At 48.8% G+C, this 284,309-nt stretch overlaps 5 protein-coding genes, 1 long non-coding RNA gene, 1 other non-coding gene and 1 pseudogene across 29 annotated transcripts; 3 read left to right on the top strand and 5 right to left on the bottom strand.

The window, feature by feature from the left end:
- Positions 1-59,767: 59,767 nt before the first annotated feature.
- Positions 59,768-68,358, bottom strand: NPC2 (NPC intracellular cholesterol transporter 2). Its single transcript, XM_086319681.1, has 4 exons — positions 68,247-68,358; positions 64,578-64,685; positions 62,864-63,036; positions 59,768-60,624 (listed from the first exon to the last, which is right to left on the bottom strand). The coding sequence occupies exons 1-4, from the start codon at positions 68,326-68,328 to the stop codon at positions 60,538-60,540; spliced, it is 450 nt and encodes a 149-aa protein (XP_086175807.1). The 5' UTR covers positions 68,329-68,358; the 3' UTR covers positions 59,768-60,537.
- LOC147364013 (U2 spliceosomal RNA) lies at positions 61,302-61,487 on the bottom strand. Its single transcript, XR_015135611.1, has one exon. It is a non-coding gene; the product is annotated as a U2 spliceosomal RNA (small nuclear RNA).
- Positions 68,359-68,782: 424 nt separating the features above from the next.
- On the top strand, positions 68,783-70,788 carry ISCA2 (iron-sulfur cluster assembly 2). 4 transcript variants are annotated; one of them, XM_086319678.1, is made up of 4 exons: positions 68,783-68,857; positions 69,370-69,472; positions 69,591-69,706; positions 70,147-70,788. In XM_086319678.1, exons 1-4 carry the CDS (start codon positions 68,793-68,795, stop codon positions 70,319-70,321), a joined length of 459 nt encoding a protein of 152 aa, XP_086175804.1. In that variant the 5' UTR covers positions 68,783-68,792; the 3' UTR covers positions 70,322-70,788. The 4 variants fall into 4 exon arrangements, with proteins under 4 accessions (XP_086175804.1, XP_086175806.1, XP_086175803.1 ...); XM_086319680.1 differs by having other exon boundaries at positions 69,591-69,720; XM_086319677.1 differs by having other exon boundaries at positions 69,367-69,472.
- A 3,223-nt stretch (positions 70,789-74,011) lies between these two features.
- Positions 74,012-183,359, bottom strand: LTBP2 (latent transforming growth factor beta binding protein 2). 7 transcript variants are annotated; one of them, XM_086319669.1, is made up of 36 exons: positions 182,389-183,359; positions 175,646-175,716; positions 159,864-160,110; positions 128,265-128,455; positions 125,983-126,153; positions 125,243-125,449; positions 124,170-124,456; positions 123,032-123,134; positions 110,765-110,839; positions 107,141-107,263; positions 105,296-105,460; positions 104,822-105,037; positions 103,786-103,805; positions 103,294-103,333; positions 102,260-102,373; positions 99,694-99,822; positions 98,827-98,955; positions 93,826-93,945; positions 88,866-88,985; positions 87,654-87,776; positions 87,308-87,433; positions 86,760-86,885; positions 85,565-85,687; positions 85,316-85,441; positions 84,830-84,952; positions 84,059-84,190; positions 83,667-83,792; positions 82,543-82,686; positions 81,497-81,688; positions 81,294-81,377; positions 80,184-80,312; positions 79,745-79,882; positions 79,497-79,664; positions 78,846-79,214; positions 77,437-77,586; positions 74,012-76,991 (listed from the first exon to the last, which is right to left on the bottom strand). In XM_086319669.1, the coding sequence occupies exons 1-36, from the start codon at positions 183,225-183,227 to the stop codon at positions 76,846-76,848; spliced, it is 5,892 nt and encodes a 1,963-aa protein (XP_086175795.1). In that variant the 5' UTR covers positions 183,228-183,359; the 3' UTR covers positions 74,012-76,845. The 7 variants fall into 7 exon arrangements, 6 of the variants coding, with proteins under 6 accessions (XP_086175795.1, XP_086175797.1, XP_086175796.1 ...); XM_086319671.1 differs by having other exon boundaries at positions 78,933-79,214; XM_086319670.1 differs by having other exon boundaries at positions 79,751-79,882.
- A 4,019-nt stretch (positions 183,360-187,378) lies between these two features.
- Positions 187,379-205,815, bottom strand: LOC147364009 (uncharacterized). The gene is made up of 4 exons (XR_015134000.1): positions 205,658-205,815; positions 203,366-203,432; positions 189,841-189,991; positions 187,379-188,699 (listed from the first exon to the last, which is right to left on the bottom strand). It is a non-coding gene; the product is annotated as an uncharacterized LOC147364009 (long non-coding RNA).
- A 23,121-nt stretch (positions 205,816-228,936) lies between these two features.
- Positions 228,937-273,427, bottom strand: AREL1 (apoptosis resistant E3 ubiquitin protein ligase 1). 6 transcript variants are annotated; one of them, XM_086319651.1, is made up of 20 exons: positions 273,224-273,427; positions 255,547-255,657; positions 251,576-251,636; positions 250,492-250,718; positions 249,323-249,560; positions 243,091-243,260; positions 242,743-242,923; positions 242,292-242,539; positions 240,714-240,791; positions 239,498-239,639; positions 239,244-239,365; positions 238,187-238,262; positions 237,525-237,634; positions 236,764-236,943; positions 236,463-236,588; positions 234,372-234,501; positions 234,225-234,283; positions 232,194-232,283; positions 231,621-231,796; positions 228,937-231,510 (listed from the first exon to the last, which is right to left on the bottom strand). In XM_086319651.1, the coding sequence occupies exons 3-20, from the start codon at positions 251,589-251,591 to the stop codon at positions 231,408-231,410; spliced, it is 2,472 nt and encodes an 823-aa protein (XP_086175777.1). In that variant the 5' UTR covers positions 251,592-251,636; positions 255,547-255,657; positions 273,224-273,427; the 3' UTR covers positions 228,937-231,407. The 6 variants fall into 6 exon arrangements, with proteins under 6 accessions (XP_086175777.1, XP_086175780.1, XP_086175778.1 ...); XM_086319654.1 differs by having other exon boundaries at positions 250,522-250,718; positions 273,224-273,419; XM_086319652.1 differs by having other exon boundaries at positions 255,547-255,861; positions 273,224-273,405.
- LOC147364008 (transcriptional adapter 2-beta pseudogene) lies at positions 244,166-245,363 on the top strand (annotated as a pseudogene).
- Positions 273,428-273,461: 34 nt separating the features above from the next.
- Positions 273,462-284,064, top strand: FCF1 (FCF1 rRNA-processing protein). Of its 9 annotated transcripts, none has more exons than XM_086319663.1 (10): positions 273,462-273,496; positions 274,387-274,454; positions 274,589-274,739; positions 274,854-275,007; positions 275,926-275,997; positions 276,592-276,740; positions 279,671-279,743; positions 281,421-281,508; positions 282,979-283,073; positions 283,794-284,064. In XM_086319663.1, exons 6-10 carry the CDS (start codon positions 276,716-276,718, stop codon positions 283,840-283,842), a joined length of 330 nt encoding a protein of 109 aa, XP_086175789.1. In that variant the 5' UTR covers positions 273,462-273,496; positions 274,387-274,454; positions 274,589-274,739; positions 274,854-275,007; positions 275,926-275,997; positions 276,592-276,715; the 3' UTR covers positions 283,843-284,064. The 9 variants fall into 9 exon arrangements, with proteins under 9 accessions (XP_086175789.1, XP_086175787.1, XP_086175788.1 ...); XM_086319661.1 differs by having other exon boundaries at positions 274,854-275,150; XM_086319662.1 differs by lacking the exon at positions 274,589-274,739.
- Positions 284,065-284,309: the final 245 nt, after the last annotated feature.

Here is a 284,309-nt window from a genome sequence, read left to right as displayed (position 1 = left end):
GGGTCTTGGTAGGGTTGATAGGATGAGACTTGGGCCCTGAAGCCTTCCTTGTGGCTGTGTGTGGGGTGGCTTGGACTGACTGTCTCATGGATAGGAGGCTTTGCCATGGCTTCTGATAAACTGAGGACCACTGAGACTCTGAGCAGATGGAGAAATGGGGAGTGGGCCTTAGGAGATACTGTCAGGATCAGTGGCAGGTGGGATGCTGCATCAACAGAGGATTTGTTCTCGGGTTGGGTGGGCCCACGTTTAGCTCAGAGCTCGCCCCATGCCACGTGCTCACAGAGGTCAGCTCTTCCTGGTGGAGGCGCTTCTCCCCAAGTATGGTCTTAGGAGGTGCTCCTTAGGCTCACCTCCCTTCTAAGGTGAGTTCTGGGATCTGCGAGAGGGCTTAGGTCACTGCTGTCTGCAGGTGGGGGGTGGTGCTCATCAGCCCAGAGGTCTCACTGCTGCTCTCTCCTCCTTCCTCTCCAGAGGCCAGACATGCAGGGAGGGGAGCCCTTGGACTACAGTGACGTGGAGGGGCTCCTTCCTGCTGATGGGGAGCTGGGCGTCCAAGGCAGAGGCCTCATAAGGTTACGTCCGTGTCTGGGCTCCTCTGGGCTGATTCCTAGCAGAGCTGGACTCTCTAACCCCCCAGGGCAGCTTCTGAGCCCCTGTTACAACCTCCCTCCACCAGCAGATGTGAGCCACAGACGTAGAGCTAAAGGGCATGTGACCACAGGCCTGTGGGTTTGGGAGTTAGATACACAGAGTTTCCATTCCTGATCCACATTAGCTTTTGACCTGACGGTTTCCCCATTTGGAACCAGACGAGTTGGATTAAACAGTCGATGGTGGCACTAATATACCATAATTCCATAGCTTCAAGGAGCCCACCAGAAGTGAAATTCCCCCATTCCCTGTCCTTTTTCAGTAGTCAGGAATGGATGAGCACACTCAAATGAGCCCAGGGGGTACAGGGCTCTGCTTCCCCACCACGGCCCCTCCAGCAGGGTCAGGGAGGCAAAGGGAAGGCAAGACATCTATTTGCCAAATGAGCCATGGAGCTAAGGGGTCGTTGCCCAGCTTCCCAACTCCCTCTTGGCTGCCTTATCCTGGCCCTGCTCCTCCACCTGGCCCCTGCCCCTGCTCACCTCACCTACTCTCTGGGCTTCCATCCACGTGGGCAGAGGTGGGCAGGGGCCTTTCTGAGGGAGTAGGGTTGGGGAGACCAGCCCTAGCATCTTCAGAGCAGATGAATGCATCAAATTCACCTCTGCCCTATGGCTTGCCTCACCAAGAGGCCGCACTGTCATCCCCTAGGGGCAAAAGAGGGATATTTATGACCAGGAGTCAGGCCCTGGAGCTCTGAGGGGTGTTTGTGAGGGCCCTTATCCAGGGCTGGCAGGGGTGGCTGTGTCCCAGCCCATCACCCAGTTCCTGCCAGCCACCCTTTCTTGGTCAAAGTACACCCAGCTGAGCCTCTGAAACCCAAGCCACGCACCCTTTCCTGGATCAGTGTCCCCCCGGCCCCCCAACACATGCCCTGGTCGTGTCTTAAAGTAGAAATCAGTGCTTCATGCACTAAGGGATATGAGCCTGGGTTTTCCACCATAGGGACAATCTGGAAGCCACCTGAATGTTCAACAACTGGGGACAAGTTAAATAAATTATGGTGCGAAAACAATGGTACAGGGCCTTCAAACAGGTTTGCAAAAAAGGAATAATATGAGAAAATGCTCTCTGCAGATTCAGTGAGAAGGGAGAAAAGAACACCGTATGTGCATGTGATCTCAACTCCGCCAAAATGTCAACAGTGATTATCTCCAGGGGTGGGAGCACAGGTGCTTTTCATTTTTTTTTTTTACATCACATTTTTTTCTGTTTTCCACATTCATTTTTTACGATGAGCATGCATTACTTTTAAATCAGAAAAAAATTAATGGATTTCTTCTGAGCCAAATTATCTAAAATCAGTTTAAAACCTCCCCAGGCTGGGGCATTCCTTCTGAGAAGGAATGAGGCTGAGCACAGCATCAAAACCTGCCCCCTGGCCAATATGCACAGAGAGGCACAGAGCACACGTACACAATCACACACACCCGTGTTCAAAGAGTAACCAAGTCACAGGCTGCAGCACCTGCCCACAGTCCGGCTAAGGGTCACGATTCTCTGTTCTTTCCGTCACCTGTCAGGGTCACACAGGAGTTCACTGGGCTGACTCTGGGGACCCAGCTCCGAGTCCTGGCCACTAGGAAGTGGTGGCTGGGCTCTAGCCCAGTCTTCCCTGGCCTCGGCCTGGCCTGACCTTTCGGCCTGTTGCTTAGGGTTGCCTCCCTCTCTTCCTGGAATAAGGGACTAGCATTCAACGCAGAGCAATTTGCATCTCCACTTCAGCTGCCTGGTCTCACCTGGACTGTGGTCCTTCCACACTGTATATGGTACTGCGTACGTGCTCAATCGCTGGTGAGCATGTTTCTGTGTGTGTGTGTGTGTGTGTGTTTGTGTGTGTGTGTGTGTGTGCATGTGTATACTCTGCTCCGGAGGAAAGACATGAGATGTCTGGGATACTGAATGTAAGAAGATTGCTCCCAACGTGTGGTTGTGGCTGGAGGTCTGGGCCAGGCCAGGAGACGGGAGGAGAGGTGGGTCTGTGAAGCCACGGTCCCTGGCTTCTTTCCTTTGGAGCTGAGAACTGAGCTGGGCTCCTGGGTGTGCCATGATGATCTGGGGAAGGAGAGCACACTGCCACCTCCCAGACAAGGGGCAGGAAACCATCCAAATACAGCCTCCCAAGGGAGTCTGATTGCACTGGAGCCCAGTCACGCAGTGTGACATCAGTTTGCTTATCTATGAAATGTATGGAAAGGGTAGAAGGAGTTGATTTTTAACAGCTCAGCTCAAGATGACCCTAGGATTCTACTGGGAGAAGAAAGAAGAAGAACGTATACTTATTGAGTTTTTTGCCACGTGCCAGGAACTGAACTGTTCTAAATGCTCACTTTGACTCTGTAATTCTAGTGGGGAAATAACAACAGGACAGAGGGCTTCTTTTCCAGCAGTTGCAGACTAACTTGTGTTACACAAACCTGTCTACGAAAGCCAGGGGAACTATGAAGGCACTGAACAGTCACCAAGGAAGAAAGAGCTTGAGGGGTCAAGGGGCTAAGGACAGGTGAGCCTGACCTTTGGCAATACTTTCCCCCTCTTCCAGTAGGGAGGAAAACTGGAGTTCAGGGATGGTTAAGGAGGAAGGGCTCCAGTAAGCATGTCCAGTTTTCAACTGGGACCACTTTAGGGCTACCCATTGGGAGTAGAAGAAAACCAGGAGCAGATCAGCCCTCCCGAGGACAGAAACCTGCTTTGAATCAGCTCTGCTCCTAACTGGATTAAGGTGATCTGCATATAACCTTGCTGTTTGCCAGAAGCAAAAGTTGTCTTCAGGCAGTGGTTCTCAAACTAGCCAGTCTCAGCATCACCAGGAGGACTTGTTAAACCCAGATGGCTGGCTTCCACCCTCGGAGTTTATGATTCCAGGATGGGGCTTGAGAATTTTCATTTCTAACAAGAATCTGGGTAAGTTGAATCTGCTGGCCCAGGGACCCACTTTAAGAACCATTGCTCTGATAATCACACAAAGAAGAGTAAAATATATAACTAATGAGATAACAGACATGAAATAATAAAGGTATTTAATTTATCCTAAATGAGGCAGAAGGAATATAGAACCAGTTAGACAAATAGAAAACAAATAGTAAGATGTTAGGCTTACACCCAACTATGTGAGTAACTATATTGGATGTAAATGGAATAAAATTGCCCATAAAAGACAAAGATAGTTCCATAGTGTATTATTCCATTTATATGAAGTTCTAGAGAAGGGAAAACTACAGTGACCAAAAGCATATCAGTGGTTAAGGGCCATGGTCGGGAGGGGATAGGCTGCAAGGGGCATGAAGATTTTTGGCGGTGATGTTCTGTATCTTGATTGTGGTAGTGGCTACATGACTGCGGGTGTTTCACAAAATTCACTGAATCGTGCACTTAAGATTGGTGACTATTATTTTATGTAGATTATACTTCAAAGATGATTTTAAAAAGAGACAGAGACTAGATTTTTAAAACAACACAATCTGACAATATGCTACTTATAGTCAATGTACCTTAAATATAAAAATACAAAGAAGTTTAAAGTTGAAATAATAACATCTCACACTTAACTAAATTCTTACTGTGTCCTAGGCACCGTTCTAAATGTGATGTATTCTCTCATTTAATCCTTAGAGAAACTCTATAAATCATTGTCTCCATCACTGTCTCCATTTTACAGATGAAGACACTGAGGCATAAGCAACTTGTAAGTGCCCACAGGCATGCAACTGGAGAGTAGTGGACAGGACATGACACCCTGGAAATCTGACCCCGGAGTCACTTTGCTTTCTTACCTCTATCTGTTGGTGGCCATCTATTGAGAGCTTGCTTTGCTCTGGACACCATGGAAAGTGCTTCAAATGCAGTATCTCATGTAATCTGTCCTCTTAATGTGGGTGAGGGGGATTGCAACTCAGAGAGGTTAAACAGGTTTTCTGAGATCACACAGCAGGAGAGCGGCAGAGCCCCATCTGACCCAGTCCGTCTGATGAGAGCTCTTGCAGGCCTGAACAGTATCAAATTCTCTGGGATTAGCTGTGGGGGGTGGGGCTTAGAGGAGGTCTGCTGCGCTGAGAAGAGGCAGGGTGAACACTGCTAAAAAGAGACCACGGGACAGTGTGATGTGGGACCAGGAGTTGGGTTGTTGTCCATGGGATAGGGCCAGTCCTTATCAGAATGCTGTAAAATCATAACAGCTACTTTTTACTGCATCCTCACGTGAGCCCCGTGTTTCACACACTGTATTTCAAACCTGTACAACAACTGATGAAATTGGCTATTATTATTTCTCATTTTCAGATGAGGAAACTGAGGTTCAGAAAGGTTAAGTAACTTGCCCGAGATTAAACAGTATCAGACCCTGGATTTAAACCTAGGTTTAACTGAGTCCAACACCTGGCCTTTCAGAGCCTACCTGTGTGTAAAGGGTTGTGATAAATGGCGTGGGTGTGAGAATGGCAAGGACTTGGTCTTGAATGGGTTAAAATCAGAGACCTTATTGAAGGGAATGGGAAATGGGAGCTTTAGGAAAAGATTAAGAGATTTGGGGTGATTTAGCAGCCCAGGGATGGCTGCCGAGATAACCTTAAGGTATGGATTCAAATAAATGCAGAGCTATAGTGAGGAAGTTCAACCTCTGACCACTATCTCTCAGTGCAACAAGAAAGACTGTTTCTAAACTGGAAGATAAAAGCCAGAACTTCCTAGCAGGGCAGAAGATTAAATAGAAATGATTACAATCCAGAGGAGAGGTGCCGTCTTTAAGAATAGGTGCTAGACCAACTTCCAGGCAGATAATATGTAAACTGTTCTGTAAACTGTGAAGTCCTGTGACTTGAGAAGCTGTTAGTAGATGACTTGGGGCTGGATTTGATGATTTCTGGCCTGTAAGCAAGAGAGCCACCAAGCCAGCTTTGGAGTCATGGATGCTGCTTGTTGCATCTGACAGCAAAGAGAGACAGAGTCAGGGGTCACGGTCGGGGTGGGAGGCAACAGAGTTGAGGGAAAATGGGAGATTTAGCTTTCTTTGCTTCAGTTTCCCCCTCAGGAAGCTAACACAATTGATTATGCTTTCTTTCTCCTCTGTCTTCAAATGCTCCTAACTCTTGATCTTCCCTAATGGCACTTAAACATATTGTCATTCCCTGGCTTAAAAAAGAAATCATGATGACTGCACAACCTGGCTGTCAACCCTTTGACATTCCTCCCATCGAGAAGTAGGGGTCTATGTCCCTCCTTTCTAATCTGAGTAGGTTTGTGACTGCTTTTACCACACAGCACAGCTAAGGTGATGCTGTGAGACTTCAGAGGCCAGGTTACAGAAGGTCACGCATCTTTCACCTTGCTCGCTGGAATACTCACCCTTGGGACCCTGAGCTGCTCTGAATTACCCTGAAGCTGTCAGGCTGGAAAGGCTGTGTGTATGACGCTTTGGTCAGCGGAGCCTGCTGAACCCAGCCTTCTGGTCATCCCAGGATGCCAGGCATGTGAGTGAAGCCATCTTGGACTCTTCAAGCCAGCCCATCTGTCCGCTGAGAACCACTGGGTGACCTCTGCTCATGCCACATGGAATGGAATAATCACACAGCTCAAGCCTGGGTGAATTTCTGACCCTCAATGTCATGAGATAAAATAAGATGTCTCTTGTTTTAGCCGCTAAGCTTTGAGGTAGTCAGGCAGGAACAGAGGGGAGGAACATTTATCTTCCACGCCACCTCCCCTCCTTCAGCTCCTGTCCTTCCCCTCTCCTTTACGTCACGGCTATGCTGCTCAGAAACTGTCTCCACCCATATCAGAATACTTCAGCTCTCAGTTCAAAAGTCACCTCCTTAGGGAGATCATCCCTCCATACTCAGCCTAGATTTAGGTTGCTGGTTATCTGCTTTCCAGGCTCCAGCTCTTTCTTTCCAAGAGCTTATCCCAGTCTCTATTTACATATGTGTGATTCCTTGATTAGTGTCTCTCTCCCTCACCAGATCTCGTGAGCTTCAGGAGGGTGAGGATTCTGTCTGCTTCCTCATACTTGCAGCCCCTGGCCTGGCATATAATAGGCACTCCATAAACAGTTGGTCTCATGAATGAATGAATGAATTAGTGGATGAGTGAGCTAGGTGGGCTGAGTCTCCTCCTCAAGAAACTCTTTCCAGGACCTGGGATGGATGGAGCACATCTGGCTGGGGCATATTTAATTTTGTACAACAAACACTTCTTAAGCAGTTCAGACCAGTTTTTGGAATGCAAAAATCAACCAGAAGTGGTACCTGCTTTGAGGAGGAGGGGAGAACACAGACTAGCAAATACAAGGCTTCAGTGCCATGGAGTAAGTTGTGCTAGCAGGACATGGGGAGTTGTGGGTACACTGATATGGGACTCCTATCCCGAGGAAGGAGTGGAGGTGATGAAACTAGGAAACGGTTTGCACAGCAGGTGACATCTAAACTGAGTCTTGAAGGAAAAAGGTGAGTCATTAGATGAGACAATGAGAAATGAGTATTTCCAGCAAAGGAAACAGCACAGAGGCATGGGACAGTGGTCTAGAGGGGAAGCCGGGTGGCTTGATATTGATGGAATCAGGCACGGGAGGTGGGGAGGCCTCCAGTTCCTTGCAGAGAAGCTTTTTACTCTGGGCAGTGGGGAGCCAATGATGGTTGTTGCAAGGAAGAGATACAGTCATGCCTGTGTTTTAGCTATGGTTCTTTCCAGTAGTCATGTATGGATGTGAGAGCTGGACCATAAAGAAGGCTGAGCACTGCAGAATTGATACTTTCAAACTGCTGTGCTGGAGAAGACTCTTGAGAGTCCCTTGGACTGCAAGGAGATCAAACCAGTCAATCCAAAAGAAATCAACACTGACTATTCATTGGACAGCCTGATGCTGAAGCTGAAGCTCCAATACTTTGACCACCTGATGAAAAGAGCCAACTCCTTGGAAAAGACTCTGATAATGGGAAACACTGAAGGCAGTAGGAGAAGAGGGTGACAGAGGATGAGATGGTTGGATGGCATCACTGACTCAATGGACATGAGTTTGAGCAAACTCTGGGAGATAGTGAAGGACAGGGAAGCCTGGCATGCTGCAGTCCTTGGGGTTGCAAAGAGTTGGACATAACCTAGCGACTGAACAACAACAACTCTGGGTGGCAGCAGTGGATACAAAGGATTTGAGGAGTGTGAAAACAGAAGCTTGGAGTCTATTAAGAGGCTATTGTACAATGCAGACAGGAGGGGATGAGGACCTGAACCTGATGGTGAAATGGATGCAGATGAAGAGTAATACCTGAGGGGTAGTTAGGAGGCTAAATGAATAAGATTTTGAGACCAACCATAAGTGAGGAAGAGAGAGGAGCAAGAATGACTTCCAGGTGTCTGGTTTGTTTAACTAAGTAGAAGGTGATGCCACAAACTTAGGCAAAATCTAGGGGGAAGCTGCTGGTTTGAGAAGGCAGCCTGAGAGTAAATGTCCACATCTTCTCCCTCTTAAGGTTCCATTAAGATGACAGGATATATTTTCAAAATAATGAAATCACAACAAAACTGGAAAACAGAAAAGATTATCAGTGGACCAGAAACTCAGAGGAATTTATGGGAGATAAAAAGCAGATGAGATTCCTTGGTGAAGAAATGAGTACAGAGACAGTCACAGTCCCAAACACCAGCAGTAAGAACAATAAACATTCAAAGGAGAGGCCTGTTAGGGAAACAAACTTATCCAACTTCAGAGGAAATACACGCCAGCTGCCTATATTAGTCAATATCTTTTTTATTCATGAGTCTGAATGAACAACAAAAGATAAAGAAAAATAGCTATGTGACAATAAAAGAGAAAGATTAAATAAACAAATATAAAACTGACCCAACAAGAATTCCAAATCATTCAAGTTATAGACAATATATATAAAAATTTTTTTCAATGCATACCCTCAGAGAGATGTGAGAGGATGTTGCATTCATAAAACAAGAATAGGCTGCTATGAAAAAGGAGTAGTCAAAGAACAACAAAGTATTTTAAAGATTGAAAATAATTGTCTACATTTTAAAAAATTCAATTGAGATTCTGGATAATAGAATGGACACAGTTAAAGATTAACTTTTTAATGTAAAAGAAGAAGTTAATGGAATTTCCCAAGACACAGAGCAAAAAGACAAAAAGATGGAAGATATGCAAGTTAAGAGAAACGGAGGAGAGTCCCAGGAGATCAAACATCCATCCAGCAGGAATGTCAGAAAGACAAAACAAAGAGACTGGAGGGAAAACAATAATAATTAAAGAAGCAAAAGCAGAACATGATTCATGAACTGAAAAAAAAAAAAGAATATTTAGATTGAAATGGGTCACCAAGTATCAAGCTGAAAAAATGAAACACACACACACAGATGGAAAGAATGAGAAAGAGAAGCAGATGAGTTTGGTTTTAAAGTGCCTTTGGGATACAAGGAGAGAAACCCCACCTGGCAATTGATGTATGGAGATGAAGCCCTGGGTGGTGGTCAGGTCTGGAGAGAGATTTGAGAATGAAGAAGGACCTATGGAGAGTGAGGAGAAGAGGGCTGAGGGGGAAACCAGGAAAGATAAACAGCTGGAATACTTCTCAGCTCCCACAGGAGGCGTCTCAGTTGCTCTTTTCTTGGGAACTTCAGTTCACCTTCTGTTTTATCCATTGCCACCCTGGACTCCCAGAGGCTGGACTGGCCTCTTCCAGAGCAAAATCTGCTTGCCTTAGGGGTGGGTTTGTGGCTGACAAAGGTGAAAATTGCTGGGAGGATAGGAATGGTGATACCATTACACAAATTAGTTTGTTTTCAGGTGGAAATCAAATCTTTATTCTTGCTGAAACAATCTCTCTCCACTGAAGCAGCTCATTCCCGAACACTTAGAAGCAAACAGAGCATCTAACAGTGAAAGATAACACATCTGATGGAGAGGTAGAGCACTGGGCTCTCACTCTTTGCTTGGTTTGCTTGGGGCAAGGGTTGAGGCTGGGAGTTGGGCAGAGGAGCTACTGCGAAGAGGAAGAGAGAATAAAAGCAGAGGCAAGAGAGGACCTGGTTACAGAGAGCAGAGATGAGATCAGTCTTTTGTGTCCCCTGGCTTGCAGCAGAGGGGGCCTTGCTCCAGGCAGGCTGTCCACCCAGCCCCTGAGAAGGGAAGGGGCTTATAAAATACCAAAGATGTAAAGATCTGGGATATTTATTCTCCCCAAAGTGAAGCCTATTCCTTCTGCCTTTTCCTCTCTGGAGTGGCGTACTTTAAGGCTGGAGGTCCCTCTGGGATGCACAGATGAGTTGGCCTTTTGAACTTGAAAGTAATTAATAATGTACAGATTTCTCCAGATATTCTCTGCTTCTGTCATCTTGTGTATGCCACCAGGGGAAGGGGCCTGCATGTGGATATTTCAGTTTCAATCTGTTGCTTCACACACACACATTCTCATACACACACAACACACATTATTATTTAATGACCACGTCACATTGATCTCCTCTTCCTCAGATCTCCCTGCCACCCATCCCTCTACTCCCAGCCCCAAATAACTGAGATTAGCCAGTCATGTGCCAGGGTCGACTCTTTTTTCCTTTTGAGGCCTTGTGAAGGGGGTAAGAATGGGAGCCTCAGATGGAAGGGAGGCTGGAGGGGAAGATAAGAAGTAGTCAGTGGGCAGCTTTCCCTGGTTGGGAGAGGAGCCAGATGTGTCTGCCTGGGTGACCAGAGGTGCCCTGCACCCTGACACCTCCAAATCTGGAAAGTCTACTCAGACAGCTGTAGAAGCGGGGCAGTGCATTGTTCTAGCCCCAGCAGCAAGCCAGCACCCCCAGAGACCAGTCACACAGAAAATAAAGCCCCTTTCTGTGCTTTCTACCACCACTGTTGCCATCACTTTGTTGTGAGGGTTAGTGACTGCCCATTAACTCTGGAGAGCTGATTCTTGCCAGTGCTGCACCAACAGCTGGGAGCCAGAAAGTGCTGACATGGGGGAGGGGTTGATTCCCCCACCCTGGCGGGGCGCTTGCAGGGTAAGTCTGGGAGGTCACTGGCATGGCTTACTCAGCTCTACTCAATTGCCAATTAGCTAAGGTTTTTCTGAACATCACTGGGCCTGCCGCAGTTGAGGAAAATTATTGTCAGAGAAGCTCATTTTGTTTTCAAATTAAAAAACTCTCCCCAGGGACGGAGCTTTCCTGACTGTCCCCTCCTCTAGTCTTAGGAGGGGGATCCCAGTCAGGAAAGGTCCCTAGGAGAAAATGGCCTAGGACTAGGTCCCTGGCCCTTGGCTATACACAGGGGTGTTCTGGGTTGAGCAGTGGGGAGTGCTTTCCTGGCCTCTGGGCTTGGAGGCAGGGACCTCCTCCCCAGCTCAGCAACTCTGTACACTCTCATGGCATTCTCAGGGAAATAAGGAAGAGAGGGAAATCTTAAGAAAACACTGAAAATACAAATGGCCTTTTTTAGTTCCTTTGCTTCCCTCTACTCCATTAATAAAATCTTATTCTTTACTGAGAGAACATAACTTACTCTCCAAACCAGGTTAATGAAGTTGGTCTTCCATGTTCAAGGAGAACTGAGGGATTTGAGGGCTTGGGACAGACCTCAGAGAGCCGCACAGAATATTAGGGCTTAGAATCTTAAAACTCATCTCCCTCAACCCTCTTCTTTGACAGTTGAGAAAACTGAAGCCCACAGAGGGGAGAGGAGATGCCTGAGTCAGTGGTAGATCTGAGACCAGAACACAGGGCTCCTGACTTCTAGTCAAATGCTTTTATAAAACTTCATTCTTTTATTTTACACCCAATTACTGAGTCCTTACTATCTTCCAGGTGCTATGGGGGAGGGGAGGTGTGGAGGAAAGCGAAGAGATGAAAACAACACAATTCTTGCCTTCAAGGAGCTGTTTCCCTAGATCTGTGATTCTTGGGGGGAAAAAAGAAAACAAACTGAGTCAGACTCTCACCCTATATTGTCTTCTATAGGTGATGACAGAAGAGGAGAAGAGGAGGGAACCCTCTGGGCTTCTCAAGATTTATAAGTTGTGCTTCCTTGACTCTGAGGCCCCAGAAGGCCAAGGACGAAGAGAGCCGAGGTTGGGCTGGGAGAGAATGGGGATAAAAGTGACAAGGATCAGGTCACTGCCAGCTGGCCTGACTGCTGGATGGGGATGGGCACGCACACTTGTCTGGTGGCATACAGTTGACAAGCCTTTAATCTCGGATGCTGTTTCACTGATTCCTACAGCAGTTCCTTGAGGTGAACAGAGCAGCTACTTTATCCTCACTTGACACATGAGGAAACTGAGGTTCAGAAAGGTCAGGTAACTGGCCTAAAGCCACTTAATGCCAGTGCCCGGTTAGGAACTCCTAGTCTAGTGCTCTCTCTGTGACTGGCAGGGGAGAAGTTATGCTGGGTTGAGAGCATCGGGATAAAGCAGTGGTCAGCCACAGTGATGGGCCAGTCTTCCTCTAAGCAGTTTCATTTTGATCACCATGTTCTGCCACTCAGAGAACTATGTTCTGAAGAACTGGAAGCACTTTGCAGGCCTGAATGAGCTCATTCAGCACTCTTGCCAGAAGGAAGGAGGACTCCAAATAGAGGCTCTGTCTAGGGTCCCCAGTATATAGTCACCTAAGGGAAAATGGGACTCAGGTTCCCCACCTCTGCCTTCATGCACCAATCAGTGCATTGCAAAACCAGCCTTGTTCCATGAGAGTCAAGAGGGCCACAGGAAAAATATTGAGGTATCTTCTGGTACTTGCCTCCTTCTCTGGAGAAAAGGGCCTGGCCTATCTGTTGGCCCAAGGGCCATTTCCTGGGGAAAGAAATCTTGAGGCAGGGGGACCCCAGTCACCCTGATGAGCAGGCTTGGAGGAGGAGAGGGGCGCTTAGTGAAGCGGCTCAGGTTTCCCTAGTGTCGCGGGGACTGGGGTATCAGGAGTCCTAGAGACTCTCTTCAGTTCCTTGTGAGCAGGATGTCTCAGAGCTGCCTGAGGTCGGGGTCAAGGCCTGGCCGGTGTAGGGTCAGGGTACCCGGGTGCCTGTGTGGGCCCTAGTCCCCCAGGCCCCTGCCAGCATCTCCAGCCTGTAGGGGGAGGGGGAGGGATGGACTTGGCGCGATCTCGGGCTGGAAGGAAGTCAGAGCCCCCGTCGCTGAGAGGGGTCCCACTGCCCTCCCCAGCTCAATCCCAGCCAGGCGCCTAGCTCTGCGCTCCCGCTACGCCCCCAGACGGCTCCTTACCTGTCCCGCCGAGGGCAGTCCCACCTCCTCCGCGGGGCTTGGGGGGCCCGCCGGGCATGAACCGGGGCGCGACTGGCGCCCTCGCCTCACGGCTTCGGCGAAGCTCCCAGAAGGGCGCCTCTGCTCCCGGCCCCGGGTCCCCGCCTCCTCCGCCGCCGCCGCCGCCGCCGCCGCCGCTTCAGCACCGCGGACAGCTCCCGCCCGCCGCCCGCCGCCGCCGCCGCCGCACGCCCAGCCCGGCTCGGTCCCGGGAGCCCCGCATCCTGACCCGGCCCCGCCGCCGCCGCGCAGCCCTCACTCAGCCCGGCCCAAGGCGGCTCCGCGCCGACTTGGGAGAGCAGCGAGCAGGGTCCCCCGCCTCCCCGCCTCCCGCCGCCGCCGCCGCCGCCGCCGCCTCCCTCTCGCCTCCGTGCTCCCTTCTACGCTCCGGAATCAGCCCACCAGGCACTCCGGACCCGCTCCGGGGCGGGGCGGGGCGGGGAGGGGCGGGAAGTCGGGGGGAGCCCAGAGGAGGCGGCCGCGCGAGGGGCGCGCCGCTGGAACTGGCTTCTCTGGTTCCTGGAGCTGAGCCCCCTTTCCCTAGATCTTTGCCTCAAACCTACTCCCGCATTTCCCCAGGAGCTATGGGCGGTGCTCCCATTTTTGAGCCCTGAGTTTTAATATTGTTCTGCACCCCCCACCCCCCAAAAGAAAAACAAGTAAACAAAAACCACTCATAGGGCACCTACTGTATACCAGACACCATGCTGAGTCTTAACATTTTTTAACCAATATCATCTCATTTAATTTTCTTAACTCTATGAGGCAGTATTTTTTTTTTTTTTTTTCCTTTCTTTCCTATTTTATACATGAAGACACCAGGCTCATAGAGATTAAATCTCCTGATTTAGAGATCGCAGTGCTGTGCGGGAAGTGTACAGGCTGTAAAGACTGTGGGCCTAAGATTTGGCCCTAGTGTCTCTCCTGTTAACTATATAACTTTGAGTAGTTAATTAACCTCTCAAAGCCTTGAGTTTCTCCTTAGCGAAATGGGGGAAGCTGAATCACCTTGTGGGGTCATATGAGGACAAAGTGAGATGGTATATGTGACACGTTGGCCCCAAATAGGCCCTCAGTGGGTGAGTGTTCCCTTTGGCTCTCCCAGAAGGGTCCCTGATGTCCTCAGATACCAGCCAGGGTTTCTGGCTGCTTTGTCTCCCTGACTGTGCTGTTCTTTATCGCTCCCACCCCCACCAATTTCCTTTTTTCAAGCATGAGGGTATCCTCATCTTGAGTGTTATGAGTGGATGAGGCTGTTTTTTACAAGGTCTTGAGTCTCACTGTAGTACCAGGAGGTTGGGAGAGGAGAGGATTCTCATTTTCTGAAGGTAAATAGGGGTCTGCAAAGTAAACCTCAGAGGGACTTCTCTGGTGGTCCATTGGTTAAGTATCCACCTTGCAAAGCAGGGCACGAGGGTTTGATCCCTGGTCAGGGAACTAAAGATCCGACACATTGTGGAGCAACTAAGCCCACACACCCCCAAGTACTGGAGCCCATGTACCATAACAGCTGAGCCTGTGCACCCCAACTAAGACCTGATGCAGACAAAATAAATAAATAAACAAACCTCAGAGCAAGCTGAAGCTGGGGCTGGGGCTGGCAGGAGTCACTGAGAACCAGCCTCTGGCAGCAGGAGTTTTCCCTTCCCCATCTAAGAATTCACAGTGCACCGAACGGTGGTCTCCAGGACGCCCTCACTCCCACATAACATGGAATATCTACACCAGTTCTATTGAACTCCTAGCATCCTCTGCAGGAGCCAAGAGCCCCCATCATGGAGTTTGGGTCTGCTGCTCTTCAGGACTGGGCAGGGAACTCCCTAAGCTCGTGGTCTTCCTCTGTCTTCCAGCTAGTATTGATTGGTGTTTAACCTGTTGGGTGTTAAATATATTCTTGCTTTTCTTGCCCTTGCCCCATCCGTGTGGAAGTCCCAAGACTAGGAAGGCTCTTGGACCACTCATCCTGAGGGCCATATAGTATCTGCACAGACACCCTCCACCCCTACCCTCACACAAGACACTGTCCCTTGAGTCTAAGTGCCCTCTTGCTCCTTAACTCCCCTCTGGCTTCCCCTTCACAGGGACTCATGGCTCCCTACTTGGCCTTTCCTTCCTCTGTCTCCCCCCCTCTCTATTCTGGCTTTGCTCCATGTCTGGGCCGCATACGGAATTGCTAATCAAATGGATAATAAAAAAGCCAGTGAAGCAAAAGCAGCATATAAATTCTAAATACTAATGTTGATAATTATATGCTGTTGCCTGGAGGGAAAACTTGAAGTGAGGCCGCTGGTGTTGTGTCAAGGGTCCTGGTCTCTGGTCCACCACGAGACCTGAGTTCTAGTCTGCTCTTTGTCATGAATTGGCTGTGGGACCTTAGGCAGTTGCCTCATCTTCCTGGGCCTTTACTTCTTTAGGATTGCAAGCTTCTTCAGCAGCTTTGAGGAAACCATAAAGGCATTCAGCACCATGTGAGTCTCGTGATAGAGAATGGTGGGCCAGTGCAACAGTACAAGTTTATTTTAAGGAAATTACCTTTATCCTTCTCAAGACATGCGAGGCAGCTCAGGAACTGAAAAATCTACAACTGTGCAGAGTTTCCACTCCATTTGCCATTCCCTTCCTTTCTTTCTCCCTTCCTTTCTCCACTGAGCCTTTCCTGCTACGTAATGAAAGTCAGCTCCCCGGCTAGACCCTGAAAGTACAAAGTATAAGTCATAGGCTGGGTCCTTGAAAGAGCTGCCATATAAGGACGGTGGTGGGACTTTCCTAGCTGTCTGGGGGCTAAGACTCCACGCTCCCAATGCAGGGGGCCTGGGTTCGATCTCTGCTCAGGGAACTAGATTCTACCTGCCGCAACTAAAGATTCTGCATGCTGCAACTAAGACCCAGTTCAGCCAAATAAGTAAGTAAATAAATATTTTTTAAAAGAGTGGTGGGGGTGCCTGGACATGATAACCAGCAATTCTAATACATCAAGAGAAATACTATCATAGGGTAAGTGAAAAGTTCACAGAGAAATGGATTTCCCTTTGGCGGTCCAGTGGTTAAGAACCTGGGTTCAATTTCTGGTCAGGGACTAAGATCCCAAATGCCATGGAGCAACTAAGCCCGACTAAGACTGGACGCAGCCAAATAAAATAAATAATGTTAAAAAAAAATTGAACAGAGGAGGAAATGATTAGCTAACTCTATCTGGGAAAGTCCCAGGAGGTTTCCTGGATGTGGTGACATTTGAGTTGAGTTTTACTGAAGGATAAGACATCCATCAGGCAGGCCAGGAGAGGAGAACATTCTGGGTAGAAAGGCTGGAGTGAAGAGATGAGGCTGGAGGACAGATGAGGAAGCTATAGCAGAATCCAAGAAAGAAATGGTGGGAACATGAATAAGGCAGATTCAGCAGAAGAGGGAGCAGGGGATGGGTTTGAGACACTTCTGGGGGAGAACAGAGTGGAGAGATTTATTGTGGGGAAGAGGGTAGGGCATCAAGGATAATGTTGGGGTCTCCTACTTCTAGGAAGCTGATGTTACCTGCAAGAAGGCAATGGTGGGGAGGTAAGAAAAGTCTGCTTACCCTGGGTAATGCTACTGAGTGTTATAAATCCCTCAGTTTCTAAGATTTTACACTGTTTCAGTTTTATTCTTTTTTTTTTTTTTTCTTTTATTTTTATCCTGAACCCTCCTCCCTCCTCCCTCCCCATACCATCCCTCTGGGTCGTCCCAGTGCACCAGCCCCAAGCATCCAGCATCGTGCATTGAACCTGGACTGGCATCTCGTTTCATACATGACATTTCACATGTTTCAATGCCATTCTCCCAAATCTTCCCACCCTCTCCCTCTCCCACAGAGTCCATAATCCTGTTCTATACATCAGTGTCTCTTTTGCTGTCTCGTATACAGGGTTATCGTTACCATCTTTCTAAATTCCATATATATGCGTTAGTATACTGTATTGGTGTTTTTCCTTCTGGCTTACTTCACTCTGTATAATAGGCTCCAGTTTCATCCACCTCATTAGAACTGATTCAAATGTATTCTTTTTAATGGCTGAGTAATACTCCATTGTGTATATGTACCACAGCTTTCTTATCCATTCATCTGCTGATGGATTATTCTTTTTTTAGTTCTGAGCAAACTTTCTAAACCCCCTCACTCCCAAATCTCATCTTATCTTGATTGTCTAAGTGGAAAAGGGAAAGGTCCAGGCTTGGAACAGGAGATCTCAGTGGGGCAGAGCAGTGCTGGAAGCCTTCCTGGAGGAAGCAGCAGGTAACCTAGCTGGCTCCAGAACAATGCCCACAGATAAGGGATAGAGTAGGCACTGGGTGAAAACCTTGGAAGAGATGTCTTCATGTCCTGTTCTGCTCCCACCTCTCTGACATTCCCCGAACAGAATAACATGATGGGCTCCATTTCTGTTGGAATTAGCTCCGGTTGCTAATCTCTTTCCACCTGGGGACTTTTCCTTCATAAGCTCTTTCATGCACAGACTCTTAGCTCTTTTACAAGGGGTTGATTTGCTTACAATATTCCCTAAGGAATATAATTCAGCACTAAGTGTGGGGAGATCTGCTCTGCTCACTACATCAATAGACCACATATTGGAAGAGATGCTCCCCATAAGGAGGAAGGCAAACCCCACCCTCATCCCTGTCCCAGTGAAACTCATGTTCAAGGCTACATGACTGAGACTCAGAAAGCCCTGGGTTGGGGTGGAGTGGTAGTGGGGAGACAAGCTGGCAGAGTGCAGTGACAAGCAGGTCTTTGGGCCGCTCATCACCCAAATCCTGTTCCCATGGACATGGCTCCAAAGCAGGATTCATTCCTGGGTATAAGCATAACTCTGGACTCAAGATGGCTTCCCTGGTAGCTCAGTTGGTAAAGAATCTGCCTGCAATGCAGGAGATCCCAGTTCGATTCCTGGGTTGGGAAGATCCCCTGGAGAAGGGATAGGATACCCACTCCAGTATTCTTGGGTTTCCCTGGTGCCTAGATGGTAAAGAGTCCACCTGCAATGAGGGAGACCTGGGTTTGATCCCTGGGTTGGGAAGATTCCCCTGGAGAAGGGCATGGCAACCCACTCCAGTATTCTTGCCTGGAGAATCCTCATGGACAGAGGAGCCTGGTGGGCTACAGTCCAGGGGGTTGCAAAGAATTTGACACAACTGTGTGACTAAGCACACACTGGACTCAAGAGAGAACACTGGAGATCTTCACTGCTTCTGAATTAGACCCTTGGATTAGAGGGGTTCCTCCCTCTCCCTCTCCAGCAAGAGGGTGTATAATCTGTTTCTTAAACTTCTTTGGAGGCCTTTGAAAGTTCATTACCACAGCTGTTCACTTCTCTCCATAGAAGAATACAAAGCTGAATTGCAAAGGCAATATTTTTTTTAGCAACACACCAATTCATGCCAGAGAAAGGAGATGAGGAGAGTTCTCAGCACCACTCCTGTGGAACTCTGTGCCCTCCTGCCAGCCACAGGCTCACTCAAGTCTGGGAAGGAGAATGGGCGAAAGGCAGAACCAGAGCATATGGTGGAGGAACACAGCAGCTGCAGATGGTGCAGTTCAGAACTCCACCATCAACTCTGGCATCCACAGGCTGCCTCGGGGGCATGTGAGCATTGGCTCATTGGCAGAGAAACTTGAACTGTTGGCACTCCCTCACTTTTCCAGACCGTGTATGTGGGGGGGTCTGGGGGGTGGGGTGGGGTGGATGGGAATTAGCAGCAGCAGCAGCAGCAGCAGCAAGCAGACCAATTGGGTTTTTCACCTGATATAATAATGAAAACAAAACTGAGTGAAAGAATAAGAATGCTTGATGTTTGCCTTGCACGCTACAGTTTCTTTTTTTTAAAATAATGTTTGTTTGTTTGTTTTTGGCTGTGCTGGGTCTTCGTTGCTTTGAGGGCTTTGCTCTAGTTCCAGCAAGCAGGGGCTACTCTGCTTGTGGTGCACGGGCTTCTCATCAGGGTGGCTTCACTTGTTGCTGAGCACCAGCTTTAGGACACGTGGGCTTCAGCAGTTGCTGTGTGTAGTAGTCGCGGCTCCCGGGCTCTAGAGCACAGGCTTAATTGCTCCGCAGCACGTGGGATCTTCCTGGATCGGGGATTGAACCCATGTCTCCTATACTGGCAGCTGGATTCCTCACCACAGAGCCACCCACTACAGTTTCTGGAGCTCAGAAATCTGCTCAGCCAATATCTCATATGTTCTTCATAAACATGTGTCATTCTCAAGTTAAAGATGGGAAAAATGAGGCCCAGAGAAGTTAAGCAACTTCCCACCTGGAAAAAAGGTGTCAAAGGTCAATAGTAAACCATTGCCACTGCTCCCCCCACCCCCTCCCCCTCACCCCATTCTCTCTTGGGTCCCCTAAGCCCAGCTGAGTCAGGCCAGAAACATCAGACAAACTAAGGAAAAGCAAAAGGGAAATAAACTGCAAAAGGAAGCACATGAAAATCCTTGGCCTTTGAGTTTGGCAAACACAGGTTCCTGACTTAGCAGAGAACATGGGGCCTTGTGGCATTCTAATTCTGCCTGAGAAGGCACTTTTTTTTCATTTTGAGGCAGTAAAGCAATATTATGGTCTATCATTATGTTACACAAAAGATCTAGAAACAACAGGCTGGTAGAGAAGAAATGAATGGCAAGCAAGAAGCAACAGAAATAAGTTAAAATTGAATTATTTCTCATGATATTGGTGTGAAAACCATTTCAAAGCATGTGGGTCTGGCTTTAGGGAAGGCTTTGTCCACTGGCCAAAGCCTGTCATAAAATTAAGGTGTTCGTCACCTTGTCTGCTTTACTGGCTTTTTTTTTTTTTTTTGAAACGTGAATTAGCAATAGTCCTACCAGATGTCTTTTAGAATTTTATAGCACTCTCTGCTAAGAAGTCTGACCAGCTGCAGGGTCTTTTTTTTTTTTTTTTTTGGAGTATAATTGCTTTACAATGTTGTGTTAGTTTCTGCTGTACAACAGCGTGAATTGGCTATAAGTATACGTATGTCTCCCCTTTCCTGAGCCTCCCTCCCGCCCAGCCCCCGTCCCACCTCTCTTCATCACAGAACATGGAACTGCACTCCCTGTGCTATACAGCGTCTTCCCCTAGCTAGCTGGCTATTTTACCACGGTAATGTGTGTCTATCAATGCTACTCTCTCAATTCATCCCACTCTCTCCTTCCCCTGCTATGTCCACAAACCCATTCTCTATATCTGTGTCTCTATTCCTTAGGCTCATCAGTACCAGTTTTCTGGATTCCATATATATGCATTAACTGGGTCATTTGTAGTAATGTGGATGAACCTAGAGTCTGTCCTGCAGAGTGAAGGAAGTCTACTGGCTTTCGACAAAACTGATACATGACCTTTCCCCTGCCCTGGGAGCTACAGTCAGCCAGGTGGGGTCTGCAGGGGGAGGCCTTTTATGCCTTCACCCTGAACTGAGACAGTGGGCCCCCAACTTCTGCCAGGTCTTGCCCTCAAGGAATCCTCTGAAGAGCTATATCCAGGACCTAGGACCACTCCCGTCTGTGTGTGTGTGTTACTGTGTGCTTGCCCCAGGGGTGAATTTCTAAGCTGGGAAAGGAGAGACTTTTCTTCCTCTGTGTGTAGGAAAACATTTTTTTATGCCTCCCTGCTGCACGTGTCTGTGTGTCTGATATGCTGATGAGAGAAATGACCCTTCACTCCTTGCCAGATCATAGTCTGGGGAGGCAGGGAGCTTAAAGAGCTAAGAGCTTAAAGATGCTAAGAAAATGTTCTTAGAGAAGCTGAGTACTTGTTATATCTTTCAGCTCAGGGTGAGCAAGAGAGACTCATCCTGGGTCCCTGCTCTGTGTCAAATGCTTTTATCTTTTCATTTTCAAAATAATTTAAGTCAAGGCTCATGGAGGTTAATGTTCCAGATTCACACATTTCAGCAAATGATGGGCAAGATTTGAAGCCAGGTCTGTCTGATGCCAAAGCTGAATTCCCCACCCACCCCCATCCCCCTTCTCCAGCAACCCTACTCATCTCCATCATGGTCTGAGGAGTTGACACATTTAACGAGGGAGCAGAAGAGGAAACAGCATCAAAATGCAAAAAGAGCCTCTCAGGGTATACATTCGCTCTCAGGTGGAACTGGGATCCACGAGGCCCCACGTGCTCCATTGGGTTAGGAATCTGTTTGCCAAATTCAAAGACTAACAGTTTTCAAGTGCTTTGTCGGGGGGCTGTTATTTCCCTTTTGTTTTCCCTTGATTTTTCTGATGCTCTTTTTGAAGTTCTTGGCCTGGTTCATCTGGACTAAGGGGACTCAAGAGGGAACAGGGGCGGGAGAGGAAGGAGCAGAGGTAGCCCAACCCTGGGGAGTGGGGGAAGCAGGGAGGCGACAAATTCCAGAATGAAACACTCAAGCTGCTGCTTCCCTCTTCCAGGACACTCACTCCCAGAGCTCTTCTTTTCGCCTGTCGTGAAAGAGATGTGTGTGTGTGTGTGTGTGTGTGTGTGTATGTGAAAGGACAAGGGAAAAGTCCTCAAGAGACCAAGCTACTTGCAGTTGTCAGCTTCTTGATTCCTGGCCCCTCACAGTCTCAGCAGCATTTGGGGCACCCACGTAAGCCCTGCCTCTTAGTGAGCACGTACTTGATTCCCCTGCAGCCTATATCCCATCACTCATCCAATCCTGGTATTCCATCCTCTCCCTCTGGCTCCCAAACCGATTATTCCTTTACAGACCTTGGGCCCTGACTATACCGCCACAACGGGGCTCTGCGGTGTCAGTGATGCTCCACGACAGGGCTGTGAAGGCACACCTTGCCAGGCTGGGCACCGGAGAACTAAGGATCGAGAAGCACAACAGACGACAGAGGGACGGGCGGTTGGATGGATGGATGGATAGATGAGAAGCTTTTTTGAGTGCCTGCCATGTGCCAGGAACTAGGCTAAGAGCTTAATGAGTATTATCTCAATGAATCAGCTATTAAATCCATGAAGTGAGAATTCATTATACCATATAAATTGTATTCATTCTAATAAGTGCCAGGCAGTGTGCTGAATGTTTCACTAAGCCTGAACAATAATCCACTTCTTTTGTATTAAGAGAACAGTTAATACAGTGATCCCTAGTCTTTGCCTGAGGAGGTACTGGAGGGGTGTGGCAAGTAGAAAGAATAGGAACCCATAAAATTAGAAAAAAAATAAATAAATAAATAAACAGGAAGGAGAAAAAAAAAAAAAGAATAGGAGCCTTGGCATCAGGCCGGTCCTGAGTTCAAATCAGTAGAGTTTTTGTCAGTACAGGTGAGTTCTTTTATGGAAAGCAATTTGGCATTTCTGTATCAAGGACCAAAGTAAATACACTACTGGGAATCTACCCTAAGACAATAGTAAAAAGTAACATTTATAACTATTCATGCAGGCACTGTCCTAACTGCTTTAGATGAGTCGTCTAAAGCATACTTAATTCTAGCAATAACTCTACGAGAAACTTACTTTACCATCCTTATTGTACAGGATGTGAAAACCAAGACGGTAATTTACCCAAGATTATATGGCTTATACGGACAGAATCTAGATTTCAAGCTAGATAGGCAGTCTCTAAGGCCTCGCTCTTCAACTCTACAACACACAGTATAAAATTTACACATAAAACTAGCTATCACCAGAAAAAAAGAAAAAAAAGAGGACTTCTCAGAAGTCCGGCAGTTAAGACTTTGCACTTCCAATGTAAGGAACACAGGTTTGATCCCTGGTCGAGGAATTACGATCCCAAATGCCATGTGGCAGGGCCAAAACAAACAAAAAACTGAAACAAATTTAAAAACCTGGCTATTAAAAAAAAAAAAAAACCTGGCTACTACAGTATTGATTATTGTTATAGAAAATTTGGAGCACATATAAATGTCTAAGAAAACAGGGCACAAATTTAAATAATGTTTTTAAAAAGTTTACAATACCACAAGGGAAATGCTTATAATATGAAGTGGGGAAAAGTAGGTTACATAGTCATACATACAATATAATCATAAGTGTGCAAAAAAAGCCTAGAAACATCCTAGGAGGAATTAAAGCAAAGAGCCATTAAGAGTTGTCCCTGGGTGAAGGCAGCCATGGTTCATTTAGATATTCCTCTTTTTCCTCGTCTGTAGTTTCCAAATTCTCTGCAGTATACATACTTTACTGTAAAATTATTTTAAAACTTACATAAAAACTGATATTTACTGAATTGTATGATTGGTAGGTTGGGTGCCCTTTGAAGACTCATCTCCTCTCCCAATTTCATCACTTCCAGCAGGGATAATGGGGGGTTGGGGGGGGGTGACCTCTCCCCTGGCCTGCACAGTCGGAGATTTACAATAAATGAGGTCACATTTCTAAAGTGTTGTGTTCTCCTTACAGCTGGGTGGACTAAAGCCCTAGTGATTTTCACCAAAAAAAAAAAAGGAAGGCAAAGAAGAAACCAGTAGAGTGGAAAACAGAAGGTCAGGAGCAAAGGAGGGGGCAAAGGAGACAGCTTGAGGAGGAAAGGGGAAGTGAAGAAGGAGAGCTGAGCCCCAAGATGGTCAGGGAACTGCAAGGGAAGAAAGCAAATGAGTGATGAGGCAAGACAAAGAGTGGGCAGAAGACAAGAGATTGAGAGAGAGAGGGGGAGAGACTGCAGCAACCTGTAAGACAGTTCATTGTTTTCAATGCCAAGGTTTCTGTTAAGCTGCAGGGGATTGCCCCAATGTTACAGAAACCATTTTCTGCAGTTAAATGAGACTTCCATCTAGAGGAGCACGTCTCCTGGGCTTGTAGCTTGAATCTCTCTCCCAGCTGACTGGCCACTCCCTAGTCCTCAAATCTCCAACCAAAAAGGACCTTTCTGGACTATAGCCACTGCAGTTTGCCAGGGACAACTAGATTGTCCCTGCTGCCATTCATCCAGCCCATGCTATAGAGCTCTGGTGCCAATGGACGTGAGTTATGACATGATTCACTCGGGATTAACACCCAGCTGTCCCAGAACACAGTTTGCAAAGGCTGGATAAGGCTTTTAGTTTATAGGCACTGAAAATGGATAAAAGAAAAAGAAAACCATGGAACAATGTGAGATCTGCAAAGGTCATCTGTAGAATCTACCACAGGGAAAAAAAAATGAGGTCCAGAGAGAGAACAACTAGCTACAATCAACAGCTGCTGACAGCAGTGGGGTCTGGGCTTTCTAATTTCTTATGAGTAGAACAATCATTTATAACATGAATGAGTGATGTTTTGTGTCTTCAAAGGGCTCACTGTGAATCCAGCTACCCTTCTTTTAGCCTGATAAATGCCTCTGAGATAGGTAATCCAGGAATAAGCTTGATATCTGTGGCGAGAAAAGAAGTAGCAGCTCAGAGAGACTATGGAATTCTCTCTGTGTCGACGGACTGATTAATAAGGTGCTGGAGCCCAAAGCTAAATTTTTCGAGAACAAGAGTGTGGCCACACACATTCCTGAGGAACTTGCAGCCCCAGGAAGTTGGGAGCAATTTCAATTTCTGCGATTTGCTGCTTGGGACTATGTGTCAAGGGTTGGAGGCAGAGAGTGCAGGTTTCCAAGTTTCTACTGTCACGTTCTGATTTCTACTGTGACAGCATCTGCTTGACTACAGTTCTGATGTGTGTGGCCTTAAAGCCATTATCACTGAAAACCATGGATGGAATGCTTATTGTATACAGGGAATGGAATAGGTTCTGGGGATACATGGAGACACAAGACATGGCCTTAGTCATCAGAGATAAGCTGATGTTAGCTGTGGAATAAGGCCAAATACAAACATATACAAAGAGGTGATGAGTCAGTTCTCGAATAGCGCCCCGCCTTTGTTGGTGCTGTTCTACTTCCTCAGAATCCTCTGCTGCACCCACCTATGCACCCACCCACATTCCTAAAATCTCAGCTCAGGTGCTTCCTCCTCAGGCATCCTTACCCAGACTCCTCAGCCTGGGTTGGATTCCCCTCCTCTGGTTTTCTGTAAGTTCCTCCATGTTTCCATCCTAGAGCACTCAGCACATTGTACTTCTAAATCGTACTTGTCTCTCTCTCCTACCTGACTCTGATTTGGGAGAGGAAGATGGGACTGTATTTTTTATCCCTGGTAACTAGGCTGTGCCTGACATAGTGTTAATCTCTCAGTCACATCTGGCTCTTTGCAACCCCATGGACTGTAGCCTCTGTTCACAGAATTCTCCAGGCAAGAATATTGGAGTGGGTTGCCATTCCCTTCTCCAGGGGATCTTCCCAACCCACGGATCGAACCTGGGTCTCCTGCATTGCGGGCAGATTCTTCACCGTCTAAGCCACCAGGGAAGTCCCATATTAATTGTGCCAAACATAACTAGACAATTAATAGATAATTGCTGACTAGACAAAAGCAACCATTCTGCTTCTGCTGCCTCCAGCATGAAATCTTTAAGGTCGCTTGCAGCTCTAACATACTGTGACTTTATACTCGCCAGGTGAGGCATTGTTTTCTTTGAGGCTGGACGTGACTGCACTTAGTAGTGATGGAAACCACCTCACTGTTGCCCCTCTTTTCCTCCTCAGAGACCTAATGATAATCTGGGCATGGATAACATAGGGAACCTGTGATTTACTTCACCTCCCTTTTATTAGAGTGGCCAGAGCTGGCAGGAGTCCACTAGGAACTTCCTGTCCATGTCTAACAGGGTCTCCACCTAGTTACCTGGTTGCTGGGAAGATGAGGCTGGGAAAATCTAGTGGCTAAGCAACACAGTAAACTCAGGAAAGGAAACCATTTAGAAGTATTTGCAGATTAGAAAAGCAAGGAAACTTGATGGAAACAAACATTCAAAGTACCTGCCAGGCTTTTAATAATGTCAGAGGAGAAGAGTCTGGAACCAGCTGGAGGAAAAAGATAAGAAACACATTTATGTCCTCTGCCCAGAACCATGACATCAACTGTCTCCCACCCCCACCCCTCTACCTTGTGCTTTACTGTTGGAAAACAATGGTTGCACCTCTCTGGCATGGTGCATTGCGCCAATCTCTCTCTGCGTGTAGGAAAACCAAGTCCAAGATGTTAGCAAATTTGGCATCAACTGTGGCGTGTGTTACTGTCCATGGTGTTGAGTTTCCAGTAGGGCCCTGAAGCTTCTGAGTCTTAGCCAGGTTTGTCTGCCCTCACAGATGACCCAGCTGATGAATGATAGGAAGCAGTTGGACTGTGGACAAGGGAGACTTGAAAGTCTGTCTGGAAAGACAGGTCCACAATAAATTATCTGAAACCCTTGGAGCCAGATGTTTTTCAGAATTTAGAATTTTTCCGATTTTAACAAGGTAATATGGTGCACCTACTGCTTATTATGTAAAATCCTTAGTGAGGTCCAGAGCTGCACCACGGAACCAAGCATGTCGATATTTCCTTAGAAAAACGTATGACTAATCATCCCAAGTGTGATCAATAAAGATATTAAAGAGCTTCATGGCAGTTCAAGGTCTTCCTTCAAATGAGTTTTTTTTTGCCTTAGACTTATGAAAAAGCTTTTGATCTCAGAGTATTTTGAATTTCAGAATTTTGGCTAAGGGACTGTGGTCCCAGCCTTGGATTCCATCTTGAATCAAATTGACCTGCAAACATTCCTCTGGCTGATCAGAATTTCTAAGCTTGTTAATATCCCGACTGGGCGCTGGAGGCAGGGGATGGATAAAGGAACCAAAGAAAGGCAGCTTTAAGTACAGTCTTCAAACCTCCCCACCCACAAAGAGTTAAAAGTATAATTTTTCTCCTGAGGACAAATAGCTAATAATGAAGGGTTTCCCAGGTGGTGTGGTGGTAAAGAATTCATCTGCCAATGCGAGAGAGGGCTTCCCAGGCAGCACAAGTGGCAAAGAATCCACCTGTCAAGCAGGGAACACAAGAGTTCCCTGGGTTGGGAAGACCCCATGGAGAAGGGCATGGCAACCCACTCCAGTATTCAGGTTCGATTCCTATGTAGGGAAGATGCCCTGGAGGAGGAAATGGCAACACGGGCCAGTATTCTCCAAAATCACTGCAGATGGTGATTGCAGTCATGAAATTAAAAGACACTTGCTCCTTGGAAGAAAAGCTATGACCAACCTAGACAGCATATTAAAAAGCAAAGATATCACTTTGCTGACAAAGGTCCATATAGTCAAAGCTATGGTTTTTCCAGTAGTCATGTATGGATGTGAGAGCTGGACCATAAAGAAGACGAAGCATGGAAAAATTGATGCTTTTGAAATGTGGTGCTGGAGAAGACTCTTGAGAGTCCCTTGGACTGCAAGGAGATCAAACCAGTCAGTCCTAAAGGAAAGCAACCCTGAATATTCATTGGCAGGACTGATGCTGAAGCTGAAGCTCCAATACTTTGGCCACCTGATGTGAAGAGCTGACTCATTGGAAAGGTCCCTGATGCTGGGAAAGATTGAAGGCAAGAGGAGAAAGGGACGACAGAGGATGAGATGGTTGGATGGCATCACCAACTCAATGGAGATGAGTTTTAGCAAACTCCAGGAGATAGTGGAGGACCGGGGTGCCTGGCATGCTGCAGTCCATGGGGTCGCAAAGAGTCAGACACAACTTAGCGATTAAACAGCAACAACAACAGTGTCAGGGCGGAAAAGTAATGTGATTCAAAGCTGAAGCAGCCACACTCCTAGTGCTAGAGCAGATATATAGAGATCTCCCTAAATTTGCTTGTAGGATAGCATCTAACTGATAGCACTAAGTTCTTTTATCTTGGAAAGTGAGACTAAATGGATCCAGGGATTTCTTGCTTTCTGCTCCACTCTCCCCAGTCACAAATTGACCATAGTCTAAAAAGTTTGGGGACTTGCCTTGTGGCCTAGTGGTTAAGAATCTGCCTTACAATTCAGGGGTTACAGGTTTGATCCCTGATCGGGGACTAAGATCCTAGATGCTATGGGGCAAGCTCATGTGCTCTAGAGCCAAAACAACCCGGTGCAGCCAAATAAACAAATATTAAACAAAAAAAAAAAAAAAGGAGGACTTCCCTGTCAGTCCTGTGGTTAAGACTTCTTCCAGTGCAGGAGGTGGGGAACTAAGATCTCACATGCCTCATGGCCAAAAAACCAAAGCATAAAACAGTAGCAATGCTGTTACAAATTCAGTAAAGACTTTAAAAATGGTCCACATTAAAAATGTTTACAAATTAAAGAAAAAAACTTTGGAGGCCATCGCTCTTGGCAGATTGAACTTTGGAGCTTGGACACTAAGCTCCTGCCCTGAGAAAAGAGGCAGGGTGGATATGTAGAACCCAGGGTGTACAGCACTGAGTTTAAAGTTAGAAGTTCTAACCCTAAACCTGCCACCCCACCACCTTGCTGTGTGACTTGGAGCAGATTGTGTCTTCTCACCAGAGGCTTTCTAAATCCCACACAGCTCCAGGATTCCAGGATTCTGTTTTGGTTTGCAGGATTCTGCTTTTGATGTCCAGGAGTATGCAAAGGAGGCTGCAGGGAACTAGTGTCCTTGGAAAGCCGCTGGTTAGTCTGGTTTTGGTGTTTGGTCCACTTAGGAAAGCAGAGTGCTGCTTAAGCATTGCAGGCTCTGGGGATCAGAAAGACAGGCTTAAACTCTGACTCAGCCACTTCTTAGCTCCCTAGTGTACTTATCTGAGCCTCAATTTCTTCATTATGTAACATGGGGTTAATAATAGCACCTATCCTAAAAATATGACCTGCCTTTTTTGATCTTTCACCCTACAAATGTTTGTTGAAGTCTCCCTGTGAGGCATGCACTCTGTTAGGCATTGGGATACAGTTATGAGAAATACCAGATGGAACATAGACAATGGCTGGGTAGTCATACTAATGAATATTTAAATTTTAACTGTGAAAAGTGCAGCTAAGAATGGCAACAGTTATAAGACTCTATAACAGAGGGATTGATGTAATAAGAAAATTTACGTAAGATTTTCCTGGGAAGGTGATACTTGCTTTGAGCACTTAAGAATGAGGATAGCTAATTGAATAAGAAGGGAAAGATGTACAAAAGATTTGTGGTGGCATATAAGGAAGAAGGCCAATGAGGTTGGAGGGAAGAGAATAAAAGAGAACTAGGTGAGGGGGAAGAGATAAGCAGGGTCTCATGATGTTTTGCTTTTATTGTAAAATCAGTGGGAGGCCACTGAGGGGTTATGCAGGAAGCTGTTATTATCAGATCTTCCTTTAGATGAGATCTGTAACTAAGAATAGATTTGGAGACAGGTGGTAAAATTAGTTCATTAGTTAGGCACATCAGCACGGAGGCCACTACTGTGGTCCAGGTGAAATAAGATGGTAGTTTAGAAAGGAATGCGAATAGAAGGAGTTAGAGCAAAGTAAATGGATCAGAAAGCTATTTAGGAGACGAAATAAGCAGGACTCCGTCATGGATTAGATGAGCTGGGATTGGAGGGGTGCAGTAAGGGAGAGGAACTTGTCACAGATGATGCCCAGATTTCTGCTTTGGATGGCTAATGGTGCCATTCTCTAGGAGAGGTACTCCCAGGGGAGCAGCAGGTGTTGGGGAAAGAGCCTGAGTGATTTGGGACCTGTTGGCTTGTGGTCCCTTGAGACAGTCAAGTCTAGTTGTCCAGCAGGCAGCTGGATCTGTGAGTCTGAACTGGAAATACAATTTGGGGAAAATTAGCACAGACAGCAACTGAAACCATGCATTTGAATGAGATGTCTCAGGAATCAAGTATTATGTAAAGAAAAGAGAGGACCTGGGTCTCAACCTTAAGGAAACTCAACATCTAATTTTGGGTAAAAAGAATGAGCCTAACAAGGTGACAGGAGGGGAGGGGAGGTGAAACCAAGCCTAAAAATCGTGGGTCACAGAAGTGAAGGCAAGAAGGATTTACGAAAGAAGGAGTGCTCAGCCATGTGGAAAGATGATGAAAGGTCAAGTAAAATAGGACTGAAGGATGCTCATTGTATTTAACAACACAGAAATCGTCAGTGACCTTAGCCAGAGCCGTAAATGTGGAGTGACAGGGTGGATGCCAGGGTTGAGGAGAGAGTGGGAGGTGAGGGAATGAGCTCAGTTTTCACAACTGGGAAGGGAAGGAGAGCGATTGGACAGTAGTCTGAGATTCCCTGGTGGTCCAGTGGTTAATAGTCTGAGCTTCCCTGCAGGGGGCACAGGTTTGAGTCCTGTGTGGGGAAGTTGCACATGCTAAGTGGTGTGGCAAAAAAAAAAAAAAAAAGGTAAAAAATAAAATACTTAGGACAGTATTCCACCCAGAGTAAAGTGGGCACTGAGGGTATTTGCCTTAGAGAAAAGGATATGAGTTGACCCTGACTTTAGTGCTTCCACATGTCATTAGTGAAACTTACATTCTAGAACTACAAAAGGGACTCAGCTCTCTTGAAAGGGAAACCTGGGGACGGCTGGGCTAGGAAGAGATTAAAGCTGCTTTCTTCAGAAATGACATGGTCCACGGTCAGGCAGGGCAAGCAGAATCAATAACTGTGGTTAGGGGTGATACATAGGGAGGAATGATTTCCCTCTGAAGGTCCAAACCTCCAGAGCATCCCTCTTTCTGTGTGCTCAGCTGCTCAGTCATGTCCGACTCTTTGTGACCCCATGGACTGCAGCCCGCCAAGCTCCTCTGTCCGTGGGATTCTCCAGGCAAGAATACTGGAGTGGGTTGCCATTTCCTTCTCTGGGGGATCTTCCTTACCCAGGGATCGAGCCCGCATCTTTTGTGTTTCCATTGGCAGGCGGGGTCTATACTGGTACCACCACCATGAAGCTTTCATCAGCTACTTCGACTCACGGATGTTCTCAACTCCTGTAGCACTGAGGACCCTGAATGATATATCAATTGTTTATATGGAACTCTAATAAATCAAACAGATAAAATGATACTTATTAGAACAAACTTACTTTATAAGTTCAATATTTATTTAAGATCAATAAATGATAAAAATGAGGTTGTTCTAATAATGTTTAAATAAAAAAGAAAATTAGGAGTTCTATTGGCTGAAGGAAACCAACTTGTTCCTTTATTTTGTTTTGACTGTAAAAGAACCTTAAAATTCTGATTCATTCAGATCAGTAGCTGCAAATAATAACAGTTTTACCTAACAATGTCAAGATATTCTCTAATTAATTGAAGATGGCAGGACTAGGGACATTCCCTGGTGGTCCAGTGGTTAAGACTCTGTGCTTTCACTGCTGAGGGAACAGGTTCAGTTCCTAGTGGGGGAATTAAGATCCAGCAAGATGTGCAGCACAGCAAAAAAAAAAGGTGGCAGGACATTCATTCTAAGGTTTACACAAAAGTGAACTAGCCCAGAGAATAAGAGGCTTCCAATGTTTAAAAATATACGTATGTATGTATGTACATACAAATATACACATTATATACATATACATTTGACAAACTATTTTTGAATATTTTGACTAGTTTATTATATTTTTTATTTATTCCTCAAAACAACCCTGTAAAGTAATTATTATTATTATTATCCCCATTTAATATGAAGCTCAGAGAGATTAGGCAGACTTCCATTTCTAGAGACATGGAAGTCTAGATACACTAAACAACCCTTCCACTAAAAACAACGAAATATTCCGGATTAAAAAAAATTATTTTGGGGGGGGTGGGCTGTGTATGGGATCTTAGTTCCCTGACCAGGGCTTGAACCCAGGCCCCATCCTAACCACTAGACCTCCAGGGAATTCCCTGGAAGACATATCTTTAATTCAGCAATGCTTTAGCATTAAGAAAGGGTATAGTAAGAGGGCTTCCCTTGTAGCTCAGTAGTAAAGAATTAGCCTGCCAGTGCAGGAGACACGGTTTCAATCCCTGGTCTGGGAAGACCCCACATGCCACGGAGCAACTTGGTCCATACACCACAACTCCTGAGCCTATGCTCTATAACCCAGGCTCCACAACAAGAGAAGCCGCCTTCAAGAGTAGACTGGGCACCGCAACCAGAGAGCAGCCCCTGCTCGCGGCAACTAGAGAAAAGCCCTTGCAGCAATGAAGACCCAGCGCAGTCAAAAATAAATAAATAAAATTATTCAAAAAATAAAAAAGGAAAGGAAGTAAGCAATATTCAGAGTGAAAGGAGGAACTCAAATAATTGAGAAGGTTATTGAACCTGCCTATCACCCCGAGGAGGTCTTCTCAACCTTAGTAAACTTAGGTTCGAGATTGTATACATCCAGGGCTCAGAAAGACAGAAACTAAGTGTCCAAGATTCTTGTAATGTTTGAAAACAGGGTAAAAGTACTGATTTAATTTAGATTTCAATAATTTAAGGATGTAGACTTTTTCTAAGACAATCACCAAAATAATAATATCTTCCAAACTAATACCAGAAACAAGTAGAGTGAAAAAAATTCAATTAACACACATACAAAGCAAATCAAGCAGGGGGGAAACTATCAAAGGATGAAACGAATGAAATACACAAAATGCAATGTAGAATTAATCCAAGTATTATTTATTGCAATTAAAAATATATGTGGGTTAAATGCTACTGTAAAAGATCTTAATATTTGTGGTCAACATCTACAGGCTGCTGGCTTTAAGTAAAGGAGACTATTTTTGAAAATGAGGGTAAGACTCATCTAATCAGTAGGAAGGTCTTGAAAGCAAAAGTGAGGTTTCCCCGAGGAGGAAGCAATTCCGTCTGAAGACTACAGCATCACCTCCTACCCGAGATTTCCCAGCCTGCAGACCTTCTCTACAGATTTCAGACTTGTCAGTTTCCGCCGCTGCATAAGCCGATTCCTTGAACTAAATCTCCACATCTACGTATCCTCTTGTTCTGTTCCTCTGGAGGACCCTGACGGCTACACCCACGTTTCACTCACTTCTTCCCCCTTTTCTTCTGAAAGCAAGGTGGGAAGGGAATAAGTGGATGGGGAGGAGGGGGAGTGAGAAGTGGTGGGCCAAGGGGGGTTGAACCAAGAACCCTCCCTTTGTGATGTGGGGAATGGAAATGCAGGAAGCAGTGTGGGCAAGCCTCTCCACCTCTCTGGGATTCATCTATCAGCCTGGAGGGCTGGGGACATGAAAGGGAAGTAATGCCATCCCCTCGAGGTAGAGCGTTCTTAGCATCACAGCCCAAGAGTAGTCCAAGGCCATTGGGAACCACCCCTCCAGTCCACCCTCTTTTTTAAGTAGCTGAAGCCTGGGTGACAAAGTCTCTTGTCTGAGGACACAGCAGGTGAGGGGCAGAGCCGCTTGACTCCCAGTTGGGCTGTCCATCTCCTCTGTGCTCCATTAGGGATCCTGGAGCTGTCCACGGTGACACTCCACCCACCTGGTGGTCCCTGTGGAAGGCCACACCAGAAACCAAGAGGCACAAAGGACCCATCTGTCCTCCACATCTTCTCTCAGCTCTGGCTGCACATTAGAATTCCCTGGGGTGTTTTGTTTTGTTTTGTTTTGTTTTTTTAGAAATTCTGCTATCCGAGGTCTACCACAAACCACTTTCATCAGGTTCTCTGGGGGACAAGCTAGAGCACCCACACTTTCTGGAAAGCACCTGCAGACGGTTCTAACATGCAGCTGGGCTGAGAGCAGCTGGTCTTGACAGAGCACAGGGAGCACCCAACTGCTGCATTTCACTTCCCATTTTTCACCTCACATTTTAGCCTCCCCCATCCCTGCTGGCGGGCTGTCTATTCTCATTATTGTCTATGCTCTGCCTAGAAGGGGAGAACCAGGGAGGAGGCTGGCCCGGCTGGGAACACCTTCTCTGTCCCTGCGCTGCCCTGGAGTCTGGCACACAATATCCAGCTCCATGGCATCCTATCCGGAGTTGCCGCCCCACCGAAGCAGAAATGCTAGTACACCTCCTTCTTCCCCTCTGTGCTGTGACCTCTGACACTTCCTTCTCTCTCTCCAGCCTCTCCTCCACCTCCTTTCCTTCTTCAGTCCTTTTTTTAAATTTTTTTTTTTTTTAAGTTTATTTATGGCTGTGCTGAGTCTTCATTGAAACTGAAACTCCAATACTTTGGCCACCTGATTGGAAGAACTGACTCATTGGAAAAGACCCTGATGCTAGGAAAGATCGAAGGAGGGAGGAGAAGGGGACAACAGAGGATGAGATGGTTGGATGGCCTCACCGACTCAAAGGACATGAGTTTGAGTAAACTCCAGGGAGTTGGTGATGGACAGGGAGGCCTGGAATGCTGCAGTGCATAGGGTTGCAAAGAGTCGGACATGACTGAGAGACTGAACTGAACTGAATCTTCTCAGCTGCTGCATGGGCTTTTTCCCTAGTTGCAGTGAGCTGGGGCTCCTCTTTATTGTGGTGTGCTGGCTTCTCAATGTGGCAGCTTCTCTTGTCCTGGAGCACAGAGAGTGTGGGCTTCCCTGAGTGTGGCCCGTGGGCTCATTTGTTGCAGTTCCCGGGCTCTAGAACACAGACTCAATAGTTCAATGCACACCGTTTTGTGGCTCTGAGGCATGGGGGATCTTCCCGGATGAGGGATCGAACCTGTGTCTCCTGCACTGGCAGGCAGATTCTTTACCACTGAGCCACCAGGAAAGCCCTCCAGTTCTTTACCAGAAGTTCTGAGCCCACTTCTTGGCTGCCTTCCTCCCCAAACCTGCTGTTCTCCCTTCCACATGAGTGGCTGACTGAGCCCCCAGTGGTGTCTTTCTCCAGGAGAGGGATGTGCCTTCCTCCAGAAGCCCTGGCTGCCCCAACCCCACGTCTGCAAACAATGCCTCTCAGATACCTATTGCAGCCGTCTGGTTGACTTCAGACCACAAGCAGAGAGTGTCTCCCTCAAGCCCTTTTCTCTTCCCTCTCTGTGCTGCCCGAGAAAATTTCCAATGAGAGAACTGCAGCACGAGCTGCCAAGACAGACTTTGGACTGCTCTGTGGTACTTTCCCAGTATTGCAGAATCTTCTCTTGATACCCTGCTATATGCCAGGCACCAGGATTACAAAGATGAGTAAAGCAGTCCTTTCCCTCAAGGAATTTATAATTAAATAAAAGATAGAATTTCTTATGGAACAGGGAAGAAAGGATGGTAGGTGTGGGATGGGGGAAAAATGAATACTTGTCTCTATTAGCTAAGTGCCAGGGAAATGCCTTCTTCTCCATTTCATATAGAGTTTTATGGGCAAACTCCAAATAAAAGGCCCTATTTTCCCTTTTATATAGAAGAGGATACTGATGCAAACAAGTTTAAAAGCCTTGCCCAAGTTTAGATAGCTACTAAGGGACAAGGTCAGGGTTTGGGCCCAGGTCTTTGGACTCTAGTTCCAGGACTTTCTTGGAGTCTGATGGTTATTTCGTATCTGACCCAGTGCTCTTCACCAGACTGAGCCATGGGGAGAGGAGAAACCCAGGAGCCGGGGGTCTGGCTTCTTATCCTGGGAAGCGAAAGTGTTAGTTGCTCAGTTGGGCCTGACTTTGTGACCCCGCGGGCTGTAGTCTGCTAGGCTCCTCTGTCCTTGGAGTTCTCCAGGCAAGGATACTGGAGTGGGTAGCCATTTCCTTCTCCAGGGGATTTTCCCAATCCTGGGATCCAACTGGGTCTCCCACATTTTGCAGGCAGATTCTTTACCATCTGAGCCACCAGGGAAGTCCCCTGGCTTTCTTGCTAACTAGCTATATGACACAGGCAATCACATCCCCTCTCTGGGCCTTGTTTTTTTTTTTTTTTTTTAACATATAAAGTGAAGGAGAGTAGGTAGTTTTAAAGATCCTTTTCAACTCTATGATTTTCTTGATTGCGTTTCTTTCCCCAGTTGGTTATATATTCATTTTGCTTCCATCTTAAAAGAAGGGTCACTAGAGCTCGGGGGCGGGGAGGGTCACGCTGTCAATCTGGCTGGCACCCATAGTCCAGCAGCCTGGCACACTGCAGTGGCCATCAGTCAGGGCTGGATGCGTGCAATTACACTCCTTGGGGAGGCACTGAGAGTGCCGGCAAGGATGCCAGGACCCGGGGTCGCAGCTCTGCCAGAGCCACCAAGAGAGACCACTGAGCCCAGGGAATCAGGCAGAGGGGGAGGAAAGGACAGCCCAGAACCAGTCACTGGGAAGCCTCCCCAGGCGTCTCACGCTTTTGAAAATGGCCCTGAGAGAGATGCTATCAGGAGGTGTATTTAATGGGTTTTGGAAATTGGCTAATTTTGTCGCAATCGTCTGCACGCTGTCTGATGCATGCTAAGCATCTAGGACCAGTGTGGGCCTGAGTGGGGCCAGGGTGTCCAAGGGAGAGACATGGCATGGGAAGGGCAGGGCAGAGTTGCTGGTTGTTTCTAGCTGCCCGAAAAGTCCCCGCTGGCCTCAGGCCACCAAGCTGGGTGCTGGGTCAACGCCCTCTCTTAGGCCACAAGGGGTCATCCCCACCCACCTCCTCCATCCCTCCCTCTTCTACATCCATCCTCCGTCTCCTCTCTCCCTGGGCCTCTCCTCCCATCCTTGCCCCCAGCCTCCTTACCCCACTCCCCCCCACCCCCCGAGCCAGCCCTGCAGCCACCCTTCTCCCATGCCTCGGGTCAATAAGCCATCAATATCCTGCGCTGAGAAGGAACACACAGCCTTTGCACGCTTGATTCACCCAGAATTGCTCTCCCAGCCCCTCCCTGGGCCTCTGGCACGCTCCCTCCATCCTCTGGGCCCTACCGCTCCTCCTCCAGAGAGGTTGCTATCCATCAGCTCTCTGCCTCGCTGGTCACAGTTACTTTCACTGACTGTTTTCAGCTTGGTTGTTTATTTTCTCCATTTTCCCTCCACTTCCTCCCTCCTCCTCCACTCATTCCCATATCTGGGTTTGCTGTGGGTTGCTTCTCAGGGCTGTCCTGCAGAGGAGGGCAGAAAAGAGGCCCAAAGCGAGGCACCCATGTCCCCTTCTGGGTGCCTCTCTCTCCTCTCCAAAGCTTGGGATCTTCAAGGAAAGAGGGCTGCAGTCTCCTGCAGAGGCACATGCTGACATTTCCAAGGCCCCAAATTTGGAATCAGGGGACTTTAGGAACTAATTCTGAGAGAACTTTGGGTAGGTTCATTAACTTCTCTAAGCCTCAGTTCTCTCGTTTATACAACAGAGCTGTGATGGGACTTCCCTGATGGTCCACCAGTTAAGACTCCACACTCCCAGTGCAGGGGGCCTGGGTTCAATCCCTGATCAGGGAATTCGACCCCACATGCTGCAACTAAGACCCAGCACAGCCAAATAAAATAGAATGGAGCTGTGATGACTGAGTGAGAAAATCACAGCTGTCATTTATTGAATAAATTTTGTATGTTAGACTCCCTGCTGCTGCTGCTGCTAAGTCGCTTCGGTCGTGTCCGACTCTGTGCGACCCCATAGACGGCACCCCACCAGGCTCCCCTGTCCCTGGAATTCTCCAGGCAAAAACACTGGAATGGGTTGCCATTTCCTTCTCCAATGCATGAAAGTGAAAAGTGAAAGTGAAGTCGCTCAGTCGTGTCTGACTCTTCATGACCCCATGGACTGCAGCCCACCAGGCTCCTCCGTCCATGGGATTTTCCAGGCAAGAGTACTGGAGTGGGGTGCCATCGCCTTCTCTGAGACTCCCTGCTAGGCACTTTTGAATAAGGTTGTGTTTAAGCATGTTTGTGAAAATGCTTTGTATATAAGAAAGTGCCATGCAAGTGCCTGTTAGTATAGAGAAAGCCACTATTGGCATCTACATGGCTCTCCTTTCCACCCAGAAAATAATTCAACAGGCATTTTGGATCAGTTTACACAGAATTTCATCCATATATCATCTCATTCACCTTCATATGGTTGCTTTAAAATAAGTGAGCAAATATGGTGGGTTCCACCCTATGGTTAAGAAGGCCAAGATGCAGAAAACAGATTCTGGGGAATTCTGCCTATTTTCCATCTGTGTCCTCCTGACCTCACTGCTCCCACCCCGCTGCAGTGTGTTGGGAAGTATACCCGTTCCATCTTATCTGATGGTAAACAGGTTGGGGGGCGCCAAATGTGAGTGTCTGCGGCAGGGGCACCATCTAGGAAGGTGGAGTGCTGGGCCAGGCAGAGGAGTTATTTGGAACAGTCAGGGTGGAGCTCTGAGAGCAGCAGAGTGCCCAGCTACCAGGGTGACACAAGCAGCATTGTCCTCAGAGGGAAGGGGCATGGGGGGAGGGGCCAGAAGCCAGCAGGAAATGGGGCTGCCTAAGAGAAGGCATGGAGTGTCACATGGCATGTCATGCGACTAAGACTCTAAACAGGGGCCTCTGAGCCCAAGAGTCTAGCAAGAACTTGTTCTTATTCTCTGCTAGTCTTGGGCCAATCAGATCATCCCCCAAACTCTACCTGGTAGCCCACGTCCTCAGGCCAAGGGACCAGACTCTGGTCCAGGAGCTTTGCAGTACACCTGCAGCTCCTTCCAGGCAGCCTGTGTAAGGACCCAGGCCTCGGACCCCTCCTCACCTCCAGCCATCAAAGCCACACGGCTCATTAGCATGCAGTCTGAGTCCTGGCACCAGCCTGCGCCCATGTACCAGGGCTTCCTTAGAAACATGAAGAGTGATTGGAAGCTGCTGCTGACCCCTTCCGAGAAGCTCCAGTTCTCCTGGCCCCGATAACTGCACTGCCTGGGCAGATTCCTTTAAAAATTGCAGCCAGTTCAAGCCACCAGACCCAAGGAGATAGCCCTTCTGCCAGCTAGGCTCTTCTTCACACTCATCCCATGTCCCTCTGAGCTTCCCTTTCTCACCTCCCATGGCCCTGTCCCCTACCAAAATTTTCCCTGGGCCTCTGGGCTCTCCCCAACCCCTGCTCCATGGACTGCTGGGCGTGGGCACGGTTTCCCTTTGGGCATCTCAGGTGGAAGCTGCCCTTCTCTCTCAGCACTGGGCCTCAGGAGGCAGGATGGTGACTCTGGCTCAGTGAACCATGATGCCCCGCCCTCTACAGGGAAAACCAGCCCCAGCAGGTTCCGGCTGCTTGCTTTGCACTCCACTCTTCCTTGGCACTGTCATGAAGTGAAGTGAAGTGAAAGTCGCTCAGTCATGTCCAACATTTTGCGATCCCATGAACTCAACAGTTCATGGAATTCTCCAGGCCAGAATACTGGAGTGGGTAGCCTTTCCCTTCTCCAGGGGGTCTTCCCAACCCAGGGATCAATCCCAGGTCTCCCACATTGCAGGCGGATTCTTTACCAGCTGAGCCAGCATAGAAGTCCAAGAATACAGGAGTGGGTAGTCTATCTCTTCTCCAGTGGGTCTTCCCAACCCAGGAATCAAACTGGGGTCTCCTGCTTTGCAGGTGGATTCTTTACCAACTGAGCTCTCAGGGAAGCCCTGGCACTGTCCTGGAGCCACTTCATAAAAGGGAGCCCTCTCTCTCTCTCTTCTGGGAACAACTTTATCCTCTGCAAACTTCAACGTCACCATCACACCGGATGACGTCACATCCACACGGGCTACTCTCTCATCAACTTGATGTCTCAGATGCACTCCCTACTCCACAGCCACCCTCTGGACCTAGTCATCTTGGGACGACCCCAGCTCTGGGGTGTTAAACACAGACGCCCTGCGGACAGTCCCCCGCACTCTTTTGTGCTCTCCACAGCCTTTCTCACAGCTGGCCTGTGATGTCATTGGTCTTCCAGTCCCTGGGCTTTTCATTTTCTCCCTATATTAGCGCCCCCTGTTTTCCCTTCTGTTCTGAGTCAGCCTGGGGTCTGTATTTCTTTCTTTTTTTTTCCTAATCACTCTTACCTCTGTTGTCCCCTTGTCATAAGACCCTTTGGGAAAAGCCCCAGCCCAAAGTTAACTCAATGATTTGCCTTCTCTGCACAGGTGGTGCTAGTAGAACCCACCTGCCAATGCAGAAGACATAAGAGACACGGATTCAATCACTGGGTCAGGATGATCCCCTGGAGGAAGGCATGGCAACCCACTGCAGTATTCTTGCCTGGGAAATCCCATGGACAGAGGAGCCTGGTGGATACAGTCCATGGGGTCATGAAGAGTTGGACACGACTGAAGTGAGTGAGCACAAACACACATGTGCACTGCTACCTAGGATACTGGCGCTGTGGGAGAAAAATCACACAGCTGCACGGAGTGAGGGCGCTGCAGGGCCACAGCCCAATCACAACCAGGACTTCAGAGTGGCCCAGAATTTCCTTTCTTTTCCTTAGTTAATTCTCTAGAGCTCATCATCAGCTCTTTCAGACCTTCTCCACTCTCTTTAAGACACCACCTTTCCCAACATCTCCCTTCAGATTCCCAGCAGATAACCTTGCAAGAAAATAAGGGTTGTTTGGCCAAAGTTCCATCAGCATCCTGCCATCAAACAGATTCTTTCCTTCTTTGCCCTCTGGTCACAGTGGGTAAGGCAGGCATCCAGAGACTTCTGCTAAGAATTTAGGCTAATCTGATCCAGTGCTTTGCTGACTGCCCCTTTCCAACTCCTTTTGAAATCTCCTTTGGTTGGTTTTCCAACCACATGTCTCCTGTGTTTCCTGTGTTTCTCCCTCTCTACCAGCTTATTCTCATTAGCATTTGAACATGCATGAGATTCACTCTTTAAGAACAAAGTAAATCTTCTCCCTTAAACCCACCTTCTTATCTCAACACCCCTGTGTGTGTATATAAATACATATATTTATATATACATATGTGTGTATATATAATATACACATATAATATATATAATGTGTGTGTGTTGAGCTATTTCAAATCCTAAAAGATGATGGTGTGAAAGTGCTGCGCTCAATATGCCAGCAAATTTGGAAAACCCAATAGTGGACACAGGACTGGAAAAGGTCAGTTTTCATTACAATCCCAAAGAAAGATTATGCCAAAGAATGTTCAAACTACTGCACAATTGCACTCATCTCACATGCTAGCAAAGTAATGCTCAAAATTCTCCAAGCCAGGTTTCAACAGTACAGGAGCCGAGAACTTCCAGGTGTTCAAGCTGGATTTAGAAAGATGGAGGAACCAGAGATCAAATTGCTCCCATCTGTTGGATCATGAAAAAGCAAGAGAGTTCCAGAAAAACATCTGCTGCTTTATTGACTACGCCAAAGGCTTTGACTGTGTCGATCACAACAAACTGTGGAAAATTCTTCAAGAGATGGGAATACCACACCACCTTATCTGCCTCCTGAGAAATCTGTATGCAGGTCAAGAAGCAACAGTCAGAACTGGACATGGAACAGTGGACTGATTCCAAAACAGGAGAGGAGTACCTCAAGACTGTATATTGCACCCTGCTTATTTAACTTATGTGCAGAGTACATCAAGCAAAATGCCAGGCTGGATGAAGCACAAGCTGGAATCAAGATTGCAGGGAGAAATATCAATAACCTCAGATATGCAGATGATCCCACCCTTATGGCAGAAAATAAAGAGGAACTAAAGAGTCTCTTGATGAAAGTGAAAGAGGAGAGTGAAAAGTTGGCTTAAAACTCAACATTCAAAAAATCATCAGGGTATCTGGTCCCATCACTTCATGGCAAATAGATGGGGAATCAATGGAAACAGTGACAGACTGTATTTTATTGGGCTCCAAAATTGCTGCAGATGGTGACTGCAACCATTAAATTAAAAGATGCCTGCTTCTTGGAAGAAAAGCTATGACCAACCTAGACAGCATAGTAAAAAGCAGAGAATTACTTTGCCGACAAAGGTCTGTCTGGTCAAAGCTATGGCTTTTCCAGTATGGGTGTGAGAGTTGGACCACAAAGAAAGCTGAGTGCTGAAGAATTGATGCTTTTGAACTGTGGTGTTGGAGAAGACTCTTGAGAGTCCCTTGGACTGTAAGGAAATCAAACCAGTCAATCCTAAAGAAAATCAGTCCTGAATATTCATTGGAGGAACTGATGCAGAACTGAAGCTCCAATGGCCACCTGATGTGAAGAACTGATTCACTGGAAAAGACCCTGATGCTGGGAAAGATTGAAGGCAGGAGGAGAAGGGGATGACAGAGGGTGAGATGGTTGGATGGCATCACCAACTCAATGGACATGAGTTTGAGCAAGCTCCAGGAGTCGGTAATGGACAGAGAAGCCTGGTGTGCTGCAGTCCATGGGGTCGCAAAGAGTCAGACACGACTGAGCAACTGAACTGAAGTGATATATATTCGTGCATGCTAAGTTGCTACAGTCATGTCTGACTGTGACCTTGTAGACTGTAGCCTACCAGGCTTCTCTGTCCATGGGATTCTCTAGGCAAGAATACTGGAGTGGGTTGCCGTGTCCTCTCTTACATCTCTTGCCTTGGCAGGTGGGTTCTTTACCGTTAGCACCACCTGGGAAGCATGTGTGTATATATATATAAGAATACACACACACACACACACACACACACGTACGGGCTCTAGAGCTCTGGAGCACAGGCTCAATAGTTGTGGCACACGGGCTTAGTGGCTCCACAGCATGTGAGCTCTTCCCAGGCCAGGGATCGAACCAGTGTCCCCTAAATCGGCAGGTGGATTCTTATCCACTTGGGCCATGAGGGAAGCCCCGTCTCCAGATTCTGCTCTTCACTGAGATTGCTCTCAATTCTCAGAATTCCTTATTTCAAAATCCAGAGGCTATTTTTTAGTCCCTATCTGAGGTGGCTTTTCTGTAGCATTCCATCCTGGTGAGTTCCTCCTCACAAGCACGTCTTTCCTTAGCTCCCGTGATAACACAAGCTCCCTGATTTTCTTTGCCTTTCAGCCCTTCCTTGCTGGCAGTGACAACTCCTTTTCTCCCATCTGTCTATCTCTTAGGGTTGCTGCACCTCAGGGTTCCGACCTCAGGGTTCCCTTCTGTGAGCATCATCTGGCCTCTGAATATCTGATCTCCTGGTGCCCACTGCACCCCTGCAGAATGTCCCCTGGCTCCTGCCCTCCTCCCAGTGTCATCAGTTCAGATCAGCACCTCAGGGCTACTCTTTGCCCAGTCGTGAATTTCTCAACTAAAGGAGGAGGGAAGAGGCCTGAAGGAAATATGGATAAAGGCATACATGAATGCAGGAAGTAACTGAAAATCATCTACCTCAAATGGAGAAGCCTACAGTGTGGTTTGATTATTATCTTCAAGTCTCCAGAGGACTCTTGGCTTGGAAAATATGACCAAATTCCCTGCCTCTTCCAAAAACAGAATAGGGAAAGGTAAAGTTTTAGTAATGACAGATCTGGGTTAAAATAGAGAAAAGCATTAAATGCCAGGAATTAGCAGAGCAATGTAGAGTCTGATGAGCAGACTTTTAAAGTAGGTTAGATTTTTGCACATATGAGATGATTCCTGAGTAGAATGAGCTAAGGGTGAGCAGGTGGGTTGGGTAACTCACCACACCTTCCTTCCATGGCTGCATGAGGGGAAGTCCAGGTTGGCACCGAGCTCAGAACACAATCTCTTGTCCATTTCCAGCAATGGGATGTGACCATAGCAACCCCTGGGACAAAGAATGGGTCCATTCTGGTCTGCAAGTTTAGGACAGTCTAGCCACTGCTGCTTGGCTCCATCAGTCCTGAAATTGCCCAGAGCCTGGGGTTATAGGCAGGAGGGAGTAGTGTGAAGATGAGCATGGGTTGGTATTGAGAAGAAGCACAATCAGAGAGAATAACCTTGGCTAAGGAGCTGGTTGGTGCAACACCTCCTCCAGGAAGCCCTCTCTGGTACCACCAGACTGGCTGAAAGCTAAAACTCTGTGTTCTCACAATGCCCTGTTCTACCTTGGCCCTCAAATGGATCCTGTGGCACTGAGATGTCTAAGAGTTTGTTTCTCCACTCATCAAGCTGTGAACTCTTTAATGGCAAAAACGATATGTGGTTGACAGCTATCTCTGGGGTCTGGAGCAGAGTGTAGACCATGTGAAGCACTAGTTGTGGCAGTCTTAAGTAACTGACCCGTGGGACAAAGGCCTCGGAGGACTTGGTATCCCATCATCCTCAGAGGTAACCTCAGTACAGCCCAGCAGAAAGCCCTGGCTTTTTGGAATCATGTTCCAATGGGACCATGGAAGAGATGACCCAAGGAAATTCGGGTTCTGGTCCCTGCTCAGCCAATTATTAGCAGAATGAGCTGGTTAGCATGTGACAATCCCCTTCTCCAGGCCTCAGTTTCTTCGTCTATGAAATGGGGGTGATGACCTCACAGCTTCACAGAGTTGCCTTGAAAACCAAATGAGATAATGGGTGTGCAGGCGGTGAAAATATCTAGAGAAAGGTCTTGAAGGCTTATACAGAGGTAAGAATTTATTAATAGTCTCATTAATATTCTTACCCAGAATGCCCGTGGAAAAGCAGTATGTGGCAGCCCCAGCCTCCGCACCCCACCCTTCCCTACTATTTCTGTCCCTGGAAAGCAGGTTCTTGGAATGGTAACCCCCATTCTGCCACTGTGGGGCAAGGGGGCGAATACTGAGCAGAGTTGCCCACCCCCCCGCCTTGGTTCTGCAGACTGCCACTCCCTGGGGGCTCGCACCAAACCCCTTGATTTAGAAAGCATGGCTGACACCCACACACCAAGCTGGAGGACGGCAGGAGGTACCTTGTCTCTGTCATTTCCTTTGATGCTGAAATGCTGAGATGACCCCCCCCAGTCAGGCCCAGGTAAGAGAAGAAGCAGTTTTCCCTCCCCTCCTGCACTTCTGGGAAAGTGTGAGCCGCTCCAAGTGGCTGGTCTTTTCTTCCTGCTTTTCTTCCCAGGGCTACTCAGCCGCCTGCCTTGCCCACAGGGTGGAGAGGTATGGCCCAGAGTGGGAATAAGTCCGGGGTTTTCTTCTCCCCCGTGCTACTTACTTCCCTGCCAGGCCAGTGTGATGTTTACCAGCATCAGCTGGCCCATTACTAGGGAGCAGCAAAGAGAAGCAGGTGGCCTGAAGATAGGAAGAGGAAATCCAACTAGTTGGGGTCTGATGGTGACTTTATTCTCCCGAAAGTTCTGGAGATGACATCCAGGTTCTATCAGTCAGCAGAACGCCCCCTGCCCAGGAAGTAAGGCCTGTAGGCTCCGGGCAGAACACCCCACCTCCCCAGCCCTGGGTTTCATCACCTGGTTTCCCCTGGCCATGTGCTAACCTGTGAAACATCAGCATGAGGGCAGAGCAGACCTGTAGATTTGGGGTCTTCACTGGCTTTGCAAATAATCAAAGCCCAGGGTCAGCAAGACAATGGACAGCAAAGAGAAAGCCAAGACAAATATATCTGAAGTCCAGGGAAGGTGGGTATCTGGTGTGAGGTGTCAGACAGAAGTTCCGTCAGCCCCGCCCAGGGCCATGTCCACAGTTGAGTCCAGTCTTGTGGGAATGGGCCGCCACCGGAAACCTGGCCGCCTGCTCAGGGGAGGTCTCCTAGCTCGGCCTAGCGGGCCCCCTCCTCCCCACTCGGCCAGCCAGGTCTGCTGCGCTGACTTAAAACGCTGCCCTCAATTCTATCTTTAGCTCTGGCTGCTGGGAGCCTGAGTGACAGGCAGGGTGGGGGCTTGTGCTGGGGTGGGAAAATTTTGCAGCTACCTGGTTAGCTGAGGTGGCATGATTGCAAGGAGCATGAACCGTGTGGTGCTCATTGCTGCATCTGTAGCCCATGTGGTGGTGGGCACAGAGATCCAGCGACACTGGATGAATGGATGAGTGGATGCATCCAAGCACAGATGGAGCAGAGATCCCCAGGAGACAGAATGAGAGCAGGGCCAACCAGACCATAGGCCAAGTCCCGGAAGGCACTCCATGTGGTCTTGGGCTTGTGACTTTCCCTCCTGGCCTCCGTTTCTTCATTTGTAAATGGGGGCTAGATAAGCAGTTTTCAGACCATCTCTATGGACCACCACCACCACATCTACCTCCATTGCTCATTCCCCACATCCCATCCCCATAAACAGGGTGCTGCTGCTGGGCGCTTGAGTTGGAAGGAAGGGAAACGATGGATTGACAGGGCTCTCCTGCTTCCATCGAGGGCTGAGTCATTTTTATTGATTCTGGACATTGAGTTTCTTGGAAAGGATTTTTTTTAGACAAAGGGCAGCTCAGTTCCCTAAAGCATTTCCAGACTTGAGGAGCCAGAATAAAATTGCCTCTTATAGCGGGTGGCAAGAAGAGCCCCTCCGCTGTCTCTCATCAGGACTGATATGAAAACCTCTTATCTGAGCAATAAGACACCCTCAAGCTCACATCCAGCCAATTATCTCTTTCAATAAGAAAAAGTGAAGTTCCCCAGAAAGGATGAGAAGGGGAGAGGGATAGGTCCTTGCAGAGCAGTAGGAGGGTGGGTAGGAAGGGGCTGAGCAGGGGCTGATCTAAACCCACAGCTGGACCTTGAGGAGAAGCAAGCTGACATGGGGCTGGTGAGAAGACCTGGGGCAGCAAGAGTTTTGAGGAAAGAACCACAGGAGTGCTGTAGAGTCAGGATCCAGCCTCCCCTGACTGTCCTGAGGTGGAAAGGCTTGCAGACATTTGAGGTTCAAAGGGGGATCTGGTGACCTGGTGTCCTGAGACCTGGGTGCCAGCTTGGTGTGCTGAACCCGTGGAGTCCAGGGAAAAAGGTTACTTGCAAGGTAGGAAGGACCTGGGGAAAGAAGACTTCCCCAGGGAACTCTTTGCTCTTCCTCATGGCCTGCCTTATGAAAATGATCAGGTTTGTCCAGGATCTCAGGCAAGTTATTTTAATTACATGTGCCTCCATGCCTTCCCCTGTTATAGGGAGATGACCTCTGACCCTGCCTACATCTCAGAGATATTCTGACTAAAACAGATTATGGATATGAAAGGTTTTCCTTCTAAATACTAGAACTGCTTTATAGGTTTTACTCAATGGCCAGGGGGCTGGAGGTCTAGCTGGCAGGACTCTGCTTCTCCCAGGTTCTTCTTCCTTCTGCTCTTATAAACTTGCTCCAGTGAAGCCCAGGGCCTTGAACCTCCTTTCACCATTTTTCTCAAAGGCATTCTCCTGCCACCCCCTTTCTTTCCTCTGCCTTTAACCTGGCCTAGCCTCTGGTGCTATGCTCTCAATAAGGCTAAGTTCCTGTTCGGACCCTGCTCCAGCCTCCTGGTTCCAGCTCATCCCACACACTCGGGCTGGCATCATTGTCCCCTCCCCCTTGCTTGGAAACCTGCTGTGTGTTCAGATGAGCAACCCTCATTGAGCCCGAGTTACTCATCAAGCGAGTCACCTGGGCCACTCACTTCTTCCTGACCCGACCCCCAACCCCAGGTACCACCTGACATAGCTCCCTGCAGACAGTCAGCTTCCTACTTCCTTCTGTCTCCAGACCACCCTCTCACCCACCCCCTGAAAGGCCCTCCCCTCTCCTCATGCTAAATCAAGAAGAAAACACCCCTTGAATAATTGGTTGAACTTCTCCTCCCCTCTAGGAAACCTTTCCCAAATAACCTCACTGAAATCTTGCCTTCCCATCACTTTATTTTTTTTTAATCTTTTTATTTGTAAAAGTTTTTATCTTTTTGGCCACACAGTGTGGCACGTAGGTTCTTGTTTCCTCACAGAGGGATTGAACCGTGCCCCCTTCATGGAGTCTTAACCATTGGACCACCGGGGAAGTCCTTTCCCTTCACTTGGATACTTTCCAGAATGGAACAGGATTGGCAGCTCTCTTGTGCATGTACATGTCAGGTATGTGGGTCTGTGGGTCCTGGTAAGTTCTGTGACAGATATCCTTCCCAAAGGCACCACACCCAGTTGTTCCCCATGGGGGGACTGGTACAGACAGCTGACCAACTGGCAGACTCATTACATAGGAGGATGCCCAGGTCAAATCTAGTGTTGGCGAAGACAGCAGGACAGCATCACAGGCAGAGGCCACAGGGACCTTTATGACACTGAGACTTCCCAGGGCCTTTTCACTAAGACGCGTCCTCCTCCAATGCCACTCTGAAGCACTCATCTCCTGTATTATTGTTTAGTCACTCAGTCACATCCAACTCTTTCATGACCCCATGGACTGTAGCCTGCCAGGCTCCTCTGTCCATGGAATTGTCCAGGCAAGAATGCTGGAGTGGGTTGTCATTTCCTTCTTCAGGGCATCTTCCCAACCCAGGGATTGAACCCACGTCTCCTGCATTGGCAGGTGGATTCTTTACCGCTGAGCCACGAGGGAAGCCCCCATCCCCTGTGGCAGGGGTTGTCGACATGGCGCAGACATCGTCCCCTTCCCCAGGATGGTAGGTTGCCTGCACTTTGCTAAGGGGTGAAGACTCAGGGGCTACTTATGTGCACACATCAGTTTCAGCACACAGTCCCAGCCTATTTTGTGGATTTAAATCCAGAGATGCCAAGGACAGGACGTGTTTGTTGCTCAGGCAGGCGATTTAACCCGGAATACCCTTTTGGTGCTTTCCAACCCTGCAGTCTCTTTTCGTATCATTCGGGTTGGAAAATGAAAAGCCCTCTTTGCCAGCAATTAATTTACCAAAATAAACAAGAATTCTGCTTTTCGTGACAAAGACAGTCCCTGAATGCCAATCTTAGGGCTGCCAGATTGCAATTTCAAGTGGGTGCCGCTTGCGAGGTTATAATTTACAGGTGATTTATCATGAAGGTTATGAGAAAAGGAGAAAATGCAGTCAGGAGAGAGGAGAAACGTGTCGCGTAGCTCTTGTCCTCATCCCCAACTTCTTTGGCAACAAGTCTCGTGTCCTTGACTTGAGGTTTCCTCCCCCGACCCCAACCTTTTTTTTTTTCAACCACAGATGATTCTTGTTTTTCCATTCTGTTCTACTTGGCTCATTTTCAACCCTTTGCTGACAAGGGTGCAGCCTGGCTCCCCTGCTTCCAGACGGCATCACTGGCTGCTGATTCCTCCCTTGCCTTGCCCTTACCCAAGGGTCCCTTCATCAGAGTGCTGCTTTGGGAGTAGTTGGTTTGATACACTCTAGAATGGCACCCCACTCCAGTACTCTTGCCGGGCAAATCCCATGGACAGAGGAGCCTGGTAGGCTGCAGTCCATGGGGTCTCGAAGGTCGGAAGTGACTGAGAGACTTTACTTTCACTTTTCACTTTCATGCATTGGAGAAGGAAATGGCAACCCACTCCAGTATTCTTGCCTGGAGAATCCCAGGGACAGGGGAGCCTGGTGGGCTGCCATCTATGGGGTCGCACAGGGTCGGACATGACTGAAGCGACTTAGCAGCAGCAGCAGCAGCAGCAGAAACAGTATCCAGACTGGAGATTTGGCCTCACTCCTTCCCCTTCCCTGAAGGCTGAATAAATAGGTGCATGGATGAGATGCATTGGAAAAGGAGCCAGCAAGCATAGATTTGAGATACAGAGTTGCTGAGGAGCTGGAAAGAGTTTGCTCAGGTAGGCAGAGTGGAGGGTCTGGGGGTGGAGGCTCAGAGTGGCACCAGCCAGGGACCATTAGAGATTATGCTGGGGGAGTTAAAAGCAATGATTAAGTCTGGGAACATTGTCTCCTTCATCTCAGCCCCTGCTGAGAATCCATCCCAGTAATCACCCCTCCCATGCCCATCACTGCTCTCTGAGGCTCAGCTCACTGGCAAGGACCCACCAGCCTTCCTGACACACCTACTCTACCAACTTCCTGCTTCCTACCACCTACATTTGAGGACTTTGCTCTCTGTGGTTTTCAGTTTGGATGGTAATCTTTGCCAAGATTTCACCCACTCCAGTCCTGGTGATTCCTTAGGTTGGATTGTGGTCGAGTATTTATTATACATGGTTTCCAAGTACTTTGTGTGAAAAGCAGACACAGCCCTAACTTCAAACAGCTCACAGTTTCTCTTCGGAGTCAAGTTAAACACAGAAAACAATGAAAATACACAGAGAACTAGAAAATAACTTCCTTCCAGGCATAGCAGGAAGTTATTAAATCCTCTTCCCACTTTTCTGCTTGCATCTCGCTCTTGCTACCCCTCCATTGTCTTCCCTACAGTTCTTCCTGGAATAGTTTGGGCCAGGGCTCTCCAGAAGCTAATGGCTAATGATCTGAGGTGGAGCTTCAGTTAGTTCAGTCGCTCAGTCATGTCCAACTCTTTTTGACCCCATGGACTGCAGCACGCCAGGCCTCCCTGTCCATCACCAACTCCCGGAGTTTACTCAAACTCATGTCCATTGAGTTGGTGATGCCATCCAACCATCTCATCCTCTGTCTTCCCCTTCTCCTCCTGCCTTCAATCTTTCCCAGCATCAGAGACTTTGCTAATGAGTCAGTTCTTGAAATCAGCTTCAGCATCAGTCTTTCCAATGATTATTCAGGACTGATTGGTTGGATCTCCTTGCAATTCAAGGGACTCTCAAGAGTCTTCCTCACACACAGTTCAAAAGCATCAATTCTTTGGCACTCAGCTTTCTTTATAGTCCAACTCTCACATCCACACATGACTACTGGAAAAACCATAGCCTTGACTAGACAGACCTTTGTTGGCAAAGTAATGTCTCTGCTTTTTAATATACTGTCTAGGTTGGTCATAACTTTTCTTCCAAGGAGCAAGCGTCTTTTGATTTCATGGCTGCAATCACCATCTGCAGTGATTTTGGAGCCCCGAAAAATAAAGTCTGACACTGTTTCCACTGTTTCCCCATCTATTTGCCATGAGGTGGAGCTTATGTAATAACAACAGAAATAAAGTACACAGCTATTGTAATGAGCTTGAATCATCCCCAAACCATTCCCTGGTCTGTGGAAAAATTGTCTTCCACAAAATTGGTCCCTGGTGACAAAAATGTTGGGGACCGCTGGTTTGGACATAACACTCCATGAAGCCTCTTTATTTAGCTCCTCTCCAGAATGTCATAGAAGTGGCCCCTTTCTTTCTAGAGGGGTGGGTAGGCAGAGCAATCTTGATAATAAAATCCAGTGAACAATTTCCAGACCCGACTAACAGTGAGTGGTTTGCTGTGGGTTCAGTTCAACACTTTATGCACAACTACTGTTGTGCTAGGTCTTCAAGGGAGGGGTGAGTGGTACAAAAATTAAAAAGAAAAATTTTGCCTCGAAAGAGCAGGTTCTTCATGCATTTCTAGTATTATCTGATTTATAAAACTTCAATCATATGAAATTCTTTGGAATATAGTACTCTGAGGTATTAATGCTTTTCAGACTCTTTCACTGAACTACCATTTCAGTCATAGCACTGACGTCTTTAAAATCTCGTGACTTTTTATAATTACATGGAATTTACATTCTGCTCTGTATCAGTATTGGTTTTAATATAAAATGATCTTCCTCCCCCTCGTTCCTCAAGGTCTAGTTATAACTGAAGCCATAGGAAAATGGGACACTTCTTCTGTCTTTTGTACCCCAGCACATTATCTTACACCCAAGGGACACAGGTACCCTCCGAGGATCAGGGTAACAGCTCAACCCCTATCTATTGATTCTCCCTCCTTCCCAGCCTACCTCCTAGGTCTGACCCTGCCGGGAGCTCCAGACCCTCCATTTTTTCTACCTTGGTTCTCCACTGTGACAAGCCCAGAGTCTCCTAGCTCTGGGACATCTTGCCCCTGGCTTACCTTCTTCCTGTGCCTCTCTCAAAGGAGGCTCCCTGTTCAGTACCGGTTCTTCTTTTTACATTTTGTATTGTTTTTGGTTTTGGACACACAGTCATTCAGGGTCAAGGCAAATAGTGGCAAAAAAGTCATCAATCATTTAATTAACTAATTCTTTCAAAAAATAAGTATTGGCTACCTGCTGCTCAGATGAAGTGCTGAATATGGTGATGAGAAAAATAGAAGTATTTTCTACCCTGGTCGTGGTTACAAGTTATTGAGAAAGATGACATTAATCAACTAATCCTGCTGCTGCTGCTGTTGCTAAGTCACTTCAGTTGTGTCCGACTCTGTGCGACCCCATAGATGGCAGCCCACTAGGCTCCTCTGTCCCTAGGATTCTCCAGGCAAGAATACTGGAGTGGGTTGCCATTTCTTTCTCCAAAGCATGAAAGTGAAAAGTGAAAGTAAAGTCGCTCAGTGGTGCCTGACTCTTAGTGGCCCCATGGACTTCAGGCCACCAGGCTCCTCCGTCCATGGGATTTTCCAGGCAAGAGTACTGGAGTGGGGTGCCATTGCCTTCTCCCAACTAATCCTATCAGTATGTAATTGTGAGCTGTGCCAGGAAGGATGGACATGAGGGGCTATAAGAACAATAGAGCAAAGTAGGGACTTGATCTGATCCAGGTGAGGTGGTGCTGGAAGGCGTCCTTGAGAAAGAGACATTCCAGCATAAATGGGGAGGATGAGTAAGAGTTAGCTAAATGACAGCTAACTAAATGAGGGGGGGGCATTCCAGTCAGAGGGATCAGCATGTGTAAGAGTCCCGTGGCTAGGGGAGGGGAGCACAGCCAACTTGAGGAACTGAAAGGGGACCAGTGTGGCCAGAGCATAGTCAGAGAAAAGAGAAGTGAGTCAGATGGGAGCCAGAATTGTAAAATCCAAATCGCTAATTTTAGCTAGAGATACATACATAAACACTGGATACACAGTCAGGACATAACCAAATATGCTTATTTAGTTCCAGAATAAACAAAGGAGGGGGAACCTTAAGTAAAAACAAATTCACTAAGACCAGAAGTTCAGGAAAGGTAAATTCACTAAAATAAATATAAAAAAAAAAAAAACACACAAAACACCCTCAGAAGACAAAGGGCAGGGACATGTTTGTTGAATGAAGGAAGGATAAACGATGGATGAATAAAGACCTGCTACTGCATTAGCCATCTCCATTTGCAGACATGCTCCCAGCAGAAGCCTGACCTGGCTCTGCCTCTTTCAGGCCAAAATGCTCAGCCTTCAGTGCTCTTCCCTCTGGATGCATTGGCTTGCTGCACGGTGACAGTCACGGCATGATCCCGCTGTATGGCCTTGATGGGTTGCCACTTACCTTTACCACTAGACTCGCAGCTCCTTGGAGGCAGGGACCTGGCCCTTCTCACTTTTTCACCCCCAGGGCCCAGCAGAATGCCTGGCATACAACAGGTGCTCCTTGCTTGAAGGAGTGCAGTGTCCTCTCATATAAATTCCACAAGGGGATCAGGGTAATGAAAGTGAGCAGTTGCCTAAGCCATGCATACCCTCAGGACTAAGAGCAAATATTTCCGGAGTACCATCTGCCTTAGACATCTGGTTTGGTGGCAAAATTTTAAATTTGTTCTTAGAACGATCAAATCCAAGACCTTGTTTTCTGTGAGTGTGTCCAGCTCATCAAGTCAATAGAAACTAAGCAGAAAAATCCACAGGATGAATTGCCAGTCATCTCCACTAGCCCACAATATTCCTAGACTCTTTTCTCCTACATCCATCTGCCACTGCCCTCCCTTCCCCAGTGCTTTCTTTACCCACCTTGAAAGGAGATGCTTTTTAGCAGCCACAGGCTGGGAGATGCTCCGGATAGCTCTGTGGGCCTCGTTCCCATCCAGCCAAGACCTGGCAAGCTCTGGAGGGAAGCAGAGGGGCTGCAGAGATTCAGCGAACCAGAGAGGGGAGAGTTGGATAAGCCAGATCCGCTTTCTCTAGAACTCTCAGAGGCAACCTGATACAACACGCAGCTACAGAGCAGGCATCGTGACCCAGAAGTGGGGTGAGCAGCCAAGAACAGCTGGGAGGTTGGGGGAACAGAACTGAAGACAGATAACCGCCAGGAGGGGAGGCGGGGAGTCGTTTCCTCCTGAGCCCAAGGCCAGGGAACCTGCTGGCTAGAGACAAACCAGTGTTGTCAATGAGCCCTGGACACAGATGACAGCTGGCTTCCACAAAATGGGAGCCCGAGTCCTGCTCTAGAGCCACCCACCCAGGATAGGGCACTATCTTGCCCTTCTTCCAGAGAATGAAACCAAATCAACTGTTTCTCTTTCCAGCCTTCTGGAGACCAAGGCGACTGGAGGGTTAAATGGTCAGATTCAAAACCTAAAGAATCAGGACGTTTGTTTTCCACATTAAAACAATTTGCTAAATGGGAATTCCCTGGTGGTCCAGTGGTTAGGGCTCAGCGCTTTCACTGTAGTGACCCAAGTCAAATTAATCCGTGACTGGGGAACTAAGATTCTGCAAGCCATGTAGAGGGGCAACATAAATAAATAATCGCTGAGTGCTGAGTTTTCGGCATTTACTTAAAGAGGAAACAGCAGTCTCAATTCTCAAGATGTTTACAGTTTAGCAGAAAAGTGAGCTGACACACAAAAACTACAGGTAAAAAACAAAGTGGCTAAGTGTCATAGAAAGAGGATTAGAACCTGCCTTAATGGAGCCAAACCACAGGAGGCCGTGAGGAGGCCACTGGTCTTGAATGGCGCCCGAAACGAAATCTGGAAGACAAATCCATGGCAAATGCCTGTGATTCTAGGCCACTGAGCAGTTTCCATGGATGCAACCTTCCTTTCTTATCTAGGAGGATAATAATCTTCCAGTCCTTGTCAGAGCCAGAGCCAGGCGCTTTGATGAGCCCTCTGACGCACCACCTTGGGTCTTCATGGGAACCACCTCAGGGGGGTCTGCTTATCCTCCTGTTTTACAGCTGAGGAAACTGAGGCCTTGCACTCTGCTGTTCTTAGTCACTCAGTTGTGTCCAACTCTTTGCAACCCCATGGATTATAGCCCACCAGGCTCCTCTATCCATGAGGATTCTCCAGGCAAGAATACTGGAGTGGGTTGCCATACCCTCCCCCAAGGGATCTTCCCAACCCAGGGATTGAATCCAGGTCTTCCGCATTGCAGGTGGATTCCTTACCATCTCAGCCACTGGGGAATTAAGAAAAATAACTCATTCCAAGGCAATTGGCTGGGGAAAGAGTTAGAACTGGGATAGAAACCCAGGATATATTTTACGTTTTAAACTGTATAGAAATCTACAACCAGGACTTCCCTGGTGGTCCAGTGACTAAGACTCCGTGCTCCCAATGCAGGGGGCCCAGGTTCAATCCCTGGTCAGGGAAGCAGATCCCATATGCCAAAACTAAGACCTGGTGCAGCCAAATAAGTAAATATTTAAAAAGAAAACCTATAAACTACTGTGTTCCAAAAGTGAAAACCTCCCTACACAGTCCTAGGGAAATGCTCAGTGGTCCTGTGGAGTGGTTTAGCTTGCAGTGCTGTCACCTCAGGTGTTGGGCTCCTGGACTCTAAAGCTCCCTAGGAGGAACCAAGACCATGTGGGAGAAGGCGCGATGAGAAGATCAAAACCACATCTCAGAATTCTGGAGAATCAGGTACAAGTTCCTTGGGCCAAATCTACCTGAAAGTGTTAGTCGTCCAGTCATGTCTGACTGTTTGCGACCCCATGGACTGTAGTCTACCAGGCTCCTGTGTCCATGGAATGCTCCAGGCAAGAATACTGGAGTGGGTAGCCATTTCCTTCTCTAGATCTTCCCGACCTAGGGAGTCAAACCCAGGTCTCCTGCATTGCAGGCAGATTCTTTCCTCTGAGCCACCAGGGAAGCCCTGTCTGAAATGGTCTCTAAATCAAAGATTTTGGCCATAATCGATGTCCTAAGCCCCCCGGGACTCCAGGAATTGGCCTCGCTCTCACAGATGTGACCAGTCTGCATCCGCCGGCCCCTGGTGCTTGAGCTTGCTCTCAGTGTCTCAATGAATCATAAGCTGTTAGTTCTGACAGACATTAGAGGTTATCTAGCCCAATCCCTTCCATTTTTACATTACACATTGACAGTAATTAATGGCAGAGCCACTGGGATGTTTTGTCTTTGTTTCAATAAAAGGTCAGCTTACCACTAAACACTAAAAGCTGTTTCCCTTGCTTGCAAAACCCAGGAAAGAATCTCATAACTGTTGTGTGCATTTCCTGAAAACCTCTGTGAAACCCCACTTTTTAAGATTTTGCTCCACCTGCAGTATTGCTTTTTGTGGTAGAGGCCTGTGGGTAGGGAAGGGGGTGGAGAGCAAAGTAACGCATTTCTCTAAGGCTGAGAACAGAAGTCCTGCTTCCTCACCTGGAACCCCCACCATTTCTGCCATATTCACGGCCAGCAGCCATCCATTTTGTCTGCCAGGCTTCTTATCGGCTTGACCCACTGGCAGGCAGAGCTAAGCTCATCCTTTCACCTGCTGGCTGCTTATCTGGGACACATGATGTGTGGAGAACAGGCTGCCAGGCAGAGAGGGGCCAGGACTTTTCCTCTCAGGGCCCCAGCAGGTGAGAGGAGCAGTGCTGAAGGGCTGGGTCTGCCCCCAGGTCTCATGCCTTTGCTCTCCATTTAGGATGGCCAACAGCTGCACTCTTTTGGCACCATGGGGCAAGGAACAGACAGCAGGCGGGGAATGCCCACAGCAAGTGGGAGACGCCACTGCTCCTCTTTGGCCCCAGTCATAAGGAGCCAGCCAGGCCTGCTCATCACTTTGCCCACCTTCTCCAAGGACCCTCAAAACACCTCTGCAGCTCAGCTCCTGGGCCCCATCTCTACCCCCCTCCACTCCTTTGTAGGAACCAAACCTCTCTTTGGGAAGGATGGTAGGTTCCCATAGCAATGGGCCTTTTAGCTGTTTCCATGGCAACCAACACCCAGACCATTTAGTTGCTAGTCAACTGACAGCTGTAAGTGAATAGGATTCAGTTTCGAATCAGAGGGATAGGCCAGAGGAGTCTCTTCGTAGAAGAAAACACAACCACCCCAAAATGATTCAACTCTTCTAAAGACTTTTTAGGTAACATCCATGGAGATCCAGCACAACTTTCTACCGGAGGTCACACAAGACTGCTTCTACAGCTCCCAACACACACACACACACATACACACACACACTCTCTCTCTCTCTCCTCAACTGAATATCTCAGGCCTTTAAATCCCCCAAGTTCTATATCCTATTATGTCTCCTTCCCAAGGACCCTTGGGGACATCCTCCAAGACATTTTTCACACACAACACTTTCCTCTGTGTCAGCGCTCTTCCTATGTACCATGACCCCGTTCTCACGCTAACCCAGTCATTTAAGCAGTATTTGCTTTTCAGATTGACTGATGTGAATGGCTAATCCAGAGCATCATCCCCTAGCCCAGACCTCACCTATGGCAAGTCACTTTCTTATGTCTGTGGGTGTTCCTAGAGCACAGACTGTTTTACCAACCTTTGCAAAACATGGTTAAGATCAATCTGTTTCTTTTTAAAAGTCAACTAAAATTTCAAAACCAAACATAAGAGATTAGAAATTATTCCATGCTCGTTACTTTTCATTACTCTAAAAATTTGACTAAATGCCAGGCCTCCCACCTAATATTCTCCCAAACTCAGGATACTAGGCATTGAATGCCCTTTGCGGATGGTGACTGCAGCCATAAAATTAAAAGACGCTTACTCCTCAGAAGAAAAACTATGACCAACCTAGACAGCATATTAAAAAGCAGAGACATTACTTTGCTGACAAAGGTCCATCTAGTCAAAGCTATGGTTTTTCTAGTAGTCTTGTATGGATGTGAGAATTGGACCATAAAGAAAGCTGAGCACTGAAGAACTGATGTTTTTGAACTGTGGGGTTAGAGAAGACTCTTGAGAGTCCGTTGGACTGCAAGGAGATCAAACCAGTCCATCCTAAAGGAGATCAGTCCTGAATATTCATTGGAAGGACTGATGCTGAAGCTGAGGCTCCAATACTTTGGCCACCTGATGTGAAGAACTGACTCACTGGAAAAGAACCAACTCATTGGGAAAAACCCCCAATGCTGGGAAAGATTGAAGGTGGGAGGAGAAGGGCACAACAGAGGATGAGATGGTTGGCTGGCATCACCGACTCAATGGACCTGAGTTTGAGTAAACTCGGGAGTTGGTGCTGGACAGGGAGGCCTGGCATGCTGTGATTCATGGGGTCGCAAAGAGTCAGACATGACTGAGCAACTGAACTGAACTGGATTTTATTTATTTTTGACTCTGCTGGGTCTTCATTGCTGCGCAGGCTTTTCTCTACTTGCAGCGAGTGTGGGCTTCTCACTGTGGTGGGTTCTCTTGTGGAGCACAGGCTCGTGGGCACAGAGGCTTCAGTAGTTGTGGCTCGCAGGCTCTAGAACAGAGTCTCAATAGTTCTGGCTCATGTGCTTATTTGCTCCAAAGCATGTGGGATCTTCCTCTGTCAGAGACTAAACTCCTGTCTCCTGCATTAGCTGGGATTCTTTATCACTGCACCACCAGGGAAGCCCCACCATCATATTTTTTTTATTTACTGAGGTCTGGGGTTTCTCTACCCTGGAATTCATGCAGAAGAGGAGCTGTGTAAGCCTCCATGGCTTGCTCAGTGGACTAGAAAAGTGAGCATCATTGGAAACAGCATGACCTTTTTGAGGGGGGCGCCTATGAGCCCTCTGTATGGAAGATGACCTTTCAAACTAATCCCCCCACAGGAGCCCTACCCAGCTCTCTGCTGCAGGCTCCATGTATCCTCACAATGGCCGGTAAACAGTTCTAAGCTGTTGCGTGACCCTTCTGCTCTGACCGAAGGATATACACTAGTAGAACTGCTTTTTTCTGTCTTCTTTCAGCGTGAGGGCAGAAGTATAAAATGCAGGGCAGGGAGCAGTTAGCCTCAGAGGAGCCCAATGATATGAGAGTCTTCGGGGAAGGAGAGAGAGCAGACACACAGGAGAACTGAGCTCTTCTCCTGTACAGAGGATTGCCTCGTCTTTGAGGGGACGTGTCATCACACAGCAGATTGAACCTTTTGATTTTCCGGCTCTGTCTAGATGAGGGACAGTGTCTATGTCTCTTAGAATAGCAGCTGATATTTCCCGATTGTATACTATGTGTCAGGGTCATTCTAATGTTTTATATGTAACATCTCATTTAATCCTCACAGCTTTACTGTTATTATTTCTAGTTAACACATAAGGAAACTGAAGTACACAAAGATTAAGGGATTTTAAGATCCTACTGGTAATCCTTGGCTCCTGGGTGGCTCAGATGGCAAAGAATCCACCTACAACACAGGAGACCTGGATTCGATCCCTGGATTGGGAAGATCCCTTAGAAGAGGGCATGGCAACCCACTCCAATATTCTTGCCTGGAGAATCTCCATGGACAGAGGAGCCTGGCAGGCTACAGTCCATAGGGTCAGAGTTGGATACAACTGAGTGACTAAGCACACACTGGTAATCCTACTGATTGATGAAGCCAGGATCCAACTACCAGCAGTCTGAAGGCACAGCACCTTCGGAATCCATTTAAGTCTGATACACCCAGGGTCCAGCACAGGAAGACAGAGTGGGCTGTCCCTTTAGGCACAATGTGACAGAATACACAAAACATCCTAGCTAGAGTATAATGATTGAATGGCTCTGGGAATTAACTGGGAAATCTTGGCTGCTGATAACTTTATTCCCAATGTATGGCTGTCCCCTGGTGGTTTTCCTGGGAAACTCACAAGCTGAAGAAATCTAGTGAAAATAGGATGAAAAGAACCAGACTAAATGATTTATTTGCTGCCTAAGCACTCCAGCCTAAAAGAGATGACCTTCCAAGGGCCACATTACCGACTCCTTTGTGAATGGGGTTGTAGTCCCTGTGACAGCTAAAAGCTGATAGATAGTGCATTGACTCAAAACAGCAAAATATGCCCATGATTGTACTTGTACTTCAAGAGCAGGACACTCCAAGATGTAAATAATTAAGCCAGTACTTGCTACAACTTCTCATTTCATCTTTAAGCTTCTGGACTTTCTCCAGGGCAGAAGGTTCCTGAAGATTACTATGCTTATGCCAACTTACAACTTCTTACTTCCCGCTCCCACCCCAAATTCAGTTCCCTTGACCTTGCGATGCTGCTATTCCACTAGGGGATGCTTGCCTTCACTGTTTCTTTCCAGCACCCTTGGTGGTATAAGACTGTGCAAAATGAAGCAAACAAGGTCATTTTATGTCAGACAGAGAGATGAGTCCTGTGGAAAGGGAGAAACAGCAGTTTCTGAAAGTCATGTCTTTACTGTACTTGGGGATCATGGGACTGGATGTTCACCTCCCATGGATCTGGGGTAACACACTGGGTAAAAGAAGTTGTCCACAACCCAAATGCAGAAGAAGATTGCCAAGTGTTTGTTTATTCAAAGAGACATGCATAAAGAGGTCCCAAGTTAGTATTGTTAAAAAAAAAAAAATCAAAACACCTGCTAATCAAATGCTGCAATTAATGAAAACGACCTAAGATAGAAAAGGAGATATGAGCTAATCGCAGAGAAATTTCGGTGACACCGCTGCAGAGCAAGTCACGGCCAGAGAAACAGTTGGAGCTAGTGGTAAGGAAGCTCACTGGCCAGATGCACTGAGCTCAGCGAGGCACATGGAGACGAGGGACTTGCAGGTGTGATCCCAGGTAGACGGATGTGGTTTGGAACCCATCCTCTGCTGCAAGGGCTGGCAGCCCTAGGGCAAGTTATCCAGTATCCCCCAAGCAGCTTCATTCAGGTTCTGTCCGGTGACACCCTCCTTATTCCAAAAGCAAAACAACAAGACAAAAAAAGTCCAAACCAAAAACAAAACCTGCCAAAACCAACAAAAAACCTCCGAAATCTGAAGACAACTGAATCAATCCCTGCAGTCTCACTTTCTCTTGGAAAGAAAAGTTGGATAATCCAACCCTTTTACAAAGGATAATACAAGGGTTACAGTTCCAAGCTCTCAGGAACAGGGTCTTAGACGCTTTTGGAGGTTGAGAGGCACAAAACGGCAGTCTGAAAATTCCTTTCATCTCATGGCACTGATTGAGTTTAGACTTGATTTCTCCTCCCCTCCCTCCGCCCATGCTCTCTCACCCCCAGATGGACACATTGGCACTGAACAGCTCTAGGCTTCAACCTCTATTGGGATCTGCCAGCAGAAGAAACGTTGGTTTTTGTCATCCGTGAGTTCCCACTCCACCACCACTTTTATCTGGAGAAAGAAAAAGAATCAAGAAAAATGAAGCTAGGACCTCGCCTCAATCCAGAATGGGTTTACCTATGAATTTTAACTATGAATCCTAGACGGAAATTGTAACAAACTGTCTATTCCTCACACTTTTCTTCTTAAATCATGCTATCATGAAGGCTGTTTGGGTGGGATGCAGGCACAGCCTGTGTCCTTAAGCTTAGAAGGGTAAACCAAGTTCCACGTAGGATTTAGTGTTAGTAGTACCGCATCCTAGTCTAGTTAGCTTCTTAAGTAAAATTTCTAAAGCATTCTTTTTCCTCTTAGATCAATGATACATAAATGAAGGCACCCATGACAAAGAATTTTAAAGTTAAACAATTTCACATGCATTTTGACAACATGATCCAGCTTCTCCCAACTTTAACTATGAAGAGCAGAGAGTAAATAGTTTGATTTCTAGGTCTCAGGAAACTTACTTATTAGCTGAAAAAAGAAATGTCAAAGCACAAAGGATGTCCAAAGAAGTTTAGGGTTGTATGAACACTTTCAGGGACAATGACCTTTGTGGCAATATAGCTTTGATTAATGTCCTTAAGCCATTTTTTGACATTATACCCCTATAGAGATCTCTGCCTTGACTGGTTACACTAGGAGCTGTCTCCTTTTTTTTTTTTTTAATTTCCCCCAAGGCTGGGGGAGGGGGATGCACTGTTTCTGGAAGTATTGCAATACCAGGTCGATGCGTGGAGTGGACGGAGCAAGCTCCTATTCCAACTTCCTGCTCCAAAAATTCATTTAATATATTGTCCTTGGATAGAGAATGTATCAGATATTAAACTGCTAAGAACAGATACTGTATTTGTGAAACTTGTTTGGTAAGTTTTTCAAGACTAGTACACATTAACTACTGTTTCACTGACTGCACACATTAACATAATTTGAGCTGGTTTTCAAATGAAATGCCACTTAAGCTCTGCAGAGCAACAAAACAAAAACAAACAAAAAACAAATGAAATGTCACTGAACAATAAGTACCATATATTAAGTGCCTACTCTGTATCGGGTCCTAACTAGATTTAAGTTACTGAGGCTCAGATATACCCATGATTACACAGCTGGTCTGCAAATTAATCTGCAAATCTGTCCCTGGCCTTTAGCGCCTCTGATATCTCTCAAACACAGACTCCCTAGGGGCTTCCCTAGTGGCTCAGATGGTAAAGAATCTGCCTGCAGTGCAGGAGACCTATGTTTAATCCCTGGGTTGGGAAGATCCCCTGGAGGAGGGCATGGCAACCTACTCTAGTATCTTGCCTGGAGAATCCAATGGACAAAGGAGCCTGGCGGGCTACAGTCCATGGGGTTGCAAAGAGTTGGACGCAACTTAGTGACTAAGCACACGTGCGTGGTAAGCACAGACTCCCTATGTTTGAGTCTTTTTAGAATGTTCTTTAATTACTGGCTATTTCTATGGAAAAAATGGCCAGACTGCTCCTGGTTGACTCAATCTCCTTTTAAGAAATGCAGCTCTTTTTCTTCATTGAAAAGAGTAGTCCCTTTACTTCCTCCATTCTTACCAAGATTCATAATCGTTAACACAGGCCCATTCTAGCAGGCTCTAGCTCACCTACTCCTCAGATGAAGAGGCAGGTGTAGCAGTCAGAGGTGAGGGTGGGGGTGGGGTGGAGGAGAGAAAGCAGAGAGGAAAAAGCTACCACTCTGCTATGGACCTCACAGATGACTGCTCTCTTGTTAAGAGATTAATGGAGAGACCAGGTTTTTCTGGTGACAATGGGACGACTACTTGAAATCTTGAACTATCTGATACCTAGCTAAAATTTTGTAGGGCTTCCCTGGTTGGCTTAGTGGTAAAGAATCTGCCTGCCTATACAGGACGCATGGGTTCAAGTTCTGGAGAGGGAAGGGTCCCCTGGAGAAGGAACTGGCAACCCGCTCCAGTATTCTTGCCTGGAGAATTCCATGGGTAGAGCTTGGCAGGCTACAGTCCATGGGGTCGGAAAGAGCTGGATATGACTGAGCGACTAACACTCTCACTTTTCAAGCATTAGGCAAGAGACAAAGAACGAAGGGACACAGTGAGAACTCTGCACCTCACGATTCCCATACTCCTTTCCCTTAGGCATTCCCTTCTTCCTCATAGAGATGAAGGATTCCTGTTCTAATCTTTTCTTCCTGCCCCCTCTCCTCCAATTTCCAAACCAGTCACAGGACTTTCAGTGTTCTCAACCACAATTTTACTTACGGAGGGGTATTCATTCTTCACGGGTAGTTTGTTCACGTAGTTATAGGTCTTATCTTTTTCGATGGGGCATCTGATTCCAGACTTACAACCATCAGACTCAGGAATGGGAAAGGGAACTGGGATGCCCATCACAATGCCATGTACCACAGCCTTGCTACTTTGAGACTGAGTATCTAAGAGGGAGAAAAAAAAAAAGAGAGAATCAGATAGCGAAGGAAATAGCCTAGTTCCAAACTCTAAATAAAGAATTCAGGCATAGTCTCAAGCAATGGCATTGCTGTGATGGCAAACCGAAGAATGTACCTCTTAATTCCTAGGGTCTATTTCTCTTTGCAGTTACACTTAGTACTTCCGTGAATGCTATGCAGAGAGTAATCACTCGGAAACTTGAAAAATTACTGAATTATACATAAATAAAAATAATCAGTGGGGGCTGTTTTCTTTGCTCTTAACCCCACCTTGCTCTTCATTGCCTTTCAGTTTCTTAGAAGAATCAGAGCTATCTGGATAAATAACTTTATGGAACAAGCTAACTGATTTTTGGCAGCCAATTTTCTGTTTACTATATGCATCAGATTCTGTCAAAGTGTATTGTGCATCTTAAAGAGTGTGGTCTCTGAATTCTCAAATACTCTGTCCTAAGGATTCCAATAAAAATTAAGAATAAAGTGGAGAGACAATACAGAAAGAGAGACTAGAAGTCTCCACAGAAATGCCATGGCCTGTAACAGAGGCAAAAGCAGTAACTCTTTAGAAACTGCGCAAGAGAAAGGTACATTTCTTGCTCACCTTTACCCTCCAAAACAAAAGGCAGGAGGAATAAACGTAATAAAATTAGGGCAATTGGAGTTATGAGCTATTAGATTCTTCTGGAGATCCAGAGTATTGGCTCTGTTTCTTTCTGTCTCCCAGCTGGGAATTGCTTTTATTGAGAAGATACATTTTTTGATTTGGAACAATAGAGGGGATGGGGTATTTCTCCAGGAGAGATAATAACTCTAGGATTTAGAGCTGTCTTTAGGCTTATGAACAAGAGATGATAGGAACTCTGAGATTTTTTTATTTGTCTAGTTCCAAAGGATAGAAAATGAGGGGAAGATTCAGAGCAGCTGCCCTTTTTAGAAACAGAGATTTTACATTCGTCTAGATTCCTGGGAATCTGAAGAAGATAAATAAAGAAGAAATAAACAAGTTCCAATAACATTTCTTCAAGTTGAAGAAGAAACCTTGAATTTCTTGGGTCAAGAGTAAGTTCCCCAAACCTTACAGAGGCTAAGTATTAATTGCTCCTATATTTTCAGGCAGAATATAGACTTAATAACTGGAAGATATAGTGCTTGAAATAACATTTTGGAAGAGTTCTAAAGTTTACAGAGTTGGGGTTGGTACTAACACTCTGCAGTCTGTAGCTGAAGAGTTGACCTTCCCATGAAATCTGCTGTGTAATATGGAGCTTATTGTGCTGTCTTCTCTGACCTGTGAACACATGGAAATCCCCTTTGCTTAAAGGGAGTCTGGCAACTACGGGCTCCAAGAAACAGGCATGGGGGACCCAGTATGAGAAGGGTGTGTAAAAGCATGGTGTCCACTGAGAGGGAGGTCAAGGAATTCCTGACTGCAATTCCCTCCTCCTCACCTTCCCACGCTCACTCCAATTCCTAGATTGATGTCACGCTTTAAGATGAATTTGAAGGTAAAAACCACTTTTACTTACTACTGGTGAACGTGACATTAACACTGTAAGACTGTCCTCTGTGCAGTTTGCAAGGCTGGGTGGGACATGGGCTCACATTCACTTCCTTTATAACTCCGACCCAAGAACCTGCAAAAGAAGAACAATTTGTTTGGATGGGAGGGAAAACAAATCACCTCGGCTGTCTCCTACCTAATGGGAAGGTGCTCTGCCTTCCCAATGAGACCACTGGGACCAGCAGAAACTGCTCATATTTGACAGGTGGAGGGGAATTAGGAAATGATCGCGTATACACAGCCAGCTCCCTTGCTCTACAAGCTGGGAGGGCTCCACCAGGGAAAACCATCCCCACCCCTCCTTCCTGACACAGGATCTGAGAGTGGCACACAGGGCTTAAGTGATGACTCAAGGCACATAGCTACTGTTTCCACTTGGGATCTAAGGCTACTGTTTCCAGTTGTAATCTTGAGACTGGCTGCTCTCTTAACTGTCCTTCCCACCCCCACCCACCCCTGGTCTTTCAATCCTGCCCTGGTGGCTATCCAACTCATGGTCTCTGAGGTTTGAATACTGCTACCGATGAGAATAGTTTCAAGCACACATTTGAGATACACAGAGCAGAGGTGTACACTCTACTCTGGGACCCATGTTCTTCCAAATAAGTGGTTGGAGGCAGGGAGTGTGACTTTTTTCCCCCGCCAGTCTAAATAAGGATAAAAATACTCTGACCAAGAAAAGTTAAGCACAAATCTTTAAGAATCTTCTTACTCCATCCAGGCCCCTGAAACCAGACAGCTGAATGGGAGAGAACAGAAGTAAACAGCTGGGTGAGTTTAAGCTCCGCCACTCATGCCATTGCTGAGAGCTAGACTCGGATCTGACACCTGGCCATGAGCTCACTGGCTCCATTAAGTACTGTGGAAACTTAAGGCAAGATACTTAGCCTCCCTGGGGCTAATAACAGTACCTACCTCAGAGGGTAGGTGAGCTAATACATTATAACTCTTAATAAGTGCTTAGAACATAGTAAGGCTATACAGGTATTCACCATTACTATCATTATACTGGGGCAATTCCCAGGTGGCTCGAGTTCTAAAGAATCCACCTGCCAAAGCAGGAGACACAAGAGACATGGGTTTCATCCCTGGGTCAGGAAGATCCCCTGAAGGAGGAAATAGCAACCCACTCCAGTCTTCTTGCATGGAAAATTCCATGGACAGAGGAGCCTGGTGGGCTATAGTGTATGGGGTCACAGAGTCAGACACAACTGAGCGTGAACACACACACACATATCATCATCATCATCATACTGGCATTTAGTCCATGAATTCAATCTAGAGCAGCTGCTCCTGGGTGGGTTAGCAAGTTCCCCTTTGACACAAAAGGTGAGCCTCTCACCTCAAATTTACTTTGTGGGTAGAAATTCTGGATCTAGACAATAGAACAGACTGTCTCAAAAGTACAGTGTATGAAAGACAAAGAAAATGGCAGGTTGAGAGCATTATCTTGGGTGGAACAGTTTCCTTGTTTTGACTAACATTGCTCCAGCTAGTTCTGTAAACCATACTTTGCTGTCCCCTATCCCAACTTGCTTCTCCATCATGGCAAAGTCCTCAAAACATAAATACAAGATTCTTTTCTCTAAGCACTCTCTTCCACTCTGTCCTATCTTCTAGGACCAGGAAAAAAAATATCCAGAACCTTAGTCAACAACTTATTAAAAAACCAGTGCTTATGCTGAAGCTTTCAACTTCTAGTTTCTATCAAGGCTGGCTCACATGATCTAGGAGGTACTGAATACTCTCAGTACCCTCTACTGATCTGGAGGGTAGTACTTAGCTACTTCATTCAGTTTGTTTGTTTTTTTTTTTCTTGACAAGAGGTTCTCGGCTTTCCAGTGTCAACAGAGCAAATTTCTCAGTCCTAACTCTCAAAAATTGCAAAACTAGTTTGCTCATTTCTGACTTGAGGAAATACCACTTTAGGATAAAGGAGGCAAAGTGGGACTCAAAAAACCTTTTGATGTGGGCACTGAAGTTTTTCCATTGTATTTCCCAATTCAAAAGTAAATTGAAAGTCTGTCACTGAAACTCTCCTTCCCTTAAGAAGTTCTTGCCATAGGTGTACACCTGGTTTTTTCACATGAGCAGACCAATCTCAGGATTCAGTTTCCTTAGTTTTTTTTTTTTTTTTTAATGTTAATGCTACTGTTGAAATCCAGACTGACTCACAAACACTCACTAGTTTCCTACTGCTTATGAGCTGTAAGAGCTTGGGCAAGTTACTTTATGTGATGGTTTCAGACTGCGAGAGTTGAATGAGTTGATAAAGATAACATAGTGTTTTCATCCAAAGTTGGCCACTAAGTTTAATGGAGGTAAAGGCAGTAATGTGAGGTGATAATACCATCTTTCAAATGCCAGTCTCCTAGTTCAGGGGAGCAGCATTTGTTAAGCATTAATAGGCCCACAATTTTTATTTCTTGATCACTCCTAGCCCTAGCCCCCAATTCTGCTCTTGCCTCAACATGAATTTTGGAAATATAGTGGAAAGAGTATTTATTCCCTCATTTACTTTTCCAACAAATATTTATTGGGCAGTTACTATATTACCTGGGCACTGGGTGTGAAGAAGCACATTTACTCTGGTTGTCATTATGCTGGGTGATTGGGCGAGTTACTTAACATCTCTGAAACTCAATGATTGACTATGTGTGTGCATGTGTGCTCAGTCATGTCTGACTCTTTGCGGCCTCATGGACTGTAGCCCGTGAGGCTCCTCTGTCCATGGGATTTCCCACGCAAGAATATTAGAATGGGTTGCCATTTCCTCCTCCAGGGGATCTTCCCGACTCAGGGATCAAACCTCCTCTCTTGCATCTCCTGCATTGGCAGGCAAGTTCTTTACCACTAGTGCCATCTGGAAAGCCCATGATTGATTACAGGATCTCCAAGTTTCCTTCCAGCTCACAAATTTTATAAAGTCAGTTTCATTTCTCTTTCATTTATCATTACACCTCTCCACTTCAGAAAAGCTCTGCTCAAACATTTAATTTGGATAGATTTGACTGAAGGAACTCACAATTTCTACCCCATTGTATTTCTCACCAAAGATTCCAACCACAGCTGCAAGAGAGGGTTATGCATCACAAGTTGCGACCAGAAACAAGAGTTTTATAAATAGGAGGAGAAAACTGGAAAGAATTAAAAGTGCCATCGCCCAAAAGGAAGCCCTAAAGGAACAGCTCGTGAAAGGAGAATTGACTTTTGATGTGTCATCAGAAGGGAAATGTAAAAGAAAAGCAAAAGGAGTGGGGACTGAGCGGTCACCCAAGACACAAGGCATAAATAAAGAGAAGTTTTGCACGGCACCCCTGACGCCCCAAGCGGCAAGTGAACCTTCGGCTGTTTGCCCCACACACTTTGGGAAACTTCAGCAAAATGCCCACCTCCAGGAATGTGCTGGGACCAAAACATGGGTTGATGAGATAAAGTTGTGAGAGGTCGCGTTTTATCCAGGCCAGCACCTTGTCCCCTACCCCAACCGACTCCAGCCCACTCCACGAAGGGTCCGAGGCTGAGCCTGGCTGCTCGCAGGACCCGCCAAACCCAGCCCAGCAGTCTTAGCATCAGATTCTGTCAGGGGCTCCCGCAGAGTGCGCGGGAACTTCGGACTGGCCCCGGGGCTCACCGCAGTCCTTGAATTTCACCGGCTCGGCCAGGGCGGAGGCACTGAGTGCCAGGAACAGGAACGCGACAGTCAAGAAACGCATCGCTGCTGAGGCTCCAAGCTCAAGGAAGGGAGAGCCAGCAGTCTCGGTCACAAGATAAAGTCTTCAGGGATGGGCCGGGCCGGGGGAGGAGCCCAGTCAGGCGACTGGTCACTGGCCAGCGGGGCCGAGGCCTGTCCCCGCGCCCCCCCCCTCCACCCCGGGTCCACGGAGCCAGACAAGGGGTCCGGGACTCTCGCAAACTCCGCCCATCCGCTCCGCTCAGCCGCAGGGCAAGCGGGATCCATCTTCATCCGGCACGCCTCCTCTCGCCAGTGCTCGGCCTGGGCTTTGTGAGTGCGTCCCCACTTCCGCAATGGGAGCATTTCTACCCAATCAAATCCCTTCTCCTTCCTCATCTCCCAATAGATGTGCTCAGGGGCGGGGTTTCCGTGGATCCCGCCTCCCGAGGCCCAGGAGTGGAAGGCGATTGGGGAAATGTGAGGGGGCGGAGCTTACAGAAGAAAATGGCGGCCGTCCGAGGGCTAACAGCTGTGGCCCTGAGAGTGGTGACTCCCTGGCAAAGGAGCAGGTAACCAAGCCTAGAAAAGCACCTGGTTTGCCCCTTCAGGACTCAGGAGAAACTAAGGCTCGCGGGGGAGGTGAAGGTTTGGCGTGAGGCTGTCAGGTGGAGGGACTTCAGGTTTGGCTTGAGGCTGTCCAGGCGGGGGCACTTCAGGTTTGGTGTGAAGCTGTCCGGGTGGGGGACTTCAGGTTTGGCGTGAGGCTGTCCAGGCGGGGGGACTTCAGGTTTGGCGTGGGGCTGTCCAGGCGGGGGGACTTCAGGTTTGGCGTGGGGCTGTCCGGGTTGGGGGACTTCAGGTTTGGCGTGAGGCTGTCCAGGCGGGGGCACTTCAGGTTTGGTGTGAGGCTGTCCGGGTGGGGGACTTCAGGTTTGGCGTGAGGCTGTCCAGGCGGGGGGACTTCAGGTTTGGCGTGGGGCTGTCCGGGTTGGGGGACTTCAGGTTTGGCGTGGGGCTGTCCAGGTGGAGGGTTCTAGGTTCTCTTCTGCTCCCAGTCTCACCCTCCTCCCTTGCGCAGCAGGCTCCTCGCGGCCTCCAGCGGACCCCGGGCGCTTCGGGAAGTGTCGTCCTCTAGCCCAGAAGCTGGCGAAGGGCAGATCCACCTCACCGACAGCTGCGTCCAGGTGAGAAACCGGTCGCGGGGCAGGGGTGGTGGGGGGAGGGGAGGGGGATGACTTCCTTTTGGCCCACTCTTCTTTCTCTCCTTGCCTGGCATTCTTGACCCTCCTTCCTGCATTTCAGAGGCTTCTGGAAATCACCGAAGGGTCTGAATTCCTCAGGCTGGAGGTGGAGGGAGGTGGATGCTCCGGATTCCAGTACAAATTTTCACTGGATACAGTTATCAACCCCGACGACAGGCAAGGAGAAAGGGGTGGGTCCTCCGAGAATGTGCAAAAGGGATAAAAGTGTCTCCAATTTAAGATGCACTTTTATTCCACATTTTAAACTTCTGCTAAGGATAACATCGCATCACCCTTCTCACACAGTGGGGATACAATGAAGATTTGTTGCCTTGATTCAAAATAACTTATGTCATAGGAGGAAAATTGGCCTAAGTCCATAGGGTCATTGGTAGAGAGTCAGGATGGACTAGAAAGTTTCCAGGCCTAAATTTCTATACATTCCCAGTATTCTTTCCATTAAATCTTTTTGCCTCAGAGAAAATCAGCACCTGTTAGAGGTCATAAGGGAAGCTTCCTCCGTATTTTAGAAAACAGGATGGGCATCTCTGGGCTCAGAGGGTGTTACGTTTCTGGTGTTTATGATGTTCATTAATGCCTTCCTCCCTTCTTTTCAGGGTGTTTGAAAAGGGTGGGGCAAGAGTGGTGGTTGACTCTGATAGCTTAGCCTTCGTCAAAGGGGCCCATGTGGACTTCAGCCAAGAACTGATCCGAAGCTCATTTCAAGTGTTGAACAATCCTCAAGCGCAGCAAGGTTGCTCCTGTGGATCATCCTTCTCTGTCAAACTTTGATGTGATGACAAGTGACCCGGAGATTGCTATCATCTGACTGATTTGAGGCACCTGGGATTAGAACAATTCTAGAAGTTTCCTTCCCATCATGACCCTCTCTCAATTTTATTTTCCTTTAATCGAGGATGTTGTTTCACCACTATTTTCAGAATGTGAAACTTTTACTCTTGATTTAATTTCTCTTACACAGTTGTAAGGCCAAGCCTGTGGATGCTGTTTCCTAAGATTTAGTAACTGGTTGAAACCAGTATCATCTGTAGCGCCTCCAAGGTTCTAGGAGTTACTTCTCCGGCCTTCAGAGCTACTTGTACAAATGTGTATAGCTATGTATAAAAGCTTTGTTTTAAAGAAAGTCCTTATTTATTTGTGTTACGGATCAGAATCACAGATTGCATAGCTTGAACACTGTGTTACTAGACCAGAGAGGATGAGAAAGCCAAATGAAATGTTATCTTTTTGTTTTGCTATTTATTTATTTATTACTTTTATTGAGGTATAGTTGATTTGCAGTATTGTGCCAATCTCTGCTGTACAGCAAAGAGACTCAGTCATATACGTGTATACTTTGCTTTTTATTTTCTCTTCCATTATGGCTTATCACAGGATATTGAACACAGTTCCCCTGTGCTATGCAGTAGGACCTTGTTGTCTGAAATGTTATCTTTTTCATCTCACCCTTCCTTAATGTGCTAGTTTACTTACCATTATTTTCTGTGCACCCCATTCTTCACTTCCCATTTGTTACAGCAGATACATTTTCTTCTCGTACTTAGGAATGTGTTAGATTCACAAAACCAATAACCCATCACCCAGAAAAACTTGGACCTAAACCTCACTGATACTTGAATCATAAGTTTGAAAATAAGCTCCATACTCTATATTCACACAAGACATTTCGTGATTCTTTGCTGATTTAGTGACTGAATCTTTTTAGAATATGTTGCTTTATTTATCTTATGGTGTGAAACGTTTCTGGTCTCGTATAGCTGGAAGTTGTCCCTTTGTTGATATAGATAATAGACACTTGGATTTTTTTTTTTTCCAGTTTGGACTATAAAATGCAGGGGGCCCATTTAAATTTGAATTTTAGACAAACAGAAAATAATTTTTAGTATAAGTGTGTCTCTGCAAATAGTAAAAATTATTTGTTGTTTATCTGAAATTCAGATTTAATTGGGTATCCTGTATTTTTATTTGTTAAATTTGGTAACCTTCCTTCAGAGTTTCTGAAAGAAGAGCTTTTTAGCCACAAATTCCAATGAATTTTAAAGTACTTGTTTGGGTATAGTACTTAAATAGGCTAAGGAGCTAGAAACAACCATAGTATGTATGTGACTGTGTTGGGGCAGCCAGAACTGCATGCTGCTGCTGCTAAGTCACTTCAGTCGTGTCCGACTCTGTGCGACCCCATAGATGGCAGCCCACCAGGCTTCCCTGTCCCTGGGATTCTCCAGGGAAGAACACTGGAGTGGGCTGCCATTTCCTTCTCCAATGCATGAAAGTGAAAAGTCAAAGTGAAGTTGCTCAGTCGTGTCCAATCCTAGCGACCCCATGGACTGCAGCCTACCAGGCTCCTCCGTCCATGGGATTTTCCAGGCAAAAGTACTGGAGTGGGGTGCCATTGTGGCAACAGACAACTAAAGGAAAAGGTAAAAAGCACCACCATGACAAATGATTAACAACTGCTAACGTTGGGGAAACCACAACCAAGCTGACTCTGTAAGGGCTACTGGTTAAACTCATCTTTTCTTTGAGAGCCTAAAAGTTCATATCAGCAAATTTTGCATTCTGGAATGGATTGAAACTTTTCTAGACTTAATTAAGGTCATTCAATAAAAGAATTATCCATAAGAAAAATAGAAATACAGAATCTGAGACAGAAACTTACTTACATTTTCAATGTGGGAAAACCTAGGACTTAGAACAAACCTATCGTGTGTCTGCAGTGTATACAGACACAAAAGGTCACTCAGAAACCTGAGCAGGTTTTTTTCTTAGCAAATTGCCATGGAAAAAGTCAGAAAGCAGTGTGTGGAAGCATCTGTGTTTACTAAGCCATTGAAAGTGGCTGCCAATACCTGGGCCTAATAAGGTTTTCAGCATAGACTAAGTCCTTTCATCCTCCTTGAGAAGAGATTTTGTTACATTTTAAGTGTTAAACCTCTTCTCTGATATTTTTGTGGGTTAGCACAAACATAGCTAAGCTTTAGTTACTCCATAAACCATTAAGTTCCAGTGGTCAGTTAGGCAAGAACAGGATCTCTTCCAAAGACTGTATAAATACCTCCTATGAATAGAAGAATTGAATTTTGTGTTTAGAAAAAGTGGGTTTGGGAGAAATCAGCTTACTTCATCACATTGGGAAAGCTTCATAGGGAAGCCTGAGGTGGTGACAAGAGGTCTCCACTGGAGGAGGGCGATGTAGAAATTTTAAGAACACAGGGCATGAGGAGATAATGGCATCAAGGGGACAGTGGGCAATTGGCTTGAAATAAACAGTGATGGTAAAATAGGTTTAGGATCTTCTGCAGGCCTTTCTGACCAGATGCCCTCTTCCTGGCAGGCTGTAAAAGCCAGCAGACATTTTCACAAGTTTTGTTCACTGTGCAGTTCATTTAGGTAAATGTTACACTTTTCCGGGATCAGTTGGAAGATTTTTTGCCTCCCCATTACTTTGAGGGGAGGTTATCAAGACCCCATTTATTGCAGAATTGGTTTTATTTACCTTCATGAGCTAGTGATGCCTGGGGTAGCATGCCCCACCGTTGTAGCCAAACAATTGTGCAGGAACTGAAGGCATGAGACCCTTCCTTGTTTTATGTTGTGAGTCTTCATGTTGTTGGCTGTTAACTGTAAGGTGTCCCACCTGCCCTTAGTCTCTGTGTGTGGAAATGTTGACCAGTTACAGGGGATTCCGGGATAAGAGACTAGGAAGGACTACTGAAGTAGGTGTCCAAGAAGATACTCTTCTTTTTCTTCCGAGAATTGCGCCCCATTCTTTTGGTCTTTCGTTGTAAAGCATAAGAGAAGGGTCAGAGTTTGGCTGTGACATCCTGTACAGGGAAGTGGGCAGCACTGATGGTCAGTGCTGGGAGGGGTAGCCCTCCCCTGAACTCAGGGCCCTGAACTGACACCCTTCGGTGGGCGGGGTCTAAGTGTCCCTTGCAACATGGCTTTGCATGTCTGTCTCAAAAGCAGGAAACTCCTCCACTTTTGTAGGTATCTAGCATCGGAGAAGGCAATGGCACCCCACTCCAGCACTCTTGCCTGGAAAATCCATGGACAGAGGAGCCTGGTAGGCTGCAGTCCATGGGGTCACTAAGAGTCAGACACGACTGAGCGACTTCACTTTGACTTTTCACTTTCATGCATTGGAGAAGGAAATGGCAACCCACTCCAGTGTTCTTGCCTGGAGAATCCCAGGGACGGGGGAGCCTGGTGGGCTGCCGTCTCTGGGGTCGCACAGAGTCGGAAATGACTGAAGCGACTTAGCAGCAGCAGCAGCAGCAGCCTCGATGTTTATGATTGCCTTTTAAAATCCCTGTTTGCCATTTCTCCAGAGAAATGCCACCAGGATGTTTAAAGGAAATTTGATTTAAGAAGTGTTGAAACAGTTATCATCTGGCTTTAATTGTAAAACAGATGAATATATAAAGAGAGGGAACATTTAAGCAGTCTATGTCCAGCAGCTGTATTTAAAAATATTTTATTTTTGAATAGGTAAGACACAGTACAAAATTCGAAAAGACACAAATGGGGATACAGTGAAGAGTCTCCCAGTCCTGTGCGCATCCACCTGTTGCCCTTCCCGTCAACTACCATTGTTTCTAAGAATTTACCCCACAGATATAACCCCATAGATACAATATGAAGTAACATATGCACAGGAATATTCATCGTAGCATTATTTATAATAGCAAAAGATAGAAAACAATGGAAACACCCATTAATAGGCTGATTAAATTATGATTTGTCTATTCAGTGGAGAAGTATACAGTTATAAAATAGACTGAGGCAGTCCTTTATGTGCAAGTATATGATGTGAAAAGAAGCAGAAAAGTGCAGAACAGCACGCATGGTGTGCTATTAATATTTGTGTTTCTAACACAAGGAAATATGTGTACCAGCATGGAAACATCCCTGGAAGGGGGACAGGAGTGCGGGGCTTGGGAGGTAGGGCCATGGGAGCAGCAGTTAAGATGCAGTGCCTGAAGGGTACACCGAGGAAGGGTGAGCTCTCTGAAACGTGAGGTGTGAGGTGGAGTAGCGGAGATGAGGCTAGCACATACCCGCTTCTCTTCTCCTCCTCTTTAGACAGACGGCAATAGCAGCATATGTTTCACTTTGCTGTGCTACCTTCCTCTTCCCTTAATCTGCTTTGGATATCTTATCCAGGCATTTAGAGCACCCACCCCCGTTTTTATTTTTTTTTTGGGGGGGGGTGCTCCATGGCAATGCATTGTTTCTAACCTTTTGCTATTACAAATAATGCTAAAATAAATAACCCCTTACATACGTCATTTTACATTTGGTGAGACTATATCTGAAGGTTAAATTTAAATTCCGAGAAGTGGAATGACTGATTTAAAGAATAAGTGCTTTTATAATTTTGAAAGACATTGCCATCCTCTTCAGAAGTTGTATCAGAATATATTCCTGTCAGCTATGTGTGTGAGTGTACTGCTTTCCCACAGATGCTTGCCAACTCAACGTTTTAACAAACGTTTAAATTTTTACCAACCTAATAGTTTTAAAAAGTGTCTAGGTATAGTTTTCATGTGCATTTCTTTTTATTATGAATGAAGGTCAGAATATTTTCATATGTTTAAGAACTATATATTTTTGTCTGCTGAAAACATCTCAACTAGTGTAGTGACCTAGAGCAGATTATTTAAGCTTTGTAAGTCCAAGTTCCCCATCTGTAAATTGGGAATCAAAATCGTAAGGATTGTTGGATGATTAAATGAAATTTGTGTACAGCGTTCAACACAGGCCTGGCACATAGCAAGCGTTCAATAAGTTATCACGTGATGGCTGACAATCAGAGCAGCAAGTAGGACAGGACAGATTCAATTAAGAAAAGAGGATTCATCTCCACATCTTCAGGCACACGGAGCCTTGTTCATTTACATCGCCATTCATCAGAGAAATGCAAAGTCAGATCTTGCCTTGCCTCAGAAGGGGAAAGAAGCTTCTCCTGTTGGAACCCAGTCATGTTGGGAGAGCTGATGAGGGGGTAAGCACAGTCTCATCTCTAACGTTCAGACTCAGTCAACGTGGTAAAGAAATTTGGTTTAATATGAAATAAAAACAAAACCAGAATAGCCCAGAAATGTACATTTCTTTATTCCGCCGTGGTTCTAAACTCCCTGCTAGCCCAGGCTGGAGTGAGTCTCTACTTGTAAACTCAGTGGGATGCCAGCCAGCCATTGTATGAAGGGGAAAGAGGGCAGATGACTCTGAGTAGAGAGAGGGAACAACACAGGGAACCTGGCTTCTCCTAAACAGGATTACACTGTATTTCAGAAGCTCGAAAACGGACCTCTTTATTTTTAGCACATCCAACAGGTGTCCACAAAAGGAGAACCCTGGAGAGACTTGTGTCCTATAAGAAGCAGTATGTATTTAATGGAGGTCTTCGGAGATAGGCACCCTGTCTCGGGGCAGCCCTTGCTGTGGTGCACAGGAGCTATCGCTGGGTAGACTGAATGGTTATTTACCTGAAGCTACTGATTATTTTCTTTAGATCTGTATAAAGCCGTGGTGCCCCCTTTCTCATCAACTCCCCGTTTTTGTTTTTTTTTTAAATATTGTCCTGTTGCTGCTCTCTCAGGCTCCTTGCTCCCCTTCATATGCGTCTCTTACTAGCAAGCTAGTATCAGTCTTGCTTCTCCGAGATGAGGGCATCTTCTGCCCCTCTCCAGGGCCACAAAACTGGCAACAGGGTGGAGACGTGGCTAAATCTGGCCCTCAGCCACTCAGACTGGCTGAGTGGTGACAATCACTCCCCAAACTCCTCTCCCACGCCCCGCCCCATCCTTTTTCACTTGATAGATTCTGAAGGGCCATTCCAGGGCAGGTGTGGCCTCCGATCCAGGTGTAGAAGCATCAGGATGATACGTGGGTCATGTCTAGAGAAGGGGTATGTACAGCGTGAGGCCGAAGGACCTTGCACGTTTGCACAGCTTGAGGGGCTGGTTGAGGGCCATCCTTTGATCAGCATCCCATGGCAAGGCCCGGACAGATGGCAGACTGGGCCTCGTGGCCAGTGGTTGAAGCATTAAAGCACTTGGTGGTGTTTGAGCCAAGCAAGGGCATGGTGGTGTGGAGGCCGTGACAGATGCTCACACAGCAAGAGCCGAAGCTGGGGGAGATGAAAAGCAGGCGAGGCTGGCTGGGAGCTGGGCCGCAGGGCCTCCGGCCGGTGTCTTCATGACATCTCCCCAGCTAGGAAAGCTTCCTCAAGGCCCCGCCTGTGGCCAGGGCCCATTTCCAGGTAACTGCCCACACTCGACCCGTCTCTGCTACTCCTTAGCGGTGCAGTGTGGGGGGCCTGCCTCAGCCACATAACCCGGGAGGCAGTGGCAGCGGTAGGAGCCCTCCGTGTTCTCGCAGTGACCATGGACACAGAGCGCAGCAGGCCCATTCAGGTCATCACACTCATTCACATCTAAGAGGAGGAGAGGGAGGAGAGAGCTGTAGGGAGCCCACGTGCCTATGGCCTGCTGCCCCCGGTGCCCCTCTGGTCAGTAAGCCCTGAGCACTGCCCCACAGCGGAATCGTCCATGTGGCAGCCAAAGGACGCCCGAAAGGAAGCAACTCACGGACACAAAGCCAGGGGTCGTGAACCCATACTGTGACCATGCTGTCTCGCCCCTGCCTCTCTTCTATCTAGGAACCTCCATGGAAAGGGCTTTCTAATCACAGTGGTAGACCTTTGGAGCTCTCACCACCTGGCTTGGTGCCCAGCAGGGCCGCTAGCAGGCAGCAGTGGGTCTGCCACCTAGGCCAAGTCAGGCATCCCTAAGTGAGCAGTGGGCCAGTCTGACTATTCCACATGGATCCAGCAGGGCCGTCCTGCCCCCGGGCATTAGCACTCTTGATTCCAGACCTACCCACACAGGCCATGTGGGCCGTGTCCAGCTGGAAGCCCTCGAAGCAGTCACAGGTGTAGCCCTCGCGCACGCGCACGCAGCGGCCATTCTCACAGCCATTCAGGATGCCGCACTCCTCTGCCTGGAGCCCTTCGAAGCCAGCCTGGTGCTCTGGGAGGAGGGAGTCAGAGAGCCAGGGGGGCTGAGGTCTCATACCCCACCCTGGGGCCCTTGCCCTCTGCTCAGAGGAGCCTAATGAACTCCTGGGGTGGGGAGGGTTATAACACTGTCACAGAAAGATGGTGAGACAAAAGGCAATACCCGTAAAAAATAATTATGTGTCATTTTTAGATGGGGAAACATGCTTGCTTTAAATGAGGCTCCAGGGAGGTAGGGACTCACTGTTTTCACAACACCAGGGATCCTGAGCACTTCGGTATCTCTGTATAGTTTTGACTTTGTTGTGGTTAGTGGCAGGATGTTACGGTAAAATCTTCACATAGCTTTTTGGGGGTGGACAGGACTGGTAGCAAAAGGGACAACCCTCACTCACCATAAAGCAAAACTGCTCCTAGTTCTGCCTAACCCTCTTCTTCCTCTAAGTAACTCGCCTCCCCTGGAAAAGACCCTCCTCCTAACCTCAGTGTAGTTTTGATCAGTCTGATACTGTGGCTGTGCCCGTGGTAAGCACCACTGCACAGATGCCAAGCCCGACTTCCTTATTAGAATCCAAGTCCTGAGTGCTGGGGTCATTGCCACTTACGAACCAGGTCACCACAGTGGGCCTTTAAAGGGGTTAGAAATCCTTAATTCCCATTTCAAACTGTGGTGCTGGAGAAGACTCTTGAGAGTCCCTTGGGTAGCAAGGAGGTCAAACCAGTCAATCCTACAGGAAATCAACCCTGAATATTCATTGGAAGAACTGATGCTGAAGCTGAAGCTCCAATACTTTGGCCACCTGATGCGAAGAGCTTGACTCACTGGAAAAAGACCCTGATGTTGGGAAAAGATTGAAGGCAGGAGGAGAAGGGGATGGCAGAGGATGAGATGGTTGGATGGCATCACCGACTCAATGGACATGAGTTTGAGCAAACTCAGGGAGATAATGAAGGACAGGGAAGCCTGGTGTGCTGCAGTCCATGGGGTCACAAAGAGCCAGAGATGACTTAGTGACTGAACAACAACAATTCCCACTTGGGGTCACAGGTTTGAACCTGTAGAGCAGCGTGTTCTGCACACTGTACGTGGTGTGGGAGGAGTGTGCTGCTGGCCCCTCTCTCAGCTCCCACGAGCAGCTTTCAGGTTGGGATGGTGTCCTGTACGTCTTAGCGTCCCCTGTGTTAGTTAGTCCGTCAGAGGGGGTTGTTTGCACCTGTCCCTTGGGTGACCCGTGAAAGGGCTGGGTGGGTTTTTCCCTTTCCTGTCCTCACCCTGCTGACAGTGATGAGCAGATGGAGAAGATGGAAGTGAAACTGCTTCAGAGCCCACCTCTTCCCCGTTTTTGCAGCAACACAGACCTGGGTGGCTGGCCACATAGTGGGGCTGGAGTTCTGAGGGCTGCAGGGGAGGCTCAGGGAGCGGTATGCGGTCCCCTGGGCGGCCAGCCGTGCTGGGGAAGAGTGGCTCGGGGATGGCGTCCTCGGGGCCCAGGTAGTTGTAGAAGGGGACCCCGTCTGGGCCGTAGAGGCTATAGTGCAGGTCATCCGGCCCCGGGCCGTACTCATAGCCGGGCCGGAAGTGGATCCCGGCCTCCCGCTCGGCTTCGATCCGGGCCACATTGCAGAGCTGAGCGTAGACCTCTGTCAGGAGCAGGAGGGAGAGAGGAAGCTGGGCCCGGGCTCTTGGGAGCTGAGGCCCGGGGTGCTGTTTTCCGACTCAAGAACAGAGGGAGGTGCTGGGACCACTGCCCCGAGTTCCTCTCCCCCACCCTGCTCTGCCCCACAGCATCCATCCCCAAACAAGAGGGAGGGAAGGCAGGCCCGTGACTTGCCCTACTCCTTTCTGAAGTCCCCCGCCCCTTTCCAAGGTGAGGATATCCCCTACCCTGGGGGCCCAGCTCTGCGGCGTCCCCGCCTTCTCACCAGAGCTCCTGGGGGGGCACAGAGCACACTGCTGGCTCCAGGCCTCGCCATCCTGACAGCAGCACTCGGTGTAGGTGGTGCGGCGGCCGTGCAGGGGATGGCTGCACACGTAATTGGTGACTCTCTTCCAGCAGATGTCCATGTGGATGTCGTGGTCAGGCAGGTCCTCTGGGGGCACAGGGCACGTGAGCCTCCCCAGCCCCGGTCTGCTCCCCCTGCTGCCCCCCCCCACCCCCACCCCCACTGACCCACACCACTGGTGCTGTTCACACAGCGCTGCTGGCTGAGGTCCAGGGTGAGGGGTGGGCTGCAGAAGCAGTGGAAGGAGCCTTCCGTGTTCACACACTCCCCATTCTCACAGGCCATGTCCTGGCACTCGTCGTGATCTGGGAGGCAGGGAGACGGGGAGGAATGTCGGGGGCAGTGCCCACGCGCTGTGCCCACCCACCGCCGCCTTCAGGGAATGGGGGTTTCTCGTAACTGATAACGGCCCCCCCACCTCCCGCCCAGCCTGGGAGGCCCCAGCCCAAGGATGGCTTGCCATTAGGCACCCCCGCCCCCTGCTGCAGCGGGCGTCCTCCCTGGGGAAGGGGGACACTTCCAGCCAGAAATGGGCTGCCTGGCAGGGGGGTGGGGGAACATTCAGCTGTGGGCCCCGGGGTGGGGAGGGGTGGCGGGCATCCTCACCCTCACACTTCCTACGGGCGGCATTGTAGTGGTAGCCAGGGTTGCACAGGCAGATGTAGCCAGGCACTGTGTTGAGACACCGGCCGTTCCGGCAGAGCCCGGGCCCGAACATCACACACTCGTCGGCATCTGTGGGAGGGCAGAGCTGAGTGAGGGCAAGGCGAGACGCGGGATGAGGCAGTTCTTAGATCTAGGGGCTCCAAAGCTAGACTGTTGCTGCTGCTGCTAAGTCGCTTCAGTCGTGTCCGACTCTGTGCGACCCCATAGATGGCAGCCCACCAGGCTCCCCTGTCCCTGGGATTCTCCAGGCAAGAATACTGGAGTGGGTTGCCATTTCCTTCTCCAATGCATGAAAGTGAAAAGTGAAAGTGAAGTCGCTCAGTCGTGTCTGACTCTTAGCAACCCCATGGACTGCAGCCTACCAGGCTCCTCCGTCCATGGGATTTTCCAGGCAAGAGTACTGGAGTGGGGTGCCATTGCCTTCTCCAAAAGCCAGACTGACTGGGGCCAAATCCCAGCCTTGCCACTTGATGGGGCAGGTGACATTGGGCCAATTGCTTAGGTTGTCCCTTGCTTCAGTTCCCTACCTAGAAAATGTGGCTCCTACTCCTTAACCTTGTAGAGTTGTTATGAGGGTTGAGATGCTAATACATGTGAGGTAGTGCTTGGCACATAATAAGCACTCAAGGAGAACCATTTCCGTTTCTGCGGTTTCCTTTTCCAGTTTCAGGTATAAGTCCATACCCAAACCACCCTTTCTGAGGATGAGTTCCCCAAAGTTTCTGGCTCTGTAAGTGGGGCCAGGGAGATCAGCAGCTGCCTCTGGCCTCTGTCCCTGTGCCCTGGGAGTGGGTTAGTCAAGGCATCATAGCTTGTTCCTGGAGAACTCAGCCTCGTGGGGAGCAGAGAAACCAAAGTGGGGTTGCCAGGACAATCCAGGAGGAGCTCAGATCAGAACTTCCAGCTAAAGATCTGTAGATCTGTAGCCTTGGGACAGGAAGGTTAGAAGCAACCGGAGAGGCGAAGCCTGCATGCAGAGGCCTCCTGGGGGACCAGGCCAGGCCCACTGAGGTGAGTGGCGTTTGGGGAAGAGGGTCTTGGGGAGGTTACCTGTGTACGTGGTCTGTCCAAACATCCAGGCTCCTTCCACAGGGATGTAGCCTTTCCCACTAGGGCAGATCTCGCTGAACTCGACTGTGCAGGGAGGCATCCAAGCTCAGAGAGAGAAAGACTCTGCACACCACCCCCTACTTCGTTTTGTGTCGCCCTGCAGAGCCGACTCTGAGAGGACCTGGGACCCTTGGGGGCCTTACCTGAGTCCTCATCTGGGCACAGGTCACAGGCATCTCCCCAGCCGGTGCCCTGGGTGCAGCAGCACTCGGCCTGCGTGGTGTTCCGGCCCAGAAGGCTGGAGCAGGGCGTCTGGTCCTTCTGTCCAGAGTAGCATTCCATGCGGACAGGGCCTGGTGGGTGTGCCCCTGGCCGGGCCTCAGGGACACTCGGACCTGTGTGTGACAGACGCCCCTTGTTAACATCTGTTCATGGCCCCCTGGGGCACCCTGGCCTTTGAATTTATTTAAACTTTAAACATTTATAAAGTACAGTGTACTTTTACTATCTCACTTGATAAGCCTTATGAAGAGCTTATTATCATCAGCTTTCTTTTATAGAAGAGGCAGTTGAGGTTTAGAGAAGCTAGGTGACTTGCAGGGGCCACCTAGTGGCAGAGCAGGGAAGTGACCCCAGTTCCTCTGGTGCCACACCCCTGCTCTTTCCAAGATACCATCCTGCCTTCCTCCCCTGCAGTGAGGTGGCCCCAGTCCCCGGCACATCACACCATACGAGCATGGTATGGTACACCGTTCCATTCCTCTGTGTCACACTGTACCCCTGCCCCTCCCACCCTTCCTTGTTCCAGGTCCTGCTAGCTTTCCCCCAACTCAGAGAAGGCCAGCTGAATCCTAGTCCTGGGCTGAGAGTTTGAAACCGGCAGCTCTGGAGTGGAGTGGGACGGCAGAGTGGAGCTTAGCTCAGTTCCTGGACCTCCCTCACCCAAGAGCTTCCTGGGGTTTGACTGAGGGTCCCTCCAAGGCTCAGATGGTGAGGGACAGGGAAGCCTGGTGTGCTGCAGTCCATGGGGTCACGAAGAGTGACCTCAGACTTGGCGACTGAACAATAACAACCAAGGCTCAATCTGAGCTCCCTGCCCCCTCCCCCCAGTTGGCATTAGAGCTTCTAGAGCCTCCTGTAGGGTCGTCGCAGCCCTGCAGCTGGAGCAGCGGAAGCACTGTGTACGCCAGACAGCGAGGAGGGGGGGTGGGGGGGAGAGTGCACTGTGAGGGTGGGACGCAGGGCTCACCTCCAGCCCCTCGCGGGCGGCAGCGGCCCTCCTGAGCGTCGTACTCCTCCAGGTCGCTGGCGCAGAGGCACAGGAAAGAGCCCTCCACGTTCTCGCAGAGCGCCGCCCCGCACACCGCCAGCATGAGCTCACACTCGTTCACGTCTGCCAGACAGGAGGACCGGCTCGCGGGCGAGGGAGAGGCCCAGGCCCCTGCCCCTGCCTCCAGCCCCGCGGGCAGATCCCCATCTCATCCTCGCCACCCCCCGCCCAACCCCCAAAGAAACAGGCTAGGGCCTGGGGAAGAGCGGGAAGTGGGTATGACTTCGAAGGAAGGAGGACCAGGTGAGCAGAGGGGATGGGAAGGGAGGGAGAAGGGTGGCAGAAAAGGGCCCATAAATGGACGAGGAAGGCTTCCTCCTGCACATTCCCCAAACGTGCCTCTTGAACCCTTGAGTCTCTGGGAAAAGGTGGCACCTTCACTAGTGTGCTTGCTCCCCCTGCTGGTAGAAGGGCGGCCTTGCTTCCCTGATCAACCTGGCCACGATGCCCCAGTGGGTGTGTGTGTGCTCCACTGGGCAATCGGGTGCCACTCTTTGTGACCCCATGGACTGAGGCCTGCCAGGCTCCGCTATCCATGGGAATCCTCCAGGCAAGAATACTGGAGTTAGTTGCCATTTCCTACTCCAAGGGGTCTTCCCAGCCCAGGGATCGGACCCACGTTTCCTACATCTCCTGCATTGGCAGGTGGGGTCTTTACCACTGAGCCACCTGGGAAGCCCGAGGTCCCCTGTAGTTCAGTTCAGTTCAGTCACTCAGTCGTGTTTGACTCTGCGACCCCATGGACTGCAGCACGCCAGGCCTCCCTGTCCATCACCAACTCCCGGAGTTTTATTCAAACTCATGTCCGTCGAGTCGGTGGGTGCCATCCTACCAACTCATCCTCTGTCGGGGGAGCTGAAATCCCCCTTCCTTGTCACTCTGTGTTGAGGGCTCCAAGTGGAGCCCACGTGACCCTGAACCTTTCAGGAGGAGGGCCCTAGGGCCTCTCTATGCAGGGCAGCCAAGATCTGTGGAGACGGGGTCAAGGGCCCAAGAGCCTTCCCTTCCCTGGCTCAGAGCTGGCTAGGCCACAGGCTTCTCACCAACGCAGTCCCAGCCGGAGGGCGAGGTCTCGAAGCCCTGGTCACAGAGGCAGCGGAAGGAGCCGTCGGTGTTGTCGCAGAAGCCATGGCTCCCACACACAGTGTCGTTGGCACACTCGTCTATGTCTGCGGGACAGGGCGGGCTACGGTGTAGGCTGTGCTCTCTACTCGCTGGGAATACTTATTTATCTGGCTCATTAACACCAAGGTCTCTGAACACTAACTTCTGAACACAGGGTGAGAAAACTAAACTAAACAGTCCTCCTCAATTTTTGTGTAAGCACTGCTCCGTGGAAAACACACAAACAGCTGCAAAAATCGTCTCTAGCTAGGTACGTGAAAAGTAGATGTTGTCCTCGGCCTCCCAGCCCGCACGCCCCCTCCCCACTCACCAATGCAGTCTCCCGTCGGGGCCATGTGGAAGCCAGGCTGGCAGCCCAGGACACAGCGGTAGGAGCCAGGGCTGTTCTCACACCTCCAGGCCCCGCATATCGGTTCTCCGAGGTCCTCGCACTCGTCAATGTCTGTCCCCAGGGCCAGGAGAGGGGACAGAAGTGGCCAGGTCACTACCCTGACCCCATCTCTCTGGCATGACAAGGTCATGCCCCTCAACTTCTGAGGTTCTTGATTGGTTCCAAACCACTATGCTCATTTCAACCCCAAAACATCAAGTTCAGGACCCTTTCCCCTGAGCCGCAGGCCTGATTGTCCAGGAGAGCTCTCAGCCTCTGTGACACTCCTTTCCCCCTGCACCCTGCCCTCCACAGCAGAGCAGTGTCGACTTCTCTCTATATAAAACCTTTCCCAAAGTGTATTATGGAGAGCTGTCTTCATATGTCTCCCTTGCTTAGTTTCAAGATTATCCATAACTGTCTATTTGTCCCAGCAAAAGGCATTGAACCCAGGTGGTGTAAATGTCTATTGCATCCATTTGGCTTTTAAAAAACTAGATTGTGTGCTCTGCTACAGCACAAGGACATCCTGGGGGCAATCCCTGAGTCAGAAGAGGCTGAATAAAGACATTATCCATTGGATGATTAATCTATGGAAAGTGCTCGAAGCTGGGGTTCCTGGCCCCAGGGAGCTGAGGAGCTGGCAGGGTGGAGGTGTCTGTTTGTTGACATGGGGCAGAGCCCTGTCTGCTTAGCCCCTGGAGCCCTTACCCACACACTCCCCGCTCTCTGGGGAGGGCTGGAAGCCAGTCTCACACACACAGTTGAAGGAGCCGTCGGTGTTGACACACTGGCCCCCGAGACACCGGTCAGTGACTGCACACTCATCCACATCTAGAATAGAGACGTTTGTCAGCAGGGCCAGCCATGGGTCACCAGGGCCCTGGGCAGTTTCGCCTAGAGGAGGGCCAGGGAGTGTCTCGAAGTAGAAAAGGGCTGGAAGATCTGAGCGAGAGACCAGAGCTGGAAGCCAGAGGCGCCGTTGGGTGTGGAGCCCTGGAACCAGGCAGGGCAGAGGGTGAAGGCACCTGCTGTACGCATCATGGACAGGCCCTGGAGGAGGGTTCCAGAGACCCTCCCTGACACCTGGCTGCCAACCTCATCCCTCAGCCTCCCATCTTCCCACCCCAGGTGGACCGCGAGCATTTTGTCAGTACGCGGGATGACCCCTAATGGCCCCTGCTGCCGGCTTCTCACCTTGGCAGCTGGTGCCCCCGTCTGCACTGACAAAGCCGTCAGCACAGAGACAGAAGAAGGACCCGTGGCTGTTGAGGCACTCGCCGCGCGGTGCGCAGTACTCCTCGCCCACACACTCGTCCACATCTGCGGGCAGATGAGCAGGTGGTGTCTCCCCCGGGAGGGGGGCGACGTTCCCCGGGGAGCGCACGGCATAGGGAAACCCTCCGCCCCACCCCATCCCCGGCCAGGGAGACCTGAGCCACTCACCCTCACACACCGTGCCATTGGCCAGCTGGAAGCCCGGGGGACAGAGGCACTGGTAGGAGCCAGCCGTGTTCTTGCATTCGCCTCCCAGGCAGCTGCTCTGGGGGTCTTCACACTCGTCCACATCTGCAGGGCCACACGAGGAGATGGTAGTACGGAGGGGTGGGGTGGGGAGGTGGAACCGATGGGAGGACCTCCCAAGGGCAAGGATCATCAGGGAGGTCTCCAGAGGACCTAGAGGTCTGCCAGAGGAGACTGGACCCATAGGAGCACCATCCCCTTGTAAACTGGCACAGCTGGGAGAAGCTGGCGAGGGAGCCTTTGGGGAGCAGGATGGATGCAGCTCCCTCCATCCTGCCCCAGCCCAGCCCGGCAGGCTCCCCTGGCCTCCCGCTTCCCACACTGTGCCCACCCAGGGAACACCTGGTCTCTTCCAGCAGCAACCCTGGCCTAAGGTGGCCAAACCCTACTGCCCTCATCATGGCTGAGATTTTGCAGAAACAACAGGAAAACAACTGAGAAATAAGCCAAGGAAGCAGATACAGAGAACCTGAGGAGGTAACAGAAAGTGGATTATTTAAATTGGCCTACAGATTGCCCTGGGACTTCCCTGGTGGCTCAGATCCTTTTCCCTGGTAAAGAATCTGGCTGCCAATGCAGGAGACCTGGGTTTGATCCCTGGGTGGGAAGATCCCCTGGAGAAGGAAATGGCAACCCACTCCAGTAGTCTTGCCTGGAGTATCCCATGGACAGGAGCCTGGCAGGCTACAGTCCATACAGTCCGTAGGGTTACAAAGAGTCAGACATGACTGATCAGCTAACACTTTTGCTTTCTTTCACAGATGGCCCGGTACCGGCCAGGGTCTTTAGGATAATGTCGCAGCACCCACCTTTAAAAGGAACTCTTGAAGAGCCTGTTAGATAACAGATCTCAAGACCCCCATCCCCAACAGACAGACTTAGCCGGTCTGACAAGGCCTGGAAGCCGCATGTCAATCGAACAAACTCCCCGTGATTGTGACAAGCACTGAAGCTTTGGTCCAGTGGCTCATTGGCTCCCTAGACCCAGATCTGCAGTCGCCTTTCTGACGCCTGTTTAGGGAGGGAGGGCGAGAATAGGCTTCCCCTACCATCTGAGGCGAACTCCCTTCTCTGCGGGTGAAGGGTTAGTCTCCTGCTCCCTGTCGGGGGCCCTCACCTTCACAGGTGTGGCCCAGGGCGCTGGGCTGGTAGCCCGCCTCGCAGTCCCTGCAGGAGAAGGAGCCGGCGGTGTTGGTGCAGACTCCAGATGGGCAGACTCCAGGAAAGGCGCACTCATCTAGGTCTAGGGCAGACAGTCAGCCAGTCAGTCACCCGGCGGGCCTGGGGATGCCTCCCTCCACCTGGCCAGGCCAGAACCACCCTGCGCCTCTGGTTTCCTCTCTGAGCTTGCCGGACTCTGTGGGCCCCCCGGGGAAGGGGAGCCCCTGGCTCTGGGCCTCTTATAAGGCCACCCCCGTACCCTCTCCCCGGGGATGCTTCTGGGGCGGCTCGGCCATGAGCTTCCTTCCCTCTTGTCTCTGTGACTCCCTTCTCTTTCTGTCCTCATGGAGAAAACAGAAGCTCAAGTCCATTCACAAAGTCCTCTCGCCTAGTCTGGAGACCCCCAGCATCAACCCCAAACCAGAGGACAAACGGAGGGTTCTTTGGGAGGTCTGACGGCCTGTGTTCTCAGTCACCCTTGGCCACCCCCCTTCCCAGGGTTACCTTCGCAGGCGGTGCCATCCTCATTCACCCAGTACCCACTCTCACAGGCCGAGCAGGTGAAGGAGCCCTCCGTGTTGAGACAGAGGCCCGTGGGGCACGAGGCCCGGATGGCACACTCGTCGACATCTGAAACAGGCCATTGAGCTCTGTGTGGGGCTCTCTGCAGGACAGACATGCCAGGCTAGCTGGAGGTTGACAGGGAGGAGTGGGGTGGGGTTGGGGGGTGTCGGGGAAAGATAGTCTATGCAGCAGCGCTGTGTTGGGTCAGCTCAGGGATGTGGGCCAGAGGGAAGGAGCTGCAGGCGGACGTGTCATGGAGGACAAAGGGCGCTTTGGATCCTTGTACCTTGGCAGCCCTTCTCGTCTGGGGTGACTTCGTAGCCCTGCTCACAGGAGCATCTAAAGGAGCCCTCCAGGTTGATGCATGTTCCGTGGGTGCAGACCCCAGGGGTCAGACACTCATTCACATCTGTGGGAGAGAAGTCCAAGCTGGCCTCCTATCCCTCACGCAGCCTCCAGCATCAGGCCGAGTGTCTCCATTGTGAGGCCGGGGAACCAGCATTCCGAGGGGCCCTAGCACCCTGGGAAGGACCAGAGGTCATTCCTGCTCCTGGACCCATCTACCTAGGCTGGGTGCCCTTCCCCCGCCGAACTAACTTCCATCCCTGAGCTGATTTCAGCTCCATCCAGTGACACAGAGCACCCTGCAAGTTCCTAGAAAAGGGGGGGCCAGGTTCCCCACCCAGTCCTGGGATTGGTTTGGCCCATCTTAGGACACCTGGAGGCAAGTGTCTAAGACTTCTGCCTCACCTTAGAGTGAGTCTGAACTTCTCTGGTCTCCTCCCCGCCAACCAAATGGGTATGACCCCAAGTTCTCAGCCCACCCACCAGCTTCAGCGGGCGAGTGGGTAACACAGAGAGAGGCCAAGTTCTGCATGGGCGGTTGAGCGGCAGTCCCAAAGGCCTGGGAAATGCCTGCCCTCTGCAGAGCCTCAAAGTCTCTATTCACGACTCAGTCCCTTCTGGCATCCCCAGCCCTGGGCCCTTCTTCCTGCGGGGGCTGAGGGAAAGTGCATTCCTCCTATGGCTGACATGCAACCCGCCCCCCACCCCGACCTCCAGAGAAGAGCTCCCGCCGTTCTCTTAGGCATTGGTGTTAGATGTTGCTCTTGAGGTCCAGGAGGGCAGAAGACCCCTCCTCCACACCACTGGCATCAGCCTCTTCCAAAAGACACATGGCACCTTCAGCCTACCTAGCAGAATCCAGCCACAGAAGCCTCTGGAACCTTGGGTTGTATGTAGCTCCTGGACGGATATGGCCAAGGAGCCTAAGGGTCCCCCCACCCTGGCTGATTCAGAGGGCAGAGCACCAGTAACTGAAGCACACCCACCTCATCCCCAGCGTCATCTGGAAACCCAGCTGGGTCACGAAAGACCATAGCCTCCAAGCCATTTCCCTCTGCCCATGCCTCCCCCCGCCCCCCACCACCAAGTGTGGGCTCAACCCAGGGTCCCCAGACCAAACAGCCCCCTCCGTGCCTTGGCAGGCAGCCCTCACCTACACAGCTCCCGCCCTGGCCCCTGTAGCCCTCCTCGCAGGGCAGGCAAGTGTAGGAGCCGGGGGAGTTGACGCATTTCCCATCAGGGCAGGTGCCAGGGTGACGGCATTCGTTGATATCTGCAAAAATAACAACCCCTGTCTTGGTCATCTCTGGGAACCACGGCCCATGGGCGGGCTGTGAAGGAACACATCCTTGACCCGGCCGTCGGCTGGGGAGAAGGAAGGATGTCAGTTTCTGTACAGATGGAAACCAGGAAAATGTGAGTGCTCGCTTGTGTTCCCAGCCCCACCTCCCACCCACTGTCCTGGACAAAAGAAAGACGGAAGACCTTGAGGAAGGGAGAAGCCCTGCTGCAGGAGGCTGTGCTCTCAGTAGCTTGGGGAGGGTGAGAGGGCTCGAAGTCGTGAGCTGGACTCTTGGGAAGGGCCTCCGTCTCTCCCTTATTCATTTACAAGGGGTGACGATGATGGGATTGGACGTGCTTGGCACAGAAGGCCCCAGAGACCCCAGGATAGATCCTGGCTGGGCAATGAAGGCAAAACAGGCTTCTCAGCACCCGGAAACGAGGACAAAGGATGACTCCCACAATCTTTGATGTGGCCAAGACCAGCCCTGAGGCTGGTGCAGAGTGAGGCTGATGCAGAGGCTAGGAAGGCTGCTGGAGAGGGGAATTTTCTTCCAGCTGAGAACCACGTAGGGCTCCCACACCCACTCTGGTGAGATTCAGGAAAGCCAGCCTGAAAGGATGAGTCTGAGCACCGATCAGACAAGCAGGGGGAGGGGTGAGCCATGGAGGGAGAGGAGCCAGTCCTGGGGGATGAGAACAAAGGCGCGGAAGGCGAGCTTGCTCCCGGGACGGCACACAGGGCTCTGCCCAATGAGAAGCCGGCATGCTGGGGAGTCCAGCCTCCAAGGCACCCCAGATACCTGGGCCGAGTTGGAGAGGTCGGAACCCAGGGACTGAACTCTGGGTCAGGACGGCAGGAAGATGTTCAGCTCCTCTGGCCCAGTGTGCAGGCTCCCAGTCACTCTTCACTACAGACAGACTGACTGAGCTCTGGAGGAAACAGGACAGTTCACCTTCCCTGCATGGGTAATTGTCGCCCTCCCGCAGGAAGTCCACCTGCTCATTCATGGAGATTCAGAGGCCCTACTGACTAGGAGGAAGACCTGGTCAGCACCCAGGGAGAAGAGAAAGGCAGGAGGCAGGGCCAAGGGTCAGAACACAGGCTTCCTGCAAAAGGACTCAAGGAGCAGCTGTCATGATAAAACAGGACATGGGCCGGAAGTGGAGGGTGAAAATGAATCTCCTCTGAGGTTGTTTGGTCTGCAGAAGACCGGGTCCATCAGAGCCCAGGGAACCGGTCACCTCTCACGGCCAAAACTTCATGCTACGGGTCCACATGAGGACGACATACACAGAGCAGAGGGTGTTTCAGGGGTGTGTGTGCTAGGAGATACCCAGAACTCCTGGGCAATCTCAGGGACACTGAGATAAGGCTCATCTCAGGAAAGAGGGCAGCCAAGAACCCCTAGTTGGGCTGTGGTGATACCAGGCTAAACTATTCTAGAAGCTTCTGTAAAAACAGAACTGGAGAGAACAAGGCGGAGGTGGAAGAAATGAAGGTTCTAGGGCCACCAGCTTTGGCCAGCACCCTGGCCTGCCGGTCCTGGCTGAGATACCGGAAGCAAGATGGGCAAAGCCATTGGGAATGAGCCGCAAGTCTGCTTCAGGGATGCGAGACTCGGGGATGAAGAGAAAGAGATGGAGGCAAGGATCCTCCTCTAAGACCACACCGAGGAAAAACGGAGTCTTTGGACCTCTCCTGCAGGGTCAGGCAACATCGGAAGGAGGTTAGACTTAGCGGGAGCAAAGGGCTCTGAGCTCTGCCCTGCCCCAAGGGTTCTGGGCACACCTGCGGAGGTGGTGCCGGAAGTGCGTTATGTTGGGCATTAGGAGACCTGCGGGACACATGCCGCTTCACTGAGAAGTCCAGCTCTCACTTTTTGGGTCGTGGTGGGCTTGTGCCTCCTGGTCCCTTGTGGTTGGGTGGGGCAGGAGGACTAGTGCTGGCCAGTAGCTTTGAGTGGATATCACGTGTGTAATTTATGGGCCCAAACACTTATTTATGTGCAACCCTGCAGAGTGCTCTTTCTTTCTTCCACGGACAGTGGCCACATTCAAGATGCTCTTCCTCTAGTCTGGTTCAAGGATGAGAAGATGTGGACCAGGACCCCCGGCAGACTCATGATGGATATGCGGCTTTGGTCAGATATCAAGTCTGCTATGTCCTACACGACACTAAGACTGAGGCTGGTTGTTACTGCAGCATAACCCGGCCTATCCGGGCACACTGCCACGGGCTTCCTTCCTCAGGCCAGAGCCCCAGCCAGTGATGTTCATGCTTGGGAGGTGGGGATGGAGGGGGCAGAGGGTCAGAGCAGCCCCCAGTCTCTACCTGAACCAGGTGGGCCTCTTCTAAATGGGGGCTGATATATCAGAGCCACTAGCCAAGCCATGGATGAATCCCTGTTAAAAGCACAGGCTCTGAAGTCACCAGATATCCTGAGGCTGTCCCACCAACCTTTCAGTGCCTGGACGAGAGCCAGATGTTTTTTGCCTAGTCTAGGGTTTAAATTTTAACCTAAGATTATGGTATGTTTTGGTAAAGGTTTTACCCTGGTCGTCGGGGGGCAGGCGCTGTCTGTCTTTTTTATGGCTGTATTCCTGGCCCATGGCTGGGACACAGCTGGCGCTCAAGAAACATTTGCTGACCAAAGAATGAGACCATGTGATTCACTAAAGCTTCATATCTTCTTGGCATGAGGCTGCGGGAAAGACCCCAGAAGACCCCAGGAAATAGGCACTCCAGGGACCAGCTTGCCAGCCTGCTGTCTGTATACCCGGCAGATGGTGGAGTTCTCTAACCAGCACTGCAGTCTCTGCTTGAGGAGAAGGGAAGGGTGCTGTGAGAGCACACGGTGGAGACGGTGCTCCTGCAGGGGCTGGACCCACGGGTGACTTTGGGGGTAGGTGGAGGACAGCGGGGCCCTGGCAGTCTGCAGGGGAACCTAGCCCCTCTCCGTGGGAACCCAGAGTCGCCGGACGACGGAAATACCATGGAGACTTTGGACGGGCTGCTGTCCAGACCACTCGGGCCCTTCACCAGAGACTCTGAGTTTAAGTGGAGAGAGAGTGGTTTCTTAGCTGGAGGAAGAAGAAAGAGGGAGGGGGAAATTGACCGGGCTCCCAGGGTGATGGGCCGGGGCTGTGGTTACGGGTGGAAACCTGGAGGAGCGTGCAGGCTACATTAGTCTTTCTTTCAACAGACTCAAGAGTGTCTTTCCTGGGCCAGGAACTCAGCCTGACCTCCCAGCCAAGCTGTGTGTGTCTGGGCCCTTTCCTCCGGAAGGGAAGGAGGTGATCCAGAGGCACGGGCTCGGGCACTGGGGGGAGACAAGACATGAGAGAGAATGGGCTCCCCTACTTGCGGCAGGGCTGCCTGTGCCCTTTGCATGGTTGTTCGGCAGGTTAACCAGAGCCCCTGCGATGGGCATTATGGTTTCCATCTTCAGACACTGAGACAATAAGCCAAACCCATATCTGTCTCCACCAGAGCCTGTGCCCTCAATGTGGACTGGTTAGTATAAATCTGAGACTTTAGATGTCCTTGGATTTTCCTAGTTCATTTCCTTTGGTTTTACTTTTTAATCAGGTTTCATGCCAAATGAATAATGTTGGATGCTTAAATGAGGCAATCTATTGAGTCTCTAGTCCAGCACCTGGCACATATAGCAGGCACCCATCAAATGCCAACTCCCTTCACTCTCCCTTGTCCTGGAAAATGCCAGACTGTCTGTGGTTCAGCAAGCTCATGAGGACAAGGGGAGTTGGGTCTGGTTTTGATCATAGTGGGCCTGACTTTAAAGGGGGAGGCATTGAGAGGGGAAGGTGAGATGCTGGGGATTCAGACAGGGATTTGTCTGTCCTTCACCACCTAGTGACTCTGCTTCTGTAGTAGCGGCATTGGGAAGCTGGGGTGGTCTTCCTTCACCAGACATACAGGCTCATCTCTCACCTCCAGGATCTTCTGAATCCAGGCAAGCCCTGGCCGTGGGAAGCCTGGAGGCAGAGAGGAGTCTGCACCTATCTTTGGATCAAGGGCAGGACTTCCTTCCAGAGAGAACCTTGATTTACCCTCACCCATTCTTGTCTCAGCCAGTTGGGAGCACATGACCCAGGCCTTTTGTGAGCCCTTGACACCCCAGCCTGGCAGGGAGGTGGAAGTGGCAGGGCTGCCGGGAGCTGGCATGATGGTGGCAGGTTCAAGCCAGTCTGTGAGGACATCAGTGGGCAATGTCACAGCCAACTTGTGACACTGGGAAAGGGGGCTGGGATGAGAGCTCAGTCATTCATTTTTTTCAACTAGCATGTATTGGTCCAACGCATGAACATTTGTCACGTGTCCACACACGGTCATCTAAAGATATGGTCCAGCTGACAGCCTAACAAGCTTTAGCCAGTAGATCAAGCTTGATGCCTGAGGCACCTTCCAGATATCAACCTTCCCTCTACCATGCAACTCAAGTGGTGGGCAGAGGTGCACAGAGGGGAGCCCCTGGGATCTCATGTACGCAAAGTTACTGTGCTCCCATGCTGTCAGGGCAAACAGGATGCCAAAATCCCACTAAGGGAACAGAGAGGCTCCTGAATCCCTAGACAGGTCTCTCTGTGCACAGGAGTGGGCTCAGCATCAAGGAGAACAGTCAGGCATAAGCTGGAAGGGGAGCTGGTGGTGGGCAGTGCATGGGGAGGGATAAGGAGATGATGGGGAGGGATAGGAGATGATGGGGAGGGACCAGGAGATGGTGGGGAGGGATAAGGAGATGATAGGGAGGGACAACAGATGGTGGAAGGGGACCAGGAGATGATGGGGCCGGCACCCCATTCCTTACCTTGGCAATGTCCTTTCCTGACCATGATGTAGCCCTGGTCACACTCACAGTGGTAGGAACCCTCCGTGTTGGTGCACCGGCCCCGGCTGCACACCCCTGGCTGCTCACACTCATCTATGTCTGTGAACACACAGAAAAGTCCCGAGTTGGGGCCAGCCCTGCAGGGGGTCCTGGGGCATCCCCTCAGAGGCCAAGGTCAAGGATGTGCATGATGAGGCCCAGACAGGGAAGACGTCCTTGCCAGAGCCATGAACAGCAGGGGCTCTGAGGCCAAGTCAGACTGACCTAGCTCAGGCCTCTGCAAACTCGTGAGTTTCCTTCTCGCAGGGAAGGTGGCTACTTTGGGGGCCCCTGGAGAGCCTTCCAGCTGTCTGTTCACTCCAGTGTAAGGGCTGGTCTTGAAGTCAGGTGGCAATGGATATGCCACTCTCCGAGGAGGCCACCAAAGTCCCCTCCTGACCCCAATACATCCCCCAGAGCTCTGCTCCTAGAGTTCTTAGGGGCCTTCTTAAAGGTCAGTGAAGTTGTTCAGTTGTGTCCAACTCTTTGTGACCCCATGGACTGTAGCCGACCAGGCTCCTCCATCCATGGGATTTTCCAGGCAAGAGTACTGGAGTGGGTTGCCTTTTCCTTCTCCAGGGGATCTTCCCAACCCAGGGATTGAAACCAGGTCTCCTGCATTGCAGGCAGATGCTTTACCATCTGAGCCACCAGGGAAGCCCAAAGTTAGGGATTAAAGGTTAGGGATTGGGATTCCCTGGTGATCCCTGGTGATCCAGTGGTTAGGATTTGGTCCTCTCACTGCCAGCGGCCTAGGTTCAATCCCTGGTTGGGGAGCTAAGATCCTGCAAGCTGTGTGGAGCAGCCAAAAAAAAAAAAAAAAGGTTAGGAATTAAGCAGCCAGTGAGAGACAGTATCTTAGGCAGCTGTGGATCTGTTCCTGTGGTTTCTTCTATTGTCCCAAAGCATAATGGGGCCCTATAATGGCTTGAAAGCCCAAGCCTGGTCGTGCCCTCCTCTGTTAAGGCCCTACCAGGGTTCCCTGCTGCTTAGGCTGCTTCACAAGGCCTCACCCCAGCCTTGCTGTGTTTGCCGATCCCCACTGGTCTAGCCTCTGAGCCTTCGTTCACACAAATGCCTCTGCTTGGTTTGACGGCCAGCAGAAACTTGCTCCCATTTCAAGGATGGGTTCAATTTATCAACTCTAGATGGCTCTGGCCACCCCCAATTCCCTGCCCACCACAGCCAAATTAATAGAGGACTTGTCTTTTCCCCCCACCCCCACTCCCAGCAATGGTTCAACACTTCACAGAGGCTCTGTGCAGATGAGATGAGGTCATCCAGGTGAAGGGCTTAGCACAGCACCTGCCTGGCACGAGGTAAGCACTGAATTATTATTACTGTGCTCAGTCTCCAAGTCGTGTCCAACTCTCTGCGACCCTGTGGACTGTGGCCTGTCCATGGGCTCCTCTGTCCGTGGGATTCTCCAGGCAAGAATACTGGAGTGGGTTGCCATTTCCTTCTCCAATTATTATTATTATTCCAGCACTAAACCTACTTTGTAAAACCCAAGCCCCTCTGCCGGCATGTGAGATCTCTCATGACCTGGCCCCTGCCTGGTTCTCTCACTGTGGTTCCTGCCTCCCACACACCTCCTAGCCTCAGCAGCCACATGGAACCTGCTTCTGGGCTTCTGCCTGCTCTGCCTCCTTGCCTGGAGTGGCTTCACACCCACCAGCTTGGCTGTCTCCTTTCCATCTTTCAGTGAGGCTGCCCTCGCCCTTCCAACCCACATGGCCCTTCCCAGGGTTCCCTTAGGGATGAGGAGGGATGAGTAACTGCTTCCCCGCACCCCCATGACTTCTGAGAATGTGCCTTATTATTCCCAGGCCCTTAGTGCCTAGCCCAGAACCCCCAAAGTACCTATTGCATGAGTGGGATTATAAGCATTTGTTTTCAGACAATGTTTTCATCTGAGCAATACCTCATAACACTTCAGTGCAGACTGGAGTCACTAGCAGAGGGCGTAAAGCAGGCACTCCGAGGCCCATGTCCAGAGATTCTGACCCAGTAGTACTGGGGCGGGCCTAGGAACCTGCACTTTAATAGCTCTCCAAGCAATTCTGAAATAACCGGTCCTCACTTTGGGAAGCTCTGTTCCCAGTGGAAGAGGAAAGGAAACTTGCGAAAGGACTCACTAACTGCTGGGGCCAGGATGACTGCTGGATGAATAAGGCTGGGAAAACGGACTTGTTTTATGGAGAAAAATGGAGGTGGAAAAGACTCAGTCTTAACACCCATATAAGGATGGACTCCAGATGGATTAAAACATGTTGTAAGGGACTTCCCTGGAGATCCAGCAGCTAAGACTTCGAACTCCCAAAGTGAGAGGCCGGGGTTGGGTCCCTGATCAGGGAACTAGATCCCACACACCACATCTAAGACCCAGCACAGCCAAATAAACAAAATACATAACTAACTAAATAAAAAGAACATGTCATGAAAGGCAAAACTGTAACTGTAATAAAGGAAGGTGTAGAATGTATTTGTGACTTATAGTGGGGAAGGAATTTTTACATAAATCCCTCAAAGCATAAAAATAGAGCAAAAAAGGTAAATTTCTATACACCAGAACTAAGAATTTCTGTTCAAAGAAGGATACGTGGATAAGGTCAATGGGCAGAGGACAAGAGGTAAGAATTATCATATCTAAACCCAGGCGAGTATCTGGAATATATAAGGAACTCCTAAACAGCCACAAGGAAAAACAGGAATGACCACTGAACTGAGCAAAAGATGACGACAAGCAATTTCTAGGTAAGGAAACCCAATGGCTAACATATGAAGAGATGCTCATATTTACTAGTAAAGCAAATGTTAAATATTTAATTTAAATTATTATTTAATAATAATTATTGCTCAGTCATGTCTGACTCTTTGTTACCCTATGCACTGTAGCCCACCAGGCTCCTCTGTTCATGGGATTCTCAAGGCAAAAACGCTGGAGTAGGTTGCCATTTCCTCCTCGGGGTGGGGGGAATCTTCCTGTCCCAGGAATCGAACCTGGGTCTCTGGCACTGCAGGCGGATTCTTTACCGCTGAACCATTGGGGAAGCTCAAATATTTAATAGTCATATAATTTGTTCTCGAAATTGTAGTGGTTTCTATTAATTAGATAAATTAATGAAATAATTTATAACTAAAAATATTTAAAATAAGGAGGATACTCTTTTACGAGAGCAGCAACATTTAGAAAATGAATGTTATTGGATGAGGCCTCATCAGGTGGCAGCCACGCCCTGTTGGAGAAGCTCTGAGAGCTGACCTTGAGCCTCCGGCCTCCTCCCCCAGCTGGCAGGCTGGCAGAGACATCCAGACACCCGGGCTGGCACGCGGCAGGACCCATTGTCTGGGTCAGACCTGGTGACACCCTTCCATGCAGCAGCCACTGCCTGTCCCGGGCCAGCACCTTGGGCTGGGCCTGCAGGGAGCAGTGCCTCCGGCCCACAGCACTTGCCAAGGCTGCAAAGCCCACCAGAGAAGCCCCTTAGCCCCCAGGCCTCTGCCCTCGATAACTCCAGGCTGTTCTGAGCACTGCTGCCTGAGGCACCTCCCTGAGAGCCGGCTGACCGCACCGCTGCCCTCTGCTCACAGACCTCTGCTGGCTGCCACTGTCTGTGGGACGGCGACCAAGCACTTCAGCCTGGCGCTCAAGACACTCAGCAAACTGGCGTGGGTTCCCGCCACTTCCTCCACATACCGGGCGCTCCCATCACTCTGGATTTATCGTTATTCCCAGAGCGCGCCAGGCTTGTTCATGGCTCTGCCCTCTGCAAAAACGCTTCCCTTCCCCTGAAATACCCTCAGCTTCCTCTTTTCCTTCACCGTGTGTCTGTGTGTGTGTGTGTGTGTGTCTGTGTGTGTCTGTGTGTGAGGGAGGGTGTTGGAAGCAAACCGTGCTTTGGGGCCAGGTCGATTTTGATTCTGCTTCCAGCTCAGCCACGGCTCTAGGTGTGAGGTCTCTGGGTGTTTCAATTCACCTCTCTGAGCCTCAGTTTGTTAAACTGTGAAATGGGGATAAGGGTTTCTACTGCATGGGGTTGGGTGGGATGATGTGCGTCACAAAATAAAGGGCTCTCGATGGCTCTGGCACATGAGAACAGCTCATTAAATGGTAGCTGTTATTATTCTGGCCCCACTCAAACATTCCTGTGGGAAACCTTCGCACTTTCTTCCATGGAACCAGTGTGTCTTCATTCCACAGTGCCAGAGTCCACGCCTTACTCACTGCAGTACTCACACGGCTCCTGGGCCAGAACCAGAAACGTGAGTCCTGAGAACAGCAGGGCCATTCTCCAGGTGAAGGATTCCGACTGGGTTATGAGTCTTGCGGCACTGCTTGGAAACCACTGCATCCTATTCTCTGTAAACTCATTAGTTAAAATGTAAGTGGAGTGTTTCACATGTGGTATAAATGCTGCATATTAAAGGGCCTTTTTTGGAGGTGTCTTTGTCCAGCGACCCCACGCAGAGCTTCCCAGGGAAGCTTAAAGCTTGTAGGCATCTCCCAGCAAAGGCGCCCTGCTCCCCAGACTGCCCGGAGTTCCAGTTGGTGTCCTCACAGGTCACCCTCTGTACCCAATAGGAAAGAAACTCCTTGTCACTCAGAATTTGGGGACCTGGCTGCTCGTCTTCATCTCTAGCCATGTCCCCAGGTTTCCCCTCATACTCTCGGCTCCCGTCACAGTTCCTTGGAGTGGTGGTGAATATTTTGCTGCCTTTCAGATTCACACCCCTCCATCTGGTCTCAGCAACCTCAGCCTCAGTGTAGGCTGCTTCCTCCCAGGTCCAAGTCTGAGCCCTGGTCTCGGTTCCTGCGGTCCCCCCATTCCCCACACTGCAGCGCTGTAACTAGGTGCTGCGGATGCCTGGATCCTCCTCCACCCAAACACCACCTGTGGGGTCCTGTACCCTCCAAGGGGCAAGGGCAGCTCAGCTTACCTTGGCATTCCTGTGTGGCCCCCGAGGTGGCCAGCTTGTAGCCAGGGTAGCAGAAGCAGGAGTAGGAGCCCACACGGTTGACACAGCGTCCCCTTCCTTTGCAGGGGTCCCTCAGACACTCATTGTCATCTGAGCAGAGGGAGATGGGGAGGGCAGTCAGGGGGGCCCTTCTCTGGGTAGCTGTGAGCCACTTGCCATGCTAAGGGCTGGATAGGGGATGGTGCTATGGGGCAAGGAGGGATTGAGGGAGCAGAGGAGACTGGGGAGACGAAAAATCTCTGACCCTGGGGACCTTGAAGTCCATCCATTGGCTCATTCAGGAACCAAGGGCCTGGGGCAGTGGCCCTGCACCCCCTCTCTGCCCCGTGTCCCCCTTCCCGGGGGCCCGTGATCATTTCCTTTCTCCTTCAAGGCACAGGAGATGTGTCTCCCTTGTATAAAATACTGGGGGAGTGGGTCAGGCCCACACTGGATGATTTATGTGTTGTGCCTCCAAACTTCTTTGCCAGGGATAGCCGTGGTGGAGACAGCAGGTCAGGCTTCAGTCTGCTATGCAGACAGCGAGATGACCAGTCTGAGGGATGGGTTGATCTCAGAGCCAAGGGCACCAAGTAAAAGGTGTTCTTTTTCTGGGCTCCAAGGCCCAGGGGTGGCTTCCCACTCTCCTGAAGACTCCTCAGATGGTCCTTCCAGAGACCAGCCTCCCCAAGGTTAAGGTTAGCTTTGTCCACAGGGACTGTGGCTCCTCTGCCCATCAACCACACAGCACTGCTTGGACTTTTGGTTGCCTTGGCCTCTGGACTGGCCCCCAGCCCTGCCCCCACCCACCCCAGCCACCGAGCGAGCCCCGGCCGCCCGCGTGGACACCTGTGCAGTAAGCGTGGCTGGGGTGCAGCCGGTAGCCGGGGCTGCAGATGCATCTGTATCCATCCGGGAGGTTCACGCAGGTGCCCGGGCCACAGATGTTGGTGGCCCCAGCAGCACATCTGTCTACGCCTGTGGGAGACAGCGCAGCTGAGGCTGTGGCGGGGTGGGGACGGGTGAGAGCAGTGGACTAGGATGGGGGAGGGTGGGGGCAGGGCACACGAGCACAGGAGCCTCACCCCAGCCTTGGCTGGGCCCTACCACATCCACGTATAGCGAGGCATTGTAGAAGACCCCATGCACGGCCCCTCTTCCCAGGGACCCGAGTCCTACCAGGATGGAGCGTGCAGTAGCGCATCCTTCTGACTGAGACCCAGGGGTTCCAGTAACCTGTGTCCTACATCCCAGCAAAGGGCTTCCGCTCCTGAGGCCCCCAGGCTGACCTCACCCTGAATACAGGGTCAGTTCTCACCAAGAGTGAGGGCTTCCCTCCCCTGGTACACCTTGCCCAGTTTCTCCCAGACAGGCAGACAGATCTGGTGAGTAGGGTCTTGGGAAAACTGCCAGGTGATGAGGGTAGAGGTGGGCTGGGGCCAGCTAAGCAGGACCTTGAATGCCACATTGAGACAAGCTGGTAAGAAAGGGGATCATGGGAGTTGGGGTACAATCAGAGCCATCTCAGGAAGACTACATCTCTCATATAACGCCTCGATCAGAAAGGCAGGAAGGTGGCAGATGGACTGGGGTGGGAGGGGAAGCACAGGGGCCCCTAGAAACCCGCCAAAATGAATTAAACAAGGCCTGCCCTAGGTGGTGGTAATGGGGTAGAAAGTGGGAAGCAGATACTGAATTCAGAAACAGTTTGGAGACTCACCAGGACTCAGGGCTGAGGCTGCATGGAGGGCAGAGATTATAGCTCGTTTGAACCTGTGTCCCTAACACTAGAAGTGTACCCGGCACTTAAAACATGCCGAATGAACAGATGACTGAATGAACGAGAGAGGCTTTCACGGTAAGTCTTAGGCCGAAGCCTACACACCCAGGGTCCCCGCCCGGCCCCACAGCACTGAGGAAACCCCTGGAGACCCCAGGGAATGGGCCGGGATGGGCCTGTGTTGGTGCATAACAGGGCTTCACAGTGTTTGCAAGGTTGAACAGAACTGAATGCCCACACTGGCCTGTGTGTGAGGCTACCCTGCCCCTGGCCTGGCTCGGAATTTGTGTCAGCCTGGGGACTCAGGAGGACCCCTAGCCAGGAGCTACATGTCCTCCCCAAGGGTTAAGGCTGGGGATGGCGAGGGGCGAAGGGACCAGGAGAGAGGTTCTGGACTGTGTGTGTGTGCGGCGTTGTGTCCTCACAAAGCTGACGCCCCAGCTCTGCCCTGAACCCAGCTCATCTTGCCTGCTGAGTGGTAGGGGGCCTAGGACACTCCCTGGAGCAGTGCACTGAGCCCAGAGAAGAGGGGTCCTGGTGGGGGACAGCGGGGACATCCCGGTTCAGGCCTAGGAAGGCCAAACTCCCAGCCCAATCACTCTCTGGACTGTTGCCTCAACCGGCAGGGTCTCTCCCTTTGCTGAAGGACATACCCCTCACCCCAAGGTGACCTCAGTCTATGAGGTTAAAAGCAGCAAGGCCCTGATGAGGGCACTCATGGGGGTACACATGTGAGCACACACGTGAGCGGACACACACGAGCACACATGTACATGTGAGCACACACATGTGAGAACACACACGAGTACATACACATGTGAGTGCACACACATGAGCACAAGCACACATATGTGGGCACACACACGAGCACATACATACATGTGAGCACACACGAGCACATACACATACGTGAACACACGTGAGCACATACACACGTGAGTGCACACATGAGCACAAGCGCACACACGTGGGCACAAATGCATGAGCACACACGTGAGCACATACACACACACGAGCACACACACGAGCACATACGCATATGTGAACACACACGCATACGTGAGCACACACACACACACGTGAGCACACACGTGAGCAGGGAGCAGCTGTGCCAGCACCGGCCCTGCTTCTCTGGAACCAAGTCCCCAGACAAAGAGGCTTTGAGGAGGGTGCATTCCAGAGCAAGGTGGGTATGCCAGGGCTCTCCCCCGCACCACACCCCCTCACCGCGGCAGCGGCCAGAGCCGGGGACACAAGCTCCCAGGCAGCCAAACAACTTTAGACATAGAACCACTTTCCCTCCTGAAAGTCGGCCCTCCCCATGGGCGGGAGACTGCCCGCCACCAGGGCACTCAGCCAACTCGGAGTCAACAGCCTGGAAGAGTCGGGATCCTGGAGGCCCCACGGGCGCCCCTTCCTGGAGAGGGTCCCCCGGGGTTCTCCTGGAAGGCGAACTCTCCCTTCTCTTTCTCCTTCCTGGCTTGACTGGTGCTCCAGACGGGACTCCTCCGGTCACTAGGGCACCCCGTGCCCTCTGTGGGATGCAGCCAGGGGTGCTGACCCCGGCAGGACTCCACTGAGCACTGTGCATCTTGGGGGAGAGCTGGGAGCACCTTGAGGGGCTGCTGCACGTACCTGAGGGCGCTGGGGTCACCAGCACATTGGTGGGAGCAGTCACTTGTGCTTCTTCCCTGGCCTCCGGGATCCCCTGTTCAGGCACTGATGGTGTTGGTGTTCCCAGGGCACCTCCTGTGGAGGGAAGAGGGGTTGGGGTGCAAGTGGGCCTTGGCCCCTGGGCTGCCCACTTTCCTACCTCCTGGACAGCATTCCCTCCAGAGATGCCAGGCAGCGCCCTTCCCTCCCCTCTGCCGTCAGTTTCCTAGAACAAGGGCTGGAGCCTGGGCAGGTCATCCCCTCTGCCTCCTAGTCTCCTGAAACTCCACTTGGCTCCAAAAAGTCAGAGACTCTAAGAGCGCATCTAGTCTCACCCTCCACTTTGCAGGGGAGGAGGCGGAGGCTTGCGGGAACAGCCACTCTTCCACAGCTGCTAGCTTCTTGGAGACAAGCCGAAGCCCAGGCCTACTTCAGCTTTCTCCTTCTGCTTGCAAAACACTTTAGAGTTACAGAGCTCTGCCTCAAACACCAACATCTCACCTGCCTTAAGAGGCAGCAGGGCAGGCATTCGTGTCCACCTCACAGCAGAGGAAGCTGAAGCTGACTTCTGAACAGTGCCCTGTTCCCAGCCAGACAGCTGGGCTCTTTGGAGCTCTAATCATCTCCTGATAGGCTCTGCAAAGCTCTAACAATCTCCTGAGGGAAGGCAGGCCTGGGAGCAGGGCCCTCTGGACCTGACCTGCCCCCACTTCAGCCAGCTCTTCCTCTTTGGTTTCTTTTATTCCTCTGTGGTTCCTTTTGGTCTCAGCACCACAAAGGGCAGACCGAGTGCTGCAGCTGGGGAGGTATTCACAAGGCATAGCAGCGTCTTTCAGTGACCTTCTCACACCTTAGGTGTACAGAGCTCCCAGGAAAAGTGTTCACCTCTGACATCACCCGCAACCTCACCTGATCCGAGCCTCTGGCATCAGCTCAGGTGTACTATTGCTACTCCTAGTTAAAGTCTTTCCTCCCTTCCTTTTGTTTCCTGGGCGCCACTAGGAGGAGGCACTCACCTGGGACCCAGGTGGATAGCTGGGTAACACTGGTTGTCACCTGCACAGAAACGGGAGAAGGCGTCTCACTGCCTGGAGAATCCCACGGACGGAGGAGCCTGGTGGGCTACAGTCCATAGGATCACATGACTGAAGTGACTTAGCACATAGTTCTAGACCTCATGTGCTGTGATGAAAGTCTGAGCAACAGCCAGGACTAAAGGACACGTTCCTGCTCTCTTTCTGAAGGGCCCCCCCTCGCTGACCTTCTCAAATGACAGAACTTGCACTGTAGCTGCCAGAAAAACCAGAGCTGCGATTATTACTTCTTTCAGGGTACAAGTGGGTCTTGGGATCAACTCTCCCACCTTGGCTTCTCTGTTAGTAAAATCCTGCGTACACTGGATCGTTCTCCCTTCCCTCCCTCATGTGACATTGCCCTGCAGCCTCAGGGCTACCAGGTCCCGGTCTCTGCCACATTTGCCCAGCTCCTTGGTGGGATGACTCACTTACCTGGCTGGCCTGAGAGTCGCCTGGGGAGGAAAGGGGAGAGCGTGAGCTCAGGGAGGACACGTACGGCTGCCTGCTCCCGCCCCCCACGGCCAGGGCTGGTTCACTCTGTGACCTCCCTACTTTGTCCACAGCAGGCCCGGTGGCAGAGACAGCTCTGACTAGTCTTACCTGCCCCTGCCACCCTTCCAGGACTGGCCAGCCCAGATCCCAGGATCCCCGGGCTGGGGGCCTACAAGGTGGTCAGTTGGCGAGAGGACACCTCTGGCTTTCCTTGAATGCCCCTGGCGACAGGAGTCCCAGCCGCTCTGGGCCAGTCCGCACTTTTGGTCCTCACTGCAAGCCTCCTGGCCACGCAGGGTTGCTCCAGGCTCCAGGGCAAGGCAACAGTTCTGGGAAGCGGGGATTGCTCCTGGCCAGCGCCCAGTTACCACGGTGACGGGCTCTGCCTGACTGCCCTGTCGGCCTGCTCCTGGTTCGCAGAGCACTTTGTTCATCGCACAGTCCTCCCTGTTCTAACGCGCCCTTGGACTCCATGCTACCAGTAGCCCAGGTGTGCCTTCTGCATGGTTTCCCAGGGCACCTGCCAGGGCTGCCTCAAGCCCCATATCTTTCCAGCCCCATGCCTCCTGGGCCCAAGGCAGTTGAGCTGGAGCCAGTGCTCTGACTCTAAGGCCATGGGAGGGGATCTGAAGCCCCTAGATTCCCTAGGATGCCAGCACCAGCCCCAGAAGCGGTGCGGCAGGGGCAGGGGATGGAAAGGCAGGGTCAGCAGTGGTTGGGGGGTGGTGCTATGGAGCCCCCACCAGCAGCTCTCTGGGACATGGGCACCTTTTGACCCCAAAGGAGGAGGCGTGGCCTTTCCATCAGGCCAGGCCATGAGAGCAGGTTCCCAAGGCCAAGCTGCGTTTCCAACTCCCTTTCCTAACGCCCCTGAGGTGGGACGCCACGGGCCCAGGGTAAACACCCCACTTCTCTCTGAGGTGCTGTAACCTGAGCGGGTGGGGAAGCCCTCAGACCTCCTCCCCAAACCAGATACCCTTGTCGGGGACGGTCTCGGCCTCCACCCAGGTGCCGGTGGCCGCCCGCAGTGGCTGCCTCTCTGCTGGCCTGGGCAGGGTCCCGTTGCGCTTCGGGCCGCGGTCCCTTGAGGGCCGGGCCAGTTCCTCCTCCTCAGCTTTCCTCATGGACAGGCGGATGTCTGAGCTCGAGTAGGTGTAGCCGTGGCCCGCAGGGCAGATCTCCCTGAAGGCCTCTGCAAGTTCAAGCGTCAGAGGACCAGATGAGGGGGTGCTGTTCCTGCAGGAATCCAGGGTCCTCCTTTCCCTCCCTCCTGGGGGGCAAGGCAATGTGGCAGCGAAAAGGGAGAGGCCCCAGGTCGGGTTAAGGAAATGGTCAGGGAGGAGGACTCAGGGTCTCTGGCCTTAGGTTAGGTCCAGGGTAGGGGGACAGCGGCCACTGGCATGGAGGAAGCAGCTCAGTGGCTGGGGCCAAGAAGGGAACAGAGGGTTACCTGTGCCAGGCAGGGGGCATTTCTCACACAGGCTGCCCCAGGCTTTGCCCACGCGGCTGCAGCAGCATATCTGCTTGGTGATCCGCTGGGCCAAAGGCAGGGCGCAGGTGCCGGGCCCCAGCAGCCGGTAGCACAGCCCCTGCTGCATGGAGACGGCCTTGTCCGCTGCAACGGGCACAGCGGCAGGTGAGGGTGGGCGGGAGGGGGTGGGTCACTGGGTATGTCAGCAGGTGGGGGTGGGCAAGTGATGGGGGCCAGGTGAGGGTGGGCAGTTAGCTAGCGGGAGGGGAAAGGCAGAGGACGGTGCAGTGGCCGGCCACACGGGCTCAGGTCGGCCAGGCCTGTGTCTCGGTCTAGAAGTTGGGGCCCTGAAAGTACCCACAGAACACAAGGAAGAGTGGCTGCAGGGATGCTTCAGCCCCTCCTCAGGTTATCTGTTTGAGGGGCCTGGACGCCCAGCCTCACATGGGAGAACTGAGAGCAGGGAAGGGGATGTGCTTGCTTGTCTCAGATTCTCAGTCCATGGTGTTGTCAAAAGCCATCCTGGGGGGCCCACATGGGAGCAGTGTGCCCTGAGGGCCACAGGGTCTCCCTAGGCAGATGAGTCAAGGTGAGAACCACCGGACTGATGGGGAGCTTTGAGGACAGGGGCCCTGGCTTGGCCATCTTCACAGCCCAGGCAACTGGGGTAGTGTCTGGTTCATGCAGGTGCTCAGTCAATGCTCTCTGATGGACGGATGGAGGGCTAGATCCATGAATCAAAATCCCGTGGACTGCAGTGAAGGTGAGCCACACTGGGCTTAGAGAATAACAGCCGGGGCCATCTCTGCCTCCCTGCCTGGAGGGTCTCTTTCCAGCATTAATAAATTAGTGACCGTGAACTCTTCCTGACATGTTCTCCCCACTCTGTATCCCCTCATCCTTTGCTGTCTCCTCTTACTATCGCCTCTGGGGACACTGGGGACGCTGGATCCAGTCTCTCCCTTGCAAGGGTGCTCCCTCTTGTGAGAGTGGTGCTCGAGTCAGTTGTCTTGTGGTCTCGCAGACCCAGGACTTGGCAGTTCACAGACTGAGGGCTTGGCCGGCCGCAGGGAGCTTTGTTGAGCCTTGGGGTGGCCGACCTGAGCTGAGTTGCTACTTTGCAGAGTCCAGTTGAGACTGGTTTTATTCAGTCCTGGTCAGGCCTCCCTGGTCTGGGCTGTGATGTCAGTTCTGCCATGGGGAGTGGCAAACGGGGGTGGGAGGTGGAGGGGGGCAGGGGCCGTGGGCAGGCGACTGCTAGCCTGGGCCTCTCCCAGCTGGAAACCACAGAGGTCCCTGGAAACAACTGCCTGAGTGTACACACAAGCACACACACAGACACGATGCTGAGATGACTAGTGACATGTCTGTGCTCACGGACACAGAGCACGTCCAGACACGGGGACCACGGGATTTATGGAAAGGCCCTGGGGATGGCAGGCTCTTTAAGAAAGGTCTGCAGCGAAGCGCCCAGGCAGCTGGGCTCAGGCGCTGCAAGAGGCAGCCGCAGCTCAGCGAGATATCACAGCAACGCACATCCCCCCAGAGCAGATGAGGCAACAGATGGGACAGCAATGATGAGAGAGAAACAGAGGAGGTAGAAAATCCCAAACTGCAAAGCCTTCAAAGAAATGCCTGAAGCCAAAAGAGAAGCAGTGACTGTCTCCATCCCAGTAGGATGAAGCAGAGGGGGTTTGTTGGGGCCCAGTCCTAGGTGGAGAGGCAGCCTGGGTCTAGGGGCATCTTTGCTCTCAGCTGGCCTGTGGACCCCCAGAGTCCCATCTTGCCCCCCAGTACCCCACCCTGGCCCCTCCCTGCACTCACACACACAGCGGCTCCTGGACGGATCCAGCAGGAGGCCGGGTCTGCAGGTACACAGGTAGCTGCCCCTCGTGTTCACACACTCCGAGTCCTCGCACAGGCCCAGCGTCAGGCACTCATTGACATCTGTGGGGAGCAGGGAGATGACCAGGGACCCCCCCGCCACCACCCATTCAGAGAAACCCAGGCAGAGCTCTGCTACGATTCTCCAAGTAGAAGAACAGCAATAAGAGCTGTTTACTCAGTGTGATCCCTCTCGCTGGGCCTCAATTTCTCATTTGTAAAGTGGGGATAATAGTAGTAACCACCATGCAGTCCCATTAGGGGGATAAAATTAGATAAACATTGCAAATCACTGGGTCCAGGAACTGGTGATTATGGTCATAATGTTAATGTTAGTGTTCACTGAGTGCCTAGCATGCCAGGGACCACACCAGCTGGTTTGCATATGATGTGTGTGTGTGTCTGTGTGTGGGTACGTGCTCAGTCGATCAGTTGTGTCTGGCTTTTTGTGACCCCATGGATTGGAACCCACCAGGCTCCTCTGTCCCTGGGATTCTCCAGGCAAGAATACTGGAGTGGTTTGCCATTTCCTACTCCAGGGGATCTTGCGGACCCAAGGATCAAACCCGCGTCTCCTGCACTGGCAGGCAGATTCTTTACTACTGTGCCATCTGGGAAGCCCTTGCATATGATATATTATTTACTTCTCACAATTTTATCAAGTAGGTCCACATGGCCTCATTTTACAAGTGAGGAAATTGAGGCTCCAGGAGTGACTTGCCGAAAGTCACTCAGCTAGTAAGTGGCATCCTGGGAAGTAAAAAGGAGCAGATAAGGGGAGAGGTGGCTTGGAGGGTGGAGAATGGTGCCCAGTGCCTCCTATTCAGTCTTCCTGGACAGACCCCGAAGCATCTCTGCTGGACCCAAGATCCAAGGGTCGTGTCCACAGTGAGAAGCTGCAGGATGGGAGGCCTCAGCAAGGAAGATGAGGTGAGAGGCTGGAGGTAGGCACTGGGAGGAGGGCAGGGGGAATCCCAACCCTCACACTCCAAGATGTCAGAAGCCCTCCTGGCGATGGCACCTTTGTTGACGATGGTGAACATGGATGATCTGTGATGGGCACCCAGCTCTGGGACCTGCAGGTAACACTTGGCAGCCCAGAGCCACCTGCTTGCCCACAGGCTTTTGGGGGAGTAGGCACTGGGCACAGGAATAAAGATGTTGAAAGATGACCCAGCTTGGGCACCAAGGGGAGCTACTCCTTGCTGGATGTTCTACTGGGGGAGGGAGAGATAAGAAGGGAACCGATCCGTTTGCCTCCAGACTGCGGACAGAGTGACATCTAAACACAAATCTGAGTTGCCTCCTGTCTGCTTGAGAAGCTTCTGGGCTCCCCATCACCTCCTAGAGGGAGCCTCTAAACTCTCACCTGGTATCCAAGGCTCTCCACCATTTTCCAAAAGCCTGTGGCTGAATCGGTGGCTCTGATAAGACCCTGGGATGCCTGTGTAATCTCCTGTGGATACACTGGCGGTACTCCAGCTAGCCCAAACTGCTTCTTGGCTCATGCTGGTCCCTCAGCCTAGAATCCCCATGTCCCTTTTTAGTTGGCCAAGCCTACTCTACTTCCCAGGTGGCGCTAGTAGTAAAGAATCTGCCTGCCAATGCAGGAGACTCAAGAGATGCAGGTTTGATCCCTGGGTCAGGCAGATCCACTGAAGGAGGAAATGGCAATCCACTCCAGTATTCTTGCCTGGAGAATCCCATGGACAGAGAAACCTGGCGAGCTACTGTTCACAGGGTTGCAAAGAGTCAGACACGACTGAAGTGACTTAGCACACAGCAGAGCACACTCGTTTTTAAACTCTAGGTCAGATATCACCGCATTGCAGGCAGTTTCTTTACCAGCTGAGCTACGAGGGAAGCCCAAGAATACTGGAATGGGTAGCCTATCCTTTCTCCAGAGGATCTTCCCGACCTAGGAATCAAATCAAATCTCCTGCATTGCAGGCAGATTCTTTACCAAGTGAGCCATCAGGGAAGCCCAGTATCACCTGGAGCCTTCCCTGATCTTCCAGTCTGGAAAGGATGCCAAAGCACCCAGTGCCTCGTCCTCTCGAGAGCACTTCTCTCATTGTGTGAAGTTGTTACGGCATCTGCCTTCACCTGGGACAGTGGCTGTGTCTCGTCCATCACTGTGAACTAAGACCTAGAGCAATGCATGCAGCTTATAGCAATACCCCCAGATTAGCCTGTAGTTTATAGCAATACCCCCAGATTAGCCTGCGGAAGTAGGCGACAAGGATGGAGACAATAGGGACGGTTCCTACAGGTGCAGAGATGCGGGGTCGCATCCCAGACAGGGAGATTGCAGCCACAGACATGGGTAGGAGGAGGTTTTAGGGGCAGGGTCTCCTGGGGAGGGCCCCTCGGCAGCTCAGCGGAAGGAAGGTGGAGAGCCCATCTGAGATCCTGGGAATCCCTTTAATCCTGCAGACCGGGAGACCTGCCAGGCAGAGAGGCCACTGGGGATGGTTTAGATACGAGCAGCCCCACTGCATTCTCTAAGGGCAAAAATACTAACTTCTCTGCACACCCACTGGCCATGAGGTCCTTGCTTCATTGCCTCTGAAGAAGGCAGATCTTCCGGGCTGGGCTGGATCAGAGGCCTCTCCTTTTGCCTGGTCCAGGCACCAGTTCTTATCCATGGGCTGGAAATCCCCATAGGCAGAGATAGCCCAGATTCCTCTCTCCTGAAGAACCCTCCAAGGGAGGGGATCTAGGAGGCCATCTGTCTCCTGCCTCTAATCTGGGTTCACCCAAAGCAAACCATACAGACAGCGATTTATCCAGTTCCCCAAAGGGCATCTGTCTCAACCCCAGGAGCCTCCCAGGGGCTGGCAGGCCCAGCTCACATCATACCTCTTGCCAGGTCCACCGCCAACAAGGGTTCCCTGCTCAGAGCCATGGCTGAGCGCCCCCCTTCCCATTCTTTGGTCCTGAGGTGTCCCTGGGCCTTGTCCCTCTGGGAGGGTCTCTAATGCAGAGCATCCAGGCCTCACTGGCTTCACAGAGCCTGCCAGTCAGGCCAGCCCGGTCCGGGGACTGTGCTTCAGGGTCTCCTTCCCCTGGCCCCAACTCTGCCTGTGCCTGCCCCACTCCAGGAAGGAGGCCTGAGAAGCTGAGGGGCTTTGCTGGGAAAAGTCCACAGAGATCCCGTCTTTGCAGACTGACTTGATCTCCCACCCTGGAGTCCAAAGTCCTCCTGTTCCAGGGAGAGCAGCCCAGGAGGGGAGTGGATATGCGGGGAGAGCACCCTGAGTTGCTGCACCACACAGCTCTAGATCTGGGTGGGGGATGGGGGAGAAGTGGCGGAGGGGACAGTTTGGCTCCCAGGCCCCGCTCAGCTTGCACCATCATTACCCTCTGACTTCCTTAGGCCCTGGAGCTGGCAGCCACCGCCCCCCCCCAACCCCCCTGGCCCAAGCTGGGGCTTACTGGCCCAGCGAAGATCACTCCGACAGCGGCAGCCGCTACGTCTGTCACGGGGGAGCGTCTCTCTGCATTATCGTACCTCTGTCATCTCGGCTCCCCAAGCCCAGCCCTGGGCCTGGTCATCCTTACCTTCGCAGTGAGTGAGATTCAGTCTCTTGTACCCCTGGGGACACTCCAGCTGGCCATTTTCAATCACCGGGGAGGCTAAGGAGTGAAGATACAGACAGGTCTCAGTGGAGGGCCCTTGGGCTCCTCTGTCACCCATGCTGGGAAGTGGGGCGCAGTCTGGATGTCCAGCCCACCCTGCAGCTATGAGGCCTCAGCCCCCCAAGCCATCGCCCTGGGCAGCTGTGCCTCCTTGGCCAAAATCCTTTCCCTGGCTCTCACCAGGCTACTCTCAGTGCACCTTGCTACAACTAAAAATGATACTAAGTGACTATATATGTTGTATATAGTTATAATATTAGATACAGTTTATATTATATGATATCAATGTTGTAAAACATGTGACTGAACAAGTTTTATTCAATTTTTACTTTCTGTTTGTGAAGTAATTATAGAGTTGCAGGAAGTTGCAAAAGATAGTACAGAGGTCCCGTGTGCCCATCACCCACCTTTTCCTAATGGCTGCATCTTACACAACTAGTTATTTTGTTAGTGTTTAAACATCTGGATATGACAATTCACAGTCGGGTTCTAAGTTCGGTTTCTTTTGATGTTTAATTTTAATGCTGCCATAAACAGCATTATCTGAGACAAAGGATCTCAGACAGAGATGGAAGATGCTCACTGCTGGTTGTGCTTATAAAACAATGATATTCATTCATTCACACTCACCAACTGTGTGATGCAATTTCAACCATGTTGACATTTGGTTAGTAGAGTTTCATGTTCCCTAAGGTCAGTTAGTTACGCTGACAAATTCAAAAAAGTTAGAAAACCTGTTCTCAAGTTTTTCAGGTATGCAAATGAGTGGATTTACAGCAACAAATCACACGATGATGGGATTGTTTCCAACATCCATTTTCAAAAGGCTCTCTCCCACCACGACTTGCTTGGAAAGCATCCCTGCTTGAAGATTATAGTGAACAAAACTGGGCAGCAGTCTGAGTCCAGATGGACCAACCCGGCAATAACTCTCAGTACTTTGGTGCTGATAACTCCTATCTTGATTTCACAACATTCCCCTTTACTTTAAAGAGAGAGAGAAAAGAAGTGTGCATTAAAAAAACACAACTGACATCTAATAGGAACAGAGAAAACATCTCCACTACCTTGGAGGGACAGATTTATATGTCAACCTCCAAAGAAGTCCTTTGAAGATGTGTTTATTTAAATATTTTTTTTCTTCAAAAGCACTAGCAGATGGAATACTGCTGACAGCTACCTGTCATCAAAGGTAAAGGCAACAAATGTGGAGCATCTATCTTTTTGTTTAAAAAAAAAACAAAGAAGAACTCATGTTTCAGTTTGATAATTTCCTTGTCAAGTTGTAGCCACTAATTCTGAAGGGTACAGGGATTCTACAGATACTGTTGCAACATGAAGTTCTGTAAAGATACCATAATACTTTTAATGTCTTGTTTTATAAAGTTAACAGTGTGATGATTTCCTGTGGCAACGTATCTTCTCCTAGCTCTGACTCCTTTGTGGCAATAGCTTGCCTATGAAGGTTCTGGTGAGGGGACATTACAAACAGTCTTCTTCAGCTCCATTACCTTGCTGGTCCTAACATCAACTGAGATTATAGAGTTATTGGGTAAATCTTATCTTTATTCAAGAAGTCATATATTGTTGAGAATATAGTTCTTCTATCTTCCATATAGATTCAGCCTTTAGTGGCTTACACAATAGATAGTTCTTCATATATTTATTGTTGAAATAGATTCTTGCAAGTACCAAGAGAGGCATTAGGAATACCTATTCAGTTCAGTTCAGTCACTCAGTCGTGTCCAACTCTTTGCACACCATGAATCACAGCACGCCAGGCCTCCCTGTCCATCACCAACTCCCGGAGTTCATTCAAACTCATGTCCATCGAGTCGGTGATGCCATCCAGCCATCTCATCCTCTGTCGTCCCCTTCTCCTCCTGCCCCCAATCCCTCCCAGCATCAGGGTCTTTTCCAATGAGTCAACTCTTCGCATCAGGTGGCCAAAGTACTGGAGTTTCAGCTTCAGCATCAGTCCTTCCAATGAACACCCAGGACTGATCTCCTTTAGGATGGACTGGTTGGATCTCCTTGCAGTCCAAGATACCTTCATCCAATTGTACAGCAAAGTATGCACTCACTTGTTATTTTTGTTTTTGTTTTTGGTATGTGGGATCTTAGTTTCCTGACCAGGGATCAAACCCATGGCCCTGCACTGAGAGCTCAAAGTTGCAACCACTGGACTACGAGAGAAGTCCTCTGGTGTTTTAAAATGTTCTTTCTAATCAAGATAGATTTTAGTTCATCATTAGCTGTTATCTCTGGGCACATTACACACTGAAGGTGGGGTTTGGTATTAATGATGCTAGATATAAGCTGTATTTTCGTATAGCCTTCTTGATCATCTGACTCCTGGGGTCCATTTTGGGTCCCATGTGAGAGGCCGTTGTTACTTTTACCTTGGAATATAGCTAATGACCTGTCAGAGGAGAATCGTTAGCCTTGCATTTTTAAATGATTGCAGTTATTCGTATTATTTTAAATCCTGTTTCTTTGCAAGAATGTTTTAGAGTCACTTCTCCATTTGGTGAGTGTTGCTTTAGTTAACAGCAGACCACCTAACTGAAAAAACCCACAAGCAGAACACTGTCGTGCGGTCCGTGTTGTGATACGGAAGACAAACATGAGGAGGCGCTGTGTTTCCCTGGAAGGCTCACTCTCACCTGAGGATGCTTGGAACTGCCTGATACAGAGATCAAGTGAAGCCATAAATTAGTAAAACTTCACTTTTTTTGGGGGGGGGGGGTCAAAGGATTGTAAATTGAAGTTGTAATATATATCAGTTCAGTTCAGTCGCTCAGTCGTGTCCGACTCTTTGTGACCCCATGAATCGCAGCGCCAGGCCTCCCTGTCCATCACCAACTACATATGTATACATATTTATACATATTTTCCGCAAACGGTCTTCCCCAGGGTTTGCATGTCGTCATCCACATGGGGGAAAACAGCCTAAAAGGCCGCAGTGCAGAGATAAGCAAGGGATCTGGAAACGCTGCTGACATTGAGAAGATGGATGGGGGTGAGGCTGGGAAATGTGAGTGTCTGGCCTGGCGCCTGGTGGCAAGAACTGAGGACAGGGAGGAGGAAAAGCACGAGGGGAAGTTGGGGAAACTCAAAAAGCAAGCTGATTTATGAGGAGCAGAAGGTGGGAAGGAATGGCGCGAGGCGGATGCCAGGGGGCCGGGAACATCTGGACGGCGCGTCGGAGGCTGGAGCCCTTGGGCGCATATGGTCCCGTCTCTCACAATAACCCCGCGAGGCAGGGGTCATTATCCCCAGTTAACAAATTAGGAAGGACGGTGACTCTCAGAAGGGGCTGAGTCAGGGTTGCAACCAAGCTTCTGGCTGTGAAGGGTGCTTCCCCCACCCTGAGAGGAGGAAGCGGGGAGCCAGGAGGCCAGGGCAGTAAGCTGGTGCCCCGAGGGAGAAATTAGGCGGAACTTTAACAAAGGATTGTAAATTGAAGTTGAAATACGTATGCTATGCTATGCTATGCTAAGTCACTTCAGTTGTGTCCGACTGTGCGATCCCATAGACGGCAGCCCACCAGGCTCCCCCGTCCCTGGGATTCTCCAGGCAAGAACGCTGGAGTGGGTTGCCATTTCCTTCTCCAATGCATGGAAGTGAAAAGTGAAAGTGAAGTAGCACAGTCGTGTCAGACTCTAGCGACCCCATGGATTGCAGCCTAACAGGCTCCTCCGTCCATGGGATTTTCCAAGCAAGAGTACTGGAGTAGGGTGCCATTGCCTTCTCCGAATACATATATACATATGTATACATATACGCCACAAACTTTTTGCTTCTTTAACAAACAGGAGAGAGGTGGTGGAGAGCTGGGCTCAGAGGAAGGGTGGACCCAGCCATGGCACCCGCAGGAAACCCTGTACCCTGTGAACCAGGGAACATGTGAACTGAGAGTAGCTGGGCTCTCTCGTGAGTCTGGAAACACATGCTTTTCCTGTAAAGCGCCTTCCTCCCGAGAGGACTCTGCCCTCTCACTGGCCTGAAGAGAAACCGTTGATTGGACAACACTTGGCAGGGGCAGGCTTCTAGAAAGAAATGCCGAAGCCAGTGTTCCTGGTGAAATGCCCACTTTAGCAGGACCCTCAGCGCCTCTCCTCACACCTCACAGAGGCCAAGTCATCTATAAGGGGCTCCTTCCTAGCTTCTGTAAGGACAAGTACAGCATCCGATCCAGAAAAATCTGCTTATATCTCTTTGAGGGAAAGAAAACCAAAGTTCAGATGACCATGTGGAAGGGAGAGACCCTGGCTTAGGATGAGAACTCAGCACCCATCCACAGCTCTGGGTGAGATTTTGGCATTGATGGGATAGAGCGGGTATCACCAGGCACATCTCTCAAGTGCTCCCAACGCACACAGGCCTTCCCTCATCATAGTGATTAAATGTGCTGTGGCTGCCTGTTTGCTTGTCCATCTCCCCTGATAAACTGTAAGCTCTTTATAAAGCTCCCCTGACAAAGTGTAAACTCTGTGAGGACAGGAACCTTACCTTCACGGTCATTGCTATGTCTCTGGAAACACGCCCAGCACACGGAACAATACAGGCACTCAGTCAAAATGGAATGAATAATACAGTAGCAAGCATTAAAAAGGCTTGTGGGCTTCCCTGGAAGCTCAGCTGGTAAAGAATCTGCGTGCAATGCAGGACACCTGGTTTAATTCCTGGGTCGGGAAGATCCCCTGGAGAAGGGATAGGCTACCCACTCCAGTAGTCTTGGGCTTCCCTGGTGGCTCAGTCGGTAAAGAAACTGCCTACAATGTGGGAGACCTGGGTTTGACCCCTGAGTTGGGACGATCCCCTGGAGGAGGGCATGGCAACCCACTCCAGGATTCTTGACTGGAGAATCCCCATGGACAGAGGAGCCTGGTGGACTACAGCCCATGGGGTTGCAAAGAGTTGGACATGACTGACACAGCACAGCAAAATATCTTGTACTATGGGCTAGGCCCTTTTATAAAGGCTTTACAGGTAATAACTTATTTAATCCTCATAACAGCCCTTGGAGATACTAATCTTATCCCCAACGCCCAGATGAGCAAACTGAGGCATAAAGAGGTTAAGACACATGTCCAAGGTCACCCAGCTGGTGAATGGAACTGGGATTATGAATCTGCTCCAGAAGACAAATTCTGAACCATCCCTCTACTAACTACAAATGAATGAATTCATGAATTCATGACAAGCCTTAGGAGTTGTCTAGGACAAGAATTCCTAGGGTCCAGAGGCCATAGGGTGATACCTGCCCAGAAGGAGACCTATCACTCTTCCTGGGACCTCCTCCTCTTTAAGAACAAGGGATCAAGAGAGTGAATGAGAAAAAAAGGTGGAGTCATGCTGAAGGAGGTCAGAGGAGTTCATCAGATGCTGGGGAATTAATCAGATCCTTGGCAAATGCTCCACAATGTGTACAATGGGAGAATCATATAGAATTGATAAAGGAAACAGTGAAGACCCTGTACTCCTCCTGTGGCCCCTCAGCCAGATCAAGATAAAACCAGGGTCGGAGAGCAGAGGACTTGTGGATCTGGAAAGACAGAGTGCTGAGCTGGGATTCCTGTGGGTGTTTCAAAGAGGCTCTTGCAGAGTGGCCTTGCAGTTGGGACCTTGACCTGAGAGGCCAAAGCAGCTGATGAGGGGTCAGCTGGACTCAACCTGAAGTCCAAGGAGTCTGAACACCCCCAGATGCTTGGGAAGCAGGTCGGGCAGATGTGTGTGACTTTCCTGGTCAGGAAAGCTGGGCCACGTGGGCCGGGAGCTCAGGTCTTCTGGCCCTGGCCTCGGGCCCTGTCCACTCACTGCCAACCCTCCGTTGCTCTCAGAAGGAAGCAGAAGGGCCACTGGCTGCAGCCTGCCCCTGTCCTGCTGATTCTTACCCTCAGCTGCTGGAATCCCCAAGGAGGCCTCAACAAGGGCAAACTAATTGCTGGAGACAGTTTTGGCCCTGACTCTGTTGACAGAGCTCGGGGAGGAGATGGGGGGAGACATATGTCTGGCTACGGGGCTGTTTACAAGCCATGCTGATCTCAGTCTGTGATGACAGATGGTTGTAGCAGGGAGATGTGGAGGGTCCAGAGAACACACACACACACTCAATACACACGGGCACATGTACAGGCTGAAGCTTCAGTCCTGATTTGCAAACTCTGGCGGGTAAGCTGGAAAGAAAACTTCGACTCCCCTGGGGCAGCGGAAAGGGTGTGGGTGCTGGGGCAGGCAGGCTCACATCTAATTCCTGGCTCCACTCTGACTAGCTGTGTGACTTGGGGCACACTTCTTAACCTCCCTCAATTAAAAAAAAAACCTTAATTTTTTTTCCCATGTAGAAGTGAGATAGAAACTCAGTTTATGGGTTGTTGTGAGGATTAACTTTATTGAAACGATCAACATCAGACTAAAGCTAGCTCAGGGCCTGGCACAGTCCCTGGAGATGCTCCCCTAGACCTCCCCGCTCCCTCCTTCCCTCCCTCCCTCCCTCCCTTCCAGCAACACAGTTTTAAGGACAACAAGCTGGCCGGCTGCTCCTTACTGGCTGGAGAGACTTGGGCAAGTAACTCTCTGAGCCTTGGTTTTCTTATCAGTAAAATGAAGATGACCATTCTTTTCTCAGGGCATTATTGTGAACACTAAACAAGCAAGAAAATGTCTGAGCGTGAGGCTTGTCACATATTGATTATTATCATAATGTCCATTATTCTGGTGGTGAAGTCCTAATGGATCACCCTCCCTGCTACCAGTGATGCAGAAATCCCACCCAAAGATGGGCTCTGACTGCTTCTTCAGGGTGGATCTGAAGTCAAAATGGGTGTCTCGGTCACTATGAACCATGAGGTAGGGAGGGGTCTGGTCAGACACCTGGCTCAAATGGGTACCACACCAGCCACCCCGACCCCACCGCTCCCTGGGGCTCTCCAGGCCAGAGATGCCACGTGTCAGTGACACCCCTGCGGGGGTAGGAAGGGTGTGAACGTGAGCTGAGACACATTTCCCAGGAGGCTCTGAGTCCCTTGGAAGCTCTCAGAACAACCCTGAGCCAAAGAATCACGACTTTTTTCAGCCCAACAAACTGCAATTTGGAAAATCTCATTTCTTTAGGGCAGGAGACTGGGCGTCTGACCCAGAGTCGCAGGGAACAGGAGCCCCACCCCGGCACAGCTGTTCCCCCGGCCCAGGTCCTCTAGTTCAGCGAATGCCCAAGCCAAGAGGCAGAGGAAGCAGATTACAGAGCAATTAGAACTAGAGGGCTGGGGTCACATAGACCTGGAGCTTCAGGGCCAGTTTCATCTATAAAATGAAGATAGTAACACCACCTAGAGGTGTGGTTAGCATGCAATGAAAGGAGAACAAGCATGGTGCCCGGCTCATATCACACCTTCTGAATTAAGAGCATCTAAAGAGGATGTGGGGCTTCCCTGGTGGCACATATGGTAAAGAATCCACCTGCAATGCAGGAAACCCAGGTTCGATCCCTAAGTCAGGAAGATTCCATGGAGAAGGGAATGGATACACACTTCAGTATTCTTGCCCGAAGAATTCTATGGATGGAGGAGCCTGGTGGGACAGAGTTGGACACAACTGGGCGACTAACACACACACACACACACACACACACACACACACACACACACAGGAGGACGTGACGGGGTGATGCTGCCATGACTCACACTAGGATTCTGTGCCCCAGCCCCCTCAGACATCACCTTCACACGCCCATTCTCCCCAGGGGCTGACATCACAGACTGACAGCCGGAACACCCCTTGTGGGCAAGGATCATGGCAAAACCAACCCAAACCAAGGCTTTCCTTCTACTGAGAGTTTCAAATCAATTTCCAGACATCTACATAAACCTCCATCCCCTTGAAAATCAAGTTCCTTCTCCCACTCCTTCCACTCACTAGTTCTTGGTAGGCACACTCTTCGTGGTGGGGGGCTGAGGACTTCTGGAAACATCCCACTATAGAGCTAGACAGCTGCAGTTTTTAATAAGTTCTCCCTACTGCTCAGCTTCCAATTGAGCTCTGCCTACTAGAAACTTCCATACATCTGTTTTTCCCCCTCTCACCAAACCACACAGAACAAGCTTACCTGCTCCTCCCCCCACCCCATGTTTTTTCAACACATCGCCCTTAACTCAGACCAGTGCTCCTGGCTGGTGCCTTGCCTGTCTGTTCAATCCAGTCTTCTGGCTGGATGCTGGCTTTCATGTACACCTGGAATACAGTCCTGGGATGCACCCTCTTGACTAAAATCCTGGTCTAGTATCCTGACTGGTGTTGTCTTTAGGCAGTCCCAACACCCCCACCCGACCCCTTACTGATTACAGATCAGGCAGTCCCAGGGCTTCCCTGATAGCTCAGTTGGTAAAGAATCTGCCTGCAATGCAGGAGACCCCAGTTCTATTCCTGGGTTGGGAAGATCTGCTGGAGAAGGGATAGGCTACCCATTCCAATATTCTTGGGCTTCCCTGGTGGCTTGGCTGGTAAAGAATCCGCCTGCAATAAGGGAGACCTGGGTTCAATCCCTGGGTTAGGAAGATCCCCCAGAGAAGGGAAAGGCTACCCACTCCAGTATTCTGGCCTGGAGAATTTCATGGACTGTATGGTCCATGGGGTCGCAAAGAGTCAGACATGACTGAGTGAATTTCACTAGTCCCCTCACCCCCCTCACTGATTATGGAGATCCTGATCCGTTAAGCATTAGACACAGTGTGATTTGAAATATAGCTCCTTGGTCCTAGCTATGTGACCTTGGACAAGCTCTTTAGCCCTCTCTGAGCTACATTTTTCTCCCCCAACAAATGGGGATAAAGATCCTTAGCTTGCAGGTGGTCACGACAGTGAAGTGAGATAACGCACGTGAAAGCACAGCATAGTGTAAAAATTCAGTAACTGGCAGCTATGATTGCTTTTTCAGAGGGAAAGTCGTATAATTCCTTGAAGGGGCAGAGCAAGAGAATCGGCTCTCCCTGAAGATACAGAGAGGGGCCTGGGTTCCGAGGTGAACTCATCCCACACCAGGCAGATGGAGACATGGTCTCGTGGCAAACAGCTGGGGCCCACCACTGCGGGCCGCGTGCCGTGTGCCAGCCCCGCCTGCCGCAGCAAAGGGGCCAGTGCCAAGCCAGATGGGGCAGTGGCCAACTTTCCAGTCAACACAGATGTCTGTCTTTCTCGGGTGAAAACTCAAAAATGTGGCCTCAATCAAAGTGGCTTTTGAGGGCTGTGTGCTCTCCAGACCCTGGTGGGGCAAACGGCCACAGCTCTTGAGCCAGGACCTCTGATAACTGCCCAAGGGTCAGGAAGATGTGGCTCAGGCCAGGTCGTGGCAGGTCAGCTGCATCTGCCACTCAGAGTGAAGGGAGAAAGGGTCGGGGGACCAGAGGCTGGCCTCGATTGACTCCCTGAGCTGCTTCCTTGAGAAAGAAGACATTGAGGAATTTTTTTTTTTTTGGAAGAAAAGAGATTTGTCTGAGCCATGTAACTGAGCATCAAGGCAGTCCTTTCCCATGTCACAAATAGCAGTATTCTGCAGGGACCTTCTTCAACCGTCCTGTACAGCCTCAGGAGTCAAAGGTGATTTAGGGAAAGTATGAAGTCACACGTGACTCCTCCCCCACCTCAGCTTCTGGCTTTATTACTTCCCTCACCCCCTGATTCTATTAGACTACCTTGTTGGGAGCAACAAAGCCCTTCCCTGAAGGGTACAGTAGTGTTTTTATCAGAAGAGAAGTAGAGGTTCAGAGGGGCAAAGCCACCAGGGCTGAGAACATTCTAGAACACAGGAGTCATGCCTGTCTTGCCAACCATTCCCAAACCCACCCCAGCCGCTCACCTTCTTTTTCCTGAGTCTTGCACAGTAGTTTGCCTGTCTTGCCTACTTAAAGAAACACTCCTCACCCCGGCTCCCCAGGCTTGGGCGTGGAGCTGTCTGGCACCCTGTCAATACAAACAAGGTTCCCCAGCGTCCTGCCCCTTCTCTCCACAATGCCCAACTGCACTTTACCACATTTTAAATGTTGACATTGCCCTGTCTTTGTAATTTCTTGCTCAGTATGGGGAATGCTTAACATTCCAGGGTCTGCACCCTGGTGCCCAGCTTGCTGAGATGTGCTGAACACAGTCAGGGAGGTGGTGTTCAGAGGCACCACCTGGTGCAGGGAGGGGGTGAGGCCTCAGCCCTGGGCGTGTTCTGCTCCAGGAAATGTTCTCACGCGCTTGATCTCGCAGGCCTATGCCATTTTCTTGGGTTATTAGGAACTTCCCCACCTCTTTGGCTTACTCTAATAATTCTTTAGACCTCATCCTGGATGTCACCTCCTACAAAGGCCTTCCCTGATCCACCAGTTTGAGGAAGGACCTCCTAGCCCACAGTGTACGGATGTGCAGGCTGCACACTGCACAGAAGGATGCCATCTGACAGAATCATTGGCATCCTGCACTTGTCTAATTATAAAGACTATTCTGAACACGTGGAAGGGGCACCTTTCACTCACTTGCACAAAAGTGCTGCAGGAGCTATCCACGGCCCCAGCTCTGCTGTCTGCAACCCCGCTCCACCACCAGACTGTATGCTTGAGAGGGGCGGCACTGTTTCTACCTGTTCTTCACTGTTTGGTCAGGGCTGCACACTGTGGGTACTTCATCAGTGTTGGCTGAATAGAGTGTGGTATGAGGAAGTCTCAAGGGTGGGTCTGACCAGGAGGAAGCAAAGTGGTGAAAACATCTCTGGCCTGCAGGGGGAGATGCTGAGCAGTTCCATACACTTCCCCACCAAGCGACGGGGCCAGTCCCTTTACCCTTTTTGGAGGGATACTTTCTAACAGTTTGACTTCCCTGGTGGCTCAGACGGTAAAGCGTCTGTCTACAATGCAGGAGACCCGGGTTCGAGCCCTGGGTTAGGAAGATCCGCTGGAGAAGGAAATGGCAATCCACTCCAGTACTATTGCCTGGAAAATCCCATGGACAGAGGAGCCTGGTAGGCCCCAGTCTATGGAGTCACAAAGAGTCGGACACGACTGAGCAACTGCACCATGAAATGCCCTAATGGTAGGTACAGGCACCATCTCACTGACTCTTGACAGCGGCCCCATGAGGCTGGCACTGTTCCTGTCTCCACTTCACAGATCGGAGACGAGGCAGACGGAGCTCAGCAGGTAAGAGCTGGGACTGGTACCCATCGTGTGTTGGACACTCAGGCCTGAAAGCTAAATACTATCCTGTGCTGCTTCACCAAAGAGTTTATCACACTGTCAAACTGTCCACATTTTTTTTTAGTCTGGAAAATATGATCACTGCTCCACAGGCGAGTCTGAAGTAAGGAACAGTCCTGCCGCTCCCACCTTTGGGCTCTGGGCCAGGCCCCCCACAAATCTGACTCACCAAGTCGACTGCTGACAGGCAAAAGAAATACCTGCCAGGCCTGGGCCCAGACCTAGGAGGGAGACCTGCATGGGGCGGGGAGGGGAAGACAGGCTGAGTGGGCAGGAGCCATAGTCAGGCACAGGAACCTTGTCACCCGCCTCCCAACTTTAAGAGCAATGCCTATGAGAACAGCATTCCTGAATTCTCAGGGCTCAGAGTACACGAGGCACCTGGTGAGTATTTGCTGACTGACTGACTGAATGAATGAATGAATACGTTAGGCTTTCTCATCACTGGAAAGAGGGTGGGAAGCGGAGTTTCCCATACCCCAAGGCCCAGGATATTCTGGGGCAGGTACCCAACCCAGATTTAAAGACTGGGAGATCGGAAGCAGGAGGTGAGGAGGAGAGAATGAAGGAAACATTGAGTGTCTAAATCAAAAACCTCGGGGCCTCTGGGGAGGGGGTTGAGGGGTATACCAGGGGGCCCAGCCTGGGATGGGATTCCTAAAATCTGAGTGAGAACAACTGGTGAAAGGCAGTAACCTCTTTCAGGCCATCAGATGGAGCAGGCAGGCCACGCTCACCCGGCTGCAGGTCTGAGCTGTCAGGAGCTTCTGCCGCAAGTCGGAAGCAGACCTGGAGAGCCTGCCCAGTTTACCAGCCTTTTCTACGGGCCTGGCCTCTGAGACCCTGGTGGGAGATGCAGGGCGGGGTGTGTGTGTTGGGGAGGGGTGTCTGCTGCAGAGGCCAGGCCCTGGGAGAGCTTTGTTCACAACCCTGGAGCCTGGCACCCAGCACTCACCTGGTCTGGGTGGACACGGGGCACAGGAGGTCACCCCCCAGAAGGCCCCCACACTGCCGCAGCAGTCCTCGTGGGCCGTCAGCTCCGGCAGGGGATTGGCACACTGGAAAAAAAAGGACCATGGGCACTTGTCACCTGCTTCCCTCTCCCGCACAGAGATGTCCCAGGAGAGCCTGAGTCATGAGTTCACCCCTCACATACTGCCAGAGAATGCCCCCACCCCAGGGAGGGGAGGGGAGGCGTTGTCCCAGAAGGAAGTAGAGAAACCCGAGGTCCACCCTGCCAGACACTAAACTTAGGGGACGGGGTGGCAGTGGCACACCCAGACAAGATCTTCTCTGTGAGGTCTGCAAACTGCCCCCCATCCATGCCCCCAGTCCAAAGACACAGGGGTCCTGAAGGATGGGCTTTCCTCCATCAAACTCCAGAGAATGCCAGGACCACCTCCCACGAGCAGGGCCCATGCTCAGCAACACTGCAGTTGAGAAGCTCCAGGGACCCAGGATCCTATCCGTGAGCTACTCCCCACCTGCTCCAGCTCCCTAACCTTGGGAGGGGTTTCTGGAAATGCCAAACTGCAACCCTAGGAAAACCATCCTGAGTCTGGCTTAGCCCCTGTCTTTAGGTGCCTGGTCTCAGAAAAGTTCGCTTGATTTCCCATCACTGACTGCGGATCCCGTCAGCGAAAGAGGGAATTGTCTTTTATCTTCACATGCCCAAGGCTTTGGGGTTTACCCTGCGTTTGCTGATTTTACATCTCTGTGACTCAACTCTCCAAACTCCTTGCCAGATCTAACAGCCCCTCTATCCACGCCCCGCGGGTCCTATACTCAGCTCCAGCAGAGCTCAGGATTTGCTGGGACCCGAGGACCCCTATTCCCCTGCTGAGGGGGCCTCTCTTGGGTCCTCTTCTATGTGCCTGGCACTGACAGGTACCCATTGGAGCCCGGCTTGGCTTGCCCAACCTCTCAACACTCATGGCAATTTTATGCTCTGAGTTTTTCCCATCGGGAAATGGGAGACCCTGCAGACTCCCATATTCTCTAAGAACAAGCAGGAGAGAGAAGGAGAAGGGGCACTGCGGGGAGCAGTTACTGTCTCAAAGCCCCTGGGGCTGGGGCTGGAGCTGCGATCTCACCTGTCCGTTTAAAGTGCTTAGGTAGCATCGGCCCAGAAGGGCCGGAGTCCTGGGCACCACTGGGGGAGGTAGCCGGGGAGCTTCTCCGGACCGGGCGGGGATGCGGTTGCTGTCCCAGCGGCCGTGGCCGGGGCCGGCGGGGAGCCGGGGCGATGGCCTGATCTCCACGCTGTTCTCCTCCGGGGCCTCCTCGGCCTCGCCTCGCACCCGAGCCACCTGGTGGATCTGCACCGAGGCCTCAGGCGGGTGGCGGATGTGCACGTTCACCAAGGAGGGGTTCACCGAGGCTGGGCACAGGGGCTGGGGTCAGAGGCGGGGACACAGGGCCCCACCCTCCAAGGAGTGGCATCAGCCCACCGTCAGGCCAGGTGGGCCCCTGTGTGTCTCCCCAGATCTCCTCCTTTTCTTCACTCTCTACCCAAACCCCAGAAGAATTTCTCAGGGAGGATAGGACAAAGCACAGACTCCTTCATTCCACACCTTCCTATGAAGAACCTTCGTTACCAACTTCCAAAGTACCTTCCTGATTCCACCTCCTCCCAGGATCCTGCACAGCCTTTGGGCTCCAGCCCAACCAACCCTGCGTGGTTCCCACCCCATGCCTTTGTTCAGACTAGTCCCTTTGCCCTGGAAGCCCTCCCACTCCCCTCTGCTTAACCAAAACCAACCCATTGTTTAAGGCCTAAATGAAGTCCACCTCCTCCAGGCAGCCTTCCCAGAACACTCTTGGGTCTCTCTCCTGATCTACAAAATTCTGTATTTTTTGGCACCCTTTATTTGGCACCTAATAATAGAGGCATCTTCCCTCTCCTGTCCAGGACCCATGGGTTCCTTAAAGTCAGGACCCTACCCTTAGATTCTTTTGTCTTACTCATAGCACCCAGTAGAGGGTAAGGGCAAAAAACATATAAATAAATAAATTGATGAACTCAGAAGGAAAGGCAGAGAAAAATTTAAGGAATGAAACTGGGCCCTGAGGATGGAGGAGAAGGAAGTGCTGGAGACTCAGTTTCCCATCTCCTCTATCAGGATGCCAGCACCCACCCCACGTGGTTCCCCAGCCCCACACTCACCCAGCTGGTTGGAGAGAGGCAGTGTGAAGGTGGACTGCTTCAAGGGGCCCTCCAGCGGGGCCCTGTGGCGGGGGCCCCTCTCTGGAGGTTCCTGGTCCAGCCTAGGGGCGGGCAGGTGGCAGAACTTTCCGGTAGAGTTGGCGGGGCACCAGCACTCGTCCCTGCCGATGCAGCGGCCCCCGTTCAGGCAGGGGATCTGGCAAAAATCTACAACACCGACCTCAGGGTGACTGGCGGCGGAAGCGTACAGCAGCACCTACTATGTGGGCCAGCGGGGTGGGGGGAGGGGGGTGACCGGGCCCCCAAGTCTGATGGCTTCCGGAACCCGGTGCCCTCGGAAATGCAGGGACTTTCCAAGAGGCCTGGGAGTGAAGGAGGATGGATAATAACTAGGCCTTGCCTTTCCTGAGCCCCATGGTGACCAGGAGGCTGGTGAGGGGAGTGGCCCTATTTACTCCTTCGCCTTCTATGAGGAAACTGGGACTCAGAGAGGTTGTGTGACCTGCCGAGTCACACGTGACAGAGCTGGGTGAGGACTCAGCATTGTGTGATCCCAGACAGCTCACGAGAGCCACAGTAGGAGAGCTCCGGACTTCCTTCCTGCAGAAGATCTGGGCTCCAGGCCAAGGCAGGCCGGTCCCTCTGACCAACTGCCTCTCCACAAACCCCCACCCCGGCCCCCACCCCCACACCCGCCCCCAGGGCCAGCCAGGAACCTTCTGAGCTGCGAATGGACTCACAGATGCGGAATCCAGACTTGGGGTCATGCCCGTGGCCGCTCTGGCTGTACAGGGTAGTGGTGTCGCCACGCTCGCAGCTGTTGGCACAGCGCCCACGGGCACAGGTCTGCTTGCAGATGGTGGGAGTGAAGACGATCTTGATCTTCTTGATTTTCTCCGTGAGATTCAGCCCTGCAGAGAGAGGGCTTGGGTCCAGGGGGCAGGGCTGAGAGGCACAGCTGTGACCTCCAGAGGCTGGCTAGAAAGGCCCACATGGGACTGGCTTGAACCCATCCCAAGGGCATTTGCTAAGTCCCTCCTGGATGCAAGGTCACATAGTGTGGGCAGGGTAACAGCTCACGGTCCAACATCTCCTGAGTGATGCCGACAGGCCAGCAACTGAGTTCAGGCTTCATGCACAACCACTCTCAACCCTCTGGAGTCTTATTTTAGGTAGAACCATTAGAAATTGCCATCTTTGTAGGTTAAGGTGGTTGAATATTGGCCATGTTCCTAGATCCCAGTTAGCATTCCCATCTGACAGGTAAGGAAACTGAGGCTCAGTGAGGGATGGATTGTATCCCATGTCACACAGCTGGCAAGGGAGGCAGCTGGGCTCTGAACCCCAGTGCAGAGAACAGAATGTAGCTCAGACTTGCCAGCGTAGACAGTTTTCCAAGAGAATGCCTGAAAGAACGATGAGAGTCAGGTTTTGGAGGCCCTAAGGGCCAGAACGAGCATAGGGCACTTTATCCAGCTGGTGGTGGGAAATCATTGACAGTTTTCATTGACAGAAATCATTGACAGAAATCATTTGACAGAGAGGTCAAAGGGGAGTGGGGGTGTTATGTCCTCCCAGCTGGGGTGCACAGGTGATTGGGGAGGCAGGATGAGTGGTTGGGAGGTCACTGTGGCAGAGTAAGAGGAGGGTGCTTCATTCAACGTGAGCGGTGACAGCAGATGTACAAAGCAAGGGTATTCATTCCATCCTGGGGGCCGGGGAGGGAAGCCAGGAGGCATAGGGGCTGAGAAGGGAACTATAAAAGGTCTGTATAGACTTGACTGTGACAGAGGAAAATAACCTTGTGTGTGTGTGTGTGTGTGTGTGTGTGTTTATGAGAGAGAGAAAGAATGGGAGATTTATAAGCAACTGTATATGCTGCAGGGGAAGGGCTGAGGGTGGTCCAATTCGAAGGGGGAGGAGAACCAGGGTGGGGGGAGGCCAAGTGACAGCCTAGAAGTCCAGCGAAGTCAAGAAACAGTGGCATATGCCTTAGACAAGAGGAGGGGCGCTTCCTTTTCAAGATGGCAAGAAAGATCACTCATGCATGTTGTCCGCAACACCGATCCACCTTGAAAACACTATACCAACTGATGGAGCCAGACACAAAAGGCCACACAAAAAGATCCCGTTTACACGAAATGCCCACGGTTGGCAAATCTTTAAGGACAGCGAGAGGGTGGGGGTGGGGGGGAAGACAGTGACTGCTTAACGGGCATGGGTCTTCTTTCTGGAGTTATGGCAATGTTCTGTAATTAGACAGAGGTGGTGGTGGCTGCATAAAATTGTGGATATCCTGAAAACCATGGAGGTGTACCCTTTAAAATGGTTAATGTTACATTATGTGAATTTCCCCTCAACTTTAAAAATGGGAAACAAAGAAAGGCAGTCAGCTCAGGCACGGGTTTAGGCAAGGGAATGACGTGCATGGCATGGGGGGGCGCATATGGGGGCAGGAAGATGAGGACTCTGGGGAGTCAGAAGCATGGCCGTGGGATGGGGCGGGGGAAGGTGGGGGCCTCTTGGAGGAGGAATGAGAGAGACAAAGTGTCCAGGCACCCCAGGAAGGATTGCTGAGCAGCGACCAAGAATGTGCGAAGGTGGAATCCTGAGGGGTGCTCGGTTCTCTCCTCTGGGAAGCAGAGGTCCCGCTGTAGGTGCTAAGGAAGCAACTGGTCAGATTGGTCCAGGAGGCTCGGGCTTTGCAGAAAGGATGAAGGGGAAGGACTGGGGACGGGGAAGTGAGGTTCACAGCTGGATACGAAGAACGCAAAGGCAGGACAGGTGACAGATGGAGCGGAAAAGGACAAGTTAAGGTCTAAGTGTCTCAAGGGGGCACAGTCTCTCTAACAGCTGGCTTGGGACCCCTGGAGCCTGGCACAAAGCAGGTGCTTGACAACTGTTTTTTGGCTGAAAGGATGAGGGACAGGGTGACAACTCAGCCTTTCTGAGAGAGTGAAGCGGGGAAGCAGTGGTGGGGAGAAGGAGGCTCTATGAGGACCCGGAGACAGGGCATCCTTACCCCAGGAGGATGACGGGCGGTCCAGATATGCTGCCTGTGGGGCACCATCCCTCCGCTCAGGACCTGGCCCCATGGGCAGGGCATTGGAGGTCAGCTGGCCACTGGCCGCAGGGGCTGGATAAAGTCGGGCGGTCTGGGACAGCCCCACATGCTGCTGGGAGGAGCGGGTCTGGCTGAGCCCACTCAGGGTCCTGGGGAGACAAGCAAGGCATGAGGTTGGCATCCCGGGGGCAGCATCCCTGTGCCCTTCCAGTTCAGGACATCCAGCCCCTGCCTCCTCACTGGGAGAGTGTTCTCTACTTGGCTGCCTTCTCACCAACTCCAGGAAAATGGAGGTGCCCCGAGACAGGGAGACAGGGAGAAAGGGTCCAGGCCAGCTGGCTGGTTCGGTGGGAATGCCCACCTTTGTGTGGGACTGCCAGGCTTTGGCTGGGTATTCTGGACAAGTCACTTAGCCTCCCTGGGCCTCAAGGCCCTTGACTGCAAAATGAAGGTGTTAGACTGGTCTCATGTAGCTCTGACATTTGTAGAGTTTGAGACTCCTATGGACCGGCCTCCGCCCTAAAACCGGGCCCAGTGCCTGTCCTCGCCGCATCTTTTTTTTTTTTAAGAATGATGAGCGATGAACCTTGACACATAAACTGTTATATTTTATTTATTTATTTTAGCCGCACCATGTGACATGTGGGATCTTAGCTCCCCAACCAAGTAGCAAACCTGCGTTCCCTGCAGTGGAAGTGCAGGACCTTAAACATTGGACTGCCAGGGAAGCACCCCCTTATCTCTTATTAATACAACCTATCATGCTTACAAATTGCTTGTGGAATAGGTGCCCAGCAAATACATGTTCACAGATTGATTCAGGGAAGAAAACCTGACTATCCCCTTGATTATTGTTAAACTAATATAACAACAATATTCAAGGAGAAAGAATTGAATTCATCACCCTCCACCTCAACACAGAAAATACTTTGGCATATTTCTTATCAACCTCTGCTTAAGTATATTGTCATTATCTGTAGATATCATTGTCATTGTGAGAGTGAAGCGGGGAAGCAACGGTGGGGAGAAGGAGGCTCCCCACCTATTGTCACTGTCTGTAGATAGCCTTTAAATGCTATTGTCATTATCTGTAGAGATCATTTAAACTCTGATTAATATTAGGTGGTACTTGATACAATTCTACAGTTTTCACATTTATCATCTTAATTGCTACATGATGGTCTATATGAAGATGAATCACAATGCATTCATTCTATTACCTATTTTGTTTTACATTTTCAACTGTGGACATCCTGACTCATATGGCTTTTTTCCTTCAGTTAACATATTCTTTTAGGGGACTTCCTGTTGGTCCAGTGGTTAAGACTCCGTGCTCCCAATGCAGGGGGCCTGGGTTCAATCCTTGGTCAGGGAATTAGATACTGCATGTGGCAATGAAGATTCCACATGCTGCAACTAAGACTTGGCACAGCCAAATAAACAAATATTTAAAATATTCTTTTAGTATGGGGGTTCATTAAACTAATTTTTATTCTGTATGTTTGAAAATTTCTCATAAGAAATATTTTGAAAATGATTATTATTTTAGGCTATGGTTTTTCCTGTGGTCATGTATGGATGTGAGAGTTGGACTGTGAAGAAGGCTGAGCACCGAAGAATTGATGCTTTTGAACTGTGGTGTTGGAGAAGACTCTTGAGAGTCCCTTGGACTGCAAGGAGATCCAACCAGTCCATTCTAAAGGAGATCAGCCCTGGGATTTCTTTGGAGGGAATGATGCTGAAGCTGAAACTCCGTTACTTTGGCCACCTGATGCGAAGAGTTGACTCATTGGAAAAGACTGTGATGCTGGGAGGGATTGGGGGCAAGAGGAGAAGGGGATGACAGAGGATGAGATGGCTGGATGGCATCACTGACTCGATGGACGTGAGTCTGAGTGAACTCCAGGAGTTGGTGATGGACAGGGAGACCTGGCGTGCTGCGATTCATGGAGTCGCAAAGAGTCGAACACGACTGAGCGACTGATCTGATCTGATCTGATTATTTTAGGCTTAATTCCACAGACTAGAATGCAATTAATTCCAAAAATTAGAAACATTTATGGCTCTAGGTATACACTGGAGATAGTGCTCCCGAAAAGCTGCATCAAAATGTATACATGTACCATTTAGACTGCAGCCTCACCAGCATAACATATTATTAATTTTTCATAAATCAGTAATAATCATTGTAAATGACACTGTAGTGTTACCTTAGCTCCCTTTTTGTAATTTCTGAGGTTGAATTTTTTCACACATCTATTTAACACTTGTGAAAATTTTCAGCTCGCGTCTTTGGTGTCTGAGGAATTTGAGCTGTCGGTCTCATAAATCTGAGCGTTCTTTACGTATCTGTTATTAGGCAGGCCATTCTACAAGGCAGCCTCCGCGGTCACTACTCTGTCACTGTCACGATGTGTACGAACCACTGTATACACCACAGTGTCTGGACTGTGGTGGGTATAAGCGCATTGTAGACTCTGAAGCTGAGAGAGTAATTACCTGCCCAAGATTATACAACAGTAAATCAGACCCCAGGACTCCAACCCAGGGCAGCTAGATCCCTGTGCTACCCAATAAGGCAGCCCAGACCACAACAGAAGCTCAGCCAAGAAGCCTCTGCACTCACCTTGGGGGTGCGCTTTCCTCCAGCAGGTCCCACCCCTAGGCTTTCCACTGGATTCCCTGCCCAAGCAGCATAAGGTCCTGGGCCCCTCTCCCTCCACCGTCCCAACTCCAGGTGTGTTGGCCCCAGGGGTCCAGGCCATGAGCAATCCCCCTCTCCTCCTTTCCTGGCTGAAGCCCTACCCAGACAGGGCTCAGAGTCTGACACCTTCCAGCCCTCCCCCTGCCCTGTCGGTCTAGGACTTGGCTTCCGTGAGCTTCAGTGCTGCTCTTCCTCAGGGCGACCAACCGCCGTCCTCACACTGAGAGGCCTGATCAGGCCTCAGCCTGCTCCCCAGGTTTGAGAGCTGGGATGGGAGAGAGGGCCCGTTCGCCACCCCGGAAGCTCTGGAAGCTGTCATAGACCAGAACTGGGAGCACCTGCTCTTCACTCGCAGGAGAAAGTCAGCACAATTAACTGCAGCAGAAAACACAAGACTTCCAGTGGCTTAAAAGAGTTCACTAAAGAGTGAGAGGTAAGTGGGTTGGTGGGTCAGCAGGAGTCTCCTCCTTGTGGCATTAGGCTGGTACCATGGCTCAACAAAGTGTCAGCACCGCAGAGCACCCCGGGAAGCGGACGCAGTAGTTCAGGTTCTGCCCACACCACCTGGGACATTTCTGAACTTGACGCTGCTGACAGAGAGCTCTCCAATCTGGTCGAGGTGGAAAACTCAAAGGGTCCTTTCTTGGAAGTTTGCGGTCACCGTTGTTATTGTGGCCATCACTTGTTTCTCTAATTGGAACTCAATGCTAAGGACCGCAAGAATCCTGAGTTCAAATCCCTTTAGGGCCAATGGTTCAACTTTGCAGAGAAGGGGAAAAAAAAAAAAATCCCTAGTCATAGAAAGACCTGTCTATACAGAGGAGAGAGGATAGGATTTGGGCTAGGCAGATGCCAGTTCCACCGCCCACGTGAGCGGTCACTAAAACAAGAAGGGTGACACCCACCTCACTGGGCTGTGATGAAGACCAAGAGAAACACTGAGACCATGTGATTGCTTTGTAAATATAAATAAGTGGTCACAAGTCGAAAACTATGTCAGAATTATCACATGAACAAAGAAAAAAAAGTGCTAGCTACAGTTCAGACAAAATACCTCTCCCCAAACCACCAAAAATTCTTCTCCATCTAAGGGGAATAAAAGACACCCCAAATATCTTGTTACACTCTCCAAGCATTCTTACACACAAAGGGCCAAGTGACTAATCTGGTGACAACACATTTTTAACAACCACAGCCTTCTGAGCTCAATCTATTGTCATCTACTGCTGTGATGGGAACTTTGAGTTAAATGACAGAAATCAAAGTCTTCTGAGAGGCTCACAGCCAATGAGGAAGCCTTGGATCTTTCATAGGTCCTATGTCTTATGCTGAAAGCACCCCTAGAAGGAGACCATGATCTCCCTTCATAAGCCCCAGCCCAGCCTGTGGAGGTGGGCAGGGAGGGAGGCGACCTGGGAGAAAGATCAACAACCTCAGATATGCAGATGATACCTCTCTAATGGCAGAAAGTGAAGAGGAACTAAAGAGCCTCTTGATGAGGGTGAAAGAGGAGGATGAAAAAGCTGGCTTGAAATTCAACATTCAAAAAACTAAGATCATCGCATCCAGTCCCATCACTACATGGCAAATAGAAAGAGAAAAAGTGGAAACTGACATGTTTTCTTTTCTTGGGCTTGAAAATCATTGCGGATGGTGACTGCAGCCATGAAATTCAGAGGCACCTATTCCTTGGAAGGAAAGCTATGACGAACCTTGACAGCATATTAAAAAGCAGAAAAATCACTTTGCCGACAAAGGTCCGTATAGTCAAAGCTATGGTTTTTCCAGTAGTCATGTATGGATGTGAGAATTGGACCATAAAGAAGGCTGAGTGCTGAAGAATTGATTCCTTCAAACCATCGTGCTGGAGAAGGCTCTTGAAAGTCCCTTGAACTTCAAGGAGATCAAACCTGCCAATCCTAAAGGAAATCAACCCTAAATATTCATTGGAAGGACTGATGCTGAAGTTGAAGCTCCAACTTTGGCCACCTGATGCAAAGAACTGACTCATTGGAAAAAGAAATCCTGGTGCTGGGAAAGATTGAAGGCAAAAGGAGAAGGAAGCAGCAGAAGATGAGATGGTTAGATATCATCACTGACTCAATAGACACGAATTTGAGCAAACTCCAGGAGACAGTGGAGGACAGAGAAGCCTGGCGTGCTGCAGTCTGTGGGGTCACAAAGAGTCGCATGTGACTTAGCAACTAAACAACAACAAGTTTGAGTTCTCAGTTCAACTCTGGCTCCCAGAGACTGGTGGCAATGAGGCAAGTGAGAATGTTACTGAGAAAGGGACTTCCTTAGACTACAGTCCCCAGGATGGGGGGGACTGGGCACTCTCAGCTGTGCAGGGTGTGGTTCTGTGCACTCTCAGCCCTGGAAGAGCTGCTGCAGTTTCATCATAGGATAGTGGTTCTCAGACTTGCCTGGCACAAGACTGTCTGTCTGGGATTGCTCTAGGGAGGTCCTGGCAAAGTTGCCATGATGGACTGAAACAGCTCTCTCTGGACTTCAGAACTCCATGGATCAATAAAATTTTGAAACAAATTTAGGGGACCAACATAAATTGGCCAACTTTTTATTTAGGTAAGACATTAAAACACACACACAACTACTAATTATTACCACCAGCAAAGATGGGCTCGATAAAGGACAGAAATGGTATGGACCTAACAGAAGCAGAAGATATCAAGAAGAGGTGGCAAGAATATACAGAAGAACTGTACAAAAAAGATCTTCACGACCCAGATAATCACGATAATGTGATCACTGACCTAGAGCCAGACATCCTGGAATGTGAAGTCAAGTGGGCCTTAGAAAGCATCACTACGAACAAAGCTAGTGGAGGTGATGGAATTCCAGTTGAGCTATTTCAAATCCTGAAAGATGATGCTGTGAAAGTGCTGCACTCAATATGCCAGCAAATTTGGAAGACTCAGCAGTGGCCACAGGACTGGAAAAGGTTAGTTTTCATTCCAATCCCAAAGAAAGGCAATGCCAAAGAATGCTCAAACTACCCCACAATTGCACTCATCTCACATGCTAGTAAAGTGAAGCTCAAAATTCTCCAAGCCAGGCTTCAGCAATATGTGAACCATGAGCTTCCTGATGTTCAAGCTGGTTTTAGAAAAGGCAGAGGAACCAGAGATCAAATTGCCAACATCCGCTGGATCATGGAAAAAGCAAGAGAGTTTCAGAAAAACATCTCTTTCTGCTTTATTGACTATGCCAAAGCCTTTGAATGTGTGGATCACAGTAAACTGTGGGAAATTCTGAAAGAGATGGGAATACCAGACCACCTGACCTGCCTCTTGAGAAACCTATTTGCAGGTCAGGAAGCAACAGTTAGAACTGGACATGGAACAACAGACTGGTTCCAAACAGGACAAGGAGTACGTCAAGGCTGTATATTGTCACCCTGCTTATTTAACTTCTATGCAGAGTACATCATGAGAAACGCTGGACTGGAAGAAACACAAGCTGGAATCAAGATTGCCGGGAGAAATATCAATAACCTCAGATATGCAGATGACACCACCCTTATGGCAGAAAGTGAAGAGGAACTAAAAAGCCTCTTGATGAAAGTTAAAGTGGAGAGTGAAAAAGTTGGCTTAAAGCTCAACATTCAGAAAACGAAGATCATGGCATCTGGTCCCATCACTTCATGGGAAATAGATGGGGAAACAGTGGAAACAGTGTCAGACTTTATTTTTCTGGGCTCCAAAATCACTGTGGATGGTGACTGCAGCCATGAAATTAAAAGACACTTACTCCTTGAAGGAAAGTTATGACCAAACTAGATAGCATATTGAAAAGCAGAGACATTACTTTGCCAACAAAGGTCCGTCTAGTCAAGGCTATGGTTTTTCCAGTGGTCATGTATGGATGTGAGAGTTGGACTGTGAAGAAGGCTGAGTGCCAAAGAATTGATGCTTTTGAACTGTGGTGTTGGAGAAGACTCTTGAGAGTCCCTTGGACTGCAAGGAGATCCAACCAGTCCATTCTGAAGGAGATCAGCCCTGGGATTTCTTTGGAAGGACTGATGCTAAAGCTGAAACTCCAGTACTTTGGCCACCTCATGCAAAGAGTTGACTTATTGGAAAGACTGATGCTGGGAGGGATTGGGGGCAGGAGGAGAAGGGGACGACAGAGGGTGAGATGGCTGGATGGCATCACTGACTCGATGGACGTGAGTCTCAGTGAACTCCAGGAGTTGGTGATGGACAGGGAGGCCTGGCGTGCTGTGATTCATGGGGTCGCAAAGAGTCAGACACGACTGAGAGACTGAACTGAACTGAACTGAATTTTATGAAAGAAAATATATTTCAATGGCAATAAGAAATATTTGAATAAGCTTGAAAGTGAAAGTCACTCGGTTGTGTCCAACTCTTTGCGACCATGGACTGTATAAGCCATGGAATTCTCCAGGCCAGAATACTGGAGTGGGTAGCCTTTCCCTTCTCCAGGGAATAAGCTTAACTTCATGGACATCTCACCTCATTGGCTTTTTTTCATTTCTTCATGAACCAACAAAAACAGATGCTGGTCTCCATCACAGACCAGCATGGAACCAAGCAGGATCCACTGGGCTACAAGATTCACCAAGATTTGCTCCAGCCTGAGAACGCTCGAGCTCTTTCAACCTATTTGGGAAGAAAACCTTCTAATCCCAGCTGGCTGGGATCTTCCGAGCTGAGTGAGAACTCCCTGGGCAGTGTACACCCAAATTAATGCCACTCAGTAAACATGGTGCACTCACATTCTACCCAGCACACTGGCTTCCTAACAGTGATGGAGAGGCGAGTGGGTGAGGGACTCTGTGCCTTCCACTTGACCCACTGTCACCGGACGCTTGGCTCCACTCTACAAAGGGGCTTCCACTCTGGTGGCTCAGACCAGAATCTGTCTGTAACGCAGGAGACCTGGGTTCAAACCCTGGGTCAGGAAGATCCCCTGGAGCATGGAATGGCTACTCACTCCATTATCTTGCCTGGGAAATCCCATGGACAGAAGAGCCTGTGAGCTACAACGCACAGGATCACAAAGAGTTGGACATGACTGAGTGACTAACACACATATACTATTTTGTTTACTAAATGTTCTGCTGCCAAAAGAAAGCTTAAAACACCACTACACGGTGCATTGAATAGTTATAGCTCCCATGGATAAAGCACTGAGCCAGGTGCTTTAAATGTGTCACCTTATGTTATTTTATTGAATGAAGAAAGTAAGTTGCAGAATGTAGCCCACCAGGCTCCTCCATCCATGGAATTTTCTAGGCAAGAGTACTGGAGTGGGTTGCCATTTCCTTCTCTAGGGGATCTTCCCAACCCAGGGATCGAACCCTGGTCTCCCACATTGCAGGCAGACACTTTACCATCTGAGCCACCAGGGTATCCCATGTTATTTTACTGAATGAAGAAAGTAAGTTTCAGAATAATATGGACAGTATACTTCCAGGTTTTTGTTTGGAAAAAAAAAAAATTCTCTTTCTCCCCTACAGATATTTATAAGGGGATAGGAAAGGTCTGGAAGGATCTGTAAACAGTGGCTGCCCCTTGGAGATGAGAGTGCCTGTATATGTGTAAACTTTATGTTTCCATATTTTTAGCTGTCTTTCAGTAAAAAAAAATTTGTTTTTACAATTTTACAGTAAACATGTATTATTTTGTAATAAAAACAAATCAGTCTTTTCCCCAGCAACTCCAATTTATAGAAAAGGAAATTGAGGCTCAGGAAAAGCATGATAAATGTGTGCATATTACTAGGATCCAAGGTGAACTCTGATGACTTACAGATGTATAGGAGTTCAGATGTAAGAAAGACCATGACATTTGAGCTAGGGCTTAAGAGTTGAGTAGGATTTTCACAGACCAAAATGAAGAGGAAGACATTCCACATAAGAAAATACATGAAGGCAGGAAGCACGGGTCATATTTAAGGAAGGATAATGAGCACAGTTGGATAAAGCACAGAATGGAGGGGAGGGAAGGAAAAAACATCCTTTCAATGCCTACCAGGTAGCAGACATCATTCTAGCTGTTTTATGTAACATATAATTTACTTGTCCAGACAACCCTATGATCAAAAAATCTCTACTTGGCCAAAATCGCTTTAAACAAAGTAAAAAGACAAATGACAAAATGGGAAAAACATGTGCAATTTATATCATGTTTTTATATACAAAGAACCAATCTTCATAAGATTTAAAGAGCTCCTAGAAACAGAAAAGACAGACCAATAGCCGTAGAAGAAAAATCAGCAAAGGAATATGAACAGTTCATGGGGGGGTGGGGGGGGAAGACCCATATATTTCTTCAATATGTGAAAATATGCTCAACTTTTCTCATTCTGAGACGTGCAAATGGAAACAACTCAGGTAGCCTTTTTCAATCCATAAGATGAGCAAAAAGTCCAAAAGTTTAATAACAGATTAATTTGGTGAGATCCTGCAGAAACAGGTAATCTCAGATGCTGCTGGTAGAAATGTTCATCGATACAGCCGATATCGAGAGCAATTTGGCAACGCCCATCCACACCCCACCTGATAGCCACCTGAGGCGAAGAACTGACTCATTGGAAAAGACCCTGATTCTAGGAAAGACTGAAGCCAGGAGGAGAAGGGGACAGCAGAGGATGAGACGTTTGGATGGCATCATCAACTCAATGGACATGAGTTTGGGTAAACTCCGGGAGTTGGTGATGGACAGGGAGGCCTGGCGTGCTGCAGTCCATGGGGTCGCAAAGAGCGGACACGACTGAGCAACTGGACTGAACTGAACTGAACTGAACTGATCCACACCCCAGTGCATCGACGCTTTGCCCCTGCAGGTCCGCCTGCAGCCACCTTGTTCCTCCCACTCCGTGGCCGGTGCACCCCACACTGGCTTCTCTTGGACGGAAGGCCACCAACTCACAGGCTCCTCCCACCACCATGACCACGAAACTAATGACTGCCGGAACCGGAAGTTTAAAAGCCCCACCCCCTCGCCTCAAGGCGGGACAACTCTCCAAGCTCCACCCTCAGTTAGGCCTCGGCTTGGTTTTCCCAGAACCAGTCCTTGCTTGGCTCTGTCCACCTTCCCATTTTGTTTCCCTCTCTCCACAAAATCACACACCTCAATTGATGTTCCAGCTCCACCTCTAGGGGAATCTGCCCTAAGACACTTGTAAATGTCCACAGTGATGGATGAACAAGATCATTCACAGAAGCCCTGTTTCCTAAGAGCAAAATGTTTTGTAAAGAGTAGATACAATGTAAGTGTCCCTCAGTAGGAGGCTGGTTAAACAAACTAAGAGACACCCATGGGATGGAGTCCTATGCCCTCAAAACAGAAGGACACAGCTCTTCTACATCCATAGGAAAAGCTGTCCAAGATACATAGAAAAATGAAAAAAAAAAAAAAGCCTAAATCTGGCCCACCGACTGTTTTTGTACAAACTGTGACTTAACAATCGTTTTTTATATTTCTAATGGTTGGAAAAAATCAGAAGAATAATATTTCATGACATGAGAAAGAGATACGAAATTCAAATTTAAGTTTCCATAAACACATTTTAATTGGAACCCAGCCACACTCACTGTCTACAACTGCTTTTGCTCTACGATGGCAGAGCTGAGTAGTTGCAGACACCATATGTTGCACAAAGCCTAAAATATTTACTATCTGGCTTTTTATGGAAGAAGTTTGCTGACTCCTGCTGTGGGGCATGTAAACTTTTGTGTAAAAATAGAGAAAATAAGGATACATGTTGAATTTATTTGCATATTCCTAAAGCAACCTTGGAAGGATACCCTGGGAATTAATAAGTGGTTTCCTCTGTGTGTGTGTGTGTGTGTGTGTGTTGAGGGGGGGAGTGGGAAGTGGGTGGTAGGGGAATAAATGAGTGCTACAATTTAATGAATGCTTGCTCTGTGCCAGGCTGTGTGCCGACAGTGCACGTCTCATGCATTATCTCACGAAACCCTCTCCATAATCCTAAGAGTTACTCATTATCCCCATTTTACAGTCAAGAAAACAGAGGGCAGGGAAGTTCTGAAGATCGCCGAACTCGTGAGTACTGAAGCCAGGTTAACAAACCAGGTAAGTTTATGCTCAAGCTGCCCTACCACGTACCATTTCTCCATTGCCATTTCACTGAGGCTGTGAGAATAGGTTTGGGTTCATATGGTCAAGGGCTTGAAATATCAGGGAGGTGTCTGGGCTGCATTGCATGGGTCAGGGGGAGTCCCTAGAGATTTTGGAGCAGCCCACCCCCTTTCACTCATTCAAGAACTTACTGAATGCCTGCCACGTGCCAGGCATCCAGGCCCAAGGATGGCAAAGACTGTCTTGCCCTCTGCCCTAATGGAGACTGAGCAAGGGAATCAGCACTCCAGCAAAGGTGTGAGGGTACAGGGGAGCCATATACCAGCCTTGAGATGCTAGTGGTCTTCAAGCAGGGCTGGAACATGATGGGATGGGCTTTTTGAATGTTTATTATTCTGATGAAAGATTGCCTGCTGGTGGATAGACCAGAAAGGGGAGGGCTGGAGGCCAGCTGGAAGGCTTTGGCTATGGTCTAGGCTAGTAGGGACCAAGGACAGGACCAACAAGAGGGCATGGACTCAGAGGATATTTAATACATAAAGAGTTCCCAGCTGTGGCTCAGACGAATGGGTGGAGGGTGATCCAAGAGCCAAGATCTCAAGGAGAGAGCCAAGAAGTGGCTCAGTTTGGGACCTGATGAGTGCTGGTGTCTTAGGATGGATGTTCCGATGGAAACACCTGGGCTGCAGCACTCAGGAGAGAGGCTGGGGCTGCAGACACAGTCAAGGGAGTCCCGGTGGAGAGCTGGGGGTTCAGGGATGATATCATTCCAAGAGAGTATGCATAACAAACCAGTCCAGAGTTCCGCTGCTGGACTGAGGCATTGCGTCTGCTTCCACATCTCAGTTTCAAAGAGGGAAATATGTTAATGAACAGACGAGTCTCAGTTTTGGATTTTGCTTCCATAAATTTGCCTCCAAACTTTGGCGTCTGCTACTGCTTGTCTGCTAGCACACGATAAAGCCAATGAACAAGCAGTAAAGGAATATTGACGGGAAAATGTGGCAACAGACCATTGTACTTCACTCGACGGCTTGCTCTTTTCAGGGCTCTGTGCATGAGCCTAGAGCCGGTTTTTTATCTAGCGCACACAGACGACAGTCATAGTTTCTGCTAATAAAACTGTCCCCAGCCCTAATCATGGAATTGATTGCATTGATCGTTCATGGTATTGCTTATGACTGCCAGGTCCTCTGACATGGAAACCCTTCGAGAAACACGGGAGTAAAACAGAAAATAAAGGCAGGCAGAGGAGGGGCCTGGGAATCAACAATGCTGGCATTGAAGAGGTAGAAGGGGAGAGGAGGGAACACCAAGGCAGGAGGGCATGGCTCCAACTCATGGCCTTCTGCTTGGAGGCATGCTTCTGGCCTTCCCGGGACTGCAAGCCCGCTCTTACAGGTGAACACGCCTTGGCACCTCCCAAGGGGCTCAGTCTCCCCTAAGAATCTGGGTCCTGGGGAGGCAGCGGGGAAGCCCTCACAATACTTTGCTCCCTCTCTCCTCCTCACTGGCCAAGCAGATCTCACACCCAGTTCACGATCAGATGACCCTTGTGCCAAATCCCCAGAGACCCAAGGGAGTGCTTCCAGACATCACACTCTAGCCCCCTACTGCAAATCTACCCTGCCTCCACAGAGAACAAGGGGACACCCAGCTCTGGGGGGCGAAGAAGAGGGGACACTACGGCCTTGTCACAGAGCCAGGAGCCTGCTGATTCATGACTGTGTTTTGTCTGGGGGGCCAAGCAGGTGAGGCCTAGGCTTGGCTAAGACAGCGGCCACTCCCCAGCCTCTGGGTATCAGAGTTGCCAGGGTTGGTGGGTTCCCAGGTGTCACGGTAAGGAGGTGAGAACTTGAACTCTGTTCCACTTGTCCTAGACAATAATAATAATGTTGTGCTGTGTACTAATTGTTATATTTGCACTATGTCATCTAATTTTCACAACCACTTTAGGGGCTAGCTACTATTATTAACCCATTTTTCAGAAAATGAAACTGAGGCACAGAGAGGTTAAGGACTTGTCCAGGATCATTTAACTGGAATTACACTGTCCAATAGGACTTCCTGTGACAGTGGAAATGCTCTATAGTTGGCGCCCTCCGATATGCTAACTACTAGCCTCTTGTGGCTTTGAAGCACTTGGAAATGCAATTAGTGTGACTGAGTAACTGAGTTTGATATTAAATTAAATTTAAAGAGGGCTTCCCTGGTGGCTCTAGTGGTAAAGAACCCGCCTGCCAATGCAGGAGACGTAAGAGACCCGGGTTCAATCCCTGGGTCGGGAAGATGTCCTGGAGAAGGGAAAGGCAACCCACTCCAGTATTCTTGTCTGGAGAATCCTACGGAGAGAGGAGCCTGGTGTGCTACAGTCCATAGGGTCACACACAGTTGGACACGACTGAAGTGACTTAGCACACACGCACAAATTTAAATAGTCCCTTCATGGCTGATGGCTACTGTACTGAACAGCACAGTGTAGAAAGTGGAGGAGTTGGGAGTGGAACCCCCAAAATCTACTCTGGCCTGGAGCTGTGTGGTTAGAAGTTTCCCCTGGCTACCCTCACTGCATTCTTTGTCCCCAGGCCCTTGGGTTCCCTGGCAGGCCTGGCCTGGGGGAACTGGCACCCTCCTAAACCTTACTCTCCTGCCTCCACACTGTATTATCCGTCATCAGATGGCAGGAGGATGTGGCAGGAAAGAGACGGGATTTCCAGAAGACACGGTCCCAGGATCATGTCACAGGGAGCAGGTTTCAGCATGGCTTGAGGAAGGACATGGCTCTAAAAAGCCACAGTTGTCCCAGTGACATGGTGGTCCCTGGAGAGACAGGACCATCTTGTCCCAGGAATCGAATAGCTCCCCCCTCCCATACCAGAAAGGAAACAGCAGGCATTCCCGCCCGGGATGGGGCTCTGGGCCCGTGACATTTGAGATACAGGGAGGTGACGTGGTCAGTGGGCTGATCCCGGGGGACTCAGGCCTTCCCCGCCCCCGCTGTCTGGCCCTAGGATGCTGCCTCGCCAACACTGGCACCCCCATGCCTCGCTGCCCTCCCAAAAGGTCCCCCCACGTATCTCCAGACCTTCCCTGCTGCTGGTCCTGCTGTGCCCACTCACTTGACTCCTTTGGGCCCACTGGTCAGCCTAAGGTCCCCACCCAGCCCCACCCAGCCCCACCCGGGTGGCCGCCTGTGAGTCACCTCCCCCCGCTCTGAGGTTTGCGCCTGGAGTTTTCTCTGAGGTCACACCCAGGTCCGAGAGGTCTGGAGCTTGCGCACAAGCACCCAGGGGATGCCCCTGCCAGGCTGATGGATAGGGAGGGGGCAGAACTTGGGGAGCCTCCCTGCCCAGAACTGTACCCAACTCTGCTCCCTGCGGCTTGAGAGAGAACACAGTGCCCTGCTTCCTTGTGGGCAGACAAGAGTCAGAGGCTGGCGGAGCTGTGCACGGAGCTGTGCACACCCGGAGACTGAGGCCTGGCTCTCGCTGCTGGAGCAGCCTTACGTGGGTGCTGCCTCAGTCTCCCAGTGGTCGAGAAACCTCTCTGAGCCTCACTGCACTCCACTCCATGGACCCCTGATGCCTCGCTCAGCTGTGGACGTTTTACCGCTGAGCAGGCGGCCCGCCTCACCAGCTGCCCAGCCCACGACTCTTGAGGCTGCATCACCCTTTTCCTCTCCTGGAGGGGCCAGGCAGTTGGGCAGGAAGCCAGAGAGGCTGCCCAGGCCCAGAGATCACACCTCAGGCACTTCAAGGGGGCAGAGCAGGGAGGAGAAGGCGCCCTGAGGGGCTGCCCAGGGTACCAGGACATGCTCCTCAGTTTCTACACAAACGTCATTTTGCCCTAGTGGGGACCTGCCAGGCAATCACCTTTTCCCCTCCTTCTGGTCCAGCAGGACCATCCAAAGGGCTGTGGTGTGGCCAGGGACACAGACCCCCAGAGGGGAGAGGAGGGGCCTGGATCATACCCTCTTTATGTCTTTCGTGGAGTCCTCACAATGCTGGGCCCACAGCTGGGCTTGTGTGCTAAGTCGTTCAGTCGTGTCCGACTCTGTGCGACCCTGTGGACTATAGCCCACCAGGCTCCTCTGTCCATGGGATTCTCCAGGCAAGAATACTACAGTGGGTTGCCATGCCCTCCTGCAGGGAATCTTCCCAACCCAGGGACTGAACCAACATCTCCTGTATCTCCTGCATTGCAGGCAGATGCTTTACCGCTGAGCCACCAGGGAAGCCCCAAGGATGACAATACATAATAGCAAGTAGCTACACAGCGCTTGTATTTGCCAGGTACTTTACTAAGCACTTTATAAATGAAATAAATCGTCATTATATGAGGAAGTGGGTATTATTATTATGCCTGTTTTACAGGTGAGGCGGAGTTGCTAGGTATCTTGCCTAAGGTCATACAGCCCATAACTAATAGAGCTGGGCATCGGACACAGGTGACCTGCCTCTGCATCAGGTCCCGGGGCCTGTACACTAAACCTCTGCCTAAGTCCAGGCCTTATGTTTTGAATCTCATGTACAAAAGGGAAGCCTGGAAGGCAAGTGTTTTTATCAGGGAGGAACAAGATTAAAAATGGTCTCTTAGGAAGGCAATCCTGCACGACTCCTCCCTGGAGCCCACCCTGCCTGGACAAGAGCACTCTCCTCCCCCACCCCCACCTCCCAGGGCATTTGTGGCTCTCCCCACAGGTGATGGGGGTGAGGTGGTGAAGTCTTGGAGCCGCAGGACTCCACACACCCCACCTGGGTCAGTTACTGCTGTGCTAACGGCGTCCCAGGCGCGGAACAAACATCACCTGAGAAAGGACCCCAGTGCCCTGGGAAGCGGGGCTCACTCCCCAGCACCTGTGGGGCACATGCACTGTGGAGGCGGTAAGTCACTGGCCCCCAGCTCATGGGTCTCACGGGTGGCACAACTCCAAACCAGGCCTACTGGACTCCAAAGTCATCACGCTCCTCCCTCCACTGCACCTCCACCCTCGCCACAAGCTGGCGTTGTATGAATTCCAAAGAAGTGCAAGAAAAAAGGAAGAGGCTGGGGAGGTAAAGAGGTGAAGGAAAGAAAACATGAGTCAGGGCCTTTGGGCACAGATCAGAGGAGAAGAAGAGGCCTTTAGGCTGGGGAGGTTGAGCTTGGACCTCTTCCCAAAGCCTTGAGAAACTTGGTATACGGACTTCTCACCACCACCAAATTGGCCATGAGATACCCACCTCCTGAATCCGGAGCTCCCAGCCTGTGGTCTCTGGGACCCATCTCTCCCTTCCATGTATACCCACCCCCAGCATACACACACACACACACACACACACACACACACAGACTGCTTAGTTGGCCTGCCTAATTGGACAGCAAACACAGGCCTGCAACCTCAGATGAGTTTACCCACTTCTGGACCTGCCCGAACAGGCTTGCTGTAGACAGAGGCAGCTGGTGTCTGGGTCAAGGATATACTTCTCAGGGGCTGGTCAAAGTCTTGGCAGCCTGCAACCAGCCTGCCCTACCAGGGTCTGGAACTCCACCCTGGGACCAGATTTCTAAAAGACCTGGGAAGAAGCCTTCGCTCATCCCAAACCTACCGACTGATTATGTGCGAGACGTCTGCTTGAGGCACTTCATTTTAAAAATTTTACTAGGCTGTTCATGCTTGAGAGCTACTTAATTAGTGCAATCCTAGGTTATAAAAATGATCACTTTCTGTTTTACAGAAGAGAAAACTGAGGCACAGAGAGAGAAGCGGTTTATTTGCCCACTCTCACCAACAGCAGGGAGGTGCTGGGGTGGCATCTCAAAGCCTGAGTGCCTGACCTTTGCTGGATGGCATTCCCCAACCTGCTGCTTACCCTTGACTATGACGGGAAATCTCAACAGGACCAGAGACACCTTCAAGTAGTCTGGGCAAATTCTCAAGAGTTTCCAGTTACTCCCGTTGCTATAAACAAAAGTCTCAGTAACCCCAAAGTTTGGGGACAAATAAGATAAGATGAGTGCCATTCATAGGACACTTAAAAGGTGCCAGATTCATTTATGCATATTAGTAACTCTTCCTGACAATTCTATAGTGGTGAATATCCCCATCTTACAGATGAGAAAACTAAGGCTTGTGAGCTCAAATCACTTGTTCTGGACAGCATAACTGTTAAGTGGCTGAACTGAGAGTCTAACCCAGACTTATCTAGCTATAAGGCATAAATTATGTCACGATTGCTCCCTCACACACTGTTATTGCCTGCTGTATGGGCTCTGACCTTGACCCAAGGACCTCAGAAAAAGAACGCAATGTGGAATCAGCTTGGTGCCAATGGTGTGGCTTGCCCGGGGTCTCAAGAGGATGCCCCCACCCCTCAGAGGACCAGATGCCCTCCAGAGGCCTCAGAAGACCCCCACCCATTGCTGGCTGCGTGCACCCTTGGGTGAACAGGTCAGGTAGCAGTGAGGAGTTGAGGCTCCAGGAGGAAACCGCGGTGAGGGCGACCAACTGGAAGCAGAAATATGGTAGCTCCAGAGGTTTTGATTTGCAATTTTCATTTTGCAAGGAATGGGGATTTTTTTTTTTTTTCAAAAAGCACTGGACTTCCTTGAATTTTAGACCTTTCACAAATATTTTTTTAGGACAAAAAAGAAGAAAAAAAAAACCCACAAAATGCCTGTCACAGCTACTCACTTCCACAATGAATCATGGACACAAAACCACAGCTATGTGGCTAACAAAGAAACTATGTGTTTTCACATCTCGTTATTGGAAATCATTTAGCAATCTTCGCTATGTCATCTGCAGACAGACAGACGGATGCACAGACACACCCCTCTGAGTCCTAAGTCGCCAGTCGTACAACCACGGTCATTGGATGACTTTGCATTTCACCCATTTTCCCTTTCTAATCCTTTTCTGGAAAATTACCCTACAAGGCTTAAATCTTCCTCCTTAGCTGCTCTCCAGAGGTGGGTGTGGTGTGTGTGTGTGTGTGTGTGTGTACGCGTACACACACACACACACACACACACACACGTGTGTGCATGCCAGTGACTGGAGGGGGAGGCTAAGACACCGATTCAGTTAATTTCACAAGTGGAAACAAGTATACATTTTCAGACTCCCTTTTTTATTGCTGTTATCATAATAGCGTTGTACTTTGGTAAAGTGATTTCCACCTGGGAAGCTTGCAGTGCCTTTTCTGACAGTGGCAAATTAATTAACTGATGGCAGATTTACAGATTGCATAACTGGAAAAACTACTGGACCCATAAATCAGAAACTTCCTCTGCGTCCCGGACAAGAGGCGAAACCTGATATATATTTGAAAACCTTGAGCTCAAAAGGAGAATTCACAGGGCCTGAAAAATCTCCATTATGATTTTTGAGGCATGTTCTCTCTGTACAGCTTTCCGCCCACTCCCTGTCTCTCCCTTTCTCTCTCTCTCTCCCTCGCGCACACACACACACCCACATCAGAGGGCAACATTCCCTGAGCAGCCACAGTTCCGTACAAAGCAACCGGATGGGAAGGACATTCCCCTGGGGCATGTGAAAAACAGCACAGACTGTCTTCCAGTTCCCTTCTGGCTTCATCCCTCCCTAACCTTTCCTTTCAGACAAAAATCCTAGAGGACTTTGGTCAGTTAAATGCTATGAGTACAGCCACAAGCTTGAAATGTTTGTTGTTACTACTTTTTTAAGTCAGATGCTGGAAACTGCATATATTAAAACGTTTTAATGGCCCCAACAATCTCCTTCAGGCTTTCTCGCCAGCTTTCTGGAATTTTCTGAAAAAAACACAAAATGCCTTGCCAAGTCCTCAGCAGCTCCCACACCAAGCTGGCTGCTCTGTGCTTGCCTGAGTTCACCTGCTCTTGAGTTATTTAGCAAAATGGCCATGAGCACGAGATCCAGTCTTGATCAGAGTTGGGCTGGAATGCCCCTTCCTGTCAGTTTCTTCCTTGTGGAGTATCCTTCTCATAGGATCATTGTGAGCATTGGCTAAGGGGCTGGGTATCTCCCACTTGCCCCTGTGGACTTCTTTCCACCCTACTCTAGGCTGTAGGAGGCTCCTTTGCTCTCTGTCTTCCAGTCCTGCTCAGCCCACGTGGGACCCCAGCAAGAGGGCAGAGGGAGTGGAGGTACTGACCCTCTAGTTCCCTCCTGATGGACCACTGTGGGCGGGGGCTGTGGGGTGGGGGGCTCTATTCCTCTGCCAGAGGCCTGTTATGGTCCTTGCCTGTGGCTACTCTGGGTTCCAGTAACCACTGACCCCTTGCCCCTCAGACCTGCAGGGCTCAGGGTTTCCCGATACTCTGCTTCCCTTGTTGTTTCCTCTGACCTGTTCCTGCCTTTGCAAATAGACCCTTTATCAAACTGCCCCCTTGGAGTGTGCCATCTGTTTCCTGCTGGAACCCTGACTGTTACAGACAAGAGTCTCAGCTCTCATGTATTGAGCACTTAGTTATGTGACTCAGCACTTTATCCACTTCGACTCACGGAGGTGAAGAGATTCGCACAACATCAAATGGCTGGTGAGCAACAGAATCAGATGACATGAGGTCTGACTCATGACCCGTGCTCTTAACCTCTGTGCCGTATGGGTATTAACTGAAGTGGTGCCTGTAGAGTGCTTTGCACGGTAGGGCTGGCTGACTCAATAAGGCTCCGTCAGTGGTAGGTTAAAATAGCAACCATGCCACACTCAGAAAACCCACAGTCCTAAATTCTACTCCAACATAACACTAGCCCAACCCTAACCACAGAACAAAGGTTAAAACCGCATTCTAATACCACACGAAAGTCGTACTCTGATCCATCCTAACCACCACCCCATCGTGAGCTAGAACCTCACCTCGACCACAGCCTTCCTGTCAATTTCCTCCTTGGGGCGTATCCTCCTCAGTGGGTCATTGTGAGGACTGGTTAAGGTGCTGGAGATCTTGCCCCTGGGGACCACTCTCCACCCTACTCAATCGGAAACCAAACATTCCTCACTGTACCCACAAAGCTAGACACCCACTCAGGGTGAGGCTAGGATGAGGGCTGTGGGGAGCACTGGGGAGCCTCCCTGCCCCTCTGTGCCTGGGAGCTTGCCTGAGACGGGTACACCTCGCACCTCATCCACCTGTACTCCGCTCACTGGGCTCAACAAAGACATTTGTGCGGCATCCACTTCCCGCGTGTCACTGAGCTGGTGACTTTGATGAGGCGAGAACCAGGAGAGGCAGGTAGCTCAGCTACACAATGCCAGGAGCAGAGCAGGGGCCAGTAGATCCTGCTGGTGGTGATGATGAAAGGAGAATTAGAGGAGGAAGATGCTTTCTCCATCACTCGGCTGCAGGCTCTGGGGCAAATCAGAGGTAAACAGCTCCTATCTCAGAGATCTGCAGAGAGTTGGGGCCAGGGCTGGGCCAGGAGGGAGACCCTTTCTGAAACCCAACCTAGGGAGGGTCCTGATAATCCTCGACTCTGGGATAATCCTAGAAAAGGGGCTCAGGCAGCCTTCATCAGAGATTTCAGGGCCCCCTTAGGTCAGATGTCCGCCTTCAAGCTTCAGTATGAGAGGGAGGAAGAGAAGTGTGCAGGAAGCAGAAACCATTTTCCTTGAATCCGCCCACTTGCTCTGGGTGGGAATGAAGAGGTATTAGAAGGCCTGGGGCCCCCTCCTTCTTTGAGCACTCAGAGGCTGGAGCGACACAGAAGTGTCTGCCCTGGGCCCAGCGTGGTGGAAGGAACAGGCGTGCGCTCTGCTGCTTGGAGAGAAGGCACACCAGCCCCGCCCTCCTCACGACCTCTGTCGGACCCCGTTGGCCTAGAGCGAAAGCCTTGCAAGACTGTGCACCTGGAGCCTGTGTCCTTTTGTTTTCGTGCATAGGTACCCTAAGGCCAGCCATGGCCCTGAACTCCGTGGCCCTCGGGTATTTGTGTGGGTTGAGGAGGTGCATGTCTGTACCCCATGAAGTCTAAAGGTCCACCTCCCTTTTGGAGAGATATGGGAGGGGCCTCGGCAGCCAAACCCAGCTGGAGGGGACTGCCTTGAAGCAACACTCTTTATGGGGGAAATGGGAGTCACTTTCCTCCTGGAAAGAAGCCAGGTCCTGGGTCACCACATACAGTTGCACAGGCTGTGCACTGCATAATTCTTGGAATACCTGTCATAGAGACTACGATGTGACAGACATCAGGGGTGTGACTAGGGGCTGGAAGATCCAGCACTCACAGCCTGGCCCCCTCCTCTCTGCAGTGGAAACAGAGTGCTTCAGACCCACCCCGTTACTCCAAGCAGTTTCTGCCTGGCAGGGATAGGTGGGGCTGGCAGGGGTTGAGTGCCAAGGGACCATGCAGAAACCTTAATGTGGCCCATGTTTCCAGAACCCTCTGCAAACAGCAGGGAGGAGGGGACAGGGAGGTGAAGGAAGCTTTCAGCTGAGACACAGGTCTCTTCTACTCTCTTCAAAAAGCAGCAGCAGGGCTTCTGTGACTTCAGACTTGGGAAAATAAAACCCTTTCCATTTGTTCTGGCTGGAGGCCCACGAGTGAGCGTCTCCCTGACTCCCCTCTGAGCCCTCCCTCTTCGGAACCTGCAGCCCCAGGGAAGAGCATTCATGGGACTCTTCTAAGGCCTAAGAGATAGAAGGAACCGGGAGGAGGCCCCTTTACAGCTGCCTCAGCGCCCACCAGACTCCTGGCACTCCTAAGGGTCTGCTAACCCCTATTCTGTCTGCGCTCCAGCCACCCTTAGGGAAGAAGCATTGCTCTCCGCTTGCCTGGCTCCAGACTTCCGAGGCCAAGGGGCACAGGGTGAGCAGGTACCCACCTGCTGGGAGGACTGGGAGAGCCCCTTCCTGATCAACAACGTGCCAGGGGATGAGCTGAGGGTCAGCTCAGAAGGGAAGGGATCTGAGACCAACTTTCCTGGCTCCAGGCAGCAGCAGAAGATACATGGTGATAGAGACGTTCATTCAGTATATATTATGTATTTGTTGAGTGCTTACTGTATGCCAGGTACTGTTCTAGGAGCTGGGGATATGCCACTGAACAAAACAGCTCACACTATACTTGGGGAAAAACAAGACAATACACAATAAACATAACAAGTAAATTATATGTTCTGTTAGAAAGTGGAAAATGGAAAGTAATGTGGAAATTAAAAACCAGATGAGAGGATGCTCAAGTTGGAGGTTTACGATATTAAATAGTAAGAAAATAGGAGATATCTCCCCTTTGGGAAGGAGCCAGGTTCAGGGTCACCATGCACAGTGGCACAGGTTGGGCACTGCACAACTGTGGGGTAGCTGGCACAGAGGCCATAATGAAGCACATCCCCAGGTGTTGAGTCCAGTGGCTTAGGCTAATTTTAAAAGGTTAAAACTTTACAGAGGTAGTCAGGGAGGCCTGCTTCTGAATGCGACTCAGGCATGTATAGGGAGCATAAATAACTCAGCCCACTGCCAGGACTGCTAAATAACAGCAGTAATCAGCATTTGCAAGGCACATTACAGTTCACAAATCCATCTTTCACCCACATTATTTTAGTTAATCTTCGCAACCTTCCAGAAAGGAAAGATCCCTCCCACTTTACAAATAGAAACATTGAGGCTCAGTGAAGTTAAGTGGGTTGCCCAAGGTCTGAGACTAGTTAGAGGCTTAGCTTGGAAGTCAAATTGCATACTCTGCTTCTAAATCTTTTCAAAATAGTATAGTCATGATCCTAAGGGTTGGGGAATTCCAGAAAATCCCTAGGGGGGAAAGCTTGGGGCTCAAAGTTATAAAAACAAATCAGGAAAAAAAAAACCACTAAAAAAAGAAAAGAAAAGAAAAGGAAGGAAGGAGTTCAACCCCCGGAGGTCCTGAAAACTTGACTCACTCAGGATTGCAGGGCTGAGTCAACAGAGCAGAGAGGCGCCACTTGATGGGCCTGAGGGAGCAGGTGATGCAGGATAAAAGATGCAGGCTGATTAAACCCACTGCAGCCTTGCCAAGGAGGACTGGAGGCTTCCTGTCAGGGAGAGCTAAGATCTGCCCTTAGCAGATGAAAGGCAAGACGTATCCTTGTCACCACGGTGAGAGTGGGTAAAGGGGGAATAAGCACATTTCACTATCGTGGATAGAAAATGGCCAAGTTGTCGGCCAGAGTCTGACACCGCTAGCTCTTGACCTCAGAGAGAATCCACTTGTTGATTCTCATTTACAAATATGGAAACTGAGGCCTGGGGAGGACGAAGGGCTTTTCCAAGGTTTCCTAGCGTGAGTCCGTCTCTCATCAGGTCCTGGGTGTACTGGAGACTAATCTTGGGTCCAAGGGACTGGAATGAAAAAGAGAGAGGACCAAGAGGGGATCATGTTGCCCGCAGGAGCGAGCAGGATGTGGCAGGATGCTGGAGCCCAGAGCGGCAGAAGGCAGTAGGAGGGAGGAGGCTTCAGCTGGAGCCAGGCTCGGAGGACCAGACAAGCCTTCCGCCTGGCCCAGAGGCAGGATCTCCTGGGTCCCAGGACAGGCCTGCTACCTAGCTGCCAATCTTTGCCCTGCCTCAGTTTCCCCTTCTGTAAGCCCAGATTGTGGGTTGGAGAAAAAAACTGCTTCTGGCAAATGGGGTATCTCACTGATTTGTCATAAACATGAGAAGTGGGCAAGTACGGTAAGGGATTTTTTTCTGGACACCCCACTAATCACTCTCTGTGCATTATTTCAAGGAACTCTCACAGCCACCCCAAGAGATGGGCATCACTGTTCCCGCTTCAAAGAACTTGAGTTGCAGTGAGGGGAAGCGACTTGCTTGATAGTTTTCAAGGACACTAGGGTTTAAATGCTGCTGGACCCCAAAGCAACGGCACCCCACTCCAGTACTCTTGGCCTGGAAAATCCCATGGACAGAGGAGCCTGGTAGGCTGCTGTCTATGGGGTCGCATAGAGTCGAACACGACTGAGCGACTTAACTTTCACTTTTCACTTTTCATGCATTGGAGAAGGAAATGGCAACCCACTCCAGTGTTCTTGCCTAGAGAATCCCAGGGAGGGCGGAGCCTAGTGGGCTGCCGTCTATGGGGTCGCACAGAGTCGGACACGACTGGAGCGCCTTAGCAGCAGCAGCGGCAAGACCCCAAAGCCCAGTGCTTTCCCAGCACACACACAGTGGGGTTGCCTCCTTGCACCTGCTGCCCTGTCCCCAGGGACCTGGTTTGTTTCCAGGTCATTGATCTCCTGGCCAAATGCCTTGTTATTCTGTTAGGAAGGATGCCTGGGTCCCCGCTGCGGTGGTTCACGGTGCAGACTGGCAGGGACCACCCCTTGGGGCAGAGTCCCTACAGCCCCTGCAGGAGGCCTGGGCGCGAAGGGAGGCAGCACCTCCTGCAGGAAGTCTGCAGGCTCGCTCTCAGCCAGAGCAGGTTAAAGGTCACACATCAGGAAGTCCCCGGGGGGCCAGAGTGGAGACATGGGGCTGAAGGATGCCAGGGGTCCTCCCGAGGAGGCGAGTTCTACACCTGCCCACCCTGCAGGCACACACAGCCACACGTGCCCAGTGGCACAGCCAGGCCTGAGTCAGGAGCTGCCCCAGTGCCCCTGCCCTTCCTCCCTCTCCCCACAGACGAGAGCCCCGAGAGGCCCGGCACACCCCCCGAGCCTTGTTAGCAGAACGGGGACTTTGGGAACCCACCGCAGGGTTTGTGAGAAGTGAAGATGACGGGGAGAGAGTCGAGCTGCCCTCAGCCCTGCTGGCTCCACTCCGTTCTAAGCCAGTCATGTTCAAGGTGCTGGAGACACATTGCAGAGAAGAGAGAGAAAACCCCCATCCTCCTGGGCCTGACATTTTACTGAGGTAAGAAAAAGAATAGTTGGGTAGGGGGTAGGGAGTGTTTGGGGGTGTGCAGTTTCAAATCAGAGGAGAAACAGAGACACAGACAAAGAGAATAAACGTATGGACACTAAGAGGGGAGGGGAGACTGGGGTGAACTGGGAAACTGGGACTGACAGATACACACAGTTGTTGTCGTTTAGTCACTAAGTCGTGTCCAACTCTTTCGTGCCCCCATGGACTGGAGCCCAACAGGCTCCTCTGTCCACCGGATTTCCCAGGTGCAAATACTAGAGTTGGTTGCCAGTCCCTTCTTCAGGGGATCTTCCCGACCCGGGGATCAAACCCACGTCTCCTGCATCGGCAGGTGGATCCTTTACCACCGAGCCACCAGAGAAGCCCATATATACACTACTGCTTCTGCTGCTTAGTCGTTCAGTTGTGTCTGACTCTGTGCGACCCCATGGACTGCAGCCTGCCAGGCTACTCTGTCCATGGGCTTCTCTAGGCAAGGGTACTAGAGTGGTTTGCCATGCTCTCCTCCAGGGGATCTTTCTGACTCAGGGATCAAACCGGGTCTCCTGCACTGCAGGCAAATTCTTTACTGCTGAGCCATCAGGGAAGCCCCATATATATACTACTATGTATAAAATCCATAGAAGAAAATGGCAACCCACTCCAGTATTCTTGCCTGGAGAATCCCAGGGACAGAGGAGCCTGGTGGGCTGCGGTCTATGGGGTCACACAGAGTCGGACACGACTGAAGTGACTTAGCAGCAGCAGCAGCAGCATAAAATCCATAACTAATGAGAACCTACTGTATTGCTCAGGGAACTCTACTCAGTGCTCTGTGGTGACCTAAATGGGAAGGAAATCCAAAAAAGAGGGAATATATGTATACATATAACGATTCTGACCCCTAAAACCTTTTGATAGAGGATGCAGTGGTTGGATGGCATCATCGATTCAATGGACATGAACTTGGGCAAACTCTGGGAGATGGTGAGGGACAAGGGAGGCCTGGAGAGTTGCAGTCCATGGGGTCACAAAGAGTCAGACACGACTTGGTGACTGAACGACAACAATAGGTGATTCATTCTGATGTACAGTAGACACCAACACAACATTGCAAAGCAACTGCACTCCAATAAAAAAAATTTAAGTAAAATAAAATCAGGTGAACGCGTCCAAGAGTCCCACTGAGAAGGGAAGACTTGGAGTGGGAAGGAAGTGAGCCCTGTGCATATGTGACTGGGAAGAGGGTTTGATGCAGGTTGAATTGGGTGCTCCTCTGCCCCCACAAAAGGTATGTTGAGGTCCTAACTGCCAACCTGTGAATATAACTTTATTTGGCTATGGGGGGGAGTGGTTCAAATGTCATTAAAGTTAGATGAGATTCTACTGGATTAAGGTGGACCCTAAATCCAGTGACTGCTATTCTTACAAGAATCCCCCCCACCAACACACACATAAATAATACAGCATGTATTTTGAGAGGCAGAGACTAGGCTGATGCAACTACAAGCCAAGGGACTTGCAGGATTGCAGGCAGCCTTCAGATGCTGGGGGAAAGCATGGAACAGATTGTCCTCAGAGTTTCTAGAAGGAACAGCCTTACCAAGACTTTAATCTTGGGCTCTTCCCTTCTGAACTGTAAGAGAATACATTTCTGTTATTTTAAGCCACTCTGTTTGTCCTTATGGCAGCCCTAGGAAAGGAACACAGTGTTCCAGGGAGGGGGTACAGCAAGTGCAAAGGCCCTGAGGTGGGAGCATCTCTGGCATATTCCAGGGAAAACCCACTGGTCCATGTGGCAGAAGCAGAGTAAGTGAGTGGTAAGAGCTGTGTTGGAGATGTTTGGGGGCCAGATCACTCATGTAGGGCCGCCTTTGTGAAATGTCCTTGATCAGAGGAGCTGTGACACTGCAGGTGGAGGGTCCCAGCTGGAACGGCTGCAGTGTGTGGGTGTGGCTGGCCCCCATGGTCTCTTTCCCCTCATGTTATGCCTTTGAACACGTTACATGAAATGGCAAAAGGAAATCGAGTTTGCAGGTGGAATTACAGTTGCTAATTAGCTGACCTTAAAATGGGGGGTGTCCTGGCTTATCCAAGGGGGCCCATGTAATCATATATGCCCTTAAAAGTGGTAGAAGAAGGCAGAGGAGTCAGTGAGAGATTCAGCTGGAGAGGGAGGCAGAGGGGAAGAGTTAAAACATGAAGCGTTCACCCGCTGTTGCTGCCTTTGAAGATAGGAAGGTGGCAAGAGGCCAAGGAATGTGGGCGGCTTCTAGATGTGATGGCCCTCAAGTGACAACCATCAAGGAAGTGAGGACCTTAGTCCTACAACTGCAAGGAAGTGAATTGTGCCAACAAACAACCTGAATGAGCAAGAAAACAGATTCCCTCCGCACCCGGCCCCCCGCCCCGGAGCCTCTGGGAACTCAGCCCTGCCGACCCCTTGCCATTAGTCTGGTGAGCCCCATGTCAGATGGCTGACCTATAGAACTGAAGGATCATATATGCAGCATTGTTTTAAACATCTAACTTTGCAGGGTGTGCGAAGAGGAGGAGATAGAGGAGGAGAGGGAGAGATGGACAGAAACAGTGGAAAGAAGCCTGCCTTCTCAGGGAACAGTCTACTGAGAGCCATCACCATGGGCCTCAGAGCTTCCCAGACATTTCTCCTCCGATCCCGCCTGTCCTCCTCAACACTCCCCCTTGTTGCTGCAGTGCTGACCAAGCCCGCCGAGGATGTCCCCAGGGCCCTGCCTCTACGTCCTCAGACCAGACTAAGAAGCAACCCCCGTGGAGTCCCTCCCATTCTGAGAAGTGTTGTGATGCCTCCCCTCCCCACTCCCCCATAGGGCTGGTGAGAACGGTCCTGGTGGAGAAGCCAAGCCAGCCAGAAACCACTGCTGATGCCACTGCTGGGTCACACCACCCCTGAGGCTGGGGCTGGGCTCTGGTTTCTCCCCAGAGCAGGTCGGCACGCGCACACACACGGCGTCCCAGTTGTTGGCCTGCTTTTTGCCACTCAGGTCCCCATAGCAAAGAGAACTCGTCCACTGATGGTTAACACATACTGAACACTAACCCGTATCTTATTAGTGCTCACATTAGGCACCGTACTACATGCTCTACTCACATGGTCTCATTTCCTCCCCTCTGCAATCCCATTAGGAGGAGATACTGACTCAGAGAGGTTGGGATATTTGTCTGATGTCACACAGTGTTAGTCACTCAGTCGTGTCTGACTCTTTGTGACCCCATGGTCTGTCCATGGGGATTCTCCAGGCAAGAATACTGGAGTGAGTTGCTGTGTCTGTCTCCAGGGGATCTTCTCAACCCAGGGATCAAAGCCGGGTCTCCTGCATTGCAGGCAGATGCTTTACCATCTGAGCTACCAGGGCTTCCAGGGTGGTTCAGTGGGTAATAAACCTGCCTGCAGCGCAGGAGATGCTGGAGATATAGGTTTGATCCCTGGGTGGGGAAGATCCCACTGGAGAAGGGCACTGCAACTCATTCTAGTATTCTTGCCTGGAGAATCCCATGGACAGAGAAGCCTGGCAGGCTACAGCCCATAGGTCGCAAAGAGTTGGACACAACGGAGTGACTGAGCACAGCAGATGTCACACAGCTAGCTGGTAAATCCAGAACTGGACTCCAGGAGTCTCTGAATCCAAACTACAGTCTTAGACTCTCACACATCAAGGTGGGAGGGGGTCCCTGGACCAGCAGCATCAGCATCACCTGAGATCATAATAGAGAGGCTGACCCCAGACCTGCCAAATCAGAGGCTGCATGTTAACAAGTTCCTATGTTAACAAGTTAACACGAGTCACATGCCACCGCAGGCTGAGAAGCACGGGTGTGAAGCACTGTTTTCCAGGCCTGCTCGTCCTAGGCTGTCATAACCACCTCCTTCCCCCAGTCTCCTGAGGCTCTTTCCCAGCTGCCTGGCTCCTGCTCCCCAGGTGCGGCAGGCTCTCTGCCCAGCCTGGGGAAGAAGTCTGAACCTGAGTCTCAGAGGGAGTCTCCGGGCCTCTGCAGCCAGCCCAGGCCACAGCTGGACAACATCAGTCCACGTCTGGCTCTCGTAGGGCGTGCTGCCTGCTGCCCGAGGCTCTCCCATGCGCCCCCCACCACTGCCCCCTCGCATCTTCCTTCTGAGACACAAGTCCCTTGGCCTCTGTCTAGTGCTGTCCTGAAGGCAGCCTCTGGCCATCAGCAGCCCCTGCAGTGTCTCCCCGCCCTGCTCATTTTGCACCCCGCCCTCCTAGAGTGCCCACTGCATTTATGTCACCCCCTTTATCTGGACACCAAAGGCCTGTCCAAGTTGCCATCAGGAGAGAGGCCAGGGCTGCTTGGGAAAGCTGGCCAGGCTCACAGGAAATGTCTGACACCACCAGGCAAGTGGGACTTGGCCTCCCAAAGCAAAACACAGCTGGGCCGACAGCGGGCCGCTCGGACTTTCCCAGATTTCATGGCATTGAGGCGCCAGGGCAGAGAGAGAGAGACCGTGCTGGCCTGGAGGCTGTAGCTCATTAAAAACATCACAGTAGTCCCTGGCCAGGGAGCCTGTGAAGCTCAGAGAGGACAGCCCTGCTGTGGGGCCAGAGACCTCACCCCGGGCCTTTGTCCTCCACTGCCTCCCGCTTACGGGGGACCCTCCCCGGGGACCAAAGCCTCACAGGGTTCGTCTTCCTCCCCTCCCGGCCTCCTCCTCTCCCCAGCATCGCGCCTCATCCGTGTTCTCCTTCAGCTTGTGTTGACTACAGAGTGCCGGGGGTAATGTGAGGCACCAGACACGTCTATGAAAGAGGAGGACGCGGTGGTCCCTGCCCTCAGGGAGCTCCTGGTCCAGGGAGCAAATGAAGAGACCATCCTGAGGCCAAGTAAGAAGTGCGGCACCCAGGAGGCATGGCCCCCTCCCCACGGCAGCGGGGGTGGGCGTGCCCTTGGTTTCCGGGCAAAGTGAGGGCTCAGGGCCAAGCGGGCCCTTTGTGAGGTCACTCTTAAGTTGGGACCAAGCGACAGAAAGCCACGCAGATGGAGTGATTTCTGCAAGGTGGCATTGTGGGGACATCCAGCCTGAGACAGGCACTGACTTCCAGGGCGCAGGCCGCACAGGCTGATTGCAGACACAGGGCACAGACTCCAGGGACGTGGGCCAAGCATGTGCTGCAGGAGGTCAGAGCTGGGCAGACACGACGGAGGGGGTGCTTTCTGGAGGAAGTGGGACTGGGCTTTGAAAAAGAGGAGCTGGAGAGGCTGGGAAGATGGGGCAGGGCATGTCAAACAGTTCCGACTCAAGGATCCAAGGGGACAGAATGACCTGCCAAGCAAGCACCAACACAGAGGGATAAATGCACTATAAAATGAACAAATCCCACAAGCCAAAAGAAGCTTTGGGGAGAGGGGCAGGGGGAAGCCCGGCTAGAAGATTGGATTCTGCTTCCACCCTGCTTCCAGGACCGGCCCTGGAGCTGCCACCCCTGGGGCTCCTCCAAGTGCCTTTGCACCAGGCCGGCCCACCTTGGACCCAGAGCTGGGACCCATTAGAACAAGGTTCAGGCCCTGCCCAGCTGGTCACAGCCAGTCCCAGGCGGTTCGCCGTGCCCCCTGCCTTGCCCACCTGGCCCTTAGCTCTGCCTCTCTCTCTGCTCTGGCATCCCAAGGCCTTGGCCAAAGAGTTTGGCTCCTCTGGTTTGGACTTTGGTGCTCCCTAGGCCTTGACCCAAGTTCACCCTTCTGCTTTTTTCTGCTCCTGGCTGCCCTCAAAAACCACCTGCTCGCTTGGGTGGTGAAACACCCCTACCAAGACCCTGGTCTGTCCCCGCTCTCCCCCTTCAGAGTGGCTGGACAACCTCAAGCTCCTTTCCTTTCTCTCCTGAGCTTTCCCACTGGGGACCTGGCCTCGAGGTCAGCCTCCTCCTGCTGGTTCTGTCAGCCTCCTCCGGGAGGGCAAATCCTTTTTTTCCCTGAGTTCAGCAAGACAAGGTTCAAACATTTCAGAAAGAACCTCCTTAGTAGGAAGCAAATGGAAAAACTAACCTGAAAAACCAAAAAGAAAACACAGCCCCCAGAAACGGACCAGTTTACCAAAGTTCAGACTTCCTGTCCTGAGCTAGGAAATGTCTGGCCAGGTTGGCTGACAAGTAGGCCAGGGACTTCTGCCCAAGAACACCCCCTTCCCACCTCTTAGCCTTCTGCCTTCCACTACATGTTCCTGCAGGCTGCTCCAAGGAGAGAGGCTGCTAGCACTGATGGCAAGAGAGCTGAAGTGGCTTTTTAAAAACTTTTTATTTTTTATTATTTTTTTTTGCGGCACAGCATATGGCATCTTAGTTCCCCGACCAGGGATCGAACTTGTGGCCCCCTGCAGTCAAGCAGAGTCTTAACCACTGGACCACCAGGGAAGTCCTGGAAGGGTTTTTTTTCTGACAGAGGAGTCCTTCCCGCATTGCACGGACCACAGGTAGAAAAGAAGGAAGCGGAGGAGAAACATTTATAGAGTTTACTCTGTGCCAGGCACCCTTCTAAACACTTTCTTCTTATTAACGAATTTAATCCTTACAATTCCATGGTTATCATCATCGTCGTTGTCCCCACCTTACTGATGAGGAATCAGAGAGGTAAGTAACTTGCCCAAGGTCACCCACCTAGGAAGTGGCAACCAGGATTTGAAAGCAGAGAGCCTGGGTCCAGGCACATGCCCTCCTCGTCTTTCTCCCAGGACCTGGAGGGTAGCAGCTCCCCTCCCACCGCCACCGTGTAGTCCAGTCTGCCAGAGCCTGTGCCAACCCTGAAACCTGCAGACCCGCTCACCACCCCTCCGGTGGGGTTGGGGGAGGGGAGGAGAGTCCCTCCAGCCTTCTCCATCAAGGTCTTCACCAAACAGGCCGAAGGCAGAAGCCCCTGCAAAGAGGCTGCACACCCTCCCCCCAAAGAAGGGAGGGCCTGCTGAGGAAGGGGACTTACCTGGCCCGCTGCAGCTGTGGCGCTGGGGGGCGCACTCTGGCCGTGGTGCTTTCTCTGGCCACACTGCTCCTGCGCAGGCTGGGGGGTCCCTCGGCCGAGCGTCGGGGTGCTGGCCTGGAGTTCTGGGGGTCGAATTCCTCCTCAGGAATGACCTCTTCGCAGCGGGCTCCGCGGAAGCCTGAGCGGCACACACAGAGCTGGGGCCGGCTGCAGGAGCCCCGGTTCTGGCAGGGTGGCTGGCACACGGCTGCGGAGACAGGGAGAGGGTGAGGGCCGCCCGGCCATGTTCAGACCACCCATCAAAGACTGCGTGACCAGCCGAACCCCCGACACTGTGTTCTACACACGCTTAGCGCTCCCTGTGCGTGGTCTGTCCAGCTGGGGCTGGCCTGCAGGCATGGTTTCCTCTTCTCTCCTGTCGGCCTCTGTGTGTGCTGTGTCCCCTCCGTGGGGCTCTCTCCTGTTCCTCTCCACTAAGTCCTGCTGTTCCCTCAAGGCCTCCCTGCCCCCCATCCCAGATGACCTGACTCCAGGTACTGCTCCCTCCTCTGAACCACAGCACACAGCACTCATGCCTGACGGGCCACTGTCAGTCTGTCCGTCTGGGCTCGTGCTCAGTTGTGTCCAGCTCTTTGCGACCCTTTGGGCAGTAGCCTGTCAAAGTTGCCATTTCCTCCTCCAGGGGATCTTCCCGACCCAGGGATCAAGCCCGTGTCTCCTGTGTCTCCTGCATTGCAGGCAAATTCTTTACCCACTGAACCATCAGGGAAGCCCCACCCACCATCAGTGTGATAGATTCTTTATGGATGTGTCTCAACTCCCTAAATAATATGACCAGCACCCCAGGTGCAGTGACTGTCCCTTACACCTCTTTTCCTCCTTAACTCCTAGCATATATTTCATTACAACACAATCGATATTATTTTTATTACAGTGTGCCTGCATGCTCAGTCGCTTCAGTCACATCTGACTCTCTGTGACCCCATGGACTGTAGTCCGCCACGTTCCTTTGTCCATGAGATTCTCCAGGCAAGAGTGGGCTGCCATACCCTCCTCCAGGGGATCTCCCCAAGCCAGGGATTGAACCCATAATTATTGCATCTCCTGCATTGCAGGCAGATTCTTTACCCCCTGAGCCAACTGGGAAGCTCTTTAATTATGGCAGCTGCTGCTGCTGCTGCTGCTAAGTTGCTTCAGTCGTGCCCGACTCTGTGCGACCCCACAGACAACAGCCCACCAGGCTCCCCTGTCCCTGGGATTCTCCAGGCAAGAACAATGGAGTGGGTTGCCATTTCCTTTTCCAATGTATGCAACTGAAAAGTGAAAGTGAAGTCACTCAGTCATGTCCGACTCCTAGCGACCCCATGGACCGTAGCCCACCAGGCTCCTCCATCCATGGGATTTTCCAGGCAAGAGTACTGGAGTGGGGTGCCATTGCCTTCTCCGATACACTGTCTCATTTAAGCCTAAAACAATCCTATACAGCAAGTGGGATTGTGATTCTCATTTTACAAATAATGCCTCTGAAGCTCAGAGAGATTAAAAGACGTGCAGAGGTCACCCAGCCAGGCGGTATTGGATGGAGGACCCAATCCAGGAGTGTTTGACTGAAAAGCCCAGGCTCCATCCACCCCCACTGCCTCCAGCAGGGCTGACCCACCTCTGAACCTTGGCCCAGCGCTGATGATGAAACAACAAAAGGGATCTGTTGGCCTTAAGTCAGCTACTGAATGCATCCTTGGGAGCCCTGCCCCGGGACGCTGTGCATCCCAGGTCAGCTCTGGTGGTAGAGACCTCAGACCATCAGAGCCATTCCTCTCCAAAGCCCACACAGTCAATCTGAGATAGAGGGAGGATGTTTAGCAGCTCATGCATTCACTCAGTGAACATTCACCGAGCACTCACTAGGTCTGAGGCCAGTGGTAAAGAGGTTCCCTCTCTCAGGGAGTGTCTTGTCTCATATGGAAGCCAGGACATAGGGCATGTGAAAAGTGTTGACCAGAGCCTCTAACCCAGCCTGAGGCAAGATGTGAAAGTCAGGGAAGGCTTCCTGGAGGTGGTGACACTGACCAGAGACAGAAAGGGTGAATAGATTGGGCATAGTGTAAACCAAGGGCAGCTTGCCTACTCAGGAGCAAGTAAGGAAATATTAGGTCTCACTGTAGGATCCCAACCACGAGCTAGATCCTAAGGCAAGAGCATTTTCCTCAATGCCTGGGCATCTGTTCCTGGTAGGCCCCAGACCTCCAGGTAAGCAGTCTCTGTGAGAGAATTGTAACCCTGAGCACTTCAGCAAACACAAACTGCCACTTAGCAGGATTTTGGCCTATCACCTGGCTGCCCCTCCACCTGCCCAAGTGGAGCAAGCCCCCACCTAACCACCTGCCAAGCCCTTGTCACCACCACCACCAGAGACACAGGCTGCCTGGGGCCAAACCAGGACCAGCGAACACTGCAGAAGCAGGTTTGCGCAGGACAGGTGTCAGCCCTGGTTTATCTTGGGGATGGAGTAGAAAGGGAGGGCTTGAGTGGTTTCCCATGTGGACCACAGATGCTACATTACTCCTAGCCCCTCAGATCCACCCATACCTTTCTGCTGGCCAAGCCTGGCATGGGGGAGGGAAAGGTCACACAGCCCCTCCCAGTCTCCGTTTCCATTCCACCTCCGCGTGGGTGGTCTTTGCCCTTAAGAGAGCCTTTCAAAACCAGTCTAGCTTCTGTCCTTCCCCTCCTGGGCTGCAAGGATGGCCCGTCCTTGACTTTAACAACAAGATCTTTCACTCTCTAAAAATCCAACGCCCCACATCCTGCAGTTTGAGCCTGTACTTCCCTGTGACTCGCCTGTCCCTGGTTCTGCCTCATTCACCAATACATCCGCAGACATTTAGTGAGCACCCTCTCTGGGTCAGATCGGGTGCCAGGGATACAAAGACAACAAGACTGCTCCCTGTATGGAGGAAGCCCGGCCCCGTGGTGGGTTCTCAAAACCATGCAAGCCCCTTGCCACCAGGCAGTTAGATCTTCAACGAGGACCAGGCTTGGCAAACTTTGGTTGGTGTGATGAACAAACAGCTCATGGTAAGTGGGTGGCTGGGGGAAACTATAAAACTGGCATGTATGTATGTATGTAATACTGTGGTCGATAAAAGTTCTAAAAGGCTTCCAAACCAGCCAGACGTGTTGGCAGAAAAAACCCGTTTGGAAAGATGACCTTTCTGGACCAGTCATTTCTGAACCAGCACAGAGGCCAGGTCGGCTAAGAAAGGTCCTCCTGAAACAAGAGCTGCGATTTCAGAGGTTGTGAGCCAGCTCTCACCAACTTCATTTGCATCCTTCTCTTCGTTGTCTTCTCAAGTCTCAGCAGGTAGTGATTCCCTCACTACAGTGTTTTGCTCTGAGCTGAGCATCTGCATTATGGGATTGGAGCATAAACTCCTCTCCTCCCTCCCCACTCCCCACAAAACCACTCCCAATTGGACCCAAATGATGGTTCCAAGTGCCTGTCCATGAAGAGGGACAGTCAGGTCAGTTTTTACCGGCCTGCCATAATACAAGAAAAACAAAACAGTTTCTTGTGTTTCTTATAACGCTATTTCCTTCCCCATTGAAAAAGTGTCTTTCAGATGCAGAGGACAAACATATAGATACTCAAAGAGAAGGTGGGCGGTGGGATGAACTGGGAGATTGAGGTTGACATATATACATTATTGATACTATGTATAAAATAAATAAGTAGTAAAAACCTGCTATACAGCACAGGGAACTCTACTCAGTGCTCTGTGGTGACCTAAATTGGTAAAGAAATCCAAAAAAGCGGGGGGAGATGTATCTGGATAGCTGATTCACTTTGCTGTACAGCAGAAACTAACATAACACTGTAAAGTAACTATACTCCAATAAAAAAGAAAATTAAGTGTCTTTTATTTTAAGATTATATCTTGCCTCCTTTTCTGGTGTTAAAATGTTCTTTGAAGTGGTTAAAGGTGATGGCAAATGGTGTTTCTAATATCCTCACTTGGCAAAATGAAAAGCTGGCTACTGTATTTTGGTACATACGATGTTTTTGGATATTTACTGGTGCGTGAAATGCAGAAGTTTGGAACCCTTGGGGAAGGAGGGGGCCATAGTGGTCATGTGCCTTTTGTTTCAAGGAGACCGTGAAAAGCATTCCTAAGCCAAATGAGCACAGATTTCAAAACTGAAGTATCTAGTGCTCAGCCATTGCAGAATTGCCCATGGCAGGGGCGATTGCATAAAGCGAAAAAGGAAATGCTGCGGCACCCCCAGAGAGGCAGTTTCATGCGGCATTGTGGGAAGTTTAAGAGAGAAAATTCCCAGCGTGGCAGGCTGGGCTGTCTTCACGTTTCATGCCTGGATCCTCATTCCTCCCATTTTCCCATAAGAGCAGAGGTCATGCCTTATACTTGAGAAATCGACCCAGAGGGGGTATATGGCTCTAACGAGTCTTTGTTGATTGTTGGTGACGGGTTATCAAGCATGATGCCACAATGCCCATGTCTAGCCACTGAAGACATACCCAGCCCCTCCCTGTCGGGGACCAGCATCCTCAGAACCTGGAGGTGATCCTGCGCCTGGATTCCCATGCCCGCTCGCCAATGCCAGCCATTAGCCATTCATAATTTGGGCTCCTGAACCCTGGCTTCTCCACATTCCTGGCACTCTCTTTCTCACTGAGGATTGGACATGTGGAAAGTTTCAGCTTGGGGAGTTCAGCTCTGTGAAGTTAGCAGGATGCCAAAAGAGAGGGAATAAAAAGAAAACTCCCGAAACTGCTTTGAAAGTAAGAAATAGAAAGTATCGTTCTCTCCACCACGCCCCCTCCCCCGACTCCTGGCTGTGCCCCCTTCCACCTTCACTCACATCCAGTACAGTGGAGAAGAGGTTTGCTCAGATTTTCCACACAAAACCCCTCCGTTTGGGAGGAGACCCAATTCAGAATGGGCAGGCTTGGGGCGGGGGAGAGTCTGGAAAGAGCTTCCACTAGGCAGGCTGCTCCTGCCATCTGCTCAGAGACTCTGTGAACAGTGGCTTGGTAGCAAAAGGGTTGAGTCAGGAAGATCTGGTTTGACCCCTCGCTCAGCCACACCCCACCTGTGTGCCCCTGGGCATGTCTTGTCTCACTGAGATGCCTCAACCTGCGCCTCAGTTGTCTTGTCCATCAAATGGGTCTGACAATTGCTGCCTCAAAGAGTTGTGTGAGCCTCAGCAGAAATCAGGGACGTGGAAGTGCTTGCACTTTCTGGGGCTGTGCTGTCCAGTGCTGTCTAATGCTGTAGCCATGAGCCGTGCTGCACTGTGCTTAGTCATGTCCGGCTCTTACGACCCCATGGGCTGTAGCCCGTCAGGCGCCTCTCCCCCTGGGGATTCTCCAGGCAGGAATACTGGAGTGGGTCTCCATACCGTCCTCCAGGGGATCTTCCCAACCCCGGGATCGAACCCGGGTCTCCTGCATTGCAGGCAGGTTCTTTACCTTCTGAGCCACCAGGGAAGCCTGTAGCCATGAGCAACACAGGGCTATTGACAGTGAAACTGATTAAATAAAATTTAAAATTCAGTTGCACTAGCCACATGTCAAGGGTTCAACAGCTAAAGGAGGCTCATGGCTACCATGTTAGATGGCAGGATACCGAGCATTTCCACAGAAAGTTTCCACAGGAAGTTGTATTGGACAGCATTTTGCAAAGCTTTTAAAAATAAAAAGAAAGCTTAAAAAAAAAAAAAACCCACACCCCCAGGGATGGAAGCAAGAGGGCTTCTGGATTTCTCTGCCACAACCTTTTTCCCAGGAAAAGGCAATGACAACGTGGGCCCTGGTTACAGATGTAACACGCACTGGGGGGCAGCGGTAGGGCTGCTTCTCAGGTGCCGAACACGCCGGCCTCCTCCCCACCACCCACCCTCATCATGCAGGCCTCTTGTCATCAGCTCTCTCTCCTGGGACTTAGAGATGCCTTCTCCCTCCATCAGTTATCCATTAGGTGAGGCACTGACTTCAGGGTGGGCGGCTTAAGCCCGCACCCTCCTCCGAGGCCTCCAGGCCCCCCACACGCTGTCTTGTCTGGGAGATAAATCTAGCTTCCAGATTAGACTCTGGGCCCAGCACCCCCACACCCGAGGCTCCTCAGCAGCCCCTCAGATTAAACCGCCATCTTTCCTAAACTCTGCCTCAGTGGAACACTAGGATCTCCCCCACTGAGTACCCAGTCCCTTCCTCAGGACAGGGCCCTGTTTCTTCCATACCTGGAGGCCTTTGCAGGCAGGACAGTTTCCTACCACCCTCAGGACTTCGCTTCCCTCGCACCCCACCTTAGACTCCTACCTGGAGCCTCAGTTTGCCTTCGCAATTCATCTCACTGGATGGTGGGGGGACTGGAGGGGGTGGAAGGGGTGGAGGGCGGCGGTAACTGTGGCCCTGAGCTGTTTCTCCACAGCCTGACCTCTGATTCCCAAAAAAAGGGGACCCTGATGTCAGAGCCCCGCCCCTGCCCCGGGGCCAGGAAACCCCTCACTGGCCTTCATACACTCTCAGAATCCACGGGGGACTCGTCCTCTCCACACCCAAACTCTGACCAGGGGCTGTGTCCACCCCCAGACCCCGACTCGGTCCCGAACTGCCAGGCTGTGGGAGAAGTCAGGTCCTTAAGGACTCGGCTGTTCCCACCACAGCTGGGCTGGGGCGGCAGCTCAGGAGGGCTGGAAGCAGCCCTGGGGCTCAGGGGCCAGCCAAGCGCCCGGCTCCAAAATAGCAGTTGTGTTCACATAAAAGCCTCTAATGAGAGAAAGATGCCGTTCTTGGCCCCTCGCGCGCGCTCTGCAGACGTCGTCGTCTGGCAGGCCGAATGGGCCTCTACCGTTTGGCGGCCGGAGGGGAGGAAGGGGAGGTGTGAGTCAGACCTTGGCCCCCAGCCCCTCAGCATGGACCGCCCTGCTAATTGCATTAACAAATGCCGAGATGCTGGGCCAGTTGGGGGGCCAGGGGCTGGGGCAGAGAGCAGCCTCAATTCCCATCAGCTCCAGCAGGCATGAGGAAGGGACCACTGGGTAGGACTCGGAGGCCCGGGGCTGAGGCCCAGGTTCACCGCAAGCTCCTGCCCTAAAGCAGAAGCTCACTGGTCCACCCCCTTCACAGCCTCGAGGGCTCTGTCTAGAGGAGGCAGGGATTTAAAGAGGGCCCCTGGAGATGGGATGGAATCCTGAAGCAGCCCTCCTCGGGGACATGCCCAGGCACCCTGTCTTTTCCAGGGGAGCCGCTCCAGGACATGGAGGACAGATCTGTGGCTGACATGGAGCCATCCAAGCCCTTCTGCAGACACACAAGCTCCATGCCCAAGACCCACGAAGGTCGAGAGGGAAGGGGTACACCATTCCCACTTATAACTCAGCCAAGGCCAGGGCAGACATGTGGAGGAGAGGGCAGCCTTACAGTCAAAGAGAGCTGCATTTGAATTCCAGCCTGGTGACCTCAGCCAAGTTTCATCACCTCTGCCAGTCTCGTTTTCTCTAGAAAATTGTCATGCATCCAACATTTACTCTTTGCCTAGGACGGTACCGTACTTTTTTTTTCGAAGAGAAAGAGATTCTTTTCTTCACAGAGCCTCCAGCTCAGCAAGACTCATAAAATGAGTAAACAAACAAGCAGAGGAAGAGAAGTCGGGATATGAAGGATGGAGGAAACAGTCGAGGGGCTGAGATCCAAAAAAACAAGGCTGCTGGGGGCAACTCTCCACAGAGCAGTGGGGGGAGCTGGAAACAGAGACCGGAAGGAGGATGAGGAGGTAGCCACCTACAGAGATGAGAGAAATCTCGTGGAACAGCCTGGAGGCGGCACATCCCAGGAACCCAGACTGGATTCGGTGTGCGAGGGGCTGACACACAAGGCTGGACACACTGCCGCAGGAAGGTTTGTCCAGCGATGTGTGAATATCTGGACTTCCCAGGTGGCGCTAGTGGTAAAGAACACGCCTGCCAGTGCAGGAGACATAAGAGATGCGGGTTCCATCCCTGGGTTGAGAAGATCCCCTGGAGAAGGAAATGGCAACCCACCCCAGTATTCTTGCCTGGAGAATCCCATGGACAGAGGAGCCTGGCGGACTAGTGTCCACAGGGTCTCGAAGAGTCAGACAAGACTGAAGCGACTTAACACACACGCACGTGTGATTATCCAATTTACGAGATGGAACTGGAGGGTAAGGGGGACAGTGGGAGCAGTCAGCCAGCAGCATCGGTCTCCTAGGAGGATGCGCTGTTGCCTGGGATCACAGACTGGAGAAGCATTGGTTGTGGGGTGAGGGGTGGGAGAGTGAGAAGCAGAGAGGCTCCCAAGAGATTTAGGAAGTGAAGCACACAGGGCTCGGGGAAGGACTGGACAAAAACCTGAGCAAGAGGAAGGTGTCCTAAATGGTCCCAAGAGTGCAGCATGAGCATTCGGATAGACAGGCTGCCTTTTAACAGTGTGGGTAAGACCTGGTCAGGGACATTGGCTCAGAGGGAGGGAAACCATGAGCTCGCTTTGGTAAAGCTGGGGTGGGAGGTTGTCTGGAGGCATCAAGAGCATCAAGATGTCGAGGAGGCAGCAGGATGAAAGGAGTCTGGAGGTTGGAGGAGAGGTCTGGCTGAAGATGCACATAAATCTGGGCGTCATCAGCCCAGAGACGATGCTCACATCCACGGGAATGCATTAGATCACTCCAGGACTGGGCAGTGAAAAAGAAAAGAAGAGGGCCCAGAACTCAGTCCAATGTTTAGTTGCTGGGCAGAGGAGAAGCAGCAGCCAAGGGACATGGGAGGAGCCGGCACAGAGATCGATGTGGTGGCCGCTCACAGGGCGGGGGGTGCTGAAGGGTTTAGTGTGATCCCTGGCACAGAGCGAGTACTGCCACTCTTATTATTGTTGTGTTTTAATTGTCTGGCACAGTGCCTACTGGCACTCAATGATAGGGGGGCAACTAATGCTGGATTTGCTTCACACGGTCCCCCCTCTCTGGGAGGAGGATTTGGAAGATCTGGAGAACGTTAAAGGTAGCCCAACATTAAGATGTTGAGTAGGAAAGGCAAAGCCGAGGAGATGAGAAGAGGCAGCTGGGGATGGCAGAAGGAAACTGTCAGGTCATCCAAGTAATCATTCACCCATTCAGTCCTTTAATACACATGTACCAAGTAGGCACCCCACTGGCATCGACAGGACACAGCCCCTGGCTTCAGGACCCCCTGGGGAAATGAAAGTGAAAGTGTTAGTTGCTCAGCCATGCCCAGCTCTTTGTGATCCAAGGACTGTAACCCACCAGGCTCCTCTGTCCATAGAATTCTTTGTGTGTGTGTATATGTGTGCATGCATGTGTGTACATCCGTGCGCGTGTGAGTTAGTCGCTCAGTCATGTCTGACTCTGTGACCCCATGGACTGTAACCCACCAGGCTCCTCTGTCCAAGGAATTCTCCAGGCAAGAATATTGGAGTGGGTTGCCATTTCCTTCCCCAGGGGATCTTCCCAACCCAGGGATCAAACCTGCGACTTCTGTGTCTCCCGCATTGCAAGCATATTCTTTACCATCTGAGCCTCCAGAGAAGGCCCTGGGTAAGAGCATCTCCTATATACTCCTTTGAGCAAAAAGACTTGAGGGCACACACCTGCTCAACAGGAAGATCTAGGGTACCCCCACATGGAGGGGGTAGAGATGGGCAATGTTTCTTGCTAGGACTGTACCCTTTGTGTTAGCTGGGTCTCCACTGCAGTTGTGTGATAACTCCCCTTAACACCTTCCGCTTTCCTTTCTACCACTCCCACCAACTACTGAATCTCATCAGACGATTCACCTAGAGATGAGCCATAGGTAGGCTCGAGCCTCTAGTTCCTGCTGGTTCCTAAACAATCAGCAATGAACCTGCAAATCCCACACGCGCCCTGACCCTTTTCCCTAACATTTGCTCAGCACTTACCATTAGGAGACCCTGGGGCCAATTTCTTTACAAGTATCTCCTCTGAAGATTCTCACAACAACCATGGTACCAGTCTGACCCTCATTTGACATAAGGACAAACTGAGGCTTAGAGCAGTCCAGAAACTTGTCTGAGATCCCCGTGCAAGTAAGTGATGGAACAAGAGTTTGAACTCAGAGAGTCTGGCTCCAAAGTTGGGGCTCTTCCCCATCTGGCCAGAGTCTTGGCCTTTGGGGTGGGGTCATTTGCAGGGCTGGGCTGGGTGGGCCAGAAGAGCTCCTTCAGGGAAACCCAGGAGAAGCTCAGATTAGAAGGAATGGGGATCCTCACAGCACTGAGATGTGGTCCAGAAGTCATGCTGTTGTAATGGCCCCACACGTAGAGAGGCTTGGGGCCAAAACACAAGAACAAGTGCCCAGGCCATTCCAGGGTCTCCCGAGCACCATGGGGAGTTTTATGAAAAGGCTGATGAGCCCAGGGCAACAGGAGGAGACCTCTCTGCGCAGGCCTGGCAGAGGCCCTGTGTTGCTCAGCACATTGTTGGTGAGCCTTGCTCCTTGTATCCAATGAACACTTGCACTGCGCTGCAGGCGCAGGGGCCACAAGATACAGTCCCTGCTCTCACCATCAAGGCCAGACATGTATAGAACACCCAGAACATGCCAGGCTTTGAACTAAACATTTGCCCTAAGCTATCTCTTTGTTCCTTAGAATTCTGTGAGGCAGGGACTAGTATTAGTCATATTTTACGGAAAAAGAAATTGAGGCACAGAGAGCTTAAACATCTTGCCCAGGGTCCTGCAGCTAAGCTATGGAGCCAGCATTTAAACCCAGGCAGGCAGCATAGCCTCCTGGATTGAGTAAGATCACAGCCAAAGTTACCCCATGCCAGGCTCTCTATATGCACTCACTCGTTTCCCAGGAGCGTGGTGTCAAGCCCTGTCCTCTGGACCAGGCTACTTAAATTCACACCCAGGTTCTGCCGATTCCCAGCTGCATGACTTGGACAAAGAGTTAACCTCATCTGTAAATGGGGATAAAGGTCAAATATGATTTACAAGAGGGTTGTTGTCAGGGTTAAAAATTAATAATCAAGTTCCAACCCTCAGTAAGATCTTGAGTGTGTTACTATTATTAGAAGCAGCTCTATAGAGACTGTTATACCCACTTACTGGGTGAGGTGTTATCCTCACTTACTGGGTGTTATACTCACTGGGTGAGGCTCTGGGGCTGGGACAGGGCCAGGCACTTGCTTGAGGACACAGAGCCGGGATTCAAAGCCATGACTCCTTGAATCTGGCACCAGAATCTAAAGTACATGTTCTCACTCTGTGCCTTAGTCCTGGTGGGGGCGTGGGGGTGGTAGTCCTCCTAGCCCCTTCCCTGAGAGCCTCTGCCTTCCCCAGAATAGCCCCAGCCCCTGTGCATCTAGGCTGAGATAAAAGGAGAAGCCAGAGAATTCTTCAAATCCTCTTCCCCAGGATGAGCCTTTAGAAGTCCCCGCAAAGGCTGTGTGTGTATTGGGGTGAGTCAGTCTGGGAAGACTGGACAGTCTTCCAAAAGCCCTAACTCTAAACAGGATCCAGCCTCCCCACACCCTGCAGTCTTTCGCCTCAGCCGAGCGGGCCGGCAGGCCCCAGCGAGCTGCCTGCACAAATACATAAACACATAAATTGTGTGGCAGAGCTGGCAAAGCCACAGAAGGGAAGGAGGAGACCGAGACCAGAGGAGGAGGCGAGGGCCCAGCTCCAGACCCCGCCAGGCTGCAGAGAGCAGCTAGGCTTCCAGCAACAGACACCTGCAGACACTGTGGCTCCCCAAAGCCCAGGGGCTGGACAGAAATAGAGAGAGAGGCTGCCAGGGAGATGGCCGGTATGTTACGGCAACCAAGGATTCCATGAGAGGAGGCAAGCCGGGGGTCGGGGGAGACCCAGGGCACAAAGACAATCACTCCCTGTGCATGGCCAGTGGGCTGGACCCACAGGTATCTGGAAGAGACCAGCGGATGGATTGACTCCCTGCACCCTTCTGAGACTAGACTTGGCAGTTGGGGGAATGTCCCACACCCCTCCCTGTCACCCCCAATCTTGCCAGACCAGGAGAGGCACCCTACATCTGTGAAACCGCTAGGCCAGAATCATGAGCACTCCCCAGTACTGGCAGCCTTGGCTCCAGCCAGGGGAGTAGAGCGTGGGAAGGGGATAGGGAGACGCAAACCACTCAGGGGAAGCAGGACTGCCAGCTGACAGGGCGTGGAAGCAAGAGCCCATACTTGACAGAGCTTTGGACCAGCCATCCAGGGCCAACACCCCACCATCCACGTGGTTCTCATTAGGCTCATTAGCAGCAAAATAGCAACAAGCAAACAGCATTGGGCCCAGCTAATTAGTACACAGACCTTCAGTGGGCAAGTCGACTTTTAGTGGGAGAGGCTAACACCCACTGGCAAAGTCCTCCTGGAGCGCTGCCAGCCTGCATGCCAGAGTCCCAGAGACACCTAGAGGGGCAGCAGAAGACCAGGGAGAGAAATAACAGGGCTGAGGACCCCCAGGGTGGAGTGGGTACTGACGGCGCACCGGAGCAGCTGCCCCCTGCTCTGGGCTCAAGGGTGCGCACACACGTCAGTTCTGACAATCAGCAGACTCACCCAACCTCGAGTTTCCAGTGTTGAAACTCCAGATTGGCAGAGAATGATGCTGGAAAGTCATGAGCAAGTCAGGAAATCGAGAGCCTTCAGGCCCGAGCGAGGCTTGTGCCCAGACCCTTGGGCAGCTAGGGAGAAGGCCACCCACTCTGAAGCCAGCCTTCCCAACTTCAAACCTCAGCAACACTCTCTGCTAAGCTCTTTAGAACTTACGAGCCCTCCTCCTCATTTCTAGCCCCAAATCCCTCCCTGGGCTTCCAGAGGCGCCCCCCAGGGCTTGCTACTCAAAGTGTGGTCCGTGGACCAGCAGCATCAGCATCCCCTAGGAGCTTGTTAGAAACAGACTCTCTAGCCTCACCCCAGACCTGCTGAGTCACAGTCTGCACTTTAATAAGATCCCAGAGGACAGTGAAAAAGTTGGCTCAAAACTCAACGTTCAAAAAAACTAAGACCATGGTATCCAGCCCCATCACTTAATGGCAAATAGAAGGGGAAAAAGTAGAAGTGACAAATTTTATTTTCCTGGGCTTCAAAATTGCTGCAGATGGTGACTGCAGCCTTTAAATTAAGAGACGTTTGCTCCTTGGAAGGAAAGCCATGGCGAACTTAGACAGCATGTTAAAAAGCAGAGACATCACTTTGTTGATAAAGGTCCATACAGTCAAAGCCATGGTTTTTCCAGCAGTCACGTATGGATGTAAGAGTTGGACCATAAAGAAGGCTGAGTGCCAAAGAACTGATACTTTTGAACTGCGGTGCTGGAGAAGACTCCTGAGAGTCCCTTGGACTGCAAGGAAATCAAACCAGAAAATCCTAAAGGAAATCAGTCCAGTCCTGAATATTCATTGGAAGGACTGAAGCTGAAGCTGAAGCTGCAATACTTTGGCTACCTGGTGCAAAGAGCTGACTCATTGGAAAAGACCCTGATGCTGGGAAAGACTGAGGGCAGGAGGAGAAGGGGGCGACAGAGGATGAGATGGTAGGATGATATCAGCGACTCAATGGACATGAATTTGAGCAAGGTCCAGGAGTTGGTGAAGGACAGGGAAGCCTGATGTGCTGCAGTCCATGGGGTCACCAAGAGTCAGACACAAGTGAGCGACTGAACAACAACAGAGGATTCGTGGAAACGTTCAAATTTGAGTAGGGCTCCCCAAAGCAGATCTTCCCATGATTGACCCCAAACTCTGCTTAGCAGTCTTCAGCCCTGGCTAGAATCACCTACGGAACTTTAATAACATACCAGTGTCCAGTCCCCAGCCCCAGAGCTTCTCCTGATTGTAAAACTTACTGGGCTACCCACATCCTTGGCTTCTCTGCCCAGGGGAGTCACCGATTTCAGGTCCCAGATCTTCTACTAAGGAGCTGTGTGACCTTGAGCAAGTCATCTGAGGCACACGGTCCTTATCTTTCAAATTATGGAGAAGGGTCCCTCCCCCAACTGTGCCCCTAGTCACCACGTACCTAGCCTCTGCAAGCCCCACTAATTCAGGTTCCCCCAAAGGAAAGAATTTTCAGGTAGAAATCTGCATTGCTGTTTGTTTCTGAGTTTGGAGTTTTGTCTTTATCTGGAGATCCTCAGAGAGACCTAAGATTCTGCCCAGGCTTCATCATCAGACTGGGAGAGGGTCAAGGCCACGAGGTCAGAGGCAGAACTGGAAGCTTGGTGAGCCAGCCCCGTAGGAATGGAAGCAACCCCATTGCATCCCTATCTATCCCCGTCTCAGAAGGCATCAGGAGAGCAGAAATGAGGGCATCCAGCAGGGACAGGAACACCATAGCTTTCATCACCCGGCTGGACCACTGGCTGTGAAACTCTCACACTGGAAAGCGTCTAGGGCTTGTCCTTGGGCAGGAAGGGGTGCTGGTGAGACTAGGGCTTTGCAGCCAGGCTTAGGGCAGAGAGTGGAATCGGATCCAGGAGGAACAGCTGGGCAGAGCTCCTGTACTGCCACAAAGACTGGAGGGGGCGCGTGTAGTGCTGATAAAGACTCGAGAGGGGCCCCGGGGTGTGAGGGAGGAAGATCCAAGCTCTCCGAAACTGTCCAGTCATCACCTGTGGCGCTCCCAGAGTCCAGAAGGCCCTAAACTCAGTTAGTATTGGGAGAAAGCAAAGCCCCACAGCTAAGAGTACGGGGTTCTGGGTCAGACTGCCTAGAGTCTGCCTCCTGAGCCAGACTCAGAGTACTGTCTCCTCGGGCATGTTTCTTAGCCAACCTGAGCCTCAGTGTCCTAGGCTGTAACTGCGATGAGCAGTAAATACTCACGGTACAGGACTGAGAGACTCAAGTAAGATGATGTATGTTAAGAGCTTAGCGCAGCGTCGGGTATACAGTAAGTCCCCAGCTGTTAGCTCGTAGCAGTATAGTCATCGTCATTGTCGCGGTATCAGTGGTGGTGGTGTGGGCGGTACAGTAACAGCAGTCGGAGCAGCAGCAGCAGCTGTAGTAGTAATGACGGTGCTGGGGGCAGTCGGAGGAATAACAGTGCCAATGGTAGTTACGGTAGTCGTGCTGGTGGTAGTAAAGGTGCGGTTGGTAGGCAGTATTTTTTCTAATCTGGGCCAGCCTGCCAGGCTTGGGAGAGATCCAAAGGAAGAGTGCTCCAGACACAGAAGCAGAGACTCATCTGACCATGCTGGTAGAATGGCCCCAGGGGCCAGGGGCCAGAGCAGAGGTGGATCCCCACAGCACGCACTGTGAGTGCCCTCTTCCCACGGAAGGTGTGGTGCAGAGGCTCTGGGGCCAGGTGTGTTCTGCAGACCCCAGGGCAAGCTAGGGGTGAGCCCCAACACAGAGGGGCATCAGAAGAGGCATACAGGAAGCTTTATAAACACAAGCAGGGATTTATCTTAGAAGTCATTTTCAGTTCAGTCATCAGGAGTCATTTTTTTTTTTTTTTTTTTTGGCATGCAGCTTGTGGGAGCTTAGTTCCCCAACCAAGGATTGAAACCAGGCCTTCGGCAGTGAAAGCACAGAGTCCTAACTACTGGACTACCGAGGAATTCCCTGGAGGCACTTTTTCATCTCCTCCCTTCCACTGCTTCCCACTGGAGAGGGGCTGCCTGCTCAGGAGGTGGATTGGGGAAGACACGTGTGTTCCAGGTTCTAGAGATGCCACGCCCGGCCCAGCTCAGTGGAGAGAGAGAGGCGGGGAGAGGGTGGATGGAGTGGAGGCACTCACGTTTGATACAGTGGTTGGTGCTGTTTGCTGTTGTCCATCCCGGGCAGCACTGTCCCCCGCAGACATTCCTCCTGTGGGGCCACCAAGACAGGGTCAGCGTGGGATGCTCAGAGCAGGATTATTCACAGAACTTGTCTGATGGTCCTGCCCTTTACAGGCAGGGCCTGGGGAAACTCTGCCAGGCTGGGCACTGTCCCCCTTCTCGAGGGAGGCCGCAAGGCCCAGGGGCGGGCACTAAGACAGAATCCTGATTCTGCCACTGGTGGCACGACCTAGGGAAGCGTCACTCTCATCATCTGTACAAGGCAGATAATAATACCTGCCTCATGGGGTTATTGGGAGGATTCAACAAGATAGGGATATAGAGCCCCTGACACAAGAAGGCACTCCACTGGCACGGGATCATGAAGACAACCAAAAAGCAAGTTCAGAGTGGCTCAGTCCCTTGCCAAGACTAAACAAGAAGTGTCAGGGCCAGACTCCAACCTAGGTTGACCCAACTCGAAGTCACGCTCCAAGTCCACGTGGCCTCTCACCAAAAAATAATCACCATGGCCCTTGCCAACAAATGTTGATAATCCAAGGGAAGCTGGAAGACACACACACACACAACAGCCTTAAGGACCTACATCTGTATCCCCTGCCAACAAATGCACACTGGGAGGAGCCTTAGCCCTCGGGCAGGCTGGTACAGGGTGAGATCGAGCAACTGGGAGGGTGATGGAAAAAGCCAGGCTCCAGAATGTCCTTTAAGAGGGGCTGAGGAGGTGGCAGGCTGGTGGGACAATGGGGCTGGGGACTCAGCGTAAGCCGCTCTGCGTGGCGAGTACACTTTTTATTCGGGCAGGCTGCTGGAACTTACTTGAAGGGGGGATAGTCCTTCCCCCAGCACCGAGGACACTGACCCCACAGGAGACACTGACCAGCAGCTGCCATCAGGGCCATTCACCCAGCCCACCCAAACTCTGCCCTCCGGTCTCCAGTGGAGCCCTACAGCACCAGGAGCTTTCACCCACCCTGACTGTCGATCTATAGACCCACTTGCCCAGACCCCGGTGAATTCCCCAGAGGGATCTTCTTGGAGAAGACCTCTGGGGTCTTGCCTCCCCAGCTCAGACTGGGCTGGGCTCTGGCCTCACATATCCCATGGTTTCCATTAGAAATTGTCTACCGAGCACTCACTGAAACGCAGGGTAAGCAGGGTGGCAGAGGTATGGAGTCCGAGAGTCGGGATGAAGGGCTGACCAGGAGGCCATTCCCATTACCTCTTTGGCCAGCATGGGGGCATCTGGTCCCACTTAAGAGTTTGGTTGACGTTTGTGTCGACCCCAAAGCTGGTGTGGTTTTTGAAACCTTACAAAACATTCAAAATAAATCCCTGCCATTTGAAAATGCTGAGGCCCATTTCTGGCCCTTCGGCCCAAAGCTGTGGGGAGCTGCCTCCCAGGGAGCTCACAGAATGTCCCCTCAGCCGAGGGCTGTGCCATCTTGGTTACCTCGAAGCCTCTCTGGACTGCTTCCCTCAGTTTACTGGTTCCCTGAAGGCCTCCTCCCCACCAGGATCTCAGTCAGTCACTGGGTTCTGCAGAAAGGGCTGGCCCTCCTACCCATGGCTTCTGAGTTGTGTGCCCCAGTGGGAGGGGGCACGACCCACCCATTTGTAAGTCATTATCCCTGGTGGTGGTGACAAGGCCTCTGAGAGGCCTGGGAGGTCTTTGAGAGGAAAAACAGGCAGCAAGCCCTGGGAGTTTTCTAAAATCTAGCGTCCAGGGAAGCCCAGAGAGCACAGACCGATGAAGCTGCCCGGCCGAGAGGTCGTGGCGTGGAACCCAGCTCCAGGAGGCCCCCTGAGCCTGTCACCCTAGATGCCCTCAAGATGGCCACAGAGCTGACTGTAGGAGGGCAGCGGCTCGGCCTGCCCTGCCTGCCCAGGGTAGAGCCTTCAAGGCCGCCAGGGCCACCAGGAGAACTGGTCAGGATCAAAGCTGCCAAGCAAAGGAGCCACGCTCAGCTAACAGGGCCTTCCAGAGAGATCCAGGAGACCAGCCAGAGTCTTGGGTGCAAGCTCCAGGAGGTGCCTGATGGGAGATGAGTGTTCAGTGGGCTCCGGTTAGCTGGAGAGAGCAGATGAGACTGACTAGCTGGGGCAGATGACTCAGGGGTTCTGGCTCTCTGGAAGATACCGCTCAGAGATTTTTATAAGCCCAGCCTTCGGGGCGGCACTGCTCCGCAAACATTATCCAGCATCACTGCCCAACCCCTGGGAACGCATCTGGCTAACAGCCTAGGACAGCTGCTGTTCCACCTGGAACAAATCTGGTCATACTGGTCTTTTGTTACAGCCGCCGCCAGGCTCTCCACTGGCCTCTACAAAGCCAACCCGACCCCACCTGCCTATAGAGTCTAACTGCCCCCATCACCCCTCCCTTATCTCCATGGCCACCCACAACCAAAGCCATGACACAAAGTTTGCCGTCCCCTCGCTGTACTACATGTGGGCACCGTTTGACGCCTTTGCTTAAGCTGCTGTCTCTGCCTAGATGGCCTTACCTCTCTTCTTTGCCGACTGAAATCCTTGGCACGCTCCAGATCAAACATCACCTTCTTCGGGTAGACCCTCCCCTGACGTCTACCCAGCCTTCCCTGTTCTCCAGCCTCCACACGGTGTGCTACCGATCGTCTCAGGCTGCTGGTGTATGTGTCGAGTACCTTAAGGGGTCTTATTCCTCTTTGTGCCCCTAAAGTCTAACACAGGGCCTGGCATGTGGTGCACCTTTAATACCTCTTTGTTTTACTGGAGCCAGTGTTTCCCAAAAAGGTGAATGAACAACACTGAGGGTAGAAAAGGGGACTTGAGGTTACCATACTCAGAACTTGCAGCAATGCTGAATCACACAGGGAGAAAGTGATTCCCTTTTTAGCGATGTTTCTAGTCTGATTAGATCAGTGAGGAAAAATCTCTGTCCGAGGTTGGGTTTTTATGCCAAGTCCTCTCCCCTCAACACTTGCCAATCTCCCTTTCCAATAGGGTGAACACACCACAGGGCTGAACTTCCTATGATAATGGTATCTGACTAGACTTGGAGTACATTTTGTTTTCATTTCAATTTTCCTACAGTTACCTTCTCTTTATGACAAGTGGTACCATCTTCAACTCAGGATAGTGATACAAAGTGTCCTTGCAAATGGATTTATTTATTTATAAAAATGAGTCACGCACTGTTTGTAATACCAAAATATGTAACTCATCTAACTGTCCAAAAACAGAAGGATGGATAAATAAACTGTGGTATATTCAGACAATGGCATAATATCCAACAATTAAAATGAATAAACTTGGGCTGATTATATTAACTTAGTTAAATCTCAAAAATCTAATGAGGAGAAAGCAAATTGTAGAAGAATAATGCAGCATGGTATCACTTACCTAAAATATGCAAAACAATGTTATATAAGCTATGGATGCACACATCTGCAGCAATGGTATAAAAACATAGGTTGGCATCATTAGTAAATTCAAGGTAGTGGTTAACATTGGGGGAGAGGGGAGACAAACTTGCAGAAGATATTTCAACTAAAAAAAATCAGAAGCAAACTATGCCAAAATATTAAAGTTTGAAAAAATTGGATTGTTAGTTGTATTATTTCCAATACCTTTTGTAGGTTTATAAGCTTGTATAATACTTCATAATATAAAACACTTGAAAATAAATAAAACACAAAATCCTGTTATTTTTAACAGTTTATAAATTTAAAGAAAATAATAGAACAAGAAAAAAAGAGGAAAATATTATGAAAGTGGTATGCTGTGAGGCTAAGCTTAATAAACACTGAATACTGGGAAACAATAGCTTAAAAACTCCCGTGTGGACTGTAAATTTCAATAATGCAGGAATTGTTTCTGCTTTGGTTACTCTGTGTCCCAGACACCTAGCGCTATGCCTGGCACACACTTAAAATCTTCATTGTGTGCAATAAATCCCCACTACATGGCAAGTTCCACGAAGACAGAGGCTGTCTTGGCCACTGCTGTATCCCCATGGTCCAGCAGAGTGCCTGGCATACAGGAGACCTTCCAAATATTTGTTGAATGAATGAAGAATCCCCAGTAGTAGTGATGCAATTCCAAGGTTTACCAGCAGGTGGCACTTAGTCCTTGCATGCATGCAAGCTTAGTCCCTTCAGTCCATTCTACCCCATGGACTGACTGTAGCCCACAAGGCTCCTCTGTCCATGGAATTCTCCAGGCAAGAATACTGGGATTCTCCAAGGTGCCCTCCTCCAAGGTGCCCTCCTCCAAGGTGCCCTCCTCCAGGGGATCTTCCCGACAAGGATCAAAACCATGTCTCTGGTGCCTCCTGCACTGGCAGGCAGGTTCTTTAATTCTAGCACCACCTGGTTGGCCCTGAGCAATTCTCAAGGCAATTGCCAGAGAGGTCAGCCTGGCCATAAGCCATTAGTCAGAATGGACTTAGGGAGAAGAAGTCGATGGACGATTGCCACTCAGTCCCTCCCCGGCTAGCTGGAGTGCCTGAGGAACCCACCCTTTATCAAAGCTGCAGAAAATAACCTGGGGGAGGAGTCAAACCCAGCATGTGCTGGGTGATGTGTGCACCTGTGTTTGGCAGGTGCTTGTGGGTGGCATCCAACCCAGGTACTTACACACCTGTGCACATCTACCAGCCATATCCTGGTAACAGTCTGCTATGCTCATCACCATCTCCTTTCACAGCTGCTAATAGTTCATCCTCCCACCTCCACTCCACTATTCCTCCTCCCCCCAACTCCCACCAGAATGCTGACAGGGTAAGCTCTCTCCGTGATCTGGCCCAAATCTATGCCTCCAGCCTCAGCCCTGTGGCTCCCCGACACCAAGGTACAGACCTGCCCTTAGGCCACTGCCCACAGTAAAAAAAAAAAAAAAGCCCCTGTCCTCGGGCAGTGTGACATCTTGGGGTCCTACTCCTGCTACCCCCACCTTCTTCCCCACATGAACCCCAGGGGCTGGAGCTCACAGGGCTTCTTTTTCCTCTGAGTGCCTCAGCCCAAATCATCCTTTCCTTTATGCTTTAACAGGAAGCTTCTGGTACTAGAAAGCATGTTGGCCGGTGCATATGTGTTCATTTCTCCAATTTGACTTGAAGTAATTGAGCTGCTCTCCTGGCAGGAACAATGTCTTTGTCTCGGGCTGCATCCCCTGTCCCTAGCTTGGCACACTTGCTCTTAGGAAGCACGTGTTCACTTGCACAGCCATTACTGCTCGCTGACTGATCCTCTGTTTAAGCCACTTGGCAGTGCCCAGGTCTCCTCTGCGTCTGCCTTAAGCCAGGCCTTGCACGGACAGTGAGACATTCCTTCACCCATTAAACAGGTACTTAGAAAGCTGCAACTAAACTCGAGCACTGTTCTAGGCACTGGTGACCCAGCAATGCAGAATACAAAGCCTCTCTTTTCCTAGAGCTGACATTAGTGTGCCCTGGGAGATCAGACCATAAAAGCAGAAACATAATATGTCAGATGGGAATTACTGCTATGAAGAAACATACAGCAGGGTGAAGAGAGAGGGTGGGGGCCTCTCTAAACAGAGATTTGAATGAAGAGAGAGAATCCTGCTGAAATATAGGAGAGCAGTGCTGCAGCCAAAGAAAACAGGGAGTGGAGAGGCAGTAAGAAGAGCCTCAGGAGTAGCCCTGGGGATGCAGCGCCCTTCATGCTATGCTCCGGGGGACTGAACCCAACTGGCAAATCGGGCCCAGGCCCAGAAGGGCCGCCAGGTTCCTTCTCAGCCTCCCCGATGATGCCCCATACCGGGCACCCGTACTGCCCGGGCTCGCCCGCCCTCCATTCTGTAGATACCTGTCCCACTCCGGCCAGGCCCAGCGCCCCCGCAGCCGTGAGAATCCTCATCTGGGGGGGGAGGGGATGGCTGGGGAGCGTCCCCTACGCCGCGAGGGCGCCCTCGGCAGGCAGCGGATGTTGCATCGGGAGCGGGGTGCGGGGGGAGAGACTAAATGGCAGGGTTGAGGGGAGACCTAGTCCTGCAAAGTCGTGCTGACACCTTGCTGCACAGGCGCACACACAGACCCACTCCGCCATGGACCCACAGTGTCACAGCCACACCCGCGGACAGGTTTCCTGCCCAAAGTGCCCCCGAGTCCACGCCCACTTCCTCGTCCAGCCATCCGCGGACCCAGGCCGGCCTGTGCCCCAACGCACAGCTTTGTCCCCACGGCAGGCGTCGAAGCCTCGTTCCTGGAGGTGCATCAGCCCTCGCGCTCTGGAGCCCCCACCCCCACCCCCGACATCGTCCACCCACCGCGCACTAAGGCCGCTCAGCTTCTCCCGGTTCTCAAGCGCCTGGAACACCCACTCCGCGATCCCCTTCGGATCCCCGCACCTCTGCGGGCAGCGGGCGTCAGCAGACACCGGTTAAGGCAGACGGGAGGAGCGCGGGCGAATGCACTGCCGCCTTGGGAAAGGATTTAACGTCGGATCTGGGCGAGAGCTGGTACGAAAGGGTGTGGACGGTGTTTCTCTTTCCTCTCTACTTTTTGAAAGCGGGTCAGATAGAGCCCCAGCTTGGGGACCTCGGTCTGTTTCCCGCAGTATTGAAGACAGAAGGGAGACAGGCAGAGCCCCCGCCCTGTCCTCTCGTCTACACATCCCCATCCCTCCACGAACGAGTGTTCGGGAGACCGACCCTCGCTCCCTCAAGCCCCCACCCTTCCCTCTCCAGCGCTCACCCCGTAAGGCGCCCTCGCGCAGCCCGCGGCCGCTGCACCGTCTCGAGACGCGGGAGAGCCGGCGCGGCCCGGGCCCCGGGTGCGGACTGCTGCTGGCCCGAGGGTCGGCTTCTCCAAGTCTGCGCAGGTGGCTGGACTCGCCGAGGCTGCTGTGCGCGGGGCGGCCTCCTGGCTTCCGCCTCGGTGGACCTCCTGGGGCTCCCCCAGCTAGGCTGGACCAGCTCCGCGGGCGGCGAACCCCGGACGGGCGCGTCTTGCTCCCGGAACAGACTGTACACCTTGGCTGTAGCAACTACGGGGCTGCCCCCGGGGCGCCGCAGCCGACTCGCGTCTCTTCCAGCCGGCTCGTATCTTCCCACCGGGTCCCTCTGAGCCTGACCCATGCCTACGAAGAGAGCCAGGGTGAGCGGCCAGAAGCTCCTCCAGGGGTTCTGCAGGACGCGCCCAGGGCAGCGGGCGGTGGTTGGGGGCCTCATGGAGCCGGGGCGCCTGGAGAGCTGCGCGCGCGCGCGCGGGGAACGGCCCCTGGGGCTCACAGTCGGTGCGCCCGTCGCCCGCTGGCTGCGCTCCGGTCCCCTGCCGGTGGCCCGCCTCTTCCCGTCTAGGGGGCCCCGAGTCAGACTGCGGGCTAGGCTCTCCCTGGAGCCGGAGCCAGGCGGCGGGAGCGGCCGGGGGCTGCGCGCACCGAGCCTGGAGGCCGCGCTGCGTCTCCCGCTGGGCGCGCACCGCTGTTGCACCTTCGCGCCTTCTCCCGGTCGCTGTAGCCTTCGGAAGGAGAACTGGAGGGTTTTATTTTTGGAAACCTCCCCCTGATTTTTCGTCTCTTTTATCCACACCATGCCCCCTCCTCGGAGGGACAGTTCAGCCCCCTTATTACGGGAGAGGGAGAGAGAGGAATTTCAGCAACACCCACTTTGGCACCGGGAAGCGAGCGGGCGGCGAGGGGGGTTAACCCGTGAGGAGCTGGGGGCGGCGCAGGGCCGACCCGAGCGAGGGCTGGCAGGCGAGATGACAACTGTCGGGACAGGGGCATCCGAGCCACCTTTCTGCTGTCCTGGGCAAGCTGAACTGCTGACCTGTCCAGAACTGATCTCCCGCCCCTGACCTCAAGGACAAACTCCATGGTTGGAAGACTAAGGCTGCAGCCTCGAAGGTCTGAAGGAGGTCGGGAGAGGTACCAAGAACGGCATGCCAGATCGGACCCTAAGTACGGGCTCCGGACCCTTCGCTTCCCGCCCGAGCCACTGGGGGCTTCGGCCCGGGGCTGTGGCTGGAGCCGGGGCAGCGCGGGGCAGCTCGCCTGTCTCCGCCGCGGCGGGACGCGGGGAGAGCGCGCGGGAGGGTCGTCTGGAGGCGGGCGCCCTCTGGTGGACCTGGCCGCGTCCTTGGCTGTCCTGCGGCTTGTCCAGACCTGCCGCTGCTGGCCGCCCTCGCTCCTTGATCTTAATCCCCTTCCTGCTGCGTCAGGGTCGAGCCTACAAGCCCGAGGCGGTGATGGCGGCGGATCCCGCAAGAGGTGTCCTCTTTTTTTCACCGAGGAATAAACATGGAGGATCTGGAACAAGGTCACTTAAGGAGACAGAGTGTGAGCAAGAGGTGAATGAAATCCAGTCCTGCAGCCTGGAGTTCAGATCCCATCTCTTAGCCTCCCATTCCACCTCTCCCTCCCTCAGGATTGCTTCTGACTGATGCAGTGTGTGCTCCCATCTTCTGCGTCCGCAGGGAGAGGGCAGGGATGCTAGAATGCCAACGGCCACCCATCTTAGAACCCCTCGGCCATCAGCTCCTCACTCACCCCCGTGGTCCCCTGCCCTAAAGTCTAAAGGCCTGGCAACCATCCCTGCTCCCACCCCCTGCATTTCTGCAGCCTACTGCTTCTTAGGGCTTTCCCTGGTGGCTCAGATGGTAAAGAATCTGCCTGAAGTGAGGAAGACCTGGGTTTGATCCCTAGGTTGGCAAGATGCCCTGGAGGCGGCACGGCAACCCACTCCAGTATTCTTGCCTGGAGAATCCCATGGACAGAGGAGCCTGGCCGGCTACAGTCCATAGGATCGCCAGAAGTCAGAAACGACTGAGCGGCTGAGCACACACACAGCACACTGCTTCTTGAGAGGCAGAGACCCAACAGGCAGGAAGACACTGGTTTATAACATCCCACCCCACACAAAGGACAGACCCAGTAAATATCTAATGTTGAAAATAAGCCTCAACTCTTGACCCTGGCCTCCAAAGCCCTGCGTGACTGGCCCCCTCCCTGATGTATCTCACCTTGGCCTGGAGAGCTCACCACACTGCAGCTATGTTGGTCTCCTCTCTGCTTCTTGAACAGACTAAGTTAATGTCCACTTTTCCTCTCCCTGAAACACTCATCTCCAAGATGTTTTACAGGATGAGCTCCTTACCATTTCACCTCTCAGCTCAAACATGACCTCCTGGAGCAGCCATCCCTGATGCCCTAACCTAAGAGCAGCAGCCTTCCCACTCCCAGTGAAGTGAAAAGTGGAAGTGTTAGTTGCTCAGTCCTATCCAACTCTGCAGCCACATGGACTGTAGCCCTCCAGGCTCCTCTGTCCATGGAATTCTCCAGACAAGAATACGGGAGTGGGTAGCCATTTCCTTCTCCAGGGTATCTTCCCAACCACCTCTCAAGTCATCGCTTTCTCATACATCACCCTGTTTCACCTTCATTGCTCTAGACTAGTTGAAATTATTTATTTGTTTGCCTAAATAATTGATTTATTGAATGGGCTGAACTTGAAGAGGGACAAGCAGGAAGCAGCTCTGTTTTTCTCCCCTCATTGCCACAATTCATACTGTGGTGAATTTCTCTTCTCCACCCTTAATGACATCTCAAGCAGAGTCCTTGGCTGCCCATCCCCACCAGTCACAAAAACAGTTTCATTTCTATAATTAAGACCAATTTTTCAGGCACTAAAATGTCTGGTCCTGTCCAAATCAAAACCTCATCCAATTTAATCAATCTTGTATCCAATTTAATACCCCTCCTCTCCTGCCACGGGCCTGTCCCCTGGCTCAAGATCCTGTACTGGGGAGTGTGGGGTGTGGTCTGATTTTTTGACCTTCCTTTTCTGCAGTGGCTCCTCCAAGTGTCAGGGTTGGGGGAGAGGTGTTAGAGGAAAAGTGGTAAAGTTCTACGTGACAGGTGCCCTTAGCTAGCAGGTGCCCAGCTCTCTGGCTTGTTCATGGGCACATTTGTGGGTTCTTTGGAAGCTCTCTGCAGGATCTCTGCCCTGCACTACCATAGAAAAAGCACTCTCTGGACAACTTCCCTGTGTCTCCTATCTGCCACGGGACTTTCCTGTCCCTGCCAACAAACCAGTGCTGAGTTGGCTGCATCTCATCCTGCTACAAGAGCCACTCCAGCCAGGCTCCACAGGCAGAATTTTCCAGATAAGGGATGCACACAATTTACTTCCTTTATGTGCATCCCCAATTCCTGAAGACATAGGCTGAGTTCGCCCAAGAACTTTCTTGCTGTGCTTTGGTGCATTGGGGTGCTTGCAACTTCTAGCACCTCAGCTAGCATCAGTAGAGGCAGAGTTATGGGAGTCAAGATAGTTTCTGCTTCTTTGGAGGCCCCCAAATCTTTGTGACTGGTTTTCCTCACTTGGTCAGCTTGGGGAGTACCCTCAGGGGAAATCTCAGCCCTGCTTACCAAGGCAAGTGTTCTCTGACTTAGTGACTTTCTTCAATCCCTTTTTATTTATAGACTGGAATCCAAGGATGTAGAGAAGTAAATGGCAACCCACTCCAGTATTCTTGCCTGGGAAATGCCATGGACAGAGGAGCCTTGTGGGCTAAAGTCCATGGGGTCGCAAAGAGTTGGACATGACTGAGTGACTAAGCACACAGCACATCCAGGGCTATGTCCTGATAGTTATTGAACTGGTTCTCCCTTTACTAAGATGCCTAGTACTTCTCTTTGGCATGTGAGAGTATTTAATCTTATTGTTCCAGCCTTTGCAGCTTCAGCAGAAGTTTGAAGACCACAGAAAAAAGTCCTGTTCAACAGCCTATGGAAGTCTTGTCTGACTTCCCAAGCCACAGTGATAGCTCTAAAGGAATAGATACCTCGCCTGCCTGGCTCACCACTGTTTCCTCAGAACCTAGAACAGGGCTTGCCTCTCATAGACAGACAGGAATTACATGTTCAGTGGATGGTTAACTGAATGAACCACAGAAGAATCCCGTCAAGAAGGGCGGGCTGGTATCATTATACCCATTTTCAGAGAGAAGAGCTGAGTTCCTGGTGGTGGTTCCTGGTCCAAGTCCATGTGCTTGCTGCCTGCAGGGTTGGCCCTTAGGATCTCCTTGAATTCTGCACTTGCGTGTTGGGATGAATGCCATCTCACTTCCCAGAAAGCACCGCAGTCTCACTGAGACTCTGCTCCTTTGCAGCTATGGGAAAGCCTCAGCTCCACACTTCCCTTTCCTTACCCCATCATCCACCCAGTTCTTTAGCTCTGGCTTCCTTTCCTCACCTCATGACCTGCCCAGTTCCTTTAGGATCTCTCCTCTTCATCCCTCAGCGCTCACCTCAAGTCCCCGTGAGCCTCCCAAGGCCAGAAACCTTGGCATCCCGCTTCGTCCCTGAGCTATTTTTTCCTCCCATGTGTCCAAGCCATTATTACTGCTCCGTCTCCTCCGTCTGCACTTCTGGAAGTCTGCCGCCCATTCAGCCTCTCGCTGCTCCGCCTCAGCCAAAACCCTCGCGCAGACACTTCACTCACCACTAGGCGCCCCTCCCACTCCCTGGTGAGGACAAGTGGTCCTTGGAAATTCCCACCTTGTTCTCCTGGGGGCCCACAGCCAGGCTAGTCTGCTGTAAAGACTGGCATCTCCTACTCCCCCATCCCATCGCCATCCCCCTGTCCTGCCTCCCACTGACTGCCCATCACTCTCTTTCCTTGTAACTGCTGGAATCTGTGGATACAGCTCTTCAGAATCTCCAGTCCCATAAACGGTTGAGTTTTTTCTTTGTTTTTCCTTTTTGAAGCTGCCAAAATTTATGTGCTAAGCATGCATATAAATTGACTCATTGAAGAAAAGAATGGAGGTGTTGTCATTTCCAGGTACCCAAAGGAGGAAACTGAGGCTGGGAATATGTACTGACTTGCCCACAATCACAGAGCTGATAAGTAGCAGAGGAAGGGTTCCAATCCTGGTTATCAACCACCCGAGTCCAAGCTTTAAAGACAGCACCGTCTTGCCTTCTCCCTGGGTTTGAGCCTCAGGAGTCTTCCTGACTACTGAAATGACTGATACTTTTCCCAGTCATTTCTGTAGCAGTGCCCACCTAAGACCCTCCACTGCACACCCCCCAGCCTCTTCCCTGCCGGCTAGCCTACCACGAAGTTCCCAGGGGATGTGGAGGTAGCAGAATTTTCTGTCTTCTACCATCCCTGTTCAGTGAAAGAAGGGGAGCTGTTTCCAGCAAGGTCTCTGACTCACCGGGTGCTGCTTCCTTATCCCTGATTCCCACTTCCTCCCTAAAGAGGCACAAAACAATGCTAAGGCTACTAACCCATCTCTTGGGTCTGGGGAAAGGAATCGTCTCTGGAAAGCCCTGCAGAGAGAGTCCTAAGAGGTCAATAAAAAGAGTCCAGTGGGGAGAGGTTTGCTGGGACACGTGCGCCACAAAGGTGATGGCAGTCTGCTAGTCACCAGCGCAACTGAATTGCTTCCCCGTGTCTTCTTGTTGGAATAATGCTGGCAGCCAGAGAGCTACCAGAACCTGAACTAATTTGGTAAATAAAGACCAAAAACGAGGACCGAATTTCTGTTCCCTTGGCTGAGACCCAGACTCCCAACAGAATTCCAGGGATTTTTCTTCCTTGGAAGTGACTGGACCTCCAGTCCTGAATTCCTCTCTCTAGGAGAGCTTGTTCCCCTGCTCAGAACAAATAACACATTTCCTGATTAATCAGTGGGTGGAACAGCTGAAGTAAGGTTGATTGGGCCCCCGGCCTTCCAGATGGGAGCAGCTCATGGGCTCGGATGCCTTTGTCCAGAGACTGGACAGCTGGAACCCAGCACTGTGCAGCCTCGGCCTCCAGTCTGGAAGGTGGAGGCTGCATGCAAAGGCCCCAGCTCTCTCCTGCGTGAGGCCTCCAAAGCCCACAGGGGCTGCCAAGGCCATACCACTTCAGACACCATGACCTGGCTCCCCGCCCAGTACTCACAACCACCCTGCTCTGGTCTGCCAGAGCTGTCCCCGCTCCGGGCACACGTGAACGTTTCTGCCTTCGGTGAGCTCAGGGCTCAGCTATGCTTGGCTTCTATTTTCCCATCTGAAAATAGAGATAATGCTGCATTTCTTGCCATCCCCACCTTCAGGGCAAAGTAGATAACCAGCCCTATCTACCCTGGGATGGGAGGCAGTCAATTACTGCTCCTTCCTTTGCCAGCTGATATTTCTGGAGTGCTTAAAAAGTACCAGGCACTGTGCTAAGTGTTTTCCAGTCCTTCTCCTTTAATCCTGGTAATAAGTACTGTTACTTCCTAATGTAACAGATGAGGAAATGCAGGCTCAGAGAGGTAAAACGAATCACAAAGCTAGTATGTGACTACACAAGGAGTCCCTCCTGGTTTTCCTGGTGAATATTATACAGATGCCAGCTTCCAGAGGAGCAGTTCTCTGGAATCGCATCTCCGGCTGCAGTTCTCTGGGAACCGGAAACATTCACAGCTGTTTGTGGTGTGGTGGGGGGCAGGGGTGTGGGCTGATGGTCACATGAAGTTGCTGTCACGAGCTGGTCCCCATCAAGCCCATTCCACCCTTCTCAGGCCTATTTACAACTAGGGGTCTATTTTAGGTCAAGGGCAGACAAAAGTCACCATGGTGAGGTTCGGTACATCCAATTCCTCCTCACCAAGGAGAAGGAAGGAAATAAGCTTGCCCTACATCAAGTAGTTTTCCATTGCTAAGTAAGGCTCATCTCAGCTTTTCTCTCCAGAAAAGAGAAGTGACACATACAGAGCCTCAACGTGGCCCAGTGAGGTAGGCATTGCAACTCCCATTTCACAAGCCCAGAGGGATGAAGTCTCTCGTTCAAGGTCATACCGCCAGGAGTCGAGCCAGGATTTAACTAAAAAGTCTGACCAGCTCCAAAGTCCATGCTGTTTCCACTACAGCACACTGCACTCGCTCCAGGATGTCCTGCGATGATGTGAAATGGGCAGCTCTTCAAAATAACTGAGTTCACTCCGTTTCCCTTCATTTCCAATCCCTGATACAAGGGTGGGCTGATCTGAAAGCTTTGTGCATTTAGCTGAAGTTCAGACCACATTTCTTATTTATCTGGAGTGGAATCCTCTAGAACAGCGGTCCCCAACCTATGGACTAGGGGCTGGGAAGGGGTGCCTGATTCAGGCAGTAATGTGACCAGTGGGGAGCCATGGGGAGCAGCAGATGAAGCTTCACTCACTCACCTGTTGCTCACCTCCAGATCACCTGCCGTGTGGTCTGGTTCCTAACAGGCTGTGGGCTGTACCAGTCTGAGGTCCAGGGGTTGGGTGCCTCTGCTCTAGAACTCCTGGAAGGCTGAAGCATAACTTCTCTCCAAGCAGAGTCTCTGAAGACCTGAGAAAGAAATGATGTGAGCAGCCTGGAAATCCTCCTTCTTTTAAATCCCCCCTAGTAAGACCACCAGTCAACTGTAAAGGAAATCAACCCTGAATATTCCCTGGAAGAACTGATGCTGAAACTAAAGCTCCGATACTTTGGCCACCTGGTGGGAAGAGCCAACTCATTGGAAAAGACCCCGATGCTGGGAAAGATTGAGGGCGGGAGGAAAAGGGGATGACGAGAGGATGAGACAGTTGGATGGCATCACTGAATTATGGACCTGAATTTGAGCAAACTCTGAGAGACAGTGAGGGACCGGGAAGCCTGGTGTGCTGCAGACCATGAGGTTGAAAAGAGTCAGACACGACTTAGTAACTGAACACCAGTAAGACCTCAGGGGCCTCAGTACTCTCCTGGGGGCCAGGGGGTTGTTCAGGTGGGGATAGATCACACACTGTATATCTTCTTCAAATCCCCAGGGAGAATCCCTGTGGGCTGAAGGACAACGCATCCCTGCCCTGGATTCCAGACTGGTGGGCAGGAACTTGAGGGCAAGCTGAGCAGGAAGCAACTGCCCTTAGCGGTTGTTGGCGTCTCCCAGCCTGTCCCCACCTTGGTTTCCTGATGGGCACAGTGACATCTGTCACATCCCAAGGGATAGGAGCTTGGGGGGACAGAGGACAGGGGCTGCTGTGGGGTCTTTCCCAATATAAGTCCATAGCAGCTCACTTGTTCATCATCAAGACAAAGAAAGAAGGATGACAGCTTCTGCCACCATCTTCAGATACCCTTTTGCCTCTGGATTATATGTTGAGGATCGAGATACTCAATGAGGTTTTCCCTGGTGCCCCTCCCCGCCCCGCCACCCTCTCTCTAGGACCCCAAGCCCTTAGGGACAGGCCTGGACTCCTAAGCTCCCCAGGACAGGGTACAGACACCAGGCTGGGGGGGTCGGAGGAGGGGCAGCCAGATCCCAGTGGGCCCCAGCCGGTCTGCATGACTCATTCCTCGTTTCCGTCCACTTTGGTCTGAGTGCCTTGGCCCAGAGGCCTCTGGGAGGTTGTAACACAGGCTGGCCCCTCGCCCACTGGGACTCAGCAGACAAAAATTAAAGATCTCACTCCTCAGGAACTCACACAGACAGCAGAGGCATGCTCTGTGCTCTGCCTCACCAGACCAGACCTCAGGCAGGAGGAGGCGGATGGCCAAGGGAGGAAGGGGAGGCATCTCCGGCTCCTCCCACTCCTCCTCACCCTCCACCTCCAGTCGTGAAGCCCAGGCCACCACCCACTGTCTTCTCACCCCTCCTCAGGTCCTGGCCTGAAGATAGCGGGTGCCACCAGCACCTCCTGGGCTCCACTCCACTCCTCCCCATCTCTGTCCAAAAAAAACAGTGAGGGAGAAGCAGACGTGTAAACAACTAATCATACGTATTTTCTTTCTGGCTGCACAGGTCCGATGAGGCCAAAAACCTGCTCAACAATCTTCAGTGAGTGGCTCCCCAGTACTTCATAAATCCAGCTCAAACTTTTTACCAGGCCCTCCACACAAGTGGGTTTCATACCCCTTCCCCTCTTGTCTGCCAGCACTCAACACAGTCCCACTCAGAACTCCCTCACTTTCCCACCCACGTCCCTTTACCCCAGTTCCTCGGCTCAGGCCATTTTCTTCACCTGGAATGTTCTTCCCACCCCTTGCCTGCCTGTCCTTTAATGCCCATCTCAAAACTCCCACTTCTTTCAAGAAGCCTTCCCAGAACACCATTGCCAAGTCCAGAAAAGCTCACTCCCTCAGCTGAACCCCTGGATCTCACTCTGCCCTCTTTGCTATCCGTCCGGAGCAGTGGGAAACACGTGGGGCTTTGAAGTACCACTCCGCAGCACCATCGTTCACCAGTTGTGTGTCCTTCGCTAAAGTGACAGCCTCTCTGAGCCAGTTTCCTCACCAACAGGAGATTGGAGTAGAAGTCCTTTAAAGTGCCACCCCTAGACAGAGCATTGGGCTTCCCTGATGGCTCAGAGGGTAAAGCGTCTACCTGCAATGTGGGAGACCCAAGTTCCATCCCCAGGTTGGGAAGATCAGCTAGAGAAAGAAATGGCAACCCATTCCAGTACTCTTGCCTGGAAAATTCCATGGACGATGGAGGAGCCTGATAAGCTATAGTCCACGGAATCACAAAGGGTCGCACATGACCAAGCAGCTTCACTTCTAGATAGAGCAACTGTGTTCACCAACACAGCCCTCCAGGCCACAGCTGATTGGATCAGGGATGAACACGAGACCCAGGGGCAGCCTTTTCATTGGCTAAGTGACCAATGATCAGTGACCTAAGACTTTTGTGGTCTGATTTGAATGCATACACTGGTTGTTACTGGACATACAAGATTCTGTCTTGAAAATCTAAACTAAGCAACTTGACTTTGAAAGTTAAGCCCTGGGCTTAAAACAGCAGGTAAGTCCTCGTTTCTGAGAGCTCACAGTCCAAAGGGGTCCATATAACCATGGAACAATAAAGCCAAAGAGGTGTAGTGACTTGCCTGGGGTCAGTAACCCAGAGAGGGCCGATGCTCAGGTCTCTAGACCTGGCTTTGGTCCAGGGTGGTGGGCCTCTGGGACAGGCTCAGAAAGCAGCAGCCCTGAGCTGACTGCCTGAAAAAGACCAAGACTCTTCCGTGCCTGGCATCAACCTGTTCTGGGCAGCCTGGGAACAAGGCAGTCCTGAAAGGATAAAGTCAGGTCACAGCAGGGAGCACAGACCCTGATTCTCATCCTGCCTCTGCCCCCAGTGTCTCCCTGTTCTGCCCTTGGCCCTTCCCAGATTCAGTTTCCTCATGTATGATAGAGAGGGTTTTATTGGATGAACTCAAATTCCCTGTCAACACTAAGAGTTTGATTTGAGGAGCAGACAGACAAGCGATGGGCGTGGATCCAAAAGCGGTATGATCCACAGAATGTGAACCCTGGAGGGGCCCTCCCCGAGAAATCAGCCAGCTGATTCCTTCAATTACGGTTGAAGAAACTGAGACCCGAAGCAGGAGAGAGCTTTGTCCAAGGTCACATGACTGGCTACTGGCAGCGCCAGCACTTGAACCAGGGTCTCCTGACTCCCAGGCCTCTCAACCCTTTCTCTTTCAACTCCCCCAAGAAGCTGGGAGCCTTTTGGCCGTCTGGGCCAGGGAAGCCAAGAATGGCTGTACATGTCAGCAGCGGGGCCTCTGGGCCTGGGAACATCTCTGACAGGGTAGGTGCACGTGCCAAGGCCGCTGGTGGGGAGGGACGGGACTCGGGGCCAGAAAGGCGTATGGGAGATAATCTGTCAGCATCTCCCTTCTTCCAGATGGCAGGAAGAAACATTGACACGTCCGTGATGAGTGAGGGAAAACAGTCCCCTCTTCTGATTGAGCTGTTGCTCCACAGGGGACTTGCCTCCCTCTCTGCCCCTCTCTTTGCTCGCTCTCTCATACACACACACACACACACACACACACACACCTATTTAGCTGCTGCATTCTGCCACCTGCAACTTCAGTCTCGGGACGTGTACTGAGGGGACTTCTCCGGTGGTCCAGTGGCTAACACTCTGCGCTCTCAATGCAGGGGGCCCAGGTTCGATCCCTGGTCAGGGAACTAGATCCCACATGCCACAGCTAAGAGTTTGTACACTGCAACTAAAAGATCCTGGGTGCTGCAACTAAAATCTGGTGAAGCCAAATAAATACTTCAAAAAAACAAAAAAACGATGTATACTGACATTCTCAGGCATACTATTTGGTGGGACCTGGAATTCTTTTTGCTGCCTGAGCTGCCTCTGAGCTCCTGCCTACTTTCTAATGCTTAGCCTATTTGGCTGGCATCATAAGCGCACCCTACCCATTCCACAGACATTTTTTGAGCACCTAGTATATGCCAGGCACTGTGTTAGGCACTGGAGGTGGGTAGGCATCCTCATTGCCTGTGAGATGGGAATTACCAGTCTGGTGGGGACACTGTAGAAAAACCACTGACAAGGCAGTTGGGGTTGGCTCAGGAGTATTTCTCAAAGAGCCCTGACTTTGACTTGAATCCTTTTTTTTTAACATTTATTTATTTTTAATTGAAGGATAATTGCTTTACAATATTGTGTTGATGTCTGCCATACATCAACATGAATCAGCTGTAGGTATACATATGTCCCTTCCCTCCTGAACCTTCCTCCCACCTCCCACCCCATGACCTGAATCTTGAAGGCTAAGGATGATTTCACCATGTAGGAGTGGGGGACATGCCCAAAAGAAGCACTTCATAGGGAAAGTCATGGATAGAAGACAAAACCTGAGCTATTGAAGGGAGTTACAAGTAGCTTAGGTGGCTGGAGTTTGGATAGGAATGGAGTAAAGGTAGGATATGAAGCTGGAGGGGTAGGCTGGGGTCGATGAATGGCGTGCCTAGACCTGTTCCTCACATCTAAACCACCGGGTGGCCCTGAAGGGGACAGACTATTTATCTGGAATTCTGAAACGGATGCCTTCTGGTCAATTGCAAGGAGTCATTTGTGTGGGGAGGAAGTGGCATGCTCTTAATCTCCTTCAACCTATCCAACGTCATCCCAAATTATCACCAGTCAATATAAAGCCAGTGAATTTACCGTGCTTAAAATCAGTCCCCGGCCCTGCTTCCAACTAGTCTGTCCCTCCACATGGCTCCTCCCTTATAAAACTGGTGAAGCCTGGTCCCCAGCCTTCTGATGCCATGACCCACCAACCTGACTGGGTCCCATTTTGCCAGCCCTTTCATCAGGTACCTCTACTGTCTGATTCCCTGCTTTCTCTGGGCCCCTGGAGACTCAGCCCCCCAGTTGGGCTTCTGTCTCTCAGTCTTACTCTTCCTTGGCCTCAGATCCCTCCTATAATCCCACGAGCTCATGTTGCTGAACTTGTATCGTGCCTGTGTCATAATCTATATATCCAAGCCCATCCACCCTGCAGCCTCCCTCATAGCTTTGCCCCAAAGTGAGGTAAGCCATATGTGTTTGATATCAAGCAGATAGCTGGGGAGTGCCCCGTGCATTTCAGCCATCCTTTATTGAGCACCTGTTTGTCAGGCATCAGCATCACCAAGAAGGATAAAGCTTAGTCCCCATCCTCAAGGAGCTTCCAGTGTAGAAGGAAAGGCAGAAACACCTATCATGGTAAGTGCTGTGATTGCGATCATCTCAGAGAGCAATTGAACCCAGGACAAAGCACCCCAAGCTGGAAATATGGGACAGTTGGTCAGGGAAGTTCCCAGAGAGGATTCTATCTGAGCAGGGTCTGTAAGACAGGACAAGTCTCAGGTGGAAAGGACAGTGAGAAAGAAGCACAGTGATGGTTACCAGAGTCAAGTTTGCAAAAATTAAACCACATCAGATTCTAATCCATTTCCATTTTCAATGAAGTTCCTGATCAGAGAAATTTCGCCAGGTTTCTGAATGATAGTCAAATGAAATTCAAGAGCTATTCAATGTGGATAGGTTGGGGAAAATATGGAGCCTCCAGTAAGGCAGTTATATGGGAAACGATAATTCCCCACATCGAAGAATGAACAGGAGGTCCTTGAGCTCTACAGTAGCACATGAGACAGGCCTGGGACCTGTACGAGACCTCTCACAATTTGGATGAAGTCAGAAAAAGCATTTTTATCAAATTATCACATGACATAGAACTGGAAGAATAAACGATAGAAGCAAGATTTATACTGATACAGACAAGTTGAGATTTAATAGAGATAAGTGAAAAAGTCTTGCATCTTAGTCCAAAAAAAGCAGTAATTAGAGAACAACAGAGATGTTTCAGTAGCAGTTCATGTGAAACGACTTTATTTGGGGGGTGGGGTTGGGTGGGGATGGGCAGGGACGATTGAAAAGGAATATCCTAGTTTACCACTGGTTTGAAATAAACCAACAATGTAAACTTCTAAAAGGTCAAGTACCGTCTTGGGTAGAATCCAGGGCTCAGTACAGGAAGGGTATCAGTGTACTCCAAACTATTATAACACAATGGCAATTCTGTGCTTAACTCTTCTGCCATGTCTTAAATGGCTTATTACAGCCCTGAAATGTATCTAGGAGAGGATGACCTGAATGAAGATAAAAATAACCTAGAAGGAAAAGTTGAGAAACTGGAGAAGAGAAATCTTGTTGAAGAGTCTGGCAACTTTCAACTGTTGCAGGATTGTCAGGTAAGAGAGGGATTCAGTTGTTCTCTGTTTGCATTAGTCATAACAGGTTAACTGCAATAACAAACAATCCCATGAGAGTAAGTTTATTTTTATTCATGTGATCAGATCAGATCAGTCGCTCAGTCATGTCCGATTCTTTGTGACCCCATGAATCGAAGCACGCCAGGCCTCCCTGTCCATCACCAACTCCCGGAGTTCACTCAGACTCACGTCCATCCAGTCAGCGATGCCATCCAGCCATCTCATCCTCTGTCGTCCCCTTCTCCTCCTGCTCCTAATCCCTCCCAGCATCACAGTCTTTTCCAATGAGTCAACTCTTCGCATGAGGTGGCCAAAGTACTGGAGTTTCAGCTTTAGCATCATTCCTTTCAAAGAAATCCCAGGGCTGATCTCCTTCAGAATGGACTGATTGGATCTCCTTGCAGTCCAAGGACTGCATCAGTTCTTCAGCGCTCAGCCTTCTTCACAGTCCAACTCTCACATCCATACATGACCACAGGAAAAACCATAGCCTTGACTAGACGAACCTTTGTTGGCAAAGTAATGTCTCTGCTTTTCAATATGCTATCTAGGTTGGTCATAAATTTCCTTCCAAGGAGTAAGCGTCTTTTAATTTCATGGCTGCAGTCACCATCTGTAGTGATTTTGGAGCCCAGAAAAATAAAGTCTGACACTGTTTCCACTGTTTTCCCATCTATTTCCCATGAAGTGGTGGGACCGGATGCCATGATCTTTGTTTTCTGAATGTTGAGCTTTAAGCCAACTTTTTCACTCTCCACTTTCACTTTCATCAAGAGGTTTTTGAGTTCCTCTTCACTTTCTGCCATAAGGGTGATGTCATCTGCATATCTGAGGTTATTGATATTTCTCCCAGCAATCTTGATTCCAGCTTGTGTTTCTTCCAGTCCAGCGTTTCTCATGATGTACTCTGCATATAAGTTAAATAAATGGGGTGACAATATACAGCCTTGACGTACTCCTTTTCCTATTTGGAACCAGTCTGTTGTTCCATGTGAAGTGGGGCTCTAATCCACATGGTCATGTAGGGCTATCCTTCCATCATGGAGCACCAATATGGAGATTCTTCCTCCTTGTCATTCAGCCAATAAATGAAAGGAGAGAAAAGTGCAGAGGATAGCATAGGTTTTCTAAAGGTAGTGTCTGGAAGAAGTAAACATCATTCTGCTCACATTTCATTGACTAGAACTCAATCACAAGGTGGTACCTTACCACAACAAGGAAGGCTGGAAAATGTATTCTAACTGTGTGCCCAGGAGAAAAAGGCTGTGGGTGCGGGCTTTAGAATTGTAGATTTGGAAGAGACTACCTTAGGAGCGAGAAGAGTTAAGGATTATAATATATTTACACCAAGACTTACACATGAATGTACTCAGTGGCTCAGTCGTGTCCGACTCTTTGCGACCCCATGAACTATAGCCCGCCAGACTCCTCTGTCCATGGAATTTTTCAGGCAAGAATACTGGAGTGGGTTGCCATTCCCTACCCCAACCACATGAATAAAACAGACCTAACAGCATTATTCATAAAAACCAAAGGTTACCTATTGTCTAAATGCCCACAGACTGGTGAATGGACACACAAAATTTGGTATATCCATACAAAGAAATACTATAAACAGAAATGAATTACCAATATATGGATGAACTTCAACTACTGCATTGATAAACTTCAACCACATTATGCTCAGTGAAAGAAGCCAGTCACAAAGCCATATATTTTATGATTGCATTTATATGAAATATCTGAAAAGGCCAAGGCTATAGAGACAGTAGATTCAAGGGATGGGGTGGGAGTAGGCGGAAGGATATCAACTGTAAATGAGCACAAGAGGTTTTACTGGGGAGATAAAAATGTTCTAAACTTGATTAATGGTAATGGTTGTACAACTTGGTAAATTTACTAAAAAACAATTGAATTGTAAACTTAAACACGGTGAATTACATGATGACAAAATATGCTTCAATAATGTTATTTTTTGAGTTAAAGATTTAGTATTTTTTAGGTTAGGGGAAAGAGAATAATCCTACAAGGGAAATAATAAAGGATTATTCAAAGTGGAAGGAGGAAGTGATACAGAACCCAAGGGAAGAGAAGATTCAAAGAAGGAAAGCATGGTTAGTTCAACTCTAGTCAAAACTACTGAGAAATCACATACAATGGAAGGTTGAGACTCTTATCTGTCATAGTAGGGTTCACAGTATTGTTCCAGATCCAGAGACAGGAACATGGAAAACGGGAAACAGATTTCCACTCAACAGTAAATGCAACCTTTAGAGATGTTTAACAACAGCGCAGATCCCGTTGCTGAGTGATGTGCTCTCTGACAGTGGAAATATTCAGAGAGAGGCTGGATGGGCATTTAGGAAGGATTTCTACACGGGAGGAAGACTTCTAAGGAGCATGTTTGAAAGACCCAGGGTATTCCAAAGACTTTATCACCTCTCTTTGCCCAAGGCCTCCTCTCCACTCTTGGCCTTGGGCTCCTCATCTCAGACACTGAGAGTTGACCTTTGGGAAGAGCCACTTTGGAAAGTGGCTCTGACTCTTGAAACCCCAGGCACCCAACTGCTGTTGTCCAAGAGTTCTTCAGCCACTGAGAGTTCTCTTGAGCTCAGAGGTCAGTGGTCATACAACAGCAGGTTTCACCAAAGCTAGTTCAGAGAACTGAGTAATCCTGGGAGACCAGGGGAGATAAGCTGAACTGCCAGAAAGGACCAGTGCTCATTTTAAAAAGTGCCAAAAGGCCAATCCCATAGTTGCCTTTGTGTCTCTGCCTCACTGTTATCCAACACCCCCAGAGGTAAAATATGGGAAGGAGAAAGTGAACCCATCATATGAGTGGGCTCAAGAAGAATTGAATGAAGCTTTCTTAATCAGGGCTTTGTTTGATACTCCTAGTCACCCACCAGGAATGGCCACCGTGACATAGAAATAAAAAGCCAGCACCCAGAAGTTGGAAGAGCCTTATTTTCAAAGGACTTGGAAATCTGTATGGAGCTTCTGTATGGCCCCCGTTGCCAGTGACCATGACCATAGCTGCTGGCATTACTCCAGCGTGAACTCTGATTCCATTGCAAAGGGGAAGGAGTCCTACTTAACAGCCCCTGGAGCAGATGACAAACTGTGTTACTGCCTGCTCACCAAAACAGACACTCAAGAGGTGATTTATTTGCCCAGAAAATATTTGTGGGGCATCTTCTACATGCCAGGTCCCCTCCCAGAGCCCATAGTCTATTCATTCTGAAATACAAGGAGAACTGCCCCAAAGTGCTAAGGGATTGGGATGGTTTAATGTTTTTTCCAGAAGACAATGGAAGGGCTAGATGGCTGGAGGCAGTCCTATCCAGCCCTAGGAGTCATGACCTCTTACGTTCACCCCAACAAAACCTGCCCCTGGACTTTCACGCTGCTTCCATGTTGGCTGAGGAAGACTGGGCTGGATCCATAGGATCCCCACAGAAAGGCTTCCCCATTTCCAGACCCTGGAAAGAGAGCCAGGCCATGGAAAACCAGAGAGAGAAACTATGGGGTGGGGGAGGGGAGAGGCCTGTACACTGAGTGCCAAGTGCTCCAGACTGGGTGAGAACCCAGGGCCAGGGGAGCAGGAAGGAACCGCCCAGGCAGGAGCAGACCCCTAAGCCGAGGGTTGGGCAGGAGACAGGTCTGGCTCCTGGCGTACCTGCGCTAATGAGCTGGAAGCAGGAGGAAATGGCCCAGCATGTGAAGGCCAGCAAAGGGAAGGGCCTCCCCATGCCAGCTGGATGGGAGAGGGCCGAGCAGGGTGGGCACAGGGCCCAACCCCTCTCCACACCCTGAATTCTCAAGCTGGAACCTGGAACTTCCAGGAGAAGGGACTTAGGAGGTGCAGGCAGATCGGAGAGGCTGAAATGAGACCTCCTGGGGGAAAGGGGATTAGAAAGATGCCAAGCTGCGGGGGCATGAGGGGGAGAGAGAGCCAAGGGGCTGCAGAGGCATCCTGCCAACCATGGGGAGGGAAGAGGCCCCAGGGCGGTCGTCAGCTGTAGCTGAACGGAGGCAAATCTGACGGTCGACTGACTTAATAAGGGCAGTCAGGATGGATGAGTCCTCCCAGTCCTCCTGGGCGGCAGAAATGGCCACAAGTATTCACAGACTGTAAACACCAAGGGGGACCAGCCTTGTCTGGGTCTGCAAGGACCTGGCGAGGCTGAGTAGAGAGGGGCAAGGCCAGGACAGAGGCCTGAGCCTGAGCCTGGCATTCTCTGCAGTGGACCGTCCAGAGGCCCTGGATGAAGGGTCGCTTTGGGAACCCCAAGGCCAGCTCAGAAAGCCCCACCAAAGCCAGAAGCTGGACACAGCCCCAGACAGGTCCATCTTGCAGGGATCCAGGATAGGGAGACTCGACACTGGCATGTCTGTTTGAACCCTGGACATGGGCTTCTCAAGTGGCTCAGTGGTAAAGGATACGCCTGCCAATGCAGGGGATGCAAGAGACGTGGGTTCGATCCCTAGGTCAGGAAGATCCCCTGGAGGAGGAAATGACAACCCACTTCAGTATTCTTGCCTGGAAAATCCCATGGATAGAGTAGCCTGGTGGGCTACAGTCCATGGGGTCGCAAAGAGTCAGATGCGACTGAGCGACTAAGCATGCATGCAATTTAGAAGTGGGGGAGCCCACTTTGCCTCCTAACACCAGGGTGGGGCCAGGGCAGGGACAAATACTCATGGAGCATCCACCTTAGCCTTTCCCATACAGGATCCTAGGACCCTTCCCAATGGCATCCACAGGGACCTTCACCCCTACTCCATTGCTGGTGTGAAAACTTCTACCAGAGGCAGAAGCTTAGGGGTCCAGGCTGACTTTCTGTGTGCTCCTGGTTCAGCACTGGCTGCAAATTACAGTCGAGGCATCTCCTGTCTCCAGACCTCAGTTTATCCACCTGCAGCATGAAGAGACTGCATCTGCTCTGTGCAAAGTGATTTTCATTGATTATATAGCCTTTTGCTCAGCTGGTGGTTGTCATGGGAACAATCCAAGTCAAACAGTGGATCCAGCAGAGAAGGTATCAATTACCCTCTAGCTTAGTCATTTCATCTACCCAGCATCCCTTCTCTCTTATTCTGGTATCAGCATCCATTTTCCTTTAGGTAACTGTCCTTCCACCTTCTATAGATCATTCCAATGGGGCAGCCAATCACAATACCTGCAATGTGTCACATGACCCAAATTGGCCAATCAGATTCTCTCTCATGATTTGACCCAGAGACCCACACTTTATAACTGGAACACAATCTCAGCTCCCCAAACAGACATACTCTGAAGGAGTTTCTGGGCATGAGAACCGTGTTGCTGCCTGAATTCCTGACCTTTTCGATACTTATCTGTTCAGTTCTTCTATTCTGTTTACTCCTAAAATCTTTCCGGTAACTCTATTCTTTTTTTTTTTTAATGTATAAATTAGTCAGAGTCCTTGTTGTTGCTTGCAACCAAAGAATCCTATTTATACACACACCAAGTGAGAAAAGTTGGGTGGATTAGATGACAGGACCCTCCTCTCTGCTGCCCTCTCTCTTTGTGGTCCCAGGGCAATTGACTCAGCTCTCTAGCAGCACTCAGCTCCTGTAGGAGACATGGTGGGGTAGAGTCTGCTCAACAAGACCACGAACATCAACTAAGCATATTTGTATCCTGGATAGGAACGGTTGAGGGTCTTGAACACTGTTAAGTGCTCAGTTGCACTGAATTAAGATCTTACAGCTTGAAGCAGGTAACTGCAGTGGGAAAGAAATTTAACAAGTATCAGAGCAGCTTCGCAATTATCAAGATGTAAGCAACTGCTGGAGAAAGCCATTCCCACCGCATGCAAGTGATGTGTGTGGGGTGGGGAGTGGTCAGGACCCATTTCAGGGTGTTGGGGGAAGGCCCACTCTGTCCCCAAAGTGCCTCTCCCACCTCTTCATGAGTACCTCTCATTCCTGAAACAAGAGACAAAGGCACTCAGTGAACATTTAGACACAGAGCTGGAAATCCATCTTCCCCTAGAAGGGCAAAACAATGTTTTCATTCACTCTGAAGTGTAATGATGGGTGTAGACTCTTTCCTGAGAGCAGACCTGGATAGGAGAAATGGTTTGGAAATACTAAGGTTTTCAGGGTGTGGAAAGTGAAAATGGGTCTGCAGGTGGGTCAAGACGAAGGGGAGAGGCTAGAAAACAAGGGATACAAGCATATGGGCTACACATCAGCTTTGACTGTAAGTTCTAGGGGCTGACTCCAGTAAACTTAAGTGGGGGAAAGAATTTATTCAAAAGAGAAGGGTTCTGAAGGAGGTGTTCAACAACCAGGCCTGGGAAGCCAGGGACCAGGGAAGATATAGAAGCCAGGGTGGCTCTAAGCCAGTTTCCTTCTGTGGTCAGTAGTGACTCCATCCCAGATTCAAATTCCCTAGGAGAGAGTTTGTTGGATGTGTCTGGGATCCTGTGCCCACCCTTTGAGGTGGATGGTTGGGAGGGTCCCCCTGGCTGACAGCCCCACCAGGAATGCCTGGAATTGGCAAGGCAGAGTTCCCTAAAAGAAAATTGAGTTTCCTTTATCCAAGGAAGGAGAAGGAGTGCTGGGCATATTCATACAACAGATGTTCACTACACATGGCATGTCGATTTACAGAGGAGGGAGATGAGTGGGGTGGGGTATGGGAAATTGCAGGAGACTCCAGAATCTGCCATGGGGGCCAAGGCTCTTTCTCCAGCCCTGGATTCCATCTCCTTCTCCCCCCCGTATAAGCAAGTACAGAGAAAGAACGCTGTTTTTCTGTTCTTGACAGCTTGATAGAATTGTCTCCTTAGCTTCCAGTCACGCTCAGCTCTCCTGCTAGAATCATTACCACCCACCTGTTCCCCATGCAAGAATTCACAGCCAGTGGACACACATCTGGCCTGCAAAAGACATGCTTGGAAGTCTCCCCAACTGCCTGGAACAGGCTGGGGACAGCATAGGGTCAGCCACCAATTCAAAGGCAAGCAAACAGCTGGCCTGAGAGCTGTGGTCATTATGGCTTGAGCGGCTACCCATCCTTACCCCACCAGGCAGCTTGACAGGTGTGCCCTGGGACTCAATACTGGGTTCTGTACCTGGCAGTCCTCCCCACCCCCACCTGCTTCTCCAGTGTTGGTTTTAGGGGAGGGGGGCTCTTACCTTGCCTTTCTTGGGATTCCTTTATTTTTCTTGCCATTACTGTCCGCATCATTCCCTTCTGAGTACCCTGGAAGTTAAGAACAAGCCAGGTAAGGTTCTAATGGGAAGGGCCCATTAAATATTGTGTTTTGGTGGTGAAAGTAACAGCACCTAAGTTTTAAAGATATAAATGCAACCCTGGACAGGGCCTAGAGATTGTAGGTCTGTGCTTCTCCAACTTTTTCAAAAAGTAGCAAGAACCTTTGTGCAGTATTTCAGCATTCAACAAACACTTACTGAGTGGCTACTGTGTGCCAGGCACTGTGCTAGGGACCATGGCAGTAGCAGCACAGACCCAACCCTCACAAACCTCCTGAGTTTACAGTCTAGTGGGGGAGGCAGACACTGAACAAATAATTGGGTAAGTAGATCAATAATGAGTCACAACTGAAGTAGAGCTATGAAAAAGGTATATGCAGCTAGGTGGCCTATCACAGAGTTGAGAGACATTGGGGAAGGCATCCCCAAAGAAGTAGGAAATAAGCAAAGAGCTAGAGGGAAGATGGTCCAGATAAGGCACATTACAAGAAAAATCCCAGAGGCAAGAAAATGCTTGTGTTGGAGGAAGTCGTAGAAGATCATTGTGGTGGAGCCAGGCAAGCAGGGTAGCTCAGATGAAGATGAAGGGATGTAGGCACCAGACCACCAGGGCCTCATGGGCCAGCTCAGTGATGACACTGAAACTGGGGAGCCACTCCAGCTGAAAAGCAGCCCAGTCCTGATTCCCTGCACCCCAGCACACACTCATCCCCTTGCCTTGTAGCCTCCAAGGCATCTCAGAGGAACCACACAGCTTATCAGAAGCAGCTTGGAAACCACTGATCCAGCTCTACTTGGCATTTTCAGATGAGAAGAGTTGAGTCTTGACAGTCATCCACTCCCCCAGTATCCTCTCTCTTAACTCTGGGCACCTATCCCAGCCTCCCTGGAGAGAAGGCTGGCCGGGTGTGATCTAGGGACAGGCTCCCAGAACACTGCACGTCTCAATGCTTCAAGAAGGAGCCTCAGGAGCCAGTCCAGCATCTGTCATGAGGAATGGGCTCCAAGAATGGCATCTTGTCCCTTGCCTGCCCCTGGGGCTCTCAGAAGATTCCCCCTGTGCTTGCTGCCAGAATCCCTGACCTGCCCCTTCCAGACCCCTCCCCATCACTCATCCCCGATCAAGCTCCGGCCTCAACATTCCTCTCCACCCGGGGGTCAGGGTCAGCTGTGGGGTATTTTCCCAAGCCATGGGGAACAGAGGCGCCTCCTGACATGTACAGTCACTGCCCCGGGCTGGAAGGGCAGCTACCAGCAAAGATGGGCTAGAGAAGAAAGCAATCAGCTGGCCCTTGGAGAAGAGCTGCAAGAGAAAAAGGGTTGGGGAGGAGGGGCCTGAGAGGAAGTAGAAGTAGAACCTGGTGATGGGAAATGGGGTGCATGTCTGGGATCTGAGCCAAAGTGGGGGTTTTCCTGCCCCAATCCGGTTGGTCCTCATCTAATTAACCCTGGAGTCTGGCCTCTCTGAGACCCTTGCTGACCTTTGCAATTCCTGGGACAGGTGCCAAAGGCAGCCACCAGCCTGGAGACAGCAGCAGTACCCCAAGCCCCCAGAAGGGTCCGAGCACACAGGCATGGCCGAGCCCTCTGCAGCCCTGCAAGGGGCCAAAGGACAAGCAGGTCAGGCCGGTGAGAAGGTTCTGAAGGTGAAAGAATTTGCTGCTTCCCGTTTTAGCTGTAAGATCTGCAGCAAAGATCACAACCAATCACAACCACCTCTCTGAGACTCCACTTTCCCTTCCATAAAAATGGGATGAATACTTGTAGAGTATGACATGCCAGTGGAACCTTCCAAGAGGCGGTGTCCAGTAGGCAGAGTTAATTAAAAGATAATAATATCGAGACCTACCTCATAGGACTGTAGGAATGACTTAATGAGAAAACAAAGGAAAGACCTCAGCAATCATTTAGTTAGCCATGGTTTTAGACCCCATCTCCAAGCTAGAGAGGCTGGACTGGATGGTGGCTGGTGAGGGCCTGAGGTTGGGAAAAGAAAAGAGAAAGAGGGAAGCCAGACCTCACAGCACACCCCAGCCAAGAGCCGGGGCAGACAGCATCTCCCCCAGAGGAAGGGCTGGTGTTCTCCGCTCCGTTGCCCTCTGGCAGGCACTGAGCGCCTGTTTTCCTCATTAAGTGTGGCTGTAATCTGGCTCCCTTAACACTGCTGACACAAGGTCCAGAAGCAGTTCAGAGTCTCTGAACAGACAGCATCACCTGCTTTCAACATCGCCTCCCAGCTGGGTCAACAAGGCTGGGGGTGTGAGTGGCTGAACTTAGAGCAGACTGCAGGGAATCAGAGCAGACACTACCGGGAATGGAAGCCACGACGCAGGGGCCTCACTCCATGCCCAGCGATGCTCAGCATCACCATGCTGTAAAAGAGGAAAAGCAAATAGTTTTGAGTGCACACTATTGCCAGGCTTTGTGGTAAAGCACTTGTGTGTATTCTCTCATTGAATCCCCGTAACAGCCCTAAGTAGCTGACACCCATTGTACAGATGGAGAAACGGAGGCAGAGGGTACTTAAGAATTTTAACCAAAGGGGCTTATCATTTGTTGGGGAGGCAAGACTATGGGTTCATGTCCCCATGAGAGAAGAGAGCAGAATCTGAAATGGTCCCCCGCCAACCCGAGTAGCTGGCTTCTCATCTTCCCATCACCACCTGCCTCAGTTTCCCCAGCTTTCCAGCTGCCACCATGCTGACCAGGTTCAAAGGGCAGCCCTCACCCACTGTTCTAGGGCTAGACATGTTCATTTTCCCAAAGTTCAGCCAAGACATGGCTAGCATTTTTCAAAAGGAGCTTATCTAGAAAACTTGAAAAGAGAACAAAATTACAATGTACAAAGCCAAGAATCTGGGAAGAGAGGCGTTTATAAAGCAGTTTTCACGTTCCAAGATAAGGAAAGTAATGACGGCTACTAGTTGTGCCAAGTGTCCGACACTATACTATGCTCTTGATATATGTTATTTTCTTTTATCCTCAAGGGCAACCGATGAGACAGTTATTATTATCCACGTTCCACAAATATGGAAACAGATGCTCAGAGAGGTTAAGCAACTTGTCCGTGTTACACAGTTTATAAGCATCGGAGCTGGAAGCCAGACAAGACTTTGCACTTAACCGCCTAAACAAAGAAAATGAACATGGTGGGCATGACTCTCGCAGCTAACAGGCCTCGTTTAGGTCTCATGGAGGTGTTTGGCAAAGCTACCCAAACTCTACACTGAAGGGTTGCAGGTTGGCCCCACTGTTTCCTCTGATCGATTTGCAATTCTTGCTCAGGAAAGAATTATAACACTTTTCCTCCTAGACAAGGATGGAAGAACCTTGGCAAGTCTGTGCCTTTCATTTCTCTGTTTTCTAGTGCCAACTTATGTCGACCAAAACAAAACAAAGCAGAATCAAAAACAAGCCAATATGTTGAAACCTTTGTACTTGTCCTTCATTTCAAATTATCCTCATGACATGTTATGGTTTCTGCAATATTCCATTGGTTAATGGTTGGACCAATGTTTCCTGAAGTCTGGAGATACTGTGAGTGAAGCTTTTAACCCAGTGCTGGGCACATAATCAGCATTAGTTATATTGTTGTTGTGATTATCGTTATTGAGAGAATGCTTCCTGTGATTACATCCTGAAGTCACTTGATATAGTGTGTTAATTGCTCAGTCATGGCCAACTCTTTGCGACCCCATGGACTGCAGCCCACCAGGCTCCACTGTCCATGAGATTTTCTGACAAGGATACTGGAGTGGGTTGCCATTTCCTTCTCCAGGCCTCGTGATTACATCCTGTGATTACATCTCGAAGTCACTCGATATAAAACAATATAAAATTAGGTACTCATTGAATGGGCTTCCCAGGTGGTAAATAATCTGCCTGCCAATGCAGGAGACGTAAGAGACGTGGGTTCGATCCTTGAGTCTGATCCCCTAGAGGAGGGCATGACAACCCACTCCAGTATTTTTGCCTGGAGAATCCCATGGATGGGGAGCCTGGCGAGCTACAGTCCATAGGGCTGCAAAGAGTCAGACACGAGTCTGACCTGGCATGCACACATGCACTGATTGAATAACTGATACCAATAGCTATCAGTGAGTAATGTTCACCGAGTAGTTACTGCAGCCAGGTTTCAGTCTGGGTCGCTTACATACATTATATCTTTTTAATCTTCTTAACAACTCAACGAGATAAGAATTATTTTCATTTCCCTTTTACAGATGATGAAACCGATGCCCGGAACTATTAAGTAACACAGTCACACAACTCCCAGATGGCAGGGCTGAGATCTGAATCCAGACAGCCAAGTTCAGAACCTGCCTGGAAAACCTCTAAACCCTATACCTCTGATGATGCATCCGACAATAAGACTATATTACAGGGGAGAGAAGGGAGATGTCGTTGTGTGCTGAGGTGGTCAGAGAAAGATTTCTGGAGGCTGTGAGCTCTATGGGACCCTGAAGAAAGGACAAGATGGATAAAGCAAAAGAGAGACATGTTTTAGAAAACAAAATTATGGGTACTAAACGGGAAAGGGGTGGGGGATAAATTAAGAGTTTGGGATTAGCAGATACAAACTACCATGTATGATAAAGATAAAGAACAAGGTCCTACTATATAGCATAGGGAACTATATGCAGTATGTTGTAATAAACTATAATGGAAAAGAATATGAAAAAGAATATACATTATATATTTCTATGTGTGTGTATATATGTAACTGGATCACTTTGCTGTACACCAGAAACTAATACAACATTGCAAATTAACTTTACTTCAATTCAAAAGAGAGAGAGAGAGACATGTTTTAGGCTGGATGGTGATCCCTGAAGTCTCATGGGACCCCAAAATGGGACATCAGGAAGTCCCCCATCCTTAGAACACAAGGGACTGCTTCCCCTCTGAAGTAGTGTCATTTGGAAAACTTGACTGTTCAAGAAAGGACTCGTAGCACGAGCAGGAACCTGTGAGGTCCTCCTGGAGCGTCTAGCTTCAGGATGGAGAGAAAGGCTGGCAACAGATCCCCTGGGAGGTTTGGCAGAAGGTTGGCCTAAGTCACACTGATTGATCATCACCCCCGCCATGATCATCTCCATACTGACCACTGGTGTGCTTTGAGAAAGTGGTTCTGTTTTGCCATGACTGTGGTAGAGTTGCCCCAGCAGGTATGAATGCAGAAGGGCCTGTGGGCCTACAGGCCTGTAAGATTTCACAGAAGCCTTAGGGAGAAGCTCAGACTTCACACTTAAGCCCTAGAGATGGTGGGGCTGGGGCAGGCACGGGGGTGGAATTTAATCCAGGGGGCCCCACAGCACTTCCTTGCCGAAGAGCTGGTTAAAGGGATGGCTCCAGGGAAAATGAGGCCGGTGCTGGCCAACAGAGGTCTGAACGGGAACATGTGTGCAATCCCAGGCCTGGCTCTCGCAGACCTGATGGAATTTCTGAGTGCGTCAGTAGCGCCACACCTGTCCCTTCTCACTGAACTCCAGCCTGGGCAGGCCCAGAAAGGCTGCAGCCTAAGGCAGCCTGGAAAGAAGCAGCCAACACTTCTGAGCAACATGCTGAGGCCAGATGGAGTGAAGAGCCTGGAGCGAATGGTCTGGAGGCTCCTTCTCTGAGCAGGAACCCACATGAGAAGCCGACGACTCCCGTCTTGTGCGCCCTCCAGGTCTCACCACGCAGTGCACGCTCTTGCTTTCGTTGTGGCCCAGCGTGTGTATGTTTTGCTCTCCTGTTATACTTCCAGTCGTGGTCACCCTAAGTGTGGTCCATAAACCAGGAGCAACAGCATCCCCTGGGAGCTCGTTAGGCACGCAGACTCTCATCACGGACACACTGGAGCAGAATGTGCTTACTAACAAAGTCCCCAGGGATCTGACTGCACATCGAAGTTTGAGAAACACTGCTCCTTGGAAACAGAGTTTATCCCCAGCAGAGTTGTCTTTGAACAAGTTTTTTTATCCCTGGTGCTCAGCAGTAAGTAGGTGCTCAATAAATTTATGTTTTAACTTTTTGTTTTGAAATGATTTATACTTAGAGAGGAGAAGGCAATGGCACCCCACTCTAGTGCTTTTGCCTGGAAAATCCCATGGATGGAGGAGCCTGGTAGGGTACAGTCCATGGGGTCGCTAGGAGTCAGACACGACTGAGTGACTTCACTTTCACTTTTCACTTTCATGCATTGGAAAAGGAAATGGCAACCCACTCCAATGGGTTTTGCCTGGAGAATCTCAGGGACGGGGAAGCCTGGTGGGCTGCCATCTACGGGGTCGCACAGAGTTGGACACGACTGAAGCGACTTAGCAGCAGCATACTTAGAGAAAAGATGCAGAAGTTGCAAAAATATTAGGATATTCACACATGCCCTTTCCAGCTTCCCCTAATGGTCACAGTTTAAGTAGCTATGGCACAATGACCAAAGTAATATGGCTAAACGAACAGAGTTATGAGACCATTAACAGAACCGCAGACCCTTGCTAAATTCATCAGTTTGTCCCCTGACGTCTTTCTCTTCTAGGGCCCTTTGTGGCATTTAGCTGTTGAGTCTCTTCCGTCTCCTGTAATCTGTGATGGTTCTTTAGTCTGTTCTTGTTTTTCATGACCTTGACCCTTTCAATGAGTGCTTCTTAGTTATTTTTTTAGTCTGTCTCTCAACTTGATTATGTCTGATGTTTTCCTGTGATGGAGGTTGTGGATTTGGGGTAAAAATACCATGGGAGCAATGCTGGATTCTCCTCACCATATGAGAACATGTCCATTACTGATGACATTAAACTTGATCACTTGGTTAAGCTTATGTTTGCTGGGTTTCTCCACTGGGTTTCACTACTGTAAAATTACTGTTCTCCTTCCCTTTGTAGTTAGTAAGTTTCTTGGTAGGGGGAGAATTTTTGAAACTATGCAAATATCCTGATTCTCCTCAAACTTTTTCCCACTGATTACAGCATCCATCACTGGTGGATCTTGCCAACAATTATTACTGTTGTTTTTGCCTAATGGTGATTTTGTATTTCCTTCATTACTTCTATATTTATTGGAATTCTTCCATAAAAAAAGGAGCTGCTCCTTCTTCCTCATTTTTTTTCAGTATTTTTTAGACTTCAGTTGGAACTCATGGCTACTTATTTTATCCTATCGGTTATAATCCAATGTTATTATTTTCTTTTGTTGTTCAAATTGCCCCACCCACTGGAAGCTCCCACAAGTTGGCTTCTTGTTCTGCCATGCCCCATCATTTCCCAAAGACTTCCTTCTTTTCTAGTACCACGAGACGTTCCCGTCTCATCTGATTCAGTAAATATTTTTGAACGACTGAATGATAGAATGAAAAAGGTGCATTTATAGAAACTCAGCCCCTCTGCGATTTCCCAACTAGGAAGCTATATCCAGTTCATTTTCTTTTATTGGAGTATAGCTGCTTTACAATGTTGTGTTAGTTTCTGCTGTACCGCGAAGTGAATCAGCTGTATTCACTGATACACTGATATCCTCTCTTTGTTGGATTTCCTTTCCATTTAGGTGACCACAGAGCAGTCGGGAGAAACAACAGGAGCTGTTCCCAGGTTCCACAGAATCACTTACTTCTACTCCCTTATGAGGGTTGAGGAAAGCTGGAGGAACTTTTAACCTAAAGATAAAAGAAGCAGTATCCATAGAAATTAGAGTCTGGGAAATTCATATGCCCTGAAAGTCCAATATGTGGACTTCCCATATCTGCTGAGCTGTATGAGGCAGTGCTTACGAACACTGTGCTGGAGCCAGATGCCTGGATCAGAACCCTAGGGCTGCGTCTTGCTGTGTAGCTTCCCTGTGCCTCAATTTCCCCATCAGGCGATAGCAGCAACTTGCCATGAAATTGCGTAATGGCTAAATAACTTAAAATGTTTAAACTGCTTAGAACAGTCTAAGGTACACTGCTGCTGCTCAGTCGCTTCAGTCGTGTCGACTCTGTGCGACCCCATAGACCGCAGGCCACCAGGCTCCCCCATCCCTGGGATTCTCCAGGCAAGAACACTGGAGTGGGTTGCCATTTCCTTCTCCAATGCATGAAAGTGAAAAGTGAAAGTGAAGTCACTCAGTCGTGTCCGACCCTCAGCGACCCCATGGACTGCAGCCTTCCAGGCTCCTCCATCCATGGGATTTTCCAGGCAGGAGTACTGGAGTGGGGTGCCATTGCCTTCTCCGAAGGTACACTAAGCAGTGAATGATCACTAGCCAGTAGTCTGGGGTTTCCAGCAATTAACTCTGCCTGCTGAATTCATTCAGCAGTTATTCACTGAGCGTTGCAGCATGCACTGTTGTGCTGGGTTTCCATCATTGAGCAAATGTGCCCGTCTCTGTTCTCGTGGAGCTTACATTCTCCTGGAGTAAAAATAGTCTAGCCCAACATAAAGATCGCAATATTTTTTAAAGACAGTAGTGGGCGGATGGAAACAGCTGTGTTTCAAAACCATTCACACTTTTCTGGTGAAAGTAATTTTCCTCGTGGTGTCATGGGATGGAGACCTACGCCAATCAAAGCATTATATTGTCTTAGCCGCAGGGATTAGTTCAGGCCAGGATACATCCCCTCAGCACCAGAGAGGCTTTTGTGCTGGGGCTCCTAATGGTTAGAACCTGTGAGCAAAGAGCTGTGGGGCAGAGGACTTGGCCTGAGAATAAGCCACTGCCATTGAGGGCAGAAAGTGGAGAGTGAAAAAGTTGGCTTAAGCTCAACATTCAGAAAACGAAGATCACGAAGACCGGGATCATCCGGTCCCATCACTTCATGGGAAATAGATGGGGAAACAGTGGAAACAGTGGCAGACTTTATTTTTTTGGGCTCCAAAATCACTGCAGATGGTGACTGCAGCCATGAAATTAAAAGACGCTTACTCCTTGGAAGGAAAGTTATGACCAACCTAGATAGCATATTCAAAAGCAGAGACATTACTTTACCAACAAAGGTTCATCTAGTCAAGGCTATGGTTTTTCCTGTGGTCACGTATGGATGTGAGAGTTGGACTGTGAAGAAGGCTGAGCACTGAAGAATTGATGCTTTTGAACTGTGGTGTTGGAGAAGACTCTTGAGAGTCCCTTGAACTGCAAGGAGATCCAACCAGTCCATTCTAAAGGAGATCAGCCCTGGGATTTCTTTGGAAGGAATGATGCTAAAGCTGAAACTCCAGTAATTTGGCCACCTCATGTGAAAAGTTGACTCATTGGAAAAGACTGTGATGCTGGGAGAGATTGGGGGCAGGAGGAGAAGGGGACGACAGAAGATGAGATGGCTGGATGGCATCACTGACTCAATGGACGTGAGTCTGGGTGAACTCCGGGAGTTGGTAATGGACAGGGAGGCCTGGTGTGCTGCGATTCATGGGGTCGCAAAGAGTCAGACACGACTGAATGACTAAACTGAACTGAACTGAATTGAGGGTGGAGCCAAGAGTGGAGGGAAACCAAGTCCAGATGGTATTGAGAACGGACCTTAAGTCTGTCCTGTTCTGCACTTTTCAGGCATGCAGCCAGCACATTCTCTTTTACTGCTCATTACTGAGGAAGTCCTGAGTTTACTTCAGTACCAAGAAAGCTGATGCCTAAGCAGAAAGCTGGATGCTGTTCTGAGCCTCTGCTCTTGGTCTGAGCACGTCTTCATCTCCTGCCTCGTTCCCAGGTGTAAGCCACCACCACCACCCTGACACACACACATACACACACACACACTCCACCCTACTTCCCACCTCTGGCTGGCTCACATTTGCTTCCTCTCCAGGAGACCCCCACCCCAGGATAGTAATCAGCCTCCCCTCCACCTCCCTCCAGAGCTGGAGCCCCTCTCTCATGCTCACCTAGACCTTCCCATCCCCCAAACTCTTCCACCCAAGCCTCTCCTTGGAGTGTCTGGCTGGATTCCCAGCCTTCAGTTTGCCCGGAGGGCAGGGCTGAGGGAGCCACAGCCACCTCCGGAGTCACACTGAGGCTCAGAGCCTAGAAGCCTCCCCTTCCATCACCTGATCTGTCCTGGGGTCTTCCTGCGACTCGGGGATGTCAGAGCTCTCCTGCCTTCAAGTCCTGGTAGAAGCTACATCCTAAGGGCAGACCAGGGGAACCCAAACCTCCACTTCTTTTGGGAAAATCTCCATCTCCCTTCTCCGAGAGTCTCAGGAATTTGCTGTCTAAACTGCTTCATCATACCTTGACTACGACCTTTCCTGTGCTGGCCTCTAACCCCTCTCGTGTGAACTTTCACTCTATCATCCTCTTTGACTGACTGGGGTCTTGATCGGCTTGGGCTGCCGTAATGAAATTCCACGGACTGGGTGGCTCAAGCAATGGAAATCTATTTCTCACAGCCTGGAGGTGGTGAAGTCAGGGCTCAAGGGCCAGCAGATCCAGGGTCTGGTGAGAGCCCCCTTCCTGATTTCTTACTATGTCCTCATATGGCAGAGAGAGAGGGTAAGCGAGCTCTGGCCTCTTCTTCTTCTTAGAAGGACACTGATTCCATCATGTGACCTCCCCCTTACCCCATTTCCAAGACCTCATCTAAACATAACTACCTCTCAAACCCACCTCCAAGTACCATCGAACTGGGGATTAGGGCTCCAAAATATGAATTCTGGGGGGACACAAACATCTGGTCTGCAGCAACTGGACTGTAAACTTAGGGGACTGTTCAAGGAACACTGAATGAAGAAATCAGTGGTTGAATACATAAATTATTATTTGTATTTATTTATTTATTGACTGTGCTGAGAGCTGTGTGGGATCCAGGGATCCCAAGTGGGGATCAAACCCAGGCCCATTGAACTGGGAGTGCAGAGTCTTAACTACTGAACCACCAGGCAAGTCCTGAATACATGAATTTTTGGATGGATGGTGAAATGAGTGAGTGAATGACTAAATGAATAGACTAATAAGGAGAGGCAGTGGTAGGACTGGATCAAAAAACTCCTACAGAGAGGGTGGGGCTTGGGCCCAGGGAGGGGAGAAGCAGAGTAAGGAGACTCGCAAGAGGATGGATAGCTACCACGGCAGAATAGTGAGAGGGAGACACGCCCGGCTTGGGCCTGGACTCGTTACAGAGCCCATTTATTAGCTTTTCAAACTTTTTCTTTTGTTTCTCATATAAGTGTTGTTTGTCAAGAACATTTTGCCTCTTGCTTTGCCCTGGCCAGTCTGGACTGCTGGGGGCTCCGCTCTCACGCATCGCTCCCCAAGATGTGGGGAGGACAGCTGGCCACAGCACGGTCAGGCCCTGGGAGGTCCGGGGGTCTGGGGGCACCTGCCGAAGCCTTTCAGCACGGACTCCCAGTCCTCTCCAGCTCAGAGCCAGGGAGGGAGGTGCTGTCTCTCCTCCCCTTCTCCACCGTCTCCCTGCTCTTGCCTGATTCCACAGTGGCACTGCCAGAACCTACGGGACGCGAGCCCACACAACTCGAGAGCCACAGGCCATCCGCGTGGATTTGCAGTTCCCAATGCAGAGCTGAGGTTTGTCTGGAGTGGACTGTGGCTCTGGAGACAGGGCCTGGGGGGTGCACGTCCGCCATGAGCGGGGTGCAGCCGGGAAGCAGATGGCGCCGTCGCCGTGCCCACTCCTCAGGCCCACCTTGGAGAGCTCGGTCCTTTCCCTGCAGAGGTCTGATGGGCGCGGCTGCGCTCAGACGTGGGAGCCTCAGCTCAGGGCCCCGTCCTCTGTCTCTCCTTCCCGCACATTTCTCCTTCCCTGGCATCCCATGGGATGTCTCTGTTTCCCCACCGCTCCTCTGTCCCTCTCCCTGCCTCTGCCTCTCTTTCTCTCTGCACACTCCCACCCTCCGCGCCCCAGTTTCTCTGTTTCTCTCATCCCATCCCTTCGTCTTCATTTCACGGCCTGCCTTTCCCCGTGTCCTGCTCTCAGACAGTCTCTGACTCCATGTCTGCCCTCAGTCTCTGCTTCGCCCTCCCACCCCCTCCCTGGCTGCCTCCCAAGGCCCCAGTGTCCCTACCCTCCCTGCTTGGACCAGTCTGCCCGTCAGCGTGGGCCCCTGGAGTGAGGGACAAGAAGAGCAGGCCAGGGGCAGACTGCGGCCCCTGTTCCATGAAGGAAAGCGATTTGAAGCCAGGGAGGCCTGGGCAGGCTGAGGCCAAGAATTTCTCACTTACCCGCAGGGCTGGATATTTAGTCTGAGTTGGGGAGGGCAGGTGGCAACCGGCCTGGAGCTAGGCTGCAAGCGCAGCTTGGCTGCAGCCCCTCCCCAGCTTGGGGTCCCCTTCAGGGTGACATCTCCCTCTGCCTCCTGGCCCAGACCCCCCCCAGCCCCCAGCTCCAGCAGCAGTTGAGAGGTGGCACAGCCAGGTGCCAGGGTCGCTGTTTCCCCCGACCCAGGACACAGACCCAGGTGAGGGGCAGGCAGGACCAGATGGGGTGGGCTTGGTATCCGTCAGTGCCCTCCCAAGATCTGGGAGCAAACGTCCCTCTCAACCCCGGCAGGGCCTCAGACAGTCTCCAAAGGCCAATGTGCTTTTCCTTTGGCTTGTGTGCCGTCTAAATACTTTATCCCCAGCTATGGCTCCACCTCCAGCTGCCTCATTTTCCTTTATGGGGCCGTCCACAGCCCTCTGAGCTCTCAGGCAGGACCTTGGGACCACTGGGGGCACATTCCAGAGACCGCTCGTGAGTTCCCACCCTGATGTTAAAAACTCACATACTGGCTGAGAATGCTACATGTGGTTTGGTGGGAGCTGGAGGGACGTGTTGAAAACCATCCCCAAATAGGCCGCTGTCGATCCCAGGAGACCAAGATGGTTAGAGGGCAATTTCACAAACTCTCCTATGGGATGTGAATGAGGGTGCTATCAGAATACAGCTGGGGCCCGTCCCCCTCCCCACCCCACCCACCCCCTGCCAGCACTCTCCAAGCCTCTGCTCAGGGGACTGAGAAACTTCACTTTTTCTTTTGCAGGGGTGCCCTGTCATCCCTGGGCTGGTGCTGAGGGGCATCACCACAGTGCCGTATCAGGAGGCACAGTCCCCAGAGGTCTAGCATTTAGTGAGATGGCCGAGTCCTTAGTTCTGGAACCCTTTATGAACTGGGTGTCTATTTTGTCCCCACACTGCGCTAGGCAGTGGGTAGGAGAAGTGAGCAACCCAGAGTGCCTCGGCTCGGGGAGGAACTAGACGGGGCGGAGAGGCCCAAGGCAGGAAGGGCCTGGGGCGGGTCACCGCAGTGGTCTCTGACTTCAGTTGCTTCACGCATGACATGGGGGGAATATGGAGCTGTTTTGAGGAGTCACTGAGATAATCAGTACATGGTGACTAGTCGTGATAACAAACCTCGAGTAAGGACCAGGCGGCTAGAGGGGTTAGCGGCAGCAGACGGGGCGGGGGCACAGCGTGTGCTGTCAGTGCCCTGTCCACGTGTCCTGGGGGTCCCGTGTCACTCCAGGATCCCCGTCAGCACCTGTCCCCGGCTGCTGCAACCTGTCCCCAGCTGAGGTCAGGGAAGTGCCTGGGAAGTGGCTTCCCTCAGTCTCCGTGTACCATGTGCTAACTTTTCCAGTTGTGCCTGACTCTTTGCGATCCCATGGCCTGTAGCCCGCCAGGTTCCTCTGTGGCATTCTCCAGGCAAGAATACTGGAGTGGGTTGCCATGCCCTCCTCTAGGGGATCTTCCAGACTCAAGGATGGAACCCGTGTCTCTTGTGTCTCCTACACTGGAAGGCAGGTTCTTTACCACCTGGGAAGCCCCTCAGTCCCTGTGGGCAGCCCCTAACCCCCAGCTGTGGTGAGGGCTACAAACACCTCCGTCTCCCAAGCTCCCTGCACTCTGGGCCACTCCCCTCCCACCTCCTGTGGCCTCTTGCTTGACCTCCCATCCCCGCTAGCTAGCTCGGCCTCTCTCTCTTCTCAATTTCCCTCCCCCACTCCTGGGAAGATCGCGAAGAATTCCACTTTCACACAGATCCTTGTTGCGGGGCCTGCATCTGGGGAAGCAGGGTGCAGTAAACACCCAAGTGCCAGGTAAACATTAGGAGGTGTCCCCTGCACTGTGGGAGCCAGTCTTTCTGAAGAGCCTCCCTCTGGCCCAAGGGGGTCCTCCGGAGTTCCTAAGGATTAGTCCCAGTAGCTTTCTGACTCTGCGGAGATCTCTGCTCCCTCTATTTGAGCTCGGCAAAGGCCAGGGCCGTGGGAAGCGTGCCTGTAGCTCTTAACCCTCAGTTTGGGAAACCGTCTGAGCTGCTGACTTCAGGAGTATCTGTGTCCACCCCCAGGGCCTGCACAGGGTGCCAAAAGATGGCTAAAATTCATATTTGATTATTGCCACATTTCTCTCCTGGGAACTCCAAATGGGTAAGCTGAAGTTAGATCTTGTTTTTTTTTTTTTTTTTTTTTTAATGTTTATTTAATTTATTTGGGTGAACCAGGTCTTAGCTGAGGCCCACAGGATCATCTGTCTTCACTGTGGCACGCAGGGTCTTTAGTTGTGGTATGTGGGATCTAGTTCAACAGATGGAACCCAGGGATGGAACCCAGGCCCCCTTGCATGGGGAGCACTGAACCTTAGCCACTGGACCACCAGGGAAGTCCTGCTGAAGTTAAATATCCTTATTGTCCCTCTGCTCACATCCCATCAGAGGAGAAACAGCAGACCTACATGCAGTGCTGGCAGGGGCGGATCCAGATGCTGGTCTGGATTATTTTTCTGGACGTTGTGATGTTTGTGATATTTGCTAGCTTCTTAACACTTTGTGACTTGTGATTTTTTTTTCTTAGTCTCAGTAAATATTCTCCTTCGTACCTAACTTGTTATTGTTTTTCTTAAAGTGGGCTCCTCAAATTTTACAAGCTGCAGACAAGAGAAAATCTCAATGCACTCTGACCATCTGTCGCGTGGAAGAATGTCTCCCAGACAGGCTCCTGGCCCCGTCCACATCAACCCTTGTTCCTCCACCTGCACACTTCTGGGGCCAGATGTGATAAGGTTCTGCCCCTGCACCTGTCACTGCGTCAGGTGAGTCCTCACAGTGCATGATTGGAATATTCTAGAAAAGCCATTTCTTTCTTCTATTTGGTCACACCGAGCGGCAGGCAGTATCTTAGTTCCTTGACCAAGGATCAAATTTGTGCCCCCTGCAGAGTCTTAACCACTGGTCTGCAGGACAAGCTCCCCAAGAAAGCCATTTCCAACCAAACTGGCTGGCAATAAATACATTATGCGACATAAATGCATTACACATGACCCAAATGGATATTTTCCCAGCATAACCAATGAGTATATGCAAGTGAACCCAACTGGATGTATTCCCAACTCAAATTCCCTTAGTCACACCTCCAAATGCCACAGCCACATCCCCTCACCTGACGTGAAGGGAGGTGTGACAGATGAGAAAACTGGGGTCGAGACAATGGTCTAAACCTACTACAGTATAAAAACCTTATTTTCCAAGTGTTATAAAATTTATGACCTTGAAAAATTACATAATCTTGGAAGGGACTCATAAGTGAGAGGCCCTAAGTATAAGCCTCGTTAGCTTCTCAGGACATCTGGCCTTGGTGGCCAGACTCTTGTAACACTGTAAGGTCTGTGGGTTTCAGCCCCACCCCGAGTGTGTGTGTGTGTGTAAGGAGCTTCGCTTGCTGTTGTTCTGGGCTCTCCTTTCTTTGCTGCCTCTCAACGCCAAATCTGCCAGGCAAGGTTGAGGCCTGTGGTCAGGGCTCACAGTGAATTTGACCCCTGAGTTTGGACTTCTTAGCAGGAGACATCAATATTAGTAAGTCCACTTACTCCTCCTCTTTTGCATTTTCTTCGTTTCATTTACCTCCGTTTTTTTAAATTAATCTTTACTGGAGTACAGTTGTTTTACAATGTGGTGTTAGTTTCTGTTGAACAGCAAAATGAATCAGCTATATACCGCCTTCTTTTTTTAAACCAAAGCTTCTTCTGAAAAAAATTCCACGCTTGGTTTTGCTGGCTAGAAAGACCAAGGGACTTAGGCATCCCCAGGCTAGGCCCCAAGAGGACTACCACCCTTCTCGTCCCACTCAGCGTCCCTGTCCTTCAAACCCGCCCGTGTCAGGGAATGTGAGGCTTCGTGAAAATTTGTGAAAAGCACTAGCACAGCCTGACACATATTCAGCGAGGCATCAACATCATCGTTATTATTAACAATGGTAAACAGAGCTCCACAGCTATCTTTGGCTTTATTATAGATTTGAATTTGGAAGATCTGGGTTCAAATTCTGACCTTGCCACTTCTACTCTGGATAAACTGCTCAATCTCTCTTAACTTGAAAAGATAGGTTCTAACAAGCACACGGTGCACCCCACAGAGGGAATGTGAACCTCAAATGAGATAAAGGCTGTGAACACTATTTTGTGAATCACAGAACCTGCTACAAATGCTGGCACTGCCATTCCGCCTTCCAGCCTCTCGCTCTCAGGGGGCTTTGGCGCTGGTTGAACCCCTTGCCTGCACCACACCTGCCCCTTAGGATGACCTCACCCCTGCCACTGGCCTAGCAGGGTGAGCCGAGCCTGGTCAGACCCCAGTTACCACGGCTGCAGAGCCACTGTCCTCGGGCCTCCAGCCTGGTCAGGTGGGCCTCCTCAGACAGCTCAGCAGCTGGCAGAGGCCTGAGGCCTGTCATAAGCAAAACGGAGGCCTACCAGGGCGAGCTGGATTTCAGTGAGGCCCTGAACTCTCCAGTCAAGCAATGGGCCTGACGCCCACCCCGGGGCTTTGGAGTTTAATGGGACTCCTGGTCCTCGGGCGGTGGCCAGCTCCTGCCCTGATGTAGCTCCTCTTCTACTCCCCGCTAGGGGCCGGGAGCCCGGGCAACTCCCGGAGGAAACTCCTGCAGCTGGTTTGGGTCTGGAGGTGGAAGAATACCACCTGTCCTGCAGGCAGAGGTGGAGAGTGAAGGTTCCAAGGGCAGCAGAAGCCTGAGAGGGCCCAGAACTGGGGGGAAGCGGAGCACTGGCTGGAGAAGACCTGCCAGACAGGCTCTCTGTGGCCCCAGAAGTCAGAGGCCCGCACACTCTGTCTCTGGTTTGCAGGATGAACAGAACACTCTGGATTTGACTGTCCTGCTCCCAAACTCCACTTTCATTGACCTTGTGTGATTTAAGGTGTCAGGGTCTGCTTGACAACTTAGACTCATCACTGGACATGTACCCTTGGTGAGTCGTTTTTCTGTGCCTCAGTTTCCTCATCTCTAAAATGGGAATGGTAATTGGCTTTACCTTATAGACTGAGGTGAAGATTAAATGAGTTAATACCGGCAGTGCTTAGGCATAGCAGGCAGGGCTAGGCATAGTGTTAGATGCTGGCTATTATTATTTTTTTAATAAGTTTTGAGATCACTCCCCTAGACGCCCCAGCGTTTTCTCTTGGGGTGTTTCTGTCCCTTAAAATGGATTGGGATTTCAGGGCAAATACCGGAGAAACTGAAATCCCTTCTAGTGTGATTCCGAGGCTGCTGGGGCTGGCTGCTAGCACTGGCTCATTTCTCCTCTTCTGCCACCTCCAGTCCTAAGCTGCTGGTTCCACTGCTCTGGTTCCCCGCCTGTCATCCATGCTGCTAGCTGAAGTATTTAATACCTCGTTAGCACCTTCCCACGGCTCATTGTGGGCACTAATCACTTGTTCCTTCTGGAGTGACTCTGAGCTACCTTTGAAAACTGTCCATGTGATGCCTGGAGACTTCCCCAGCTGATCCTCATTCCTGCCCTGGGTTGCTCCATCTATCCCGAGAGGAAGACAACTAACTGGTTAGATTTTGGTGATACATAGGCACATTAAACAAACAAAAAAAAAGTCAGACCCTTCTGCGGCACCTGAAGCAAAACCGTTCAGCAGCTTTCCCCAGAGTTCTCCTTTTCTGCCCCGCCCCACACCTGCAGACCTGCCCCCTCGGCCCCGCCACCCGCAGTTTGGTACAGGAATGGCGAGAAGGCAAGGGCCCAAATCTGAAGCAGATGTCTGGGACTAGGAGCGAGGCTGGGGTGGAGACAATAGGAAGGATGTGGACCCCGCTAGAACTGCTTGTTGCCCTGACCTACTGCCAAGGCTGAGAAAAATAGAACGACTGTTCCTGGTTAAATACCCAGCGTCTATTGGTGCCAGACTTTCCTGGGCCTCAATCCTCAGTCTCTGGCTTTGCTTCCAGAGTTCTCCATAACCTTGTGCCAACCACTCTCTTGGCCCCCTTTTCCCACCACACCAAGCCCCTGAGCCCAGTCTGACCCCCCAAAAGTCAGGACTGGAGTTTGGCTTTATTTTTATTTTTTCATCTTCTCATGATGAGAGAAAATGTTGGATGACATTTTTTGGAGCCCAAACTCAAGATACGATCTGACAAGAGTTTCATGCTGCTTCCAGGTGTGAGAGGCTGTCTGGAAGACACAGTTTGGATGCTAAAACAATAGAACTTTCAAGGTGGAGGGGGATCTCAGTCGGAATTGTTGAAACCAGGCCTTCACGGAGCAGGCAACTGCAGGGCTGCAGCATCCACACCCAGTCTGGCATCTCCAAGAGAGGCACACATTATCCCGCCAAGATCCAGCAACATTTGTCTACCTTGACTGGGATAGCGAGTGTCAGACCTGGAGGGGAACATCTGAGGGTCTTTCCGCAGCTTTGACTTGTTGAGGAGATGTGGGTTGGCATCATCACGACAAGGATGTTGTGTCAGGGAAATCCCTCTGGGGAAAGGAGCTGAAATTTTTCCTCAAGGCAATGGCCCATCTAGCTGTGATCCAGCCCAGAAGCCTGGGGGATCCACTTTAAGAGCTGCCCAAACCCCAGAAAGAACTAAGCATCAGCTGCAGCTCCCTACAAAGAGATGACCAAGGACTCCAATGTCCTGGGTTTGATAAGCATCAAGGGAAATTGGAGTGAAGCCATGTTTCCATCTGTTGTGGCCACAGCCAACTCCATGGCTACTCGTGAAGCCTCTGGGTTCCTGGAAAATAACAACTGTCTTTCCTCTGCCACCCCCTAGTTATTCTGACCACAGCAGGAACCCTTTGATTGCTGTTAGTGTTGGAGATACATCCTTCTTCCCATTCACTCAAGATTTTAATTTCATTCACCGATCTGCAGGCCAGCCCTGGGCTGCCAAAATCAACACCTCAGGTCTGCTTTGTCTGGGAGAGTAAGTTAAAGGGGAAGCTGGTCCCAAGATGACGGACTTCCCTTTCCCCGCCTTTCCCTGGATCTGCTCAGGTGCGATGGCTTGTTTATGGCACAATGAGGGGCTTGCTCCTTGGCTCACAGTTTGGAATCCATGTTGCCAGGATTCTTGCTTTTTTGAAAATCAACAGGGAGATGAACTCCCCTCCCTACCCATACCCAACAAATTTCACTTACAGCTGTTACTCGACACTTAAAGTAAGACCTCCAAATGCATAAGCAGAAATATCCCCCCCCCCACTTAAATTAAACAGGAATGACAGAAACTATGGGAGTGGGTGGTGATGGTTTGGGGCACGTAAGCCTTGAGGGATGGAAACTCTCAGGAAAACGAATTGTTTATATGTCTGTCTCCCCTCCGAGACTGTGAGCTGTTCAGAAGCAATGCTCGCATTCTGTTGTGTGTGCCCCTAGCTCCCTGCCCAGTGCCTGATCCACAGACGTTTACTGAGATGCAGAGATGCAAAGTCCTGAAGGGAAAAGCAAAGCTGTAAAACCAGGGAAGGAACAGAAACATCAGCTTTGTTTTTGATCGTGGCGGCAAGGGAGGCACATTTAAAGGAAATGAAGTGACAACTTAAGAGTAGAATTAGACCCAGGATGTATGAGAACTAGCACAAAATGATGACACACATCATCTTCCTCTCACACAATAACACAGCATTTTGTCTTCAACATAGCATAAAAACCATCAAAGGATCTCCAGCTGGCTTGCAGATACTGCTATCCCTGACTCTGTCCCAAGACATTCTTCTATGGGCAAATAGAAGAATGTCTTGGCAACTCTTTGGAGTGGGAGTTCTGAGTAGAGAGCGAGCATTGATTGTGGTTCCATCAAAAGATGAGAAGATTCAGAAACTTCTCTGTGTGCAAATCCATAATGCAGATGAAGTGGCACTGGTTGAAACAGTGACCTCACCCTAGAGGTACAGGACCCCTCACCCTGCAGAAGATACTATGCTTATAGTCCCAATAGAATCAGTCTTATTTGAGGTGTGTGTCTCCCTTTAACTCTGGCATTCTTGAAAATGTTTGCTTCCTCAGCAAGATAACCACCAGAGATTTGGCCTTTGCTGAACAGTGCTGTGTTTCACGTAAGGGGAGTTTAGAGACAAAAGATTTAAATGAGTCTTTTTTTGCAGACTTTGTTACCAAGAGATAAACATCAGGGTATTGTACACCATGTCTGACCTCATTCTAACATTTCATTTGCGTGCAATCGATGGATTTTCATCCAAAGTGGGGATATTAAGATTTGAGGCTTTTCTTCTTCAGTTATAGCCTCGTGAGTGTCATGTACACTTTATGCAAGATTCATTTAAACTTGGAAGTCAATTCACTCAAGTCATTAGTTGGTATTCTATGGAACTTTCAAACACAAAAGATTTTAAAGCTACTGCCAATAGCTGAATCTCTTAGAAGTTCTGCTGAATCAATAGGGCCTTCTCCTCAGAAATCCCAAATCCTCAGACTGACAAGTAAACAAAGTGCTCATCTGTCACACAGTGTCACCAAGTGTATGTGAGAAGGGATCAGGAACACAGGTGGCCCAGGTGCCTGGGTTGTTTCTCAGTCTGAGCTAACCTTAGTGTAAGCTCGACACAAACCAGCCACGTGGAAAGAGTTTGGGCTTTGATGTGAAAGACCCATGTTCAAATACCACTCTGCCACTTACTAAGGAACCCTGGCAGCTGCTTGTCTTCTCTGAGCCTGAACTGCTTCACGTAGAGTGGAGAAAACAACTTACCTTGCAGGGTCATCGTCAACATGAGACAAGATATGTTAAAGCTCCGGGTGTCAGGGAAGAGCTAAAAATATGGATGCTGCCTTCATGATTCAGTCATCAGAGAGTTAAAGAAAGCCAAAGGGATTAGGTTGCCTACCACAGAATGTGGTTTGAGATGCAGGCCCCTCAGATACTTCCTCTGGCCTTTGGAGGTTCATTTGAAGGAGAGAGAGGAGGTCTCTTGTGACCCAGGGTCTTCGTCCCTGAATGCTCATTTTCTTTGGCCTGCCTGGACATGGCAAGGTTGGGAAAAGAACCCCACCCCATACCAGTCATCCACTTTAGCATCCCCTGCTGCCCCCAGATCCATATCATCTCCTACTCTGGCAATTACAAGGGCCCTGAGCTATAATCAAATCTGAAGAATTGATGCTTTTGAACTGTGGTCTTGGAGGACTCTTGACAGTCCCTTGGATGGCAAGGAGATTCAACCAGTCAATCCTAAAGGAAATCAATCCTGAATATTGATTGGAAGGACTGATGCTGAAGCTAAACTCCAATACTTTGGTCACCTGATGCGAAGAACTGACTCAATGGAAAAGACTCTGATGCTGGGAAAGTTTGAAGGCAGAAGGAAAAGGGGACGATGGAGAATGAGATGGTTGGATGGCATCACCAACTCAATGGACATGAGTTTGAGCAAGCTCCAGGAGTTGGTGATGGACAGGGAAGCCTGGCATGCTGCAGTCCATGGGGTCGCAAAGAGTCAGACGTGACTGAGCAACTGAACTGAGCTATAATCAATATGGTTATCACACACACCTATGTAGGAAAACTTTTTTGCAAGGGCTCCAAGTTATTAGCCAATTTCCTTTAGTTAACAGCATCATTTTGCAGGTCAGAAAACTAATGTTAAAAGATTGTCTTGCCCAAAGTTGAACCATGAGAGTTAAAATCAATTCATGGCTCTCTATTCTTTTGAGGGCTCCATTCTGCACACTTGATGCAAAAGGATTCATGGGCATCTTTGAGAAAAGGCCAAATGACAGGAGAGGCCTCGCCCACAGGGGAGGCTAGAGGCCTAGAAGTGCTGGAGTCAGAAACATAGGATACAAGTAGGTTCCCAGCGTCAGGAAGAGCCACTTGGTCCAGGATACAAAAACATTTAGAAAAGAGATTTGTATCTTTGCCTAGCTCCTTGAGTAGTCCAAGACTGACTTCTTCCTAGGATCACCCCTAAGAAATGAATTCCCAAGATCTTGCTCACTCAGAGAGTTGCCTAGTTGGCCAGCCGAACATAGTTTAAGGCATTCACGGCCATCAAAGACCACAAAGGCCATACCAGCCTGCTAATTGGGGACTCCAAGAAGTAGCAACTACATACACTGACTTCATCCTGAATAAATTATTCAATTTAGAATATCTGGGGGAACCTTTGCAGAGGCTTGATGGTCTCTGAAATGGTCAAATTTCTGGAAATTTGGATGGTCAAATATCTAGAAACGGTCAGTTTTCATTCCAATCCCAAAGAAAGGCAATGCCAAAGAATGCTCAAACTACCGGACAATTGCACTCATCTCACATGCTAGCAAAGTAATGCTCAAAACTCTCCAAGCCAGGCTTCAACAGTACATGAACCATGAATTTCCAGATGTTCAAGCTGGATTTAGAAAAGGCAGAGAAACCAGAGATCAAATTGCCAACATCCGCTGGATCATCGAAAAAGCAAGAGAGTTCCAGAAAAACATCTATTTCTGCTTTACTGACTATGCCAAAACCTTTGACTGTGTGGATCACAACAAGCTGTGGAAAATTCTTCATGAGGTAGGAATACCAGACCATCTGACCTGATTCCTGAGAAATCTGTATGGAGGTTAAGAACCAACAGTTGGAACTGGGCATGGAACAACAGACTGGTTCCAAATAGGGAAAGAAATATGTGAAGGATAACTTATATGCAGAATACATCATGAGAAATGCTGGGCTGGAGGAAGCACAAGCTGGATTAAAATTGCTGGGAGACATATCAATAACCTTAGATATACAGATGATACCACTCTTATGGCAGAAAGCGAAGAACCAAAGAACCTCTTGATGAAAGTGAAAGAGGAGAGTAAAAAAGTTGGCTTAAAACTCAGCATTCAGAAAACGAAGATCATGGCATCTGGTCCCATCACTTCACAGCAAGTAGATGGGGAAACAATGGAAACAGTGACAGACTTGATTTTGGGGGACTCCAAAATCACTGCAGATGGTGACTGCAGCCATGAAATTAAAAGACATTTGTTCCTTGGAAGTAAAGTTATGACCAACCTAGACAGCATATTCAAAAGCAGAGACATTACTTTGCCAACAAAGATCCGTCTAGTCAAAGCTATGGTTTTTCCAGTTGTCATGTATGGATGTGAGAGTTGGACTATAAAGAAAGCTGAGTGCTGAAGAATTGATGCATCGTATCTGGAAATTTGCATGGCCAGATGGAATGAAAATGGGTCTTTTCCAGATGTCTTTTCCAATACTTTGGCCACCTGATGTGAAGAACTGACTCATTTGAAAAGACCCTGATGCTGGGAAAGATTGAAGGCAGGAGAAGGGGACAGAGGATGAGATGGTTGGATGGCATCATCGACTCAATGGACATAAGTTGAGTAAACTCTAAGAGTTGGTGATGGACAGGGAAGCCTGGCATGCTGCAGTCCATGGGGTCCTCAAAGAGTCGGACACAACTGAGCGACTGAACTGAACTGATAGTCTTTGAATACGACTGATTCATCAGATTCAGCATTAGGAATCTGAACTAGATTCTCATGGGGCAATGACGGTTTCAGATGACTTTTGAAACGAACTGTGGAGAAATTGACCTTAGTTAGCATCTTATCAAGAGACCACATGGACTCATTTCCCACCCTCCTCTCCATTGTGATTTTTGGGACAGGCTCATTGAAAAGGGAATTGGTGAAAAAAGTATCCTAAAAGTCAGGAAAACAGTTACCTCCAGAAGGGTTAGGTAATTGCTCTGCAGTGCTGTAATACACTTTCTTTCTTTCTTTCCTGGATGATGGTTGCATATGCACTTCCCTTATAATTATTTGTTAAAGTGTATATGCTGCATGCCTTTTTGGTATATATGTTCACCTCCAAATAAAAGAGGAATTATTTAAATGAAAGTATATTACAGGATACCTGGAGCTGGTCTGTTATGCTTGAGGGTCTAAGTGAAATCAAAGCAGAGGTAAGGAGCCCTCTGGTCAAGCCACCTGCTGGAGAACCTCCACTGTTTAAGAGAAGTGTGGCTGGGCAGAGGTCTCAGAGCTTGAGCTGCTGTGGCTCAGAGGTAACACCATGAGAAGCTGAAGGCAGCATTTTATTGTGTTAATTCAAGAACAATTCTACCAGCCTCTTGAGTCTTATGAATAACTTCACGAAGGGATGAAATCACTCAGTGATGAATGTTCATAGTGACCCAGTCAAAACCATAAGAGCAGCAAGTGTAAAAGATTTAAGACTGTTAAATAACCTGAAAGTGTAAAGCTAGAGGGAGAGAATTTTGTTTTGTGTGTTTAACACATCTCATACCACTCAGGAGAGCTTGATGAGGTGGGAGTGGATTGAATGCACTCTAAAGGAGTAATTTTCAAGTTAAGACTCCAATTCGCTGAGTCTGGGAGGTGGGAGCAGAAGAGAAAAAAAAAAATCTGTATTTTTAAAAACAATTACAGGGGAATTCCCTAGCAGTCCAGTGGTTAAGCCTTGGTGCTTTCACTGCTGGGTCTTGGGTTCAATCCCTGCTTGAGTAGTTGCAAGGTATGTGGAGTGGCCAAAAAGACAAAACAAGCAAAACACGACAAAAGCACAACAAAACACAATTACAAAGGGGAATTTGTTTTGATTTTCCAGAATGGGAACCAATGTCAAAGACAACAAACTCACTTCTGCAAGAAAGCCAGGGTCCCTAACACTTCTCCTGTAAGGCCTATATCAGAGGTCTGGTTTTCTCTGCCAAGCTTATCTATGGTTGGAAAAAGAATTCATCCCACCTGCTACCCCAAAATTTTTGAAGAGCAGGTTTTATGGGTTTTTTCCCCCATACTCAAAGCACTTGTGGGAGAGTCAAGAGTTGAGAGGACATTGAGAAATACATGTGCCATATGCAAATAAGACCACCCAGCAAAGTGTTCTTCCCTCTGGATAGCAACTATCTTATTTTCTTGTACTTTTTTTTTTTAATTTCCAAATTTTCTACACTGAGTTTCTTGTGTAGTAAAACAATAAGGAATTAACACTTAAAAGACTGATGAGAACAGACATCCTGTTTTTGCCAAACTGGTCTCTCCTTCTGGAGCTGAGTACAAGCACTCGTCCCAGCTGTTAGCTCTCTGTGCAAGGAGGCACCGAGGCCCTGCCGGGCACCACGGACAGCAGTCAGGGAAGGGTGAGAAGGCAAGCAGGTCTGGACCGGGCTAGGGCTCCGGGAGTCCATTCTACCTCAAGTTGACTGCTTCTGAAGGGTTACTGGGGAAATGCAAAAACATTTCTACATTTTTTCTTTTCCTTCCCCACCTCCAATTTAAGCCCTGAATCACCACATAAAGCAGTCACTTGCTTCTTAGTCCTTTTAAACATTCATTTATTCACTGTACAAAATATTTACACTACTGAGCAACTGTGTGGCCCTTTGGTCTGGCCTGACAAATTTGCAGCAGGGCTTGGTCTCTGCTGGAGTTCTAGAAACACACAACACTTTCCTTGGTGTTCACTTTGTGCCTGGTCTCCTTCACTAGCCAGGAGGTTAGCTGGCTGCCCAAGTACCTGGGCCACAAGGGCATAAATAAAAAGAACTGAGCAAAATAAACGTGAATAGGAAACACTTCCAGTAACAGGCACTCTTTCTTCTCTCCGACATGGTGTACCTCTCCCCACACCGGCTAATTCCAAAGCAGGATTAGAACAGAAGGTCAAAGGAAAGGGCAAAAGAGCAAAGATACTTTTGAATAGTTAGGAGAGACAGAGAGAGCGAGCACTGGAAGAATACAAAACCACAACAGTACCAAAGGGTTTTGTGAAACAAAGACCCTGGGGCTAAGGACCACCGCAGGCTGCAGCTGCGCCACCAGGGTACCCAGGATGCTCTGAAAAGTGCTATGACTAGAGCTCAGAAAGGACAGATCGAGCCAAGAAAATCAACTCACGCTCCAGCATCAGTCTCTGGAGGGGCAAGGGGGGGAGGGGACGGGGGACACAGGATTTGGAAGAGGAACAACGGCCAAAGACAGCAGAGCCAGCCCACGTGCCCCTAGCTGGAATCCCTCTCTGGGCCCAAAGGGCGGCATTGTGCTTCCCAGGGGGATGATGACACTTGCCTGTACGTATCCCACAGGGCAGCACCTTGTCCTGGTCCCTGAGGAGAGCAGTGACCGTGTGGCGTGGAGGACCCTGGGGCACAGAGGGCCCCAATGCTGGACCCTGGACCCCAAGGGTGAGTGAGGTCAGCACCCATGCCAAGGACAGATGACAACTGCGAAGGAGTGAGGTCAGGCAGGAATTGTAGCAGCTCAGGAAGGCGTGTTCCTCACGATCCCTGGGAACAGGAGGGCTCAGACGTGCTTCCGGCAGGCCAAGGCATGGCCTCAAGTCCTGCCTCATCTCTGGACTCTTTGTACTTGCTGGTTTTGGCTATAAAGATGGCTTGTTAATATTCTCAGAGTCGAATGCCCCATTGGGAATGGTCGCTTGCAGCAAAGCCTTCTTAGAAACAGAAACTTCGGAAATCGATGAGATTCTGAGTCTTGAAAATGTCTTCATTCAAATCGTTAATGGAAAATGTTGTCACCATCTTCCAAGAAACAGCTGCAGGCTCTCTTCAGTCACGCCACAGTGAACCTGGTTGTCTTCCTCCCTCCTGAGGTGCCCTTGCTGGTAACTGAGGGAGTGACAGGAAGTCACTGGGACAGCAAGGCGTTTATCATCTGACACAGCTCCTCGATGTGTGTCCCTTGTGTCCTGACCCTAAGGACCTCTGAGAAGCAATTAAATTACTGATCCCTTCTCCCTTGTCTTAGTGCTGCCAGGGAACACCAAGCAGAGAGAACCAGGGACCAGTGGCATGCTATTGAACTGTCCTAATTTCTTGCTCCAAAATTTTCTTCAGTGGAAACCTAAAGAACGCCCAGCTCTTAGCAGACAGCACAAGTTGGAGGTAAGGAGCCAGGGCCAGCCACATCTCAGTGTAAAGAACAAACTCAGGGACAAGCATCAGTAGTCTTCAAGCCAGTCACATGCCAAGAAATGCCCCACAACCCTAAAGGAGCATCGCCTTCAGCACTGGAAGCCGCAGCCCAGCTAAGCTTTCACATTCTTAGGTCTGTCTCACAGGTTTATTATACTCAAAAAGAAAAAAGCTTACTAGGGAGTTCTTCTTTATGAACGATATGATCATTTCCAGAAACGCTTGCATGGAAAAGCTCATTTTCCAGTTCTGACGCCAAAGAAAAAAGGACCCTTCGGTGCTATCAGTAACCACGCGAGCTAGTCCCGTGCCTGCACCGGCCGTTGTGCAGACAGACAAAACTCAAGGCTGTCTGTCGCTGTGGGCCACCTCCCGTCTGTTCTTCTCCTGGCGAGCAGACGCAGTCACCTGTCCCCAAGAGGGACTCACAGACCCTGGGTCAAGGGGACACGGAGGGAACCCCTGCGGAGCGTTGGCAGAGGAGGCTGGGCGAGGCGAGGATCGCAGCGCTCCCAGAAAGGCCGAGCCTCCGTGTCGCCTCCCCCCAGCGGCTGGGGCAGCTCCCACCACTGAGCTCCTCTGAGAACCGAGGGCGAGCGCAGCGGGCCCCACCCTCCTCTGCGACTGAGCGAGCTGCTCAGGGTAGGGGCTTGCCAAAGGGGGCTCTTGGGGGTAAGGGAGGGGCCGAGGGAAGGACGAAGCTGGGGGGTGACCGACTCCTCCACACACTGCAGGGGTGCACGCCGCAGCTTCTGGCTGATGGTTCTGTGTCAGGGTCAGCGGTCGCGTCTGTGGCGCGCGCCGCCTGGAGGCTCCGGGAAGCCACGGGAGTCAAGCAGATGGCAGGGAGAGTGGTCAGAACATGCCGAAGCCCTCGCAGCCCTCACTGATGGCCAGCTGCAGCATCCTGTGCACCTCTTCGTAGGAGTCATACGTAGGGAGGCACAGCTGGTTGAAACTGCAAGGCCGAGGGGAGGGGAGTGATTAACTCACACGAGCAGACCATACCAGCGAGGGCTGCAAAGATAACCCTCTGTGACAGCCTGCACCGGGCTGTCAGATACCCACCACGTGTGTGCAGTTGGGAGCGTGCTGTGGGTCGGGGCCGCGATAATCTGGAAGGAGGGACAGAGGGCAGCAAAGCCTCCGGGTGGCAGCTGAGAGGAGCCTGTGGTGAACTGCAGTAGCCGAGCCAACTCTTCCTGCGTCAGACTGGAAACCACGGTCCAAAACCACCTCATGACCTGTGGGAAGAGCACGAGGCTGGGGTCACACCCAGGTGTTGCTGCGGATCTGATCCCTGGGGAAAGGAACGGATGCTCTGAAGTGGGAGGGGAGGCCCTGGTTATTTGCACGCAGCTAGAATCAACTTAAAAGGGAGTGATGCGGACACCCAGCCAGCAGGATGGTCCCTGACTGCTCGGTTCTCTCTCTCCGCCTTTTCAACATTATTGCCTCTGTGGATGCAGCATGAATAGCCCTTAAGGACGAGGGTTCCCATCTGTCTGGATGACCATCTGCCATTCCCCGCCATGTATTGCTTTTTCCCAGTTGACATGTCTGCTTCTCAGCTTTTTCCCTCTGAAACTTCTTCTGTATAATATGGTACAAATTCAACTGAAAGAATTTTGGCTCACTTACCTTTTCTCTGAAATGCCACGAGCCACCAATGACCACTGCGTGGGCTTTGAAGTCAGACACACTGATGTCCCCAGTCCCACACATCAGCAGCTGGAGAAGACAGTCAGGTGTTTACTGGGACAGTCAGAGGGGTGAAGTCCCATCATAAGGTCAAAATATGTTAACATGAAAAATGCGGAATACAGAAACATCAATAAAAAGATGCATGGTGAGGTCATAATCCAAGAATACTATTTTAGGAAAATCAATTATTAATAGGTCAATGGTTCCTAACCAGTGCAGTAAAACTCACAGAGCTTTAAAATATAGAGATAGATAGATGCCTGTGGCCTTACCCCAGACCTAGTGAATCAGAATCTCTAGGGACAGGTTACAAACGTTGAAAAAGTCTCCCAGGTGTTTCTGATGGGCACCCCTCATTAAGAGTTGCTGCTATATATATTGTTTTGATGAAACCAAGGTCAAAAAGGGAAGCAAGTGTTTACTGACTGCTCTGGATGTGGCCTGGGAATACCAGGGGGAAAGTGGGCCCTTCCCCTTCAATGAAGACCCCAGCCCCATTTACAAATTTGTTAGGTGGCCCTTCCTTTCCCCCAAATCCACCCTTTCTTTTATGGACTGAACTTTTACTACTGTCCCTTTAGCTCCACCTCTACTTGATCAGATAAATGAAAAAGAATGCCAAAAAATGAGAACATTAATGACATCAGAGCACTAAACTTCTTGTTGATGTCTTAATTTGGTTCAGGATCCAGCAAGTTACTTAGCAGACTGTGAGTACTCATCCAATAGCTGTAAAGGCAGTCCTAATCAAGAGACAAGAGAAGCCCAAATGAAGCCTGAGAAGCTTGGTTTCTTCAAAAAGAACTTGCTAACAAGTAACTAAGAGCAGGAAGGGGAGCAATCCTGAGAGGCTGCGCCTTCCTCCTACACACTTTACCAATTGTTAACAAACATTTTGCTTCAGGATAAAATCCACCAGTAGGTGTTTCTCAGCCCGGAAAATGCTGGCACTAGGTAACGGGTCTGCTGGAAACTTCAGGACTGCATTATTTGGATTTTATACCTAAAGGTACAAAATGTGCTGAAAAAGATGTTGATTCTTGTTCTCAAAGCCAGTTCAGTTAATAAGAATAAAAATGGTGCAAGACCACCTGAAACTCCTGTTTCCTTTTTTTGGGGGTAGAGGGGGAGGGGGCATACTTCACCGCCTCCATGTGGGATCTTAGATCCCCAACCAGGGATCATATCCATGCCGCCTGCCTTGGGAGCGTAGAGTCGTAACCACCAGACCACCAAGGAAGTCCCCTGTCTCCCCAATTTTAAAGAACTTCCTCACTGTAGCAAACAGTTTAGAGAAACTTTAATAAAGGCTATAGGACGTTAAAGCTAATAACTTTCGTTACATGTATCATGTGAGCAGCAAGTAAAAACAAACCGGTTTTACTTTTGGCCTACACCGGAAGTTCATGGAACTTCAAGTCTGCTCATTATAGCAAGGTATTTACCATCTTACAGTGCATTCCGGTTGTCACAGGATCTAAAGGAAGAATATATTAACTCTGTAGCGTTGTCACCCTAAGCTATGACAGGCCTCACATCCTTTGGATTGTCTCCTTCACTAGAATGTGGCTCCATGAACCCCCCAGTTCCTCAAAAGCACATGCCATATAGGAGGCACTCGATATAAATAGTCTCTGAACAAATAAATGCTTCTAACGCCTTAAATCAACTTAAAAGGTCACAGGAGTTACAAAGACTGTACAAGATACCAACATTCTTTACTACTCAACCAGTACCAATAATATTTGATGAGTAAATAGTCATTATTACTATTCATCAATAGTTATTCCACATTCGAATTTTTTTAAAGCTGGAGAAAGGGTCAATGCATGAAGAGTAACAAAAGTGAAACCAACTCCCAAAGGGCTTTCCTACCGCATCTCCTAGCAGAAGGCACAGGACGCTGGTTCCTGTGGGCGTAATAAAACAGCAAGCCAGGGACAGGGGGTTCCAATTGTAAGCACTTACCTCAAGCTCATTCTCATCAAAAATAGCCAAGAGGTTTTCAGGGACTAACTCATTCAGGCCTGAAACAAAATACCCAAGTGAAAGCTATATCCACACCATGCGATACAGGTATTTACACCTCAAAGCCAAGAGTCAACAGAATCCCACCTTTTAGGAAATGTTCCACCTCCTCTTTCACTTGGCTGGCCAGTCGATACTGGGCCAGCAAATTTAAATAGAAGATTTTATTCGCATTGGTGACGGGAGTTTGAGCTCCACCTGTCATAAGTTCTACAACCTGAAAGAAGAAGCAAAAGACAGGGAGAGTGTGTGGATGGGAGTTTAAAAGACGACAGCTACCCGGCATGTCCCACAAACAGCACATTACTGAACTGCACTGCTGTCACACGTTCCTGCTCTGCATTCAGGTTTTCAACACACTTGGTTTTACTCAGTAACTAAACTTCAGGGTTCCTACCACTATTGCTGTATTCTACTCACTACTGTTTCTGAAGCAGGTCTCTCAGGGAGTCTTCTCCGAGCTGGTCAAATAGCGGCGATGCAACAGGAAGATACGTATGTTCCCTTGTTAGCAACACTTTAACATTCCTCTGGTCCAAAATTAAACCATTACTGACCTCTTCTCTTAAACCCTCGAGACAACTGAGGCTCTATAAAGCCAGAAAAGTAGTAAAGAAGCATAATCTCAGAAATTCCAAGACGTGTACAGATGTTTCCCTACATTCTTCTGTTTCTAACGTGAGGCAATAGAAAAAGCCATGGCTTGATACTTGGAGACTAACTTGCTATGGGGTTTCAGTCACTTAGCTATTTGGACTCCCGGTTTTTCTATCTGCGAAGAAAAGGCTGAACTGTATGATTTTCAAATAGAACTGGCACCCTCCTCTGATAAGCAACTCCTAAGGGAGCTTTGAGGAAGCCCTGAAACACAGTTTAAAGCCACCCTGGAAAACCTGTGCCCAACGAGCAAGATTGTCTTCACAGGTGAGTGAAGGCCTCCATTTAGTTACAAAATCAGATTTTAAGGTCCTGACCGTGGCATGGGAGGGACAGAACTTTGGTCCAGAGCAAAGATTCTCAATGGATCTAAACATGTAAGACTTTTTCTATTATTGTGCACAGTTCTGGTTATTTTTATTTTACGTGTGTAAGCACTTCTATGGCACCCCACTCCAGTACTCTTGCCTGGAAAATCCCATGGATGGAGGAGCCTGGTAGGCTGCAGTCCATGGGGTCGCTAGGAGTCGGACACGACTAAGCGACTTCACTTTCACTTTTCACTTTCATACATTGGAGAAGGAAATGGCAGCCCACTCCAGTGTTCTTGCCTGGAGAATCCCAGGGATGGGGGAGCCTGGTGGGCTGCCGTCTATGGGGTCGCACAGAGTCGGACACAACTGAAGCGACTTAGCAGCAGCAGCAGTAGCAAACACTTCTAACTATTAGCCTAAGTAGTAAATGACTTAGTATTCATATCAAATCCAAATAAAATCAGTACTCCCCTAGGCCTGCAGATCCTAATTCAGTCTTCTATTGACTCGAGATGCCTTGCAGTGCTGGGTCAAGAAAACGGGCTCCACCCACACAGGCGTGAAGGCCAGCAGCTAAGACCCTCCCAGGGCTCACAAGGGTATCTGATTATCAGTTCAGTGCTATCAGTGATCACAAACTTTCAGTCATTGCTATTTTGGTTTCAATTATTTATAACTGCAACTTCAGGTTTGTCATGATCATTTGATATTATTTAACCCCAGAATGCAAACAAAATCACATGTGCATCAGAAATACTTTTGGCCGTTTTCTAATAAAAACCTTAAAAATAAACAGGCACAGTGTTAAAATGCAAGTCAATTACCTCCCTGCCCCTAATGTTGAGACAGACACTGTCATCCCTTCCAAAACTGCCTGTGCAGTGACACTTCACTATCACTTCATTCTTTTTCTACTGGAAAGGAGGGATGAGGGGGATGGATGGTGTATGTGTCTCCTGTTCCATTTAAACAGGCCAAGGCCATGCAATGTGGGATATAGTGCCGCAAAGCTGCACTGTCCGATACGGCTGTCACTAGTCACAGGCAGTTAATTTAGAAATTCAGGTATTTGGTCATACCAGACACATTTTGGGTGTTCAAAAGTACAAATAGAGAACACTTCCATCATTGCGAAAGCTCTACTAGACAGCCCTGATACAGAGGAGGCTGAGAAATGGGACCCACAGGCTTCAGTTCTCTGTCTCACCTTATCCAATTGACCTGATTTATTATATTTCTCTTCTGCAAAGACCAGCTCCATCTCACTCATGTCATTGTTGAGGATGAAACAAACTTTAGATTTGTAGAATTCTGGGTCATCTGTTTCAAAGTACTGAGGAGACAAAAAGACACAGAACACAACATGACCACTCTCACCCAGAAATAAAATTTGTAACTGCCTGGAACCACTTACCCCTTCAAACCTCAAAAATAATAAACAGAGGTTGGAGAGATTCCAGAGTTAATGGCCAGGGGACTTAGCAGGAAACACATACCTAAGACCTTACCTTGTAATGCATACGTAGTCCTATGATTTGGGCCAAGAAAGAACGGGTGAAGCGAGCTCGGACCAACTGCTTGTAGGCTCCTCCTAGAGCGGACTCATAGAGACACTTGCCCACCAGGCGCCCTGCAAACTCATACATCTTTAGGCGCAGATGAGTGGGGCGATTAGGGTTAGGGTGCACCTGTCAAAGAGACATAAAAGGTCCTGGATCGTTTTTCTTCAAGCCTAGTTCTGGGAAGATTCTCCCTCCACAACTCTATCCCAAGGGAGCAAGAATTTCAGTGTTAGGATCAAGGAGCCCATCCAAATGGCATTGTTTGGTAGCCACCACCGAGTAATTCAAAGTGACTGGAGGATAAAGGACAAATATGGACTTACAATAAACTGAAGAATCTTCTACTGATTTTGTGGTCACTGGCTACAAACAGAAGTCAATCAGTGGACGATATAATGCCTCTTCCCTAAACCAGAACCTCTTTCAGCCAGAGTCTACTTCCCTACTCCCCTAGTCAAAGACCTTGTACAGAGTTCAATTGCTTTAGGGATGTTCTGAAAAAAGTGGCTTAATTATTAAAATACTAAGGAGTAGAACAGCCTCTGCACTATAATGCTTTTTATTCATCTGTCTGCATTTTCTCTTAGAGATGAAATAAGGAAGACAAAGAGGAGGGAGGTAATCTGATTAGTTCAAATTCTTACTAGTCTCTCCATCATAACACAATCCACACTTTGCTCCCACCCCCGGGGAAGTCACAGACTCACTAATGCTTGGTTGGTGTCACTGAATCGGGTGAAGAGCTGATTGGTGGTGTCAAATAGTGCTTTGCAGATTAACTCAAACCATTCCCGACGAGGCCCTCCCCAGTCCAGAGCTGGAAAGTACAATAAAAATCAAAAGTGATGCTGGCTTATCACCTTTTATCATTTTTGTTCATTTATTCATCATTTTATACTCCCTGATCCTTCCTCCCTCCATTCCACCACCTTGGTGTCCAATATTCCAACCCACCTTAACTGTGGACATTTTTTTTTTGAAATCCCACCTCATTCTGTAGGATTAAATGTATTCTGATCACTAAGCTGATGCGCTCTAGCGTGGAAACACAGATCATAGATCCCAGGAACTGCTGCTTCTCTTGGTACTACAAAGGTTACTCTGCCCTTCTGCTTCAAACTCATAAGAGCTCACCTTCCAAATCCTTGTCCGTCTGTGTTCTACAAGCTCAACCAAGCCATCTAGCCAGTAAACACCACCCTTTTGGTCTTGACTCATGACTTCTTTTTCCCTGGGAAAAAGAAGCTGGAGCAGGGGTGGCAAGCATGTGTAGGAGGGTTGTTTTCAGTTTCTGTGGATGTCGTGTAAGGAGACAGGGAGGGGTGGGAAGGAGAGTTAAAAAAGATGAGTGGGAAATTTCAAAACTGACCTTCTTCATCCTGAAAAACCACTTCAAAGTTCTTGCTCCAATCTGAGATGGAAAAATTCCGAGTGGCTTTCAGAGACTGAAAAGCAGTAAAAGAAAAGAAATTGTCAGAACACTGGCCAGCCAGTGCCTCTTGGGTGTTAAAGACAAAAACACAAGAACATCACCACTGTCCATTTAATAGTCAGAAGTATTTGGAAGCAATATGTTACTCAAAAATAAGCTTTAACAATACCATCTTAAATTTAAAATGCACATATCTCCAGAAGAAATTTAAGATTAAAAAAATCAAATTCATATTTATACCATTGCCTGACTGGAAAGTTGAAACTTTATTTCCTAACAGTCCTCATTTTATTAATGAGAAACTTGAAATAAAATGGCTCAAATCAGTAAGCTGTCAGCAAGAGAACCAAGGAGTCTTGGTTTTCAGTAAAGTACAGTCTACCCACTAGACATCTTAATCCACAAGGCTAGGTTCAGACAGGGAGCCATGCCACAAGGAGAAAGTGGCTGAGAAAAGGCGTTTCCAGTCACACCTGCCAGAGCCAAACATCACAAACACTTTCTGGACAGGGACCAAAGCCTTCTCATTGTCAAGGAATGTGAGAACTATGCCAGTGTCTGTGTAGTGGAGACAGAAACACATCAGGTGTTCCTTTTCCATCAGACCAGAGTGACAACAAAAATCATTTCCTTTTAATCCCGTAAGAGCTCTTCTTAATCCTGGGATTCCATAACAGGAACTTTCTTCTGTAACAACAACTTGATACCTGCCTTCCATAGGAAGTCCATGAGATTGTTCGGGAACTAGTCAAGAACAGATTTTACAGCCAATGTGTCAACTAGTCTCTCCCCTCAATTAACATACCTCCAACAAATCTGCCCCAAATTCAGTATAGCCAAACACAAAGGACAGCGCTTAACATGTTTAAAGAAGACAAAGATGTGTGTTTCATAAAAACAATAACCTGCAGGATATAACCAAACAGCACAGAGGTTTCTAGCTGGAAATTTTTGATAACTGTTCAACTGCTGACATGAAAGAAACTTTACTCACCGATTCCAACAAGGCATGTCTGCTGACCTTCAGGGTGACTTTAGAATGTGGTCTTTTCATATGTACCTGCCGAAGCTCTCGATGGAAAAAATTCACCTTGTCCTGAAAGGTCTCGGAGCCTCCTGAGGAGCAGCAAGATCCATCATGATTACAGAATCCTTACAAGTCCCCTGTGTAGGCCACCCCTACATCCTCATGTACTCAGCGTATCTGGGGTCACTGCCTTCCCCATCAGACTCCCTGTCCAACCTCACCTATGTTCTTGTGGAGCGAGCGAATAAACGTGGCCGCTAAGATGTTCCTCTCCTTACAGCTGAGCTCCACAGGAGGCTGAATGCCGTCATCCACCACAAGGGTGAGCAGCTTATGGACAGGGTCAGGGCCAAGGTATGAAAACTAACAAAAGGAAAAAAAAAAAGAAAGAATTACTCTGTGAAGCCCTCAAATCCACCGAAAATCCTTCACATCCCTACCCTTCTGCACCAACCAACAAAAACAAGTTAAGCCTATTTTATCCAAGTAAGTACCTACCAGGAGTACATTTCCTTATTTTTCACTTCAGGTGGGGGGTGCAGCTCAGCAGTAGAGCACATGCATTGCATGTATGAGGCCTGGGTTTCATCCCCGGAACCTCCAGGCATTGATTCCATTTTGAGACTTTGTCCTCTACCACTGTGCCAGTGGTAAAGAACCCGCCTGCCAATGCAGGAGATACAAAAGACGGGGGCTCGATCCCTGGCCTGGGATGATCCCCTGGAGAAGGAAATGGCAGCCCACTCCAGTATTCTTGCCTGGAAAAGTTCATGGACAGAGGAGCCTGATGGGCTAGAGTCCGTGGGGTCACAAAGAGTCAGACACAACTGAGTGACGGAGCATGCTCTATGATTCAGATTTTATTTTAAACTGAGTCATAGAGACCACCTGTAAGGATCACAGGCAAGGTAAGTAAGGATCACAGGTAATACTACAGACTTTCAAACATAAAATATAAGAAGTGTGAAAGCTGTAAGGATATGTAAAACAGCAAATGAATACCTGAATAGGTTGGGCAAACTGGCTGGAAGAAAATGATTTGCCAGTAGATTTCAAAAGCTCAGAAATTTAAAAAAAAAAAAAAATTTTTTTTTAATAGATGAGACCACTGGTGCTGAAACAGTTAGTTTTGGCACATTAGGAAGCCAAGTTCAGGTCAGAGCTCCAATACTCTCTCCATTAGCTTAGTCTTAGGGGCAGGAGAGAATTGTTGAAGTATTTTGACTTCTACTAACTACTGTTTCTGTAGGCATGTGTCCTCCTACAACTATTGCCTTCATAAGGAGGTAGCATCTGCTTCTTTATTTGGCAATGAATCCTGTGCGCACAATGAGAATTTCCAGAAATACCAAAAGCCCTTCTGGGAAAAAATAAAAGGTTGAGATGTTGGGAGGCTGAAGCCTGTTCTACATGAACCGGATGTAAGGTTTAACTTACTTTGGTTCCAGGGCATACCCGGAAGGTGTAAAGGCGCCAGGGAATGATTTTCAGGTAGAACTCCTTCACTGAGAATTGCTGGAGGACCAACACACAGAAAATGAAATGAATGACTAAGAGGTTCTGTTTGGGTATTGTATTTCAAATACCTGTCCCCATCCGTATTTTCCAGGATAGCCCTTTTCCTCTCTAAACAAGGATACTTTAGTCAGGACTGAAATCAAATAGAAAACATCAATTCCACCTAAAAACAGGCAAATTTAAAATATTGTTGTCACACTTTCACAAAGTGTGACATTGTTGTCACAATTTCACAAAGATGTCTCATAACCTTAATACTCAGGTCTTACTACCATTTCCAAATATCTGAGATCAGGTTTTCACTTTACAAGTAGAGAACATTTCAAAATCATCATTTCATTTCACTACAAACAATCAGACTCTCCTCCTGCTTAGCCAGATACTTCTCAGAGAGACTTCTTCCAAATCAGTGGACAGGGAACACCAGTGGCCCCTGCCCACTGCTTTATCCCTATCAGAATGCCAGCAAGGATGTGCTGGGGATGATGGTGTCGGGGCGGGTGGGGGGAGTCGCATACGGAAGAGTTCACAAAACCCTATATGTAAGAATAAAAAGAAGTCTCTTGCCATTCAAAAAAAAGAAAAGACAATGCAATAACTTTTTAATCTAAAAAGACCCCTCTGTTATCTGAACAAATAGTAGGTCAGGTTTTTTTCTTGATTTTTAAAAAAATTCTTCATTAAAGAACATTTCAAACACATACTAAAGAAAACAGTACAATGAATTATCACCAGCTTCAACAATAATCAATTCATAGCCAATCTCACTTCATCTCTACCTTACCATTTCCCTCATAGCCATTCCCCAGGACAAATGAAGGCTAGATGTTTAAATGATGAATGGTACACAGTGAAGTGTTCTGAAGTAGAACAGAATTAGAACTCAGTTTTTGCTATGAGATTAAAGGAATGTAATGGGATGGTTCGAGTCTCGTTTTTCTGAGGTCTGTATAAATAAGCAAAATACAAACACTAAAAAAGAAACTCCCTAACACAAAGCGTCTCTCAGCTCAGGGGCCTTGGGAAGTTCACCTCCCTTGTCTCTGCCAAACTTTCTCTATTCTAACCCTGTACCCCGATGATGACATCTCTTGTGGTTTCACAAATCACAGCATGAAAGATCAAATTGTTCCCAAACGGCACAAAGGGCCAACAGTGATTTTACCCTAGTGAGAAATTATTAATGGTTAAAAGTAGCTTTCTTTAAAACTCTAGAGCCGTGCCTTGAAAAATCTTCCCAGGAGCGATCAAACAGCAGAACGCCCCAGGTGCTCGAAAGTACCAAGGCACAGACTCTCTGGATAGAGGTGTAATCCAGTCCAAGCCTGAAAGAGGCAGAAGAGGCGGTATAGCCTTTTGCTCAATGGGAAGCCATCTCTTAGTATCCCTGAACCCCCACAAGGTGATGATTGCACCCTGATTCTCAGACCATTGCTGGGTGGGTTTGGTTACCAAATATGAGCAGGCTCGGGCAGGGACAAGAGTGGGAGTGCCAACCTTGGGTGACACGTAGCAGTACACCTTCTTCGGTTTCTTCACCTTCTCAGGGGTGTGACACTCAGAGGGTGAGTCTTCATCTTCCTCCTCCAGAGCTGTGGAGGGCCGGCGCTGGGCAGAGCTCGTGTGCATGGGTGGGAGGTGCCACGGCGTGCTGGTGCAGTTGGCAGCATTATACAGATAAGCTTCAAAGTAGATGCTCACTCCTGAGGTGGACACGTTGCGTTCAACGATATTCCTCTCATTCTCTGAAGTGCAACAAGGAATAAGGTTTAAAGTGCAAGACAGGAGAGGAAACTGCCCATCACCAGACCTTCAGTCCACAGGTCTCTAAACCAAGTTTTGGTCCAAATACCAAATATTTGGGGTGGGGGGGGTTAGATGACTGCAGATGTGCAAAGGACAAGTGGCTTGGGAAGAGGACTAATTCACAGCTCTCCTCTCAACTCACCACTTAGGACAATGATGTCAAATTCACCATTGTTGATTGGCTGGTTTTGGTATGAGATGCAGGCATGGAAGCAGCCTCGAGAATGCAGGGTGAGCCGCAGGAATACCTGGCAGGTCTGCCGGTTGGACGTCACTGACTTCTCAAATGAGACACCGGTACTCTCCTCTTCCGGAGGACCAAGCTACAGGAGGAAAACGAAGCCATCACCAACCACACATAATTTTCCCTGCTTGTGCAGAAATTTACAAAGAACTTTCCTACTTTGAGCTAATCTAAGTCTCAGAAGGCTGGCACCATGGTCAGGGAGAAGGAGACGGATCGAAGTGACCTAGATGGGAGCCTGCTCACCTCATGAATGGACAGGCTGTAGTTGTGCTCATCTCTCAAGGATGTGGAATTGTTGGTAGGGTTGTCATATTCATCTCGGGGCACTATTTGAAGAGTGTGTGGCTGCCCACAGGTCAACACCAGGGTAGAAAAATGGCACACAATTTTGGTCTTGGAAGGAACCACCATTCCTGGAATAAAGACAAGGGAAGGTAACGTCAGAGAGGTGATTTTCAGGACACAGAGATCTACTCAGTGAGTCCTAGAAAGCTGGGTGCCCGCCCAATTCCTAGGGATAAACAATACCATTATGAGCCAGAGAGAAAGAAAGAAAACAGAGAGATTAACTCAAATGAACTTCTGGGAACTCATTTTTACAAATTCCTATCCACTCCAAGCACTAACCACAATGACAGAATAAATTGGAGGAAACAGAAGTGAGAGTTACAGATATAGTGCCTAGAATCCCACTGGGAACCTACAAGTGAAACTGGCCTTAAAAATAAGTGAATAACTGTAACACAAACAAATCTTAAATATTTAAGGGCAAATCTAACAAAACCCATGGAAGACTTGTATACTGAAAACTACAAAATGCTGATTATAGAAATAAGGTCAGAGGCATACCATGTTTATGAATTCAGAGACTCAACATAGTAAAGATGACAATTCTCCCCAAATGATATAAGGTTTAACACCGTTCTTTGTTTCTAGGTTTAACACAGGTCAGTTCAGTTCAGTCGCTCAGTCGTGTCCGACTCTTTGCGACCCCATGAATTGCAGCACGCCAGGCCTCCCTGTCCATCACCAACTCCCGGAGTTCACCCAAACTCACGTCCATCGAGTCGGTGATGCCATCCAGCCATCTCATCCTCTGTTGTCCCCTTCTCCTGCTCCCAATCCATCCCAGCATCAGGGTCTTTTCCAGTGAGTCAATTCTTTGCATGAGGTTTAACACAGTTCTTATCAAAATCTCAGAAAGATTTTTTGGTAAGTTTAGGCAGTATTATTCTAAAATTTATATAGAGGGGTGGCTGTGGCAGCGGCCGCGGCAGTTTCACTGGAGCACGGGGTGGTGGGGCCTCGGCGGTGGAAGATGGTGGAGCTCTGCAAGAAGTACTGCGTGTACTGCCTGGCTGAGGACACGGCAGCTCAGGTCGGCGCTTCCCGGAACCCCCAGGAAGTGATGGAGCATTAAGTAAGCATGTACATTCACAGAAACCTGGGGAAGGCCTGCATCCCCAACACCATCCCCACCTGCCCCAGTGGGGGCCCCCTCTATCCCAGCCTCATTACCGCCTTGCCTCCCCTAGACATCTCGGTGGCCGAGCAGCAGCAGCTGAGCTACATGCCACTGCGGGACTACTAAGAGATTGAGTACAACCAGGACGCTGAGAGGCTCATCAGCAGGCTCTCGGTCAACTATGATGACAACGCCGTGGAGATCGAGCTGAAACCTGCGTGCACGGACATGTACTGCGGAAGCTCCGCAAGCGGAAGCGGCACAAGAACATCGCGCGCGACTACAACCTGGTGCCCGCCTTCCTGGGCAAGGACTAGGAGAAAGAGCAGGTGGCGCGGCACAAGGTCACCAAGGAGGAGGAGCTGTGGCCGCTCTACCAGTTCATGTCGTGCAAGGAGTTCGAGGACCTGTTCGAGAACATGCACAAGATGCTGCATGCCAATATCCGCGAGCGGTAGTGCTACCGGCTCAACGGCATCACCAGGATGGAGGAGTCGGCCTCAAGCGCGAGAAACACAAGGCGGCGGCAGCAGCGGGGAGCGCCAAGCGCGGCGAGGAGGACGGCTGGAATGGCGGGTTCACGGCCATCGAGCACCTGCCAGGCTTCCAGCTCCTGTTGGACCACAAGGTGCTATGCAGCACGCTGAACCTGAGCCCCGCACGCTACGTGACGGTGAAGACCATCATCAACAAGGACCACCTGCAGAAGCACCAGGGCATCCCCTCCAAGAGCCGCCTGCCCAGCTATCTGGACAAAGTCCTCAAGAAGAGGATCCTGAACTTCCTCACTGAGAGCGGGTGGATATCCAGGGACGCTTCCTGAAGCCTGCCACCCTGAAGTTCTGCCACAGCGAAGAGGGGGGAAAAAAAAAAGCTTTGTGAGCCAAAACGAAAAGGGGGTGGGCGGGAGGGGGAGAGGAAACGCTTTTCCGGGCCCCCCACCCCCACCCCGACCCCACATTGTTGCACTTCTTTTTAAACAAATCGAGTTCTTTTTTTAGGGTATCAATTCTTTTTAAAGTCCTATTAATAAATGAGGAAACAGTGGAAACAGTGTCAGACTTTATTTTTTGGGGCTCCAAAATCACTGCAGATGGTGATTGCAGCTATGAAATTAAAAGACACTTATTCCTTGGAAGGAAAGTTATGACCAACCTAGATAGCATATTCAAAAGCAGAGACATTACTTTGCCAACAAAGGTCCATCTAGTCAAGGCTATGGTTTTTCCAGTGGTCATGTATGGATGTGAGAGTTGGACTGTGAAGAAAGCTGAGCGCTGAAGAATCGATGCTTTTGAACTGTGGTGTTGGAGAAGACTCTTAAGAGTCCCTTGGACTGCAAGGAGATCCAACCAGTCCATTCTAAAGGAGATCAGTCCTGGGTGTTCTTTGGAAGGACTGATGCTAAAGCTGAAACTCCAGTACTTTGGCCACCTCATGCGAAGAGTTGACTCATTGGAAAAGACTCTGATGCTGGGAGGGATTTGGCGGCAGGAGGAGAAGGGGACAACAGAAGATGAGATGGCTGGATGGCATCACCGACTTGATGGACATGAGTTTGAGTGAATTCCAGGAGTTGGTGATGGACAGGGAGGCCTCGAGTGCTGCAAATTCATGGGGTCACAAAGAGTCGGACATGACTGAGCAACTGAACTGAACTGAAGAAGCAATAGCAACAGTTGGATCAAAGGGAAGACAAAACAGGTGTATATTGTAACTGAATCCTTAAACGTAGTACTTTAAGATGATGATTTGCCTTTAAGTGTTCAGTTTGGAGCATATGATGATGATATCAAGAAATCTGCGTTTCTTTTTATTTCTTCCCAGTGGTACAGGACTGTGAGATGGGTGGAAAGGAGCCCTTCCCTGCCGGCTGCCGGCCCACCCCCGTGACCTGAGCTCTGCCACAGCTGCCCTCAGTGTTGGGCAGGTGGCACTTTAGGCGGAGGGCGCTGGGCTAGGCAGGAGAAGAGGCTGGGGAAGAGTGGGATGGACATCCATAGAGACTTGCCGGGAGGAATCTGGTGTTGAATAGTTTGGCCAAACTGAGCTTCCCCACGATGACTGGCAGTGGCACTTGGAGCCCGTAGCCCCCCCCAGTCCGGCCGCCGGGAGCTCACTGCGGCGCATGGGGTAGGGAGGGGGGACGCGGGGCCCAGTGCAGACTGGCAGAACCTGGAGCCTCCTCCCCTTAGGCTGCTTCTTGCTGCACTTAGAATTTGGCCGTGCGTTTTACTTGGAATAACTCATTTTAAATGAACTTCCCGAGTTGAGAGTTCTGGGTTTCGGGTCAGCTCCTTCCAGGGTTCTCACCCCAGTGGCAAGCCCCTCTTTCTCTGAGACTGGCCATGTGCCTTGTCTTGTGTGGTGTCAGGCGCTGGGTTAGGCGAGAGGGACCCCTGTGGCCTCGAGGCATGGGCACTGCTTCTCTGGGCCGCCGTTTTGAGCCAGACTCTGGCGTGGCTCTGCCCAGCCCGGTTCAGAGCATCTCTCAGGGGCACCCTTTCATGACGGGTGGGAACCTGAGGAGTTGTGTCTTCCAGCTGCCCAGGGCTCTCGTGTCAAGGCCCTGCTGTAGAGTTAGTCGAGTGGCCAGACCCCAGTGCTCCTCCTGTCATCCGGGGGCTCATGCTGCCTCTCATCCCTCGTGATTACCAGACTGTTTACCTCCCAGAGTGTTGGGCTTGAAGTTACATTAAAGGGAAGGTATTTGAGAGAGAAAAGAAAAAAAAAAAAAAACCTCAGTATTTCCAAGGACAGCTTAGTTATGGTGCCTTTCCTTTCACAGCCTTCTGTCTGTCCCGTGGGGTGAATTTCCAGCATTAAATATACACTTCAAGTATACTGGGGGCTTCCCTGGTGACTCAGATGGTAAAGAACCCAGCTGCAATGCAGGAGACCTGTGTCCAATCCCTGGGTCGGGAAGATCTCCTGGAGAAGGGAATGGCAACCCATTCCAGTATTCTTGCCTTGGAGAACCCCCATGGACAGAAGAGCCTTGGCGGGCCACTGTCCACAGAGTCGCAAAGAGTCAGACGTGACTGAGTGCCTGACGCTCAAACACATCATCTGTGGCTTTAGTTGTAAACCGCATCGCATGCTGGCAGAGCAGCACTCCGTGCAACCTGACCGCAAGCCCGGGACCTCTCTCTTCTGACCATAAAGCAGTGGGCGGTGGTGTCACTCCTGAGCGCTGCCTCCTGCTGTCGCCCACAGAGTAACCACAGCTGACTAGAGTGTGGACACGGTCTGCGGTGAGCAGAGGTTCTGAGCCAGGGTTCCTGGAGCAGCAGCGCAGCTCCCCCCAGGGGAACCCTTCAGGGACTTGGGCCTGCCCAGGCCTCGGACACGCGGGGCGGGGCCTCGCAGGTCACTGGGACAAGGGCTGAAGTCTGAGAACTACCGGCTTTAGCCGTTCCGGTGTCACTGATTTTCTACATCAGATTCCTAGTTTGGTGAGGTTTTAAATTTAAGTCTTATTTTTATACAAAATGATTGGCAGACTTTCACTAAGCTTGAGAAGCAAAAGCTCCCTGTAAAATGTGCATGGCCCCGGCCAAGAGCTGTCAAATGAAAAATTCTGTACTTAAGCAGGTTTTCAGTGTATGTATCTTTTCTTGATGGTATGAAGAATTTATTTAGGCTTGACTGTTTTTAAAAGCCATAATGAATGTATAATTTATGTTAAAAGTGTGAACCCTTTGTTACAAAGGAAAAGTAATTTTATGATTGGTTGCCTCTTGCCCCATCAACTCCATCTATTACTGTCATATTAGTCCCACCCCTGCTGTTTGCTCGGAGCCTTTAAATTTCTGTATTTAATTCTTATGATAAATGAGTCACCATAATCCCATGGAATTAGGTCTTTTCAAAACTGAAACTCTTGAGTCACAGAAGATAATCAGCTGTTCAGAATGATGCTCTGGACGGCCAGCATTCCGAGAATGTATTCAGACCGAAACTTTGCCTACCTCCTCTTTTTTCCCCTTTTACACATTAAACAGGTTGAGAACTAAAAAATAAAATAAAATTTATATAGAAAGGCAAAAGTTCTGGAAAAGCTAAAACAATTCTAAAAGAGAAAAGTGGAGAGTCAGTTTACCCAATTTCAAGACTTATTACGTAGCTACATCATTAAGACTCTGGTATTGGTGGACGGATAGACACTTACACCAAAGGAACGGAAGGAGAACCCAGAAATAGGTCACCACGAATATGCCCAACAGATCCCTGACAAACGTGCAAAACCAATGCAATAGGGGAAAGATAGCCTTTCCAATAAATGATGCTGGAGCAACTAGACATTTATAAGAAAAATACTGACCTAAATTACAAAAGCTAACTAAAAATGGATTACAATCTTGAATACTAAAACTGGAAAATTTTACAAAAAAAAAAAAAACACAGGAGAATATCTTCAGAACCTAGGACTAGTCAGAGAGTTCTCAGACACCAAAACATGATCCATAAAATGAAAAATTAATAAATTGACTTCATCAAAATTAAAACTTGTTTTGTGAGAGACCCCATTAAGGAGATGAAAAGAAAAGCTAAAGATTGAGAGAAAATATTTGCAAACCACATCTGTAACAAAGGACTTAAAGAACTCTCAAAACTCAATAGTAAAAAACAAAAAATCCCATTAGAAAACGGACAAAAGACATTTCATCGAAAAGGACACACAGATGGCAAATAAGCACATGAAAAGATGTTCGACACTGTTAACCACTAGGGACATGCAGACTAAAACCACTATTCATAATGGCCACAAACTGGAAAACAACCCAGATGTTCTTTAACTGGTGAAAGATTAAATCAAGTATGGTATACTCACACCAGGCAATAATACCACCCAGCAATACATTTTTAAACCATTAAATTGTGTATTTTAAATGAATGAATTATAAAGCATGTGAATTAAATTTCAATAAAGGCACTATTTAAAAAGCAAAGGAGAAAAAAGGAAAAGAAGAAGGAAGGAATGGAGGGAGGGAGAAACAAAAAACCTACCAGGCTGAAAAATCTTGTAGTAGGGACTATAGGCCACGTTTAACCCACCGAGCTTCACTGAGATTTCATACCGCCCAGCTCTGCGTACAGTGAAAGCCACCTTGACCACATTGGAACTGGGCTCCTGGAGGACCTCCTGGGTCACTGGAATGTCCACTGCCAGCTCAACATGAGAGATGTGGACTCTTAGTCCCACAGGCCGGTGTGCAGGGAAGGGCTGCCCGTTCTTATAGAATAACTGTGGTGGGGAGAAGAGGGACACCCATTGGTGAGCAGGGGGATAACAGCTGTGCAACTTGAGAGTGTGTGGGGTGGGAGCGGGTGGCTGGTAAATCCCCACACCCACCTAATCTTACAGTCCTGCTCACACAAGGAGAAACAAATTCTCTCCATGCTTCGAAGAAAACCATTAAATCACAGACAGATTCTTAACCATTTCAGAGGAAAGGGGTGAAATATACTATTGAATCCACTTCAACTTGACACTTAATGAACCACAGAGGCCGCCTCCCCTGTCTTACTCGCCCTTTTTTCTTACATTTATCACTGCTAGCTCAAGCATCAGGGGAAGTCAGTGGGTATCACTGGCACTGAGTGAACAGAAGCTCTAGGCAAGGCTGGGGGTTTCGGACTATGAAACTAAGAAGAAGGCTGCAGTGCAGAAGTCACTGCAGAGGCAGCAAACTTTCTGCAAAAGGCCAGAGAGTAATACCGTTAGTTAGCAGGGCATACATAGTTACTCAGCTGTGATTAACATCTCAAATGTGACCGCATCTATAGGCAGTACAGGAAGATGAATGGGTGCGAATGTGTTCCAGTAAGCCTGTATTTATAGAAGCAGGAAGTGAGCTTGATTTAACGCTTGGGCCATGGTTTGCCAACCCCTAATCTACAACACCTACCCTCTTCAGTAACATTTTTCTCATTGTGAAAATGTAACATTAAGCTTTATACTTCTTCTAAGCTGAATACCTATTAAAGCCAAATGATAGAAAAATTGACTCTTTAGATGTTAACAATTCCCAAGTTCCTGGTGGGGGTAGGGGGGCGAGATGGGGGAATTGAAAAACAAGGGAAAATATTAACAGTCCAGGCCAGACCGGACTAGGCTCTGGAAGGCAACTGACTCAGAAACCCCAGTGCGTACAGAGACAGAAACATTCCCTTACATGCACTCGGAAGGCCATGCTGTGGCCCACCTCATAGGGGTCCTTCCAATCCCAGGAGACTTTGCAAGACCGGGGATCCAGGTAATTTCCCCGCACGTAGTCATATATAGTCCGGTCCCCTCGGCGTTCGCGGTCCTCATTCTGAAGGAAGCTGACTACACGTGCGGCAAGCTCAAAGAGGAACTTAATTGTGAAGAAGAATGCAACCACAGACACTGTGATTCCACCTATGTGAAAGAGAAAACACACACCACCTTCCAGTTACACATTACAGCTTCTCCTTATGGAACAGGCCAGCCATCAGTCAGGGGAGAAGTCCAAAGACCCACTCTACTGGGTCACCACCTCTGTGGGTGAAGACAGGAACTTCCTTCCGTACCAGGGTCAAAAACGAAGGTCCTTGGGCCAAATTCCACCCACTGCCTGTTTTTGCAAATAAAATTCTACTAAAACACAGCCCCACCCACTCATTTACTATTGTCTAGGGCTGGTTTTGCCCTAAAACCACAGAGTTCAGCAGTGGTGACACAGAGTGTATGGCCTGGGAAGCTGAAAATATTTACTCTTTGGCCCTTCACAAAAGAAGTCTGCCAACCCTTGTTCTATACCATGGACCATATACAATGCCTACCCACAAGCTCCCTGCCTGTGCTGGGCCCTGACAAGAGTAGTAAAAAGAATGGGTGTTCTGCTCTCTCCAGTTGGAAGCCCTCCCCTTCCTTGTCCACTTGGCAAAAGCCCCACCACAGTCCCTACCACAGTCAGGGGTTCCTTCTGGGCTCCCTCAAACTCCTGTACATTGATTCATCTACTCAACGTTTCTCCCCTTTGTGTTACGAACTTCATGGAGGCAGATTTTTGCCTTATTTGACTTTGACTCGACAGGAAACAGTGTCTGGCACTGGCTATAATTACTCAATAAATATTTCTCAAGTGAATGAATTCCGCTGCTAACTCTGTGAAGGTACATTCTGGCATGATTAGAAATATTTCTAAGTCTCTTTTCAAGGACAAAGAGGGAGGCAGAAAAGGATATAAGCAACCCTAACCAAAAAAATGAGAGAGGGCTCTCTCCGTGACGTACCAATAACGTAAAACATCAGGTCCCTTCAGTGCCAACAGACAGCCGAGGATCACAGCTGCAGCTGCAAAAGAAAACGTGTTTAGTTTTTCCTGACTCTTCCCTGCAGCCGCCTCAGGGAGAGACAAAGCAGAGCATGTGGCTTGAGCCAACCATCTCTGGCCTTCCTGTCCCTGCTCTCTCTCTAGCTTGACAGGTGCCCTACAACACTGCAGAGAAACAGACTGCATCACTGCCCCGAAAAATTTCCAATCTACCGACCACCCTAGGAATACCACAAACAGCCGCTTCTAATTACGAAATGCAGTAACATGGCTTTCATCTTCCTGGATCCAGGGCCCCAAGACAGTTTTCCCTCCCCCATGCAAAGTAGTGCTAATTAACACAAGCAAAGAGGATAATGGAGTCACTTTCCCCTTACATTTGCCTTCTGGAAGTAATTCATCTAAGTAGAAATAGTTATATAAAATGTGGATTTTTTTTTTAAAAGCAAGGATTATTATCATCATGTTGGCATTATGTAATTAAAATGAACTCTGGGTCATCTCAATAATAAGCGGTGGGCATGTAAGAGAAGCTGGCTTTTTTTTTTTTGGGCTGTTACCAATCAGACAAACTAATGGGCCTTGTGAAAGATGAGCCCAGCAGAGGCCAAGGAGAGGAACCAGAGGAGGAGACTGGACTTCTCATCCCAAGTGATGTCTGCCAAGGTCAGAACAATTCAGACAGGGGCCAGAGTCTGAGGGGAAACTTTCACTATTAGTAGAGTTATTCCAGAGTAAGACTTCAATCTTCTTACTCATTTGAACCACCCAAGGTACTGCCAAGGAAAAATGCAATGCACACTGACATTCCTATCTCACCCCTGAGTTCTGACCTTAGCAGGCTATACGTGCTCTCCAGTTCACAGTGCACTAAAGTCACTCTTTAAAGTCAATAGATATTAAGGTTATCAATGTGATCTCAAGCCAGCACCTTTCATCACCACTAATATATAACTTAGAGACAAGACATATGAAAATTTCTATGCTTGGATTTGAGAGGAACCAAATCACTTTTTTTTTTTTTTGAACAGCTTGTGCTTTGATGTCTAATTGTGCTGGGAAAATTTAGGAGAAAGAGTGGCTGAAAATGGCCATTAGATCCTTTGATAACAATATATCCAATGGAAACCATAGGGAGTAGGTAATCTCAGGAGTGGCCATGTCAATTTTCTTAGAAATCACTATTGAGACTAGTGTCTCAAGTCCCACCAGAAAAGAAATCCACATATGGAATATTAGCGGTATCAATACACATGGGTTACACTGCTCTCCAAAGGGTCTACAGAGACAATACACTAACTCAAAATTTGAGACCACAGCTAGCAAGTCTCCTTTCCAAACAAATATCTCATCTCCGAGGCTGAAAAGCTGTTATCATCTCTCTAAAAGCATCTGTCTGTGCCTTACAGGATGTACCAGGCAACTTGGTGGAACCAAAACCAGCAGTTTAATTGTCTCAGACACTCTCTCAGTTGGATGTCATTCAATCTGATCCTGGATGTGAACATTTAGTCCTCAGCAAAGTTACAGCACTCAGTAGAAAATGAAGTGTATGTAGGTGATGCTACAGACTTGTGTCTTAAGTCTCTTACTCCCTGGAGGAAGCAACACTAAATTCATGGCACACATCATGAGGGCTGGGGAAATTCCTATGTACTACCTCTCTGACAACTACAACAACATTTCTGTGAGAGGCAGCTGACAAGCAGTAAGTCAGAGCCAAGAGACCAGTTCCAGGCTGCAATTGTATGACCTGTCTAAGCTTCGGAGTTCTCACTGCTGTAAAAAGGGTTGAGGTTTAATAATTCCTATGGTACCATCTCCTTTAGTGTGACAGGACTTCAGTATAACTCTCCACAACTATCAAGACTCTTAAAAAGTATAGCAAAAAAAAAATAATACAGAGAATGAGGGTATACCGAGACTAAAGCTAGACTACGTGCATTCAAATCCATTCTCTGCCACTCACAACTTATTTAATCTCTCTATAATTTGCCAGTTTCCTTATCTATCAAATGGGGCTAATATTTGTGTGTACTTCATTGGGGTACTGTGAGGATGAAAAGGGTTAATACATGTAAAGGGTTAATACTTGTAAACAACCTAGAATGGGGCCAGTGAGTTCTCAGTTTTAAAACTATTACTCTAACTATTATCAATAGTAGCAGCAGCATCACTGCTTCTTTGCTTCAGAGCCAATGAGAAACTGAGGGAACTCCTCTATAGGGTCACACTTCATTCAACGAGAAACGCATCACAACTACAAAATGAAAGGCTTCCTTAAGCCTTCCTAATCATACTTAAATCCTCTGCCTACACTGGCATTCTTTATACTGTTCTAATTTCATGTTTGAAAATTTTTATAATCAAGAGTTTAAAAAAATTCATACTAAAATAATTCATCCAACAAATGGTGAGTACCTACTTCATACGCCAGATACTGGGGGAATGGTATACAACAGCCATAGTCTCAGTCCTCATGGCTGATAATAATAAACTTGACTTTGTTAAAACCTTGTCCATCTCCCCATTCACTTATTGCTCACCCAAATCATCACCACCACTGATCTAGATCACCTACACCTTTTCCAATACATTAATTCTACTTTTCTATTTCAATTTCCTCTATTATTTAAAACTCAGCATACCAATTTTTTTTTTAAACTCTCTTCTCCATGAAGCCACCTTGTGACCAGGGAATTAGCTCTGTCAATTCATCACTCATTAATGTGATCTTTATGAACTATCCCACTTCTTGACAATACCATTCCAAAAACCCCCCCAACAATACTTTACCCAGCTCTCAATTTTGCCCATGGTCACATTCTAAACTTGCCTTCTGCATCTTCTCCCTCTGGATGCTGTCACAAAGCCTCCATGCCTTTGGATACAGGGTTTCCTTTTAGGGTGACCCCCCAAACCACTTTTATTCCAGATTCACTTCTTCTGCGGCAGTTTCTGTCCTCTTACTGTACCTGTGGTGTGCTCTCTGCCCCATCTCTCCTCCCGTCCCACCTCACAGCAGTAAACCCATAAGTTGCAACTCCCCTTACTGAGTCATTACCACAGGCCAACAGTGTACTAAGTGTTTCACAAGTTAGCCTAAATAATTGTCACCAATACAACTTGGTAAAATGAGCATTATTATTCTCATTTTAAAGACTTGAAAAAAAAAAGCTAGGGTTGGAAAAGTTGACTTGCTGAACATCTCCCAGCAGGATAAGTGACTCAAGCCCATGTCTAACTCTGAAGCCCAATGTTCTTAACCTCATATAACTGTGAATCATGAATCATGAAAAAAGAGTGGAGTCATACGGCTAGTGAAGTATTTGGGGAGAGAAAAGATTTAAGAAAACAGGTAAAATAAAGTATGAAAAACATTACCCAATCTTACCGAGGCTAAAATTAGAAAGATAAATGTTTATGGCCTCCTTTTTAATCTTTTGAAATAAAAATAAAGCATTACAAAGGAAAATGGAATGCAGTACCGATTATCTAATGCAGAAATATCGCTTGCTTACTAAAAGATCCCGGGCAAGCTGCTTAATACTACAGCACTTTGGCTCACATTATCTACAAAAGAGGGAAAGGGGAAATACTTGAAGATGTTTGTCTCAGGGGAATGTTAGAAAGTTGACTGACACATATTCTAAAACTCTTTGCCTTTTTTTAGTACAAAGATTTATAATTACAGTATCAAATAAATTTTAGCCCTAACATTGAAGATCCAGTGTGAAAAAGTCAATTCCCAGAAATGGAGAATTGATTTCTTCATACTTAAATATGCCCTGCTGGGAATAAAGTCAATTCTGACTGCAACTGTGCACGTCAATGCTAGCTAGGCCTCGCTGAGAGAACTCAGAAACTGGTCACTGAGTCCATATTCTCCATCCTAATAAGAAGTGAACCTTAACTAGCCTATCACCTTACCTTTAAACGAGGTCCCATGTTCTAAGAACCGAGGGGAGCACGTCTATTCACCAAAGCAGGTACCTTTCGGCCACTTTCACCTTGTCTTCCAACTTCCACGTGAGAAAACAGCTGCAAGGTCAACAGAAAGTGTCCATCAGATCTTCAGGAAGGGTGTGTCACACAAGCAGAGGGTCAGTGTTTCTGGAACGAACTGCCTGAATTCCTGGGTAGAGAAACATAATCCCCAAATACATCATCTCTGGACCTCTTTCTAATGCAGGGTGCAGTCAGCTGCAGAAGGGTGCTTCGGGTCTGCTGTCTTAGGATCCTATCCTACAAAGAAAAAAAGGAGTCAGTGGGATAGGTTTTCATTTCTCAAAGAGAACTCCCAGCAAACAACAAAGAAGAGGCACAGAATAGGCAGTGGAAACCCTGTGGCACCAAAAATAACCAAAGGCAGGTGAACCTCTGACCAAGCTTTTCCCAATTAAAATCATGAGAAAAGCCAAGAGGCGATCTCACCGCCTTAGCTGGTCACTTCCCAGAAAGGAGCTCTGGCACTTCAGTTGATTCCAACCCTTCAGTAGAAGCAAACCAGAGCACAGACTTAAGAGTGAGTCTCCTCCCAACCACACAACCAGTTTCACTTTAATGGGACAGGGAACAAGGTGAAGAGAAATGAAAGGAGACGATAGTGGGGCCAGGTTGCAGGGGGCCTTAGAAGCCATGAATAAGGAACCAAGGGAACACTCAGCTGGAAAGGGGAAACCACCCAAGAGCTTGAAAACCTAATCATCCAACTAAAAAGTAAATTAAAAAATAACCTGATCAGTCAGCCTATATACAGTTTGCTCCCTTTATGCCTATGTATGCATTTCCAAGACAGGGTTAAACAATACTGACTTTATGTTTACTTTTAGTACTGACTTTAAAATTTTAGTAAAATTTGCTACTACGGGTGAGGGGAAGTTTTCTGTGAACATTCAAGATAAAGACACTGAGTAATAAAGTTGAGTAAAGTCCATCTTTACTGACCAAAGATATTCATGAACTAAATGTAGCAGAAAGGGGGTTCTAGTAAGAACAGCCACCGTACAACAGGAAACTACTGATCACTAAGTGAAGAGACAGTCCCTTTCCACGTGGCAGAAGCTGTTCTGAGTCCTTCACGTGTATTAATTCACAACCCTCAGACAGATACAACTGTCTCTATTTTACAAATTAGGAAATTGAGGCATTTTCTCAAGGAACTTTCTCAAGATCACCACAGTACATAGTAGACTTGAGTCAAACCCAGACAACCTGGACTCAGATGCCATGCTTTGGATGACCACTCTGCTGCCTTTTTATAAAGGGAAACTAAGAAACAAAATTAAAAAATGCTAACAAGAGCCAAAGAACAGAATGGGTGAAAGCCACCAGATCAAACAAGTTGGAAAACTTTTATAATTAAAAATAAATAAGCATGTGTTATTATTTTAAAATATGGTGACAGACTTGCCAAGTACATCAGCCAAAACCTGGGTCAACTAGCAACTGGAACCAGTTCAAACGAGCCACAAACAAGAATCACATAAACTATAAGAGATCCATCAGAATGTAATATAAGCATTTAAAAAATGATACTTTTAAGGAATAACAACCCAGTGAATCACTCACAAATAAAATGTTAAATGAAAAAGCAAGCACAAAATTATTTACATGAGTCCAATTGTTAAAATATTACATTATATAAAGAAGACTGGGAAGAGCAACATAAAAATGTTCATAGTGGTCATTTTTTGGTGTCTGGAATTAGACATTTTTTTCTAACTGTACCTTTTAGTGTTTTCCAAATTCTCTTTTTTTTTTTTTGGTCTCACCATGTGGCATGTGGGATGGATTGAATCTGTGTCCCCTGCAGTAGAAGCAGAGTCCTAACCACTGGACTGCCAGGGAAGTCCCCCAAATTCTTAATGATAGGAAAACATATAAGAAGTTTCTATTTCTGAACAAATACTGTGTTTTGTTTTGTTTTCTTCTAAAAAAGGGAGAGAACAGGCAAAAGATCTTTATTTTTCAACCAAGGAAACAGTATTTTAAAACTAATTAAATATAATAGAACGTACTGAACTTTTATTTCTACTCATAATGATCTCAGTGGGTCTCCAACCTTGTGATCAGCTATTCGATTATTAAATCAAGTAACTCCTAGATCTTACATCATCTTTATGGTGCCCCACAATGAACTGCCACACTTACCTCTGTTCCCCACGCTTCAGTGCTTCTAGTGAGCTTCAAGACTCAATTCAAGCCCCCAGCCCCTTTCCTGGTCCAATTCCTAAGACCCTCTGAGGACTCCCCACACCAGGCAGAACCAATCACTTTCTCCTTTGTGATACTCCTATGCTGAAGATACCTCTACTGAAGCATTTATTAGTCTGTATTATAAGTATTTGTTTATACAGTAGTCTCTCCTAATGAACTGTAGGCTCCCTGAGGACACTTACTGGGTCTTACTCATCTTTGCCTCCCAGTGACTAACATGGTATTCAAAGTCATCTCAGAGTCCATACTTTCACAAGTTCCCCAGGTGATTCCTATGTGTGTTAAAATTCAGGAAGCATGGCCTCAACTCTAGAGCAGCCAGCCTGAGAAGGCACCTACTATTCTGCACCTCTCTATGAGGTTCACGGGTGATGCTGACGCTGCTGGTCTGCAGACCATGCTTTCAGGAGCAGCAAGGGTCTACAGCAGGAGGAGCTGGCAAACTACAGCTTGCAGGCCGAATCCAGACAGTCACTGGGTTTTGTTTAAAAAAAAAAAAAAATTTTGTCAGAAAGAATGAATGCAGCCAAGTTCCTTCGTTTACATTCTATCTTTGACTGCCTTTGAACTACAACACAGAGTTGAGTAGTTGCAGCAGAGATGTATGGTTTACAAAGCTTTCCTATCTGAGTGTCTACAGAAAAAGTTTATCCACTTCTGGTATAGACGACTTAGTTTTAAAGTTACATAAATGTGTAGCATTAATAAACTCATTTTTATGTATCAAAAAAAAGCATAAAAATCACCTTCCAGTTCTACTGTCCCTGCTTAAGAAAACAGCTATAAAACTGGCGATTTTATGCAAATGTGTCTCCTGGCTAATTTCAATTGTCATTTAAAAGTTTTATGCCTTCCATACCCCAAATAGGCATTTTATACAACCATTTCCCAAAGTATGTGCTTCATACAATCATGCTTAGATTTCATCAAGGCTACAATTTCCTAAAATCAACGAGTACCTCAGGGACCAAATACTGTACCTGGGTTTCTAAAATTATTGCCATACATACTGACTCTGTCACTACTTTTAAAGTGCTATTCTAAAAAGCTGTGATCCCTGTATAGCACAGGGAACTCTATACTCAGGACTCAGTAATGACCTGCATGGGGAAAAATCTAAAACAGTGGATGGATGCACATGTATAACTGTCCACTCTGCTGTACACCTGAAACGAACACAATGTTGTAAATCTACGATAATCCAATAAAAAATTAACTTAAAAAAAAGTATGTGAAAGTCCACTTCAGAATTCTGGTACATAAAGGGATAAAGAGATAGGCAGCACATAGGAGTACCAAATAATAACCACTGAGTCCCACAGAACGAGTCAGGACAAGAGAAAGATGTGTGCTTTATAAGATGTTAGTCTCAGGCATTCTCTACACAGAGAAGTGCCGACCTCAAGTCCACGGAAGTCGAATAAAAAACACAGATCATTCAATTAGCCAAAGGCCCACAAGTTAGAGTGGCCCAACTGAGGATGTTCCAAGAAATAACGTGCACTATCAGACACTTGAGAATATTAGTTTACCTTTTCCTTTGCTTAAATTTCACCCTTGGTTTATTCTCCCCACCACTAAATCCCACCATAAAAGACCACCCTCCCCTGTCAAGCTTATACTCTTGAGATATTTATACAGTTGTGTATTCCTGTGACCTTGGTTCAGCCAAGTTATAGTTTTCATTTGTATTCTTTCCTCATCCATCAGCCCCTCCAGTCTCTTAATCATTCCTGTGGGTCTTCTGTGAACTCTCTCCAGCTGCTCCCCAGCGATCTGGTAATGAGGTGCCTCCAAATGACTGCAGCCCTCCAGGAACAGCCTCGTTAGTCAGAACAGGGTGAGCTCACCCTCCTCGGTTCCATGACATAATACTCCCAAGCAGACGATCCCCCCAAACAGAAAGCTAGAATGTTGCTGTATTAGACTATAACCCATTCCGTGCTTCCTTGATCTGGGCACTGGGGCATGCCAGAATGTGGTAGGAGACAGAGGATAAATGGACACATTCCCACTTGCATCCAGCTATCAGAGGATGAGGTGGATGGGGAGAAAAAAGTATTTTCATGTTATAACAAACTCATTTAGATAGTAAAATAGAATGCAAAACATGCATGAATTTCTAAAGATAAAACATGGACACGAACATGGACATGTTCAAAACATTCATATGCTTTTTGTCACTGAGGCAGAAAGGCGACTTCAGGCTCTGTTCCCAGCCCCCAAAGGGTTACACACCCACTGTCCTCTCCCATTAGAGGTACCTGAGCTGAAAATTCTGAAAATCACTACAACCCCCATTCAACTTACTGGTATACTACCCATTATCACTCATTTCATATACTCACATTTTTTCTATGTTCCTCCATCCCTAGACATCTGTATTTTCTCTTACCTTAAACGCAGTTTTAGCAAATTCACTACTAATATCTCTCAGTTCAGTTCAGTTCAGTTCAGTCATTCAGTTGTATCCAACTCTTTGAGACCCCATGGACTGCAGCACACCAGGCCTCCCTGTCCATCACCAACTCCCAGAGTTTACTCAAACTCATATCCACTGAGTCGGTGATGTCATCCAACCATCTCATCCTCTGTCGTCCCCTTCTCCTCCTGCCCTCAATCTTCCCCAGCATCATGGTCTTTTCAAATGAGTCAGCTCTTTGCATCAGGTGGCCAAAGTATTGGAGTTTCAGCTTCAACATCAGTCCTTCCAATGAACACCCAGGACTGATCTCCTTTAGGATGGACTGGTTGGATCTCCTTGCAGTTCAAGGGATTCTCAAGAGTCTTCTCCAACACCACAGTTCAAAAGCATCAATTTTTTGGCACTCAGCTTTCTTTACAGTCCAACTCTCACATCCATACATGACTACTGGAAAAACCATAGCCTTGACTAGCCGGACCTTTGTTGGCAAACTAACATCTTTAGGTTCTTCTGTATCATTCCTTCTTCATTCATTTCATTTTTTAAGACTGTGTGCTAAAAGCTAAGGTCACAAGGATAAGTAAGACAAAGTCTTTTCTCAACCTCCATTAACCCTGTCCAATGTGGGAGGTAGATAATACAACGTAGCAGGTGTACAAAAGAGGAGAAAAACAATGTGTGGAAGGCAAAGGAAGGAGAGAGGTTATCTTGCCTGAGTGGGGCTGTTACCTAACAATGAGTAGGCCTTTTGCAAGGCAGGGAAACAACAACAACCACCACCAACATCCTAGGTAGAAGGAACATCCTAAGTAAAAGGACTGAGTCAAGAGAGAGTGATGAAAAGCATTATGAAAGCAAAGTGTTTGGAAAACCATGGGGCTAAACCAGGGTGCCTGATACTAAGTACAGCACAGTGCAGTGGTTAAGAGCATGAATTTTACAATTAAGTGATCCTGAACAAGCTATTTAGCTTCTCTTCTGTTGCCTCGGGTATAACATGGAGATGCACTGAGAAAAGGAAGGAATTCAGCTGCCCTTGGGGAGCAAGACTTGGACTATAAGGGAAGGGAAGACCGGTTGAGACTGGAAACTAGGCCCAGGTGACTTGGCATCACAGGAGAGCCCCAGGGGATATGGCTCGATGTGCTACCCAGGCTTTGGGCCTGCCAGGTTATGATGGCGGTCTGTGCCCAAGCCACCCAACCCAAATAAATGAGGAAGACAGCACTGAGTGTACCTGAGGGAATTTGGTTCAGCCAAGTTACACAGCTTTCATTTCTGTTCTCTCTGCATCAGGAAAGATGGAGAGATCCAGAGAAATCTCATTTTGAACCAATGACAGCAACAATCCAAAACACTAAGTTTCTGAATTCTTTTTCCAGTATGATGATAAAAACAAGAATCCACCTCTACTGAGAACTTACTACGTGCCAGCACTGTGTGAACTATTTCACGGATTATCTCATTTAATTCTCTCAGCAACCGTATAAGGTAACTGTATTATGATGCCTATTTTACAGATTAGGAAACGGAGGTACAGACAGCTAAAATAACATGTCTGTGGTCACTAAATTGACAACTGAAGGAACCAGGCAATGTGATCCCAGAGCCTACCTTCTTATCCAGGAATACTGATGCATCAAGAACCTCCAAAAGGGTTGGGGAGGGAGAGACATTCTTGGGATAGGAAGAAAGAGAGCTCAGAAGTATTTAATTTGGAACTTTAAAGGAATATGACTTCATTTGATTAGACTCTAAACAACAGCAACAAAGCCACAAGAGAAGTTCTTTAACTAAGGGAGTAACAGGATCACACATTTAAAGAGAAGTAACTCTGGGGGCAATGTGAAAGAGACTCTGAAGAGAAAGATCAATGGCTGAGAGACAAGAGGATACTGTCCAAGGAAGCTTCTAGGCACTGGTCGTGACGTAGACAGGAAGAGACTAGAGTGTGCTTTGTTTCTGTTAGAAGCAACAGGATCAGTGATCTTCGAGACAAAAAGCCCAAAGGGAGCAAGAAGCCAAAGACAAGTTAGGATTTTCTATGCTTGGGAGCCTGGATGAATAATGACAGAGAATTAAGGAGGCAGAGCAGATATGGAGGGAAGGTAATGAGTGCAGAAGTGAACTTAAGTTTAAAGCGTCTACAGGATATCCCCTGTCAATGTAGGAGACGTGGGCTTGATCCTTGGGTTGGGAAGATCCCCTGGAGGAGGAAATGGCAACCCACTCCAGTATTCTTACCTGGAGAATCCCATGGACAGAGGAGTCTGGCGGCCTTTAGTCCATGGGGTCCCAGGGTCGGACACGATTGAGCAACTGAGCAGGCACATAGACGGAACATATCCAGATGAGAAAATCCACAAGACAAGTGGAAATCAGCATCTGAAGCTAGAGATACCAGGATCTGGAGGGCAGTCAAAAGACATGGGGAATGGGGAGAGACTGCTAGAGGGGACCAACTTTAGACATATCCTGCCCTTGCTTCCTCAGAGGAGCTAGCAAATCAAACTGAGAAGAAACTCAGAGGAGAAAAAATTTTTAAGTAATTTATTGGAGGCAAAAGGAAGTGACTATTCCTCCAAAGTGATGGTGAATTGTATTAGACCAAGTAAAGATTTAGGCCAGAGCGGGGAATTCAAAATCAGCCCTCATGTTTTTTTTCCTTATATGGAACTCTAATTCTCTGATACAGCAACTTCTTCATGTAAAATTTATATTTTATCTCCATCTATTTTTACAAATAATATTAATTTAAACTTGACCTAACACATAACTAGTAAGCTCTTTGCAACTCAGTTCAGTGCTATTATTTCAAAATTATTTTAATGTCTATAACAAATTCAGATCCAAACTTTAAACCCATTCTCTAATCCTGTATAAATTACTGCTACTGCTGCTAAGTCGCTTCAGTTGTGTCTGACTCTGTGCGACCCCATAGACGGCAGCCCACCAGGCTCCGCCGTATCCAGGATTCTCCAGGCAAGAACACTGGAGTGGGTTGCCATTTCCTTCTCCAATGCATGAACGTGAAAAGTGAAAGTGAAGTTGCTCAGTTCTGTCCGACTCTGAGCGACCCCATGGACTGCAGCCTACCAGGCTCCTCTGTCCATGGGATTTTCCAGGCAAGAGTACTGGAGTGGGGTGCCATTGCCTTCTCCAAATATATAAATCACTAGTAAAAAAAAAAACCTTTGTCCAATCTCTTGTCAAAATCAGTTTCCCTAAAGTGTCATTTGTATGTAGTAAGTCACCAATTTAAAGCATACAATTAAGAGTTCTGACAACTGTATAAGGTAATGATATAAAATACAATCATGATCCAGAGCATTTCATAACCCCCCAAAGTTCCTCAAGACCCTTTGCAGTCCTTCACCCTCCTACACAACCACTGATGTACTTTACTTAGCTATAGTTTTTGCCTTTTGCAAAATGCCTATAAATGACATCACATAGAAAATACAGTCTTTCGTGTGTGATACAATACTTGTGAGCTCCATACATGCTGTTATTTGTATCGGTAGTTCATTCCCCTTTGTAGTAGTCACCCATGATGTGGGCATACAGTTTGTTTATCCATTCCCCAGCAAAGGACATTTGGATTCTATCCAGGGTGGGGCTATTATGGGTAAACATTCAAATACAAGTGTAATGTGGACATACGTTTTCATTTTTCTTGGATAAACAGCTAAAAGTGGGACTGCCAGGCCATGTAATAAGTATACATTTAATTTATAAGAAACTGGCAAACTATTTTCCAAAGTGGCTGTACTACCTTGCATCTCCACCAGCAATGTATGAGAGCTCCAGTTACTGTATTTACCTATGCTTGGTATTATCAATCTTTTAAATTTTACCCATTCTAATAGGTGTGAAGTGGTATCTCACTGTGGTTTTAAAGTCCCCGAGGACTAACAATACTTAGCGTCTTTCCCTGGGCCTGTTGGCTATTTATAAAGCTTCTCTGGTATCCAAATCTTCTGTCATTTTTAAAAACTGAGCTGCCTTCTTACTGTAGTGTTGTAAAAGTTAAGTTATGAATACAAGTCCTTTATTAGATGCACATTCAGCAAATATTTTCTGTGACTTGCGTTTTCATTTTCTTAACGGTGTTGTTTAATGAGTAAAAGTTCCTAACTTTCCTAACTTGATGAAATCTAACTTATAAATTTTTTCTTCCTTCTACAGTTTGTCCTTTCTCGTATCTTAAAAAATTCTTTAAAAATCTTTGCCTAACTCAAGGTCACAAAGATTTTCTTCTAGAAATTTTATCTAAAAGCTTCATCTAAGAAAATCTCGTCAAAGTTTTTAAAAAGACTTTTCTTTAAAACACCTGTATTCCATTTATCTCATAATTAGTCACACAATTTTATTATCCCTTTGTTTCTTTTAAAATCAACTTCCCTCATTACCAAGCACTATTGAAGTTATAGTCTATTTCAGAATTGTTAAGATTTTTATCTTTTAACAGATGTTCCCCTTCTTCAATCTAATAAATGGCATTTCTAAATGTAGGCAAGATTTTAGTCCCTCGGGTCTCTTCAAATTGACATAAAACTTCTGGACCCCTGACGTTGGTTCTTAAAAGGAACTTTACATTTCTTAATTCAACTTGGATTCCATTACATCAGTCTCTTTAAAATAAGCCAGAGTTCTTCAGACTCAAAATTAAATGAACAGGGTATACGAGTTTCTATTCTATGCCCCTTGGAATAAAATATAGTTCATAGAAAGGAGGAAAAAGGTATACAAAGCTAATGTGACTAAAATGGAGAAATGAAATGAGAAGTTATCATTGCTCATTTCCTAACTTCACAGGACGTCTGAAGAGAAACAAAGTAGAAAACTGGCTCATCAAGGCCCCTGTCACAGACTTTAAATCAAGAAAACAGCAGCTCTGATTTACAACTCCTTCTTACCCTGATGTTTTTTTCCTATTTACCAAGCTGATCTACTGCACCCGATCCACAGATTTAGAACAGACCCCTGTGTTCCCATACCATGGCAGCTTTTATGCTTAGGTGACCCTGGGCCACCGAATCTTGGTTGTAACAGGAAAAATTTTAAACTAATTCTCTGAATCTGACAAGCCGTCTCCCTCAATAAGTCTAGGAAGTTTTTATTTCATTAACTGTGCATGAAATGACAGGCAAACAGCCAGATCTACAGCCTAGTGGGGTGAAACTGCAACTATCACACATACACTCAAAAGCTAACCCAGTTTCTACCTCTACTACCATCTACTGGGCTTCCCAGGTGGCGCAGTGGTGAAGAATCCACCTGTCAATGCAGGAGACCAAGAGACGTGGGTTTGATCCCTGGGTCGGGAAGATCCCCTGGAGAAGGAAGTGGCAACCCACTCCAGTGTTCCTGCCTGGGAAATCCCATAGACAGAGCCTGGTGGGCTACAGTCTGTGGGGTCACAAAGAGTCAGACACACTGAGCGACTTAGCACATGCATACACGCACACACACACATACATACATACACACACATACACTGCTATTACTTTCGATCCTACTCTCATTTTTTAAGAGAAATAAATTGTTTATATAATCAGAAGAAAGAGCAACCTTAAATGAGTATTTTATACTTCTCTGATTAAGATTCTGGGAAGAAAAACTCAACTAGGCACAGAAATGGCCACTTAAGAGGGCTCAATTTGGAGAAACTCAACACATGTGGCATTCAAAACATAACTTCTGTTGACCTAATAACTAATCAATGTTACCAAACATGGGCTTATTAATTTCAAATGTGTATTAAGACCTTATTACATGCCAAGCAATATGCTGAATGCTTCTTGTTGTTCAGTTGCCAAGTCGTGTCTGACTCTGCGATCCTATGGACTGCAGCAGGCCAGGCCTCCTAGACTCCGAAATAAGTAAGATAGTTCCTGACCCCTTGGAGACACACAATTTAGTAAAGAGCAAGACAAGAAATAATTGGGGATAGTTCCATGTAGTAAAATCTATGAGGTATACACACGGTTTTAGTAGAAGCTAAGAAGGGACCCACAATCAGGATCAGCTCTTAAGCTTCTCAGGAAACGTCACACCACCCTCCTGGGAGCAAAGCCAACTCTTCTACTGGCTTAACAGTGCTTTGAGCATCAAAGGCTACAAAAACCACCTATGTGGTACTGTTTATTCTCAAGGTCAATGACTTTCCTCAGCACTGGTCAGAGAGGATTACTGGACCACATACATGGCACAGAAAAAGCTCACTGAAAACCCCAATCTATTTATCAAAATCATACATGATCTAAATGCAGTGTGGTATCCTGGAACCGAAAAAGGATATTAGTGGAAAAGTTTTGTGAAATCCAAATAAAGTCTGCAGTTCAATTCATACCAATGTTAACTTCTTAGATGTGACAAAATGTTACCACGATTATGTAAGACATTAACATTAGGGAGAGATCTGGGTAAAAGGTACAACAGAAACTCCTTGTACTATTCTGCTTCTTTTCTATAAACCTAAAATGATTCCAAAACAAAATCTGGGTTTAAAAAAAGTACATATGGTTCCCCACTTTCCATTCACACTCCCCCTTAGGATTCTGATCATGCCTCCCAAGTCATTGCTCCAATTCAGGTAATGCTCGCTTAAAACATTTTTCAAAACCTTATCTGTTTAAATGGTTTTCTATAAACCATTTATGTAGCCCAACCAGGTTTCCTTCTTCACCAGGATATGAAAACCCAAATCATACTTGGAAGGTTTTAACTGTTTTCCTAACAGTTCTACCACATACACCAAGGGGTATCCTTGGAGCTAATCCTGCAAGCTCGGCTTCAGCAGTACATGAACCAAGAACTTCCAGATGTACAAGCTGGGTTTAGAGAAAGCAGAGGAACCAGAGATCAAACTAACGACAAATTCTCTGGATCACAGAGAAAGCAACAGAATTCCAGAAAAACATCTACTTCTTCTTCACTGGCTACACTAAAGCCTTTGACTGTGTGGATCACAAGCTGTGGAAAATTCTTAAAGAGATGGGAATACCAGACCACCTTACCTGCCTCCTGAGAAATCTGTACGCAGGTCAAGAAGCAACAGATAGAACTTATGTGGAACGACTGACTGGTTCAAAATTGGGACAGAAACAAGACAAGGCTGCATGTTGTTACCCTGTTTATTTAACTTATATGCAGAGTACATCATGCAAAATGCTGTGCTGGATGAATCACAGGCTGGAATCAAGATTGTCGGGAGAAATATCAACAACCTCAGATATGCAGATGATATCAGTCTAATGGCATAAAGTGAAGAAGAACTAAAGAGCCTTTGATGAGGGTGAAAGAAGAGGGTAAAAAAGCTGGCTTGAAGCTCAACATTAAAAAAACTAAGATCGTGGCATCTGGTCCCATCACTTCATGGCTAGAAGAGGAAAATGTAGAAGCAGTGACAAATTTTCTTTTCTCGGGCTCCAAAATCACTGAGGATGGTGACTGCAACCATGAAATTAAAAGACGCTTACTCCTTGGAAGCAAAGTTATGACAAACCCAGACAGCGTATTAGAAAGCAAAGAGGCATCACTGTGACGATAAAGGTCCTTAGAGTCAAAGCTATGGTTTTTCCAGTAGTCATGTACAGATGTGAGTTGGACCATGAAGAAGGCTAAGTGCTGAAGAATTGATGCTCTCAAATTATGGTGTTGGAAAAGACTCTTAAGAGTGCCTTGGACAGCAAGGAGAGCAAACAAAGTCAATCCTAAAAGAAATCAATCCTGAATATTCATTGGAAGGACTGATGCTGAAGCTGAAGCTCCAATACCTTGGCCACCTGATGCGAAGAGCCAACTCACTGGGAAAGACTGATGCTGCGAAACACTGAAGGCAAAAGGAGAAGAGGGCGGCAGAGGATGAGATGGTTAGATAGCAGCAGTGACTCAATGACCATGTGTTTGAGCAAACACCAAGAGATACTGAAGGACAGAGAAGCCTAGTGTGCTGCAGTCCATGGGGTCACAAAGAGTCAGACATGACTTAGCAACTCAACAACAATCCTTGGAGTTAAACTTCCCTAAGTGGACAAGCCAGGGGTTTTAAATAACCTGGGCTAGATCTCTGGATAAAAACAAAGGGAGGGACACAATAGTAAATGTTGTGTATTAATAAGTTACCTTTATCTAATCTCTGACCAAAAAGAATAATGAATAGAAAACACAATGAAAGCATGAGGAAGGACTTTTAAAGAATCCAAGAGCAAATTTAAATCTCTCACTGACCAAAATTGAATCGCATTTCTTCTCCTAAATTAGAGACTGGTAAAGAATGGATGGAACTATTCTTAGCCAACCAGGCCCATTCTTTGGCATGAAGATGTGGTTGGCTCCCCCTGAAGCACATGGCTCCAAGGGAAGAGAGAGAATACATGGAAGAAAATCTGTTGGGAGGAAATGGATGCTAGGGGTAGGGAGGTGGAGAAATCAACAAAAAGAATTCTCTGCACTTTATAACCACAGTAAGCTAGCAATTGAGGAATTTTAAATGTAAAAGCAACTTTTACAATGAGATTACTTTTGCTAGCACGTGTATTTTCTCTTGCTTTGTCAAAGTTCTTGGGGTGGACTTTGTGCAAAAACAACAGCAACAACCAGAAGTATGGCTAGTAGACATCTAAGAGTAGCGGGCCTCGTGTCTGGTGGGTAGGATGTGTGGGGCACCAAATTCAGGTTCCTTGAACGGTTCAGGTGGAATCAGATGGCCTTGAAGACATACAGAAGCATAAAGACAAGTCATCTAGTTAAGTCAATCCCAATTTTTCATGGTAGAAATGTATTTTAAATGCTTTTTAAAGTGTTTTATTTCATTCTTTGTTTTTAAGGCTAGTCCAAAAAGAAGAACTATTTGTTAAAGGATAAAAATAGATGGATATGCATTGGGAAGAGAAGGTAGGAATCACACAGGAACACTGTATAAGATCTTAGAAGTACCTAAGTGAGAAGGAATCTCAAAACCATTAGTTGAGTGAATACACTAGACCATTTAATCTTTTAGTAAAATGTATTGTGTCAGTATTTTAAAAAATACAATGAACAGATGTTGACAATTAGCATCTCAACACCAAAATGCAAACTGCAGTGAAATGGATGCTTCAGCTAAAAGCTCTGAAAAACATGGTACAAATTCCTCAACTTCTCAAGGTAACAAAAATACATATTAAAATCATATGATACTGTTCCAATTCAGGCTAAATGGCAAGCCATATACTTACCATAACTGTTTGGTTTCTAATAACTAGATAAATACATATCTCCCTCTGTTAAAGCACATTTTGTAGTAATAGGCTTCAAGAGTCCCATCAGGAAAATGTCATAGAGACATAACACTGTATCAAGCTCCAGGCATGCTTACATATACACACGCTACAATAAGGTTAAACAACCTCAGAACTTTGGAAAAGTGAAGTGAAGTCGCTCAGTTGTGTCCGACTCTTTGCGACCCCATGGACTATAGCCTACCAGGCTTCTCAGTCCATGGGATTTTCCAGGCAAGAGTACTAGAGTGGGTTGACATTGCCTTCTCCAGGGGATCTTCCCAACCCAGGGACTGAACCCGGGTCTCCTGCATTGTAAGCAGATGCTTTAGTGAAGCGTAAAAGAAGAAACAAAAGAAAGATAACTGAAATTTACACCTAAACTATTTAATGACTAAAGTCATTTAAAAGATAAAATGACATACTAGAATCCATTATAGTCATAAAATCCGATCTGTTATATGTTATAGCACTAAATAAATATTACACAACAGTACTCTGACCTGGTCCATTTCCAGAAAGAAGAACAGGTAGAATAAATTCTCTAAAATATTTCAATTCGCTACCCCCAATACAAAATAAAAAAAATTTTTTCTTAATAAAATGTTTTATAGTTTAAAAAAATAAAATATTTCAATTTGCATACCTTGGTTCAACCACCTACCATAATTTATCTGTTCACAACTCTTTCTCTAATACAGGCCTGAGTTCTTGAAGAATAACCAGCACATTCCCTGCAGCAGAACGGGCCCTCCAATAAATGCCTCTGAATGAATGAACAACCAGCACATTCCCTGCAGCAGAACGGGCCCTCCAATAAATGCCTCTGAATGAATGAACATGCAGCAGGAACGTACTTCTCAGGTATCCTGATAAACCAGTTCAATATCGATATCTTACAAACAGGGACTGCTGTACATATACCATGTACCACATTTAGATGTAGTCGAGCTAACTGAAAAATAACTAACAGCAACTAATGTTTGTTGGGGAAAAAACTCCTATCACATGAGACATAAAAGTTAGTGTAAAGGGACCTTCCTAGTGGTCCAGTGGCTAAGAATCCACCTTGCAACGCATGGGACACAGGTTCAATCCTTGGTCAGGAAACTAAGATCCCACATGCTTCGGAGCAACTAAGCCGTCACGGCTCAACTAGAAAGTCTGTTCTCTGCAACAAAAGATCTCACACGACATGACGAAGACCCTGAATGCCACAACTAAGACCTGATGCAGTCAAATAAGTAAGTAAAGAAATAGATACATCTTCTTTAAAAAGTGTAAAAACTAACTTGAAACGGAAGAAAATATATGTGATTTTTTCCCTTAATGGCCACAAAGTGAATACACATCGAACTTTCTAACACTGACCTACAAGATTCATCCTCCAAAATTTTAAAAAGCAATTTGTTAACAACTTACATTAGTAAGTTAGGCCAATTAGTGAATGGAATGAAATCCAAGCCCAATTATGTGTTCAAACTGTGGGTCAAATGCCTTGAGCAATTCTTTCTCTTCAAGACTGCAGAAAAGAACCAAACAACCCTCCTGACTGCTGAGAAGGACTAAAATCACTTATTTTTCTCACAAGTATGTAATCAAAATCGATTACTTTCTGCTCCCACCCAACACAAAGCAACACCATCTGTCCCTCCCATAACTACCAAAACATGCTATAGGATATCCTGGTACTTTATGAATCTTAGAACCTAAGAATCTTGGATTGGAACAAAATTACAAAGCAAAAAAAAAAAAAAAACCAAAACCATATTTTCCTAAGTATGTTCTCATCCTCCATAGTGTTCCCACACTAATTTAGCTCCCTACTAAGCTTTAACAATCAAGGAAATCAGAAAAGTCCCAGAATAGATATTACACACTGCTTGTATTTTTTAATTTGTTATTGTTCACAGAATTCAAAATTCAGGGTACACATTACCAAGAGAGTGTTTTTCTGTCGGTGCCTGAATTTAAATGCAAATTACTATTTAATTATATGCAATTTTCTCTCTAAACCTATATATAATACTAATCAGTCTCCAAATGTTCAAAATAAACACACCGATCATGTTTACTTAAAAAGCTTATTGCCTAATCACCATGAGGTTCTAATGCATCAAAAAAGTTGTGGCTATCATGTCACCATGACAGCTTGGCAGAAAGGCTGTTCCCTAAAGATTAGGAACTTCTAGTAAACCACAAATGGGGTAAAGCAGGAGGCATACACAGGATCTGTAGATGCTTCCATAACAAAATTATTTCAATGTCAAAAATTCAGAGCCTACAAAGTCAAATATGTGCCCTACAAAGCTAGCTACATGCATGCATGCCTCAAAGGGAAAGCAGGAAGAAAACTGTACTCAAATCAACTCAAGAAATCATCCTGCAAAGGAGCTTTTCAAGAACTGAAAATGTAATCAAGTTCTTGAAGTTATAACACACTCAAGTTCCAAAACTGAGCAACTATATTAAAATATCATTGGCATACTTTGACAGAAGACACACAATAATAACAGAAAATACTTTAATAGGGTTTACTCGTGGTGAACACTCTTCTAGGGACTTCATGCTTTAACTCACTTAGTCCTGATTACTGACAGACATTCCTGTAAGATAGATACTATTCACTTTACAAATATACTGAAGCACAGATAAAATCACCCAATAACATACAAGTAATTAGAGGGCAGTACAGGGATTTTTAAAACCCCATCAGTCAGACTCCAAAGTCCATTTTAATACACTATGTTTCATAATAAGTCTTAAGCTGCTATGGTCAGCTTTTTTTTCTTTAACCTCATAACCTTTTTGGATTTCAAACACCAGGACAGCTTTGTGAAATAAGTACAGGCTGTGGAATTAGACCCAAACAAACCCCTGAACAAAGTCTAGGCTTCAGCTTCCCATTATGTAAAATGGGGATACTGAAATCACTGTGAAGGTCAAAGAAGGTAATACAGTTAAAATGCCTAATACAATATATAGAATCGGGGTTCTTCATGTCAAGCGCAGACCTAGAGCGTTCACAGACAGGCTTTGAGGTCACCAGTCTCATAATCGTGTGACAAATATTGCAACGTGTACCCACTTATTAAAGAACTGTCCCTGGATCTTCGAAAGGTTAAGAACCACCAGAGTACCTAAAAAGGTACTCAAAAAAAAAAAAAGTAAGTTATCTTACCCTTCTTGTTCTCAAAAACTCTAATCTTTCCCATGAAAGATAACACACCAAGGCTTCAGAATACAATGCTAATTATTTCCCAACATTTTACTGGCTTGGTAACTAGTAACACAGGCAAGCGTCTGCCTCGATTTTTAGAGACAGTCCAAACAAAGCCCTCAAAGCCCTCAAATGCTGCTCCATCCCTCATCCCACCCTTCCCTCATCCCTCTAGGCTTCACCAAGACGAATACACGGTATGCACTCGGGGGAAATCACGAGAATCGTCCATTCGGCTACCCCAAGCACAATGCCGGTTGGGAGAACCAAGGAGGAACCAGAGCCTCCGCGGAGCACGATAAAGACCTGATGCCCGCCGCTGAAGGATGAGGAGAACGTGTTTTCCCCAAACCTACTGGGCAATCCAGAATGTCGTCCCCTCTACCCTGGTCCTCCCTCTCTCTAGAACTCTATATAATGCAGGCAGGTCCTCTGAGCTCTGCCTCGTGCTGGAGTAATGCAAGAGGGAAACATTACCCAGACTGGGAGTGCAGCACGGCGAAGTCGCAGCTCTGCTACTCTGGGAGGCGGTGGCAGCACCAGCAGAAAATACGGCCCTAGACCCTCCCACTCAAGAGAACCCAGTACAGATTGCCCAGCCCGGCGGCTGGGAACCCGCTGCTGGGCTTTTCCGTTTCCCAAAACGGCTTCCGCTTCCGGGCTAGCCTTTGCCGGAAGTGGCGTACGGATGATGCAAACGAGCCGCGCCGCCGGTGATTCCGGAAGAAACAAGAGCGCGGCGTGAACATGGTGAGGCCCCGGGGAGTCCGAGAACGGGCATTGTCAGACCACGTCTAGGAGGAGATTGAGGGAGTGGCCTTTGGCCAAACTTCCACGAAAGTCTCCTTGCTTATTTTCATTCCGATCTCACCTTTTAAACTGCGGGAGTAGTGCTTCTTATGTTTTAGCGAGTTGGGAGGATGGGTTGAGGCAGTTTACTTCAGTCGCTTAGTCGTGTACGGGTCTGCGACCCCATGGACTGCAGCACGCCAGGCCTCCCTGTCCATCACCAACTCCCGGAGTTTACTCAAACTCACGTTCATCTAGTCAGTGATGCCATCCAACCATCTCATCCTCCGTCGTCCCCTTCTCCTCCTGCCTTCAATCTTTCCCAGCATCAGGGTCTTTTCAAATGAGTTAGTTCTTCGCATCAGGTAGCCAAAGTATTGGAGTTTCAGCTTCAGCGTCAGTCCTTCCAATGAATATTCAGGACTGATTTCCTTTAGGATGGACTGTTTGGGTCTCCTTGCAGTCCAGTGGACTCTGAAGAGTCTTCTCCAACACCACAGTTCAAAAGCATCAATTCTTCCGCGCTAGTCCAACTCTCACAGCCATACGTGACCCTACTGGAAAAACCATAGCTTTGACTAGAGGAACCTTTGTTGGCAAAGTAATGTTTCTGCTTTTTAATATGCTGTCTAGGTTGGTCATAACTTTTCTTCCAAGGAGCAAGCGTCTTTTAATTTCATGGCTGCAGTCACCATCTGCAGTGATTTTGGAGCCCGAGAAAATAAAGTCTGGTTGAGGCAGATAGGAGGAATTGGGTATTTGAGGGAAGAAGGATGTGGACAAAAGAAAAGGAACTTAGGAATATGCGGTGTGTTTCCAACTCCTTTTAACTCTAAAATTTTTGTTTAAAGGGGAAGCAAAAGAAAACACGGAAGTATGCGACCATGAAGCGAATGCTTAGTCTCAGAGATCAGAGGCTGTGAGTGTCTGGAATCACCTGGGTTCCTAGACTGCCCAGAGCTATAGAAATCACGAGGGGATAAGTAGTAAAAGTTTCTGTTGTTATTTTTGTTGTTTTGTTTACTTTTGGTGTTATGTCTTGGATTATTATAGGGTAATACGGTACAACAGTGGCTTAGCTGCTGAGCAGGTACACTGATGAATGGGTTGGGAATTCAGCATCTCTTAAGTGTTCAATTTGTATCACTGTTTCTATATACTGTATGTGCCATATCACTTTGAAGCCTCCTGACTGTTCTGTGAGGTAGGTAGGATTTACTTTAAGTTTTTGTCATTACACTGCTACATTCCCCAGTGGGGGGGAAAAGATTTGTTATAATTTTTGAAAGACAGAGATTATCATTGTCTTGTGTACCAGCACCTGATAACTCAAGTATTTTTGAAAGAAAAAATGGGAAAACACCTGCTGCTGCTGCTGCTGCTGCTGCTGCTAAGTTGCTTCAGTCGTGTCCGACTCTGTGCGACCCCATAGACAGCAGCCCACCAGGCTCCCCAGTCCTGGGATTCTCCAGGCAAGAACACTGGAGTGGGTTGCCATTTCCTTCTCCAATGCATGAAAGTGAAAAGTGAAAGTGAAGCCGCTCAGTCATGTCCGACTCTTAGGGACCCCATGGACTGCCGCCTACCAGGCTCCTCCATCCATGGGATTTTCCAGGCAAGAGTACTGGAGTGGGGTGCCATTGCCTTCTCCGGGGAAAACACCTAGGTGTCTCCATTTGATAAATCTTACAAGATTTATGACTGTGGAGGAAGAGAGTAGAATGATACTCCCTAGTATAAGGAGAAACTAAACAGCTTGCCAGCTTGGTTAAGAATGGATGGAGTTATTAAATAAAGACTGGGCTTCATTGTGTTTAAGAGTCTCAGTACAAAGGAGTAGTCCTTAGAGCCTTCATTGTGGTTAAATTGTATTCTTGACTTTTAGTATGAATTTATTATGTAATTTTAAGGAAATTTGACCCACTAATAATATTTTGTTTCTAGTTAAGGTTAAATTCTGTATATATATTGTCACATTTTAGCCTTTTATAAGAGACATGTGGGAGAACCCTTCCTGCTGTTGAAGCATCTGAGTCTTCAGAGGATAAATGTCAGCCTGTTCACCCACTGCTTGGAAGTGGATTTTTATCCTTGATATGAGAGCTTCTGACAAAGAAAGAAATAATATAACCAACATTTACTTATCCACTAATAATTTATATGGATTATTAGCTAATGATTTTAAAATTTAATTAGGTTTTACTGATTAACTGTGTTAATTCCAGGGTACTTTCTCACAGTTATTTGTGCACAAGAAGCCTATGCTGATATTAATATGATAATCTCACAAAATAGGATTTCCTTTGTAGACAAAAAAGAAGAAACTTTTAATAATAATCACTGCTGTGGATTTTTTCTCTCCTACATTGAATTTTTTTTTTTTTTTCTAGTAAAGAAAAGGATAGATTAAAACCGAAAAAGAAAGAAAAGAAAGATCCCAGTGCACTCAAGGAAAGAGAAGTGTGAGTAATCAAAAATTTCAAGTTTTCCTTTAAAACTAAAAGAAAGATTCTAAAACCATAGACCTCTGAGAAATTCAGGCATCCCCTGAACTGATTTGCTCAGTCATTTGTAAGTCTGGCACAGCTGTGCAAATGAAGTGATATTGATGAGCATAAACCAATTCTAATGATTCAAAGGTTTTTGGACTTCATGGAGCAGTAAAAGTTTCCTTAAATCCTGGGGATTAAATCTAATATCATTTTTTTTTTCTTTGCCAAGGAACTTTCAAAAGAAAATTGAAAGATTGTTAATTGTTTTAACATACCCGCATTTCATAAAAGAGACAGCATATCACCAAAAAGTAGTAAGGGCATAGTTTCAGGATAAAGGTTATTCCTTTTAAGTAAGTACATTTAACTTTATGAAACCTCATCACATTTTTCTTATTTTTCTCATTTTGCCCTAGATTGGTGATGGATATATCATCACAGGATTTACTTTCAATGAATGGGGGGAAAGGAACAAACTATTCCAAGCAGAGACTTCTTTTTTGTTTGTTTATACCAGAATATCAGTGTAGACATTACTTCATGTCTTTTTTCTTTTTCTTCCAGCCCCCAACACCCTTCCTGCTTATTCTTCCAATATAACACACAGCTGGGCCCACCTTACCACATCCTGGTCGATACCAACTTTATCAACTTTTCCATTAAGGCCAAACTGGACTTAGTGCAGTCAATGATGGACTGTCTGTATGCCAAGTGTGAGTATCAGACTTTTCCATTTCTCTGACATTTGTAAAGAATAATCATACTTTTACTGAATTTAAAATGATTATTTCAGTAAAATAATCAATTTTACTGAATTGCTGGCCATTTAATTTGCTCACCATAGCGAGGACCCTTTTCAATGAATTGAAATATAATGCAAACTTGACTGGGAATAATTAAACTTTCACAGTTGAGAAAACACTTAGTATATTTTGACCATCGTTACAGACATCAACTTAGAAAATAGGTGGGGAATTTTCTGTTTTAGGTTTTGGATTTTAAAATTCTGGATAAATGAAAATTTATTTCATTTCTCACTATATGTGTTATTTACATTAAGTAGGAAGGAAACATTCACCTGTCCACTTCAGTGTGGAAAAGCTAAATAAGACATTTTGCCATTTACAGTCACAGAACTAGAAATGATCATGGGCAACCATTCCTAAGTTTATTCAGTCTGTTGTGTGTTTGTACCGCAAAGGATCTGAGGTAGTTTATTTACACCTAGATATGTAGTTTACCATTAATAGATTTCCCTTGTGTGTTTGGGTGTCTCCTCCTTCAAATGGTCTTCTTTTCCTACCATGAGGAGGAAAAAGATAGTTTAGGACAAGTACAGGGGAATAACTTCCTAATAGTGAGATCTGTTATATTTTGTAGTGGGTTTATATTCACACATTTTCCAGTCATCTAGTAAAAGGTACAAATGAAAATTAAACTTACAATTTGCCATAAAGAATTAATTATTGGAATCAAAGGAAATACTTCATACCTCCTTTAATATATATAAAAGATACTACATAGTGAACATTTACAGAGTGATAGTAATGTGAATGCTGTTTATTGATTTATTAAAATTAGCAAGATGGGATAAGGGATGTGTGATGGGTAAGAGAGGTCAATTCTTTAAATGCCTAAAATTAATATAAAAATTAACTGCATAAGTTTATTGTATCAAGTTATGCATGTAACCACCAAGTGAGAAAAACAGCCAATGAAATTAAAATAGTCATCTCTAAGGATCAGAATTTGTTCACTCACTCAGTCATGCTTGACTCTTTGCTACCCCACATACTGCCGCACACCAGGCTTTCGTGTCCTTCACTATTTCCCAGAGTTTGCTCAAACTCATGTCCATTGAGTCAGTGATGCCATCCAACCATCTCATCCTCTGTCTCCCGCTTCTCCTACCCTCAGCCTTTCCCATCAGGGTCTTTTCCAATGAGTTGGCTCTTCCAGCATGTGACCAGAGTTTTGGAGCTTTGGTTTCAGCATCAGTTCTTCCAATGATACTCAGGGTTGATTCCTTTAGGATTGACTGGTTTAATCTCCTTGCTGTCCAGGCGACTCTCAAGAATCTTCTCCACCACCACAATTTGAAAGCATCAATTCTTCAGTGCTCAGCCTTCTTTATAGTCCAATTCTCAAAATTGGAATGGAAAAAGATCAAGGGATCATTATTTTTTCATATAGGCCTTTTTGTATTTTTTTAAAGCTATGTACTTGTAATACTTAAAAAAAAATTTTCTTAAGTCTTTTAGGAATAATAAAGAGTAGTCTGAAGTTGGATCACGACCATGCCTAAAAGTGGACTAAGGTGGCCTGTATGAGGGAAGAAGCTGATCTTGGTGGACTTCTTCTATTCCCATGGTGTTTCTTATAGTTGTCTTAGCTGCTTCTCCAGGAATGCTGTGACCTATTTATGAATGAAGTGGATGGAGGGTTTAAGCATGGTCCCTTGGAGTTGCATTGCTTCCCTGGCTCTCTAGCTCCACTACTATTACCTAAATGGTTCAGGGGAAGTCCATGGTGGTCTAGTGGTTAGGACTCGGCACTTTCACTGCCAAGGATGCAGATTCAATCCCTGATTGAAGAACTAAAATCCTATAAGCTGCATGGCATGGCCAAAAAAAAAGATGATTGTTTGGGATAGCATTGGCCTTATAGTTAGGTCTTTCTCCAGTTGTGGATACCATAGAGTACAGCTATAATGCATACAGCGAATTGCTCTCACAGTGCCTTTTCTGAAAGAAAAAACTTACTAAGGAAAATGCCACTTTTCTGTGTGATACTTTTCTGTGTGATCTCAGAGCAAAGGCTGAAGAAACATTCAAGTGCATTACAAGTTCAGTTACCGAGGAGATTCCTCAACTGTTTTAAGCTCTGCTTATTTTTTTTAACTTGGTTTATTCATAAAAGAAGGCCTTTACCTTCCTTTTGGCTTGGAGCTGCCCCTTTGACCTTTTCGTAGCTCTTGGTCCCTGTTTGACGCTCCAACAGATGAGGACAGTTAGCTACCTATGCGCTTTCTTTCTACTGAGAGTCCTCTTCGTAGTGATCTTCCTGAACCCATTTCACTGCTCTAGATGCAAGCTCTTGTTTCAGTGCTGCATGGCCCTGAAATCAACCCTTTGAAGGCATGTATTGCCCTCGAATTCCATGACTATCTGCTCCTCCTATCTTCTTCCCTCCATTTTACAACTGCTTTTTCTTCTGAGCATTGTATTTTAGTTTAAGATGTCTTAACTTTGTTCTCAAGAGTGTTAGTATACTTGTGAAAAAAATTAATAATCTAGCATGAAGAAAATGAAAGTTCCCTGTTATGCCTTTCCTCAGAAAGGGGCAGTTTTAAAAAGTTCATATACAGTTTCTATGGGGTAATTTTGTTCATAATAAATAACTTCATTCTGTGAGGTTATTTTTGTTCATGAATAAGAATAGATCATGCATTATTTACTTTTTCATCTTCATGCTATTTAACATCTTTAAGATTCAATCCGTATACCATATAAGTCACTCATTTAAAGTATATAATTCAGGGAATTTCCTGGTGGTCCAGTGGTAAGACTCTCAACAGGATATAATTCAGAGAGTTAAATCAGTTCCTTCACAAGTTTGTTACTAATTTTATTTTTCCTGGCAGGTATCCCTTGTATAACTGACTGCGTAATGGCTGAAATTGAGAAATTGGGGCAGAAATATAGAGTGGCTTTAAGGTAGGATGGAGCTGATCTAGATTTGTTTTAGATGGTACACTGAGGATTCTTTGACCCTCCTTCTTCTGTTGCTCTCCAAAGGTTTCTTGTCTGGTTAGTTTAAATAAAAATCATACAAAACTAGTTAACTATGCATGACTTAGAAAGCAGACATTTGAAGGTTAGAGTTTTCCAGCTGAAGCTTTTTGAACTAAACTTCCTTAGTCACACAGGTCTCCTGGGCCTCCTTGTATGTTCCTCTGGATTTTCACTTAGAAAGCGTCTGTCTATTAGTTTGTTATCTGGGTATCTTCGGAATCTCACACTTAAACAGAATCTCACACTCAAAACTTACAAGAAGTTTTGAGTTTAGAAAGTGCCTTTCAGTTTAGTGGTTCCTAAAGTGCGGCAACCCTCCTCCACCCCCAGAGTCCCAGAGACCTTTGCAGGGAGTTTGCAAAACTATTTTCTTAATAATACCAAGGTGTTGCCTTTGTCACTGTGCTGACATTTGCACTGAATGCAAAAAAATGGCATTACCTCAGTACAAAGCAAGACATTGGGCCCAGATGATTCTAGTAGTTTTTTTATTCTTCACTGGCAGTTGTTGTTTTTTTTTTTTTAATACCAGAGTCACTTAAGAATATCCTTAATAGAACAGTAAAATTCATTAAAGTGTTAAATCTCAACCCTGGAATACACACCAGTGCTCCTTGTGGTGCAGTGAGAAGTGCACACAGAGCATTTCTGCTGGTGGGCGCGCCTTTCACCTTTCCACGGCGGTCGTTTCATAACATGTATAAACCAAGTCACCGTGCTGTGGGCCTTCAACTCCACAGCGCTGTCCGTCACTTCCATCTCAGTAAAACTGGAAGGAGACGGAAAACAGAGCAAAGGATGAACGTTGTCTCAAAGGGAAGCATTTGTGAGCTGAATGAGCTGCTTTTTCATGAAATACCATTTTCATGTGAAGAACAACTGACAGACACTGATTTTGAGTTAGGGAAAATCATAAGCTAATCAATCACATTCCCAATGCTAAGGACCTTTCTATTGAGACCAGTGAAAACATTGATGAATGTGGTTTTTTAATGTTATATACGTGTGTGTGTGTGTCTGTGTCTGCTTTGTTTATTATATGTCCTCCCACGTTGGTACATACAGCTCTACCTCGTTTTTTACAGTAGGCTAGAAGGACCAAAATGTATTGAACTTTTACCTTGCTGATGGATATTCAGATTATCTCCAGTTTTCCACTGCTGTAAACCATTTTGTAGTGACCATCCTTGCACCTGTATTCTTGTGTATTTGTGTAAGACAACTTCCTAAAAGCAAAATGGTTAGGTTTAATTTGATGTAGTTTTGAATCCTGATTTTTCCCAGCTGTGTAGCTTTGAACAAATTAATCAAACTCTCTGAATCTTCTACTTTATCTGTAAAACGGAAATAGAATAATTCAGATTTCTATAACAAGTACATGATGTAAGGCTTGGCAGCTCTCAGTCAGAAAGCTTTAATTCCCTTTTCTATAAATTGTCTTTCCAATTATTATAGAAGATAAGCTTCAAGGGGAGAATGGTGTCTTGAAATCTCCACATACATCACATTACTCTTATTTCACTGATTGAAGGTTGTAAAGTTACTCAGTTGCTTGAATGCTTTTATTAATCTACTTTTATAATCCTATAATCTGTATAGGATTGCCAAGGATCCAAGATTTGAACGATTACCGTGTACACACAAAGGAACCTATGCAGATGACTGCTTAGTACAAAGAGTAACTCAGGTATCATCATTTTTTAATATTTACTCTGTGCTATTAAAAAAAAAAAGATAAGCTATTATTTCCTGAATGTTCATGTAAAGTATCTAGGAAAATAAATGATTAAAAAAAAAATTATATAGAATCCCTTCATGGGAAGTGTTGGTGTCCTCATTTACTTGAGAGAGTGGAATGGAAGTGTATACTGTAACCATAATGGAAAGATCATGGGTTTGGGGAGGAGACATGGTTTCAGATCTTGGCATCTGCATTTATTGGAGGTGTAATTTGGAGCATTTATTGATTCTTTATTCCACAAATCTCCTCTATAATATGGTTTAAGTAGGTGAGTGCAGACATACTAATATATCAGGTTCTGTCTCCCTGTGAATCTAAAATAAGGTTCCAGGGACTTGCCTGATGGTCTAGTGGTTGACTATGCACTTCCAATGCAGGGGGCACAGGTTTGATCCCTGATGGAGGAACTAAGATCCCACATGCCATGTAGTGCGGCCAAAAAATAAATAATTGAGTAAAGTTCCATTTACTCCCTATGTAGGAATTTTGTTACATCTGAGTCTCCCAGGGTGCTATTTCACACATAGCCTAGAATAAGTAGGTTTTTGATTCGTCTGTTCTTCCTTGTCAAACACTGCAAGAACTTCTATTGCTGATTGACCTTAAAAAGCCTGTCTCTGCTGAAAAGAATCAGCTCTATGTAGTGACCACACTGCCATCCCTTGAGCCACTTCATCCCTTGAGTGGGGCCAGCATTTCCCTTAATTCCCCATAGCATGGCTGGCCCTAATCTACAACTCTTTATAAAACTCAGCAAGAGATTTGGGTAGGATGGAAGGCCTCCAGAGTAGGACCAGCCCCGGCTGCTAACTCACTTCAGTCGTATCCGACTCTGTGCAACCCCATAGACGGCAGCCCACCAGGCTCCCCCGTCCCTGGGATTCTCCAGGGAAGAACACTGGAGTGGGTTGCCATTTACTTCTCCAATGCATGAAAGTGAAAAGTGAAAGTGAAGTCGCTCAGTCGTGACCCCAGGGACTGCAGCCCACCACCAGGCTCCTCCATCCACGGGATTTTCCCCAGAGATCCTTCTAAAAGCAAAAGCTGTGCCTTCGGATCTAAGGCTGTAACTCTGCCTTTACATTGTCTTTCTAAGGGTATTTTCCGAAAACCAAGGAATTGTCTGCCCTAGATATGAAAATCCCTTCCACTTATGAGACAAAAAACAATTTGCAGCTTTTGATTAGTTTTTCTATCTTCTCCCCCTCAAGATTCTTAGAGTTACAATCAGCCCAGGCAACTTGTTATGTTTTATGTGATAAATATGAGCTCCTCGATCTAGAAACTACTCACCAATTTGTTTTAGCCTTTCCTTTCCTGTTTACTGTAAAAATGAGTGATTCTTCAGACTGACCAGTGATTGTATCCAGCGTCACTTGGTGAGCTCTGTGGAACACCCAATCCTGTCTTTTCCAGCACAAGTGTTACATTGTGGCCACAGTTGACCGGGACCTTAAACGAAGAATCCGGAAGATCCCTGGAGTTCCCATCATGTACATTTCTAACCATAGGTGAGAAGTTTCTCTTAGAGAAGTGATTAACTGTATATAGTTGATGTCAAGATATAGAAGGATTTGGAGAAAAAAAATTTGATGTATCAAATGTTTACATAGTTCTATTTGAATAAATGAGACAAAGTGTTAATGACAAGAACACAGACAAAAGATAAAGCTAGGATTTAGGAATGAGGCAGACAGTCACATTGTTACAGTAAGATCACTAGCAGGAATAGGGAAATGTGTGGCCTTAAATATTGATACAAAGCAGTAACTTAAGCTTATTTTTTTGGCTAGAAATACTTTTTTTTTTGAAAACCTAGTGCAGGTGATTAGCATCTTATTTGGGAAACTGAAAGTTTATTTAGAAAAAAAAGAAAACAAAAGCTGCTTTTTATCCTTCTTTGATATTCCTGTATCAGTCCTCAGACTGTTATTGGCCAACTTTTCATCCTGGGACAAACACAGCAAAATGGGAAGAATATGGGTGAGGGGCTTGGGCACACCTGGACTCCGTACCTGGCTCTCCAACTTGTTTCTCCACTTTGAAGAATAAAGATAATATAGTCAGCATTTTGCTGTAAATCATTCATTATGATATGCCTTTAAAACGTTCCCACTGACAAAAAGGATTCACAGCAGGAGGTGAGAGTGATACAATCAGTAAAGGATGGGCTTTTAAGGTGGGTTCTAAACACACGTTTCTAACCAGTGTTAATTTTTTGTCCTCATCAGGTACAACATTGAGCGGATGCCAGATGATTACGGAGCCCCTCGGTTCTAATGAAAAGGGAAACTTTGCCCACCTTCCTTTGACCTGTTTTCTCTTTTGCAAGTTCATTAAACATGCTATAGCGTGAATTACTATTGCACTCACCCACTTGCTCTATAATGAGCTGAGTTACAGTTAAATATACTCACTTTTTAATGTTGTTTTTAAAATTATATTTTGTGTCATTTTAAAATTTGCTGCATCTTTTTATAAATCAGAAAACTTCTCACATGATATGATGGTCATTTTATATTGATTTGCTGCTGCTGCTAAGTCACTTCAGTTGTGTCCGACTCTGTGTGACCCCATAGACGGCAGCCACCAGGCTCCCCCATCCCTGGGATTCTCCAGGCAAGAACACTGGAGTGGGTTGCCGTTTCCTTCTCCAATGCATGAAAGTGAAAAGTGAAAGTGAAGTCACTCAGTCGTATCCAACTCTTAAGGTTATGCTAAGCATTTAATAACATGTGCTCTTATCC

This window comes from Bos grunniens, chromosome 10, assembly GCF_055505025.1.
Source record: "Bos grunniens cultivar Pamir isolate PY7600 chromosome 10, Bosgru_T2T1.0, whole genome shotgun sequence".
Lineage (NCBI taxonomy): Eukaryota > Metazoa > Chordata > Mammalia > Artiodactyla > Bovidae > Bos > Bos grunniens.
This window is presented reverse-complemented; position numbering and strand designations above follow the sequence as displayed.

Coding starts and splice junctions, on each gene's coding strand:
- NPC2 (XM_086319681.1), bottom strand. CDS start 68,328: ATGCGTTTCTTGACTGTCGCGTTCCTGTTCCTGGCACTCAGTGCCTCC. Junction 64,686..68,246: donor GGTGAAATTCAAGGACTGCG/GTGAGCCCCGGG, acceptor CTTCTTTTGCAG/GTTCTTGGGTCGGAGTTATA. Junction 63,037..64,577: donor TAATGTCACGTTCACCAGTA/GTAAGTAAAAGT, acceptor TCTCCCTCTTAG/ATACTCAGTCTCAAAGTAGC.
- ISCA2 (XM_086319677.1), top strand. CDS start 68,793: ATGGCGGCCGTCCGAGGGCTAACAGCTGTGGCCCTGAGAGTGGTGACT. Junction 69,473..69,590: donor TCACCGACAGCTGCGTCCAG/GTGAGAAACCGG, acceptor CCTGCATTTCAG/AGGCTTCTGGAAATCACCGA. Junction 69,707..70,146: donor GTTATCAACCCCGACGACAG/GCAAGGAGAAAG, acceptor CCTTCTTTTCAG/GGTGTTTGAAAAGGGTGGGG.
- LTBP2 (XM_086319669.1), bottom strand. CDS start 183,227: ATGGTGTGGATAAAAGAGACGAAAAATCAGGGGGAGGTTTCCAAAAAT. Junction 123,135..124,169: donor TAAGCACTTTAAACGGACAG/GTGAGATCGCAG, acceptor TTTTTTTTCCAG/TGTGCCAATCCCCTGCCGGA. Junction 82,687..83,666: donor CTCCGGCTGGGACTGCGTTG/GTGAGAAGCCTG, acceptor CCTGTCTGGCAG/ACGTGAACGAGTGTGAGCTC.
- AREL1 (XM_086319651.1), bottom strand. Junction 242,924..243,090: donor ACAGCCTGTCCATTCATGAG/GTGAGCAGGCTC, acceptor TTCCTCCTGTAG/CTTGGTCCTCCGGAAGAGGA. Junction 236,944..237,524: donor GTGACACCAACCAAGCATTA/GTGAGTCTGTGA, acceptor TCTCTTTGACAG/GTGCACCCTAACCCTAATCG.
- FCF1 (XM_086319658.1), top strand. Junction 275,998..276,591: donor GCACTCAAGGAAAGAGAAGT/GTGAGTAATCAA, acceptor TTTTTCTTCCAG/CCCCCAACACCCTTCCTGCT. Junction 281,509..282,978: donor TAGTACAAAGAGTAACTCAG/GTATCATCATTT, acceptor TGTCTTTTCCAG/CACAAGTGTTACATTGTGGC.